The 288,358-nt window shown below is 40.7% G+C and overlaps 1 protein-coding gene and 2 non-coding genes across 3 annotated transcripts; all 3 read right to left on the bottom strand.

Annotated features, from left to right (window-relative positions):
- Positions 1 to 64,039: 64,039 nt before the first annotated feature.
- Positions 64,040 to 64,177, bottom strand: LOC119937471. The gene has a single exon (XR_005454121.1). It is a non-coding gene; the product is annotated as a small nucleolar RNA SNORA7 (small nucleolar RNA).
- Positions 64,178 to 120,555: 56,378 nt separating this feature from the next.
- Positions 120,556 to 279,292, bottom strand: BMP5 (bone morphogenetic protein 5). Its single transcript, XM_038748209.1, has 7 exons — positions 278,677 to 279,292; positions 216,598 to 216,790; positions 184,500 to 184,648; positions 143,049 to 143,246; positions 136,341 to 136,417; positions 132,890 to 133,000; positions 120,556 to 120,796 (listed from the first exon to the last, which is right to left on the bottom strand). The coding sequence occupies exons 1-7, from the start codon at positions 279,164 to 279,166 to the stop codon at positions 120,647 to 120,649; spliced, it is 1,368 nt and encodes a 455-aa protein (XP_038604137.1). The 5' UTR covers positions 279,167 to 279,292; the 3' UTR covers positions 120,556 to 120,646.
- Positions 235,116 to 235,253, bottom strand: LOC119934561. The gene has a single exon (XR_005452963.1). It is a non-coding gene; the product is annotated as a small nucleolar RNA SNORA7 (small nucleolar RNA).
- Positions 279,293 to 288,358: the final 9,066 nt, after the last annotated feature.

Raw genomic sequence — 288,358 nt, 5'->3', positions numbered from 1 at the left:
GGACACAGTCCCTGACCCACATGGGGCTCACACTCTTACTCCCCATATTACTGATGACATAACTGAGGCCCAGAGAAGTTAAGTGACTTGCCTTAGGTCACACAGCAGACTTTTGGCAGAGCCGAGATTAGAACCCAGGTCCTTTTGACCCCCAGGCCCATGTTCTATCCTCTAAGTCATGCTGCCTCTAAAATGTAATCACCTTCCAGACATGTGGCCCAAAAGACCATTGCTTGAAAGGCAATGGCAGGTAGACTTATTCATTCATTCATTCAATGATATTTATTGAGTGCTTACTCTGCAGAGCACTGTACTGAATACTTTGGACGTACCATACAACAATAGACATATTCCCTGCCCCAAATTAGCTCACAGTCTAGGAACAACTTGGTTAGGTGCACAGAAAATTAATCCTGGAACCCTAAGGTCTAACTAAATGAAAACCCAACAGTACTCTGCATCTGAGGGTAACAAAATAGGAAGCATGATCCACACATGTTATCTTCACTAATAATAAAGTTTTAGTTCTGGCATTTATCACTTTAAAGCAAAAATGTTGAGTGTTGGTGATAGCAGCACTACTTCCGAAACTGGTTACACAGAAGCAGTTATTTGGAACTTGAAATGGTGAGACAGTTTTACTTCCACTGAATGTACATGTCTGCCTGTCTTTCTCTATAGACTGTAAGATCATTGAGGGCAGGTATTGTGTGTTTAACTTTTATTGTACTTACAAAAGCTGTTAGTACAGTGCTCTGCACACATAGGTGCTCAATAAATACTACTTACAAATGAATCAGTAGTGAATGAAAGAATATACAGGTCTTTAGTGAAAATAGAAATAATATTTTGTATCCTAAGACTTTAGTTAAGATTAAAGACTTTAGAGAAGGAAAGAGTACTCTTATTTTAAGAGAGTATCTTCATGAAGAGTACAGTTTTCTTGCTTATAAGGATTGTACTGAAAATGGATAACTCCCTTTACTCCCTCAAAAACAAGAAATAAAAATAATTGAAAACACATTTCCTGAAGAATGATATCTAAAAACAGTGAGATTCTGCTTTTAAAAACAAACTGTAAATTATATTTCCACACGGTTAACAAGGCAAGTGATTCTGATAATTTTTAACACATGTCACCATGACAAACCAGAAAAGTATGAGTGCATTTTGCAATCCACCAACATTAAAAGTCAGTCAATTTTGCATGCTTAATTACTGAGTAAACCAGAACTTAATTTAGAATTGGCTTGTAACTCCTGGCTTTGAGACAATAAATAGCATTTCATTTTCAGAAAACATTGGGAACTTTTTTTTAAGCCAATTGATGTTCTCATGACTATTAATAAGTGTTAACAAAGCATATATAGGGTTCTTAACACATTTTAGGTAACATTGCGAAGAACGGTTGTTATGCCTGCTTTCTAGTAGCAAATAGAATAAAGAAAAAGACAAGACTGATGTGTGCGTGTGTGTCTGTGTGTGTGTTGGAGTACACATAGATTAAGAGGATATTTAAGATTTGTCAAACGTACACGAATTCTACTGTCTTAACACCCTTATTGTTACAAAGGGACACTAATGAGTTTGCCTTCATAACAATACTTCCAGAAATACAATAACTCTGCTCCTCCAGTATTACTTCTGGAAAAACACATACATACACTGTGGCTTCGAAAGAAAGGTACCCTCAGTTCAGTGGTGAATTTTCTTCCAAATTTGTATGTTTCAAACATACCGCAATAGAGAACTTTCTTGTTGATGGTTTTTTTAAGAAAGAAAACTACCCCTTCAATGAAATACGTATTTTTTCTTGACATTACTCAATTTCCAAGTGACAGTTTTATAAATAGTAATTAAGTGCTTACTATGTGCCAGGCACTGTACTAAGTTCTGGGATCGATACAAGTTAAGCAAATTGATCACAGGCCCTGTCCCACATGGGTCTCAGAGTCTTTTTCCCCATATTACAGATGAGGTAACTGAAGCACAGAGGAGTCCAGTGGCTTGTCTAAGATAACACAGCAGACAAGAGGTGGAACCTGGATTAAAACCCAGGTTTTTCCTACTCCCAGGCCCAATTGTCTGTGTTTAATGGACAGCATTTCAGTTAATAAAGGAAATTATTTTTAGGTAGGGTACATGGTTGTCATAAAGTATATTAAACTTCTCAAAAGACTAACTTGATTACATGGCCAGGAATGCCCTCCCTCTATACATCCGCCAAACTAGCTCTCTTCCTCCCTTCAAAGCCCTACTGAGAGCTCACCTCCTCCAGGAAACCTTCCCAGACTGAGCACCTCCTTTTCCTCTTTTATTCCTCCCCTCCTCATCACCTCCCTCTCCCTCTGCCCTACCACCTTCTCCTTCCCACAGCACCTGTGTATATTTGTACATATTTATTACTCTATTTTATTAATGATGTGCACAAAGCTATAATTCCATTTATTCTGGCGGTATTGACACCTGTCTACTTGTTTTGTTTTATTGTCTGTGTCCCCCTTCTAGACTGTGAGCTCATGGTTGGGTAGGGACTGTCTCTATATGTTGCCGATTTGTACTTCCCAAGCACTTAGTACAGTGCTCAGCATACAGTAAGCACTCAATAAATACGATTGAATGAATGAATGAATTTCTTTAATAAGAATTCTCTAGCTAAGTCCCATGAGCTATTACACAGCCAAGAAAGGAAAGGGCAGGGTGGAATGAATAAAACCTATTCAATGTGGTAGCCATAGTGCAGTAGGTCACCTAGCAATAGTGAGTGGGAAGGGCATTATGTTGATGACAGAAGTTAATAAAGTTGATGAATTTGAATCTTTGCAAGGAAAGCAGCATTCCTTAAAACAGCTGCCCAGCAACAAATATATTCTCAGCAGGAATGGCAGAAAAAAGAAACAGAAGAGGAAAAAATTAAAGGAAAATAATGCTTGAGATTTTAGATTACTTGGGTAAGCATTTTGCTACTAAACTGCAGCCCTCATTCTTCAATAATCGCCAGGCTTACTGGGGGCACAGCAGAAATGCAAAATGCAGAGAAATGACTCAGGGCATCACAATCCATATGACAATCATACTTCCAGAAGTGTTCACAGACATTATGTGAGGGAGTGGGGGAGAGGAGGGGGAGAGAGGGCACACAACTGGTGAGAATAGCCCGAAAATATGGTAGTGACCAAAACATGGTTATCAATCTTATTCTGTGGTAAATTGATAGGAAATGTGTAAGCCCTCCATAACCCCTTGTGTGCACTGACCTTTCATTAAATCTAATCTAAAATCTAAATTTCTCCAAATTTGTTAATTAACTAGAGCACCACAGAACTAATTATACACCCTGAAACATTTTGTCAAATCACGTTATGTGAAGATTTTTAATTTCAGGTTATTACTGTTTTACATCAGATAAGAACGGTGAAACCCAAAATACATTCAGATCAGAGTTTACTTGAAAATTCCTTTTAAAGATCCCTTGCTGGCATTTTTAATGTAGATCTGTGTTTTTACTCAAAAGTCCTGTAGATTTCTTAGAAATTATAAAAGATGAAAGAAGACCTATTAGATGATTTGGTTCATCAAGGCACTATATTTTAAAGTATTTCACCTGAGTCAGCCTTAATTTCTGTATGGGATTGTTGGAGCAAAAAATGACCTCAAATATTATTGGTGCATTTATTCTGTCACCTTAAGTATATTTAGGCAGATGATAAATGATCTCAACTTCTCATTTTTAGAATCTGTAGGAATTGCTCATGTCCAAAGCATATTTCCACATTGACAGAAGACAGACCTGATTATTCATCTGTGGTCCAATTAGATGATGAGCAGCAGGGAAGGCAAAAATAGTCTCTGGGGAAGTAATGCATGTGAATAATGGACTCCAAAGGCTGATTTGAAATGAAAAAGTGATTTCAAATGTCTCATCCAATTTGAAAATATCTCCCTCTTTTGATTCATCAGCATCAGTGACATTGAACATTTTTGGTGTGATAATCTCCCACTCACTCAAAGCTAGTGGATCCAGCCTTCTATGAAGGATGCCTTATTGAATCATTTAGAAGGAATAAAATAGCCTATGCTAACAACTGCCAGATTTGGGTTTGGAGACTAGGGGATGCTGACTGCAGCCTAGGTTCAGCTGTCCCCTCCCATGAGCTCTTTCCAGGAAAATTAGGGCAATGAAATAAGGGATGATCATGGATGGCAGAGATGTCTAGTATTTGACTATTTTAAATGGTTACGATTGATTGATTGATTAAAATGAATTAAAGCTACAATGCTCAAGCATAATAGAAAAAAAAAAAACAAAGAAACAGAAGCTTTGATGACTGATTGAGTAGAGTTTCTATAACATCAACCTGGCAATAGGCACCTGTTTTCAGGTTGGGCAAATTCACTCCACAGACTGGGTTGTTAAGAAGTCATCTGCTGGGAAGTGCTGATCTATCCAGTGTATTTAGGGAATTAAAAATAAAATGAGTAAGGAGGGTGAACTTGGGGAATTAGGAGGATTTTGCCTGGAGAAATCCTAAATTTGGACAACACAAACATGAATACAATGAATACACAAAGATGTCAACAAAGTGGAAAGTGTCCTGTTTACTGGGATGTTAAGATAAAGTTCCCTGTGACACACTTCATTTCTTGCCCAAAATGGGTGCTTGTGGTTTGATATGCATGGAGATTCTACATTATCTTAGACCCTAGAGAACTTAACGCAACACATCCATGTTGCATACTGGTTTCCTTCAGCAAATAACTTTTTTTTTTCCTTTGAATAACAACCAGGGACATAATTTCACTAACAATGAGGTAGTAGTGCTGATAGGCTGTGGCCCCATAGGAACTCAGACTTACATTCTAGTTCCAGCTCCAGAACTAATTTGTTGTGTGACTCAGAAAATTGCTAGGCTCCTGTGCCTACTAATTTCCTCTTTCTAATTCTGACAATAGAATGATGACAGGGATATTCTTAGGAATGGCTAAGAAATCATTTTAAAACAATTGGCCAACATGAAAGCCTATGGAAATATGTGTGAACAGTTAGAGAATGACCATACCTGGAACCATGGAAATACAAGGGGATTTTAACAGTTAATAATTATGAGTTAATTTGACATCCATATTATGAGTTAATTTGATGTCCTTTTGCTGTAACATATTCTCAGCAAGGACAAAGGGTGAAGTCACCTAACTTTATGGATGGCAGCCCCCTCATATTTCCATATGTCCCTATTACTGTAAATGCCTTGTTTCCACTTTTACAGCTGGACTCACAAGCTAAATCCCTTAAATTCAATTGCTCGTAAGCTAAATAGCTTATGCTCTAGTTTTAGGATTCATATTTCTGGACTTTAAGCAATGAGTTGTTGCCTGTGGGATGTGTTAAACTAACATATGAGTAATACACCTCTTGAGAGTATGAGAAAAGGAGGGGCCTTATATTCACACCAGATCCCCAAAGAATTTTTCTCATTACTCTTGCAGACAAAATAGTATCATTTTTAAATCAGTACAATAATAGAGAAGAAAGTTTGGAGACTAAAGTGATGAACTGTTTAACAAATTTAATAAAAGGAAACAAGGTCTATAGAAGAAGGCGATTGAAAAGTGTTCTTGGTATCATTATTCACATTTGACAGCCCCACCTGGTGTGAAAGGCGATACAAGAAGCCTTCCTACAGAGTTATAAACTTTCAAAACCCCGTTTCACTGATCCTAGAAAGTTGAAATTGGTGTGAAAGAAAGCGGCTCTCCAAGAAGACAGTGCTTTAAAGATTCTTTTTTTTCTATGTTCTAAAAAATAAAAATCAAAGAATTTGACAACGAATGGTTTGCAAAATTTCTTCTTTTTAATTACTTAACTTGGTGGCCATGTCTGCGTGGGGTGGAAGAATTTTTGAAGTATTTTTCAGGAAATACTTGATTTTGAGTTGTCTATCAGGGAAAGTGATATGCAAATAATACAAGTTCCAGATACCAAGAACCACTTGTCCGACAATTTCATTCTGTTGCTGAATTCTGCAACATAGGCAGCATATTCTCCAAAGATGCATAGAAAAGCAGAGTTTAAAAGAAAAAAAAAATCACAAATGGAGTGTCAAACTCATATCTCCTTTACGGTATGGTTGTGACCTAATGGGAAGAGCATGGATCTGGAAGTCAGAGGACTTGGGTTCTAATCTTGTCTCTGCCAATTGCCTGCTGTGATCTTGGGCAAGTCACTTCACTTCTCTGTGCTTCTCAACGCTAAAATGGGGATTAGATACCTGTTCTTCTTCAGGCTGTGGGACAGGGACTGTGCCTGACCTAAATAACTTTATCTACCCCAGCTCTTAGAACAGTGTTTGACACATAGTAAACACTTAAGAAATACCATAAAAGCAAAAAGCAAGCAAATTAAAAAAAAAAAACCTGGGACCTACTAAAGATGATAAAGCCAGTTTCTTGAGCAGTTTCACCACTGCCATCTTGGAACCCTATCATGGACAGGGACCATGTCAACTAGCTCTGATATATTGTATTTTCCCAAAGATTTAGTACACTGTTCTACACGCAGTAAGTACTCAATAAATGCAATTGACTGATTGAAATGGCAGGATAAGATTAGGACAGGGTTTTTTAATGCAGCCTGCTCTCTGGCACTGAGGCAATTCCTCATAGCAACCCAGATCCTCTGGCGGGAACATCAGAGGACAATGGAGACAGCAAGATGCTCAAGCAGCTACTTTTTGGTGGTGGTGATGATGATAGAGTGTCCTGCTGAACATTTCAGCCAAGTCTTGGTCCTGTCTCTTCTGGTGCATTTTGAGGTGTATGCTAGGTACCCCATGACACATACCTCAGCACTGATTGTTGTGTGGCTTATGAAGCTGTCTTCTAGTTAACATGTTTCTCCTTTGCAGCAACAACGCACAGGTCTTTAAATGGCTATATAATAGGACCATCTCAAGCAAGCCGTGAGTTCCCAAGTATTGTTGGCAATAGAGCAAATTCGGAGGTTGTACTTCAATATGGCTCTGTTCATTTTTCTTTTGTCCCCTTTGGAACATGCTCCATTGGTTAGTTCTCCAAACAATATAATCTTAGGAATCCTTTTACCATTCATCCATTCGTGTCACAAGATCACACTACCAGAGCTGACCTCTGATTATCTTTGCCTGTAATCATGCAACAGTGCAATGCCTCTGCATTTGAAATGAGATCTTACAAATCTATGCCAGCTATTCACCTCAGTCCACGTAGATGGACTATGTCGAGTTGTTCTGCATGGTGTCTCAGCCTCGTAGCCATACAGAGGTGTTGTGTTGTTTACTGGCTATTTTGTATAGTACTCTCCCATGTACTTAGTAGAGTGCTCTGCACACACTAAGAACTCAATAAATATGATTGAATGAAAGCATGCATGAATGATAACAGCAGTATGATGGACATCAATCTTTTTCTTTTGGCTGACTTGCCTTTCTGTCCATAGCCACCGTTCAATTTTGGTGAACTTATAGGGGACACAAGCAAACATGGAGAGCAAAATCAATGATTTAAAGAAACAGTGAAGCACTCTCAAACAGTGAGGGAGAAAGAGAGAGAGAGGGAGAGAAAATGAGGAGGAGAGAGATACAACAGAGGAAGAAAAAGAAAGTCAAGAGTAAGAGCTGTGGTCTGACAAATAAGAAAAGGGGAGGGAGTTTTAAGCAGGGGAGTGGAAGTGAGCAGGGGATTTCCAGGAGAGAAGAGATAAAAACAGACAATGAGTACATTAGCTTGAAAGGAAGGAAGAGTATGAAATGGAATGTAGTGGAAGAAGAGGGTAGATTCATAAAGAGTGATTGATCTGATTAGTGCCTTACAAACCTGCTATAGTTCCACCAACTCTCTTGACCCTCTACACATTTCTAAGCCCTTCACTCCACCAAAACTGAACTGTCTGAGGTTGCCAGTGATCTCGATAATGTAAAGCTCCCAAGAGCTCTATTCTGTCCTAAATATTCTCAATCTCTCAGCTGCCCACACATCTATCAGCAAATCCTGTGGTTTCTACCTTGACAGCATTTCTAGAATCCATGCCTTCCTCTCTATCCACATTGCTATCATGCTAGTCCAAGCACTCATCATATTTTGCCTTGACTACTGCATCACTCTCCTCGCTGACCTCCTATCTCTCCTCTCCCTCCTCCAACCCATACATCACTATTGCCCAAATCATTTTCCTTAAAAAAAATGCAGTCCATGTCTCCCCACTACTCAAAAATGACCTCTATGAAGAAGACTCCCAAATTAATTCATTCAGTCCCAAATCTAACTCTTTAGTCCTGACATATTGCCCAGAGGAAAATTGGATGTCTAATTCCCCAATTGGATTTGATTCATTCATTCAATCACATTTATTGAGCACTTACTGTGTGCAGAGCACGGTACTAAGTGCTTGGGTAGTACAAGTCGGCAACATATAGAGACAGACCCTACCCAACAACGGGCTCACAGTCTAGAAGGGGGAGACAGACAGCAAAACATGTAGACAGGTGTCAAAATCGTCAGAAAAAAATGGAATTAAAGCTGTGTGCACATAACAAAATAAATAGAATAGTAAGCATGTACAAGTAAAATAGACTAATAAATCTGTAAAAATACAATGCTGTGGGGAGGGGAAGGAGGTAGGGCAGGGGGATGGGGAGGAGGAGAGAAAATAGGGGGCTCAATCTGGGAAGGACTCCTGGAGGAGGTGAGCTCTCAGTAGGGCTTTGAAGGGGTGAAGAGAGCTAGCTTGGCAGATGTGTGAAGGGAGGGCATTCCATTCAGAGAAGCAGCATGGCTCAGTGGAAAGAGCCTCGGCTTTGGAGTCAGAGGTCATGGGTTCGAATCCCGGCTCTGCCAACTGTCCGCAGTGTGACTTTGGGCTAGTCACTTAACTTCTCTGAGCCTCAGTTACCTCATCTGTAAAATGGGGATTAAGACTGTGAGCCTCACGTGGGACAACCTGATCACTTTGTATCCCCCCAAGCGCTTAGAACAGTGCTTTGCACATAGTAAGTTCTTAACAAATGTCAACATTATTATTATTATTATTATTATTATTCCAGGCCAGGGGAAGGACGTGAGGCGGGTTTTGACAGTGGGACAGGTGAGAACGAGGTACAGTGAGGAGGTTAGCAGCAGAGGAGCGGAGGGTGCGGGCTGGACTGTAGAAGGAGAAAAGGGAGGTGAGGGGGGGAGGCCTTGAACCCGAGAGTGAGGAGTTTTGGCTTGATTTGCAGGTTGACAGGCAGCCACTGGAGATTTTTGAGGAGATCGATGCAGTACTCCAGTCGGGATAGGATGAGAGATTGAACCAGCCAGGTAGAGTTTGGATAGAGAGGAAAGGGAGGATCTTGGCAATGTTGTGGAGGTGAGACCGGAAGGTTTTGGTGAGGGATTGGATGTGTGGGGTGAACGAGAGAGCGGAGTCAAGGATGACACTAAGATTGCGGGCTTGTGATACGGGAAGGATGATAGTGCACAGCAACATTAGTTCTTCATCTTTATTGACTCCCGTGCCGTTGCCCTTGCCAGTTGTTCCAGACTAAACCCCCACCTCAAACCCCCAACCCCTCACCACACCCACATCTTGCCCCTAATGATCAAGCCACATTATGGAGAAAATTGAAACAATTAGGTGCTAGCTCCCTAATACCTCCCCTGCCCCTTCTTCAACTATCTCATCTTTCCCAATAGTATCACAAAATGAAATCTCCTGCCTCCTCTCAAAGTCCAACCCCTCCATCTGCACCTCCCACACACCTTTTCAAAGAAGTTTCCACCTAATTTCTTCCCTCATTGGCCACTATATTTAAGTCTTCATTCTCTAATGCTTTCTTCCCCCCTGCTTTCAAACATCCTCATGTCACCCTTATCCTAAAAAAACCCCCTCCCTTGTCCTTTTGGTTCCCTCTGTTATTGCCTCATCACCTTCCTACCTTTCTTCTCCAAGTTTCTGAGTAAGTTACCTACACCCACTGCCTCCACTTCCTCTTCTCCAATTCTGTCCTTGTCCCCCTCCATTCTGGCTTCCACCGCCTTCACTCCATGGAAACTGCCCCTTCAATGATCTCCTGCTTGCCAAATCCTACAGCCTCTCCTTCCTTCAAAACTGTGGAACATCTCCATCTCCCCCTTCTAGACTGTGAGCCCGTTGTTGGGTAGGGACTGTCTCTAAATGTTGCCAACTTGTACTTCCCAACTGCTTACTACATTGCTCTGCACACAGGAAGCGCTCAATAAATACAATTGAATGAATGAAACATCATTTAACATTGGCTTCACTGACACTGTTATTTCCCAATACTCCTCCTAGCTCTCTAACTCCTCATTCTCAGTTTCTTTTGCAGGTTCCTCTTTTGCTTCCCACCCACTAATTGTAGATATCTCTCAGGGTTAAGTTCTGGGTTCTCTTCTATTCTCTATCTACACCCACTTCCTTGGAGAACACATTCATTCCCATGGCTTGAACTACCATCTCTATGCAGATAATTCCCAAATCTTCAACTCCAGCCCTGATCTTTCTCATGTTCTGCAGTCTTGCATTTCCTTCTGCCTCCAGGACATCTCAAATTTGATGTCTTGCCAACACCTCAAACTTTACATGTCCAAAACAGAACTCCTCATATTCCACCCAGGGGTTTTCTTCCCCTAGACTTATCCATCACTGTAAACAGCACCACAACCCTTTTTATCTCACAAGCCCATTATCCTTTACTAATCTCTCTCATTCAACCCACATATTCAATCTGTCACCAAATCCTGTTGATTCAACCTGCACAGCATCACTAATATCCACCTTTTTCTCACCATCCAACTGCTACCACCTTAATCCAAGCATTTATCTTACGCAGCCTTGACTACTGCCTCCACTTCTTTGCTGGCATCTGTGCCTCCCGTCTCTCCCACCCTCAGTATATTGGAAACTAAGGATGTGTGTCAGGATTTCAAAGACATCACCTTGATTATTGTATTCAAGAAGTTAGGTAGGAAAACTTAATGTTAAAACCTTTTATACACCTGGAAAAATCTGAATCAGTATAATATGAATGAACTATTCATGAATATTGTTAATGCACTGAGGCATTATATTTTCACACATTCCCTTATACAGTGGAGAATCAATTCAGGGAAATTTTATTTCCTGTTGTAGGCATGACCCAAAAATTACTAGTAAGTAGGTGATGTAACCAAAACATTAGAGTCATCTGTGAAATGCACTGAACACTTACCATGTTTATTGTGTTTTTATAAAATGACAGCATGCAAATATGGTTTCTTTATTCAAGTGGATTAATTCACATCTTGTGACTCAATGGGCTTCTAGACTGTGAGCCCACTGTTGGGTAGGGACCATCTCTATATGTTGCCAACTTGTACTTCCCAAGCGCTTAGTACAGTGCTCTACACACAGTAAGTGCTCAAAAAATACAATTGAATGAATCATATTCTTTATTGTCCTTGTTGGAAAGGATCATATCCAGTGGGAGGATAGTCCCCTGGACATTGCTAAAACCCACACCTCCTTCCAAACATCTACGACACTGATCCAAGCATTTACAACTGGCCTTGACCACAGCATCTGCTTCCTCGCTCACCTCCCTGCCTTCTTTCTCTCCTCATTCCAGTCCATATTTCATTCTGCTGCCTGGATCACTTTTCTTCAAAATAGTTCCAGTCCATGTTTCCCAACTCTTTCTTCAGGAACCTCCAGTTATTGCTCATCCACCTATTTGTCAAACAGAAACTCCTTATCATTTGCTTTATAGCATTTAATCAGCTTCTGCCTTCCTATGTAACCTGGATGATTTCCTCTATAACCCAAGCCACACACTTTACTCCTCTAACACCAACCTACTCACAGTAACTCAGTCTTATCTATTTTGCCTCTGACTCTTTGTCCATTTCTTCCCTCTGGCTTTTCATATACAAGACTGCCAAATTCCCCACCTTCTAAGTTTTATTAAAATAACGTCTCCTCTAAGAAGGATTGTTACAAAGTCTTCTTTTTCCCTTATTCCTCACTTATGCACTTGTATCTAACCTTTAAGCACTTGATAGTCACCTCAACACATATACATGGACATGATTTTTTTTAGTGTCTCTCTCCCCATTTAGACTGTAAGATCCCTGTGGGCAAGGAATGTTTCTATCAACCCTGTTGTGTTGTATTCTTCCAAGTGCTTAGTGTAGAGCTAGGCACATAGTAAGCACTCAATAAATGCCACTGATTGATTGCTATTCAATAGCAATTTATGACTGGCCTTTCAATTTCAGGTAATTTCACCTTGTGGAAATGCCTGGCTTCCAAATTTAGTTTAACAGTAACTGCTTTGCTCAGTGAAAATGAATAAAATGAGGGAATTGTACTGTTAATGAAAAACTTAACATTGGGAATGAAACAGATGAATATGGAATGGGGCCATAGCTAGAAAGTATGATATAAAAGTGTCAGCCGTATCGGATCTCGGGATAAAAGAAAAATTATTCTAATAAAAAAGTTGTGCCTGGAGGGCTTTTTTGTGGACAAAATCCAGCAAATTACCAAAGATAAAAGAACAACTTTTCAATTATGAGAAAAAGGAGTGATTCAGGTTTGTGGCTTCCTGCAAATGGGACAATTAATGGCTAAGGCATCAAAAAGCGAATTGGAATTCAGTTCTTCAAGGAAAGCTCAGGAAGGATCCAGGATTATTTTAGATTTAATTCTGATGCCTAAGACTATCGTTCTTTAGGGGTCTTCTAATGCCATGAGAAGTGGATTAAAACGAGGGTTTTAATATATGTGTTCTTGGACTATCTACCCCTTCTTATGCCTACCTCTGTGAACAAAAACACCAACTGCCATGACTGTTGGCCAGAAAAGTAAATGAATTTGTATAAGGTTATGATAATGAAAAGCTGCCCAGTATAGCTGGTGATGCTGTGCCACCTAGCTGATGACAGAAATCTTGGTATCTTTTTCTCTTGAAAAGGAACAGGATCCAAGCCGTCACCAAAACCTGCCAGTCTCAGCTCCGCAACATTGCCAAGATCCACCCTTTCCTCTCCATCCAAACCGCTACCTTGCTCGTGCAAGCTCTCATCCTATCCCGTCAGGACTACTGCACCAGCCTTCTCTCTGATCTCCCATCCTCGTGTCTCTCCCCACTTCAATCCAGACTTCATGCTGCTGCCCGGATTGTCTTTGTCCAGAAACGCTCTGGGCACGTTACTCCCCTCCTCAAAAATCTCCAGTGGCTACCAATCAATCTGCGCATCAGGCAGAAACTCCTCATCCTCGGCTTCGAGGCTCTCCATCACCTTGCCCCTTCCAACCTCACCTCCCTTCTCTCCTTCTACAGCCCACCCCGCACCCTCCGCTCCTCTGTCGCTAATCTCCTCACCGTGCCTCATTCTCGCCTGTCCCGCCACCGACCCCTGGCCAACGTCATCCCCCGGGCCTGGAATGCCCTCCCTCCCCACATCCGCCACGCTAGCTCTCTTCCTCCCTTCAAGGCCCTACTGAGAGCTCACCTCCTCCAGGAGGCCTTCCCAGACTGAGTCCCTTTCTTCCTCTCCCCCTCGCCCCCCTCTCCATCCCCCTCATCTTACCTCCTTCCCTTCCCCATTGCACTTGTATATATGTATATATGTTTGTACATATTTATTACTCTATTTATTTATTTTACTTGTAAATATCTATTCTATTTATTTTATTTTGTTAGTATGTTTGGTTTTGTTCTCTGTCTCCCCCTTTTATACTGTGAGCCCACTGCTGGGTAGGGACTGTCTCTTTATGTTGCCAACTTGTACTTCCCAAGCGCTTAGTACAATGCTCTGCACACAGTAAGTACTCAATAAATACAATTGATTGATTGATTGATTGATTGTAAGGGTCCAGGATGCTGAGTCGAGGGCTAGAAGACTGGTTTAGATGAAGATCTAATAATAATAACCGTGGTATTTGGTAAGCACTTACTATATTTCATGCGCTGTACTAAGCTCTGGTGTAGATACATGAGAATCAGATCCTACATAGGACTCACAGTCTATGTTGGAGAGAGAAAAGGAGATCTGGAGATGATGATGCTGGATTACTGTATCAGCCTCATCTCCGATCTCCCATCCTCTTGTCTCTCCCCACTTCAATCCATACTTCACACTGCTGCCCAGATTGTCTTTGTCCAGAAATACTCTAGGCATGTTACTCCCCTCCTCAAAAGTCTCCAGTGGCTACCAATCAACCCACACATCAGGCAGAAACTCCTCACCCTTGGCTTCACGGCTCTCCATCACCTCACCCCCTCCTACCTCACCTCCCTTCTCTCCTGCTACAGCCCAGCCTGCACCCTCCACTCCTCTGCTGCTAATCTCCTCACCGTGCCTCGTTCTCACCTGCCCCGCCATCGACCCCCGGCCCACATCATCCCCCTGGCCTGGAATGCTCCCTCCCTCCCCACATCTGCCAAGCTAGCTCTCTTCATCCCTTCAAGGCCCTACTGAGAGCTCACCTCCTCCAGGAGGCCTTCCCAGACTGAGCCCCCTCCTTCCTCTCCCCATCCTCCCCCTCCCCATCCCCCCGCCTTACCTCCTTCCCCTCCCCACAGCGCCTATATATATATGTTTGTACGTATTTATTACTCTATTTACTTATTTATTTTATTTGTACACATTTATTCTATTCATTTTATTTTGTTAATATGTTTTGTTTTGTTCTTTGTCTCCCCTTCTTGACTGTGAGCCTACTGTTGGGTAGGAACCGTCTCTATATGTTGCCAACTTGTAGTTCCCAAGCACTTAGTACAGTGCTCTGCACACAGTAAGTGCTCAATAAACACAACTGAATGAATGAATGATGCATTACTCGCATCTGACAGTTTGCACTGTGTACCACTGAAGTGGTTAGTAACAGACTGAAACAGAGCAATATTTATTTTGTAATCAAACTTGGATGGATTTTGCTTAAACCCCCTTTCAAAGCTGTGATGAAGCAATTCCACACTATTTAGTGGGGATCTTACAATAATAATTAAGCAGACTATGTGAATCTGGATTTATAGAGTGTCACATTTGATACTATGGAATGAAAACCTTTAGAACTATGGGATCTCAAATATTTTGGATGGCTTTGAAGATGACAGCAACTGGGAACACATGAGGCTGCCAATTACAGTGAGGATAAATAATTCCAGTTTCTATAAAATTTGTTCTTTGCTTTTAACTAGTTTGGATTTTATTGCAATTCAACCGATTGTTCAATTCAGTTTTTTTTCTAAAATACCACTAAAACTCATGATTGCAGATTATTCAATTGTGCATTATAGCCACAGATTGAATTCATACTTGCAATCATGCAGGAGTTGTTCCCCCTTTAGAATCTGAACTTCTAAAGGACAGGGATTCTGTCTTGCAACTCTTCATACTATCAAGAAGTTGCATGGCCTAGTGGAAAAAGCCCCAGCCTGGGATTCAATGGACCTGTGTTCTAATCCTGGCTCTGCCAATTGCTTGTTTTGTGACCTTGGGTTTACTTAATTTAACTTCTCTGTGCCCATTTCCTCATCTGCAAAATGGGGATTAAATCCTACTCCCTCCAACAAAGACTGTGAGTCCCATGTGGAACAGGGACTGTGCCCAAACTTACTAACTTGTATTTACCCCAGCACTCGGTACAATGCTTGACACATAATGAGTCTGCAACTTCTTTGTGACTCAGTTACCTCATTTGTAAAAGGAAGATTAATATGTTGAGCCCCATGTGGAGCCATGGACTTTGTCTAACTGATTAGCTTTTATTTACCCCAGTGTCTAGAGATTGTATAGTGACTAGACACTATACAATCTCTACCCTCAGCCACTTTGAAATCCCTCTATTCAACCAAAACCTCTTCACCTGCTTTCTCTCCCACACACATCTGTCCTGTTTCCCCTAGAGATTTCTAATTTTTTGACCTCCACCAATTTTCTAAAGTCACTATGTCCCATTTGGTCTCCATACCCAAACTACCATATCTTGATGCATAAATCAATACCCTTAACACCACTCCCTCGACTGAACTCAACTTCCTTACTTCTTTTGTCCTTCCACTGATGTGGTAACATTAACCAGCAACCCTGGATCACCTCCTCTGCTCCTGTGTTCAAGCTGCAGTGCACTGCTGGTGGAAATCCAGATACCTGACTCACTACATCCATCTCAAATTCATCCTTAGTCAATCCATCAATCATATTAACTTCTCCTCTGTATGACCTAGGGCAAATCACTTTACTTCTCTGTGCCTCAGTTACCTCATCTATAAAATGGGGATTAAGACTGTGAGCCCTACATAGGATAAGGACCATGTCCAATCCAATTATCTTGTATCTACCCCGACACTTAGTACAGAGCCAGGCACATAATAAGCACTTAACAAATACCACTAAAAATAATAATAATAATTTATTTATTGAGCTTTTTAATTCTGCCCTCCACCTGGCAACAGTAATTCTTCATTCTATTGACTCCTTTACTCATTGCCTGTACCAGCTGTTTCAGATGCTAAACTTTCTGCCCTTCTGCCCTCACATCTCTTGCCACTAATGACCTGACCATGTACTTTATTTGGCTCAGTGGAAAGAGCACAGGCTTTGGAGGCAGAGGTCATGGGTTCAAATCCCAGCTCTGGCAATTGTCAACTGTGTGACTTTGGGCAAGTCACTTAACTTCTCTGTGCCTCAGTTACCTCATCTGTAAAATGGGGATTAAGACTGTGAGCCCCCCGTGGGAGAACCTTATCACCTTGTAACCTCCCCAGCACTTAGAACAGTGCTTTGCACATAGTAAGTGCTTAACAAATGCCATCATTATTATTAACATTGAAAGCATCTGGTGTGATCTCCCTATAATCTTCCCTTCTTCTCTCCAGTCCCTCCCTCTTCCCGTCCCCTCTTCAAATAGCCTGTCATTCCCAGCAATATCTCGAGTAGTTTTTCCTCTTCCTCTCAAAATCTATCCCCCTTACCTGAAATCAGCCTGTGAATCAATCATATTTATTAAGTGCTCACTGTGTGCAGTGCATTGTATTAAATATTTGGGAAAGTATAACAGACATATTCCCTGGCCACAACAAGCTTACCTCCATCTCTGACAAGATCTTTTCCTTTCCTACTTTATCAAAGCACTTTCCCTCTCCCTTCTACCCTCCCTAAGTTCTATCTTCATCCATCACTTTCAACGTGCTCATAAATCCACTATCTTAAACAAAACAAAACAAAACCCTCGCTTGACCAAATGGCTCCCTTCAGTTATTGCCCCATCTCCCTCCTTCCATTCCTCTCCAAACTCCTTGAGCAAGATGATCATACCCATTGCCTCCACTTCCTCTCCTCCAATTCTGTCCTTGATCCCCTCCAATCTGACTTCTGCCCCCTTCACTCCTTGAGAAGCAGTGTGGCTTAGTGGAAAGAACTCAGGCTTGGAAGTCAGAGGTCATGGGTTCTAATCTTGGCTCTGGCACTTGTCAGCTGTGTGATCTTGGGCAAGTCACTTAACTTCTCTCTGCCTCAGTTACCTCATCTGTAAAATGTGGATTATGACTGTAAGCCCAACATGGGACATCCTGATTACCTTGTATCTACCCCAGCACTTACAACAGTGCTTGGCACATAGTAAGCACTTACCAAAACCATAATCATTATTATTATTATTATTATTATTATTATTGGAAAATGAAAGTCACCAATGTTCTTCTTCTTACCAAATCCAACAGCTTCTACTCCAGCCTAATCCTTTAGGTCATTTCTAACTGGATGTACCACCAACACCTCTAATTTAAACATGTTCAAAATAGAACTCCTAATCTTCCCACTTAAACCCTGTCATTCCCCTGTTTCCCTATAGAAAACACCATTATCTTTCCTAGTTCACAAGCCCACAACCTTGGTATTATCCTCAACTCATCTCTCTCATTCAATCCACATATTCAATCTGTCACCAAATCCTGTTTAATACTTTCACAACATTACAAAAATCCATCCTCTTCTCACTATCCAAACTGTTACTAGATTGATACAAGCATTAATATCTCACCTCGACTACTACATCTACCTCTCTGACCCCTATGTCTCTCCACTCAAGTCCACACTTCACTCTCCTTCCAGGGTCTTTTTTTATGAAATACTCAGTGCATGTCTCCCCGCTTCTCAATAACTTCTAGTGGTTGCCCATCCACCTCCACATCAAACAGAAAATGATTTCCATTGATTTTAAAGCATTCAGTCGGCTTGCCCCTTCCTACCTTACCTTGCCGATTTCCTACCACAACTCATCTTGTACATTTTGCTCCTTTAACTGTATCTTGATCTCATCTATCTTGTCGCCAAGCAATTGCCCATATCTTCCTCTAGCCTAGAACTCCCTTCCACTTCCTATGTGAAAGTCCACAAGGATCTTCACCTTAAAAGAAAGCCTTCCTAAAAATCACATCTCCTCCAAGAGGCTTTCCCCGTTTAAGGGTTTTTTCCTCTACTTCCCTCTCCCTTCTGTATCACTTATCCACTTGGTTTTTATGATTGTTATGGTATTGCTTAAGAGCATATTATGTGTCATGTACTGTTCTAAGCACTGGATCTGTTTCCCTTTAAGCATTTGACATTTACCCCACCACCCTCAGTCCCACCACAATTTATGTTAGTGTCTGTCTCTCCCTCTTGACCGTAAGCTCCTAGTAGGCAGAGAACATATCTGCCAACTCTGTTGTATTATACTTTCCTGAGTGCTTAGAACACTGCTCTTCACAGAGTAAGTGCTCAATAAATACCACTGATTGGGTGATTGATTGGCACACAATATGAATTAAGTAAAATGCTATCAGTTGTTTGAATATCATAACTGTGCATTAACGTGGCCAGATGAGCTGTTGAACACTAGGTTATACAAATATTAAGGCTCCTATGGGAGAAAGAATTGTGACCAAAGTTATATTGAAGGGGTAAAAGAACTTATTCTTATGACCTTCTCATTTCTGGAAACTATATTTACAAGAATCTTGAAGTAATGCATTTCCCAGAAAACTGTGAGAAATAGAACCTGGCTGATAGAGGCACCTATGGAGGGCTCACACAATCAATAAATGAGATAAGATTGTAAAAATTGAGAGAAGATGGTTTGCTCATTTTTCACCCTCTTTTATCTGGCCTTGCCCATATTAAGCATTTAAGAGAGTACAAAGAACTAGAAGACATGATGCTTCCCTCAAGCGCCTTACAGCCGAGGCAGACACTAAGATAAATTATAGAAAGAGGAATAATAGTGTACTGGAGAGATGAATGTAAATTCTATGGGTGTTGAGGTGACTTAGCTGCTCAGGTGGCATGGAAGGGCTGAGGTGACAGTTGGTGGGATATAAATCATGAAGAATAGCAATGAAGAGATATTATCAAGGAAGTTCTTTGATGAGTACCTAGGCCCAAGTACATATGCTCAGGTCAAAGAAAGCTTATGTAATTGCCAAACTGAGAAGCAGCATGGCTTAGTGGATAGAGCACAGGCCTGAGAGTCAGAAGGACCTCGATTCTAAGCCCAGCTCGCCACTTGTCTGCTGTGTGGTCTTGGGCAAGTCAAGTAACTTCTCTGTGCCTCAGTGACCTCATCTGTCAAATGGGGATTAAGACTATCAGCCCCATGTGGGACAGGGACTGTGTCAAACCAGATTCTGTTGTATTGTACCCTCCCAAATTCTTAATACAGTGTTCCACACATAGTGAATGCTCAACAAACACCATTGACTGATTGATTCTCCCTTTACATTCACTCTTTTGAGAAATTTATCTGATCACAGGGTTCAACCTTCAGTTTTGCATCTCTACTTGCCTCCAGGACATCTCCTGAAAGCAGCATGGCTCAATGTAAAGAGCCCAGGCTTTGGAGTCAGAGGTCATGGGTTCAAACCCCGGCTCTGCCAACTGTCAGCTGTGTGACTTTGGGCAAGTCACTTAACTTCTCTGGACCTCAGTTACCTCATCTGTAAAATGGGGATTAAGACTGTGAGCCCCCCGAGGGACAACCTGATCACCTTGTATCCTCCCCAGCACTTAGAACAGTGCTTTTCACATAGTAACCACTTAATAAATGTCATCATTATTATTATTATCTCCTCCTAGACATCCTACCCATACCTTAAAAGTTATATACCTGTGGTATTTGATAAATGCTTATTAGGTGCCAACATTGGGATTGATACAAGATAATCAGATCAGACAGTTTTGTCTCACAGTCTAAAAAGGAGAGAGAACAGGTATTTTATCTCCATTTTACAGGTAAGAAAACTGAGGCACAGAGATGTTAAATGACTTGCCTAAGGTCATTAAAGCTGCTTTTCAATTGACCTTCTTTCAGAACACAATACCTATATTACAGCATTTAGTTTGTCTTGGTGAGAAATTTTGAACATAGAGTTCAAACTGTCATTTCTGTTTCTCTCAAGTTTCTCAAGGTCCTCAAGAAGAAATCCTGGGAGGTCAGGGGGCCTTGCGAAGTGCAGGAAAGGTCGTTCAGGGACACCCCTGTAACATTCTTTAGTTCTATAGGATTGTGGGGAATTGGTTTGCAGATCACTCGGATGGTAATTTACCTGCAGATTTTCCAGCTCATTTCCTATATTGAAATATAGGGTGCCCATCAGCTACTCTTAGGTCCTCATGGCTACCTTATTTTATTTAATCCATTTATATATTTTTTGCTTAGTGTAGCTGTTATCCAGCTATATTTCCATTTCCTTTCTTTTTCTCAAAATATATACACATGCTTTTTCCCCATTAGAGGGTAAGTTCTTTGAGGGAGAGAACTGTTATTGAATTTTATTGTACTCTTCCAAGCACCTAAAGTAGTGGTCTGCATAAAGGATGTGTCTGTTAAATACAGATGATGACTAGGGCCTTTATTTTTAAATTCAATTAATAATTTTTAGATTTAATTCAATGTTTTCAATAGGCCTGGAAAAAAGGTCTGAAATACCCTCAACTGGTAAAGGGATAAAGAGACCTCATCTTTTTCCTCCTCCTGAATTAATCCTTAAAATTGGACCATTCATGATTATAAAATAAGTTTGTGGGTTTAGTGCTCTGCTTCTGTTCCCTAAAACCAAAACATTTGGCTAATATAAAGTTGCTAAACCAGATTCTGGTTGCCTATGCCAACGATACTGACATAAAAGTGGGACAAGGGACTGTCTCTGATCTGATTAACTTGTATCTACCCCAGCTCTTAGAACAGGGCTTGACACATAGTAAGCACTTAAATACCATAATAAGGAATAAGAAATAAAAATAAGGAAGAAGAAGAAGAAGATGAAAAAGGATTAATTGCCATATCTTAGCAATCTAAGAAAAAAATTGAATTTGTTACTGTGTCAAAGACAGGCCACAATATTTCAGATATAATTTTTTACTAGAAACTATTTCTTTCCATTAAAATTTATAGACCAAACTAATATCATTAAGTAAAACATATTCCCTTATAGCATAGGAACACCCATTGATCATTTTCAAGGTATCAGGATTCAAAACCTCTTTATGGAGAAGAGCTCTTAGGAAGGAAATGGAAAGCTGGGGGGAAATTGCTGGGAACTAAAGAATCTGTATGAGAAAATATACCAAGGAATTCTTTCAGAGCCTTTTGTCATATGCATATTCTTGATAATCCTTACACTGAAGCTTGGCTAGGCAGTACACATTAATAATGTCAAATTTCTTAATAAAATAAAATCCATTTTGGCCAATATGTTCCCAAGGAAACTGATTTCAAAAACACTCCTCTCTGAAAAACCTCTTCTGCCCTTTTTTCTACAAGACATTTTCTTCTTTTTCTTGTAGAGTTAAAAGCTCAGCATTCATTCATATCCAGCATGCTCTTATTTCCATGGTTTGGGACCACAAATATTGCTTCTTGCTCAATAATGAGTATTGAATGAAGCCAAACCAGTGACTCATAAGTGGGGCCCTTTTTGGCATTCCTTTGGTGACTGATAGTTTTCAGGTAAAGGGCAAGGAAAGGAGGAAATCCAAAAACTGTATCCAAAAATATTCCTCTGCTTTTCCTCAGACTGGTTTATTGGTCTCTAATGTAAAGCCCTCTTCATTCAGAAAAAAATATGATTTCACTGTTTTTATAACAGAAATTTATCTAGTCCTCTTTTTTAAGTGTTTCACAATGAGCTTCAAGTCACCCATTCATAAAACCACAGAATCAGTGTTGGCAGAAATCTCAAGAGATCACCTGATGTAACCCTTCTCTCTGGGCTGCTGAATACACAAACTAGACCCCAAAATGGTTTTCAACCTCTCCTAGAAGAAAAGATGTGACTAACTTTACATTATCCTTGAACATAGGATGGTACAAACACTCTTGCACAGTTGTTGACCACCCACCTAGAATGTTGTTCTCTCCAGACAGGACTGGAGCAGCTTGAGCAGAATATGAAGGGCTGGTAACAGAAGCTTGGTGCTTCCCAGGGGAAAGTCACTTCCCACTATCAAGAAACAGATGAAATCTACAAATTCGGCCCTGGCTCAGAAACAGTAACTCCTTGAACACCAGCCCAGATCCAAGAAGGTTTAAACACACATTTCCTTTCTTCTCTTTGTGGCTGTTCATTTCCGCTTCTGCAAGGGAGGATTCCAGTCGAGGAATTAGGGGGATTGGAGAAAGCAGGAGGAGTAAATTATAAGGGGTGAGTGTGTCTGTATTTCCTCTGCAGCTCCTCTGACTTGGCGACAAAGCTGGGGGATGTTAAATGGATATAATGCTATATAGATAGATATGTATACATATATACATAGTTAAACTTGACAGAGGTGTGAGAGTAGTATTTAGTAGATATGTCAGTACATTGGGCACGGTCAAGGGAAGACATAATGACTTAGAAATAAAAGGATGCAGAACACTGATTGCACCAGCGGTACCAGAGAGCTTGACCATAAATACTTGACCAAAGACATTAGATGGTCTTGTATATACCATCACAGTACTTCTGAAGAGTGAAGGTGGGTCCAGTCTCATCACAGACAAAGAGGGTATCCTCAAAAGATGGCAAGAACATTTCAATATCCTCATCTTCTGCTGAAGACAGTGCTCCACAAAACATACAAAACTTTCCAATAGGTGAGGATACCTGTACCAAATATTGAGGAATTCACCATAGCATGAGCCAAGAACAATGGAAGAGCACCTGGCCCTGATGTCATATGTCACAAGCCCCCGATTTGTACCAATCAGGACTTTCCTGGACTGGGGGAGCCTCGGTGACACGTAGTAAAGTCAAACCACACCTCTGATCACCAAGGTTAGTATGGAAAGTTATTCACTTAGTTTTACCAACATGAGAGTTACACACACACAAACACACACACACACACTCACTCACTCTACTCAGGATCCAATACCAGTCTGCTGGTCAAGTGAGCCCGTTAAGCCAAAGCTTCTTTGTTCTGCTTCCAAGTGCTGTTGACTTCTGCTGCTTCTATGTGCTGCTCTACTGCTGCTTCTGCACTTTCTGAGTGTTGCTCTCCTGCTGCTCTCAACATGCTTCCTTTTTGCTTCCTCTCTATATGTGCTTTTTGTGTGCCCTTTTTATCTGCCTTAGGCATTGCAGCTGTGGCTGTACATCAGTCATTGATTGGTCCAGGCCCGTTACTGGGTAGAACAGGGAGAGAAAGCCACCCCCACAGGCCAGCAATCACCTGCCTCAAGTAGAGCCCATCATTTTCCTCACGAGTTTCTTCATTCTGTTGTTCATGGGATCACAAACAGTCACTAATAAGGCAGCTTGTTGTGGGCTCACCACATCGTGCTTGCTGAGATCTGCAAATGTGGAGGACTTGCACAAACTTTTCTTAACATGTGGACCATTGAGGAAGTGATTCTTGATCTCAAATACACCATCATCATCTTTAAGAACAAAGGCAAAAGATTGAAATGTGGCAATTAGCAAGGTGTCTCATTATTCTACACTGCCTGCAGATCCTTTGCAGAGATCTGCTGGATTGGTTACCAGGAATATTGTTAACTGAATGTGCCTATGGAATCACAGCATGATTTCAGACCACAGTGTGGAATATCAAATGTGATTTTTGCTGTGTGTCAGATAAAGGAGAAGTGAGGGAGAAACACTGAGACCTTTACACAGAGTTTTTTTAGCACTGACCAGAGCATTTAATAGCATCCATAAATTTGGGCTCTGGAAAGTGCTTCATTCAATCATATTTATTGAGCAGCTACTGTGTGTAAAGCACTGTACTAAGTGCTTGGGAACTACAAGTCAGCAACATATAGAGATAGTCCCTACCCAACAATGCGCTAATGATAACAATAATAATAATAGTGGTATTTGTAAAGCACTTACTATATTCCAAGCACTGTTCTAAGTACTGACTCACAGTCTTAATGCTCATTTTACAGATGAGTTAACTGTGGCACAGAGAAGTTAAGTGACTTGCACAAGGTCACACAGCTGACACACAAAATCACACAGCTGACAAGTGGCAGAGCCAGAATTAGAACCCACGACCTCTGACTCCCAAGACCAAGCTCTTTCCACTAAGCCATGCTACTTCTCTAAAAGGAGTGCCTATCTTCAAACTAAAGTTTCATAATGTATGAGAGAAAAGACAAAATAGAAAACAGTGAGAGTCATTGAAGACATTAATCAGGACAACCCAGCTAGGAATGCCTTTTTGGTGTTCAATGTAGCTGGACTATAGCTCCCAGATTGGCTTTTTCAGAGGTACATGCACTCAATCAACTGTATTTTATTCTTTATTTAATTATTTTTGATGGTCTTTGTTAAGCACTTACTATGTGTCATATACAGTTCTAAGTGCTGGGGTAGATACAAGTTAATCATCAATCATCAATCGTATTTATTGAGCACTTACTAAGTGCAGAGCACTGTACTAAGCACTTGGGAAGTGCAAATTGGCAACATATAGAGACAGTCCCTACCCAACAGGGGGCTCACAGTCTGAAAGGGGGAGACAGAGAACAAAACCAAACATACTAACAAAATAAAATAAATGGAATAGATATGCACAAGTAAAATAAATAAATAGAGTAAAAAATATGTACAAACATATATACATATATACAGGTGCTGTGGGGAAGGGAAGGAGGTAAGATGGGGGGGATGGAGTGGGGGACGAGGGGGAGAGGAAGGAAGGGGCTCAGTCTGGGAAGGCCTCCTGGAGGAGGTGAGCTCTCAGTAGGGCCTTGAAGGGAGGAAGAGAGCTAGCTTGGTGGATGGGCAGAGGGAGGGCATTCCAGGCCCGGGGGATGACATGGGCCGGGGGTCGATGGCGGGACAGGCGAGAACGAGGTACAGTGAGGAGATTAGCACAGAGGAGCGGAGGGTGCGGGCTGGGCTGGAGAAGGAGAGAAGGGAGGTGAGGTAGGAGGGGGCGAGGTGATGGAGAGCCTTGAAGTCCAGGGTGAGGAGTTTCTGCCTGATGCGCAGATTGATTGGTAGCCACTGGAGATTTTTGAGGAGGGGAGTAATATGCCCAGAGCGTTTCTGGACAAAGATAATCTGGGCAGCAGCATGAAGTATGGATTGAAGTGGAGAGAGACACGAGGATGGGAGATCAGAGAGAAGGGTGATGCAGTAGTCCAGACGGTATAGGATGAGAGCTTGAATGAGCAGGGTAGTGGTATGGATGGAGAGGAAAGGGCGGAACTTGGCAATGTTGCGGAGCTGAGACTGGCAAGTTTTGGTGATGGCTTGGATGTGAGGGGTGAATGAGAGAGCGGAGTCGAGGATGATACCAAGTTTGCGGGCTTGTGAGACGGGAAGGATGGTAGTGCCGTCAACAGAGATGGGAAAGTCAGGGAGAGGGCAAGGTTTGGGAGGGAAGACAAGGAGTTCAGTCTTGGACATGTTGAGCTTTAGGTGACAAGCAGACATCCAGATGGAGATGTCCTGAAGGCAGGAGGAGATGCGAGCCTGGAGAGATGGGGAGAGAGCAGGGGCAGAGATGTAGATCTGGGTGTCATCAGCGTAGAGATGATAGTCGAAGCCGTGGGAGCGAATGAGGTCACCAAGGGAGTGCGTTTAGATCGAGAACAGAAGGGGACCAAGCACTGAACCTTGGGGAACCCCCACAGTAAGAGGATGGGAGGGGGAGGAGGAGCCTGCAAAAGAGACTGAGAATGAACGACCGGAGAGATAAGTGGAGAACCAGGAGAGGACGGAGTCTGTGAAGCCAAGGTCAGATAGCATGTTGAGGAGAAGGGGGTGGTCCACAGTGTCGAAGGCAGCTGCGAGGTCGAGGAGGATTAGGACAGAGTATGAGCCGTTGGCTTTGGCAAGCAGGAGGTCATTGCTGACCTTCGAGAGGGCAGTTTCCATGGAATGTAGGGGACGGAAGCCAGACTGGAGGGGGTCGAGGAGTGAGTTGTTGTTGAGGAATTCTAGGCAGCGCATGTAGACAACTCGTTCAAGGAGTTTGGAAAGGAATCCCACATAAGCCTCACAGTCTAAGTGGAAGGGAGATCTGGTACTGATCTGATGGAACCTCTCAAGCAGCCACATGTAGCACCTTGATCCAAGTTGGTAGATTTTTAGTTGCTTATGGAATCTAATACCAGGAGCCATTTTACAGTTGAGGAAATTGAGACAGAAAGATGCTAGATGACTTGCCCAAAGTCACATAACAGGCAAAGCGAGAAGCAGTGGAGCCTAGTGGATAAAGCATGGTCCTGGAAGTCAGAAGGATCTGGATTCTAATACAGCTCTGCCACTTCCCTGTTGTGTTACTTCTCTGAGCCTCTGTAAAATGGAGATTAATACCGAGGACTGTGTCCAACCTGATTAACTTGTATCTACCCCAGCACCTAGAACAGTGCCTAGCACAGAGTAAGCACTCAACAAATACAATTAAAAAAAAAGTGGCAGAGATGGGATTAGAACTTGGGTCCTCTGATTCCTAGGACCATGCTCTTTCAACCAAACCATTATGCTTTCTGCACTTAATACAGTGCAGATCACTGTATTAAATGCTTGGAAAAGTAAAATACAACATAATTGGTAGATATGTTTCCTGACCACAAGGAGCTTACAGTTTAGAGGGGAAGACAGACATTAAAATTAATTATGTATATGTGCATAAGTGCTGTGAGGCTGAGAATAGGGTGAATATCAAATACATAAAGGGTACAGATCCAAGCGCAGAGGCAGTATGGTGGGGGGTGAAGTAGGGGAATTGAGGGCTTAGTTGGTGAAGGCCTCTTAGAAGAGAAGTGGAGGTCTATCATATATGAAGGGTGAGGGAGTTCCAGGCCAGATGGAGGACATGGACCGGGGGCCAGCAGCAAGATAGACAAGATTGAATGAGTAGGTCGGCATTAGATGAGCGAAGAGTGCAGACTTGTTTGTAGTAGAAATGAGTGTTGTAGTGGGTGAGTTGATAGAATGGTCATCGTCTATGGTAAGGAGTTTCTCTTTGATGTCTAGGAGGAAGCAGAGCCATTGGAGGTTTTTGAGGAGTGTGGAAACATGGACTGAACTTTTTTTTAGAAAAATGATCTGGGCATCAGTGGAAGCAAGGGCTGGAGTAGGGAGAACAGGAGTCAGGGAGGTCAGTGGGGAGGCTAATTGTAGTAGTCAAGGTGGGATATAAATGCATAGATCAGTGTAGTAGTTTGGAAGGAAAGGAAAGGGCAGATTTTAGCAGTGTTGTGAATGTAGAACCAAAATAATTTGCTGACTAATTGAATAAGTGTGTTGAATGAGAGAGATGAGTCGAGGATAATGCCAAGCTTAAAGGCTTCTGAGACTAGGGGAATAACAATGTTTCTGCAATGCTGGGAAAGACAGGGAAAGGATGTGGTTAAGATGGGAAGATGAGAAGTTTTGTCTGGGACATATTAAGTTTGAGATGTAGCGGAACATCCAAGTAGAGATGTCCTGTAGGTAGAAAGAAATACAAGTTGCAAAGGAAAGAAGTCAGATGAATTTCACTCAGAGGTAACTTTTTCCAGGAGTAGTGTCATCTTCAAATGTGAAAGACAGCTACTCACTGTACTGTGCCCTTGCGAAGTACAGAACTATTATCCAATACCCCCACCATTTTGCTATGCTAAATGACTCCACAGACCTACTTATCTCTGAGCAGAGTGGTCCCCAGAATTTACACAGCTGTGGAAGTTGATTCCTCATCCAAAGCCAAGCCTTCCCTTCAATACTTGTCATGAAATGCACTTGGGCTTTAAGCTAGAATTAAAACATCATTGAAAGGTCATCTGGATCCAACTGTTACGGGCAGAGACCTCCACATGTACTAAATGGGCTCATTCAGGAAATGGTTGAAATTTAAAAATTCTCTGTGAGGTGGAGTCCCAGCCTTTCTATATAAATGAATCCAGCATTTTCCTGACATAACTGATTTTCAATCCTAAATCTGTACTGGCTGAGAGTGGACAGGAAACTGTAAATTGATATAATTGAGAAATATGAAAATCATGAAAACTGGCACAATAAAATCTGGAAAAATAAAGTCTTACATTGTGTCAAATACCAATTTGTCTCAAACCTGGGAAAAGTGCATGCATAAACAGAAAGACAACCTGGAAAGGTTCGCCCAAAAAGGGTATTTTTCAGAAAGAAATGTGAACGAAAGTCAGTGAATGGGAAATTACTTTGACTAGAAGTTTAGGGACTGAGAATATGGAAACCTACATAGATGGAGGAAGGAATCCACATTCTCATAAATGCTTTTTTTTCCCCACTCCTTCTTAGCAGTCCTGCTGCAGAAATGCATGTTTATAAACGTTTTGTTCTGAATCAAGCATAGAATCAGCAATCCCAATTGTATTCTTAAAAATTAATAGAACCAGCATGACCAAGCCATGCAAATATTTTTTTTTTTGCAAATAGGGCCTAGAAACCAGAGTTAAACTGTAGTACACTAACTGAACCAATGTGACATGCCAGAAAAATGAGATCCTGTTTCAGAAATTGAACCCATAAGGAAGTTCCCAGTCAGTTAACCTTCTTCACTGCAGACCACATTTGGATTAAGTTGAGAGTATCAGAAATCAGTGACTGTGTCATCTTGGAAGGGAGCAGTGAGATGCTGTAGTGTCTGTCCAGTAGGAAGAACTTTGCAAATGCAGTGATGGAAAGAAAGTCCCACTCAGTCTTCTCTTTCCCTATGATGGGAGAGAATAATGTTAGCTCCAAGGCTTACAGAGATTAGGCTTTCCTATTATGGGAACCAGACCCCAAATCACCATAGATTCACAACAGTGAATTATCTCATTCCTGTTTCTTTAATATTTGCTAAGAAATAGAGCATGAAAGAATTATTCACTCAGCTGGGTTAGTCTGCTTTTTTCCAAAGCAATCCAATCCAAATGATTTTCTGAGCTTTCATCTTCAATGTTTGACTTAAATTAAAAAGAAACAAACCTTACTGCATGAGTAGCAGCCAGGGTGGCAATCTGCACTAGTAAAACATTGCAGCCGTATTGGAAGTATCTTCTGCCAAGACCGCACGGAACACCTCTTAAACAGCCATGGGAATGGTATTTGAAAGGACATTGCATTCAAATCTCTTTAAAAAACAGTTATCCAGCTTTAAATACAAACTGAAGCAAAAGCCAAAAAGCATTCAAAGTCCTGAAAGTCCACAGCTTGAACTTCCGTACATTGTGTGCTGGAAAAGCCTGTCTAGTAAAGGACATGAGCAGAGTTGCTATTGACCTTTGCCCAACCCTTCTAACTTTGAAGAGCATAATGTTTCATGTTTATAGATAAACATACTCATGACTTAAATCATGCTTTGTGAGAAGCAGCACGGCTTAGTGGATAGAGCATGGTCCTAGAGTCAGAAGGTCATGGGTTCTAATCTTGGCTTCGCCATATGTCTGCTGCATTACCTTGGGCAAGTCACTTCACTTCTCTGGGCCTCAGTTCCTTCATCTGTAAAACGGGGATTAAGACTATGAGCCCCACCTGGGACAGGGACTGTGTCCAACCCAATTTGCTTGTATCCACCCCAGAGCTTAGTACAGTGCCTGGCACATAGTAAGCACTCAACAGATACCATAATTATGATTATTATTATTACTAAATAGACATATACTAGATGCAAAATACTTGCTAATGTCCCTGGGTACAACTGGTAGAAAATTCAGTAACTACTTCAATATAGGAAGTAAAATGATTGCTGGTGAATGAATCAAACAGGAATGATAATTGTAGAATTTGTGAAGCAGTTTCTAGGTGCCAAACACTGTACCAAGAGTTAAAAGAATAGGTAGGTCGGAAACAATCTCGGAACATGAGGTTCACAGCCTAAGTAGGTGGGAGAACTGGTACTGACTCTCAAGCCTACAGATGAGGAAATTGAGGCCCAGAAAAGTTAAGTGACTTGTCCAAAGTCACATAGCAGAAAATTGTGACAATTCTCTATAATTAGAACTTGATTTGAACAATGCCATCCCATATCATATTGATTGTCTCTGAACCTAAATATCTACTACTTATATATTCCAGACACATTAAAAATTGGGGCAAAGTTATAAATCCATCCATCTGAGAAAGTGGTGCAGCTTAAGTTGGCAGGCCACAGGTCCGGGTTCACAGGGGGAGTCAGCAGCATGGAAGCAGAGTAGCCTAATGGAAAGAGCACGGGTCTAAGAGTCAGAGGATCTGGCTTCTAATCCTGGCACTGCCACTTGTCTGCTGTGTGACTTTGGACAAGTCACTTCACTTCTCTGTGCCTCAGTCACTTTGTCTGTAAAATGGGGATTATGACTGGGAGCCCCATGTGGGACATGAACTCTATCCAACCCGATTGGCTTCAATCATAATAAGACTTATCCCCTGTTTGACAGTAAGCTCCATGAGGGCAGGGACCATATTTCCTACTCAACTCCATTCCCCTAAGCACTCAATATAATACTATGCACACAGGAGGTGTTCAGAAAATACTACAAATTGATTGGTAGCTGCAAACATGCCACTACTACCCAGAAGTCTGTCTTCCCATGGTGTTCCTGACTTATAAGTGGAGAGATACAAGGGCAGAAGATAGGGAAGGGGCAGGGCAGTAGCACAGGAACTTGGCATGTGCAGTAGTTTGATTGTATTATTGGAATTTAGAACCCACATGTTAAGATTTAGAACCTATTTAGAATGTAGAACGTATTTAGAACCACATGTTAAGATCTGCTGACTGGATTGGTTTTTAAGATGTCATAAGTTCCTGTATTTACTCTGGTAGCATTACAATTTTCTATATAGATCACAGCAAGTATTTAACATATATATCTTCTAGATGTGAAAAAAGAAGAATAAAAACAAAAGACAAAAAGGAATCCAGATATGTTAGAAAGAAGGGTGGGGGAAAAATACCATTTGCTTGTCTAAATGCAAACTAATACATCTAGGGGAAAGTAGCATAAAACGCAGAAACAGTAATAAACAAAAACAGCCACTTGCATGGAAAGCAATAATGTCAAAAGAGACCTGAGGGTAAACTAGAAATGAGGTTGTAATGTGATATTGTAGAACCATAAAGCTAATGTGAATTTGGACTGTGGGTTCCCCTTCCCACTGACAACTGCTGTATTCTGATGACGATCATCTTGAACTAGGGAAAATTTCATTAACTCCAGAGCATCTCAGTACTATAAAAACATCAATATGTGGGTAGGAATGCCAAGAAGAGAAATGAACTTAATTAATGAAATCCCAAATGATCTTATTTTCAAGGAATCAAGACTACACATGTCTGATCTGATTATCTTGCATCTACCCCAGGTCATACAACAGTGCTTGTCACAAAGTAAACACTTAATAAATCCCATAACAAATGCCATAACAAAATAACTTGGTTATGTGGCAGCAAATGTGAGTCAGAAGTAAAAGAAGAAAGGAGAGAAATTGCTGAGAACATGCACTGAATTCAAAATGAGTCTTGGCTGGAGAATTGGTCAGTCTAAAATAGAATGTCACTTAAGAATAAATGAAGGGAACGTGTTTAGGGAGAAAAACAAAAACAGCATTGATTCGTAATGAAAAATGATGGTTGCTCACAAGCACAACAAAGATCTGAGGGGCAGATGAATCATCAAGGTTATACTGTTAAGATGATGTTAGGATGTATTCATTTAACATACAAATCCCAGGAAGTCAGTGAATAACCACTATTCTCAGAATTGGTCTGTGTTGTTTTATTGCGCTGTTCTTTTGGGCTTACGCATTCTAAGAGGGCACTGAAAAATTGGAAAGGACCCAGAACTTGAAACTAAAAGGACTAACATCCAGAAAATATGTGCTATGAGAAAAGATAAACGCACTAGGGGTTGTGTACACTGAAAAGCAAAGGTTTAAGGATGACAATATCTGTATTTCAAATTCATGACAGATTGTTGCGGAGAGAATGTTGAGCATTTTTCCTCATTTCTACTAAGCATCATCTTTATGAGAGTGACATAGACAAAGGAATACCAAAAGATGGAATCCATTTAGACATAAGTATTTTTTTTTATTTTTGGTTCTATATGACATTCTCTTTCATATATTCCTAAGGTATTGTCTTTTAGTCTGAGCAAGTATTGTATGTGTGTGTCAACATGGCATCAAGGTTCAAACAAAACTAACACTGCACAGAACTAATGCTGCATTATCTAAAAAAAGTATTGCTCATGCTATTACACTTTCACTGGGTGGGGCAAGTAAGGAGAATGGGTGACAACTTCTCTAGGCTGAGCTGAAATGCAGTTATTGTACAAAAGTTGTAAGGGTTGTTAAACAGTGAGGTAATGAAATCTCCACCCTAAGTGAACCTTTCAAGCAGATTCCAGTATTAAAAATGAATACAAAACATTTAGCACTCCCCATTTTCCAATTCTGAAAATCAGAGTTTTGTCTGTTCATCTAGCATTAACTATTACTCAACCTGGTAGAGTGACTCTTTCCAAGATCCAGTTAAAAAAAAAATGTAACTTCTCAGTTTGTAACTTTTACATGATCCATCCAGATCCATGTCTCAACCGTTGTTCTGTTTAGGAGAAAGAGGCATAAAAAAGCAAAAATGTGATGAAATTCAGAAAATGAAAATAGAGCCTGATGTCTGGAACAAAAAAATATGTGATTCATTAGACTTTCAATAAGACTTCCAAGGAAGTTATGGAAGCTCTATTACTTGAGAGATTCAAAACTCAATTACAGCAAATAGTTGAGAAAAGTACTGGAGGAAATAATCTTGCTTTGGCAAGGTCAGGACATGATGTCTCATGCAGAAAACTCACAGTGGATCTTCATCCAGGCAGCCAAGAGAATGGAATTGTTGACTAATTCTTCACTTTTCATTCCATCTCCCACATGTCCAATTCTTTGGTTTTGCTTCTCAGAGTCAGCCATATTGAACATGAGAGAGATGGATTTTTTAAAACTTTTTCTGAAAACTTGTCTTTCTTTAAAACTTCTTCTGAAAAACATGATAAATGCTCCTCAGCGTACAGTTTCAAGTCACATTTATTATCCATTATTTACACAGATAAGGCTGGAACATCTTAAGAACAGCAATCTGAAACATTCAGTAGGATCAGGCTGAAGAAATAAAGGTCTTTTGTAACTGCAAGTTTTTTTTTTTCATTAGAACAGGAGTCTCCACAAGGATTTTCCAGAGGGATCCCATCCAGGTTCATGAAATAGTTTAGGAAGGCAATATGTTTATTCACATGTGCTTTGCATATAATTTGCATAAGCTTCAGGAACTCAAGGATTTACTTATAAGCCATCTTATGATCCTACTCTTCCACAGAACATGCAGATCAATGGTCGCTTATTTGAGTGGAATTTTTCAAGTTCAAAATCAATGTTGCTACCTCATACAATTGCAGTTTTATTTTGCTTTCCTTTTCTCCTCTATGTATTGCTCATTCAAACAGTGACCATTTCCAGAAAGGATTAGGAAAGTGGAAAAATCTTCTAAAGAGAGGGAAGGGGATGAGAAATCATTACCAGGGCAGAAAAGACAGTCTGAAGATCAATAATTCAGAAGTTACCCCTAAATGGGATGTATCTTTCTAATTCCAGCCCTGAGACAACACATTTAGTTTCTAAGGTATGAAGCAACACTTTGGTATGAAGCAACACTTTTAAAACATGTGCTTAGTCTTGGAACATAAATAAAAACTTGCAATGCCATCTTTGGGTCAGGCAGTGGTCTACCTAGCCCCATATTCTATATTTGAGTTTGCACCTTTTATCACCCCTTCCTCAGCCCCACAGCACTTATGTACATACTCATAATATATTTATTGATTTTAATGCCTGTATCCCCCTCCAGATTTCAAGCTTGCTGTGGGCAGGGAATGTGTCTACCAACTCTGTTATACTGCAGCATATCAAGAGCTTAGTACAGTGCTCTGAACACAGTAAGCACTCAATAAATATGATTGATTGATTCTGTCCCCAAAATTGGCAATAAGGTGTTTGGATGAATATTATTCTCTTTGTTAGCCTCCTAAAATTTAAGCATGCAACATATAATACCTCCAATTTTTCCTCTCCATTGTCAAACTTCCCTTTAGTTACTAATCAGTGATTACAGGGAGATTTCAGGGAAAGATGTAAAATCTTTCAAGCACAATTTGGCTGTCAGTCAGTCAATCATATTTATTGAGCACTTACTGTATGCAGAACACTCTACTAAGTGCTTGGTAGAATGTAACAGACACATTCCCTGCCCACAGTGAGCTTACAATCTAGAGGGGAAAACAATCAATCAATCAATCAATTGTATTTATTGAGCACTTACTGTGTGCAGAGCATTGTACTAAGCGCTTGGGAAGTACAAGCTGGCAACATATAGAGACAGTCCCTACCCAACAGTGGGCTCACAGTCTAGAAGAAAGGTGATCAGTTTGTCCCAAGGGGGGCTCACAGTCTTAATCCCCATTTTACAGATGAGGTAACTGAGGTACAGAGAAGTTAAGTGACTTGCCCAAAGTCACACAGCTGACAAGTAGAGGAGCTGGGATTTGAACCCATGACCTCTGACTCCAAAGCCCGGGCTCTTTCCACTGAGCCACGCTGCTGTGGGACTGGGAGGGGGGATGAATAAAGTGAGCAAGTCAGAGTGGTGCAGAAGGGAATGGGATAAGGGGAAAGGAGGGCTTAGTTGGGGAAGGCCTCTTGGAGGAGATGTTTCTTCAATAAGGCTCTGAAAGGGGAAGGAGTAATTGTCCATCAGATTTGAGGAGGGAGTATGTTCTAGGTCAGATGCAGAATGTGGGTGAGGAATCAGTGGTGACAAAGACAAGATTGAAATACAGTGTGGAGGTTAGCATTAGAGGAGTGAAGTGTGAGGGCTGGGTTGTAGTCGGAGAGTAGCAAGGTGAGGTAGGAGGGGGCAAGGTATTTAAAGCTGATGGTAAGGAGTTTCTTACCTCATTCCTCACCGCAAAAATGGATTCTCTTGGCCGTTGCAAAACTCCAGAAAAATAATGTCATCCCTTTACTATATGATAAAATAAACATAATTAAATGATTGTTTACTCTTTATTTTAAAAATTTAAAATATTATCTTATAATTTCAAATAAATAAGGAAGTGCAATATGATAATGAATCTTTGCAGGAGGCTGCAAAAGTAGTAATTTCTAAGTAGCCTCTCAACTTCAAAGAAGAATTTGTCCAATTAAGTATTAACAGTGACTTTCTTCTTAAAAGACTTTGAAGCCATCCAGCTCTTCCTGAATACCTCTGCATACCTTTGAACTCCTCTCCCCATTATGATTTTCTTTGAACATACTTTCAAATTAATCTGCCTTCTTGAAAAATTGATACAAGACTTCTTAATCCCAAGATTTTAGCTGGAAAAGACACAACCATTTCTTTATATGTTTTGGAATAATGAAATTCAGTCAGTTGTTGGATAATGATTTCTCTGAATGAGAGGCAATTAACTCATCATTACCAGTATCATTTTTTTCTAAATTAAGTTGCATGCCCAGTTCAACAACATCTTTGGTTTTCTGGTTGCCTGACAAAAACTGTGGTCCGAGCTTCCACCAAGATCCATTTCTTGTTCGCTTAATCTAAGGATAGGTGGGGAGGGCTGTGAAGGATTTTCTCATTTAGTCAGTGACTGCAAATCAGAGCTCAGTTGGGCATATTCTTGCAGTAAGGTATCCAAAGATAGTGGTTGTACCTGAGGGATGTTTGTAAGATGTTCTGGTTTTAACCTGGGGTAGAATGTCAAAACTGTCAAACTGGTTTTGCTTCTGAGACAGTCCTACCGTAGTATAGTTGCAACCTCGGGAAGGCCTGTGTTTACAGTTGTAAGTGATGTGTTTCTTCCTTGGGCACCCAACTGGTCACTGCCAGAGAACAAATATAGACTGTAAACCTGTGGTGGGCAGGGATTGTCTCTATTTATTGCTGAATTGTACTTTCCAAGCAGTTAGTACAATGATCTGCTCACAGTAAGTGTTCAATAAATATGGTTGAATGAATTAATGAATGAATAAAATATGTTTCAATCAAGGTGGAATAGGCCCCCTTCCTAGGGCTCTGCCTCATCACCCAGTTTGGGCAGGACACACTGAGGCCTAGGTGTTGGGACAGAACCACTCAGTCTCCGTCACCACACCAACAGAACTGACATCTCTTTCAAGGCTGAGTGAGAGTTTCTTGGGTGACTTGCAGCTGGCTAGCTTTACCTTAATTCATTCAATAGGATTCATTAAGCATTTACTGTGTACAGAGGAATGCTTGGGAAAGTACAATGCAACAATGAACAATGACAATCCCTGCCCACAACAAGCTCACAGTCTAGGGGGGTGGCCTCAGTTCTCAGAAGAATATCAGCAAGGAATGATGATCTGTGGAAGAAGACAGCAGGTGGTGAAAGGGGAATTTAAGGAACGGAAGAGGACTTCCCATTCCCATCTCTCCCTTTACCCCATTTCTCCCCATTCTTCCCCTTATTATTTTTCTTTGTCTTTCTCTGCCCCTCCCTCCCAGTCCTCTATAGGCCCTATCCCATCCTGATCCCTTTCCTGTCCACTCTGAGATCACCTTTCTCTCTCTCTCTCCCCTCTGAAATTCTAATTTCTGTAGTAAAATAAGCAAAGACAATTTATTTGGAGAATTAAACAGTTCACAATAGTGATGCTCTGTACTACTGATTCATCATCATCAATTGTATTTATTGAGCGCTTACTATGTGCAGAGCACTGTACTAAGCGCTTGGGAAGTACAAATTGGCAACATATAGAGACAGTCCCTACCCAACAGTAGGCTCACAGTCTAAAAGGGGGAGACAGAGAACAAAACCAAACATACTAACAAAATAAAATAAATAGAATAGATATGTACAAATAAAATAAATAAATAAATAAATAGAGTAATAAATAAAACATGTGGACAGATGTCAAGTCATAAGAATAAATAGAAATAAAGCTAGATGCACAGCATTAACAAAATAAACAGAATAGAAAATATGTACTGTACAAGTAAAATCAATGGAGTAATAAATCTGTACAAACATGTATATACAGGAGCTGTGGGGAGGTAAAGGAGGTAGGGTGGGGGGATGGGGAGGAGGAGAGGAAAAAGGGGGCTCAGTCTGGGAAGGCCTCCTGGAGGAGGTGAGCTCTCAGTCAGGCTTTGAAGGGAGGAGGAGAGCTAGCTTGGAGGATGTGTGGAAGGAGGGCATTCCAGGCCAGGGGGAGGACGTGGGCCGGGGGTCAACGGCAGGACAGGTGAGAACAAGGTACAGTGAGGAGGTTAGCGGCAGAGGAGTGGAGGGTGTGGGCTGGGCTGGTAAGAGAGGTAAGGTAGGAGGGGGCGAGGTGATGGAGAGCCTTGAAGCCGAGAGTGAGAAGTTTTTGCTCGATGCGTAGGTTGACTGGCAGCCATTGGAGATTTTTGAGGAGGGGAGTAGCATGCCCAGAGCTTTTCTGAACAAAGAAAATCCCTCCCTATTGGAGGACTGTGCCACCCATGGCTCCATCTTGACGGCAGGGCAGGTCTTCGTTCTACTCTCTGTTGTAGTATTTCCTTTCATCCTCTAGACCAGTTCACTGTTAAAGGTATATATACTATGCCATGAAGAAATACTGTTTCTGTTTGCACACTTTGCCTAAGTGGATCAATCACTGGTATTTACTGAGCGCTTAATGTTTGTAGAGCACTGTACTAAGCGCTAGAGAGATTACAATACAATGGAGTTGGTAACACAATCCCTTTCCTCAAGGAGTTTACAATCCAGTGATGGTGATGATGGTATTTATTAAGTGCTTACTATGTGCCAAGCACTGTTCTAAGGACTGGGGGGGATGGGGTGGGGGTGCCTGCAGGAGTTATATTAAACAAGAAAGGATGAACATAATGAGAAAAGCTATGCCCGGGAGAGAAAGCCCTGACAGTGAATGAGCCAGGTTTCACCCAGAGGATAAGGTATTCCCTGGTTCATTAGTGGTGGAGCACTGGTTAGTGAGAGAACACAGTAACTCTTTCAGACTCCTCTGGTTACTAGGTTTCCATTCAGTACCCCTATTGTACTGTATTGCTCTTGCAGCCAAAGATTTGATTGTTTGACAACTCCAAGCTGGTTTTGCCTAGAGGTTGGGCTCATGAGTTTGATTACTTCTCCACATGCTTTCTGAGAAGGCACACTACATAATTTTAAAGAGTTACATCATTCAAGACCACAGCTGGTTAATACCAAACAGCCACTCAGTTTTAAAATGTCTAATGGCCATCAAAGGACAGTTCTCTACTTCTCTGAAACTGATATAGTCACGCTCAGTTAATGTAAAACATAAAAAATAACCAAATATAAACAAAGGAAAAGGTGCCACACATCTTGACTACCGTAGGGTCTAGGATGAGGGACAACACAACAAGGTAGTATTAAAGTTACCGTCAGCAAGAAAAATAGAAATTCCTGTGGCTGAGACTGTTTCCTTTGTATGTTCTGTATTTTTAATGAACTAAAACTACACAAAAAAGACTGCAATACTTTGAAGAATTCCTCAACAGCATCCTCCTGAAGATGAATTACTTTATACATTCCACGAATTATACAAATCCGCAAAAAAAAGGCAGCTTGACCTAATTCACTTAATTTGGGAAGCATGCACGAGCTTCTACATAAATGCAGAAGAAAACCCAAAAGAATGATCCTAAAAGCATAATCCATTTATTCATGGCATTTAGCAATTTCCTAACAAAGCAAAATACTTGGAGGAATAGTTACTTTTCTATGAAAGTGGAGTTTGCAGGAGATGGTTCCCATGTGTAGAAAAAAAATATTCTTCAACTTGTTTTTGTGTTTACTTCGTGTTGGGGATGTATTTATTCCTTCATATACTCAGATGTGATGGCAATTAACACAGTTATAATGGTCAAGGGAGGTGGGATGTTAGTAGATATAAATTGAATTTCACTGTAAACTTCAACATCTTGTCATTCTCAAAAATAAAAATAGAAACCTTCAAATGACTCTTGAAAGGTACTGTAAGATGTTACTAAAACACACACACACACACACACACACACACACACACACACACTCTTATATGTATAGCTGCTCTTTCTGTTCAGAAATAGAACTTGCCCAATAATATCAGACTTAAGTTTCTACTGTTTAACTGTAAAAAATGAATCTGAGCTCTATATTTAGCTTTCCTCTCCTCTTATCCCCCCTCAAATTTTATTGAACGAATGATATAATTATTTAGAAAACTAAACAATTTACAATGATCAGTACTGGTGCTTTTGATTTTTGATCTGCTTTCTCTTGCAGTACTTTCTGTCTTCTTTAGACCATACCAGTCTTAAAGGTTTATTTCAATAGGAAGTACTGTAATTTTTGGCACAAATAGCAAGAAATTACATGTAACCATGCTGACAGGCATTAAATTTGATTTTCACTACCGTGACTCTTCCATGACAAACTATATTGACAGAACAGGGATACTCAAATATTGGATGGTTTTTAGAAGCACCTGGTTACCCTCAGAAAAGTTTGATCATATCTCCCCAGTCCTTCAAAACCTGTAATGGTTTCTCATACATTCATTCATTCATTCAATCGTATTTATTGAGCGCTTACTGTGCGCAGAGCACTGTACTAATTGCTTGGGAAGTACAAGTTGGCAACATATAGAGACGGTCCCTACCCAACAGTGGGCTCACAGTCTAGAAGGGGGAGACAGAGAACAAAACAAAACATATTAACAAAATAAAGTAAATAGAATAAACATGTACAAATAAAATAGAGTAATAAATACGTACAAACATATATACATATATACAGGTGCTGTGGGGAGGGGAAGGAGGTAAGGCGGGGGGGATGAGGAGGGGGAGGAAGGAGAGAGGAAGGAGGGGGCTCAGTCTGGGAAGGCCTCCTGGAGGAGGTGAGCTCTCAGTAGGGCCTTGAAGGGAGGAAGAGAGCTAGCTTGGCAGATGTGCAGAAGGAGGGCATTCCAGGCCAGGGGGATGACATGGGCTGGGGGTCAACGGCGGGACAGGCGAGAACAAGGCACGGTGAGGAGATTAGCGGCAGGGGAGCAGAGGGTGCAGGCTGGGCTATAGAAGGATAGAAGGGAGGTGAGGTAGGAGGGGGTGAGGTGATGGAAAGCCTTGAAGCCAAGGGTGAGGAGTTTTTGCCTGATGCGTAGGTCATACATCTCTGCAACAAGCAAAAACTCCTCACCATCAGATTCAAGACACTTAATCAGATCTCTTCCCCTACTTATCCTTGCTCCTCTTCCATTATAAGGCAACCTACAACCTCCACCCTTTTTAAATGAATATACTCATTGTGCCTTGCTCTCATTTCTCATGCCACTGACCCTTTACTCCTGCCCTCCTGCCCTTGTCTGGAATTCTCTTCCATTTCACTTCTAGCAGACCACTACTCTCCTCATCCTCAAAGCTCTACTAAAATCACATCTTCCTCATGAGATCAGCTCTATTTCTTTCTCTACTGCATCATCCACGGACTTGAATTCTTAGCCCTAAACACTTGGCTACATACCCTGATCCCCAAACAGAACACGCTTATGTAGTTAATCTTCATACATGTCTCCTCTACCTGTAATTTATTTTATTGTTTGACCCTATAAACAACTTGGGATCTCACATGCTCCATCACTGATGGGAAGAGCATCATGGTAACCACAACCTTCTCTCCCACCACTGAAGGTCCCTGCTCCCAGCATGCTCCTCTATCCACTCCAAGACTTTAAGCCTATTATGTGTATTTGTCTGTGTTCGGGTTAAATGTTTCATCACTCCTGATGTGTCTGTCTCCAAACCTTCGTCCCCACTTAAACTCTGAGATTGGGAGCTTGCCAGGAATAGGCACCATGTACATTTCCTGTACATTTTCCATGTTTATATTCTCCCCCAGCACTTAGTACACTGCTCTACACACAGTAAGTGCTTTTACACACTATTATCACTACTACTACTATTACTCTATGCAATGCTCCCTCATCCTTAGTACATTGTTCTGCATCAACTAAGTGCTCAATAAATGCCATTGATCAGTTGATTCATTGGTTCCCCTTATTGCATAATAGAGAGATGTAAAAAAGGTCACAGTTCATTGAGAAATAGCTGTCATGGCAATGGGTTCTAGTATGCTATATTGTGTATATGCCATGTGAGTCTATGGACATGCTTAGTATATAAATCCACTATTGTGGCAGGGTCATCTCAGAATGTGTCTCATTTCCACTTGTCTACTTTTGTCTCCTGTCTACTTGTTTTGTTGTCTGTCTCCTCCTTCTAGACTGTGAGCCTGTTGTTGGGTAGGGACTGTCCACATGTTGCCGACTTGTACTTCCCAATTGCTTAGTACAGTGCTCTGCACACAGTAAGCACTCAGTAAATACTACTGAATGAATTAATGAGCACGAAGACAGATAAGTACATACTTGCTGGTCTCAGCTAGGCCAGTACAAGAACCACAAGCATTTAATACAGTACTTTGCACACAGTAAGCACTCAATAAATATGATCGATTGCCACACGGTTGGCATACTATCCTCTCTAAGGACATCTCCCTTACCTCCAATATTCAGCTTTAGTTCTCAGCATCTCTCAGGCAGCCCAGTGCTATGTTCGCAGAAATTTGGCTTTGTTTGCAATAAGCCGTAAAGGGCTCCAAAGCATTAAGCCTTTCAATAAGCCTAATGCACAGGCCAAGCAGGCAGTATGCAGCAGATCAGGGTGAGGGCCCAGCAAGTCTAGAATAGCACCTGTCTGCATAAGGCAGGCCAAATAGACAAAGCAAACGGCCTCGGACAATTCCATCCAATGGAAAGGATTCCTGGCAGTCCAAGCTTATGTGTCAAATAATTTGGCAGTTGGACTTCTGAAATGCATTCTGGGAGATTTTAAAATTTCAGAGTAGCCTTTGGTTTGCCACATATGAATATGGATATATCAATCAATTAATGGGACTTATCTCCCACTCCCTAACTGTGGGTGTCTCTCTAAGTTCAGTTCTGGGGCCCTTTTTATTCTCCATTTGCATCCACTCCCTTGGAGAACTCACTCATATGGCTTCAACTACCACCTCTATGCGGATGATTCTCAAATCTGCATCTCCAGCCCTGAACTCTCACCCTCTCTACAATTTCCCATTTCCTCCTGCCTTAGAGATATCTCTATTTGGATGTCCCACCATCACCTCAAACCTAACATGTCTAAAATGGAAGTTCTTATCTTACTGCCCAAACCCTGTCCTTCCTCTGACTTTCCCATCACTGTAGATGGCACCACCATCCTTCCTATCTCACAAGCCCATAACCCTGGCATTATCCTTCACTCCTCTCATTCAACCCACATATTCAATCCATAATAACATCACTAAAATCTGCCCTTTTTCTCCATCCAAATGGCTACCACATTAATCCAATCACTTATCCTATCCTGTCTTGAATATTGTACCAGCCTTCTCACTGACCTCTCTACCTTCTGTCTATCCCCACTCCAGCTTATATTCATTCTGTTGCCCAGATCATTGTTCTATGTTTTCCCACTCCTTAAGATCCTCCTGGCCTTTTGTAGCCAGGACTGTGTGGTCCGTCCCTGGACTTTTCAGCCACACATACACACATAAGTGAATTTCACCATCAGTGGTATTGCCTATGAAGATGAAGGGCACTATATAAACTGTATTTCTTTGCCGAATGGACTCCATCAAATAATTCTTCCAATACACCCAAAGTATGAGGAGGAGATAAGAGACTACGTTTGAAAAGAGTGATGACAGCATGTGAGAAAGTAAAAAGAGATGATTAAGAAGACAGTAAACTCAAAGATACAGCTTCCTCTCAGGGAGGGAGTTTCTTTACTGAAACATGCAAACTTCGGGTATAAAGCAAAGAAGGGAGTGGCAGTGAATACACTGAGGGACTATTGTATGCTAATGATCAATAATAATAATTGTGGTATTTGTTAAGCACTTACTGTCTGCTGCACTGTATTAAGTGCTGGAGTTGATACCATCAAATCAGGTTGAGCATAGTGCCTGTCCTACATGAGGCTCATTTTATAGATGAGGTAACCAAGGCACAGAGAAATGAAGAGACTTTTCCAGTGTCACACAGCAGACAAATGGAAGAGTTGTTATGAGAAGCTAGGTCCTACTGACTCCTAGGTCCCGTTCTCTAACCACTATGCCGTGTTGCTTTATTTGGAAGAGTGTCACAGAAGAGTAACAGTCTAAAATCAATCAATCATATTACTTGAGCTCTTACTGTTTGCACAGCACTGTACTAAGTGCTTAGAAGAGTACAATATAACAAAGTTGGTAGACACATTCCTTACCCAAAACAAGCTTACAGTCTACAATGACTTCTTCCCTTTTCTTTCTTTTGTTTCTTTACCTGCTTTTCTTGTTGCAAGACTCCGTTTTTTATGACACCTCATAATAGCCCCTCTCCTGTTTTAGGTTTGCAAAAATTATGCAAAAAGTGGAACAATTATAAAGTAAATTAGGTATTTATATACAGGTAGTTGTCATTCAAATTTGAAGACAACACAACTGATAGTTTACTAGCCACATATGAAGACGTTGCTAAATAGACCTGTATGTGATCAACACTTCATTCCACTCCATAGCCCTATATAAATGATTACTCTATTTCTGAGCTTGCCACTATCAGAATCTGTCTCTGTTTCTGAGACTGCCTGATCTTCCTGTCAGGGAGAGCAGCCCCTGTCCTGATTGCTATACACCATGATAGGCAGTAGGCTGCGATTGTCCCAAGAGTCCACTGCTATGTTGCAATGTTTGAGCTACCACTTCTGTTGTATTATACTCACCCAAGCACTGAGTAAAGTGTTCTGCCATGGTAAGCATTTAATGAATACCACTGATTGATTATATTTCGACAGCATTTGAACTACTGCCATTCATAATTGTATATGCTCCCCTTCAATTCATCACAAACCTGGGGTGCCTTTGCTCATCCATTTTCCTCAGATCAATCAATCAATTAATTGCATTTATTGAGCACTTACTGTGTGCAGAGCACTGTACTAAGCGCTCGGGAAGTACAAGTTGGCAACACATAGAGACGGTCCCTACCCAACAGTGGGCTCACAGTCTAGAAGATGTCCAGCCTATTGAAAACTTGGGGTATAAAGCAAAGAAGGGAGTGGCAGTGAATACACTGAGGGACTATTGTATGCTAATGATCAATAATAATAATTGTGGTATTTGTTAAGCACTTACCGTCTGCTGCACTGTATTAAGTGCTGGAGTTGATACCATCAAATCAGGTTGAGCATAGTGCCTGTCCTACATGAGGCTCATTTTATAGATGAAGTAAACCAAGGCACAGAGAAGTGAAGAGACTTTTCCAATGTCACACAGCAGACAAATGGAAGAGTTGTTATGAGAAGCTAGGTCCTTCTGACTCCTAGGTCCCATTCTCTAACCATTATGCCATTTTGCTTTATTTGGAAGAATGTCACAGAGGAAGAGTAACAGTCTAAAATCAATCAGTCATATTACTGTGTGTGCTTCATAGAGTTAGTGAGCTGACTGACTATTTTCAGGACCCCTGTTAGAAACCTTGTCTGACCACTTGATAAATAAATACATGTAGTTACCCAACAAACTGTCTTACCAGGGGATCAATTACCCAATATCCATATATTTTGGGATATTACTAGATTGACTCGGCACTGCAGGGCATCAAGCTTCAAACTAAAAGTGAATAAAAGTGAATAGATAATGTCTAGCATTTAGAATGACTGTGAACTGTGAATTCAATCAATCAATGCAAATGAAATGCAATGCAAAAAGTAAATACATGTTTTAAAATGGAATTTGTTAAGCACTTACTATGTGCCAAAGACAGTACTAAGTACTCTGGTAGATGTGAAATAATTGGGTTGGACACAGTCTCTATCCCACATGGAGCTCACCATCCAAGTAGAAGAGAAAATAGGTACTGAATCCCCATTCTACAGATGAGGAAAGTGAAGTCCAGAGAAGTTGAATGACTTGCTCAAAGTCACACAGCAGGGAAGTGGTTGGGCTAAGATTAGAAGCCAGGTCTTTTGACGCCTACTGTTGAGATTGTTTCACAGATGAAAATGATCAAAGGGCTCAAGAAGCTTGCTGTATCTTCTTAAGATCTCTCACTAGAACAAAAGCTCCTTATAGGCAGAGATACTGCTTACCAACTCTAATGTTGTATACTCTCCCAGTTGCTTAGTAGAGTGTTGTATGCACAGTAAGTGCACAATATATAACACTGTTTGATTAAATTCAGAGTTCAGTCATCCTAAAATGCTAGACATCACCTATTCACTTTCATATACTTTTAATTTAGTTTGAAGCTTAATGTCCTGCAGTGCCTATTCAATCTGGTAATATACCAAAAGATACAGACACTGGGTAATTGATCCTGTGATAAGACAGTTTGATGGGTAAATATATTCACATTTTCAGACAATCTTAAGCTCTTTGAGGGCAGGGAGTATGGTTTTTTTTTTTTTCACTAAACACTCCGAAAGTGTTTTGTACCATTCTCTACATATAACTGACCATCATGATTCTATTTAGTACACACTTGCCTGAAAGAGTTAACTTGCCTCCCTTAAGCTCTGGGTTAATCTGGCTTCACTAGGTCACCTGATAAATTGAAAACAATACTTCACAAACAAATATAGTAAGACATGAATACCCATGTCAAACAACAATGCAGTGATGACCAACAATGAGAGCCAAATTTCTGGCACATTCCTTGATTTATAGCCATGTTTAAAATGCCTCTTAAAAGTTTGTGGTTCATATATAAAAAGAAGAATACAGTTAAAATCTGTTAATGCTTTCAAGAAGGAAAAATGTGACTAGAATACAAGTGGAAAATAGAGACTGATTAAAAAAGATAGAGACTGATTAAAAAAGAAAAATAATTTATAACCAAAAATTGTATCAAGCCCCAAGAACCATTTAAATTATGTAGTCATAAAGGACACCTGGCTGTTCTATTTTATATAAGTAAGGACTTAGGTGTCAGTATGAAACTTTAATATGCTCACTGGGTGGCCTGGTAGTTTCTGAAAGAATAATTGGGATGTAGGGTGGTCTATTATAAGATGCCATGTGGTGGATTGCTATGCGAGTGGACTGGGGTTCAGCAACCAGTAGATAACTAAGGCTCAGCCTGGAGAAACAGGACTCACATATCTCCTGGTTTGGCTACCTTTGGGCCTCCACTCTGGAACTGGGGGCTTGGGAACTCCCACAGGCCTAGTGGTGTCCTGTTAGAAACCTGGAATGGACAAGTCCTAGCACTACCTGGCTGCCAGATGAGCCTCGGCACCTGACTTGAGTCTTACTGTTTGGATGTCCACCCTTGGCTCCAGAGAGTTATTTCAGGACCACCAGCCCTAGCCAGAGAACAACTGGGTCATGCTAAGTCTGGGCCTCATGCTGAGTCCTAGTTGTTGATTTGTGTGGGGTCTACCTTTTGGCTGTAATTGGGTCTCCCAAAATGGCAGTGGTTTTCGAAAGCAGTATTCTAAAAGCAGGGGTTTTTTTGTTTTTTAAAAATGGTATTTGGTAAGCATTTATTATGTGTCAAGCTGTGCGTTGGGGCAGATAAAAGATAATAAGGTTGGATGCAATCCCCATCCCACACAGGACTCACAGTTTCAGTTGGAGAGAGGGGGATGTAATTCTCATTTCACAGATGGGTAACTGAGGCACAAGGAAGTTAAATCACTAGCCCAAGTTCACACAGCAGACAAGAAACAGAGCCAGGATTAGAACACAGGTCCTCTGACTCATTCATTCAGTCATATTTATTGAGCTCTTACTCTATTCAGATCACTGTAATAAGTGCTAGGAAAATACAAGTCAGCAATAGAGACAATCCCTGCCCACACCAGACTTACAGTCTAGAAGTGGGGAGACAGACATCAAAACAAGTAAACAGGCATCAATGTAAATATATAGAATTATAGATATATACACATCAAAACAAACAGGGATCAATATAAATGAATAGAATTATAGAAATGTACATATATACACAAGTGCTGTGGAGGGGGGAGAGGGGAATAGAGCAAAGGGAATCAGTTGGGATGATGCGGACTCTCAGGCCCAAGTGCTTTCCGCTAGACCATGATGTGTCAGCAGTGGTTCAGTTCGATCCTTTAATTATTAATTTAATTATTCCATTCATAGTTATCACTCCCATCAACTTCTAGTGTTTTCTAGATAACAGCAGAGTGATATTTTTGTTTTTTCCTTTTCAAATTCCTCACTTCTGAAATGACAGTTCCCAAGACTATTGTGACCCTCTCATACCTTATATTCATTACATTTGGGACGTTTCCAAAAGGCCACAGCAGTACAAGAAACCTAGAGGCAGAAGCCTGGGCTTGCTGGCAAGCAATGTCTTTTCAGTCTGAGCTACAGTATAGTCCAATTAAAATAGCCAGCATTATCTTTCAGACAGAAGAAATGGTCTGTTAGCACTTTGAAAGCAGAACAAATTCGTTTTTATCTAAATCCAGCTCATAGAAAAGCATTTCCCCCCACTCTTTGTTGTGGCATAAATTAAGTAAAAACATCATCCTCTCAACAGGAGAAGTCATGCTATAGGTCCGTCTTTATTTTGGGCTGATGTTAATGGGGAAGATGGTCTGCATGACTGGAAGGCCTCCATGATATTAAACAGTTCGTGAGCGACTGTGAAGTGCTGAGAGTGATCATGCAGAGTAACAGGCCACAGGAATGCAAATCATCCTCAAAGCTGAAAGTGGAGCTAGCAGGTGGCCTCTTCCATTCTTCTGATGTCAACACACTGCTCAGATCAAGTTCTTTTAACATCTGGGCACGGCCACTATTGCTTTTAATTAAATGGAATAGAGTCATCCAATATTCTTGCAAACAAGAAAACCACACAGCAAAGAAGCATATCTTCAGCACACCCGGGGTAGCTATACTTATATAAATAAATGTTGCAGTTCTCCTCTGATTATGAAAACATATTCATTTCAAGTGCTTTCCATACGCAAGCAACTTCAAGGTTCTATGACGAGAACTTCTTGGGCATTTTGGGAACTGACTATTTTTCAGTGGAAAAGTATTTTTTTTTATTTTAAAGGATTTATATATACCTTTGGGTTCATTTTTATACCTTTAAAACATTTCCACTGGGAAAGGCTGTGCTTTAACACTAGTTTTTCTCCAAATTAGTTTACAGATGAGAGGATTAACTAATAACTAATTGAAACCATCACCACATACAATTAAATAATTTCTGAAGCCCTAATCTGTAGTAAAAAAATACACATTTTTAGTGCAAACAGAAATTCACAATTAAATCTTTTCTGTAGATAGAATATTGTCAAATATTCAACACAGAATATTGTCAAATGTATTGTAACCACCAACCTTTAAAATTCTTCTAAAGGGTAGAATGTCCTAAAGAATCTTTTCATGTAGAATAAAGATTTAAATAAGAGACCAAGGAGAAACAAGTCTTCAAAAGTTGCATCTACAAATGCTTTGCAAAGAAATCCTAATTCAGTTAATTTTGGATTTTCTCCTTTTAAATGTTTCTGACCAGCCACAATTCATCTACAAAAGTGACACTGTCTAAATGGGCTTGAGAACAAAGAATAATGGAATTGCAGTGGGTTGTAGAGTCCTGCTCTGAAGTTACTACTTCACAAGAGTACTAAATTGGTAGCCAATGGCAGATGTTTGCCAAGAAGTGGTTTAGAAGGCATTGGGAACTTGCTGTCTACTTCAATCTAAGATTTTATACCTGAAATTTTTAAACCTTAATTTTGGTTGTGAATTTTATCAGAGAAGGCCCAAGGCTTAGGATCTCATAACAATGGGTATTGGAAAATAGAATTCCCATTGCATATGAACATGGCTGGATATCATTTCTTTTCATTTAGGGTCAGGTTAAATCTAATATCAACTGTGACATTTGTTAAGTGCTTACTACGTGCCAAACACTATACTAAGTGCTGGGGAAGAGTTAAGATTATCAGGTCTGACACAGTCCTCATCCCACAGACTAAGGGAGGGTGGTGGTGGTGGATGTGTGAGGGCAGGGAAAATGGAAATTGAATCCCCAATTTACAAATAAGGAAATTGAGGCATAGAGAAGTTAAGTGACTTGACAGAAATTTTTTTTAACCATATTATTAGGCCCTTACTATGTGCCGGGCACTGTTCTAAGTGCTGGGATAGATACAAGGTAAAAAGTTGTCCCACTTGGGGCTCACAGTCTTAATCTCCATTTCACAGATGAGGTAAGTGAGGCATAGAGAAGTTCAGTGACTTGCCCAAGGTCACATAGCAGACAAGTAGCAGAGCATGTATTAGAACCCACATCTTCTGACTCCCAAGCCCCTGCTCTTGCTGCTTCCGATCACAATTAAGATCACAAGTAGCAGAGAAAGTTAGAACCCAGATTATCTGACTCCAAAGCTGTGCTCTTTCCTTTAAGCCAAATTGCATTTCATCAAATGTGCTACTCATATTCTCACACCTACACAATAAGAAGAGGGATAATGTCTGGGGAATCTTGGGAAAACGAAGCTTATAACATCATTGAGAACCTGAAAATAGTTGCCTAAATTCAGATCAGGGGATCTACATTCATCCAGTGAAAAAAGACTTAGGAATGCTGAATCAAAGGTGTCTAGCTATCTCAAAGATGAAGAGAAGCCAGAAATAAACTGCTCACAGGTAGGAAAAAATCCCAGATGGCCAACACTCCACCTGACAAAGCCAGATGCCCCCAGCACTTAGTACTTCTAGACTGTAAATCCCTCTAGACCTGTAAAATCTTCTAGACTGTAAGCTCATTGTGGACAGGGAACATATCTAACAACTCTGTTACACTGAAGTCTCCCTAGTTCTTATTTCAGTGCTCTACACACACTAAGCACTCAATAAAAAAGATCGATAGACTGATTGCAGTGATTGACACATAGAAAGCACTTAACAAATACCACAATTAATGAGGGTCTGTCACAATTTTCCCAGTTCATCTCTTTCACTTGTGTTGAAGGAGCTTGGATACAAAGCAGGAGGATACACCAGAATTGGCAGGAAGCAGTTCTGTGGTCTGGAAACTTACTAGAGAAGTCAGTTGTGACAAAGGACAACACAAAAAAGAATCGAACTGACAGAGTTTGCCTAGCAAACCCCTTTGGTGGTAACTAGAATGATTGGACAAGTTGCTTCTCTTGTCAACTTAGGTGCACCTAAGACTGAATAAGTTCAAACACTTTTGAAGACTGGATCTGACATTCATGTATACTGAAAGTGAGAACAATCAGAGTTTGAGACCTGCTACTGGCAGAAGACATTTTGCTGCCTGATTTGTTGTCCTTGTCTTGTTTTATACTGTTGAGCCATCTACCATGCATAGCGACCCCATGGACACATCTCTCCCAGAACAGCCACCTCCAACTGCAATTGTTCTGGTAGTGTGTCCTACTGAAACTAAATGAAATAAATTAGGAATATCAAATGCAACTTTCAACCATTGCACTTCTGTGTGCTGCTGGATAATACCAAGAATCTGGGAAAAATATGTTGATTAATGAACCAAAGTTGTCAAGTAGAACCACAAGCCCCCTCCATCAAGGACTGTGTCTACCAACTCTACTGAATTGTGCTCTTTCAACCTCCTAGTACAGTGTTCTTCACAGTTAGCCAATAGTAAATGCCATTGGTTGATTGATCAGATTAACTGCCCTATAATTATCAAAGAGAACCAACTTCTAATAGATCAGGAAACCATATTCAAAGGAATACAGGAGACAATCTATATGTTATCTACATCTGTATCTATATGGTAGTTATTATAATAACTAATACAAATACCCTAAACAACAGGAAGTAGTACATTACCCTCCAGAATATTACCATAACTTGAAACATTCTGGAAACTGGCAGATCTTACAACAGTTCTGGTGATTCTCCAGTATTTGTCCTTATTACTATTTTAGGGTTTCGAAGATTCATTCCCCTGTTTTACAACCATCTCCACCTTCCTATTCACCTACATCTCTGTCTCCATATCTGAAATATAGTTCTGAGTTTACTTTCTGCAGCATTATAATGAAAGAATCTTGAATTCTGAGAGTAAGGTTTTTCATTTTGCTAGATAACATTATATCTAATACTGTGTCTTGGCTGACAAGGAGAATACAGCAGAATTGGGAAGAAACACCATCCCAGTGCGGTTGGAGACTCCTCTGAGGGAAACAGTGTGGCCTAATGGACACAGAGGACCTGGGTTCTAATCCCAGCTCCACCATGTACCTGCTTTTTGACCATAGGCAAGTCACTTAATAATAATAATAATAATGGTATTTGCTAAGTGCTTACTATGTGCAAAGCACTGTTCTGTCTCATTCTCTCATCTGCAATATGCAGATTCAATAGTTGTTCTCCTTCCTACTTAGACTGTGAGTCCCACGTGGGATCTGATTAATTTGTATCAACCCCAGCACTTATTACAGTACTTGACTAATAATAAATGCTAAACAAATACCACAATTATTACTATCAAGGAAGTTTGCACCTTTGATGTCATGTTTTGACTTTCCTCTGTCTTTCATCACCCATATTCAAACTATTTTTCCTATACAATATTTTCCACATGTCCCTCCTTACTCCCTACCTGTTGGCCACCTCCTTGGCCCAAGCCCTCATTACCTTCTGCTTAGACAAATCTGTCAGGCTCGTTAGTAGTCTCCCAACTACCAGCCAGTCCTCTGTTAAGTCTCTCCTACTCTTTGATGTCCAGATCCTAATAATAATAATAATAATAATAATAATAATAGTATGTTAGGTCAAGCACTGTTCCTAACAGGGGTAAATACAAGTTAATCAGGCCTGACTCCCAGGCCTGTGCTATCCCCATTAGGACACACTATTCCACTGTCTTCCTAAAATACCTTTTCCCTCCTCAAAAAAGTCACCAATTTCCATCCATCTCTTTCCAACTCAAACAGAAACTCCCAACCATTGGATTCAAGAGATTCTAACAGCTGTCTTATCTTTCCATACCTCAACCTACACTTAACATTTTCCCTCAAGCTAACCCCCTAATTTCACCTTGTTCGTTACCCACTGTTGACATAGTATACACACTCTTCTTCCTGAATGGAACTCCCTTTTGCTCAAATCTTCTGGACCACGTCCATCTCAACCTTCAAAGCTCTCTAAAGAGCTTTTTCTTTAGGAGGCATTTCCTGATTTATCACCTTATCTCCTACTTTAGTCCACTTTTTAAACTGTATTTATCTTTTCCTTAGTTTTGTAGTTATTATCTGTGTTCTCCTTTGTCTCATATCTGTCTGTCTGTCTACCTCCCTTATTAGATTATAAACTCCTTGAGGAGAGACAGGATTCTTGGCTTCTCTTTTGTTGAATGATCTGAGTTTGTTATTGACATGCAGGGACATGCATACCACGTATTTCATATGCACTGGATGTTATAGTCGAGATGGAAACCAGCATCCAAGACAATGAGTAATTTGAAGACTTCTTTGAACAATCAATAATAATGAGAATCAAGTTGTAGAATACACCACTTTAGCATTTGCACATATTTATTCATATAGGTCCTTCCTCTTTTTTGAGTGTTTACTGTATGCTGAGCACTGTGCTAATTGCTTGAGCAAGAACAGTAAAACAGAGTTGGTAGTTACCTTCTCTGCTCACCATGAGTTTACGTTCTGGAGGGGGGGACAGACATTAATATAAATTCATTCATTCATTCAATCATATTTATTGAGCGCTTACTGTGTGCAGAGCACTGTACTAAGTGCTTGGGAAGTACAAGTTGACAACATATAGAGATGGTCCATACCCAACAGCGGCTCACAGTCTAGAAGGGGGAGACAGACAACAAAACAAAACATATAAACAAAATAAAATAAATAGAATGAATATGTACAAATAAAATAGAGTAATAAATATGTACATATATATATATATACAGGTGCTGTGGGGAGGGGAAGGAGGTAAGGTGGGGGGATGGGGAGAGGGAGGAGGGGGAGATACTTATATACATAAACTGAGGTTTTTGGTTGTTGTTTTATGGTATTTATTAAGTGGCTTACTATGTGCCAGGCATTGTTCTAAACGCTGTAGTAGATAAAAGGTAATCAGGTTGGAGACAGTCCCTGTCGCACATGAGGCTCACAGTCTTAATGTCCATTTTTCAGATGAGGTAACTGAGGCATAGAGAAGTGAAGTGACTTGCCCAAAGTCACACGGCAGACAATTGGTGGGGCATGGTTTTAGAACCCAGGAGGTCCTTTTGACTCCCAGGCCTGTACTCTAACCACTAGACCATGCTGCAGGTGAGGTGAATACCAAATTTCCAAATGGTACAGATCCAAGTGGCTACGTGACACTGCCGGGAGAGGGAGACAGGGATAAGGGGCTTAATCAGAGGAGTTTTGGAGGATATGTGAACTAAATAAGGCTTTGGAGGTGGGAAGAGTGGTGATTTGAAATATTTGGAGGGGGAGGGGGGTTCTGGGCCAGAGGGAGGACAAGGGAAAGGCATCAACTATGAATTAAATGAGATTGGGGCACAGTGAGCAAGCTGGCATTAGAGGAGAAAAATGTGTGGGCTAGGCTGTAGTAGATCAGTGAAGAAAGGTAGGCAGCTAGGTAGTGGGTTTTGAGAGCTAGCTGATGGAGCGCTTTAAAGTGCTTTATTCTGCATCTGTTCTGCAAAAGGACATCTGGTGTCCATGTTAGCTCTCAGCAATCAGCCAATTCTGGAGGGGGGAGGTGGCTAAAATGTTTCAGAAGCAAATGGTCTCTCACAGCTACCCAAGCACATTCCATTGGACACCCCTCCCCAAATCACACGATAGCCAACAGTGAGAGAAACAAGGAAAAAGGAATAATACAAGCTGCTTTATATTGCTTTTACCTTAAGTCAAGCTCTTTGCTTTTAAAAGCAGCAGTATGCGAAATGTGGTGTGTGGTTGAATACACATTCAAAAATGACCACTGAGTAATTGATGCCAGTTGACAATTTGGTATTTAGATCACACAGGATATAAATATACGATTAAAGTTAATTCAATTGCATATAAATTCAACTGTGTGCATTTCTCCCTGTAATTCTTTATTAAATGGGTGAAATTGAGTATGGCTAAAATGATGAATGGTCTAATAATATTGGCAATTGAAGTGTTGACAAATTAATTGGAAACCTCAATTCTTTAGATACTGACAGCTCTTCATTCACTCTTTTGCTTTCTGAAAGATTTTTCTTAACACACTGACAGACTTTTTTTACCAGTACTTGTTAAGAAATAGTTATCGAGCCCAGATATTGATGAATAATTGGAGCTGAGGAAAGAGAAAGCAGAAATACAGAATCTCAAAACATCTCTTATGCAATAACATATTAGAAGCAATACTTACATTATATGTAGATATATAAAAATATGATACATAGTATACTTAATTTTAATTTATTCTTGGTGATATCATTACTGGTCACCATTAGAAACTCACTTTTTTCCACTGAGACAAGAATTCTTCCATTTACCTTTTTAAAATGAATTAATGATACATATTTTGTTCTTCCAAAGACAGAAGCTACACACATCATCATGAAAGTCAGACCACATCATAATTACAAATCTTGGTATCTCAACAGGCGAAGTCCCTCAGCCCAGGACACAAAGCTCAAAAGTGAAACACTTAATTAAATAACAGGGCATTATTTGCTCAGCAAAAAGTGATAGATATATATACACGTATATATATATATACTCTCCCAAAAGAAGCAGCTAAATTCACTGGCTCAACTTGCTTTTTGATTGAATGCCATAATCATCAAGACGGAGTGTAAAAATGGAAACCAAGGTTAAAAGCTCTAATTTTTTTCAACATTTCCTTCGCTAAATCTCTCATACACAAGGTATTTTTTGTGGAAACCAAGTAGCTGGATTTATGATTTCTGGATGCAGCTTTGAAAGATCAATAACAATTAAGAGGGCTTCCGCAGCCGTCATTTGCCCGTTTTACATCTAAGGTGACATAAAGCAGAGCAGAGATTAGATTCAGTTGTCAAAATAAAATCTAACCACCAAGGCAAACATAAATATTGTACTGGTAGGAAATATGTCTTCATACTTTCTGTATAACTGTATTCAGAATTTGGCAAGCATCTTATCCCCGAACTGCTGAATGAATTGTGGCTCACAGTGAATTGTATTTGCCACTACTGCTGCTGACAAGATGCTTCTGTTTCATCTTTTAGCTGAATTTCCAGGCTTCACCTAATTTCAAACCCTGTGTGGGAGGGGAAGGAAGAAAGAGGGAAAGCAAAGAGCCATGAATAGATATTCTGTTCAAATCTTAGCACACAAAAGCTTTTAGAAATGTATTTGAACTCCCATCTTTCCAGTTGCTATACTAGAGTAAGGACATCTCAAGAGTTCCTCACCTACTCCTGTTTCCTCCAGAAATTTCTGAGTCTTATTCGGTTTACATATCTGTTTGTCTTTCAAATAAGTTCTTGCTTTTGAGGAAGACAGATCTGAATCAGTTTTTGATTCCTGACACTGGTACTGCAAGGACTTCTAACTACTCCATTTATCCCATTTTACTAGGACCAGGTACATTATATGGGTATGAATTGCCTTCTTTCATTTGATTGGATTATGGCCATCTCTGAGCACCATATCTGATTAGCCCCCATCCAGGCGAAGGGGTTGATTTTCAACATGCTCCTGAGCTAAGTCCTCTGAATGATTCCTGAAGATCTGATTGAAAGGAAGATCTGCCAGTATTTGGACACAGTGAAATCACAGTGGGAAACAAGAGATTGAGAGAATGTTCCTGAAAATTCAAAATCATGATCCTTCCCCAACCTCATCATAATGGGACACAGAGACCGAGAGAGAGACCTAGACAATGTTTCTGAAAAATAAAAATCAGTATCTTTTCCCAACTCCAGGCCCATTGCCTTGTCATGTTCATCTCCTCCCATCCTCACAATGCCATGTTTCAGTTCCTCAGAGTCGGGGAGTGGTTGTTCCTAGCCTTCTCACCACTCTCATAAGCCTCACAGTATTGCTGTCTGGCTCCTTGGGGAAGAAAATGGGGTGTGGGGGGGTGTGGAGGTGGGAAAAGGTAACACTGCCACCCTGGAAAGAGAGGAAGCAGAGGAAAAACTGAAGCTGCCCTGTTCTAGCTCCTCAAGAGGGTTCATGCCTGTTTAGTCAATAAATAGTATTTATCGAGTGCTTATATGTGCAGAGCACTGTACTAAGCATTTAGAAGAGTTCAATACAACCGAGTTTGTAGGCACAATGAGCTTACAGTCTAGAGGGGAATTCCCTCCCATTATCCCTGGCCCCTTATAGCTAGGCTGGTGACTAAATTATTTTAAACCACTTAGCCACTAGATGAGGCTGTAAGCTCCTTGTGGACAGGGAACGTGTCTACCAATTCGGTTATATAGGGCTGTCCCAAGGGCTTAGTTCAGTACTCTGCACACAGTAAGTATTCAGTAAATACAACTGATTGATTGATTGATGAGGTGGTGAAGTACTGTGGCAGCTTATCCAGTCGACTTGGAGGACTTCGCCAGATAAACAGGTCAAGCTGAAAAGACAATAATCTTTCGCAGAACCCTAGAACCATTTCCTGCAAAGCTGATAATGAAGAAAATCATGGGGATTTCAGTAATGGATTCGTCTCCAAACCAATAGAACCAAGTGAACTCAAACCAATCCTGTTTGCTCATCATGACTGCCAGATGACAACTACTTTTCCCCTAACAATTCCTGTTGGATTTTGAACTGATGACCTAGATGTGAAAGGACCCATGCACGCACTCCCTGAGTCATCCATCCTGATGGACCAACTTTCTTTTAACCAAACACATTCAGCCAGTCAGTGTGTACTAGTCATTTCCTGTGTAGGTAGCTTGCACAAACAAACCAAATCCATCTATTTTAGCTCTTTGATGATGCATTTGAATGAAAGTACTGAAAGACAAACTGTGAAGTTGTCATGCCACTAATATAAACATTTGTAAAATAAGAAGCTATTCAATGAAAGCACATATAGTAACTCTTGTATCATCTCACCCGGAACAGTTTACTCAAAAACATAAGACCGCATTGTAAAATTCTGTACTGTAAGGAAATCTAAATTTGAACCATTTTCAAGGGTGATCGCTGACTTACCGTTCTAGGATTTAGTCAGTGATGTGTTAAGTTCCCATCTCTGACTATTCACAGCCTAAGACCACATATCCCAACCCCAAATGCCTTAAATTATCATCTTTTCTTTGAGCTGGATTCTTAGGAAATGATGGAATTCTGCCACTGATCTCATTTACCAGTTTTGCCATTGAAGTTCTGTTTTGGGCTGCAAAGCCTTGCTCTTCTACCCTGGATTACCTCTGCCAAAGGACAATTATTTGGGTCCTGTGACCTCATCAGTGTGGGGTTGAAAAGTGGTTACCCAGGATCAATGACCTCAACTTTTGACTGAAGCAGGAGAGACCCAGATACACAGTTGCAAACCCACTTTAAGGATGAGAAACTGAGTGAGGAAGTTAAGGAATCCTTAGTGTCGAACCTGGCTGAAGAACCCACAGCCTCCAAATGAAGCATGGAATTCTGCCACCATCCCTGTATTCCACTGGACTAAGTCCACACAGCTGAGGTAGGGTCTTTACATCACCCACCTCCTGAAACAGATTGGCCACACTATTGTATCCCTTCCTGGAGTCATAAAACCCCATGAATCTAATGATAGATTCATATCTATCTAATATCTAATAATCAAATATCTAATGATAGATTCATATTCATGGCCACGGAACAAAGAAAATAAATATCTAAGACCTGCGCTGAGACACATTATTGGGGCCAAGGCCAAAGCACCTAAGACTTGAAACAGAATGGCATGGTGTGAGGGGCCAGACTCCTTGAAACTCCTGTGACATGGAACTATCTTCAGAAAACTTGGAGAAGCCAGTTGGATGGAGTTTGAAAAGTTTTTCTTCCACCATAATTTGGTGCTGTGACTTGGATGACAATGCTTGACAATGGTCTGAAGCAGTCCATCTCTCAGTGACCCTCAGATGCAACCGCAGAGCCTCAGCAGGTCCCAAAATCCAGAGCCATGGGACAGTATGGATCCTACCCAGCCTCATAAGGTGTTCTCGATTAACCAGCGGTTGAAGCCCACAGAGGTGCTGCAGAAAGTGAGGAAGCTGACCGAGGCGACTGAGCCACCGGCCCCCGCGTCCCTGGGTATCCAGCGGAATTGCCTCTGTACTACCTCGTCTTCCGAACCAGTGCACGGAGATGCTTCTGCTGCATTCTCAGGGTCTCCCCACATCCGGGGGCCTCCTCAGGCCAGGGTCTCCCACCCCCACAGAAGGACTGCCTAGTGGGCCGGAGACTGGACAAGTGGCATCCGGCCTAAACCCAGCGCTCCTGGTTTGGCATCCCGGTCTTCTCTGAAAAGGAGCACCATCAGACCACTCATGCCAGGCAATGCTTTTGGGGGAATCCAGGCACTAGGATCACCTCAACCATCTCAGAGCCTCCCAGCCCACACATTCTGCTCTTCTGGCGCTAACCTTCTCACCGTGCCTCTATCTTGCCCATCCCACCATAGACCCCTGGCCCATGTCCTACCTCTGTCCCAGAATACTCTCCCTTCTTAAATCTGCCAAAAGATCACTCTTCCCCTCCTTCAAAGCCCTACTGAAGGCTCACTCCTCCAAGAGGCCTTCTCAGACTAAGCCCTCCTTTTCCTCAGCTCCCCCTCCCACCCACATCACCTCAATTCACTCCCTTTGCTCATCCCCCCTCTCCCTACCACACAGCACTTATGAATTTATGTATATATGTATAATTCTATTTATTTATATTGATGCCTATATACTTGTTTTGCTGTGTACGTATCTATAATTTTATTTATTTATATTGATGCCTGTTTACTTGTTTTATGTCTGTCTTCCCCCTTCTAGACTTTAAGCCCTGTGTGGGCAGGGATTGTCTCTCTTAATTGCTGAATTGTAGTTTCCAAGCACTTAGTACAGTGCTCTGCACTCAGTAACTGCTCAGTAAATACAATTGAATGAATGAATGATAGGCAGTCTTAAGATATTCCAAGATCTGCTAAATCAGTATTTTCCCTTTTTTAATGCCAAGAACAGTCCACCAGGAAGGACTAAATGTCACATTATATCTGTCAAGATCCGCTATCTCAAAGGATACATCCTTATAACATTTAGCATCGCCATTAGTGGAATTAGCTCTATTTGACAACCTAAAATTGCCCAGGAAATTTAGTGACTTGAGAAAATAAAATTTTACTATCCACTTTGATGAACTGTTTCTGAGCAAGAATCGATTCACAAATTAAATCTCAGATGTTATATCCTCTTTTGATATGTTCAAAAGACTGTTCTGAAATTTAGAGAAATCTAGATGTTCTTTCACCCTATTTCTATATTTGAAGGCATGACCATGGGTAGGGTGGAGGAGAGAATGACACTTTACATGCTCTCTTTCAGGTGAGGACCTGAGGGAATTCTACCTTAAGCTTAACCAAAGTCTGAGAAAGAAAGAATGCTGGCCTTCCATCACACTTCACTGAAGACTTTTCTCCAGTCTATTCCTAGCCCTTTTCAAACCAAGAACTGCCTGGAATCAAAAAGAGGACGGAGTCCCATTTCAGGCCCTAGTGGATACTAGACATTCTATTTACCCAGCTTCGCTTTCCTCCTCCATGCACTCTTCTCTCCCTTACCACAAGACTCCTGGATACTAAGGATTTATGTACATCAGGAGAAAGGATCCTAGGAGACAGTATATCTTGGAGTGAGAGAAATCAGGGGAGAGGACATCCAAAAGAAGAAGACATCTAGAAGATGGTGTGATGCCCTCCTTCTTGGCAGGGAATGTGTTCATCAACTCTGTTATACTGTACTCTCCCAAGTGCTTGAAAAGCAACGAGGCCTAGTGGAAAGAGTATGGACCTAGAAGTCAGAGGACCTGGATTCTACTCCTGACTCTGCCACTTTTCTGCTGTGTGACCTTGGGTAAGTCACTCATTTTCTCTGTCTCTTAGTTACCTCATCTGTAAATTGGGAATTAATCAATCAATTGTATTTATTGGGTGCTTACTATGTGCAGAGCACTTCACTAAGCACTTGGGAGAGTACACTGTAAGTGCTGTACATAAGTTTTGTGCTGCAAATGCAAGTGCAAGGGTGGCACAGAAAGGGAGCCGGAGAAGAGAAATCGAGGGCTTAGTTGGGGAAGAACTCTTGGAGGAGATGTGCTTTTAATAAGCACATCTATTTAATAAGCACATTTATTTAATAATAAATGCTTTTAATAAGGTTTTGAAGGTGGGAAGAGTGATTGTGATTAAAATTGTGAACCCCATGTGGCATAAGGACTCTAGCAGCGTGGCTTAGTGGAATGAGCACAGGCTTGGTCATGGGTTTGAGTTCTGGCTCCGCCACTTGTCAGCTGTGTGACCTTGGGCAAGCCACTTAGCTTCTCTGTGCCTCAGCTACTTCATCTGTAAAAAGGAGATTAAGACTGTGAGCCCCACGTGGAACAACCTGATCATCTTGTATTACCCCCAACCCCCAGTGCTTAGAATAGTGCTTCGCACAAAAGTGCTTAACAAATACCATCAAAAAAAATACTGATTATCTTGTATCTACCCCAGTGCCTAGTACAGTTCTTGGCATGTAGTAAGCACTTGCATACCATTTAGAAAAAGGGTTTAGTACAGTGGTCTGCACAGAGTAAACACTCAATAAATATGACTGATTGACCCTAGGACTGGACATACATGGTCTAAGACAAAATATTTCAGCTAATAAAATATAGTACTGAAAAATTCAGCCAACTCCTTTCCTACTCAGAAAGTAGAACCAGCTATAATTAAGGGTGTAAGTGATTATATTCATAAATGTGTCAGGAGAAAGAGTCTCAACATCAGCAGCAGCAGCATCCTCTAATCAAAGGACAACTCTCCAACTAAAAGTTTTCCCTCTGGGTCCTGAACCTTAAGACAAGTAAGAATCTGGAAAGAGTATTGTAAATGGATAACTTCAGTTTCTTTTAAAAGGGGAAGCCATAAATATCTCAGGGCTGTCTGAGGGCAGAAATGAGGTAAGTAATGTGAAAGAGCTTTTGGAATAGAAGTGCTGATTGAAATTGAGATATTATAGCTCTTGATGGCTGTTACTACCACTTTAATATTACATTCAAAATAGGGAAAAGTAATGTTGAAAGTTTGTCACTAAAAATATTTTTATGGCTAGGATGAAATACTGTAAAGAATAAAAATAGAAACCCAACCCTCAACCCCAAAGAATTTCTGTACAAATCTTTAATTCTGTGATGTATTTTAATTTTTCTATTCTCCTCAAGACTGTAACTTCTTTAATAGTAATTAATAATTATGGTATTTGTTGGCACTTACTACGTCACAAGCATTGTCCTATGCACTGGAGTAGATCCAAGGTTATCAGTTTGGAGACAGTCCCTGTCACACATGGCACTCACATTCTAGGTAGGAGAGAGCAGGATTTAATAACTATCTTTACAGATGAAGAAAACACAGAGAAATTCTGTAGTAATTGTAGTAATAGTAATAATAAAGTTGGTATTTGTTAAGCGCTTACTATGTGCCAAACACTGTTCTAAGTGCTGGGGGGAATACAAGGTGACCAGGTTGTCCCATGAGGGGCTCACAGTCTTAATCCCCATTGTACAGATGAGGTAACTGAGGCACAGAGAAGTTAAGTGACTTGCCCAAGGTCACACAGCTGACAACCAAGTGCTTAGCATAGTGATCTGCACATAATAAATACTCAAAAAATGTGATCAAAATGATGAAGTGCTTTGCCCAGGATCACATAGCTGACAAGCTGGGATTAGAACAGAGATCTTCTGACTCCCAAGCCTGTGCTTTTTTCTTTAGGCCATATTGCTTCCCTCTGGGCAGATACATATCTACCAACTCTGTTGTTTTGTACTCTCCCAAGCACTTTGTACAGTACTCTGCATTGTGAGTGCTCAGTAAACTCATTCATTCAATCCTATTTATTGAGTGCTTACTGCGTGCAAAGCACTGTACCAAGTGTTTAGTAGAGTACAGTGTAACAACAGACACATTCCCTGCCCACAACAAGCTCACAGTCTAGAGGGGAAGACAGATTTTAATATACATAAATAATTACAGATATATACATTTGTGCTGTGGGGATGGGAGGGAGGATGAATGAAGGGAGCAAGTCAGGGCAATGCGGAAGGGAGCGGAAGAAGGAAGGAGGACTTAGCCAGGGGGACCTTTTGCGTGTGAGGGGAATGTGGTAACCTTTATGCTACAGAAATGTAAAAAACATAGTTACATAAATAACATTGATTGATTGATTTAAGCCTAGAAGAGCTAATGTCATATTTCTGAATATAGGGCACTCTGCAGAGTTTGTTGTCTGAGCACAAATATTGCTGGCGAGTAACTGGGCAATTAAGTGGTATAAGAGGTTGGTAGAGATCAACTCAACTGATATAAAGCACCCTCTCAAGGGTATTTGATCTGAATTTGTGGTCTGCATCTTTATACTTCATCTTGCACCAGACTGTCCAATCAGTAATATTTATTGAACACTTGCTGTGTGCAGAGCACTATACTAAGCACTTAGAGCACAATATAATAGTTGGTAGATATAGTCCCTGCTTATAATGAGCTTAAAGTCTAGATGGGGAGACTGACATTAATGTAAATAAATTTGAGATGTGTACATATGGTCTGTGGGGCTGACGGAGAGGCGAATAAAGGAAGCAAATCCAAGCGTGAGGATGATTCAAAAGAGTGAGAGAAGAGGAAATGAGGGCTTAGTCAGTGAAAGCCTCCAAACTACAAATCCCAAAATCCTGTGGAAGCCAGACGATGAATGTTCTATGCCTACTCCAGCCTTGGAAGTCCAAGCTCATAGATTGAGCAGATGGAGATGGAGGCCAAGCAAATTAATGTAACCAACTTCACCAAAAAAAATGTGCATATTCAAAAATTGCCAAAGACATTCTACTAAAATCCAGGACTACTAAAATCAAACCAAAGGCTTCCCTGACTAATCAACTGCTCTTTCCTCCACCCTACCTCCTTTCTCTTCTATGTCACCTATGCACTTGGATCTGTACCCCTTAAACCCTTTGACACTCACCCCTGAGTTCCAGCACATATGTCCTTATCCTTAAACTACAACCCCTTGCCTTGTCTCATGCCAACGAGTTGTGTCCGACCTATAGTGATGCCATGGACACATCTCTCCAGAATGCCCCACCTCCATCTGTAATCATGATAGTGTATACATAGAGTTTCCTTGGTAAAAATATGGAAGTAGTTTACCACTGCCTCCTTCCACACAGTAATCTTGAGTCTCTGCCTTCGACTCTCTCCCATGCCGCTGCTGCCCAGCACAGGTGAATTTTGACTTGTAGCAGATTACCTTCCATTTGCTAGCCACTGCCCAAGCTAGGAATGAAATGGATATGCCTCTGCTTAACTCTCCCTCCCATAAACAAGACTGGTAAAGTACTGGAAACTCTCCAGGTGTGATCCTGAGAGGGGTCTCCCTCTTATATCTCCCTTCTTAACCCTCTGGAAGGAGAAGTGACCTCTCTGAAACCGAGCAGCTCCATAGTTACAGGGACCGGCTGGCTGGACACCAAATGATTATATAGCTGTGTGACTTTGGGCAAGTCACTTAACTTCTCTGGGCCTCAGTTACCTCATCTGTAAAATGGGGATAAGGGCTTTGAGTCCCCCGTGGGACAACCTGATCACTTTTTAACCTCCCCAGTGCTTAGAACAGTGCTTTGCACATAGTAAGTGCTTAATAAATGCCATTAAAAAAGTGATAGGGTTGCCCTTGCAAGGCATGTACCTATCAATGGTATTTATTGAGCACTTACATATAAAGCACTGTACTAAGTACTTGGGAGAGTACTGTACAACAGAATTAGCAGACACTTCCCCTGCCCATAACACTTACAGTCAAGAAGGAAGTGCGAGAGTCTATGATTTGAAGGGCAAATTTTTAGGGGTCGTATGTCTTTGGAGACTACAGAATCAACACTTACCAGAAAGGGAATCTTATATTAACCTTATGAGGTCCTTTGGCTGTGTGTAGATCGAAGGGGACCCCCAAACCATCACAGTCCTCACTAGCTGTCGCACACAAATACAAAATCTCGAGAAGGACATTCAAAATATTCAGAATTCCTAGTGGTAGCAATATTACGGAGTGTATCAGCTATTCACAACCAGGATAGGTGATTCTCCAAAGACAAACCAAATTACAGCAACAAATCAAGCCACATGTCATAGAGCAGAAGCAGAAAATGATTTCAGTACTCACCATCTTTACTTAAATACCTTCAGCTTATGAACAAAAACAAACTGCCAAAAGGAGAAAAAGAAGCCAGACCAAGTGAGGGGGTGCTCATCAGCAAGTGGGAAAGATAGTAGGGAAGGAAAATGTGTAATTTACACTAAGGAGTGAATGGTAGACATGACCATAGCTGAATTGATGGGCACCTGGCAATCAATATGCCTTAGAAGGAGATAGACAATGGACAGCACACGGGAAAGATCACTTATAAAAACTTCATCTTTTCCTCTACCCTAAGGTAATAAGATATTTTTATCAGAATTGTTGAGAAATAATCCCATCCTTTGTCCTAGCATGCAGGAGTATCACATGTTCTCTTTTTCTTTTTTTTTTTTTTTGCTGTGAGGAGGATATCATTCTGCCTTCTTGCAAGTTTCTCTATGAATCCTTCCAAATACAGTTTAGCTGAGAGGGAGCAATGTGCCAAACCTAGCCAGCAGCAAACTGTAAATGAGCTGCAGGTGCTTTCCCCTTTGAGCCTTTGTTGCCAAGCAAATGCTGATCCTGCACCAGGTGGTGACTGAAACTTTATTACCCTAGTGATTTGGAGAGAAACAGATGAAAATACAGGGAGAAAAAGAAAGGTCACCAGGTGCAGTTAGAAACCAAGGATACATTTGCATTCATTTATAATCCATCTCAATGGTTTATTTTGTGGGATAATATGACTCGTTTCCTTAGGTTTTTGAGACTCAACTCCCCTTCCACAGAAATTTTTTCATAACAATGTATTCAGACTGATACAACAGTGACTTTTCCAAACCAGAATCCCATAAAGAAACCTACAATTGCAGTTTACAATAATGTAATGATTATTCTATAAATTTAATTAACATTGCAAGACTATAAAGAGTTCCAGTTGACTTATCTGTACACTGCGATTCTCTTTACCTGTAGTAAAAACAATTCTTGAAAATATTTTCTTCCTCACTGGGAAAACAACAACAACAAAATCCCTTGTGATTGACTGTTCCCCTATATATTCAGTGGTCAGACTAAAGGAAGAATTGATATGTATGCCCCTAGGCAAATATTTTTTAGTACAGTGAGAAGAGGTCCATGATACCAAATTACCCTGAAAGCTGTAGCCATTAAAACCCAATTCCTTCAAGTGCTGAATCATCAGACTCAAAATGTTACAAACTGGGGTTTTGATTTACATCTAGTTGAGAAATGAAGAATGCCAACATAGCATAAAGTGATGTGGATAATGGGCATTCATTTAGGAAATTTGGACTTCTAAACAAAAACCAACTTTCTCATCATTGCTGTTCTCTGTCTGTGAGGGCGAGGAATCATGTCTATTGACTCTATTGCACATTTTCTACTGCTTAGCACTCAATAAATGTTCATTAAATGTCATCTATTGACAATATTCTGATTTCAATCAGCCTATTGTTCCCATTTCTCCATCCTCTAATATTTCTTCAAGTGATTAGTGCAATAATTGTTTGCGATGAAACAACGAACTGTGGAAAGCTGCACACAGTAAGCGCTCAATAAATACGATTGAAGAAGAAAGATGAAATTCATTCAATTGTATTTACTGAGTATTTACTCGTGCAAAGTACTCTACAAAGTGCTTATGAAAACAAAAACCCACAACAAAACCATGGTATCTTTGTATTGGCTGAAATTATAGTAGAAACCTACTTTCTTAACCTTCTTTTAGTTCTATCAGAAGCAGCATGGCTTAGTGGAAAGAGCATGGGCTTGGGAGACAGAGGTCGTGAGTTCTAATCCTGATTGCTACTTGTCAGCTGTGTGACTTTGGGAAAGTCACTTAACTTCTCTGTGCCTCAGTTACCTCCTCTGTAAAATGGGGATTAAGACTGTGAGCCCCACGTGGGACAACCTGATCACCTTGTATCTACCCCAGCACTTAGAACAGTGCCTGGAACATAGTAAGCACAAATACCATCATCATCGTCATCATCACTCCATCATAACTCTCCTTGCAACTATTTTTAAGATGAACTGTCCATCTGTCCTGAGACAAGGACCTCATGGATCTAAAATGACAAATGGAATAACAAAATGGAAAAATTGTGCAAGTAAATAGAAAACCCTCCCTGACACCCTTACTATAATAATAATAATGATGTTATTTGTTAATCACTTACTATGTGTCAAGCACTGTTCTAAGTGCTGGAGTAGATACAAGCTAATCAGGTTGGACACAGTCCCAGGCCCACATGGAGCTCATAGTCTTAATCCCCATTTTACAGATGAGGTAACTGAGGCACAGAGAAGTGAAGTGACTTGTCCAAGGCCACACAGCAGACAAATGGCAGAGCTGGGATTAGATTCTAGGTCCTTCTGACTCCCAAGCCCGCGCTCGATTATCCAGTAGCCCATGCTATTTCTCTCTACTATACTTATTATAGCAATCCTGTCACTTTCAACAGTGGCTTTTGAAATGGTTGAGGTCTCAGAGATATTCTGTCCCATGACCGCTGGCTGTCCACATTACCTCTTTCAGCTGTCTTACACTATGTGATTCCAGGAACAGAGACTCCAGGCAAGAAAAACGGTGTGGAAGACTCAGTACAAACCTTCACATAAACAACTCAGGAGTTACCCTGCACTCTGCACACAGTAAGCGCTCAATAAATACGATTGATTACCCTGTTGATGATAGCCCTGGATTAACATTGAGGGCCCTGGTGGGGAGGTTTGCATTCTCAAGATAACCAGCTCCTCACAATAACAGCAGCAACAACACTAAGGAGCCATGTAGTCTATGGGAAAGAGCAAGGGCCCCTAGGAGTCAAAGGACCTGTGTTCTAATCCTGGCTCTGCCAGTTGCCTGCTCTGTGACTTTGGGCAAGTCTATAAACTTCTCTATGCCTCAGTTTTCTCATCTGCAAAATGGGTATTCAGTGCCTATTCTCCCTCCTACTTAGACCATGAGTCCCATTTGGGACAGGGAATATGTCCAACCTGATTAATTTATATCTACCTCAGGGCTTAGAACAGTGCTTAATACATAGTAAGTGCTTTCAAATGCCATAATAATTACTTTATTATTATTATTATTATTATTATAATTATTATTAGACTGTGAGTCCCATGTGGGACAGATAATGTGTACAACCTAAATAACCTGCATCTACCTCTAGGCTTAGAACAGTGCTGAACAAATAGTAAGTGCTTAATAGATACCTTAATAATTATAAGGATGCCTCAGACAATGTAGGGAACAACTAGCTGGAGCCAGATGGGATTTGGCTAAAAACCCCATGAGATCTAGTGAAACTAACTATGGAAAGGTTGACCTGTGCGAGAGCACAGCACTCTCTCTTCCTCTTTGCAGTCTTGCATCTCTACTTAGATGTCCTCCCATCATCGCAAATTTAATATGTCTAAAACAGAACTTCCCATCTTCCCACCCAAATCCTTTCCTTCCCACCACTTTCCCATCACTGTAGACAGCACCACCATCCTTTCTGTATCACAAGCCTATAACCTTGGTGTTATCCTTGACTCTTTTCTCTCATTCAACTCACATGTTCAATTCACCACTAAATCCTGTCTCTTCCACCTTCAAAACAACGTTAAAATCTGCCCTTTCTTCTCCTTCCAAACTGCTTCCCTGTTAATCCAAGCAGTTATCCTATCCTTCCTTTATTACTGTATCAGCCTCCTTGTTGACCTCCCTGCCTCCTATCTCTTCCTACTCTAGTCCACATTTGACTCTGATGCCCAGATCATTTTTCCACAAAAACTCCTCAAGAACCTCCAGTGGTTTCCCATCCACTTCTGCATCAAAAAAAAAAGCTTCTCACTTTTGGCTTTAAGCCACGCAATCACCTTACCCTATCCTATCTCACCTAGCTACTGTCCTACTTTAGCCCAGCCCACAACTTTGCTCCGCTAATGATAACCTTCTCACTGAACCTCAATCTTGTCTTGTTTAGAGAAGCAGTGTGAGAGAAGCAGCATGGCTCAGTGGAAAGAGCATGGGCTTTGGAGTCAGAGGTCATGGGTTCAAATCCCAGCTCTGCCAATTGTCAGCTGTGTGACCTTAAGCAAGTCATTTAACTTCTCTGTGCCTCAGTTTCCTCATCTGTAAAATGGGGGTTAAGACTGTGAGCCCCCCGTGGGACACCCTGATCACCCTGTAAACTCCCCAGAGCTTAGAATAGTACTTTGCATATAGTAAGTGCTTAATAAATGCCATTATAATTATTATTATTATTAGTGGAAAGAGCACGAGCTTGGGAGTCAGAGGACAGGGTTCTAATCTCGCTCTGCCACTTGTCTGCTGTGTGACCTTGGGCAAGCCACTTAACTTCTTTGAGCCTATCTCATCTGTAAAATGGGGATTAAGACTGTGAGCCCCACGGGGGACAACCTGATTAATTGTATATACCCTGATGCTTAGAACAGTGCTTGGCACATAGAAAGTGCTTAACAGATACCATAATTATTAATCATTACTATTGTCTATATGGCCGCTGACCTCTCACTGATGTCCTGCCTCTGGTTTGGAATGCCCTCCTTTCTCATATCCAGACAATTACTTCCCCACAATTTCAAAGCCTTATTGATGGCAGATCTCCTCTTAAAGGCCTTCTCTGACCAAGCCCTGCTTTCCTCTTTTCCCACTTCCTTCTGTATCACCCTGACTTGCTCCTCTTTTTCATTCTTCCACTTATGTACATATCTGTAATTTATTTGTTTACATGAATGTCTGTCTCCCCCTGCAGAGAATGTGGGCAGAGAATGTATCTATATATTGTTATATTGTACACTCCCAAGTGCTTAGTACAATGCTTTGCAAACAGTAAGCATTCAATAAATACAACTGAATGAATGAATGAATGGAATTGACAGGCATGTTCCCTTCCCACAGTAAGTTTATGATAGAAGCAGCATTGCCTACTGGATAGAGTATGGACCTGGAAGTCAGAAGGACCTGGGTTCTAATCCTGGCTCTGCCACTTTTCTGCTGTGTGAACTTGGGCAAGTCACTTATCTTCTCTGTGCCTGTTACCTCATCTGTAAAAAATGGGAATTAAGACTGTGAGGCCCATGTAGGATAAGGACCATGTCCAACCCAATTTACTTCTTTACATCCCAGCACTTAGTACAGTTCTTGGCACATAATGAGCACTTAACAAATGCCATTACAATAATGGCACATCATAGTGATGGTATTTGTTAAGCTCTAGGTACCAAGTACTGGGGTGGCTACAAGCAAATCAAGTTGGACATAGTCCCTGTACCATGTAGGTCTCAGAGTCTCAATTCCCATTTTATAAATGAGGAAACAGGCATAGAGAAGTGAAGTGACTTGCCCAAAGTCACAGAGTGGATAAGTGGCAGAGCTGGGATTAGAACCCATGATCTTCTAATTTCCAGGCCGGTGCTCTGTCCACTAGGGCATGTACAGCTAATGATAATAACAATAAGGAGACACAAAAAGTAGCTTAGTGGAAAGAGGATGGGCTTGGGAGTCAGAGGACGTGGGTTCTAATCAAAGCTCCAGTACTTGTCTGCTGTGAGACCTAGGGCAAGCCACTTAACTTCCCTGTGCCTCAGTTACCTCATCTGTAAAATGGGGATAAAGATTGTGAGCCCCATGTGGGACAACCTAATTACCTTATATCTACTCCAGTGCTTAGGACAGTGCTTGGAACATAGTAAACTCAGTGAAAGAGAACGGGCTTGGGAGTCAGAGATCATGGGTTCTAATCCCGACTATGCCACATGTCTGCTGTGTGATCTTGGGCAAGTCAATTCACTTCTCTGAGCCTCAGTTACCTCATCTATAAAATGGGGATTAAGACTGTGAGCCCCACGTGGGTCAACCTGATCACCTTGTATCCTCCCCAGTGCTTAGAACAGTGCCTTGTACATAGTAAGCGCTAAACAAATGCCATCATTATTATTGTAATTAAACACTTAACAAATACCATAATTGGTGTTATTATTATTATTATAAATAAATTACAGATATGTACATAGGTGCTGTGAAGAAGATGATGATTTTTATGTAGTAAGAGACTCACTGGAATGGATACACCAAAAAGTACGTGACATACAACAGCATGTTAAGCTTGCCCTATAGACTGTGTGGGTGGGAAGGGAAGTGATCAACATCACTACACCCTCTAGGCAGTGCTCATGCCACCCCCTGTGAGGACTGTGTAACAAGGGGTCCCTACAGGGGAATCTCTGTGGCCTGGTCTGCATAGGAAACCAAGTAATCAAGCAATCAACTCTGTTCACCCAGTGGATTTCTCCCTCTGCTGGGAACCAGGGAAGGGTTCCCTGGGGAGGTGACCTAAAAACTAGAGCTGCTCCATGCTAGTTCTAAAACCAAAATGCTAATTAAAGGGGAGACAGTAGAGGAGGTGCTGGGAGTTCTGGCTCACAAGTATGACATATCTATCCTCTCTTATCCATTGATGCCTGAGTAATGGGGAGACAAAGTTTCCCACTGCATTTTCACAAAAAACAGAGTGCTTCTCATTTCCTACTCAGAGGTTAGAGCCAACTCCATTTTAGTAAGTAAATGTGCCTATCTCAGTGACACTCTCATGAATACAAGCTCAATATTAGCTGCAGAAATAATGACAATAATAATGATGGTGCTTTTGAAGCACTTACAATGTGTCAAGCACTCTTTTAAGCGCTGGGGAAATACAAGTTAATCAGGTTGGAGTCCATGTCCCACATGGGGCTCAAAGCATTAATCCCCATTTTACATATGAGGTAACTGAAGCACAGAGAAGTTAAGTGATTTACCCAAGGTCACATAGCCAACAAGTGGAGGAACTGGGACTAGAACCCAGGTCCTTCTGACTCCCAGGGCCATGCTCTACCCATTATGGCAAGCTGCTAACTGAAAGACACCTCAAATACAAAGAATTTCCCCTGTGTCCAAGAGTAAGAATCTGGAAACAATATGCTAAACAGTTATCCAGTTATCCAGGACTTTTCTCAATGTTTTGCACACAAATACTATTCTTCTTATTAATAAATACTATTCTTCTTATTGTTCTCATTATTTATCTATGGGATGTTGTGAAGACAAAAATGATAAAAAGTGAAAACAAAGCAATTGTGGAAAAGAAGTACCATACAGAATCAGAGTACTATATATATAGACACACACACACACACACACACACACACACATATATGTATCTACACATATATATGTATCTATACATATGTGTGTATATATATGTATATATACATATACATTGTTATATCCCTCAATTACTCAACAGACATCAGCCCTGGGCCTGCCACCTCTTCTTTGGAGTTCTCAGGGCTCTGCTGTGCCCTGTTTACCATGGTCCACCCACAAGGACATAAAACCACTGCCAATTGTGTCCCAGAACGCCCCACCAAGAGGCCAAGTGAGTCCTCCAGGAACTTGCTACCTACCATTACTGCTCTGGGAGTATTCCACTTCCTATCCTTCTGGTCTGCTCCTCCTTCCCTCCCCATTGCCCCGACTCCCTCCCCCTACTCTATCCCCCTCCCTGCCCCACAGCACTTATGTATATATGTCCATATTTATTATTCTATTTATTTGATTAATGATGTGTATATATCTATAATTCTATTATATTGATGCTATTGATGCCTGGCTACTTGTTTTGTTTTGTTGTCTGTCTTCCCCCTCCTAGACTGTGAGCCCATTGTTGGGTAGGGATTGTCTCTATTTGTTGCCAAATTGTACTTTCCAAGCGCTTGGTACAGTGCTCTGCACGCAATAAGTGCTCAATAAATAGGATTGAATGAACAAATGAATGATTGCCACCCTGCCAACCAGTAATCCCGCACTGGCTCTCCTTCATCACCAAGGAACCTCCACCCTGTCCTGCTGTGCACCACCACAGAGAAAAGCATCACGGCCTAGTGCTGACTCCATAAGACCTAGGAACAGCTTCAGTGGCTGCTGCTGTAGTGGCTGCTATGGCTGTTGTTGTGATTGTGGACTCTGAACCATGAGGACCTGAAATCAGCTACTGGAGCCACGGTACCATATTGATCGATATTTTTGTCTTTATGTTGTCTTAATGAATTTTCTTTCCATTACTTCTTATATATATATAGCCATAACTCTATTTATTTTGATGGTATTGACACCTGTCTACTTGTTTTGTTTTGTTGCCTGTCTCTCCCTTCTAGACTGTGAGCCCGTTGTTGGGTAGGAACCGTCTCTATATGTTGCCGATTTGTACTTCCCAAGTGCTTAGTATAGTGCTCTGCACACAGTAAGCTCTCAATAAATATGATTGAATGAATGAATGAATGTATCTGTCAACAGTCCCCTCTATGTCTTTTTATTTTCAGATTGTGAGCCCCTGAGGAACAGAGACCATGTTCAGTTTCCACCTTTCCAGTACTTGGGGCAGTGCTCTGCATACACTAAGTACTTAATAAATGCCACTAATACTACTACCTAATGCCTATATTATTACCTCTTTTTTGAAATTCAAAGTTAGGGACAGTAGTGTTTCAAGTATGCTTCAAAGTATTTTCACAGCAAGGATAAATTACTGAAAAGAATATAAAGAATGACAAAGTCATTATTTTTTTAAAAAGGTCTTTTTTTCCAATACACAATCCTCATAGATTTCAATAGAATAAAAGTAGGCTTAATTATGTAAACAGATCTATGGATGAAATACTGTGAAACAAAGAACTGTAATTGTATCTTCTATCTACAAATCTAAGGTGCTGAAGGAAAGGACAGTGGATGGATGGTTAACAAGAATAGCTTGAAACTGAGCTTTGTTGTTGAGTAAAATTAGCTTGCTGAGAACTTTTATTTCCACATAACTTCTAATGAGAGCATTAGTTCACATATCTGCAAGGTTAAAGTCCCATTTACAAATTGAAGCAAGCAACCACTGAACTAGAACTATTTTTTTCTTCCGTTTTCCATTTCAACTATTGGGTTAATAAAGCATAGTAGCTGAAATGCTATCACTAACCTACTTTCTGTGGTAAATCTCTTCAATAATTTTGTAATTCTCTAAAACCTTACTTCAGGTAAGTCTTTATTCCATGATATCTTTTAATTCCAATTTTTAAATTAGACTTCTCATGTAAGGTCTTGCTTCTAAATAAAAATAAAATATGTAACTGTGATGTGTTTTAGTAAGGTTTCCTCTTCTGTTATTTCAAAAATTGATTACTCAATGTACAGATCATTTTTAACTTAAACAGTGAATCAATTAAGAATTGTTACTAAATAACATTTTAAAAAGTTAATTTTGGCTAAAACTGCACTTCTCCCAGCACCCTATATGTAGAACACTAGATATGTTCTAAAGAGAGTGCAGATTTAAAAAAAGGATACCAACTTAAAAAGGCATCATTGGTCGGGTTAAAAAAAAACCAAACACCCAATTTATTTTGAGTGCATCCTATAAAAGAAACAATATAAAGGGCTCCTATACTTTATACTGGGGATTCCTTCAATATAAAATAAACTCAGTTTTACGTAGGAAAAGAGGGTTAGGTTTCAGACCTCTTTAGGCTCTCATCCATGCAAAATTGAGTTCATTTTTCACACAAACACACATACTCTCTCTCTCCCTCCTTCTCTCTCTCTCTCTCTCTCTCTCTCTCTCTCTCTCTCTCTCTCTCTCTCTCTCTCTCATTCATCTTCCTCTGAGGAATTCTGTACAGAATAGCCTTCCTACTGTGGTAGCAGCAGCACTCATGGTGAAAATTTCAGCAGGGAAAATTTCTCAAAACTTGATGGACAGAGGTAACTCTAAATACATTTAAAGCTGAATGTCTGATCCACCCACACGTAGTGTGAATCTTGTGCATTATGGGCAGGGATTGTCACTGTTTATTGTTGTATTGTACTGTCCCAAGCTCTTAGTACCGTGATATGCACATGGTAAACATTTTATAAATATGATTGAATGAATGAATGAATGAATGGTAATTTAAAACCAACAATCATCAATTGCAAATCTGCTTAAGGGGAATCCACATAAGCAAAGGAGACCTGAATTTTGCATACTAGAAAGACCTGAATAAATATGGCAGGAACACAGTGGCATCAGAGAGAAAAGTACTTCAGAATTGAACTAAAAAGATTTGGCAATGTTAGGAAGAAATTCAATAATTTGAAATATATTTTCCTCTATCTGCAAATAGCTATGGACCTCATGTTTTTAGAGTAGGAATCTTTCCCTAACTATATAATTCATTCAATTGTACTTAATGAGCACTTACTGTGTGCAGAACACTGTACTAAGCACTTGGAAAGTACACTTTGACAACAGAGACAATCCCTACCAATGAGTAAACCAAAACAGAACCACAAATTCTTCAGGGATATAAAACCCTGAAAAGAGCCATGTAGTTGTTGTCTGTTGGAGAGCTACAGGATATATACATATATATACAGGGTATTTTCCTCAAAAATCTACAGTGGCTACCAATCAACGCACACATCAGGCAAAAACTCCTCACCCTGGGCTTCAAGGCTCTCCATCACCTCGCCCCCTCCTAACTCACCTCCCTTCTCTCCTTCTACAGCCCAGCCTGCACCCTCTGCTCCTCTGCCACTAATCTCCTCACTGTGCCTTGTTCTCGCCTGTCCCGCCGTCGACCCCCAGACCACGTCCTCCCCCTGGTCTGGGATGCCCTCCCTCCAAACACCCTCCAAGCTAGCTCTCTTCCTCCCTTCAAAGCCCTACTGAGAGCTCACCTCCTCCAGGAGGCCTTCCCAGACTGAGTCTCCTCTTTTTTCTCCCTCTCCTCCCCCTCCCCATCCCTCCCACCTTACCAACTTCCCCTCCCCACAGCACCTGTATATATGTATATATGTTTGTACATATTTATTACTCTATTTATTTATTTTTCTTGTACATATTTATTCTGTTTATTTTATTTTGTTAATATGTTTTATTTTGTTGTCTGTCTCCCCTTTCTAGGTTGTGAGTCCGCTGTTGGGTAGGGACTGTCTCTATATGCCGCCAACTTGTACTTCCCAAGCGCTTAGTACAGTGCTCTGCACACAGTAAGTGCTCAATAAATATGATTGAATGAATGAATGAATATATATCTTCTAAAATGCACAATTTTATAGCTTCATAGCTGGAGAGGGTGTGCTGAATGAAATGACTAGCTAGCAGATTTAATGAGAGAAATCTTCATGATTTTCAAAGAGGTGATTTCACCATTTCAAAGAGGTGATCTTTGACAAAATGTTTTCAAGGATCAATCAATCATTCAATCAATCAATCATATTTATTGAGTGCTTACTGTGTGCAGAGCACTGTAATAAGTGCTTGGGAAGTACAAGTTGGCAACATATAGAGACAGTCCCTCCCCAACAGTGGGCTCACAGTCTAGAAGGGGGAGACAGAGAACAAAACCAAGCATATTAACAAAATAAAACAAATAGAATAGATATGTACAAGTAAAATACATAAATAAATAGAGTAATAAACATGTGCAAACATATATACATATATACAGGTGCTGTGGGGAAGGGAAGGAGGTAAGACGGGGGGAATGGAGAAGGGGGTGAGGGGGAGAGGAAGGAGGGAGCTCAGTCTGGGAAGGCCTCCTGGAGGAGGTGAGCTCTCAGTAGGGCCTTGAAGGGAGGAAGAGAGCTAGCTTGGCAGATGTTGGGAGGGAGGGCATTCCAGGCCAGGGGGATGACGGGGGCTGGGGGTCAACGGCGGGACAGGCAAGAACGAGGCACTGTGAGGAGATTAGCAGCAGAGGAGTGGAGGGTGCGGGGTGGGCTGTAGAAGGAGACAATGGAGGTGAGGTAGGAGGGGGCGAGGTGAGGGAGAGCCTTGAAGCCCAGGGTGAGGAGTTTCTGCCTGATGTGCTGATTGATTGGTAGCCACTGGAGATTTTTGAGGAGGGGAGTAATATGCCCAAAGCGTTTCTGTACAAAGACAATCCGGGCAGCAGCATGAAATATGGATTGAAGTGGGAAGAGTCATGAGGATGGGAAATCAGAAAGAAGGCTGATGCAGTAGTCCACACAGGTTAGGATGAGAGCTTTGAACGAGCAGGGTAGCGGTATGGATGGATAGGAAAGGGCGGATCTTGGAAACATTGCGGAGCTGAGACCGGCAGGTTTTGGTGACAGCTTGGATGTGAGGGGTGAATGAGAGAGCGGAGTCGAGGATGACACCAAGGTTGTGGGCTTGTGAGACGGGAAGGATGGTAGTGCTGTCAACAGTGATGGGAAAGTCAGGCAGAGGGCAGGGTTTGGGAGGGAAGACAAGGAGTTCAGTCTTGGACATGTTGAGTTGGTGGCGGGCAGACATCCAGATGGAGATGTCCTGAAGGCAGGAGGAGATGCGAGCCTGGAGGGAGGGGGAGAGAGCAGGGGCAGAGATGTAGATTTGGGTGTCATCAGCGTAGAGATGATAGCTGAAGCCATGGGAGCGAATGAGGTCACCAAGGGAGTGAGTGTAGATCGAGAACAGAAGGGGACCGAGAACTGAACCTTGGGGAACCGCCACAGTAAGGGGATGGAAGGGGGAGGAGGAGCCTGCAAAAGAGACCGAGAATGAACGACCGGAGAGATAAGAGGAGAACCAGGAGAGGACGGAGTCTGTGAAGCCAAGGTTGGATAGCGTGTTGAGGAGAAGGGGGTGGTCCACAGTGTCGAAAGCAGCTGAGAGGTCGAGGAGGATTAGGATAGAGTATGAGCCGTTGGATTTGGCAAGCAGGAGGTCATTGGTGACCTTTGAGAGGGCAGTTTCTGTGGAACGTAGGGGACAGAAGCCAGACAGGAGGGGGTCGAGGAGAGAGTTGGTGTTGAGGAATTCGAGGCAGCACATGTAGACAACTCGTTCAAGAACAACTCGTTCAAGGATGAGAGGGTCATATTTTCTTGAAGACACATGTCCTCCAAGAGGCCTTCCGAGACTAAGCCCCTCCTTTCTTCTTCTCCCACTCCCTTCTGCGTTGCCTTGACTTGTTCTTTTGGTTCTTCCCCCCTCTCAGTCCCAAAGCACTTATATGGATATCTGTAATGTATTTATTTGTACTGATGTCTGTCACCCCCCCCACCCCCAACTTCCCCCAAGACTGTAAGGTTGTTGTGGGCAGGGAATGTGTCAGTTTTCTGTTGTATTGTACTCTCCCAAGCACAGTAAATGCTCAATAAATATGATTAAATGTGAATGAATGACAACAAAGAAAAATGGGACTGACATTTCAGGCTGTGAGAGTGAAGAAATGGTGTGACTGGTGGACTAGTGAAACTAGAGACAAGCACACTTACTCACTGTGCCTCAGTCTTTATTCTTCTGCTGCCAACTATTCCTCATCTATCTTTCTTCCTGCCTGAAACTCCCTTCTGCTTTAAAATCACCCAGAACATAGATCTCATCTTCAAAGTCATCTTCTCTGGGTGGCATTTTTCATTCAATTTTTCCTTCCCATCTATCCAATAATTCAGTTTTTTGTTTTTTGTTTGTTTTAATGGCTTTTGTTAAACACTTACTGGGGTAGATACAAGGTTATCAGTTTGGACCCAATCTATGTCCCTCATGGGGTTTATAATCTGGGTAGGTGAGAGTAGGATTTAATCTCCATTTTATAGATCAGGAAACTGAGAAACAGAGAAGTTAAGTGACTTGCCCAAGATCACACAGCTAACAAATGGCAGTGGCAGGATTATTACCGCTGAGGCCTAGGCCTGTGCTCTTTCCACTAGTACACACTGCTTCCCTGTAATTGCCCCTGTCATTACCCTTTTTATGCTGCCATTAACACTTACATTACTTTACATCCTTTTGCTTTCTACTTAACCGTCCACATGCATGCTGCCAACAACTGCAACCGAGTTTGTGGTGAGTGGTAGAGGTTGAATGTATAGACATCTACATTCACATCAAAGGATGAGAAGAATAATATGAATTCTGAGATAGTGATAGAAGCAGGACTCTATACAAGAAAACCTTGGTGCAACTCTAGAAGTACAACCCTGGCCGTGACTCCACTGTGTCAGCCACCTGTATTTGCAGACATTGAAGTCTTTTGACAGGCATTACAGACACAACCAATTTCAGGTTGCTTATATGGCCTGTAAATTTGGGGGTGTTTGGCATTCCTGAAAGGATGATATAATGGGCACCTGATAGCTGAAAATACTTTCAGCTACAGAAAATCCAAGAGTTCTCTGAATTTACTAAATGATTTCTCCCGTGTTCTGAAAGAGAAAATACAATTTCCATATATGTCTAATTGGCTTCCAAGTAATTATTAAGGTCTAAGATACTGGAAGGATCTCACTCAATATATGCTTAAATGTTCTACTTGCCTTCCTCAGGAATAATAATAATAATAATGATGGCATTTATTAAGCGCTTACTATGTGCAAAGCACTGTTCTAAGCACTGGAGAGGTACAAGCTGATCAGGTTGTCCCACAGGGGGCTCACAGTCTTAATCCCCATTTTACAGATGAGGGAACTGAGGCACAGAGAAGTGAAGTGACTTTCCCAAAGTCACACAGCTGACAATTGGTGGAGCTGGGATTTGAACCCATGACCTCTGACTCCAAAGCCCATGCTCTTTCCACTGAGCCACGCTGAATTAGCCTCATGGCAAAGAAGTGAGCCCTAAGTAGATTCAGTCACGGAGCCAATGCCTGTCTCCCCAGTCCTTCTCCATGGATGCAATGGGGCTGCACACATGGAGCTCTTGTTGACACAAGACACCACCAGTTGCTATGACAATCGTCTTCTTTTCTTTTGGTTCATGGTTTTTGCTAAGCACTTACTATGTGCCAAGCACTGTTCTGAGCTAAGCTATTGGGTAGATGAAAGCAAATCTGGTTAGACACAGTCCCTGTCTCACGTGGCGTTCACAGTCTGAAACCCTATTTTACAGATGGGGCAACTAAGGCGCAGAGAAGTGAAATGACTTACCCAAGGTCACACAGTAGGCAAGGGTAGGACCCACAGTTAGAAGCCAGATCCTCTGACTTCCAGGTCCAGGTTCTTTCCACTGGGTCATGTTTTTGTTTGTTTGTTTGTTTTAAGGTATTTGTAAAGCACTATGTGTCAGGAACTGTACTAAGCACTGGGGAAGATATAAGATATTCAGGTTGGACAATCCATGTCCTGCTTGGAGCTTATAGTATTAATCTACATTTTACAGATGAGGTAGCTGAGGCCAGAGAACTTGTGACTTGCCCCAGTTGACACAGCAGACAAGTGGGGGAACTGGAATTAGAACCCAGATCCTTCTTCTGATTCCCAGGCCTGTGCTCTGTCCACTAGGCCATGCTACTTCACCTCACCCTCTCTCTTCTCTTCTTAGGAAGAGGCAGATGGCTTATTGGATAGAGCATGGGCCTGGGAGTCAGAAGGTCATGGGTTCTAATCCCAGCTCCCCCACTTGTCTGCTGTGTGACCTTGGGCATGTCATTTCACTTCTCTGGGCCTCAGTTTCCTCATCTGTAAAATGAGGATTGAGTCTGTGAGCCCCATGTGGGACAGGGACCGTGTCCAACCTGATTTGCTTGTATCCACCCCAGTACTTAGTACAGTGTCTGGCACATAATAAGCACTTAACAAATATCATAATTAGTATTAGACTTTTAGACTGTGAGCCCACTGTTGGGTAGGGACTATCTCTATATGTTGCCAACTTGTACTTCTCAAGCGCTTAGTACACTGCTCTGCACACAGTAAGTGCTCAATAAATACGATTGATGATATTACTATTATTATTCTCCATCTCCTCTCTTTTCATCCACACAGCCCAAGGTGAGGTCTGCAGAAGAGAAAGAAGCTCTGAGCTGCTTCCTCCACAGAGCCAATGCCAGTTCCCTCTCTCCCCCTTTATCCAAGGTGCAATCGAGGGCTCTATCCCTGCTCTACCCTAGCTCTACCCCCGCTAGACTGTGGTGAAGCTCTACCACTTTGAAACACCCCCACAGTGTCCGTGCTGCCATACCTGCATACATCCCCACCCTCCCACTAGAACTGGGGTCCAGCTTCACTGTCACAATAACTCAGCAGCCAAGGAACCCCTCCCTCTTGCCACCATACAAACACATACACACACACCCTGATTCCAAGATGCCATGGTGTGTCCCCTTGCCTGGGTCCCAGAACGCAGACCTGCAGCAACTCCTGGAGTAGCTGTTGCTGTGGAACATAGCCATATTGCTGTGGTGCACCTCCATGCCCCCAACCCTTAGTCCTGGAGTCTCTGCTAGTAGGGCTCCCCATGCCACAGAGGTGACATGGTGCACCCCAGCCCCATCCCAGAACACAGCCCTCCAACACATGCTGAAACCACAAACACCTCCAGCTCTCACTGCCTCACAGCTCAGGATTGACCCTAGCAACCTGTGTTACCAAAACACCTTGGTATTTGGAAGGTGTTCTCCCACAGTCCCTGGGCACCATGCCTCCAGGATGATGAATCTGGCCACCAGGTAGAGCCAAAAAAATAGAAAAGCCCACTTGGTCTTGTGGAGTTTTCACTCCAACTGAAGATGGACCAAGAATGACAAACAGGTATCATTGGAAACCAAGGGGATCTGACTTCCTCCTCAACCAACAACAAGAGGCTGCTCCTTATGATCAGAGAAGATGTCTACTGAAGGCACACCTCTTCCAGGAAGCATTCCCAGACTAAACCCCCTTTTCCTCAGCTCCATCTCCCTTCCACATCACCTCAACTTGCGCCCTTTACTCTTCTGCCTCTCCCCACCCCACAGCACTTATGCATATTTGTATATATTTATAATTCTATGTTTGTATTGATGCCTGTTCATTTGTTTTGATATCTGTCTCCCCCCGCCCCAACCTCTCACCCCCCCCCACCCCCGCTAGACTGTAAGCCCATTATGGGCAGGAATTGTCTCTCTTTATTGCTGTGTTGTGCTTTCCAAGTGCTTGATACAGTGCACTGCACACAGTAAGTACTCAATAAATACGATTGAATGAATGAATGAATAAATGTCTACAGACTCTCTTGCATCGTACTCTTTCAAGCACTTGGGTCAATGTTCTGCAAACAGTAAGTGCTCAATAAATACCACTGATTGATTGATTGTAAGCAAAGAGACCAAGGATAGTTTGCTACAGTAGAATGTTCTACAGGAAAGCTAAAATCCTACATATATAAGTGGCCCATGTTCAGTGCTTGGACAAGTTGCCTCATGCTAAGACCTCCTAGGAGAAGGTGGAAATAAGCGAGCATTCACCTTTTTCTTCTCTACACTACACCGCTCTGGAAGTGGTAGCACTCAGTAAAACTAAAAACAGCAATACATTCTCACAATATAGTTATCAACATCCTTTTGTGATAGACTGCTGAATTATCTTGATGTTTAAAAATTTTGGCTTGATAAAATAATCCATTTTAAAAATGTAACTCGAACTTTAGAGCTGTTAGCAATTCTGACAGGTTCTCTGCAAAATTGCTGCTTTTCCCCCCGGTTACTAGGTCAGAATTTTAGGCACAGACTCAACTTCAAATCATATTCTCAGCTTGGGGTATAAATGACCAATTCCCAGACAAAAATCCAGTCAGCAACCTACCTTTTTGTCTCCCACTGTGCCCAGTAGTGTAGGTTAAAATCCAGTTTTAATTATGAAGAGCATTGTTTCCAAGTGGAAAGTATGACCTTTTCCTTGAATAAAAAACAAAGTAAAGCAAAACAAAACAAAAAACTGAGAAGTTCCAGTGAATATGCTAGGTCATTTAAAATTCAAATTCCTCTTGGAATATAATACAGGATTAAAATAGAAAATTCAACCCTGAGAAAATTTCAGCAATTCCTTTTCTCTTAACTCAAGCTGATTACCCCTTCACAAATACATTTTTGTCATATTTTGATTCAAAATACATATGTAGATCTTATTCCCCAAAGAATGTCTCTCTTCACAAGAGTTCTCAGTAAGGGTGAAATTAATCCATTCCTTAACTTGCAGACTCCCTAGAGTTTAGTGACATAGGGAGTTTAGAAAAAAGAGGGGAACAATTTGATCCCAATTCCAAAAGCCCATTACCAAATAGCACATAAATTAAATTTCCAACCTTTTCCCTTTCCCCATGCCTTTGGAATATGGCCAGTCGCATTATTTTTTTCCATTTTGCATTTGCTTACCTTTCCTGTCTTTCGAGTACACATACGCCATCTCTCATATTTTCCATTTGTTTACATTGCTTTCTTCCAGCTGGGCTGTCTTAATGTACACTGTATGGTGTTCTTGCAAGTTTACTGTAATGATCTTTTTCCCATGATGAAAGAAAATATAAAAGTTGATACTACAATGACATTGTTTCAAGCCCAGTTGAGACGGAGCCAAAAAGTGGCATTTAGGAAAGCTTTTAAGATGATTTTCTTGTCTAGAAAAAATATCTTTATGAATATGTGTTCTTTTTTATGGTATTTATTAAGTACCTACTATGTTCCAGGCAGTGTTCTAAGAGCTGAGATAGATGCACAGTAATCAAGTTGGACAAAGAATCCTACAGCTTAACCCCCATTTTACAGATGAGGTAACTGAGGCAAAGAGAAGTGACATTCCCAAGGTCACAAAGCAGACAACTAGTGAAACCAGGATTAGAACCCAGGATTAGAATTAAAGAAGCATGGCCTAGTGGATCAAGCATGGTCCTGGGAGTCTGAAGGACCTGGGTTCTAATCCCAGATCCACCACATGCTTGCTGTGTGACCTTGGGCCAGCCACTTAACTTCTCTGGGCTTCAGATACCTCATCTGTGAAATGGGGATTAACAGCGTGAGCCCCATGTGAAGCAGAGACTGTATCCAATCTGAATGCCATGTATATACACCAGTGGTTAGGACAGTGCTTGGCACATAGTAAGCACTCAACAAGTATTATCATCATTATACCCCAGTACTTAACAAATACCATAAAAAGTGTCCTTCTGACTCCCAGGCACATGGTCAAACAATTAGACCAGACTGCTTCTCAAGGTGTTCTGCAGTGATCATCCAAGAACAATAGAAGAGGGTGAAAAATTCCTACTTTAGTTATTCAGGGCCAAGATTTTCATTTACACTGTAGTGGAACAGACCTTTTTTGCCTTAAATATGGTTTCAAGATAGGAATTGGACAAATATTGTGATGGACCTTTAATTTGTCATCTCTCAAAAGTCACACAGATTGCCATTGACTAATATTTAGAGAGGCAGAGAAGCATCAATAACTACCTAGGTAATGGAAATTTGTATTGGTGGGCATGGAATGTCATTGTGTATTGTTGTTTTGTACTTTCTCAAGAGCTTAGTGCAGTGCTTTGTACACAGTAATATCACGAGCCCCTACCTCATACCAACCAGGACCAGAGGGAGCCTCTGTGACACATAGTAGAAGTCAAGCCACACCTCTGATCACCAAGGTTACTGTGAAACGTTTTCACTTAGTTTTACCAATGTGCACATACAACGTGTATTTACACATACACTCACTCACTCACTCTACAACCCAAGGGTCCAATACCAGTCTGTGGTCAAAGAGCCTGTTCTGTCAATGCTTCTTTCTGCTTCCAAGTGCTGTTCTGCTTCTTCTGCTGCCCTCAACATGCTTCCTTTCTGTGTGTGCTTTTTGCGTGCCCTTTGTATCCCCCTTAGGCATTGCAGCTGTGGCTCTACGTAGTAGTCATTGATTTGTTGAGGCCCATTACCAGGTACAACAAGGAGAGAAAGCCACAGCTCCCTCCATGCTCTGCCCCCTCAGGCCAGCCATCACCTGTACCAGGTAGAGCCCATTAGTGTCTTTGCAGAGTCTCTTCCATGTTGTAGTTTGCGGGACCACAAACAGATACTGGTAAGGCAGCTTGTTTTGGACTCAGCAACAATAAATATGATTGAATGAATGAATTATCAAGTCAACATGGCTGCATTGGAGTTTTCTGCTCATCCCTTCTCCTAATTCCTTTCTTCTGTTTTCTTACCTTAAGCTTTCAGTTTCTAAAATGACATCTTTTCCTTCTATTTTACGCCCTTGGACTCCTTGATCTTCCTCAAAATTATTTTATGTTTAAGGGTACAGTTAGACCAATTAGTAATGGTATTTACACAATGCTCACTGGTTATAGCACTGTACCACATTCATAGGAAAGTACAAAAGAGACATACTTGCAATCTAATAAGGACTACAGCATGAACATATAGCCAAATTTATAACAGGCAAAATCAGTCTATCAGTCATGTTTATTGAGCACTTGCTGTGGGTGTGCAAAGGCAAAATGAACAAAAACCTAGATACAAATGTTTGTGGGAAGGGAACTTTTCTACCAACTCCATTGTAATGCACTCTCCCAAGTGCTTAGCAAGTGCTGTGCCCACAGTATGTGGTCAATAAAAACATCTGATAGATAGATTGATTAGTGTTCTTGAGAGGCTGAAGGAATAGCCTAACTGGAATGAGGGGGATTAATCAAGTAGTCCTTCTTGGAGGAAGTGCCTGTGTTCCCTGAAACAAGTCTTAGACATACATTTCCCAATGGCAAAACTCACTGGCTTCTATTTTCTCAAAACCAAGAGGAACTGCCAAACAGTTTCGCAACTGCATCTTGGGGTCATCTCAAAGTTGGGTAGTCCAACTCATGGGGGACCCCCCAAAGATACCACAGTGCAGCTCCCAATTGTGCAAGCTGCTACCACCACTGTAACCTCCCCCTATCAAAAGTCATTCTCCACTGTGGGCAGGTGGAGCAACCTTTCCTGCCAATTACTTTCCTTCCTGTAGCTCTGGCCTATTTACCACTGGGCAGGATTGGATGTCATGTTGGGTGGGCAGGGGAGACTGGATGTTGAAAGCAATAGTGAGACCTGAGGAATGGAAAGAGACAAGGATTACATCTTTGTGGAGAAAGACAACAGAGACAAAAGTTGACGGCTTCCATCCAATCTGAAGGACTGTACTCAGTCAGGTTTGCCCTACTTGCTGGTAGAATTTTTATTATTATTGATAGCGTTTATTAAGTGCTTACTACATGCAAAGCACTGTTCTGCTAGACATATCACTCCTTCTCTTTCTCTCTTTCTCTCTTTTTCTTTCTATCTCTGCTGCTGAGGTATATCCATTTACTCAATTGCATTTATTGAGTACTTACTGAGTGTGGAGCACTGTATTAAATGCTCAGCACTGTACTAAGTACTTAGCACTATATAATGCTGCATAATGATAATTATATTAATATTATTTATTGAGCAACTACTAAGCACTTGAAAACTACAGTAGGATAAGTAGACACTATCCCTAGCCTAAAAGGAACTCACAATCCATCCGAGGTAATGGAGTTTGGCTCTTAACTAAACCTCACTAGCAGTCTGAGACTAGGAATGGGAGAAGACCATGTTGCAGAATGGAAAAATTTGTTATGCTCTCTGTTAGTCATATGAAACATACTTACGACCATCAAGGTATTTAGGAATAGTGATATTAATTATAATTATAATAGTGATATTTGTTAAGTGTTTACTATGTGTCAAGCACTACACTAATATGCAGCACTAGAGTGGATACCAGATAATCAGTGAGACACAGTCCTTGTTCTACCTGGGGTTCACAGTCAAAGGAGAAGAGACTATGTTTTGTAATCCCGATTTTGTAGATGAGGAAATTGTGGTACAAGGAAGATAAATGATTTACCTAAGGTTGCACAGTGGACAAGTAGTGAAAGTTTCAGGAAAAAACTAAAAGTATTTAGCTGTAAAGTTGCTACATCCTGCTTGCCCTGTACCTGTACTGTTGGAGTTGCTCTGTAAAGATTTCTCCTAGAAAATTCCTCTCAAACTATTCCATTTTGAACAGTTACCCCTTCTCCCCAGTTTTACACTCTGCTTATTTGAATCATTTTTTCACCCGATAACGTTTGTAGAACTTCTGAACAAGGACTTTGCATTTCTTTATACTCATTTAGTAATAGCGTACAATGCCTCAGTGCCTCAGCTTAGTAATAGCATACAATGCCTCAGTGCCTCAGCTTTTCCAATTCCTTGGTCTGCATCTCTTTGTGTTAAGGCACATTATAAAATTTTATAGGATGTGAATATCTTTTCTGAACAAAGTCATGTATTTGCAATATTAAGTAGAAATATAAGGTATTGTTAATGTTGTGTTTATTAGAATATTCAAATGAGAACAAGGATTCCATTTTATTGTAAAAAAGGGCTGCATTTATTTCACTTTAATGAATTCAGCGTGGAAGCTGATGACCATGTACGTTCATTCCAGACTAATGACTGCCTTTTAAACTAGACCTGTGCGTATTGTCTACAATTAAAAAAAAATAAATGTTTCAAAGCTTAAACACCTTCACATTGTTTAAAAGAATGCAGTTACCTTTTTAGGTATAATTCGATACATTAATTCCCATGCTTTTCTCTTGGAAAATTATTATGCAATTTTGATGTCATTTTTTACTCAGTAATCCAAGCTAAAATAGTGCTCAAAAGCAAATTTATACTAAGGCATTGTAGTTTAGTAATCCAACAAAGGATTTCTCAGTGGCCAGAGGGGGACAGAGGGACCCAGAGGGAGATAGGCAGAGTGTGTGCAGGGACAGAGAAATGGGGAAAGACAGATGCATGAAAATGATAACTTCTAACAATGAATGAGCATGAATGCATTGTAAAATATTGTGAATGTTTCATAGATTTCTCCTACCGTTGGTTAATAAACTTAATGTTTTATAAAGGGTTGTCCACCAAAATGATAGAAAATGAAACTAGAACAAATCTTCAGGTGTCCGCATCTAATTTTTAAAACAGATATATATTTGGATAAATTTTCAACTATTTCAAATCATAATCCCAAAGATTTGAGGTAGTTGCATGAACAAATTAATGCAAGCAAGCCCACAAAAGGAAGAAGTTGATACTTCATATCTCAAGGTAGTCACTGACGAAAATATATATATTTTTACCCATCACCCTCCAGTTATTTACAGATTTTTTTTAATAATCATTATTGGAAAATTTGGTGAATTTACATGGCCAATTAAAAAGCATGAGCAAAAGCATTCTGACAAAAAGATTTAGACAATTTGAACAACATAAGACACGCTTTAATATCTAGTTTAAGAGCCAGTGCTCACACTGATTTTAATAAGTGCCAAGAATAAGGTGAATAAGGGTTAGTTCTCACCTTCTTAAAATAGATATAGAGATGTAAATATGTGGAATTATTCTCTGCCATTAGGCTGTTTTTGAATATATATGGTGAAATTCCCTTTAGTCAGTACATTTTGTCCTCTTTTCAGCAAATTCAATAATGGTATTTATGGAGCACTTAAAGTATGAAGAGCACTGTAATGAGCACTAGGAAGAATACAATACAATAGAGTTAGGAGAAACATGCCATGTCCTTAAAATGCTTAAAGCCTGGAGTGGGGAAAAAGACATTAAAATAAATTATGGATATGTAGATAAGTGTTGTGGGGCTTAAAGTAGGATGAATATTAAAGGGTGCATTCAGATCCAGGAACATAGGTGGCATAGAAGGGAGAGGAAGCAGGAGAAATGACAGTTTCATTGGGGAAGGCCTCTTGGAAGAGATGCAATTTTAATAAACCTTTGAAGGTGGGGAGAGTGGTGGTCTGTTGTATAAGAAGTGTAGGGAATTCCAGAACAGAGGGAAGACATGATTAAGAGGTCGGTGCAAAGATGAATGGCTTAGGGGAACAGTGAATTGGCTGACATTAGAGGAGTGAAGTGTGAGGGCTGGATTGTAGTAGGAGAGTAGCAAGGTGAGGTAGGAGGGGCAAGATGATTGAGTGTTCAAAATTGATGGTAGGAGGTTTCTGTTTGAGGTAGATGTGCAACCAATGGAGGTTTTTGAGGAGTAGGGAGATGCCGACTGACATTTGTTTTTTTTTTAGAAAAATGATCCAGGTGGCAGAATATTGTAAGAACTGTGATGGGGAGAGCCAAGAGGCAGGGAAGTCAGTGAGGAGGCTGATGGTGTACTCAAAGCAGGTTATGATAAGTGCTTGGATCAGTATAGTAGCAGTTTGTATAGAAATGAAAGCATGGGTTTTAACGATGTTGTGAAGGTGGAACCAACAGAACTTTGTGTCAGATTGAATAAGTCAGTTAAAAGGAGAGATGAGTCAATTATAATGTCAAAGTTGTCTTGTGAGCTAGGGTGGATGGTGGTGTTGTCTGCAGTGATGGAAAAGACATGAGGAGGACAGGATTTGGGTGGGAAGATGTTGAGTTCTGTTTTAGACATGTTTAAGTTTCAGGTGTTGGCAGGTTAGCCAAGAAGATTATCCTGCAGGTAGGAGGAAATACAAGACTGTAGAAAGGGAAAAATATCAGGGCTGGAGATGTAGATTTGGGAGTAGTGGTAGAGGTGGTAGTTGAAGTCATGAAAGCAAATTAGTTTTTCAGGGAAGTGGGTGTAGATGGATAATAGAAGGAATCCCATAACTGAGCCTTGCAGGGCTCTCATAGCTAGAGGGTGGGAGGCAGAGGAGGAACCTGCAGATGAGACTGAGAAGGCATCGTCAAAGTGACAGGAGGAGAACCAGCAGAGGGCAATGTCAGTGAAGCCAATGTTAGACAATGTTTCAAGAAGAAGCAGGTGGTTCATAGTGTTGAAGGCTGCTGAGAAGTCGAAGAGGATTGTGAAAGTCATACTTTCTAAGTGTTTGAACAGATAACCTTAGCCATTAGGTAAATGAGATACACCTCAATAGATCATTTAAATGGGCTAGGAGTGGACAGAGTTGGGTAAACAATGGCAATATAGTGGCAAATGGGAATGTGTCTGCTTATTGTTGTATTGTGCTCTCCTAAGCACTTAGTATAGTGCTCTGTTCAGAGGAAATGCTCACTATATACAACTGAATGAAATGGGGGATGGGGAGTGTAAAAGGTCTCATAGAACATTCAAGCTAAGATGATAATCAATCATGATGATCATGATGATGATGGCATTTATTAAGCACTTACTATGTGCAAAGCACTGTTCTAAGTGCTGGGGAGGTTACAAGGTGATGAGGTTGTCCCATGGAGGGCTCACAGTCTTAATCCCCATTTTACAGATGCGGTAGCTGAGGCCCAGAGAAGTTAAGTGACTTGCCCAAAGTCACACAGCTGACAAGTGGCGGAGCTGGGATTTGAACCCATGACCTCTGACTCCAAAGCCCAGGCTGTTTCCACTGAGCCATGCTTCTTCTCATATTCATGTAGTGCTTACTATGTTTAGAGGACCATACTAAGCGTTTGGGAGAAAGTACAGTGCAAAAGAGTTAGTAGATATGTTTGCTTCCCAGAAGGAGCTTATTATAGGCTATATGGGGAGAAAATGCTTTTCATTCCCAATTTTACTTACTTTACTTACTTAGACATAAGCCTCACCAAATGATGGATAAAGCCTCAACTGCATTCAAGTGAGGCATTCTTAAGATTAATTCATAGTATTCTTGAGGTTTCCTCTAAGGTAGATTCTTGGACAATGATCTCAACTGGAAAACAGGCAAAGTGGTAGCACTGACAAACAAGTTTTTATGCTCTCTGTACCTGCTTTGCTGCCTTTGAGGCTACCTCCTGATACGAAAATGATTTTTCCTAGGAGGCAAGTCTTCTTCAAGTAATGAAAGGGTTGAAAGAAAATGGGAGTAAGATATTGTAAACACCTGGGGGTCTTTGTGCAGAGTAAGTCATAAGGCAATACCTTGTGAATGATAGCAAATAAGAGTTGTGTTTCATTAGGCAGAAGTGGGAAGGTTTTTCAGAATGCTTTCTGAACATTAGTCCTCAAGGGGAGCTGGAGGTGTTGGATGAAGTTTCATTATTCAACGTGTGGAGATAACAGCAGATTATCAGGCAGCAGAAACTTGTATGCATTTTAGGAGGAAGGTGCTGACAAATTGTTCAAAAGTAGACTCAGCTATTTCCCAGAAACAGTACCAGCCATAGGCTCATGCTTCTCTCAAGTCTGAGACATCCAGGCCACACATAATAGATACAAAATGGACTCTCTGTCTTATACATACTCCATCAAAGCATTTCCATCTTGTTCTGACTAGAACCAGACCGTAGTTATTCCATTTGTTTAAGTAAAATGTGTTAGAGTGATTTTTTTTTAGGAGTCAGTGTGTTCAAAACACTTTTTGAAAGTCTTTACTTTGCAAGTCTTTGAAAGAAGCAGTAATAATGTTTCTTAGGACTTTTATATTGTTGAAGGAAAAGATACATGCAAACTATTTCCAAACACTTTCCCCCTATCCCTATGGAATAAAGCCCATGTGAAAAATGTGATGATCCAATATAACCATCTGCTACTATAAGTGTTTTATGAAATGTCCCAAGTGGTCCCAAATGCAAACAATAATGATTCAAAATAATTGAAAAGATTCACTAAATGATTTTTTTTATTGTAAAGGTCTAAAATTAGAACAGTAACACTACATAAACAACTATTAAAATCATTCTTCTGGCTTGTTTGAGAAGAGAGTCCGTCTGATTAAGGCACCCATGAAAAAGAATTATCACCACAGCTGGCAGCTCACCCATTGCCAATTTCAAGACTAAATGGGCAATTGGAACTGAGCTTTGAGCTCATGCTAATGCTCTCGTTCAGCATTGTGACTTGTTGGTTGGTGGGCAGAGTGCCACATATATTACATGGCCCCTGACTCTTCCATAAATAAACACCCAATTCCTCCACCACTAGGATTTGCTTTCTGGTACTTTTTGTGATCACTAAACCTACTGCATTCATAGTTTCAAGCCTCCTCTGACCTCTCCCTCTCCCAATTAATGACATTCTATATGGGACTGTCTCTATATGTTGCCAACTTGTACTTTCCAAGCGCTTAGTACAGTGCTCTGCACACAGTAAGCGCTCAATGGATACAATTGATTGATTGAATCCAGAAGTGGTATTGTAGATTTTTAAATACAATGAGCTCATGCGCTGAATATGAACGGACAGATTATTTCACACACTGTCTTGCTGTTGTCCCTTGCTACCTGGATTCAATTATATGCTTTATGGAAAAAAGCTACGCTTGTATACCCACGATTAGTAGTTGGTTTTCCAAGGTATATAATGATATAGTCAGCACACTGCAAAGTAGAATTGAGTCCTTTGGGGTTCAGTATGTGTGCTCCATATGTGAGCTCAACTCTCCATTAATCTGATTAATGGGGATTTTGAGGGCACATATGCAAAGACTAGACCCCTATGTAGGTATTGACACAAAAAAAACTGATCTCTAGTATTTAAGAAAATATTTCTGGGAGATTCTCATAAATCACCTAGAGAGGACCATAAGTCTCACTGAGAACAAGATGGAAGGCAACAATCTGGCAAGAAGCAAGCTGTAATGGAGAAATATAAAACCTTAAAATATAATTACTGATATCTTAAAATCAACCTCAAACCGTTCTGGAACTTAACTTGGGCCATTGGAATCACAGAGGTGGCTTCAGGGTTGGTAATGGGCATCAATCATTCAATCAATCAATGATATTCATTGAGCACTTATTATGTGCAGAGCCTTGTTCTAAACACCTGAGAGAGCACAATATAACAATATAACAGACATGTTCCCTGTCCACAATGAGTTTACAGGCTGGAGTGGAAGATAGACATTAATAATTTACTGATATGTACATAAGCACTGTGGGGTTTGGAGCAGGGATGAATACAGGGAGCAAGTCATGGTGACACAGAAGGGAGAAGGGTAAGAGGAAATGAGGGCTTGGTCAGGGAAGGCCTCTTGTGAGGAGATGTGCCTTCAATAAAGCTTCGAAGGGGGCAGAGTACTTGTCTATCAGATATAAAGAGGGAGGGAATGCCAAGCCAGAGACAGGAGGTGGGTGAGAGTTTGCAGCAAGTAAGGTGAGATCGAGGTACAGTGAGTAGGTTTGCATTAGAGGTTTGCATTCACATCCAAGCCATCACCAAAACCTGCCGGTCTCAGCTCCACAACATTGCCAAGATCCACCCTTTCCTCTCCATCCAAACTGCTACCCTGCTCGTTCAAGCTCTCATCCTATCCCGTCTGGACTACTGCATCAGCTTCCTCTCTGATCTCCCATCCTCGTGTCTCTCCCCACTTCAATCCATACTTCACGCCGCTGCCCGGATTGTCTTTGTCCAGAAACGCTCTGGGCATGTTACTCCCCTCCTCAAAAATCTCCAGTGGCTACCAATCAATCTGTGCATCAGGCAGAAACTCCTCAACCTCGGCTTCAAGGCTCTCCATCACCTTGCCCCCTCCTACCTCACCTCCCTTCACTTCTACAGCCCAGCCCGCACCCTCTGCTCTTCTGCTGCTAATCTCCTCACCATGGCTCGTGCTCGCCTATCCCGCCGTCGACCCCCAGCCCAGGTAATCCCCCTGGCCTGTAATGCCTTCCCTCCCAACATCCGCCAAGCTAGCTCACTTCCTCCCTTCAAGGCCGTACTGAGAGCTCACCTCCTCCAGGAGGCCTTCCCAGACTGAGCCCCCTCCTTCCTCTCCCCCTCATCCCCCTCTCCATTTCCCCCATCTTACCTCCTTCCCTTCCCCACAGCACCTGTATATATGTATATATGTTTGCACATATTTATTACCCTATTTATTTGTTTATTTATTTATTTTACTTGTACATATCTATTCTATTTATTTTATTTTGTTAATATGTTTGGTTTTGCTCTCTGTCTCCCCCTTCCAGACTGTGAGCCCACTGTTGGGTAGAGACTGTCTCTATATGTTGCCAACTTGTACTTCCCAAGCGCTTAGTACAGTACTCTGCACACAGTAAGCGCTCAATAAAAATGATTGATTGATTGATTGATTGATTAGAGGAATGAAGTATGTGGGCTGGGTTGCAGAAGGAGAGTAGCAAAGTGAGGTAGGAGAAGGCAAGGTGATTGAGTTTTTGAAAGCCAATGGTAAGAAATTTAAGAGCATAAAACAAAACCTCCCACTGCAATTATAAGAGTGGAAGGAAATGGCAGTATTTTAGGCACCCTCATGCTCATTCTCTTGCTAGGCCAATTTCCAATAGCACTGGCTACTTGGGAACAGGATGAAAATGTCAACCTATCCATACACCGATTTTTCAGCTGTTTTTTAAATTATGATGTGGAAAGAGGTTTTTTGATGGCATAATATTGCCTCCTAAACCAAAGCTGGGACTATCTGTTGTGATCGCATTTATTGATGGCAGTTTTGATGGAAATCAACAGCAAAAAATATTAGCCAGGGTTATTTTAGCAATTGTTTTGATGGTTTTTTTTTATAAAATATACCCAATACTTTGAGAAAGAAAAAAGTGAAAATCAACAACAGGCTCGCAAATATTTTTTCAATGAATCTCCCAATAAATTTGCTTTTTTTTAAATGGAACAACTGCAGAATGTGGGAGCCAAAGATATGGAAGCAGCAGTATGCACAGTGGCAGCTGATACAGGGAGTCAAGATGGAGGTGCTTGCTCTGTTTCACTTCTTACATCAGCTGGGTACTCACAGGAGCTAGTGATAAAAAAATGTGGGAAGTCTGATTAGCTATTACCATTAATCATAAGGGGAGGGTCATGCTTGGATTTGCTTTGAGGTTCTGATAACCATAAGTGGTTGTTAATATTAAACAGCCAATATTAAGTAACATCCACTTTTCAGAGAGCTCCTTCCAACAGAGACTAAACATTTATATGTCCACCATATGTTAATTTTCAGTTGAGCAGCATCCACCTATGAAGTGCTGGTTATATTAATGAGAGATCCATTTTCTTATAGAGGAAATGATGGAAGATGCATTTGATGATGTTTTGTAAGTAATTTGCTTTCAGAATATTCATAAGCATAGATGTAACCACAGTCATTTTAAATGGGGATTAAAAATATGATGCCACATAGCATAATTTTGAGTAGTCAGGTGGTATTCAAAAAATTTGATGCTAGCTCTTTTGAGGCCATCAAATTAAAATTCCAATATCTTGCACTGGGGAAAGAGTACCAGTTATATTTGGTAGGTTCTCATAGTTGTTCCACCCACTTCATTCACCTCAGTTGATTTAGACCCCAATCCAATAGACACTGCATGTTTCAAACTCTCAGTAATATCAAAGGGAGTCTCTGACATATTATAATAATAGTAATGATAATAATAATAGTAATAATAATGTGATATTTTTAGGGGCTTACTACATGCCAAGCACTGTACTAAGTGCTAGGCTATATACAAGATAATTAAGTCCCACATGAGGCTCACAGTCTAAATAGGAGGGAGAACATGTATTGAGTCCCCATTTTGGTGATGAGGGAACTGAGACACGGAGGAGTTAAATGACTTGCCCAAGGTCACATAACAGACAACTGGCAGAGCCAGAATTGGAACCAATGTCCTCTGCCTCCTAGAGAAGCAACATGGCTCAGTGGAAAGAGAACGAGATTGGGAGTCAGAGGTCATGGGTTTGAATCCCAGCTCCGCCACTTGTCAGCTGTGTGACCTTGGGCAAGCCACTTAACTTCTCTGTGACTCAGTTACCTCATCTGTAAAATGGGGATTAAGACTGTAAGCCCCACTTGGGACAACCTGATCACCTTGTATCCCCCCTAATGCTTAGAACAGTGCTTCGTATATAGTAAACGCTTAACAAATACCATTATTATTATTATTATTATTATTATCATTATTTCCACTAGGCCATGCTGCTTCCCAAGACTGTGAGCTCAGGAATGAAATATTTCCTTCTTTGTTACCAAATCAATTTGGGTCCTGTGACTTACTTTTGAGAATCTTTACAGTGGAAAAACCTTCTGTGTACACATGTAGAATTTCAGAAATGGAAATATGAAAAGAAAAGGCCCACTTAATGGGATACTGGCCTGGTATCAAGCAACTGTGGAGAAATAAAGAGCTCAACTCATCTACCTAATGGGAGGTCAGAGCACCTTGCATTATGAAAAAAAATCTGTATTAGCTGATTCCATTTGAATTTTCATTTTGCTTCTAATTTTACAAATCTATAAAACCTCAATAGGAGGACATCCACTTAATACAAAATCATCAGGCCCCCTCGTTTGAAGCCCAAAAGCTTCAGTGAGAAACAGTTGCATCAGGAAAGTGGGAATGAACTGTTTGAATGGTAGCCAGAAAGTACTAAATGAAAAAGCTTCTCTTGAAAGTGTGATCCTGGAATGTAGCAGCTGCTGCAGATTTCATGAGCTTGGGGGAGACTAAAGACCAGTAGATTAATTTACTTTGTACCAGTTATAATTAATATTATATCAAACTTGTTTACATTTTTGCTGTCATCTCTATGCATTAGCACCAGGTTAATGTGCAAACCATGTACCAAATTATGCCCTGCATAAATCTTCCCTGTGGTTAGATACCGAAGTCCATTGCCCTATCCTTACTTCCTGAGAATAACCTTTGATCTTCACTTCAACAACAAAAATAATTACCGACTCTGCCCAACCCAGGATTAGTCATTTTGCTTCTAAATAGCTTCACAGCTGGAGGCAGATGTGTGGCTCCCTCTGCAAAGGCCAGAAAGGATCTTTAGTGACCGACGTTTATATCATGCTTGTCATTCGTTTATCAGTGTCCAAATGTTGTTCTCTGTAAATGTGTGTAAAACATTCTCAGAATTTCAAACAATAACAAATCAAAACTAAAAAAGGCTGAATTGGAAAAAAAGAAGAAAGAAATCTCCCAGCTGTGCAAACAGAACTATTTGTTGCAACAAAGAACTCCAAATACTAATGCTCTTATTGTTTCATATGAGTGTATAGTAGCCTGCATAACCCACAAAAGCTGCCCGTTTTTTGTATTTACAATTATCTTAGGCTTTGAGGGAAATTTGTAACAAGCTTTGTTCTTTCTTCCAAATAACTCTGATAATGCTATGTGTATGTTGCTGTCCTTATTTTTCCCCCTCTCAGGATCACACCTGGGGAGTTAGTTTCCAGTACTCTACCAGTCTCAGCTACCAAAGGGTGAGTCAAGTAGAGGCATACCCATTCTATTTCTAGATTGGCCAGTGGCTAGTGAGTGGAAGGCAATCTGATATGAGTAAAAACTCACCTATGCTGGGCAGCAGCAGCATGGGAGAGAATCGAGGGTGGAGACTCAAGCTTACTGTGCAATAGAAGGCAATGGTAAACTACTTCCATATTTTTAAAGTGAAATCTCCATGGATAAACTACCAGAATGATTGCAGATAGAGGCTGGGCATTCTGGGAGAGATGTGTCCGTGGTGTCGCTATGGGTTGGAGGCAACTCAAAAGCATAAGATAAGAAATGACCTTCCTATTCAGAGATGACACTTCTGACAATGAGATCCTATCCACAGTGCAAATGTAAATGAATAGGTTGATTCAATGCCTAGAGCCCTTAAATATGCTACCCAATTCTACTTCACTCCAAATGGTGCTGGAGAAATTGCTAGACAGGGCAGCTTCAACCAACCATTCCAAGGTAGCATAATTTAAGAATATTGGTAATTATCTTGGGATAGCAGAATTTGTTTAGCAATTTCCAGATCTCTGGTCTGAAGATGAGTGCCTGGCTAAGTCAGAAAAGGTAATGGAGGTCTTGGTGCATTTTTCTTGTAACTGTTCAGCTGTAAAGATATTTGCTCTGCTGCTCTTTGATCTGAATTGCATTTTGATTCAGAAATTTGTATGTAGCTATTTTTAGTTTTTGAAGAAAATACTACTTATGGTAAGAGCCCATCCATGTGGGTGAGACCTGGAAATTCATTAAAAAACAAAAAGAAAAAATGTGACTCAGGGAATTAAATTTTTTAATATTGTATCGACATGAGCCAAATTTTAGGTATCAGTTTCTCTGACACCCAAACCTACTAAACTAAATGTTTTGCAGATTAATAATTTTGAGTGTTTTTTTCACTTTCTGAGGCCAACCTGATCCAAGCTGTGTTGTGTGTGTCAGTGTGCATGAATGTGTACACAAACATACTAACATGACAACTTGATAGCTTCATTTTGAAGCCAGTATCAGTCTCTTGATTAATAGGAAAGAACAGCTGCAGTGTCCAAGAGAACACAGCTTTCCATGTGCTCAGTACCCCATGGAGAGAGGTTTTTCTTTATTGACATTACTACAATCTTCCAGTACATATAGTTCATACAAACTGATATTTAAAACATTAAGTGTTCCCTTGTTTTCCAAATTACTATTGTCCTATTCATCCACTTTGTATGCATCTTCAATTCTTCATTCCAGCTTTCCCTTAAAACGAAAATTCAGGAAGATACATCATGAACCAGAAACCATTCATACTAAAATATATATATATATTGTTCAACCTAATCTTTCTTAAAAGAATGCCACCTTTTACCTGGACTTGAAAAGAGATCATTTAAGAACAGTCTTCCTTTGACAAAGACTTTCTACTTCCTCTTAGGAAAGCTAGGCAAATACGTTATTAGAAATGATTTCTGATTGATAAATTGGTTTGACTCAGCAAAGATCTTGCAAGCTTATGAGAACTTGGTGCCATATAACAAAAAAAACCCCTATCTTACTCCAGGGAACCCCAGAAAAACTTGTCTTATCAAGCATCAGTAAAGGTATGAATGTATAATATGTCCTTGACATTCAAGAGAGCTTAGTTATAATAATAATAATAATAATAATAATAATGGCATTTATAAACACTTACTATGTGCAAAGCACTGTTCTAAGCACTGGGGAGGTTACAAGGTGATCAGGTTGCCCCAAAGGGGGCTCACAGTCTTAATCCCCATTTTACAGATGAGGTAACTGAGGCACAGAGAAGTGAAGTGACTTGCCCAAAGTCACACAGCTCACAATTGGCAGAGCCGGGATTTGAACCCATGAACTCTGACTCCAAAACCCGGGCTCTTTCCACTGAGCTATGCTGCTTCTCATGCTGCTTCTATAAGTGGTCAGCATCACGGGCTAGTTGTCAGTTTTAAAATGACTTCCAGGTGAATTATTGCATTTTTCCAGGCTATATTGAATGGGTCTTGGCTGCCCAAGAGACTAGAGGATGGACAGGGTGGTGTGGGGAGGAGGAAGAGAACATCTTTTGATGACAGTGTAGAGCAGGACCCTTTGTGCCAGCAATGCCTTCTTCCCTTCTGCTAGGACCAGTTGTCTCCTGAAGAGAGCATGCATTTTTGGGGTTATGGAAGAACCAGTAGAACAAATGGAAGAAGAGGAGGGTCACAGTTGGACCAGAAAAGAAAAAAAGGGAGAGGAGCTTGGGTTATCCACATATATCCAGGGGCATAAAGGAAGGGATGCTCAGGCAGAGGCCCTTTTTCTTCCTCCTCCTCCCCCACTCCTTTCCCCTCTTCATCTCCTCCTCCTCTTATGCTCCCACTCCAAGGGGCCCCACAATGACTCTCTCTCCAGTTTCAGTTACCATTGCTCCTATAAGAAAACAAAAACACAACCATGGTGGGTATCCATCTACACCTACTCCTTGGAGAACTCATTCACTCCCATGGCTTCAAGTACCATCTCAATTCAGATGAATCCTAAATCTACATTTCCAGCCCCAATCTTTCTTCTACTCTTCAGTCACATTAACATCCATTCACATTTCTGCCTACCTTCAGGAGACCTCTACTTGGATGTCCCACTGACACATCAAATTTAGCATTTCTTAAACAGAACTCTTCATCTTTCCACCCATATCCTGTCCTCCCTCTATCTTTCTCATCACTGTAGACAACACCACCATCCTCCTTAACTCACAAAGCCCACAACCTTGGCATTATCCTTGACTCATTTCTCTCGTTCAGTCCACACTCCCTCCACTTTCATATCTGACAGACCACCATTCATTTCCCCTGTTCCCTCTCCCTCTGCATTGCCTCTGCACTTGGGATTTGTACCCTTTAAGCACTTGATATTGACTCCATCCTCAGCCCCATAGCAGCTATGTACATATCTGTAATTTATTTTAATGTCTGCCTCCTCCTCTAGACTGTAAGCTCCTTGTGGGCAGGGATCATGTATACCAACTCTGTTATACCCTCCCAAGTGCTTAGTAGAGTGTTCTGCACACAGTAAATACTCAATAAATACAATTGATTGATTGATTGGGAGCAAAGGCTGATGGGGGATCCCAGAGCTGAAGAGAGACAAGAGTAACTGATGCGTAAGTTCATGTTCTTGGTGAGGGAGATGAGGAGGAGGAGAAGATGGGAGCACAGCCTGAGCTCCAGCTGATTCATGGACCACCTGATGTTGCCTGAATCCTAGGCTAAAGTGAAGAGGGGAGGGACATGGGTCCCAGTGCCTGTGTTCCTGGGCTGTTGCTGCCCTTACCACTCACCTCCTCCTTTCCAGGACCCAAAGAGACCACACAAGTGCCCCCGCTTCCCATTCTGGCTCTCCCACAGCTGACCAGATCTCTTCTCCAGGGAATCTTTCCATCCCCAGACATGAACCAAGGCTGGAGGTGGGGTGAGGGTAAGTTTGAAATTTGAGATCTTCCATGGGGATCAGGTAGAGTTTGAACAAGCTGTCCCAGTCTCTGACCCTCATTTCATTTTCATTCAATTGTATTTATTGAGTGCTGACTCTAGGCAGAGCACTGTACTAAGTGCTTAGAACTGTACTAAGAGCTTATCACCATCTTCTAATTCACCCCTGTCACCATCGCTGCTGCAGCAACCACAGATTACCAGCATAGAGGAGTGCCTGGGATGCCACTCCTATCTCCCTGCTAATGTACCCTCTTCCCCACAGTGTAGGGTATAGAAGGGATGGAGGTTGTCAGCCCATGCCTGTCTCCATGGATTCAGTAACTGACCCCTCCTACTACCAAGGAACAGAGAAGGAATGTCTAGTCTCCCAGTTCCTTCCTTCCTTCATTCATTCATTCTGACTCCCTGATCCCCTGACTCCCTATCCCTCTATGCAGTAAACTAGAGGACCTGGTCTTCTCTGTTTCTCTCATATTTCTGCTTCTCAGTCCTAAAACCAAGCCTTCAGGGCTTTGATGGGGAAGGAGAGAGAAAACTCTTGGCAGGTTTGGAAGGAAGAGAGAACAAAGGGAATTCTGCTCTTTGATGGGTTGTTGGGGTTGGGAAAAAAGACTTTGACCACCTTCCAACACCTTTAACACCAAGTGTGTTTTAATGAGCTCTTCACCATTCCCTATCAGGGACCACTTCCCTCACCCGTAGGATGTCCAAAGATAGGGCAGCAACTGAAGCTGCCAGGACAAAGCATGGTCTGTTTCATTCTCTGTCCATTTATAAATGACAATGAACAGAGACCTCCTAAATTCACCGAGGAATTAGGAAGCATTAGGAGTTGGGGGGAAGCTTAGTGGAGGGAGTTTCTATTTTACGGAGTGTCCGGATTGGGATAGTCCTGCTTTCCAAAGTCCCCCTCATTCCAAACCCACCAAAAACCCATTTAAAATCAGCTATATTTAGGTTTTAATGTGTTCAGAGTAATGCAAGTGAACCTTCTTCCATCCCCACCTGGTATTCTGGAATAGGTTTCTGTGGATGCTTAGGTTTTTAGAGTCACTTTAAATGTCAAAGCTAAGATATTAAGGAGGAATGTCAGTTAGATCAGGGAAAGTAAGACTATGTGAGGTAAAGTTTAGAGCTCAGCCCTGGTGTTGTGCTGAGATCTCTGCCAGCCTGCAGCCCTCCTCTGTCCTTTCACCTTTACTGATATGTACCAAGCCCTCATCTCCCACAGCCGGGCACTATAACCAAACCTCATTGTTGCTCAAGGACTCTGCATTGGCAAACACTCAGAACTTCTGTAGTCAAAGCCTGTATTTGGATGTGTGTGGCAGGGGAGTGATGTGTGTGATTTTATACATGTGTGTGTTTGTGGGTGGATAATAATAATCATCATGGCCTTTATTAAGCACTTATTATGTGCCAGGCTAAGCTAAGCAATGGGGTGGGTACAAGCAAATTGGGTTGGACACAGTCCCTGTCCTGCATAGGGCTCACAGTCTCAATCCCCATTTTACAGATGAGGTAACTGAGGCACAGAGAAGTGAAGTGACTTGCCCAAGGTCACACAGTAGGCTGAGGCAATCAGACCCTGCATGGTCAGTATTAGGGTGATGAAAAGAGGCTACTGTGCAGGAGAACTGTTATGGAACTAGATGGACTAATGGGTGGAGACAGGTGTGGGGCTTGAGAGTGGGATTCACATTGGACCTGCAATAAGTGTGGCTTAATGTGCTGGGTCTTTGGGCTTGGGTTGCTTGCTAAGCCCCAGTTTTGCCTAGCATGTTCTCTCCCCAAGAGCTCACCCAAGAATTGGGGTCCCTCTGTCAGGGCCCTTGTGGAGTGCAGTTGTCCTGTCCTGGATCAGACAAATGGTAACCAACATACACTACCTAAAGCAAGGTCAATAGAACGACTGGAGGCTCAGGGTTTCTCTCTCTCTCTCTGTTCCCCTGGGAGCTGCCTACTAGGGGTTGAGGATGGGGAGGTGAGCTGGAAAACAGCATGACCTAGTGGAAAGAGCACAGGTCTGGGAGTAAGAAGGCCGTGGGTTCCATTAGGGTTTTGGTGCAGCTCAAAAAATTTCCCCTTCAAAATTATGATTTTGAATAACACGTGCTTATTAGTATGTGCTCAATTTTCTTGATCATTCTGGATTGGGTCATACATCAGAATGGTCATATAAGTTCAGCTTTTAGAGCCCAGAGACTTGTACCTCAAGACCAGGCAGGGCAAGTGATCCTGGATTACTTCAAGGTGAATGCTAGATTTGTGCATCCCAGTCTACCCAAGACATTCTAATACATCCTGAACAAACATCTGGGACATCCCTAGAAATCAATCAATCAGTCGTATTTATCAAGTGCTACTGTGTGCAGAGCCTTCCACTAAATGCTTGGGAAACCACTCGAATGTGCTCCCTTTATTTACCCTTCCTCAACTCCACAGCACTCGTGTCATATCTGTAATTTGTTTATAAAGATTAAAGTCTATCTTCCCCCTAGTCTGCAAGTTCTATGTGGGCAGGGACATGTCTACCAACTCTGTTATACTGTACTCTCCCAAGTGCTTAGTTCAATGATCTGCACACAGCACAGTAGCACTCAATGACTATGATTGATTGATTGAGTACAATGTAACAGAGTTGGTAGATATGTTCCCTGCCCACAAGAAGCTCACTGTCTGCAGGTTCTGGCTAACTCATTCATTCATTCTTTCAATCATATTTATTGAGTGCTTACTGTGTGCAAAGCACTGCACAAAGTGCAAGGGAAAGTTCAATACAGTAATAAAGAGAGAAAATCCCTGCCCATAACAAATTCGGTTCACATAGTCGGTGTATCATTTTGAGATGTTCCGGAAAACTTGGAGGGTTTTTTCTCCGACAGGACAAGTAAATCCAAATGATTCTACTTTTGTGAAAAAAGGAGAGGGTCCAGGAAGACAAATTTCATCTGGATCACCTGAGCCTCAGGCCCCTGTGTTCTCACAGACCCAATTAGATGGTCAGGACCATCTTTCACCTACTTTCCCCAAACTTACCCATCCCATAACTGCCTCTAAAATTTAATTAACCAATCATGATTGTGGTCTAAAACATTGGGCAGAATATGGAGTGCTTTAGAAGGGACAGTAGAGTAAGGGAGAAGTTTGAAGGAAGCCCTCTACCTGAAACACGGTAATGAATAAATTAACACTTTATGTTTTCAAAATATTTCTAATTGTTCATGCGTTAGTTTTCACAACACTGCCCTGCAGGATAAGGAAACAGTGAAGGGATCCAATTGCAGGGTGAGTCCTGGGATTCTGTCAACTTAACTGCATCCTTAAAACCACATTCCAATTATAGCTTATTTTCTAGCCATTAATTCTAACTCTGAGACAGATTTCACAGTCTATTCATCCCTGCTTGAGAAAGTCAAAACATTTTGGTATTTGCCCTTTGACTAACTTGGATAGTTGCTATTTCACTACTGAAATGTGTTCTGAAATTAGCAACCAGCCAGAAATCCAACCCTGTTGCACTGCTTGGTGGAATTTGACATGGTAGATAAGAAAAAGACCAACAATTCCATTTTGATGGGGAAAAAATGGGAAACAACCAATCAATCGATGGTATTCACTGAGCACTTACTGTATGTGGAGCACTGTACTATGTGCTTGGAAAAGTACAATTCAACAGAGTTGGTAGATGCGATCCCTCCCCTTCAGGAGCTTACAGTGAACAGGAGGTGCTTAAAACCAGATATATTTATTATCAACATGACTCATGGACTGTTATAAATTCCTCTTTAAACTTGAACCTACCATACTTTCTTATGCTTTTCGGTACTGTTGATGCTGTTGTGTGGGATTCCTGGCTGCTTTCTGCTAGGGAACATTCCTGAATTTTTCCTAATTCAACTTTAGCTATCCTTCTCTTGAAACAAGTGATTTAAGGAAGATTGATCCATAATGCTTTGAGAAGACCCTTTTACTGACTCGGCTACTGACTCGGCAACAATCCAAACACACCTGTAGAGATGACACAGGCCCTTATAATTCTGCCCTCCCATAGGGGCCTTCAACACTACAAGGGGAGGAAGTCATTTTTGACTTCCTACATATATCTTCAATTTTATGAAAGGAGAAAAGGTCACAGAGGTACAACATTGCCTCTGGAATAGCAGCAGAAGAAACAGTGCATGTTGCCTGCAAAGAAGGTAGAGATGAATAATGTTTTCCCTTCTTCTTGGCAAGAGTCTCCTTGATTTCCAGAAAGTAAACTTGGGGAGTAGATCTACAAAAAAACATAATGCTACCACAGTGAAAGAGAATTTCTTTAGGGGGTGAATGAGGAATAGGTTTTTTAAAGCTCACTTCATGTAGAATATATAGGTATAGATATTCTAAAGATAGACTAGGAATGGATATAGTATAAACCCAGAAGTACATGTCTTCTCTAATCTCCACTGTGGTCAAAGCAAAGAAATATGGCCTGTTGAAAAGAGCATGAGTTAGATGTCAGAAGGCCTGCATTCGAGTTCCACATTTATCACTAGCCATATCAGAGAAGGCACTTAACTGATCAATTTCCTCATATGTAAAATGGGGCTACTATTTGCCTCTCCCTCAAACTGTGAGCTTCTCCTCTAGACTGCAATCTCTCTGTGGCAGGGAATGTGTCAACAAACTCTGTGTTCTGGTTCTGTCCCAAGCACCTAAAACACTGCTCAGCACACAGTAAGCACTCAATAAATACCAATGATAGATATTTCTGTCCTCCCTGGGATATACAGTAAATATAAAGTTAGATAAGTATTGCACATTCAAGGTATTATTAAACGAATTAGGTAACACAATGGTCTAGAGGATTTGGGAACAAAAACTGCATCCTTTTTTTCCTTTAATGTATCACCTTTTAGTTTCCTTTTCTATGAAATTATCATTTATATAAAGTCCTTGGAATTCTGTAACAGGACTGGAGAATCTATCAAAGTGAGCTTTGTAAAAACTATCCCTTTTCCTGAAAGAAGAGTGATGCAAAGCCCTTTTCATCTGTAGTCAAGATCCTCACGTTTCAATACTTGGTCTGTTTCCTTTTTTTCATTATTTATTAACGGTGTTTATTCAGGTTGTTTTACAAACTCTGTATTGGATTTCCACCTCTACATGTACAGCACCACCATTGTGTGAAAATGCACCAATGTGCAAGATTGACTTAAATTCCCAGCACTAGGCTTACATATATAAAATTAGAAGACTTGAGATTTGCTAGTCAGACCCACGAACAGCTTTCATGAACACACACACACACACACACACACACACACACACACACACACACACACAGAGTTTCTATTTCTAAAAGCCAGCTCTAGAGAAGATTTAACTATAACAATTATGGTAGCATTCTACTTACTATACTTACATGATGTTTGCTCTGCACAATAATCAGATCAGACATCATCATCATCATCAATCGTATTTATTGAGCACTTACTATGTGCAGAGCACTGTACTAAGCGCTTGGGAAGTACAAATTGGCAACACATAGAGACAGTCCCTACCCAAAAGTGGGCTCACAGTCTAAAAGGGGGAGACAGAGAACAAAACCAAACATACCAACAAAATAAAATAAATAGGATAGATAGGTACAAGTAAAATAAATAAATAAATAAATAGAGTAATAAATATGTACAAAGTCCAGTACAAAGTCCAGACAAAGTCCAGCTCCAAAATTTAGCTCATAGTGTAAGAGATATTCTATCCCCATTTTACAGATAAGGAAGCTGAGACACAGAACAATTAAGAGACTTGTCCAAGGTTGTCCAGCAGTCAAGAGCCAGTGCCAGTCTAGTTCCTGGGTCACCTGATTCTCTCTCCAGCTCTCTTTACAATAGACCAGGCTGCAGATCTCTCTTCACTAAAAGAGAGAGGGTCTTGCTGTCATCTTTCTGGATGGAAAGTAGAGAAGTGTTGATCACATTTCATTCATTCATTCATTCATTCATTCATTCATTCATTCTTTCAATCGTATTTATTGAGCACTTACTGTGTGCAGAGCACTGAACTAAGTACCTGGGAAGTACAATTCTGCAACATATAGAGACGGTCCCTACCCAACAATGGGCTCACAGTCTAGAAGGGGGAGACGGACAAAAGAAAACAAAACAAGTAGACAGGTGTCAATACCAACCGAATAAATAGAATTATAGCTATATACACACATCATTAATAAAATAGAGTAATACCTATGTACAAATATATGCAAGTGCTGTGGGGAGGGGAAGGGGAGAGGCAATGGGAGGGAGGGGGCGATGGGGACGGGAGGAGAAGGAGGAGAGGAAAAAGGTGGGGGGGCTCAGTTTGGGAAGGCCTCCTGGAGGAGGTGAGCTCTCCGTAGGACTTTGAAGGGCAGAAGAGAGCTAGTTTGGCAGATGTGTCAGGAGAGGGCATTCCAAGTCAGAGGTAGGACATGGGCTAGGGGTCGATGGTGGGACAGGTGAGAATGAGGCACAGTGAGAAGGTTAGCGGCAGAGGGGAGAACTGGGATGGGGCGGGGGCGGGGAGGAGAGGACGGAAGGGGTTGGAAGGGAGGGGTTGAGTGTTGGCCCTGGTACAGGGGGATTCTGGGGAGGTGGTGGGGAGGAGGGGTAGGGGCGGGGGAAAGGAAGGGAAAGAGTTGGGTGGGAGAGGGGAAGGGGAAGGTGAGGATTGGGAAGGGCAGATGGGAGCAGGGCAATTGATAGTTCAAGGTGAGGTCAGTGAGGTAAATGACAGCACAGCAAGCAGTTAACAATTAACATGGAATAGCAACAATAAAATAAGCAGATGATGACATCACAGAGCAGAAGGTTGAATTGTCCATGGGTTAGTCAAATTTCATCTACCATGGATGTTTCAGTAGTGGAGTGAGAAACAGGACTATTGAACCTTTTGATCTTTATTGGTTACCATTGTTAATAATAATAATGATAATAATGGTATTTGTTAAGCACTTACTATGTGCCAAGCACTGTCCTAAGCACTGGGTTGATACAAGGTAATCAGGTTGTCCCATGTGGGGCTCCCATTCTTAATCACCACTTTATAGATGAGGTAACTGAGGCACAGAGAAGTTATATGACTAGCCCAATGTCACACAGCTGACAAATGGATTAGATTCTAGGTCCTACTGACTCCAGCATGGCTTAGTGGAAACAGCAAGGGCTTGGAAGTCAGAGGACATGGGTTCTCATCCCAGCTCCCCCACTTCTCTACTGTGTGACTTTGAGCAAGTCACTTAACTTCTCTGTGCCTCAATTACCTTATCTGTAAAATGGAGATTAAGACTGTGAGCTCCACGTGGGACAACCTGATTACCTTGTATCTACCCCAGTGCTTAGAACAGTTCTTGGCAGTTAGTAAACGTTTCACAAAAACCATAATTATTATTGTTATTATTGGCCCATCTCCCTCCTACAATTCCTCTCCAAAATCCTTGAGTTATCTACACTTGCTGACTCCACTTCTCCTCTTCCAATTCTCTCCTAGATCACTTCCAATCTGGTTTCCTCTCCCTTCACTCCACAAAAATTGCCCTCTCTATAATTACCAATGACCATCTTCTTGCCAAATCCAATAGCCACAGCTCCATCCCAATCGTCTTAGGCCTCTCAGATACCTGGACTATCCCCTTGTCTTTATAATTTTATCCAACCTTGGCTTCACTGACACTCCTCCCATCTCTCTGACCTCTCTTTCTCGGTCTCTTTTGCAGGTTTCTCCTTTACCTACCACCCTCTAACAGTGGGGGTCAGTCACTTAAGGCTCAGTTCTGGGTCCCCGTGTAGTTCCTATCTGTACCCATTCCCCTGGAGAACTCATATGCTCCCATACCTTCAATTACCACCTCTCTGCAGATGATTCCCAAATCTACATCTCCAGCCCTGACCTTTCCCCTTTTCTGCAGTCATGCAATTCCTCATTCTTTCAGGACATCTCTAACTGTATGTAAGTTTGAACACCTCAAACTTAACTTGTCCAAAACAATATTCATCATCTTCCCACACAAATCCTGTCTTCTCCTGTCTTTCCCATTACTGTATACAATACCACTATCTATCAATTTAGCAGTGTCGTAAACTTGGCATTATCTTCAACTCATGGATCTCATTCAATCCACATATTCAATGTCACCAAATTCTGTGAGAGACACAGGGACTGAATCTGATCTGATTAACTTGTTTTCATTCATTCATTCAATAGTATTTATTGAGCGCTTACTATGTGTAGAGTACTGTATTAAGCGCTTGGCAAGTACAAGTCTGCAACATATAGAGACTGTCCCTACCCAACAATGGGTTCACAGTTCAGAAGGGGGAGACAGACAACAAAACAAAGCATGTAGACAGGTGTCAAAACTGTCAGAATAAATAGAATTATAGCTATATGCACAGCATTAATGGTGGGGGGTATGGTATTTGTTAAACACTTACTATGTGCAAAGCACTGTTCTAAGTGCTGGAAAAATTTTATCTTAGCACTCCTAGGTGATTTATTCTAAAGCCTCCAGTGTATTTACAATTTTTTTTAACTTTCATGCCAGAGAGGGAATTAGAACCCAGGCGTCCAGCCTTCCAAGGCTGTTACCTTTCCTCTAGGCCACCGCAAAAATATGTACAAGTAAATTAAAAAGAGTAATAAATATGTACAAATATATACAAATGCTGTGGGGAGGGGAAAGAGGTAGGGCGGTGGGTCGATGGGGAGGAGGAGAGGAAAAAGAAGGCTCAGTCTGGGAAGGCCTCCTGAAGGAGGTGAGGTCTCAGTAGGGCTTTGAAGGGAGGAAGAGAGCTAGTTTGGCAGATGTGTGGAGAGAGGGCATTCCAGGCCAGGGGAAGGATGTGGGCCAGGAGTCGATGGCAGTACAGATGAGAACGAGGCACATTGAGGAAGTTAGTGGCAGAGGAGTGGAGAGTGCGGGCTGGGCTGTAGAAGGAGAGAAGGGAGGTGAGGTAGGAGAGTGTGAGGTGATGGAGAGCCTTGAAGCCGAAAGTGAGGAGTTTTTGCTTGATTCATAGATTGACAGGCAACCACTGGAGATTTTTGAGGAGGGGAGTGACATGCCCAGAGCATTTTTATAGAGAGATAATCTGGGCAGCAGAGTGAAGTACACACTGAAGCTGGGAGAGACAGGAGGATGGGAGATCATGGAGGAGGCTGATGCAGTCATCCAGTTGGGATAGGGTGAGAAATTGAACCAGCAAGGTAGTGGTTTGGATGGAGAGGAAAGGGCAGATATTGGTGATGTTGTATCTGCCCCAGTGCTTAGATATGTACTTGTATTTATTAAGTGCTTACTATGGGTCAAGTACTTTTCTAAGCATTGGGGTAGGCAATTAATTGAGGCATTCCTTAAGTGCTTACTATGTGTCAAGCACTTTTCAGACTCAGTCCCTCTCCCACACTGGGTTCACATTTTAAGTAGGGAGAGCAGATATTGAATCCCCATTCTACAGGTGAGGAAACAGTGGCACTAAAAAGTTAAATGACTTGCCCAAAGGCACTCAGCAGGCAAGTAGCAGAGCTAGGATTAGAACTCAGGTCCTCAACTCCCAGTCCAGGCTCTTTCCACTAGGCTATACGCTCCTTAACACTACAATAACATTCCTTAATAAATTAAATAAGCAGCTTTAATACCAAACTCATGAAGCAGAATCTATAGTCTTAAAATCTGGAAACAGAATGGGTTTGGAAGAAGTGGGGTTACAGGGTTTTCCCCAGAGAAACACTTTATATTCAGGAAAACCTCTGCCAAATGACCCCTATGATATTGCCAGGCTACACTGTGGGACCAGCACAAGTCATGTGATGTCATGTAAAAACAGCATACCCAGTACCTTTTAGTGCCATCAGTGGCCACCCTCATTCCTGGCGTCTTGGGGGTCAAATTCCAGGTCTAGCAGCCTGGAGGAAAGAAACAGAAGTTATTTCTATCAATTGTAAATGCCTCTGAATGAGAAAATTCTGCCCTTTAAAAGAAGAGAACCCTTAGCTGAGCTTCCAAATTGCCCTGGACTCCATTGGCACTTCTTACAAGAGGTTTATTCATAGACAGTGAATACCTGGGACTGGTTGGTAGCTGTGATTTTTTTGGAGACACTCAGGAAGTACAGAATAAGTGTTTACTGGCAAACTCCCCAAAGGTTTAGATAACAGGGATAAGCATCTGTACTTATCTAAACCAAGAATTAACACTGAACAATATCAGATTCGCTCTTCATCATTACTGCTTATGTAAACCTGCCATATCTGAGTTGCATTGGTATAAGCACTGCTGCCTTTGAAGCTGAAGGGCACGTCAGTTTTAAAAGTCCCAGATTGGGCTGCCCCCTCGTTCTGGCTAGCTATACAACTGCCCCTCCAGCTCTAATCATCCCATTCATTTCTAAACTTCATTCTGGAAAGAGTGCGGGTTTGGGAGTCAGTGGTCACGGGTTCTAATCCTGACTCTGCCATTTATCAGCTGTGTGACTTTGGGCAAATCACTTAACTTCTCTGTGCCTCAGTTACCTCATCTGTAAAATGAGGATTAAGACTGAACCCCACGTGGAACAACCTGACTACGTTGTATCTGCACTAGTGCTTAGAAAAGTGCTTGGCACATGGTAAGTGCTTAACAAATACTATTATTATTATTATTATTATTATTATTATTATTGTTATTATTATTATTATTATTATTATTATTATTATTCCCTCAAACTGGGAGAGGCCAATTACTTGGGGCCGCAATGGTATGGTACTAGAAAATCACAATTCCACTGTTCTCCTTTTTTGGGGTGTTAATAATAATGATGGTATTTGTTAAGCGCTTACTATGTGCAAAGCATTGTTCTAAGTGCTGGGGAGGATACAAGGTGATCAGTTTGTCCCACATGGGGCTCACAGTCTTAATACCCATTTAGCAGATGAGGGGACTGAGGCCCAGAGAAGTGAAGTGACTTGCCAAAGGTCACACAACTGACAATTGGCAGAGCTGGGATTTGAACCCATGACCTCTGACTCCCAAGCCTATACTCTTTCCACTGAGCCATACTGCTTCTCTATGTGCTTGATGGGGTGCATGGCTGGAACATGGGCTTTGAAGTCCTGGCATTCGGCCTTCCCAGACTAAGCCCCTCTTTTCCTCTTTGCCCACTCCCTTGTGTGTCACCCTGACTTTCTCCCTTTGCTCTTCCCCCCTCCCAGCCCCAGAGCACTTATGTACATATCTGTAATTTATTTATTTGTATTGATGTCTGTTTCCCTGCCTTTAGACTGTAAGCTCATTGTGGGCAGGGCATGTGTCTGTTTATAGTTGTATTGTACTCTCCCAAGCACTTAGTACCACACTCTGCTCACAGTAAACACTAAATAAATATGATTGAATGAATGCATGAATGAATGTCTGGAGCCCTAATTAAGCCAGTCTTTGCAGGTGCTTTACTTTATCCAAGATAACCTTACATGGACAAAAAATCCTCACACTTCCACATGTTGACCATTTTATACAAATATCAAGATCAAGAATCCTACAACATCAAGAACCACACTGCAAACCAATTGCAGCTCCATTGTCTATGTTGAAGCCACTGACCTTTCCAGATATTTTTCAATGTGATTAGAAAATCACGAAGGCAATTATCCTTACTGTATTCTGCTTTTGAAGCAGGGGTGGCAGTTGGAATGTTTTTAGATGATTATTGTTTCTTTAATTTTTCAGACAGGAAAAATATAGTACTAGAATTCAGACTTCATTTTTCATCATTTCCCATGCTCCCTCTGGACAATGAATATCAACAAGCTCACTTGTACTGAAAGTTCCCAAATTATCATTAGGGGAAACTAGAGGCTGACCATTTACAATAGAAGATTCTTCTCTGCCTGAGTCACCCACCCTGACCCAATCCTTTGTACAGTGTACTTTGCATTTGGGTGGCATCATGGGTAATTGGCAAAAGGCTTTTTATCTTGTTAATACTACCAATAATAATAATTGTGGTATCTGCTAAGTGCTCACTATGTGCCAGGCACTGTACTACGCACTGGGGTGGATACAAGTAAACTACGTTGGACATAGTCCCTGTCCTGCATGGGACTCACAGTCAAGTGACTTACCCAAGGTCACACAGCAGACAGGTGGTGGAGTCTGAATTAGAACTCATGACCTTCTGACCCCAGGCCTGCACTTTATCCACTATGCCATCCTGCTTCCCCACCTCTCTTGTTGAAAGCTGAGGAAAAATGAAGTCCTCCAGTAAACTCATGTCCTCATGTTTCTCAGATCGTATCAATAGACTAACAATTCTTAGCCTATGTTTGTACTCCTAACCTTAGCCCTCATGTACATGCATATTCTATTTCAGCTAGTGCTAGTGTATACTTATTTTTTTATATTATTCTGTCATCTTCTTCCTGTCAGCAATTGCACCTTTATTCTTTCTCTTACTTCCTCTGGTTTTCTTTCTGTCTTCAAAAAGAAAAATTGAGCTTTTCTGTTTCTTCAGTTATACTATCAGCTCCTTGGGGCAAGGACTGGGTCGTCTATCTTTATCATACCCTCTTAACAATTTAATATACCACAGAATAGGCACTAAATAAATATTCCTGAGCCTTTGGGGAATGAAAGAGCTGTAGTATGCTGAAGCCACTTGAGGACTGGAACCATGTCTATTCTTTATCAGTTATCACCAAGCCATTGCACAGTACTATTTGCCTTGTGAGTGCTCAATAAATTCTTGCTGTGAAGGATGATGGGCCAATAGGAACAGGAGCATTAAGAGGGAGAAATGGTGAATATTGTGAGAATAAAGAAATTCCACTTGGGAGGAATAAGAGAACATTATCTAATGTAAATTTTGAAGGCTAGGAAACCAAACTAAAACTTTCTCCAAGAACTATATCTCTATTATGCAAAATTCTTCCTGGTTAAAAGATTTTCCCTAAATCTTTACACGTTTCTGACTGACCAAGACTCTGAGACATGGGGTTAGTTTACTTCAAACATCATGACCAATTTTTATTAATCATAAAATTATATGTGCTTTTAAAACACTAAACTTTTATTTGATTTTATTTGAAACAAAAAGGATTTGAATCTTATCACTCTAGTAATAGTAGGTATTATGGGAAAGCTCACATGGACTCAAGATAACAGTTCATTTGTCATTTTAACTTAGAATTGCATGCTTCTATTTTGAGTTCTCCTTGACAATTTCATTTTAAACAATCAGCGGGCCCAAAAGATTTTTCTGCCCAGACTCCACAAAATGAACATAAAACTGTCTCAATTACAAGGTGAAATAATATACTCAAAGTAACAAAAATTTTGGAGTAATCCTATATTTAGACAAAGAACTGAATGAGCAGGATTTTAACTTAACCCAGCTTTCTTTAGCTGACATATTTTCCTATTTTTTCTTTTTTCATCCACATTTTCTCTAACAAACCAATTGAGTATAAATTCACAGCAATGTCGTTTGAAGTGCTCTGCCCCCTGTGATTTGATATTTCTCTCATCCTCAAGCTACTGAGAGTGGTTATTCAGATCGGTAAAATGCCTGACTATGACTAAGGGTAAAAGGGTAAAAGTAAGAAAACAGACTCCTTCAAGATGTACATCCCAGTTAAACAAGCAGAAGTCTTGGCTAAGCTCTTCTTAAACACTCTCCCACAACATTGTCTAGGAAACATTATTCCCTGGGAGAGCTGTTAGGAGCCTTGAATAATAAAACAGATAAAATGCAGAGCAGGCTAAAAAGACCATTTTGGACTCTAGAGGCAGAAATTGAGACGCTGATCTTTAAATTCAATCGAAATGAAATAGGTGTGGGAAGCACAGATGGAAAAGAAGGCAGTGATCAGAAAACAATTGCATTAGAGAATTATTCTACTCAAGTAATTATTAATGACAGTCTGTGCAGAAGTCTATCAAATACTAAAATGGAATAGCTTGATCCAGTTGTCATAATTTCTACCCAGGAAAACAACATTTCCTGTTCTGTGAATTTTAACAATAACTGTGTAGCTGAATCGCTGGATGTGGAAACACTATTGGAGATATCCTGGCCCATTAGCTGAAAAACAGCAAGTCTCTCTCTGGTTTGGCTTGGAGAAAGAGCAATGTTCACTTCCTTAAGTGTAAACAAAAGTGCAGGATTCATGGGCAACTGCTCACTGGTAATGAAAGAAGGTAAACGTAGGAAAGAAGTATACTTCGGTGTTTTAGAAATGATTGACCTGGAAGGGGCCTCAAGGCAAGCAATGCCTAAAGCAATTCTAACCAGATGGTCTTGACCCTAATTTTTTTTTTAAATGCAATGACTTGGACTCTTACCACCTCAAGCACCCAGCCGCCTCACCCTGCATACTTCTAAACCTGGGAATAATGTACCAAAGCCATAACTGCTGCCCTCTGGCTTCCCACTGAAATAAAAATGTCTCTGCTCTTGTTTGGAGTTTTTTAATGAACAGATAGGTCAAGCAGTCAGAACCCAGTCTGCTGTCATACCAGTTTGAGTCCTCCATCACTGTTCAAGCCAGCACTCCTGTCCCCTTCCAAACCTCTCAACCCAGCAAAGACTACAACTGCAGGTTGGCTGTGTGCATGCGTGACCAGCATCTTAAATATGTGACATTATATGCCCTTTGGTGGCTGCTGCACTAGCATAGTAGAGAGGGCATGGGCCTGGGAGTATAAAAGTCATGGATTCTAATCCCACCTCCACCATTTGTCTACTGTGTGACCTTGGGCAAGTTTCTTCACTTCTCTGGGCATTGGTTACCTTATCTGTAAAATGGGGTTTGAGACTGTGAGCCCCAAATGGGATAGGGACTATGTCCAGCTCAATTTGCTTGTATCCATCCCAGCACTTTAGTACAGTTCCTGGCACATAGTCAATGCATAACAAATACCACAATTATTATTATTATTATTAAATACCCTCACAGAACATGATACCCTGAAAACATCCCTGGACCTTGGCTATTGAACTAAAACAGCTAAATGTAGTCTGCTTGAGGAGGGCAAATAATGCTGCATTTTCCTCCCCAAGTGCTTAGTTCAGAGTTCTGCAGATAGTAGATGCTGAAGAAATGTAATTGCTCTTTTTTGAGCAACTAAGGTGTTCAGAAGATTTTCCTAACCACTTGGTGGCATACAAAAGAAGCAAAAGTCATGGCCTTTGATTCCTACAAGCATACAATCTCTTGGGACAGATTCATAAATATTCCCTTCCCAGGCATACAGCCGTTCCTACTACCTCCTTTTCAACACAAATATTCAGTCCTGCTAAACCTTGTCAGTTTTTCCTCCACAACATTTTCCAGGTCCACTCCTTCTTTTCCATCCAAATAACCACTACTTTGATTCAGGTTGAGAATCAGCCTGGCTTAGTGAAAAGAGCACGGGATTGGGAATCAGAGGTCACGGGTTCTAAACCCAGCTCGGCCACTTATCAGCTGTCTGACTTTGGGCAAGTCACTTTACTTCTCTGGGCCTCAGTTACCTCATCTGTAAAATGGGGATTAAGACTGTGAGCCCCACGTGGGACAACCTGATTACCTTATATCTACCCCAGCGCTTAGAACAGCCCTTGACACATAGTAAGTGCTTAACAAATACCATAATTATTAATTATTATTCAGGCACTTGAAATATACTAGTATGACTAGTGTATCAACCTCGTGACTGATCTTCTTGCCTTCAGTGTTTCCAGTGCATAAAAAGTTTACCCTCCACAGGCAGTGGTGTACTCATTTCTGGACCAGGTTTCACATCTCCTCATTTATCCTGTCTTGCTTGGGGATGAACAGGGAGGGCAGAGAGGAAAGAGAGAGTGTTCACTGATTAGAATGGAATATTGAGCCATTCTAGGACTTCCTTTAGCATGCTTATGATTCTTCTCTCCCTGCCACTTCTTTTGGAAACTTTCTGCACGATTAGGAGGGAGTGGGTCAAAGACTATTGGCAGTGGTTTGAATGGTTGCCTTTTGCCCAATTTAATTATACCATTTCCATTATCCCGTCCATGCCAGAGCAATATAAAAGAGAACATCCTTTTCCATCTACTGGGCACAGAGCTTCTCGCAAATAAAGTAGTTGTCTCATTTTGGGGGATGCTCTGTGGCCAAGGAGAGCATGAAAGCTTGGCAGTTTTGCTTTGCCTAAACAGTGGGCTTGGTTCCAATAACTAAATTTATTTATCTGAACTTGTTCTCTAATGTTCCTTGAACAGTGAAAAGATAAAACCAAAGGCTTTGACACATGGATAAAAATGCATCTTGAACATAGTGGTGCACTCAAAAGATTTTCTGACAGCCAAGCAAGTGTGACATTTTCTTTCAACTGTCCTTCAGAACCCCATTCCATCAGAGAAGCGAGGAGATTGGTTTGATCCAATTTGCATTTCCTAAAACACACTGGTTTTTACTGAGGCTTCTACTTTGGAACTGTTCCTTTCTCACCTAAAAGGTATACCAGGTAATAATAATAATAATAATAATAATAATAATAGCATTTGATAAGCACTTACTGTGTGCAAAGCACTGTTCTAAGAGCTGGGGAGGTTACAAGGTGATCCCATGTGGGGTTCACAGTCTTAATCCCCATTTTACAGATGAGGGAACTGAGGCAAAGAGAAGTTAAGTGACTTGCCCAAAGTCACACAGCTGACAATTGGCAGAGCTGGGATTTGAACCCATGACCACTGACTCCCAAACCCGTGCTCTTTCCATTGAGCCACGCTGCTTCTCTTCTTCTATATTATGGAAGGACTCAAGGACTCTGAAATCAGTTCTCTTGCATTTCCTAATTAGTTTAAATTATCATGCAAATGTGAAACTGTCTCCCTCCCTACATTTTAGACTCTAGCATCCTGCTTGCTTCCTTAAAGTTGAATGATAAATAGATAAAAGATCTGAAAGCAATTAAATATTTGTTCTCAGCCACAAACCTACATTCTGCAATATCTAGTTTTGTTTCAGGAAGGCATCTATTCTAACTGAAACATGCTAGGCAAAGTGTTTTGAAAAAAAAAGAGGCAGATCACTGGGTAAGCTGAAGTGGAGAATGAATGTGGGATCAAATTCTTGACTTAATGGTTATGAGATGGTTACTTGTTTTTGGAATTAGAATTTCTTTGGCTGAGCCTAATTCCTTGAATGGAACTGCAAAATGAGCTAATTTTTCACTGGGGATGTCTTGGGAGCTGATGTTTGCCAGACTGTGAAATAGCCAACTGAGTCTGGCTGAGACCGTGTGATGGCGATGCAAGGATTATAAAGAGACAGTTCATTCAGTTCTAGAAAAATGAACCGTGTATTTTCTTGCTTTTGGCTTTCTTTATTTTCTAGTTCCAATTGGGTCTGTTCTCCTCAAAAATCTCCAGTGGCTTCAAATCAACCTACGCATCAGGCAGAAACTCTTCACCCTCAGCTTCAAGGCTCTCCATCACCTCGCCCACTCCTACCTCACCTCCCTTCTCTCCTTCTATAGCCCAGCCCGCAACCTCCGCTCCTCTGCTGCTAATCTCTTCACCGTGCCTCGTTCTCGCCTGTCCCACCATTGACCCCCGGCCCACATCATCCCCCTGGCCTGGAATGCCCTCCCTCCCCACATCCGCCAAGCTAGCTCTCCTCCTCCCTTCAAGGTTCTACTGAGAGCTCACCTCCTCCAGGAGGCCTTCCCAGACTGAGCCCCCTCTTTCCTCTCCCCCTTCTTCCCCTCTCCATGCCCCCACCTTACCTCCTTCCCTTCCCCACAGCACCTGTATATATATGTATATATGTTTGTACGTATTTATTACTCTTTTCATTTATTTATTTTACTTGTACATATCTATTCTATTTATTTTATTTTGTCAATATGCTTTGTTCTGTTCTCTGTCTCCCCCTTCTAGACTGTGAGCCCACTGTTGGGTAAGGACCATCTCTATATGTTGCCAACTTGTACTTCCCAAGTGCTTAGTACAGTGCTCTGCACACAGTAGGCGCTCAATAAATATGATTGATTGATTGATTAATTCTATTATTACTTTGAAGATCCTTTAAAAATGAATGGGTCATTATGAGTAGTGAAGTTCTGTCTTCCTTAAGTTACTTTCTGGAATGTCAAGACAACGTTACAAATTACATTATGAAAGAGATGTGGTGAACCTGTGTGTGAATACAAACACAATAAAACAAAGTCCCCTTCAAACTAAAGTAGGACTAACAGGAATTTCCGTATTCTTCCTCTTTTCTGTGCTATCACTTCCTTTCTGTTTGAATATTTAAAGGTGAGCTATAAGACTTTATAATATGTCTTACTCCAATTAATAAATGGCTTTTGAGCACTGATGTAGAAAACAGTTTTCAATCAACATTGTTTTGAGGGACATGGGATTCAGGGAATATTCTCATGTATAATGGACAGTCTTAAAGTCTGAATTTTTTAAAGAGCTTGCACCTTTCATTCCATAATAATGAAGAACAAAATAAAACAGCTTGGGAGAGCTTAGCATGACAGGTTTATTATATTTTAAAATATAGAAATATATTTAACAGCATATTTTAAAGAATAATATAATAAAATTCCGTTTCTTATTCTCATAATGGTACACCATTTTCCAAAAATATATTACTTAAAATGTACCCCAAAATACAGTTAGCATCAAATTTTCTTTAGGATAAATTGAGTATAAAACAGCAAAACCATGAACCTGAAAACAAACAAACCCCTAGCATTTTTGGAGTTATTCCTGATTCAGTGTGCGAGCCAGTTGACCCCAATGAGAAATTCACAAGCAATGTCTCACTTTATTAATCACTTTAAATGTACATGAGCTGAAAATAGACATAGTTTTGTAGGCAAATTACATTATTTCTTATAAGTCTAAGGTGACTTTTGAAATGAGAATCTGAAAAAAAACTGTTTCGTTCCTTAAAATGCTATGTATGTTTAAAGAAGGTTTCAGATGCCATTGCAACAGGGATAGAAAATAAATTAATTTCAGAGAAAAGAAAACAAACACATGCACACTCACACACATATACACACACAACTGAACCCATTCATTTGGAATTTTCTGTGGAGGTTAGATGAGATGTCCATAAAACATCAGGATTTAAACATGTACTCAAATCTTTGAAGATATGAAAAATGGATTTCAGCTGTTCTTTCCAAGTAGCAATTCTGTAAGCACATTTTGTTTAAATATATCAGTTTGTATGTTAAATGAATTCTAAGATTTTTGGTAATTTTTAGAAGTTTTAGTTCCTTTCCCCTACTAAAATCCCTCAAATTACATCAATGAGCAAGACTAGAGAGAAAGTAGAACTAGAAAAAATCACTTTCTGTTGAAGTCCTTGTGTTCTTGTACTTGTTGCACATACAGTAACTCTTGTAAATAGGGTAGGGTGGCTCAGGAAGTTTTGTTTTGTTTATTTATTTTGGCCTGTTGTTAAATATGGAAAAAAAATCTGCAGTAGTTCTCTAGATAATAGACATGATTTATTTGAGGTAAGAAGGTTGTACTACTTTTTTTAGTGTTAGCTTGGAAAGTCAAGAATACAGGCTCATGCCTGTCTCCACAGAGTTCCTGAAACTTTGAGCTCTTTGCAAAATCTACAATCCACAAGCCAAGAAGTAACATGCTCCTACAGTTACACTGATTCTTTTAAAGCAAATAGTTATAACAATTATGTGCAATCTTTCAGCTTCTATGTTCTACCTACCATTTATTTATTCAAACCCAGTTCAACATTTCACTTTATCTAATGAAGCAGAACCTCTAAAAGAAAAATGATGTTTATCCAAGCATTTTTGTTTAGGTTTTTCCGTGCCTTTTCTAAATAAATATTCTACCAGAGTTTTCATTGGCACAACATAACCAAATGTATTCAATTTCCTCTAACAATATGAAACAGTCACAGGAGTTCTGTCTAATTTCAGGAAAATTGTACAAAGGTTTTATTAGAGAAAAACACTGAAGTGAAATAGGTCTCAGCATGACCCACTGAAATTCATATTGGGCTTTCTATTGCAAAATAGGAGGACCTATAAAATATGTTGTATCGATATCCACCCATACAAAGAAGACTATATACCTTTAAATAAATAAAAGCTACTATATACATAATTCTGTACATAGAAGTAGAGATGAAGTGAACTGGAATAGGGATACCTCCAAAATTAAGCCTTTCAGATTGTACTGTACTCTGAGTAAAACATGGTTTCAATTTTAATATTTTATTTTAGTGGCAACCACACGAACGTACTACCATATTTCTATATTTCTTCAAAATGACATTAGAACTATCATCAAAGTAGAGCACAGAAATGGCATTCAGTTTAGTTGGTGCACAGCAAGGTTTAGGAACATGATCAGGGAACATCAGGTGAACCTGGAAAATAAAGACAATCATATTTGAGATGCATTTATAACTGAAGTATGTTTGCGGCTGTTGTCTAAGATGCAGTAGAGCTCTTGTTCGTAATATGGCTCAGTCCACATTCAGAGTTTATTGCAGGGGGATTTTTTTTTCCAAATCCAATGGCTAGATGTGATCCACAGAGACCAAATTCTTCTCAGAAAATTATTCATTTGAGTAAGAAAAATATCTCTCATAAGCTAGTTAATAAAAGGTGGGGAAAAAAATCTAGTTTTGATTTGCTTTTGTGTAATTGATTTGGTTACAACGTCACTGACTGAGCTACCAAAAGTCAAAATAGTCACAAAATAGACAGAAAGATCATTAGGAATCTGGTATGACTTGAGCCAGAAGCTCATAAACCTATGTAAAAAAGTTCAGTCTTGACTAGTCAGAGATATAAGGCTTGTTGTGGCTAAATAAAATTCAAATATTGTCTGGTTGTCAAGTTTCAATAAGATTTCCCTTCAATCCATTTAAAAAAAGGCTATGAACTGTCAAATCCTTAAACCCTATCTCATAATATCCATGAGGCCGTTTTGGTCCTATTATTAAGGTGGTCCTGCTGATAATGTGAAGGAAAATTAACCAGTTGAGTTTCATGCCTTTTCCTCTCTCCTGTCCACCCCTTCTGAAGGGTGCGTGAATAACCCCAGCAAAGGTTATAAGGCAGATAGCTCGGAAAAGAAATAGGAAATGCCAACCTCTTATTAGTCAGCCAACTGGATAATCACTCCCAGAATCTCCCAAAGTTATGAATAAATGAAAATTAGACAACAGAAGGAAAAATGAGGAGACGTGCACTGACACAAATTTGGGGTGATTTCCAAAAGAACTAGAACATGGGTCTTCCTTGAGGAATTTATGGGAAGTCCTGGTAATAATACAGGAGAGGCACATGGGAATTCAGCATTCTTCTCCCAGAGCTTTGTCTGTGCAATGAGATATACAACTACTGCCGACTGGATGGGATACACATCTCTTAAGTGGGCAGAAAAGGCAGGAAAAATGAAGTGTTCTGACATGAACTTGAAATTTCAAAAAAATCACAAAAGTAACACTTGGAAGATTTTTGAGAATTTCAGATGCAGCTTGTGTTTGTTGTCAGTTTTATCTTCCATAGCCCGCACAGAAATGATTGATATCCCTTGTGTCAGTGACCTGGCAGCTGAATAGAACAACCTTTACATAAGGATGAATTGGTCTTGTATCATTTGCTCTAAAGTATTAGTCACAAACACGCTTTCCTTTAACAACAAACATGCCTGTCTTTTTGTTTCATGTCCTTCATGGAAAGTGCTTTCTACATTTACTGTGCACAATGCCAGAAAAAAGATCCCACTTCCCATGTATGCTTGAATTTTGCTATGACTTATGTACAATATCCCAGGGCGGTGATACAGACCAGGATCTTGTTCCAAATTCATGTCAGTTCTTTCTGTTTGTTTTTAGACATTGCCTTCAAGACTCTATGGCCATAACAGCTGACAGTGTTTAATGATCTTCTATGGGGGAAAAAAAAGCTGGAAGCCTGGAATGGTGGGTCTCTTCTCTTTCCTTTTTTTAAAATTCAGAGTATTGCTGTTTCCTTACAAAACATGAGAGGAGCTGAGGGAGTTATCACAAGATTCAGGCCTGCAGGAGGGCGGATGGGAACGTGACTCTGCCAAGTCATTGGACTGGCAAATATTACTGAGGCTGTCTTCCAGGACAATTCTGTCCAATTCTGTTCTTGGAGATGGTGTGTGAATAGGGCTGATGCTTTGTGGAGGACATAGAGTAGAAGTGGCAGGAGTGATCATGTTTGCCTTCCTATAATCAAGCAGCAAAATTTCTCGGGCCTTGTTTGAGAGCTACATCCACAATTGAATGTGTGGGTTGTTGTGGGTGTGTGTATTTTGAAATTGAATGACAATACGGATTGTCATACTTATTGATTGGGAAGCAAGCATGGCTTAATGGAAAGAGCCCAGGCTTGGGAGTCAGAGGTCATGGGTTCTAATCCCAGCTCTGCCACTTGTCAGCTGTGTGACTTTGGGCAAGTCATTTAACTTCTCTGTGCCTCAAATACTTCATCTATAAAATGGGGATTAAGACTGCCCATGTGGGGCAACATGATTACCATGTATCTACCCCAGTGCTTAGAACGGTGCTTAGCACATAGTGAGCACTTAACAAATACCATTATTATTATTATCATTATTATTACTGTGAGTGGCAGTGGGTGAAACTGGAAAGGCTTATAATAATAATAATAATAATAGTAATAATAATAATGATAATAATAATAGCATTTGTTAAGCGCTTACTATGTGCAAAGCACTGTTCTAAGCGCTCGGGGGATGCAAGGTGATCAGGTTGTCCCACGTGGGGCTCACAGTCTTAATCCCCATTTTACAGATGAGGTAACTGAGGCGCAGAGAAGTTAAGTGACTTGCCCAAGGTCACACAGCAGACACATGGAGGAGCTGGGATACGAACCCACGACCCCTGACTCCAAAGCCCGGGCTCTTTTCACTGAGCCACGCTGCTTCTCTAATATGCTTATATTAGACAAGCAATCCTCTTCTGATAAACAAAGCATGATGCTGCTTTTAAATCTGCCTCCTGTCTCTAATTTTCCTGAAAGTTCTAGACTGTAAGCTTGATGTGAGCCTGGAACATGTCTATCAACTCTGTTATATTTCATGAAAAGCAGGATGACCTAGTGGAAAGAGCTCGGACCTGAGAGTCAGAGATCCTGGGTTCTAATCCTGCCTACACCACTTGTCTCCTGTGTGATCTTGGGCATGTCACTTAACTTCTCTGTGCCTCAGTTACCTCATTTACAAAATGAGGATTCAACTACTTCATTAATAAAATTAAATCCATCAGGTCTGAGCTCCCCAAAGTCACTCCCCCACCTTCTCCAGCCCCCCGGCTCTCAACACTCTCTGCTACTCTCCCATCCTTCCCAGCAGTATCCTCAGAGAAGCTCTCCTCCCTTCTCACAAGTGTTACTCCGGCCACATGTGCTTCTGACCACATTCCCTCTCATCTCATGAAATCTCTCAATCCGTCCTTTCTCCCTCCTTAACTTCCATCTTCAACCGCTTACTCTCCACTGGTTCCTTCCCCTCTGCCTTCAAACATGCCCATGTCTCTCCCATCCTAAAATAACCCTCTCTTGACCCCACATCACCTACTAGTTATTGCCCTATCTCCCTCCTACCATTCCTTTCCAAACTCCTTGAACAAGTCGTCTATACGCGCTGTCTCGAATTCCTCAACACCAACTCTCTCCTTGACCCTCTCCAGTCTGGCTTTTGTCCCCTACATTCCATGGAAACTGCCCTCTCAAAAGTCACCAATGACCTCCTGCTTGCCAAATCCAATGGCTCATACTCTATCCTAATCCTCCTCGACCTCTCAGCTGCCTTCAACACTGTGGACCACCCCCTTCTCCTCAACACGCTATCCAACCTTGGCCTCACAGACTCCATCCTCTCCTGGTTCCCCTCTTATCTCTCCGGTCATTCATTCTCAGTCTCTTTTGCAGGCTCCTCCTCCCCCTCCTATCCCCTTACTGTGGGGGTTCCTCAAGGCTCAGTTCTTGGTCCCCTCAATCTACACTCACTCCCTTGGTGACCTCATTCACTCCCACGGCTTCAACTATGTAGACACCCAAATCTACATCTCTGCCCCTGCTCTCTCCCCCTCCCTCCAGGCTCGCATCTCCTCCTGCCTTCAGGACATCTCCATCTGGTTGTCTGCCCGCCACCTAAAACTCAACATGTCCAAGACTGAACTCCTTGTCTTCCCTCCCAAACCTTGCCCTCTCCCTGACTTTCCCATCACTGTTGACGGCACTTCCATCCTTCCTGTCTCACAAGCCCGCAAACTTGGTGTCATCCTCAACTCCGCTCTCTCGTTCACCCCTCACATCCAAGCTGTCACCAAAACCTGCCAGTCTCAGCTACGCAACATTGCCAAGATCCACCCTTTCCTCTCCATCCATACCGCTACCCTGCTCGTTCAAGCTCTCATCCTATCCTGTCTGGACTACTGTATCAGCCTCCTCTCCGATCTCCCATCCTCTTGTCTCTCCCCACTTCAATCCATACTTCACGCCGCTGCCCAGATTGTCTTTGTCCAGAAATGCTCTGGGCATGTTACTCCCCTCCTCAAAAATCTCCAGTGGTTACCAATCAACCTGCACATCAGGCAGAAACTCCTCGCCCTCGGCTTCAAGGCTCTCCATCAGTGTGTCCCCTCCTACCTCACCTCCCTTCTCTCCTTCTACAGCCCAGCCCACACCCTCCGCTCCTCTGAAGCTAATTTCCTCACCGTGCCTCGTTCTCGCCTGTCCCGCCATCGACCCCCAGCCCACGTCATCCCCCGGGCCTGGAATGCCCTCCCTCTGCCCATCCTCCAAGCTAGCTCTCTTCCTCCCTTCAAGGTCCTACTGAGAGCTCACCTCCTCCAGGAGGCCTTCCCAGAGTGAGCCCCCTCCTTCTTCTCCCCCTCCTCCCCCTCTCCATCCTCCTGCCTTACCTCCTTCCCTTCCCCACACCACCTGTATATATGTATATATGTTTGTATGTATTCTTACTCTATTTATTTATTTTACTTGTACATATCTATTCTATTCATTTTATTTTGTTAATATGTTTTGTTTTGTTCTCTGTCTCCCCTTCTAGACTGTGAGCCCACTGTTGGGTAGGGACCGTCTCTATATGTTGCCAACTTGTACTTCCCAAGCACTTAGTACAGTGCTCTGCACACAGTAAGTGCTCAATAAATATGATTGATTGATTGATTGATCGATGCCTCCTGCCTACTTAAACTGTGAAGCCCATGAGGGACCTGATGATCTTGAATCTCTTCCAGTGTGTATTACAGGACTTGGCATATAGTAAGTGCTTAACAAATACCACAATTATTATCATCATTAATACTATTATTATCATGATTACTCTTCCCAATGCTTAGCACAATTCTCTACACACAGTAAGCACTTAATACATATGACTGACTGACTACTCGATTACCATTCATCACATTCTTCAATTTCACACACCTTACTGCTCTATTGGTCTTCTAGTTGAGCGGAGCTTCACTGCATACTCTAAGTTGTATTTTATAGTAAAATATGATCTCTATTCTGCATATATGGTTTTACCAGTTCAGCTTGCATTTAAGCTTTAGGTTTCTGTGGTACTGCACTCTTATGAGCACTTAGTGCAGTACTATTGAATGATTGATTTGCCCATCCTTATTCACTTCTAGTGAGGTTGAGTGACTACAATTTAAGGAAATTGTATATGCCCTAGTGTTTGGGTCAGGCTTTAACAAATACCATAACTATTGTGTTATTATTATTATTATCATCATCATCATCATCATTGTGTTGCTATAAATTTTGCTTTGATGCTGATAGACTAATTTACAGGTTTTGTAAGTCTATAATAGGATTTGATGTACTATGTGTTTCCGGTAACGCTGATGGAATTACTAAGAATTCAGATGTGTAAATGGTATTAGATTACCACTACTACTCGATCCACCTTCATTCTGGTCTCAATGTTTTAAGGCCATCTTTGTGCCATTTTTGATTGGTTTTCCTATTAATTTTTATTATATTAAGTACTTGTAAACTGTCTAGTAGAATAATTCAGTGATAACCCCTGGTTCTATGTCATTAATGAAAATTTGGTTGAATACATGGATTCTAGGTAAAGATGAGGACAAAACCTCAATCTTCTTCTGGCTCAGAGTTAGTCTATAACCTTTTACTGATTCTGAAAAGGAGTTAATCATTTGATTCCTTCTTGCATGTTCACTTCCAGAACATATACAAGCAACTCTTGTATAAATGATTCAGGGGCTTGAGATGACCCTTGTATCTTGGTAAATTGGATGAGTTTTTCAGAAGGTTTGGAAAGCTATTGTAACACCAGTTTCCAGGGTCCTTTGTGGTACCTTTAAGCCAAACTTGTAGAATAGGTTGGATAGACTTAGATTTACTTCACAACCTTGCTTGGCTCAGTTCTGCAAGGGGAAACAGTTAGTTATGATTAATAGTTTCATCATAAATCAATCAATGGCATTTCATGAATGCTTACGGTGTGTAGAGCACTGTACTAAGCGCTCTACACTATAAAGAGTTGATAGACATGTTTCCTACCCACAACGAGCTAGGATTTCAACGAAGGTGATTTAGAGCTGTCAGAAGTTGTGTCTACTGGTGTCAGTTTCCTTTATAAAGACCAGGAATAATTGGTCTAGATTTTCCCTGTATTTCTCCTGGATCTGTTATGCAACAAAAGTCAGATGAACTCATTTCTTTTTTGAAATGAAACCACCTGCAATGATTGGAATACAGGCAAATTATCACTTGTTCAGGAATCCACTGACAAAGGCCTTACCAGTGACAGAGAGCCATGAATTTTTATAACAATTTCTGCAATCATTTTTTGATTTTTTTCTTAACAAATCAATCTGTCAATGGAATGTATAGAGCCTTACTGTTCCGAGTACTGTATTAAGCCCTTGGGATAGTACAATACAACAGAGTTGGTATACATAATCCCACCCATAAGGACCTGACAATCTAGAGTAAATTATAATATGAGATAGATATTAAAATAAATTTCAGATAGGAGAAATGACTAAATGAAAGAAAAATGAATGAAATAAATGCTATGGGGCTCAGGATGGGGTTGACATCACCATCAGGAATCTACAGGTCAGGGCTACAGATGTAGATTTGAGTATCAGTCATGTAATGATAGTAATTGAAGCCATGGGAATGAGTGAGCTCTCCAAGTGAGTGAGTATAGATTGAGAAAAGAGGGGATCAGGAACTGAATCTTGAGGTGGGAGGCAGAGAAAGAGCCTGAGAAAAAGACTTTAAGATAGTCATATTGGTGACATCTTTGAAATTCTGTGGCCTTTTCAGAGTGACATCTATTAAGAAAAGGAATGTAGGAGTTCCACTGTAGGTGCCAGGAGGTATCTCATCAGACCCAAGGGTTTTAGAATTTTCTTGGCTCCAACTGTCATATCACTTGCTTAAAAATTGGAACCAAGGCCATGCCCTCAAGTTTTGGCAAATCAATTAATCTAGGTTAACACGGATTTTCAGTGACAGAAGTAGAGCTTAAAAGATCAGTGAAATATTGTTAATCAGTCCACAGAGTACCTGCCTTACCTCTTTGTGGTATTATGGTGGTGTGTATTCACATGTCTGCGACTGGTACAAGGGCAAACCAGTCTGACAAAATAAGAATCATATGAAGAGATGTTGGCTGTTCAGTGGACAATGGGAAATCAGTCTCATTTTCATCCAATGAGAAACTGGTAACTGGGATTTTTGGTTGTTTCCACTGAGCAGTTTCTTAGAAGAACAGAAATAGGCCTACTGTTGTGGCTTCCCTATACAAGACTCTTGATTGGTCAAGAAGTAGTCAATTGATCTACATCTGTTATCCAAACTTCAGGGTGTCCTTGACTTTTACTACTTTCCTTTCTTCCAGTCAGACTGACAGACGTCTTGAACCTCCCCTGAGTCTATCCAGCCTATCAAAGATATAGGGAGCAGGGATGGAGATAGATGAAAATGTCCAAAGGAACATTTAATGTTCATTGATTTTAAGGTTCCTGGAGTAGTCTCAATGTTGAGACGTGATTTAGAACTAATGGATTATGGCGTCTCCATACTCTTTCATTGTGATACCAATGGAAGTTGATACCAGGCCCACCCCTTTTCCGAATCTCCTTAAAGGCAGGTATAGTGTCCCCAAGAGCCTCCTTCTATAGTGTGGGCATACAGGATGTACTCAATTAATCAATCAGTCAATTAATGGTATTTAATAGGTGCTCACTGTGTTTGGATCACTGTACATAGGATCACTTAGGAGAGTTCAACATCCACATGAGGGTTCCTGACAAACTTTCCATGGTCTACTTTCTGTCACTCATCAATTCCACTGACCTCCTGCTGTACCAGCTGCTAACCCCCCAGCTCACAGACTCAACAGCTTCTCATATTCTCTACCCTCTGTGCAATCTCTGACCTACCAGCTCCAAAATTACATTTTCCAACCACAACCACCTAACCTGCCTTCTTTCCCACATGCCCCTTCTCCACAAATCTGTCCTATCCTCACATCAAGACTAGGAGTCTTTTCAACCCATCCAGTTCTCTAAAGTCATCTGGTCTACATAATCAATCTACCTTCTCTTGATGCATAAATTCTTACCTTCAACATTGCCCTCTCAACTGAACTCAATTCTCTTGTTTTCCTATCCATCCCTCTGCCAATCTTGTACCACCAACCAGCAGCCTTAGATCATCTTTACAGGATGCTTCTTCCACTTCTGTGCACAAAATCTAAACAGCAGCTCGACCTCATTAACCTCAAATTCATCATCATCATCATCATCAATGGTATTTATTGAGTGCTTACTATGTGCAGAACACTCTACTAAGCTCTTGGGAGAATACATTATAGCAGAGTTTGTATACCTGTTCCCTGTCCAAAACAACCTTACAGCTTAGATTTTTCCTCACCTAATTTAATTCTGCCCTTTCACCCACCCAGGAACAAAATTTTAATGTCACCAGTGATATCCTTCTTGTTAAATCCAATGGTCTCTATCCCATCCTAGTCCTTCTCAACTTTTCTGCTGTCTTGAATACAGTGGACCACCCCCTTCTCCTAGAAACACTATCTAATCTTAGCTCCACCATCTTAGCTCCTGGTTTCCCTCCTATTTCTCTGATAGCTCCTTTTCAATCTCTTTTGCAGCCTCTTCCTCTGCCTCCCTCCCTGTAACTTTGTGGGTGCCTGAAGGTTCAGTTCTAGGTCCCCTTTTATTGCCAATCTACACCCTCCCCTTGGGAGAACTGATTCATTCCCATGGTTTCAACTACCATCTCTATATGAATGATTCCCAAATCTACCTCTCCAGCCCTGATGTCTCTCCTTCACTGTAATCTGACATATTCTCCTTCCTTTAAGACATATCTACTTGGATATCCCTCTGTTACAAAAAAACTTAATGTATCCAAAACACCTCATCTTCCCACACAAACCCTGTCCTTCCATTTTTTCCCATAACTGTAGACAATACCACTACCCTCTTTATGTCACACACCTATAACCTGGGCATTATCCTCAACTCATCTCTCTCACTCAACACACTTTCAATCTGTCATGAAATCCTACTGGCTCTACCTTCACAAATCACTAGAATCTACCCTTATCTCTATATCTAAACTGCAACCATACTGATACAAGCATTTATCATTTTCCACCTTGACTATTTCATCAGCCTCCCTACTTTCATTTCTCACCCTCCAGTCCATACTTCACTCTTATTCCCAGAACATTTTTTCAGAAAAATCTTCAGTCCATACTTTCTCACTCCTCAAAAACCTCTAATGGTTGCCTTTCCACCTCAGCAACAAACAGAAATATCTGACCATAAGCTTTAAGGCACTTAATCATCTCTCTTTCTTATCTCGATGATTTCTTACTACAACCTATCCACAAACTCCACTCTTCCAACACCAACGTACTCTCTGTACCTCAATCTTGTTTATCCCTCCACCTACCCCTTATCCATGTTCTTCCTGGGACCTGGAACTCCTCCCACTTTATATCCAATAGTCCACCACTCACCCTACCTTCAAAACCCTCCTAAAATCACATTTCCTCCAAGAGGCCTTCCCAGGCTAAGCCCTATTTTCCCCTATCCTCCTTCTCCTCTGCTTCAATTATGCACTTGGCTGTGTACCCATTAAGCACGTTGATACTCACTTCAGTTCCATGGTACTTATGTAAATATTCTTATACTACCCATTTCTCCTATCCTACCCCTAATCTGTTCTACAGTGTAGAGACTACCCTGTAGATTTTAGTAAGTGCCTTGTGAGTAGGGATTCTAACTACCAACCCTGTTGCATTTTACTTTCTCAAGTGCTTAGTGCTCTGCACACTGTAAGCACTCATTCAATACCACTGATTGACTGTTTGATTACAATGTAATAGATTGATAGACATGATCCCTGCCCACAGTGAGCTTAAAGTCTGAAGATAAATGATTTCAGAATTATGTGTATAACAGAGCTTTAATCTTAAAAGTCCATATCAGTGGTTGGAGAATTCAAATCAAGACAAATTCCTCACGGCTAGGAAGACATTCCTAAATTTTTGTATACTGGTGGTGGTAAAAGGTGAAAACCCAGGACATCCATCCTTTCAGTGATTTTGATTCACATTCTATGGAAATAAATTACATCAAAGGAGTGATAGCCCAGAGGCATAAGTATTTTCATGCCTCTATCAATTAGCAGGGAAGTTGTTCTTATAGGAAAAATATTAATAAAAATCTGTATTCTGAAAAAATAACTATCTGACAACTGACAACTCTGCAGAAAACTCTTCCTCAGCAGCTTTGCAACACAGAATTCTGTGAAGTTTACCAAACCTAAAATTTTACCCAAGGTCATCCTGGAAAGACACTGGGGTTGACAGTGGAGAAGATTTGTTCTGAGACTAGATCTAGTGTCCAGTCATGCTTTCACAGAGTGCTTTTAGCCAATGGAAGAGTAGATTGGTGCTTTCTTAGAGGGCTGGTGGCACAAATACTGACTGAAATTCAGAGAGTTGCACTTGGTTTGAGGGTAATTTCTAAATAATAATAATAATGATAGCATTTATTAAGCACTTACTGTGTGCAAAGCACCGTTCTAAGTGATTGTGCTGAAAGGGATCCCAGTGGAACATTTATATCAACACATAAGGTATATTTTTATTTCCTATGCTTCAGTCTGCTCCACTTATCACAAGATTCTCTCATATTTGTTCCTAGAACTAATTTCTAAACATGTTCATGTCCTCTTTTCCACCCTAGTGATGATAATAATAATAATAATAATAATAATAATGGTATTTGTTAAGCACTTACTATGTGTGAAGAACTGTTCTAAGCACTGGGGGGATACAAGGTGATCAGGTTGTCCCACGTGGGGCTCACAGCCTTCATCCCCATTTTACAGATGAGGTCACTGAGGCTCAGAGAAGTTAAGTGATTTGTCCAAGGTCACACAGCAGATGTTTGGCGGAGCCAGGATTAGAACCCCTGACCTCTGACTCCCAAGCCCGGGCTCTTGCCACTGAGCCACACTGTTTCTTAGTACTGACTAAGGTAACATATTAGGAAGTTCTAATACTCAAAATTCCAGATGATCCATTAGCAGAATCTAGCTGTTCCGAAAAATCAGCAACTGCACTCCAGGCAGTGCCAAAATTAGGGGATAGATGGAAACTCAGATGTAGTATATGGAAAGTTAAACTTTTCCAAATCAAAATACCTCTTTTTCCCATTCCCAGCTTTTCATCCCTCTCCACCAATTCCCTGTTCAATGTAATCGATCTGAAGCCACAATTAATGTGACCCATTCACAACAGAAAACAGTGCACTGATTTCTGGTTGATAATTGTTCATGAATTCAAATTTAAGTCATATCAAACCTCTGAACCTGAAAAATGTAAACTAAGAGAGGGCTCACTATCATCAGGGCTTTGATTCACTGACTGAATATCCTGAAATATTAAGGGCTTTTCAAGTTATCCTTCATACACAGGAATAAAATATTATGAAATTTTAAAAATCTAAGGTAGATAGGTAACTCTGAAATATATGAAGCAGGGCAGCATTGTGGTATAGTGAAAACCGTTAGTCAGAGGACCTGGGTTCTAATACCAGCTTCCCACCTACATGCTGTGTCATGCAAGGGCAAGTCACTTAACTTGTCCATGCCTCAGTTCCTTAATCTGAAAAATGGGGATTCAAACCTGTTTTCCCTCTTATTTACTTTGTGATCCTCATGCGGGACCTAATTATTCTTTACCCACCTCAGTGCTTAGTACAGTTCTTGGTATATAGTAAACCAATTAACAAATACCATTATTACTATTATCATTACTGCTTGAATAGTTGGTTATCAGAAATCTACATTTCTAATGAGAGATAAGTAATTATACTTCTCGATCTAGTACAGAGAGAGTACATTACCAGAGTCTGAACAATGGCATGGTTGGTAGCATTCATGTGAGCATTAAGTGGGAAGGAGCATTCTCCGTCACAATAAAATGCAGCATAACCCTCGGGAGCTATAATCCAATCCTAAAACACAAACACAAAAGTTAAATTTGAAAGGGAAACAAACCTGTATGCATTATAAATTTACTAGATCGCATATCATTCCTTCATAATTAAGAAATATTTGAATTACTTAATGAAACATTAAATCCTTACACAAAAAGTTGTCAAATTTTAATGTAATGCATTTCATTTGAAATGTCCATGCTTTCTTGGTAAACTATTCAAATATAACTTATTGCTCATTAAAGTTGAATGTACAAAAATTATGATTTCATAAGAAATCATGTCCCTAACCAACTGCATACTGTGCATTACAAATTATATATAGATTCCTTCTTAGCTGGTGTGTCTGTAAATAACAACTGAGTTCTATTCTGGCCTATTTAATTGAGCAGAGAAGACTTGTATTTTTTTTTTAATCTGATGTTGTTGGAGTGTGCTTTCTTAATTTTTTCTTGATTTTGCTTTTCACCCTGATGTTTTCAAGAAAGAGGAAAGCCACTCCTCCCCACCGCCCCCATCCCTAATAAACCATCCCTAGTCTTACACTCAAATGATGGCTGACTGATGATTGAGGGCATAGTGATGTCTGCTGCTTTGGAATTCTAAGATATTCTGCTCTGTGACCCCAGACTGCAGTCATTCTTAACTGCCAGGCATATCGTTAATACCCATCACTGCACATAAAGGGCTGGGCAAGAGCTATGATGCCTCAGCACAAGCCGACCCTAGAACTTCAAACACATTTTAAATACATAACTTACTGGCAGTATGACATGCCTCTCCTCTATTCACCATTGGAATCCAAGCAAGAGGCTCAAAAAGTTGCAAGCGTGCAAATGATTATCAGTGTGACACTCACATGAATGTACAATCTCACTGTCAGCAATGCCATCTTTGAACCCAAAAACAACTAATACCTAAACAGCCCATAAGAATGGTGGATTAGTCAGAAGTGTGCTAATTTGTTCCAAGGAATTGGATAGATTCAAAGTGTATATATTGAAAAAGCTAGTTATTAATAATGATAATAGAGTAATGTTTCAGTGCTTAACATACTCTAAATGGTAGTGCAGATATAGAATAATCATATCAGACACAGTTCTTGTCCCACACAGGGGTCACAATCTAAAATAATGATTGAACAATCTCTATTTTAGGTTCTGTTTTTCTTGAACAGCACACATTTAGAGAAGCAGCATGGCTCAATGGAAAGAGCACGGGTTTGTGAGTCAGTGGTCATGGGTTCTAATTCATTCATTCATTCATTCAATCATATTTATTGAGTGCTTACTGTGTGCAGAGCACTGTACTCTCCACCACATATCTGCTGTGTGACTTTGGGTAAGTCACTTAACTTCTCTGAGCCTCAGTTACTTCATCTGTAAAATGGGGATTAAGCCTGTGAGCCCCACATGGGACAACCTGTTGGCAACAAGTTATGTTGCCAACTTGTACTTCCCAAGTGCTCAGTACAGTGCTCTGCACACAGTAAGTGCTCAATAAATATGATTGATTGACAACCTGATCACCTTGTATCCCCCAGCGCTTAGAACAGTGCTTTGCACATAGTAAGTGCTTAACAAATGCCACCATTATCATTATTATTATTATTATTATTATTATTTATTCCTCTGCTGGATACCCTCCTCCCATTTTTAAACTCCATGTTATGTATCTCATTTTCCACTGGAAATGACTGAAAGACTTCTTAAGACTATTCAAAGAAATTATTCAATTAGTCTGTCAGTGGTCTTTTGGAGTGTTTACTGTGGGCAAAGCGCTGTATTAAGCACTTGGAAGAGTACAATACAACAGAGTTGGTAACACTTTCCCACCCCACAAAGAGCTTACAGTATTAAAGGAGGAACTTTTTGCTATTCAGCAGATGAGAAATCTTATCCATAAAGGGCAAGAAAACTTACACTTTTCCTGGGATTATCAACCTCAGCTTTAGTACTGACCTTAAATGCTTCTCAGTGGGAATAAGTGGGAGTTTTGGCAAACAACAGAATGGATGTCTAGTTTTTTTAAAATATGCCTTTTTTGGGGAAAGTACATTTATAAATCAGCTCTCAGTTATCCATGGTAATGGAAATTCAGAGGTAATATGGATGATTAAAATCTATAAATGATCCCAAAATATCAATTTAGCCAATAGCTTCAATGGCCTCTCCCATCAAATTTCCATTGCTAATGGCCAATTTGCTGTTCACCTTTTCTCCTTGTCTCACCTCTTAAGTAAAATGATCATAAGGGGTATAAAAGTGGGAAAGGTAAGAGGAAATCAGGATAAAATACCATCTGGATGAGGCTGGGCATGCGTCTCATGAGAACAAGGGCCACGTCTCAGTCCTGACAATTGGGACAGAGAGTCTGCTCAGAAGAATTGATTATAATGACAGTGGTTTCCACAGAGATTCTCGCACTCTCATCTGTGTCTGACATGCTGTCTCTGGGTCACAGGATGAAACAATCAATCAATCAATCAATCATATTTATTGAGCGCTTACTGTGTGCAGAACACTGTACTAAGCGCTTGGGAAGTACAAGTTGGCAACATATAGAGACAGTCCTTACCCAACAGTGGGCTCACAGTCTAGAAGAAAGCAAATAGACAAGCAAGAAGGGGCCAACATATTATGAAATTTAATTTATCACACTGTCCAGCTCATTGTGAAGTGTATAGAAAGGTTTCTTGCAAGCAAAACACCTTTATGGCCAAGGTCCTGCACTACAATGCCACAAGCCTGCAGGGGTTGCCTTGGCAGTCTCTCTGGTCTTCATTGCCCGTGTTAGCTAGATATTTTTCAGGATTCCTTCTGGATGTATCTACCTCACAGAATACCCTAAGTAGTTCTTTGTTTGGAAACTTTCCTTCCCCTCTAGACTGTAAGCTTACTGTAGAAAGGGAATGTGTCTGTTATATTTGTATCTTGTATTCCCCCAAGCACTTGGTACGGTGCTCTTCATACCGTAAACACTCATTAAATACAATTGACTGACTGACTGACTGACTGACTGACTGTTGGCATAGCTCCAGCAGGCAGAACTGGAACTACAATCAAGATCTCCTGAGTCCTAAAGCTGTGCACTTTCTACTGGACCAACATCAGAGCTATAAATCTGGAAAATCAGTCACTGTATAATGGTGTGATATTTAGAAAACATCAGAGCCAAGGGGTGGTAATCAGGGTCTGGTGTATCGTGGTTAAGCCAAAGCAAAAGGAAGCAACTATTTCGTCCTTAGAACAGTGCTTCAGCTCTCAGAACAGTGCTTTGCACATAGTAAGAGCTTAACAAATTCTATTATTATTATTATTATTATTATTATTATTATTATTATTATTATTATCCATACCTGCCATCCCAAGTCACGAAAGCTCACATAGAGTTCATGCTTCTTACAGGCTTGCTTTTGTTCACTTGTGTTATAATCTACAGACAAAAAATAATCATTAATTTCTTTACATTATACTTCATGAGACAAACCAGGATTCATTTTACATTCTTAAACCTAAACATATATCTACAGGACTTAAGTCTGTTGGCAAAACATCAGATGGTTATAGAAACAGAAATTCAAAATATTTTACTTTCTAAACAACAACTCCATTTCCAATCTACAAAAATCCAGAATACAATTCACTTCAAAAATTCCACTTTAAACTTGAAGTATGTTGTGCTTGTTCAGTAAAGGAACAACTATATGTGTGTCTGATTTCTACTTTCAGTCTGTCCTGGGCACTCAGCTGATAATATTCCAAGAGATAAATCATTTGGCATTTTTTTGAAGTTAGAGTAAGGAAACAGTCAAAAAATGGGGTTAGAGAACCATAAATATGATTAATAAAAAGAGTCTGCATATTTTTCTAGGCAAGTAAAACCTCCTCTATGATAGAGCCTTCAAATCATGCTAAGTAGTTTACAGTGCAGTAACAGTGTATGTTAAGGGTATCATGGCTTTTAATCTCCAGTGAGAATGCAAGTAAATTGAAGGTAAACCATTCTTCAAATGGTTGACATCTGCACTTCTCTGCCAATTCAGGTAATTGTTTTCTTTTATGTGACAAGAATGCAAGATAATAGTACAACTTTGCTCTTTAGAAGTATTTTCCCTGCTTTTAACTTACAGTGTCTCACACCATGCTATTACCTTTATCCTCCCAACTGCTCTGCAGGTCCCTGGGTAATACCTTCAAAGGGAAAGGAGGTTATTCATTTGAATTGCCTCCCTTGCCTTTTCTTCATGACTGACTTGTCACCCAAAATATGAATACTGCTATGTCAAGGGGTTAACTGAACCTCTCCAAGCAATAAGGACTGAACACAAAATAATATGAAATGGATAGGTGTCCTGTAGCATACTTGAGGGAAACAGAATTGCTAAGGGTTCTAGTATCAGTTTCAGGTGTATGAACCTCTTGAAATTTTGAATCAAAAACAAAAATTTCAAAATGAAAACCATGTGTGTGCAGCATAGAAAATAAAAGAAGGACGTATTCATTCCTCCCTCGGTCCATTTTTTATAGAATTGAAAATTGATAAGGATCATGTGGAGGTTAAAAAGTTCCAAGAGATCAGATAAGCTGTAGTTTCCAGGTATCGTCCAGTTGAAAAGCCTTTCTTGCATATCAATGTGAAAAGTTAAAAGTAAAACCAATGCATTCTTGTCCTTTCTATTCAGTTTTCATACGGGGCAAATGTTGTACATAATGTAACATCACATAAAGGTAACCAGCAGTGAAATTTACAGCAGAATCTGGTGCCAAGATCCAATTTCACAGAGCTTTGGAAATATATGCTCATTCTGTCAGGATTAAAAAGGACGGATTCTGCGATGGAGTCAACTTCGTACCCCAAGCCGCCAAGTCTGCAATTTGGTTAAATATGAATTCATGGCACAGAGAGCTGTGGAAGGAAGGGCAAGGAAATTAGATTTATAACTTTAAAAAAGACCCATTGGCAGGGAATGGAAGATTAAAAGGAAATGGAAATATAGCTACTGTAAATGACTCTGTCTGTATGTAAAAAAGTTTCAACAACATTTACTACTCAATTTCTCTGGTCTTGGCTTGTATGCCACGTTGTTTCATGACCTTTACTTTGTATAAACATGGTCTTTGATACTAAATTATTTTACTGTTAACTTCAGGTCTCTTTGTGGTATGTCATGACCAAAGTGTTGTCCATACTATCACATAGAATTTCAAACCAACCCACTTTTGTTTATTGCCAATTTTTAGAATAAGGGAAAATTTGAATTTTCCCCCCAAAAGTCATTTAATTGGAAGAAAAAGAAATTAAACCAGAAAAATAAAGCACATGGAGTTCACAAGGTCAAAGATATGTTGCCTATATCCAGCGGGGTTTCCCTGGACCCCATTTAAGCCTCACTACTCTAAGAAGAAAATAATGACAAAAATATCCTTCAAAATGTCAATTCCTTCCTTTTCTTTAAAATATCTAATCAGACAATTGAATAGTCAAATCACAAGAAAATCATTTAATAAGAGGCGTATTCAAAACACCTAATCAGTTTAGTACTCAAATTCAGGAAAATCATTTAATAAAAAGCTTGAATCCAAAATAAAATTGAACATATGAATTTGGCTTGTACAAGAGGCAGACTAACATTGTAATACTTCCATTGTAAAAATCCCTTGTATTGCCCCAGATAAAGAGAGAAGGAGGTAGGGAATGACTCAAACAGTTTCCTTTGATGAGCCAAGTAACATTTAAATTTATTTGAAAGTCACCTAACAACCTAAAATTGGAATGATGCTTATCGATCTATTCTCTGGAGTGACTACATCTCAACAACATTTATTGTACCTATCCATATCTACAAATTAGAACTGCTTGAGTGGTCATCTTCTTTATATTTGTGAGTTGTCTAGGAAAAAGAGCATGGATGTAGGAGCCTGGAGACTTGCATTCTAGTCTTAGCTCTACCACTGTTCTATTTTGCTGCTGCTGGACTGTGTCATTTTGGACAAGTTTGTAATACTTCTAAGGCCCAGTTTCCTCATCTGTAAATTGGGGGAGAATATCTTCTTCTCCCACCTCACAGGGAAGTTGTGTGTATGAAACAAAATATATCAAGTGGTGTCCTGGGACCATTCCTCATCATAGTGGAACACTTTACTCTTCTTAGTTTGGTCCTGGTTGGGAACACCCATAGGGAAATGATTCCATTTTGGTGGTCCCAGATTGTACATGAGAAACAGCGTGGCTCAGTGGAAAGAGCCCAGGGATTTGGAGTCAGAGGTCATGGGTTCAAATCCCACTCCACCAATTGTCAGCTGTATGACTTTGGGCAAGTCACTTAATTTCTCTGGGCCTCAGTTCCCTCATCTGTAAAATGGGGATGAAGACTGTGAGCCCCCCGTGGGACAACCTGATCACCTTGTAACCTCCCCAGCACTTAGAACAGTGCTTTGCACATAGTAAGCGCTTAATAAATGCCATCATTATTATTAATATTATTACTATTACTAATGTAACTCTGGTCAAATAAAGATTCCTAGGATCCATGAGATGGGTGCTGACTGAGATCCTGCCTGAAAAGGCCTTGAACTCCTGCATTCCAACTTTCACCTGGTTGTTCGAGTTAATTCTTTTTCCTTTTTGGCTGAATGAATCACCTAATTGTTCCTTTCTAAACTGGTCTAAATTGAAATTCATGCCCAACTTCCAGCTTTGTATCAATTTTCAGGGTCCTAAAATGAGACTGATGGTGTGTTCTATGACTCAATTCTCTGACTCAACATGTACCCATTTCAATGTCCACTCTTCCCAGGGCCATGGTATTTGTGAAATCCTAAGATCTTGTAAGCTCCTTGAAGGCAGGAATAGTGTCTACCAACTATCGTATTGTACTCTACCAAGTACCTAGGACAATGCTGTGTACATAATCAATCAATGGCATTTGCTGAGCATTTACTACGTGTGGAGCACTACACTAAGTACTTGAGAAAATACAATAGAGTTGACAGACCTTAAAGTCTAAAGAAAGAGCTTTACAATCTAGAGGACAAGATGACAATTTAGAGGAAGAGCTTGTAAGTATTCATTGAATACCATTTATTTATTGATTGATTAATATAAGCTAAGATTCTTCAGGTCTCTACAGGTTGGTGTGGAGACACATGTTGGTGGTGGGGAGGGTGACTAGACCCTTCCTAGGCCTGGTGAGCCCCACTGAGCTAGTCTCCTTAAAGTGGTCTGGGAACCCTGACTGGACTGATGTACTGTCCCTGGGACTCTTGCTCACTTTGAAGCCTGAGAATCCCAAGGAGAGGAAACTGCCCCCTTGGAAAAATTTTGGACTGAAAATTACCAGATCCAGAATACCCTGAGCAAATAATGTAGCATACCTGAGGGAAACAGAATCACTAAGAGTTCTAGTATCATTTTCAGGTGTATGACCTTCTTGAAATTTTGAATCAAAAACAAAAATATTAAAATGAAAACCATGTGTGTGCGGCATAGAAAACAAGTAAGAGAAGGCAGCTAAGCCTTGGAGGTGTTCCCTTGGCCTGATCTCTATCCCCTGGGCCAGGCCCATGGCTGGGAGTAATGGAGTTTGCAGAAGGACACAGAGCACAGCACTCTGTATCCTCCATCATACAAATAGGTGAATGAATAAAGGAAAATAGGGTGGCCAGATCCCGACCATGCAGTGGAAGAGTAAAACTAAATCATTGCTTTTATGTTGTTTACTTAGGAAAAGAAAAAATGAGGGGCTTACACAAGTGGGCAGCATGGAGGTAATGCCCATATTGGGAAGTTGAGGCAATTAAAAGTGTGATGTCATGGTGGTTATAACAAGAGGCAATAGTTTCAATTTTTTGTGAGGGGGAAGAGGTGGGATAAAGAAATCAGTGAATCAATGATATTTATTGAGCATTTATTGTGTGCAGAGCACTGTGCTAATCATTTGGGAGACTACAATTCAAAAGAGTTAGTAGACACTTTCCCTGCCCAAAAGGAGCTTATTAAACCACCAAACAGTAGATCAAGGTTTCACGGCTGCAGACACCAACAATCTTGCAAATTTAATTCTAGACTTCTCCAGAGTATTCATTCATTCATTCATTCATTAAGCACTTACTGTGTGCAGAGCACTGTACTAAATGCTTGGAAAGTACAATACAGAAAGAAAGAGACAACCCCTGCCCACAATAGGCTCATAGTCTGGCGTTGGGCCGGGGAGGGGGGAGATAGATATCAATACAAGTAAACAGGCGTCAGTGTAAATAAATATAATTATAGGCATATGCATATATACATAAGTGCTATGTGGCGGGGAAATGGGGGATGAGCAAAAGGAGGAAGTCGAGATGACGTGAAAGGGAGGGGGAGCTGAGGAAAAGTAAAGACCTTAGTCTGGGAAGGCCTCATGAAGGAGATGCACCTCTAGTAGGGCTTTGAAAGGGGAAAGGGTGAATTCTAAGCAGATTTGGGAAGGGAGGGCATTCCAGGACAGAGGTAGGACGTGGGCCAGGGGTCGGTGGTGAGACAGGTAAGATTGAGGCACAGTAAGAAGTTTATCACCAGAGAAGCACAGTGTGTAAGCAGGGATGTAGAAGGAGAGAAGAGAGGTGAGGTAGGAAGGGGCAAGGTGATGGAGAGCTTTAAAAGCCAATAGTGAGGAGTTTTTGTTTGATACAGTCGTTGATAGACAACCTCTGGAGATTTTTGAGGAGGGGAGTAACATGCCCTGAATGTTTCTGTAGAAAAATAATCCGGGCAGTGGAGTGAAGTGTGGACTGAAGAGGGGAGAGGCAGGAGGTTGGGAGGTCAGAAAGGAGGCTGATGTAATAATCCAGACTGGATAGGACCAGTGATTGTACAATGTGATAGCAGTTTGGATGCAGAGGAAAGGGCAGATCTTGGAGATGTTGTGGATGTGAGACTGACAGGCTTTGGTGACAAATTGGATATTTAGAAACACTAAAGGCAGATAATTTTTAGAACCATATTTCTTCACACATTGTTGGTATAATCTAGAGATTTGGCTGCGGAATAAAGCTTTCGTTTCATAAAGGGGCAACTACTACCATTAACTGGAATCTCGTAGATTTGAATTTATTTGAATAGTATATAGGACTGTAAGGTTACAAAAGCCTACAAATTGTACTATGTTCCATATTAAATGTTGATTTCCAAAGACTCACACCTTCCTCATAGGAGGATCAAGGTTTTCTGTTACTAAAATGTTCATACTCTTCAAATTCAGTGATCTGAAATAGACTTATCAGGCACCAGTTAACTGAAAGTAACTTATTCCACGAACTTTCTGGAATAAACAGTGAGCTTGAACTGTTAAGTTCATTGAAAGCTTTCTGATAAATACATTTTTACACAGTTCAACCAGCTATGAGATCAAATTGCAAAGACTGCATTCTTTTATGCCTTTGGGATACTCAATAGATTTGCAGTCTAAAACTGATGAACAGACTATACCCTTGCATGTTTGCACTTTGTGTTTGTTTTTAACTTCAAAATCATCTGATTTGGCAAAGTATTTTCAATTTTAATTCCTATTGTATTCATCATACATAGAGGGGCCACTGAAATACTCTGTTAGCTTTTTTAAAAATTGAACTGCTTCTAATTTCAGAAGGAATTTCAGCTGGTTGGTTCCCATGCATTGTTTGTTATAAGTACTAAAGAAGGAATTTTATGCTAAATTTACCTGCTTAGCCATCCGTGCTGGAGAGGCATGGAGGAAGTTAGCTCAGGAGGTTGTGTTTTTCAGTTCTTGGCTAACTCCTGTTGATCTAGTCCTTTTTCTAATTTTCTTTCCACCAGTGTGATATTAATTTGAACCGGACCTTAAAAACTTTTTATGGCAAATTGTACTTATTTTAAAATGAATTCCTTAGTGATGTATTCACCCACCATACTGAGAATGCCATAACTACCGCCCGATGATTTAAAAGACCAAATATAGGGAAGATGTAGAGAGTAAAATAATCGAGGAATCATAATTTTCAATATATGCTACACTTAATTCAGTTCATACAAGTCTAGCAACACAAATTGACCCCCTTTATCTTACCCCCAACACTGGACATCCTTGAAGCATCTTGGTGGCTATTGGATTTGTTGCGATTCTGATTTTTCCTCTTATTACTGGCTGCTCGGACTGATCGAAGAAGTACTTCACTTGCTTTGAAGAATGCAACCATAAATGGTTGTTTCGATTGAGGCCCATGTCTTCCTATAAGACCAGCTGATTTAACGTTTATGCTGCGCCCTAAAACATAAGACAGGCACAGATGATGACAAAAAAATGAAGACACACAAAAATTGAATGCAAAATAAGTTATTGAATAAGCAGTCCTGTTCTCTCTTTTGGATTTGGGAGAACAGGGTCCTGCTGAGAGTCCCAGTACACCTTCATTCATTCATTCAACTGTATTTTTTGCATGCTTACTGTGTGCAGACCACGTTACTAAGCACTTGTGAGAGTACAATACAACAATATCGCCAGCCTACAGACACATTCCCAGCCTACAGTGGAAAGACAGCAGACCCCAAAGAGAGAAAATTCCAGGCAACGGCAGAAGAGTTGCTGAAATTTATAATTCTATTTTGATTGCCTAGGGGGCACACCATCTGTAGCATACCAACACCCCATAATGATTTCTAGAGAGTATTAGTCTCTTATGCTGCATCAATCAATCAAGAGTTAGATGCAATGGAGTTGGCAGATGCAATCCTTGCCCACAAGGAACTTACGGAGGAAGACAGAGAGTAAAATGAATTACATGCGGAGGTTATATCATCCTTGGGTTTCCTGGGGAAGGCAGAAGTATGTGAATGCCCTTTTCTATGAACACCAAGGATCCAAAGGGGAAATTAGAACTGAGAGATTCTCAGAATTGTTATTTAATTCTTAATAAAACACTGAAGTCAAATTAAACTCAAATAATTTGGATAGCATTTGAAACAAACTAAAAGGAAATGTCAGTAACCTATCAATCAATCATATTTATTGAGTGCTGGCTTGGCTGCCATGGCTTAATGGCAAGAGCATGGGCTTGGGAGTCAGAGGTCATGGGTTCAAATCCCGACTCCTCTGCTTATCAGCTGTTGACTTTAGACAAGTCACTTAACTTCCCCGGGCCTCAGTTACCTAATCTGTAAAATGGGGATGAAGACTGTGAGTCCCACATGGGACAATCTGATTACCTTGTATCTACCCCAGTGCTTGGCACATAGTAAGCACTTAACAAATAACAACATTATTGTTATTACTAAGTGCTTGGGGGAGTTCTAAACGATCAAATTGGTAGACTCATTCCCTGCCCACAGTGAGCTTACAATCAGTAGGTAGTTTCCTTATATAGGTCAAATATTCCAAAAAATAGTACGTGCAAAGATCATGAAAAAATCTTTGAGACAATCATCCAGGAACAATAATATGCTGATAAGTGTGTTTTTAAGGCATTCAAGAAGATATTATTATGAAAAAAATTACAAATTATTTAGTAGGTTTGGCATGGCTCTGTGGAATGATAATGAATCTGAAGGTTATGCATCCACCTACACTCAGGAATCTAAACTCAAATCCCAATATTTTCATCAAGAATTCCTAGTAACCCCAGACACCAAGCTCATGTCTCCCCTATCCTTAAAATGCCATACCTTGATCCACACAGTTCTCTCCTGCCATCAACCCATCTCCCTTCTACCATTCCTCTCCAAACTCTTTGAGTGAATTGCCTACACCTGTTGCCTCAACTTTCTCTTCTCCAATTTTCTCCTTGACCTCTTCCAATCTGGCTTCCACCCCCTTCACTCCACCTGAACTACCCTTTAAGATTTCCTTCTTGCCAAGTCAAATGACTTCTACTTCATCTTAATCCTCCTTGACCCCTCAGCTGTTATCAACACTACCACCTGCATCTCCTGGAAACATTATCCAACTTTGGCTCCACTGACACTGTCCTCTCCTGGATCTCCTCCTATCCGCCTGGTCTCTCATTCTCAGTCTCATTCATGGTGTCCTACTCTGCCTACCACCTCCTAACTGTGGGAGTCCCTCATGGTTCAGTTTTAGGCCCCTTTCTATTCTCCATCTACATCCATATCCTAGGAGAACACATTTGCTCCCAGGGATTCAGCTACCATCTCTATGCAGATGATTCCCAAATCTATATCACCAGCCCTGATCTCTCTCCTTTTCTGCAATCTCATATTTCCTCTTGCCTTCAGAACCTCTATACCATAGACTGTTAGTCTGTTATGGGCAGGGATTGTCTCTCTTTATTACTGTGTTGTACTTTCCAAGCACTTACTACAGTGCTCTGCACACAGTAAGTGCTCAATAAATACGATTGAGTAAATGAATGAATGAATACTTGGGTGTTCCACCAACATTTCACATATATTAATCAATTGTATATTTTGAGCTCTTACTGTGCGTGTAGCTCTGTCCGAAGCACTTGGGAGAGTACAATATGACAAAGCTGGTAGACATGTTCTCTGCCCACAATGAGCTTACAGTCTAGAGGGGAAGACAGACATATATAGATAAATGAATAAATTACAGATATACACATTAGTACTGGTGGGGGGGGGGGGGCGCTGCAGTGATAAACAGGGAACAAATCAGGGTGAAGTAGAAGGAAGTGGTAGAAGAAATGAAGGATTAGTCAGGGAAGGGCTCGTGGAGTAGATGTGCCTTCATTAATCAATCAATCGTATTTATTGAGCGCTTACTATGTGCAGAGCACTGTACTAAGCGCTTGGGAAGTACAAATTGGCATCACATAGAGACAGTCCCTACCCAACAGTGGGCTCACAGTCTAAAAGGGGGAGACAGAGAACAGAACCAAACATACCAACAAAATAAAATAAGTAGGATAGAAATGTACAAGTAAAATAAATAAATAAATAAATAAATAGAGTAATAAATATGTACAACCATATATACATATATACAGGTGCTGTGGGGAAGGGAAGGAGGTAAGATGGGGGGATGGAGAGGGGGACGAGGGGGAGAGGAAAGAAGGGGCTCAGTCTGGGAAGGCCTCCTGGAGGAGGTGAGCTCTCAGCAGGGCCTTAAAGGGAGGAAGAGAGCTAGCTTGGCGGATGGGCAGAGGGAGGGCATTCCAGGCCCGGGGGATGACGTGGGCCGGGGGTTAAGACTTTGAATGGGGGGAAAGTGTCAGAAGGATATGAATGGGAGGGCGTGGCAGGACACGGATGAGAGGTCAGCAGTGAGACAGACAAAGTTGAGGTAGAGAGAGTAGGTTAGCACCATAGGAGTAAAGTGTGCAGGCTAGGTTGTAGTAGGAGAGCAGTGAGGTAAGGTAGGACAGGGCAAGGTGATTTGAGTGCTTTAAAGCCAATGGTAAGGAGTGTCTGGTGGTTATCAAGATAGGATAGGATAATTTGGATTCATTTAATACTCCCAAAACAAAACTCAACATCTTCCCACCCAAACACTCTCCTCCCCTTGACTTTCCCGTCACTGTAGACAGCACTACGATCCTCCCTGTCTTACAGGCCATTATCTTTGGTGTTGTCTTGGACTTATTTCCCTCATTCAATCACATATTCAATTGTCCACCAAATCCTGTAGGTTCAGCTTTCACAACATCACTAAAATCCATCCTTTCCTCTTGATCCAAACTGCTACAGCAATAATCCAAGCACTTATTCTATTCCACCTGGATTACTCCAATAGCTTCCTTGTTGACCTTCCTGCCTCCTGTCTCTCCCCATTCCAGTCCATACTTCACTCTACTGCTTGGATCTTTTTCTACAATACCATTCAGCCCATGTTTTCCCCACTCCTAAAGAGCTTCCAGTAGTTGCCCATCCAACTCTGCATTCGACAAAAACACTTTACCAAAGACTTTAAAGCACTCACTCACTTTGCCTCTCCTACCTTACTTTTCTGATTTTACAATACTACCCAGCTCACACACTTCACTCCTCTAATGCCAACTTATTCACTGTACCTTGATTTTACCTATCTCACCACCGACCCCTCACCCACAGACTGCTTCAGGCCTGGAATGCCCTCCCTCTTCATATCTGACAATCACTGTCCCCACCTTCAAAGCCTTATTGAAAGCACATCTCCTCCATGACGCCTTCCTTGACTAAGCTTTCATTTCCTATTTTCCCATTCTCTTCTGTGTTGCCCTTACACTTGGATTTTCACCTTTTATTCACCCCTGCCTCAGCCCCACAGCACTTATGTACATACTCACTATTTATTCATTTATTAACTTATTTAATATTTGTCTCTCCCTCTAGACTCTAAGCTTGGTTTGGGCAGGGAATGTCTTAATCAACTCTGTCATATACTACTTTCCCAAGCACTTAGTACAGTTCTCTACATACAGTAGGTGCTTAATAAACAGGATTGGTTGATTGATTGATTCATTGATTCCTTCTCTCTCCATCCTTTCATTGTTCTTTTGGGACTTCAATATCCACGTGGATGTTCCTGACAACCCTTCCGCTGCCCGCTTTCTCTCACTCCTCAACTCCAATGACCCCCTGCCCCACCCCACCTCACCTACTAACCAACCTGGAAGCATGCTCAATCTCGTCACTTCAATTTGCAGTACAATCTCTACCCTCACCAACTCTGAAATTCCTCAATCCAACAACATTCTCACCTGCCCTCTCTCTTCTAGACTGTGAGCCTGTTGTTGGGTAGGGATTGTCTCTACCTGTTGATGAATTGTACTTTCCAAGTGCTTTGCACACAGTAAGTGCTCAGTAAATACAATTGAATAAATGAATACACATGCACTCCTCACAAATCTGCCCTGTTCCCCCACAGAGACCTCCCATATTTTGACCCCCTTCAATTTTCTACAGTCATCATGCCCCATTTCATCTTCATTCCTGAGATACCTTCTCTTAACACACACATCAATGGCCTCAGTATCACCACCTCCACTGAACTCAGCTCCCTTATTCCCCTGTCCCTTTCCCAATCTGTTACCACTAGCCTGCAACTCTGGATCATCTCAATAGTACTCTTCCTCTGCCCCTGTGCACAAGCTGTAGAGAGTTGCTGGGGGAAATCCAGACACCAGGCTGATGTCGTCCATCCCACATTTATACTCACCAGCTTTTATTCTGCCCTATCATCTGTCCAGGAATAATGTTTTTCCATCCTTATTAACGCCCCAAACTTCGTTGTCCATACCAGCTCTTTCTTTTATTTAACTCTCTCTTCAATCCCACCCCTCCACCCCTGACCCTTCACCACCCTGTCTTCTTTTCCCTAATGATCTGACCACACATTTCATTGATAAAATTGAAACAACCCAGCAGGATCTCCCTAAAATTTCCCTCTTCCAGTCTCTCCTTCCTCCTGCTCCCGCTCCAACTCTCCCATTTTTCCCAGAAGTATCTCAAGAGGAGATCTACCTCCTCTCAAAATCTGTCCTCCCCAACCTGCCCCTCAAATTCAATCCTTTCACATCTTATCAGAACACTTGCCCTCCCTCCCTTCTTTCCTTCCTCAACATAATCTTCAGCCATTCACTTTCCAGTGGCTTCTCCGCTGCTTTCATTCATACTCATAATAATAATAATGGTATTTGTTAAGTGCTTATTATGTGCCAAGCACTGTTCTAAGCACTGAATGCAGCTATAATCCTTAAAAAATGCTTCCTCGACCCCACAGCTTCCTCCAGTTATCACCCTATTTCCTTCCTACTGTTCATCTCCAAGCTTCTTGAACAAGTTGTCTACACCACTGAATCGATTTCCAACCCTACAATTCTCTCCCTGACCCTCTCCAATCTGCCTTCTGCCTACTTCAGTCCAAAGAAACTAACCTAAGGTCACCAATGACTTTTTCTTGCCAAATCCAATGACTGTTACTCCATTCTAACCTTCCTCAAACTCTCACCTGCTTTCAACACTAGAATTCTGTGTTCTTCTGGAAGAATTATCCAACCTTGGTTTCACTGACACTGTACTATCCTGCTTCTGTTATCTCTCTGACACCTCCTTCTGAGCCTCTTTTGTGGGCTACTCCTCTGCCTTCACCCCCTAACTGTGGAAGTCCCTCAAGGCTCAGAACTGGTTCCCCTTTTATTCTCTATCTACATCCTCTCCTTTAGAGAACTCATGCTTCCCATGGCTTCACCTATCATTGCTACATGGATGATTCCCAAATTTACCTCTCCAGCCATGACTTCTATCCTTCTCTGCAATCTCAAAATTTCCTCTTGCTTTCAGGGCATCTATACTTGAATATCCTACTGTCACCTCTAACTAAACATGTACAAACCAGGACTCCTCATCTTTCCACACAAACCCTGCTCTTTCCCTGACTTTCCCATCATTGTAAACAGCATCACCATCTGCCCTGTCTCACAAGTACTTAATCTGGGTAATATCCTTGACTCTTCTCTCTCTTTACACACATATATTCACTTTGTCACCAAATCCTGTTGGTTCACCTTTCACAATATTGCTACTATCTACCCCTTTCTTCTTCATTCTCCTCCTCTCTGATCTCCGATCCTCGTGTTTCTCCCCACTTCAATCCATACTTCACGCCGCTGCCCGGATTGTCTTTGTCCAGAAACGCTCTGGGCATGTTACTCCCCTCCTCAAAAATCTCCAGTGGCTACCAATCAATCTGCGCATCAGGCAGAAACTCCTTACCCTCGGCTTCAAGGCTCCCCATCACCTTGCCCCCTCCTACTTCACCTCCCTTCTCTCCTTCTATAGCCCAGCCCGCACCCTCCGCTCCTCTGCCACTAATCTCCTCACCATGCCTCGTTCTCACCTGTCCCGCCATCGACCCCCGGCTCATGTCATCCCCCTGGCCTGGAATGCCCTCCCTCTGCACATCCGCCAAGCTAGCTCTCTTCCTCCCTTCAAGGCCCTACTGAGAGCTCATCTCCTCCAGGAGGCCTTCTCAGACTGAGCCCCCTCCTTCTGCTCCCCCTCCTCCCCCTCTCCATCCCCCTGCCTTACCTCCTTCCCTTCCCCACAGCACCTGTATATATGTACATATGTTTGTATATATTTATTACTCTATTTATTTTACTTGTACATATCTATTTATTTATTTTATTTTGTTAATATCTTTTGTTTTGTTCTCTGTCTCCCCCTTCTAGACTGTGAGCCCACTGTTGGGTAGGGACTGTCTCTATATGTTGCCAACTTGTACTTCCCAAGCGCTTAGTACAGTGCTCTGCACACAGTAAGCGCTCAATAAATATGATTGATTGATTGATTCATTCATTCATTCATATGCTACTATGCTGGCTCAAGCACTTATCCCATCATGTCTTAGCTACTGCATCAGCCTCCTTGCTGACCCCCCTGCCAGCTGTCTCTCCCCTCTCCAGTCCCTACTGGTACATTCTGCTGTTCAATCATTTTTCTAAAGAAATGTTCAATCTACATCACAATCTTACTTCTCAAGAACCTCCATTGGTTGCCCATCCACTTCTGCATCAAACAGAAATTCCTTACTGTAAGAAATTCAATTAGCCTGCCCTCTTTTTCGTTACCTCACTGATTTCCAAATACAACTCAGGCCACATACGTCCCTCCTCTAATGCCAATTATTCATTTTATGGTGAATTTGTCTAATTCACTCTAATTCTTTTCCATTTCCTCCCTCTGGCTTGAAATGCTCTCCCCATTTATTACCTCAGACCACTCTCCCCACATTCAAAACCTTATTGAAATCACACATTCTCTAGGAAGTCTTCCCTGACTAATCCCTGTTTTCCCCTACTCCCTTTACCTACTGTGTCACCTATGCACTTGGACCTGTACCATTTAAGCACTTGCTATTCACCCATTCTCAGCTCTCACAGACCCTATGTACATATCCATAAATGTATTACTTTTTTTCAATTTCTGTTTCCCCCTCTAGACTGTAAACTCCAAATAGACAGGGAATCTGTCGAGCAATTTTATTGTATTGTACTCGCCCAAGCACTTAGTACAGTACTCTATACACAGATGAGTGCTCAATATATACCACTGATTAACTGTTCACTAATCAAGAATTTAATGTCATTATTGAATTCTTCTGTCTAGGCAGAACATGTATCATTGATAATCCAGTGATACCTAGGGAAAGAAATATAAAGCAGAATCAAAATCATTTAATTAATCAGTAGTAATTATTGAGTAACTAATAATAATAATTAATAATGTTGGAATTTGTTAAGCACTTACTATGTGCTAAGCATTGTTCTAAGCACTGGGGTAGATGCAAGGTAATCAGGTTGTCCCACATGGGGCTCATAGTCTTAATCCACATTTTACAGATGAGGTAACTGAGGCACAGAGAAATGAAATGACTTGCCCAAGGTCACACAGCAGACACAATGGCAGAGCAGGATTAGAACCCATGTCCTCTGACTCCCAATCCCATGCTCTTGCCACTAGGCCAGCTGCTTCTCATACCAACTATGTGCAGAGCACTCTACAAAGAGCTCGGGAGAGTAAGATAGAATTAATAATCATGATCCCTGCGGTATAAAAGGTTACAATACAGAAGGGAGACAAACACTAAAATCAATTGCAGTAAAGAGTAAATAAACATATGTACATTAGTACTATGGGGAATTGTGATTACTTAGGTGGCATGGAAGTGCTGTGAGCCCGTTGTTGGGTAGGGATTGTCTCTATGTGTTACTGAATTGTGCTTCCCAAGCACTTAGTACAGTGTTCGGCACACATTAAGTGCTCAATAAATACGATTGAATGAATAAAAGGTGGGAGATGGCTTCTGGGCCATGACAAAAATATACAGTCTCAATTCACTATTATCCTCTATTATAAGTGAAGCTCTAAGAAGCTGAAGTAATATTCAACTTTCTGTTTGGCTGTGAAACCCCCATAGCACTTACATACATATCTGCAATTTAATTTACTTATTTATGTTAATGCCTTCCTCCCCCTTAGACAGTTAGCTCATTATGGGAAAGTGACATGTCTACGAACTCTGTTACATGATACTCTCCTAAGCACTTACTACAGTGCTCTGAACATAGTAGGCACTCAATAAGTATGATTGATAGATTGATTGAAACCTGCTCCTACTACAGAAAACATTCAGCTTCTGGAACATTTTCACCAGCATCACTGATTCTTTCAATATTCAATGATAGAACAACATTATCAACAATGATTGGAATGCAATCATCTCAACAACACTAAGGCAACGTTTGCAGCAATACAGTGGCAGTGATAGCAGGTATTGGAAAATTGGATGATGATAGGATATCCAAGCAGTTGCTGTGTGGTGAAATGAAAGGGGGCAATCACTAGTAAGGGTAAGGACAAAATGAATGCATAATGAAGGTCAAATAATGTAACAAACCATTCAAACACTAGGAAACTCACATAATAGATAAATAAGTATGTTAAACAGTAATATTGAGAGACAATACTCTTTTAGCAAATGCTTTGGGAATATCAGGATACAAATTGAATTGCATGGAACCTGAAATAGACTCTGAATGCAAGAATTATAGTAGAACAGAATTCTCTCCATCCCTCTCTCTGTCTCTCTTTCCATGTGCAAATCTATATAGCTATAGATATCAGTAAAGATATAGATATGTTCCTTTTCTTGTGTTTTATGTAAGCAATGAGAAAATGTCCCTTTTGAATTTACTCCTTTCAGGTAAAACCCAAGAGTGTGGCCAAATGGAATTGTTGCTTCCCCATACCAGAGACCATCAGACTGTGATCTGGAAGGGGGCCCATTTGCATCTAAACTGTCTGGTTTTGGATACAATTAAAACAGTCCAGGTGTCTTTTAGGGGATTTAAGTCTATGGATCTAGTCTAACCCAACTCAACCCCAGATGTAAGAATTCAGGGAAACCTTAATGTGGTTCTTTCTCTTCCAAAGAGTTTCTGAGGGATCCTGGATTTAGCCTGACACCTCAACCCACAAACTGTGGCAGAAAGATCCTGGGATTTGGGGTTCCACTTCCTCAGTGGATGCTTCCAGCGGGCATTGCAACACCCAGCCTGAAGTCTTTGCTACACCTTTTAAAAAGCATTAGCCAAATCCCTGTTGAAGGAGCACAACAATAGCTATTCTAATTAAGATACTAGTTCTTCCCCAGTGTGTTCTTTTCCAGGACTGGTAAGCCCTAGAGCTTTGATGGGAGAATGAAATCTTTGCTGTGATAAAGTTGTGTGTTGAAGGAAGGTAATTCTCACCCTTTAGAATAAGTGAGACTAAGCAAGTGTTGAGGCAGGCCAGCTCTCATTTTTGTGACAAAAGAGAACTCTATGGTGTGCCTAAGCTACTCAAAACACATGTAATAACTTTTAATGTTATCAATAAGTTTATACTTTTAAAAAATATAGTATAATAAGGTCTGACTTCTCAGAGTTAAGTCTAAATATTGGGACCTATGTCAATATGAAGGTTGACAGAGTCCATTTAAAACCATAGATGAGCAAAACCCTTAAGAAGTGGGACCTTGGCTTAAACAACCTATAATTGAACGATAAATCATGCCTATATTTTAAAAATTAAAAAATACAGCTCCAACCTAGCCCATGGGATTAATTATAGCAAATGTCTCTGAACAAAATCTTTTAATCAGTCAATGGTATTCATTTATTTTTTCATGGTAGATGTTTGGTACTTACTAAGTGTCAAACACTGTTCTAAACTCTAAGGTAACAATAATAATAATAATAATTTTGGTATTTGTTAAGCGCTTACAATGTGCAAAGCGCTATTCTAAGCACTGGGGAAGATACAAGGTGATCAGGTTGTCCCATGTGGGGCTCACAATCTTAATCCCCATTTTACAGGTGAGGTAACTGAGTCACAGAGAAGTTAAGTGACAGCCAAAGTCACACAGCTGACAAGCGGCAGAGCTGGGATTTGAACCCATGACCTCTGCACAAGCCTGTGCTCTTTCCACTGAGCCAGGTAGACACTAGATAATAAGGTTGGACACAGTCCCCATCCCACATGGGGCTCACAGTCTAAGTATTGAGTGCTTACTGTATGCAGAGCACTTGGATAAGTACAATACAACACTACAATACAGTCTATGAAGGAGACATGCATTGAAATAAATTATGGATAGAGGAAATAGAGTATAAGGATACTTAAATAAGTACTGTGGGACTGTAGTGAATATCAAACTGCTATAAAAATAATGATAATAATAATGGTACTTGTTAAGTACTTACTATGTGCTTAGTATAGTGCTCTGCACACAGTAAGTGCTCAATAAATATGATTGAATGAATGAATGAATGTGCTAAGCATTGTTCTAAACACTGGGGTAGATAAAAAATTAATCAGGTTGAAAACAGTTCCTGCCCCAAATGGGTCTCACAATATAAGTAGGAAGGAGTAGGAATGAATATGAATTTTACAAATGAGGTAACTGAGGTGGAGAGAAGTAAAGTGACTTGCCCCAGGTCACACAGCAGGCACATAGCAGAGCTGGGATTAGAACCCAGTTACTCAGACTCCCAGGCCCATGCTCTTTCTACTAGACCACGCCGCTTGACAGCATATCTAATGAAACACAAAGCTCTTTAAAAACCCATAGTCAAAGGTTGCGTGCGATTGTTCGTTTTAACATCAGGGAAACATGAATTTGGAGTCTAGTTTCACCAAAACAAACTGAGAGGAATGAAAATTGAAGATAATAAAACCGTTTAACCCACGGTAGTAAATATCTTCAATAGTGACTCCATGTTCATGTGAAGTTACTGCCGTGGGCACAGGAGTTATCTGTCTTTCAAGAGAAATATATAATCTAGCTTGAAATATGTGCATGATTGACTTTTGTGCACCTCCTAAGGGATCGGCATATTTCGTTAAAATATTTATTCAGCCCTGCCCGCGGAGCCACGTCACAACGGTATAAGATCTGACCCAGCTTGGAAGAAAGGAAGGACAAGCAAGCACTGAAACTGCATCAATGACATTTTAACAAATAAACCCTTGCTCTCGACAGAATTTATTTTGGCAGCATAAACACTTTTGTGAGGACGTGTATTATGCAAAGTCCTTCGACCGTCAGAAAATGAGACAGTGTCATGTGAAGCTGTGCAGCTGTTTGAGAGGGACACAGAGGTCCTTTAACAGTGAAGGTATCGGTAAAGAAATGCACGCTCATCTGAGCAGTATCATTGCCCTAAACAATCGTTTTCGGCAGATGGGAAAAAAATTGCTCAATTTCTCTAAGGAAGTAAAATGGTTATCTACCTCCCAAATGTGTAATGCCATTAAATGTAGCTCTACTAGAGAAAGAACTTACAAATAATCATAGGAGAATCATAGGAGTAAACCTTAAACAAATAAGCATATAGGTTTCGTTTTTAAAGGCAAACTTATGGTGGCTCTCTGCCAGAGTCTATATTTCTTAGAAAAACTCTATCACTGGCATAAATGAAAGAGGCAGTTTGATTTGTGGTTAGAGCTGTTTCCATTCTACTTCCACTGTAACAAATGTATTAATTCAGCTCAGACTTCCTCCTTCTGGCAGCCCTTTTGCTGTAAAAAGAGAAATTAGAAGTTCCAGCCAAATACCATACCTGGAACTGACCCACTTCAATACATAAACACTTTTACAACATGTTTATTCAGGTGTAGCACTTTAAATTGGTTTAAGATGTTTCCAGTGACAGAGAGCTCAGCAGAGGCCGAAGAAGAACTAAGTTAACAGTTATGGAATAGAATAACTGGCAACCAATACTGAATGCTTTTGATAATTATTTTCTGCTGTAAAGTAAAATGTATTTATCAAATATTTTATTTTTGTGTTTTTATAGAGTGTTAATTTAAGATAGATCACATGCTCTACCTTTAAATCTTTGTGATTCTAAAATTTTAGAAATTTATTTCAGGAATATTAGGGCTTGCTATAGTAGTATGATCAGCAACAAAAAGCCGTACAGTCTGCTCTCCATTTGTTACCCAACACACCAACACTTTGACAGTTAAATGAGCACTTACCTCAAAGTTCCAAAGTTCTCTTAGTTTGAGAGAGTTATTTTTATTATTCCAATGACTTTCAGTGTTTTAATTTTATCTGTAAAAGATTAATACCTTACTGGCATGAATCCTTTATTAGATTTATGTCTTGAAGACTATAAAGATGTGTGTATGTTACAAATCTAGGTTTTCCTGACTTTACAAAGGTGGATATTGTCTGGAGAAGCAAAATACCCTTCAAACCTATGTGAACTCCCTTTAAAATAACTTTTAATATTATTAAGTTTCCTTTTGGTTTCCTTTAGACTCCAGCAATGAGGTGACTATTAAGATTCCACAAGTTAAGGGTTTTACTTGGTTACTTCAGGTACAGAGGTATACCATAGAAAAATGAACACTCTGACCTATTTTTAGACACAGTGGATGAATATACACACTAGTTTAGTTTGGCTTTTTGAGCGCACAAACTAAAGGCTTTCTCGGAAGTATGAATTTTAGTCTAAGGGGAAGTTTTTTGCCTTCATATTGTCAAGCTCTGTTGTAAAATTATACTTCATTACCTCACATCTAAATATTCAATGTACCATAGAATAGACCACAAATTTTAGTTTCAGGAGCTCCTGATCTTAGCATTTGGATTGCATAATGCCAAGACGTAAGGGTGAGCTTTTTAAAATTTAACACAGGGGATATCCCATACTTCAGACTGCCCACCTTTAGAACCGCTTAATTACACCTAAAGATTCTATGGCATCTAAGCCCAGGCCACTTTAACCATTTTTCAAGCAGCAGGAGGAAGAAACCATCTTGAACACTCTCGAGGGAGTGCCACTTCCTCCTCCCTTCCATCCCCAAGCCTTGGGACCATTTACCCCTGTCTAACCTCAGCTGTGGCCATGGCTGAACTAAGGATAGCGTTAAAGGTGGGACATTAACATGAGGTAGGGTTATAACCTCTCCAGAGAGGACATAAGGAAATGAATACTTCCTAGAGAATTGACTGAATTTCAACTACCCTGAAACCACCAAAGCTAAAATCAATCAGTGTTCTTTTAATGATATTCATGAATCTCTTACTATGTGCCAGGCACTGTACTAAGCACTAGGAATGTGCAAACTAATCAAGTAGGACACAATCTATGTACCACATGGAGCTCACAGTCTTAATCCCTATTTTACAGATGAAGTAACTCAAACACATAGAGGTTAAGTGACTTGCCCAAGGTCACATGGCAGGCAAATTGCAGAGCTGGGATTAGAACTCTAGTCCTTCTGACTCCCAGACCTGTGCTCTAGCCACTAGACCAAGTTGCTTCTCCGACTGCTTTACTGAGTATTTAGTGAGTGCTACTATGTGCAGAGTACTTTACTAAGCACTTGGAAGAGTACAATACAATAGAATTTGTGGACACTTTTCCTGCCCAAAAAGAGCTCAGAGTCTAAAATCTGGTGCTATTGCTGCCTAGCCTATCAGATAAAGAATGGAGTTGGAGAGACGAACAAGGCAGCTGCTGAGGAAAGCAGTTGAAGGTGTGGCAGGAGATGGAAGGAGGGAAATAAAGGATGAGAACGAAGTCAGGAAATCAAATTTGGAGCCATCCACTAACATTAGGGACAGGTATTCACTAGCCAGGAGACGAACTGAAATCATCCAAATAAAGACTTTCCACAAAGTATACAGATAAGAGGGAACAATGGATTTAGGGGTCTGAATTTTCTGGATAAGTAGCTCTGTTCTTCATTGAAATAAGCAAAGGTCACAGTGGCTTTGAACATGATTTCTGTTCACCACAAACCATCCCAAATTTATGAAGATAGTGATTTGAATTAGTGGAAAGGATATAAAGCATTTGAAAGGCCAAGCCATCCTCACTCAGAGATTAACCCTTCAGGCTTTGTGGAAGTAATGCACAAATTTGAAGTCTTGATAAACCATACTAATCATCACAATGAGCATTAGTTAACCATTGTTTCTCACCTTCACTGACTTTAATGGGAATCCTGGGTTTGGATCACTAGAGATATAAATCAACAATGATTTCAGAAACTAAGAGGTACATTTCTGAGTCCCTCCTATGTCTTGAACAAGGGTGTTTTCTCTCTGTAAGAAATGGGGGTTCAAGGCATTCGGAGTATTTACCCTTATTTTCATGAATCCTCCACAGGCATACATTGTTTCCCCCTGGCCTGGAATGCCCTCTAGCCACACGTCCACCAAGCTAGCTCTCTTCCTCTCTTGAAGGCCCTACTGAGAGCTCACCTCCTCCAGGAGGCCTTCCCAGACTGAGCCCCCTCCTTCCTCTCCCCCTCCTCCCCCTCCCCATCCCCCCCGCCTTACCTCCTTCCCCTCCCCACAGCACCTGTATATATGTATATATGTTTGTACATATTTATTACTCTATTTATTTTATTTGTACATGTTTATTCTATTTATTTTATTTTGTTAATGTGTTTTGTTTTGTTCTCTGTCTCCCCATTCTAGACTGTGAGCCCACTTTTGGGTAGGGACCATCTCTATATGTTGCCAACGTGTACTTCCCAAGTGCTTAGTACAGTGTTCTGCACACAGTAAGCACTCAATAAATACGATTGAATGAATGAATGAATGTTTGTATGAGACCAACTTGGAAATACTTGAATTTGGGAACTACTAAGAGGGATCTAACCAATAGAGACACAGAGCTTAGATATACTCCGAATCAATGTATCTGATGTCTCAGCCTGACCATATCATTTTGGCAAACGTGAGTTCAAAATTTTTTATTTCTTGAAAACAGTCTTATACTGTATTAACATTCTCTGACCTAAATAAGCTTTTTAAAGGAATGTTGATTATACACTACATAAGGAATCAAAATATTAACATTTCATTTCCTTTAAAGGCATCCATTATAGCTAAATGCATTTGTGGGTTTATCAGACTCAGTGTTGGCTATATCTTCTGAAAATAGTGGGTAAATTTGTATTTCCTTCTGTCCCTCTATAATGGCATCAGGGCAGACTGTTTAACCTGAAACACCTGTGAGGATGCTTTCTGCAAGAACATTTTCCTTAATATCCAATGAACAATCATAGACTCTAGCAGAGACTTTTATTATTATCATTTTTTAAAATTATTATTATAATAAGCTCTGGGATAGATACAAGATAATTAAGTCTCACATAGATCTCACAGTCTTCAGTAGGAGGGAGAACAGGTATTGACTCCCACTTTTCAGATGAGGAAACTGAGGCACAGAGAAGTTGTGACTTGCCCAAGGTCACACAGAGGTAGGATTAGAATCCAGGTCCTCGGACTCCTGGCCCATGCTCTTTCCACTAGGCCATGCTCCTTCTCTGTGAGTTTGTGGATGATTTCACATGAAAGAGCAGATGCCATGGTCTTTGGTGGCTTTTTTGTCCCTTTTGTAATTTGCTTGTATCCACTCCAGCACTTAGAACAGTGACTGGCATATGTAAGCACTTAATAAATACCACAATCATCATAATCATTTCTTTCATATCCATTAACTATGTGATTTGATTGATTCTTTAAATTCTCAAGACACATTTTGGTTCAAGTTTTCCAAATTTGGGTTTAGTTGTTTCTGGTTCTGTATGTTTTTCATTTTCCCTCTTTCCTTTACTCTCTTTCCTTAAAGACTTCTTAAAAACACTTCTTAAAATATGATAATATTCCTGCTATCCTGATCAAGCCATTCCTGCACTTAGAGTTCCTATCAGTAATCTATTGGCAATGATTCTATTACAATGGTTTGAGGTTTGCTTATTTCTTTCCATTAGACTACAGACTCCTTAAAGACTGGGATTTTCTTATGCTTACATTGCCTACAAAAGCATTCAGTATATAGAGCCGATAATAATAATAATAATAATGGCATTTGTTAAGCGCTTACTATGTGCAAAGCACTGTTCTAAGCGCTGGGGGAGATACAATGTGATCAAGTTGTCCCATGTGGGGCTCACAGTCTTAATCCCCATTTTTACAGATGAGGTAACTGAGGCTCAGAGAAGTGAAGTGACTTGCCCAAGGTCACACAGCAGACTTGTGGTGGAGCCGGGATTTGAACCCATGACCCCTGACTCCAAAGCCCGCGCTCTTTCCACTGAGCCACGCTGCTTCTCCTACAGAGAAGGGAAGGAGGTAAGCCGATGATGGCGATACTTGATTCAAATTGTACACAAATCTTCAATCATAATAAGAATTATATTTATCATGTATTCATAATGAAAGGCCTGTGACAGATTTTTTTCAACCACATCTTCACAAACTGAATATTGAAACACTCGCATATTATAATGTATGTAATTGTGCCTTTCCCCTGTTTGTGTTGACAATGCTAATTCTGAACTCGTATTAAAGCTCTTATTATACAATCATATGTGCCTTAGAAATTCAAAGTTGGAGACTTTAAATAGATACAGATGTAAAAAAACTCTAATGTAGTATAAGGTTATTTATATTCATTTCAAAGGAGCTTTCTGCCTAAAATATATCTTTTCTCAGAGATTATATTTCCAAGACATTCTAAAAACATACATCACCACTTGTATCTGAATTAATACATCAGAAATGGGAAAATATAAGTAGCCTAGCCCAAGGGGGACAGATAGGCTTTCAACTGTGCAACTTGGTTAAAGGATGCAAAACTTAGCCTAGTGTCAAATGTTTCTGTAAAAGCACAAATGTCCAAATAGGTGTATTAAATAGTTCTGAAAAATAAACTTCACATGAGAGCAAGCATGAGCAGACGTTACTATGAAAAACTAACATCTGGAAATATGCCTGCTACATGTCTGAACAAATGCAACATAAAATCATGTAAATCATAGTAACAATACTTGCAGTTTTTGTTAAGCACTTTGTACAAAATCACTGTACTAAGCACTGGGCTAGATACAAGATAATCAGTTCCCACATGAGGCTCACAATCTAAGTAAACCGGGAGAACAGGTATTAAATCTCCATTTTGCAGATAAAGAAACTGAGGCACAGAGAAGTTAAGTGACTTACCCCAGGGCACACAGCAGATAAGTGGCAGAGAGAGATTAAAACCCAAGTCTTCTCCCATGCTCTTTACACTAGGCCATGCTTCTTCTATACACCTACACAATTATGTTTTCTGGTCTTTGGGGTTTATGATGCTTTCATGGGAGGTTATTTTTCTGATTTTCTACTGCTTAGTGTTCTTGATGTTTATATGTGAGTGAATCACTATATGTCCTTCTGATATCAGGTTCAAGGCTGTTTAAATTGGAAAAATGGAAAAACAAAACACACAAACCATAGCTCACTCAAAATATAATGCCAAACTCCACAAACCAAAGCTCACCAAAATGCAATGGAAGAACCTTTATAGCACAGGCTTTCTATTCATTATGAGGGTGCTATGGCAGAGGGAAGGCCATTGTATGGTTTGAGAAATATGTTGGGAGAATCTTGGAAACTCTTTTCCAAGAAGAATTCCTTTGGCTGTTTTTTACAAGGGTTCTTATGAGGCAATGGCAAGGAGGAAGAGATACGTTTTCAGAAAAATGATGTGACAGAACATAGGAGACCAGTGCTTGATGGGCAAAGAGAAAAGTAAAGGAATACAAATCCTAAGCAATGAATCCATGGAGAGTAATTGCAAACTGTATCATGACAACTTGACATGAATGGGGACAGGACTGGAGATATCTGAGAATGAGAGATGTAGTTGCAATCCTTGTGCATGTGTGGAGAGAAGTGGGAACATTTTTTCAATACCAGAGTGCTGGGAAAAATGGCAGTGGAGGGGCAGTGGACTTTCAAAAAGTTGAAAGTCTGGGTGAAAATTTATGCAGAAGGAAATTTTCAGTAATGGAGTGCTTGGGCAATGTTATGAAGGTTGGACGTGACGATGGGAATATTTGTCAGAAACATAGGAAGAACAGAATGGAAATGCATGACTGAAATAATTCAGGGCTTGAAAATAAATCTTAATTAGAGTCTAGGAAGAGGAAGAGAAACTGGAAATAGGAAGACACAGCAGAACTGAAGAGACAGATGCATGTGCCTAACTAGGAAAGCTGTGGAGAAGTTGAAGCAAATTACTACACTGAGTACAGTTCTGAGGTGATGGAAAAAAATTAGAACTTCTTGTCAAAGGGACGTCATACTGTAAATGAAAAGATGGGCTTTTTCCAACAAGAGCTTTAAATGCTTATTTACTTGGACTTATTCTCCTGTAGTGGAAAGATGGACTTGTACATAGAACATATGAGTCTTTCTATGAATTCAAATTATTTTGTCATAAACTAATTCATCTGTGGAAAGAGCACAGACCTGGGGAGTCAGAGGATCTGGATTCTAGTGTTGGCTGTGTCATTTGCCTGCTATGTAGCTCTGGATAAGTCATTTCACTTTTCTGTGCCTCAGCTTCCCCATCTGGAAAATAGCACTTAAATACCTGGTGTCCCATCTACTTAGACTATGAGCCCCATGTGGGACTGGGACTGTGTCAATGTGATTACTTTGCATCTATCCCACTTAAGAAGCATCATAATTTTCTATTTCATGATCTACTATTTTCTTTTATTGCCCACTTAATGTGACTTTTTATTTCTACTATTTATAATATTCCATCCTAACATTTAATCTGCCATGCCCTTAATCATGAGGGCCCTCAAATAAATCCTAACATAATGAGATATTTTAGTTGACATCAAGCAATTAGCAGTCTTCAAAATTCTATGCAGAACCATAAAATGGAAGTTAATTTGCTTTGGAAAATTTTAATTAGGATAGTAAAATGAACTGAGCTAAAGTGCACTTTTTGTATCTGTTATTGGTGAAAGTGATCCTTGAAAATAGATTTTAAGGCAAACTATTTGGATCATTATCTGAAGAGGACACTCTTCTATCAATATGTGGTACATGCTTTGAAAGGAAAATGTTTTCATTATTTAGAAAAAGGTTTTTTGATTGTATTTAACCTTCCTTTTGCAGCTAATGAAGGGATTATGGAGTCTCTGTCAGGATCCTGCCAACAGTGATCATTATAACCAAAAAGTGATAAATGATTTTGTCACTTCTAAAACAGAATGAATGAGTCAACAATATTCTCTAAACATCATTATGTCTTTGGAAGACAGATGTCTAGATACCATACATGTCTTTTTCATTAGGCAAATATTTAAAACGAAAACATCTTCATCATTAATTATTTATTGTGCTTATATTTTGCAATGAACTATACCACAACCTTGAGGGAAATGACAAGAAATGAATAAAACACAGTCCCTGTTCTCAGGGAGACAAGAATAATGAAAATGTTAACATTTCAAATGTAAAAGTTCAACCTGCACCACTTATATGCAATTGGAAGAAATTTCCCAACTATTCTTTAAAAATAGAGCAGCAGATATGAACAAGACATGATGTTATTGCTCTTCTAATAGATTGTTTTGCTAAATGCCCTCACTTGTCCCTCTTCGATCCACTGGTACAACACTTGATTTGTCATTCTTGGGCTATATGCTAAAGTTTACACCCTACTGAAATAACTTAAAAGTTAGAGGGTAACATGCTTATATACACAGATACTTAAGTCTCTGACAATAATACTTGTGCATTTTTTCAGAGAGGACAAAATGGTAGTTCCAACAGATTAAATGACAATGATAGGGTGAAAGGGAAAATGGGGACTTTCAATCAGTCAACTAATCAATGGTATTTATTGAGCACTTACCATGTGCAGGACACTGTGTTAAGTTCTTGAGTGAGTATAATACAGTTGACAGAAATGATCCCGCACCCCAAGAAGCTACTTTCCAAAATGAGTAACACTATTAATGGACCCTGCATAAACAAACTGTCTACCACATTTGAAAGGGAGTATTTATCCTCTGGGGGAATACCCCATGTAATAGTTACTATCATTATTCCTGTATTTTTTGAGGGGTTATGATCATTTTTATCATGATTATCACGGTTGTTATGCCCTTACTATATGTCGAGCACTGTTCGAAGAGCTGGGGTAGGTACAAGTTAATTAAGTTGGACAGAGTCCCTGTCCCACATGGGGTTCACAGCCTCAGTAGGTGGGGGAAATCCGCATCTTACAGTTGAAGAAAGTGAGGCACAGAGAAGTGTCAAGTTTGTCAAGCAGTGTAATAAGTGCTGGTATAGATAAAGTATGATTAAGTAAACCACATACATATAGAGAGGCTGATTTTTGACAAAATATTTGATATATGTCTTGCACACTTAGTTTTTAGTAAATGATACTGATTGACTGCTGTGTCTCTAGGACTTAATAATAGTAATAATAATGGTATTTGTTAAGTGCTTACTATGTGCTAGGCACTGTTTTAAGCACTGGAGTAGATATAAGAAAATCAGGTTGGACACAGGCCCTGTCCCACACAGGGCTCACAGTCTTATTCCCCATTTTACAGATGAGGGACATGAGGCACAGAGAAGTTAAGTGACTTGTCCAAGGTCACACAGCAGACAAGTGACAGAGCTGGGATTAGAACCCATGACCTTCTGACTCCCAGGCCCGTGCTCTACCCACTAGGCCATGGTACAGTAACTGGCAGATTAACCATTAATTGAACAAGAACAAGTTGTCAAAGAAGACGCTTCTCTGATTCAATAAGAGGAGTACAATGATATCAGTGGAAATGCGGCATTCAACAGTTGTGATGCCTGTGGGTTTGTCCTCAGCAAGGACTCCCAGTTTCCAGCCGGGATACAGAATTGGCTCCAGATGGAAAGTTGCTATTTCCCATCACTGTAGATGGCACCTCCATTCTTCCTTTCTCACGAGCCCAGAACCTTGGCATTATCCTTGACTCCTCTCTCTCACTCAACTCACATATTCAATCTATCAGTATATCTTGTCGGTCCCACCTTCACAACATCACTTAAATCACCCTTTCCATCCAAACTGCTACCACGTTAATACAATCACTCAACCTATTCCACCTGGATTACTGCATCACCCTCCTTGCTGATCTCACAGCCTCCTGTCTCTCCCCACTCCAATCCATACTTCACTCTGCTGCCTGGATAATTTTTCTACAGAAACATCCAGGACATGTCTCCCCACTCCTCAAAAAACTCCAGTGGTTGGTTGTCCATCCAGCTCCACATCAAACAAAAGCTCCTTGCCACTGGGTTTAAAGTACTCAATCACTTTGCCCCCTGCTACCTCATCTTGTTACTTTCCTACTACTTTCCTACTACAACTACACACATTTTGCTCTTCAAATGCTTACCTTCTCACTGTGCCTCCACCTCAACTATCTCACCACCGACCCTTAACCCAAATCCTGCCTCTGGCCTGGAAGTCCGTCCCTTCTCAAATCCAACAGACAATTACCCTCCCCCCAAAGCCTTATTAATAATAATTATTATTATTACAATTATGGTGCTTGGTAAGCACTTAATAAGTGCCCAGCACTGTTCTAAGCACAGGGGTAGATGCACGTTAACCAGGTTGGACACGGTCCCTGTCCCACGTTGGGCTCATACTCTTAATCCCCATTTTTTTCAGATGAGGTAACCAAGGCACAGACAAGTAAAGTGACTTTTCCGAGGTCACATAGCACACAAGTGGAGAAGCTGGGATTAGAACCTATGACCTTCTGATTGAAGGCACATCTCCTCCAAGTGGCCTTCCCTGACTAAGCCCCAACTTTCCTCTTCTCTTACTCCCATCTGTGTCACCATGACTTGCTCACTTTACTATTTCCCCTTCACAGCCGCACAGCACTTATGTACGTATCTGTAATTTATTTATTTGTCTTACTGTCTGTCTCCCCTCTTCTAGACTGTAAGCTTGTTGTAGGCAGGGAATAGGTCTGTATATTGTTGTATTGCACTCTCCCATGTGCATAATACAGCGATCTGTAAACGGTAAGAGGTTAATGAATATGATTGAATGGGAATCATTTCTGAATTATCGCTTCCCTAAGGCTTTGGATCTTGTCTGCTGCCCAGGAGGTATGGGAGCAAGTCAGTTCTGTATATTTCTGGAAGCTCTGATTCCCTTAAAGCAGAAGTCCTTAGCCAGGAAAACAAGGTGAGGGAAGTGGTCCTAGCTATAAGAACTAAATTGGAATCCCTGTGGGATATCAAATTGCCACTTTGAAATAAGGCCCCAGATCATAACTCCTGTGCATGTGCAACCTTTATAGAATAAAATGATAAGAGGTTTCCCTCTAAAAATCTACCTTTACACATTCTAGTCATCCCAAAGCACCTGGTAAGTTACAAAGCTGGAGTGTGGCATACTGTTCACAGAGGAATAATACACTGGAGCTAACTGCAGCTGCCTTGCCATGGCTAAGTATACTGAAGTAAAAGAAATACATGTAACTTCATCCACTTTAATATCCCTTTCGAGGTCTGGAAAACTTTATGGAATAGTCGAAAGTTTCTTTCCACAAATAAAGAACAAAACTTAATCTACCTATCACTATTTACTCTAACAATGCATTTATTTAAAATCTTCCTTTTCTGCTTTAGCATAAGTTAACATTCAACTCATGAACTAAAGTGGCATTACCATTTGTACTAACTTCCCAGCATAAAATGCTAGAAGGACAGCAAACACCGTGATTCATACAAACAAACAAAAAACTCCAGAGATTCAGGGGCCTGGAAGCTTCCTGAAATTGGGTTTTCCATTTTGTTTCTACATTTTATGATGTAATTTATTAACCTCCTTTCATCAGTCTGAAAGCAATCACCTCTCCCAAACACTACTTAGAATAGAGACATCAAAAGGATGAAATTGGCCATTAGGGGGCACACCAGAGTATAAACTAAGAAGAAGTGTGTAGACTTTAAAACAGAATGAAAAACACTGTGATCCTTAATTTACCACAACCCCAAGGTGACTCTCAATTATATGTCAACAGCTCCCATATGTGTTATCTAATGTTTTATTCCCCATCCTTGAAACATGAGGTTTCAAAAAACCTCTGTAGTTCCCTTAACTCAAATCTGTCTGTACTATAATTTTTAAAAATAACACAATGCACTTCAGTGTCCAGGGATTTTTATTTAACATGGTCATAGAAAATACTTAAGATATTTAGTTCATAGTTCCCCAAAGTGCAGTTCTTTCATTTCAGGGCATGTCTCATGGTTTATGAGAAATCAGACCCAGAACTGCTGCCGGGAAGGAGTAAATCAAGTAAATACCTGGGGCAAAGTGGAGGTAATGTGCACAGATTGGGTAATGGAGACTGGCCACTCTGTAGGGAGACAAATGGAAAAGAGTGGAAGCTTAGTGAACATTTGACAGCTGGGTAATAGGAAAGGGGTAATGGACACACAAAAAAACAATTGAAAAAAGAGATTTATAGTTAGTCAGATGTCAGAGGAATACATGAGGTTTAGGTACTATATAAACAGGACCTTTGGAACCAAGGATTTGATTTGCTTTGTTCAACCCTTGGTAGTCCCAGTCAAATGTAGTAAGAGTTCCTCCATAGAACTGATGGGACTGTAGGAAAGGAAAGAGAAAGATCTTTTTGTGATGTGATAATCATTTCCCTGGGCTAGTTCAAAAGAAAAATCCAGCGACTTCTGGGAAAACTGTTACTCTTATGTAATCTTCAGAGTCCAAAAGCCTTATATGGGTTGAAACACTGATCATACAATCACATGTGCATGTAAATTTGATGCGAGCTTTATGACTTTTGCATTAAATCTACATGCTGACTTGTTCCAAAAATACATAATTCAATCATCCATAAAAATGCCATTCAGCCATGTAAATTTGTAACATAAAAGGTTCCAGAAATAGGAACAAACCAATAAAAGGAATTGAATCCATAAGACAGACACTGTGAGCTCACATGAGGGCAATATTCAACTTGCTAAGATGAAGTAGTATCTTGGAAGAGGAGCATCTCCTCCAAGAGGCCTTCTTTGACTGAGCTCCCCATTCTTCTCCCACTCCCTTCTGCACCACCCTGACTTCCTTGCTCCCTTTGTACTTTCCCCCTTCCAGACTCCTAGTACTTATTTACATATCTGTAATTTATTTCTCTATATTAATGTCTTTCTCCCCCTTTTACAATGTAAGTTCTTTGTGGGCAGGGAATGTGTCAGTTTATTGTTGCATTGAACTCTCCCAATGCTTATTACAATGCTCTGCATACAGTAAACACTCTATAAATACGATTGAATGAGTGTATGAATGAATCAAAATGTATATGCTACAGTTAGATGTGTACATCCCTCAAATGTTCCTAAAGGGAAAAATAATTTTATTTTCACAACAGTCAACCAAAGTGATCTGCTCATAATTTCATCTTTAAATGTCTTTTGCACTTCAATCACACATCAAATAACCTGGAACTACATCAAGGAATGCAAGCTCTAGAAAATGAAACATTACTCAAAATATGTTAAGTACAAATTAGATACTGATCAAACACATTATACTCGTCAAAAACAAATGCAACAAAATGTGTGTGTGCATGTGTGTGTATTTGTGTTTAGAAGATATGTTTTTTTCAAATATTAGGGATAAATTAGCAGTGGGCCAATATTTCATTTACCTTCAGTAGCTCTAATAATTCAAGTTCTAAAGTTAAGTATTGATAATGATCAGTTGATTCAAGAAGAATAAATAATAAAAACTAAATAAAGCTCAGACTAGAAGACTGATGGATGAACTTTTATATGTTTCAAGATCGTGCTGGTCAGCTCTTGTTGTCTTGAAGAATGAAAAAATCCTGACTTTGGCCCAGAAGGAAACTGAAATTTCTAGAGTAATTGTTCCATAAAAGCAAAAAAATGGCCTTAAATTGGAAACTCTCCTGAGATGTTCACTTTGGAAGCCTACCTCTTTGGGGTCAGATTAGGTTTAGGTTCCTGCTTTCCTGAAATGTGCTTGATGTTTTGAAAGGAAAACTACTTTCTGGAAGATTTCTTTGGAAAAAAAAATTATAAATACATATATAACCTCCACCTTCTAAATTTTCAAAACCTTTGTACCACACAATCTTAGAACAAAGAAGAACACCCAGTTATCTAACTAATTGTAATTTGAAGGTGGGACATTGTTTGGGTAATAAAATAAAATAAGTGAGATTATAAAATATGTGACACAAAGTGTAGTAGCCACATTTGAAAATATTTCTGGACTATTTTGGTTTATTTTCATTACTCATTTTGATTTACTGCCATACATACATGCACACACACACACACACATACATACACACACACACTGAATATATATGTGCATATCTATATATACATGCATGTATTATGCACACACAATGGTGAGAGAGTAAAAAGCATTAAAATGTTGTAATATTACAACTCCCTAGGTGTACCTACTACTAAAGATTCCCACCCCTGCTTTCCAAGTAGGATTGTTTAGTGGCTACTCTCTGCCAGTGAATAAGACTTCTCCGAGACCATTAACTCGCTGTCAATACTTGACTAATCCTCCATCCATTCTTCTTTCCAAAAATCACACTCGTAGCACCAGATGTGGAAAGGTGAAAAATTACTGATCATTTAATAAGCTCTCAAACCACTTGTTTTTGGTCCTTTTTTTCTTGCCCTTGCACGTTCTGCCTCATAATTCTTCAGATTCTGATGCATATATAATTGCCTCAACACAAAAAATCTTTAGAAATTGTGAGGTGCTGCACTCATTCCTTTTCTGGCTTGTTTTCTTGTTCTTTATGAACATACATACCCAATTTATGTATATAATACTTAAATTTTGCTAAGAGGATTCTGGCTTTTCCCCCAGTATGTTCAGTACATGCATGAATTTAGTTTAAATGATGAATATAAGAAAACTTTTCATGCAACTAATAGTAATTATAGCATTTATTGAACATCTTCTTGATTCTAAGCCCTTTGGAAGTACAAATAAAAAGAAGTAACATATACCCTGCTCATAAGGAATTCACACTTTAATTGGGGAAGATGGAAACAAAAATATATTAATATAAAGATTAGTCAAGATATATAATTCAGTGTTCAACTTCATAAATGTATCTATCAACCTAGTGCTTTTCCAAGTACATAATACAGTTCCCTACACACAGTTGGGGCTCAATAAATGCAATTGATTGATTATTAAATGCATATACTGCTCTCTCTCCCTCCCTTCAGGCTCGTGTCTCCTCCTGCCTTCAAGACATCTCCATCTGGATGTCTGCCCGCCATCTAAAACTCAATATGTCCAAGACTGAACTCCTTATCTTCCCTCCCAAACCATGCCCTCTCCCTGACTTTCCCATCACTGTAGATGGCACTACCATTCTTCCCATCTTACAAGCCCTCAACCTTGGTGTCATCCTCGACTTCGCTCTCTGGTTCACCCCTCACATCCAATCCATCACCAAAAACTGCCAGTCTCACCTCCACAACATCGCCAAGATTTGCCCTTTGCTCTCCATCCAAACCGCTACCCTGCTGGTTCAATCTCTCATCCTATGCCAACTGCATTACTGCATCAGCACCCTCTCTGATCTCCCATCCTCCTGTCTCTCCCCACTTTAATCTATACTTCACGCTGCTGCCCGGATCATCTTTGTGCAGAAATGCTCTGGGCATGTTACTCCCCTCCTCAAAAATCTCCAGTGGCTACCAATCAACCTACGTATCAGGCAAAAACTCCTCATTCTCGGCTTCAGGGCTCTCTATCACCTCGTCCCCTCCTACCTCACCTCCCTTCTTTCCTTCTACAGCCCAACTCACACCCTCCACTCCTCTGCTAACCTCCTCACTGTGCCTCGTTCTCGCCTGTCCCACTGTTGACTCCTGGCCCAGGTCCTCCCCCTGGCCTGGAATGCCCTCCGTCCACACACCTGCCAAGCTAGCTCTCTTCCTCCCTTCAAAGCCCTATTGAGAGCTCACCTCCTCCAGGAGGTCTTCCCAGACTGAGCCCCCTCCTTCCTCTCTGCCCCACCTCCCTGCCCTATCTCCTTCTCCTCCCCATAGCACCCGTATTATCTTTGTACAGATTTATTTGTCTACTGAGAGCTCACCTCCTCCAGGAGGCCTTCCCAGACTGAGCCCCCTCCTTCCTCTCCCACTCATCCCCCTCTCCATCCCCCCTGTCTTACCTCCTTGCCTTCCCCACAGCACCTATATATATGTATATATATATTTGTACATATGTTTGTACATATTTATTACTCTATTTATTTATTTTACTTGTACATATCTATTCTATTTATTTTATTTTGTTAATATGTTTGGTTTTGTTCTCTGTCTCCCCCTTCTAGACTGTGAGCCCACTGTTGGGTAGGGACTGTCTTAGTACAGTGCTCTGCAAACAGTAAGTGCTCAATAAATACTATTGATTGATTGATTGATTGATTGATTTTATTTTGTTAATATGTTTTGTTTGGTTGTCTGTCTCCCCCTTCTAGACTGTGAGCCCACTGTTGGGTAGGGACCATCTCTATATGTTGCCAACTTGTACTTCCCAACCGCTTAGTACAGTGCTCTGCACACAGTAAGCTCTCAATAGATACGATTGAATGAATGAATGAATGGATTCAGAAATACTGAGAATGCTTACAAAGTTTCTCAGAAGGTATCCTAACAATCTCTTGTCTGAATGAGCTGTATTCCCTTTATTTATTTAGAACAAATGGAGTTATCACTATCGATTCAATCTAAGGAAACCCATATGGATTTATGAACCAAAAGAGCTTCAGAAGGCAGATCCCTGTCTTAGATGGAAGATTCCAGACTGGCTAAATTCAAAGTGGATGACTAAATTTCAAAATGTTGTCAAACAAACTGCAAATAACTGGGAGTACTGTAACTTTATGAACTTCAAAAAATAATCATGATAAACTGCAGTCAAAACAGAGGGGAGAAAAGATAAATATCACCCTTGGTACCTGAATTTCTTCTACTACTTATTAACACCATGTCAGCTGATGTTCATAGGAACCAACATCATATATCATCTGACCCTTGACTCAGATAAATAGCCTGACTAGACGAAATGTTAATTTACTGATCATTTCTGATGTTGAAGGGCCAAGTTGAATCATACTAGGGAAATTCCTTACTTTGCTGAGTGTTTCTTTTTTAATTGGAATTATTTTTTACTTTTCAATAAATCTAGGAGGTTATTCAAGTGGCCCAAATGTATTTTAGAATACGTTAGAAGATAAATATAATATTGAAACCATATCTGAACAGTTTGGAACATTCTAAATACTAAAGTGAGGTGGAAGTGACTGGCTGGCTGTATTTGACTTTTTGGGTGTGCACATTTAAATTGACAAGACACCCCATTTGTTATGGAGACCAAGAGTCAGAAATGTCTACATCTGCATCCAACCAGAATATTTTATATCAACTACGGTGCTTAGTACAGTGCTTGACACAAACTGCCTAACAAATAGCATTATTATTACCATTATTGTTATTATTAGTAGTAGTAGTAGTATTATTGTTATTACTTTGAATGTGAAAGAGATAATCACTATCTGGTTCCCAACTAACTGATGCCTAGGCCTGGAGTCTTTCAGGGCTTGGGGTAACGTGAGACTGACAGAAGAAAAGAGATTTGAAACAGTTGAGTTAGTAGAGAGGAAGAAGTCGAAGATGTGGATTTATTCATCAGGAGAGAAGGTTAGGTAGGGAGTCGAGGTGGGCGTGATAGGCTGGAATAAGTGGAAAACTAGAAATTGGACACTTCTTTAGGGGGTAGGGATAGTACAAAGTCATCAGGGTGGTGGGGGAGAGGAGCAGGCTATTCTCCCATTTTCCCCAAGGCTGTAGGAGTGGGAGTGTAGCTATTCTCCCATTTTCCCCAAGGAGTGTAGGAGGTGAGGTTTCCTCTGGAAAAATTTTCAGGGAAGATAGTATCATTTGAAGTAATCCATATTTGGCAAATGGCAAGGAAGAAGAATGGCAGGTGTAGGACCAGGTCAAAAGTGAAAACAAGTTTTCACATGATGGGAGTGGAGTTTCCACAGGCCACATTTAAATAGGATCTTGGGTCAGGAAGTTGTACTGTGGGGAGTCAAACCAGTGGTGGGGATGGATTCTAAGGAGCAGCAAAAGTGAAAGTAAAAGTAATAGTAATAATAACAATAATAATGGTATTCATTAAGTGCTTACAATGTGCCAAGCACTGGGGTAGATATAAGGTAACTAGGTTGTCCCACATGGGGCTCACAATCTTAATCTCTATTTTACAGATGAGGTAACTGAGGCACAGAGAAGTTAAGTGACTTCTCCAAGGTTACACTGCAGACAAGTGCAGAGCTGGGATTAGAACCCACTTCTGAAATAAGGGGCAGGGGCAAGGCATTTAAAGACACCATCACCAAATTATCTTGATAAGGGAAGGACTTTCATGTATATACAACTGTTCAATTAATTGTCTTGACCACTCTTGTTGTAAATGTCTTTATGTTTGCCTCCCCCATTAGAGTGTATGCCCCTTATGGGCAGGAATCATGTAATGCCATTAATCTGTTCTTTATAAGTGACCCAATGGAAGCTCTACAGATGTGGCTATGATCACTAGTGCTACTACTGCTACTACTACTGCTGCTGTTAGTACTTCTACTACTACTGTTACTACTCCCACTACTGCTGCTATCACTACTACTATTACCCCTAACACTGCTACTACTAAATCCTAAATCACTAAATCCTGTTGGTTCAACCTTCACAACATCACTAAAATCTACCCTTTCCTCTTCATCCAAACTGTTACCATGATAATCGAAGCACTTATCCTATCCTGCCTATATTATTTGCATCAGCCTACTTGCTGACCTTGCTGCCTCCTATCCAGGCTGCTGCTTGGATCATTTTTCTACAAAACTGTTCAGTCGATGTTTCCCCACTCCTCAAGAATCTCCAGTGGTTGCCCAACCACTTCCACATCAAACAGAAACTCCTTATCATCAGCTTCAAAAGCAGTCAATCAACTTGTACCCTCCTACCTTACCTCCCTGTTGTCCTATTACAGCCCAGGCCATACACTTTACTCCTCTAATGCCAACCTACTCACTGTACTTCTATCTCGTCTCACCACCTAACGCTAGCCCACATCCTGCCTCTGGACTCTAACACGTTTCTTTTCAAATCTGAGAGATGGTCACTCTCTCCACCTTCACAGCCTTTTGGACGGAACATGTCTTTCAAGAGGCCTTCCCTGATTTAAGCCCTTATTTCTTCTCTCACTTCCTTCTTTTTTCAATCAATCAATCAATCAATCATATTTATTGAGTGCTTACTGTGTGCAGTGCACTGCACTAAGTGCTTGGGAAGTACAAGTTGGCAACATATAGAGACAGTCCCTACCCAACAGTCGGCTCACAGTCTAGAATGGGGAGACAGAGAACAAAACCAAACATATTAACAAAATAAAATAAATAGAATAGACATGTACAAGTAAAATAAATAAATAAATAGAGTAATCAATATGTACAAACATATATACATATATACAGGTGCTGTGGGGAAGGGAAGGAGGTAAGACGGGAGATGGAGGGGGGATGGGGGGAGAGGAAGGAGGGGGTTCAGTCTGGGAAGGCCTCCTGGAGGAGGTGAGCTCTCAGTAGGGCCTTGAAGGGAGGAAGAGAGCTAGCTTGGCGGATGGGCAGAGGGAGGGCATTCCAGGCCCGGGGGATGACGTGGGCCAGGGGTCGATGGCGGGACAGGCGAGAACGAGGCATGGTGAGGAGATTAGCGGCAGAGGAGTGGTGGGTGCGGGCTGGGCTGTAGAAGGACAGAAGGGAGGTGAGGTGGGAGGGGGCGAGGTGATGGAGAGCCTTGAAGCCCAGGGTGAGGAGTTTCTGCCTGATGTGTGGATTGATTGGTAGCCACTGGAGATTTTTGAGGAGGGGAGTAACATGCCCAGAGCGTTTCTGGACAAAGATAATCCGGGCAGCAGCATGAAGTATGGATTGAAATGGGGAGAGACACAAGGATGGGAGATCAGAGAGAAGGCTGATGCAGTAGTCCAGACGGGATAGGATGAGAGCTTGAACAAGCAGGGTAGTGGTTTGGATGGAGAGGAAAGGGCGGATCTTGGCAATGTTGCGGAGCTGAGACCAGCAGGTTTTGGTGACGGCTTGGATGTGAGGGGTGAATGAGAGAGCGGAGTCGAGGATGACACCAAGGTTGCAGGCTTGTGAGACGGGAAGGATGGAAGTGCCGTCAACAGTGATGGGAAAGTCAGGGAGAGGGCAGGGTTTGGGAGGGAAGACAAGGAATTCAGTCTTGGACATGTTGAGTTTTAGGTGGCGGGCAGACATCCAGATGGAAATGTTCTGAAGGCAGGAGAGGATGAGCGCCTGGAGGGAGGGGGAGAGAGCAGGGGCAGAGATGTAGATCTGGGTGTCATCAGCGTAGAGATGATAGTTGAAGCCGTGGAAGCGAATGAGGTCACCAAGGGAGAGTGTGTAGATCGAGAACAGAAGGGGACTAAGAACTGAACCTTGGGGAATGCCCACAGTAAGGGAATGGGAGGAGGAGGAGGAGCCTGCAAAAGGGACTGAGAATGAACGACTGGAGAGACAAGAAGAGAACCAGGAGAGGATGGAGTGAGTCTGTGAAGCCAAGTTTGGATAGCGCGATGAGGAGAAGGGGGTGGTCCACAGTGTCAAAGGCAGCTGAGAGGTTGAGGAGTTTTAGTATAGAGTATGAGCCATTGGATTTGGCAAGAAGGAGGTCATTGGTGACCTTTGAGAAGGCAGTTTCTGTGGACTATAGGGGGTGGAAGCCAGACTGGAGGGGGTCGAGGAGAGAGTTGGTGCTGAGGAATTCGAGGCAGTGCTTGTAGACAACTCGTTCAAGGAGTTTGGAAAGGAATGGTAGGAGGGATATGGGGCGATAACTAGAAGGTGAGGTGGGGTCAAGATAGGGTTTTTTTAGGATGGAAGAGACATGGGCATGTTTTAAGGCATAGGGGAAGGAACCAGTGGAGAGTGAGAGGTTGAAGATGGAAGTTAAGGAGGGGAGAAGGGACAGAGCGAGAGATTTAATGCGATGAGAGGAAACAGGGTCAGAAGCACAGGTGGCCGGAGTAGCACTTGAAAGGAGGGAGGAGAGCTCCTCTGAGGATACTGCTGGGAAGGATGGGAGAGTAGCAGAGAGTGTTAAGAGCCGGGGGGTTGGAGAAGCGGGGGGAGTGACTTTGGGGAGGTCGGACCTGATGGATTTAATTTTGTTAATGAAGTAGGAGGCCAGATCATTGGGGGTGAGGGAAGGAGGAGGGGGAGGAACCGGGGGCCTGAGAAGGGAGTTGAATGTACAGAAGACTTTGACCTTACACCTGGATTCCACCCTTTATCCACCCCTGTGTCAGCCCTACAACTACGTGTAATTAATTTATGTATACTAAAGTCTGTCTCTCCCTATAGACTATAAGTACACTGTGTGCAGGAAATGTGTCTACCAACTCTGGTATATTGTACTCTCCCAAGCATTCTGGACTACTACTATTAATACTATATTTTTCCACCTAGTATCAGAATAATTGTTGCATTTCTCCACTTTATTTTGCTAGTGAAAACCTGGATAGGATGACAGGCCCTCAGAAAAGTTGTTGTTTTTAGAAATAACTCTGCTAGAAAAAAAATGAACATAAAAAACTGGCTGGAATGATAGGAAACTCCAAAAGCAAGCAAAACAACCCTATTCAAAGGCCATCATTTTCCTTGATTTAGAACAGACAGAAAAGACTGCAGCTGGGTGAGTTATAATTTTAAAATGATGAAGAAGTAGCCACAAATTTAAAATGACCTTGCTGTCTGTTCCTATAGGAATTTTTCTGTGGTGTCCTTCCAATCAAACCACAAGACTTTAATTTCCTCATTAATTTGTGGAAAAATATTTTATGGGTGTCTACAAGGTATTATGAGTACAAAATATAAATGAAAATCCATAGTCTCATTCTGAAGTCTTATTAGGGTTGCAATCAGAGGAGCACCATCAGCTTCAGTCCCCTGAAGCCATACTGAGGCATGGTTTTTATGACTGATTCAGATGTCTCAAGGATACAGTACAGGGCTCCTTTGCCAAGAACTAAATCCCCATCATAACATGTTAGCTGCCTCAGCTTTGAACCTTCTTTTATTCCCTAGTATTGATTGAGCAGATACTGAGTGCAGAATGAAACACTAGATGCCAAGTTCATTAAGAGCAATAGACATGAGCCCTGTTCTTGAAGAGCTTATCATACAAGCTCCACACAGGACATATCTACATACATGGCATCTATTGCTGAGCTGCCGAGCTGCTTAGAGAAGCAGCGTGGCTCAGTGGAAAGAGCACGGGCTTTGGAGTCAGAGGTCATGGGTTCAAATTCAGGCTCCACCACTTGTCAGCTGTGTGACTTTGGGCAAGTCACTTAATGGGGATTAAGACTGTGAGCCCCACATGGGACAACCTGATCACCTTGTAACCACCCCAGTGTTTAGAACAGTGCTTTGCACATAGCAAGTGCTTAATAAATGTAATTATTATTATTATTATTATATGTTGCTTGACACATAGTAAGAGCTTTATGAGTACCGCAGTTATTGCTATTATTGACATTGTTTGAAAGAGGATCAATCATTCAATCAATCAATGCTATTGAGCCCTTATTGTGTGCCAAGCTCTTTACTATGCATTTGGGAGAATATAACAGAATTGGCAGATGTTTTCCCTGTCCAGCTCCAGTTCTGTTATGGGCAGGAATCATGTAATGCCATTAATCTGTTCTTTATAAATGACCCAATGGAAGCTCTACAGATGTGGCTATGATCACTAGTGCTACTACTGCCGGTCTCAGCTCCACAGCATTGCCAAGATCCGCCCTTTCCTCTCCATCCCAACCGCTACCCTGCTCATTCAAGCTCTCATCCTATCCCGTCTGGACTACTGCATCAGCCTTCTCTCTGATCTCCCATCCTCGTGTCTCTCTCCACTTCAATCCATACTTCATGCTGCTGCCCGGATTATCTTTGTCCAGAAACGCTCTGGGCATATCACTCCCCTCCTCAAAAATCTCCAGTGGCTACCAATCAATCTGCGCATCAGGGCAGAAACTCCTCACCCTGGGCTTCAAGGCTCTCCATCACCTCGCCCCCTCCTACCTCACCTCCCTTCTCTCCTTCTACAGCCCAGTCCGCACCCTCCGTTCCTCCACCGCTGATCTCCTCACCGTACCTCGCTCTCGCCTGTCCCGCCATCGACCCCCGGCCCACGTCATCCCCCGGGCCTGTAATGTCCTCCCTCTGCCCATCCGCCAAGCTAGCTCTCTTCCTCCCTTCAAGGCCCTGCTGAGAGCTCACCTCCTCCAGGAGGCCTTCCCAGACTGAGCCCCTTCCTTCCTCTCCCCCTTGTCCCCCTCTCCATCCCCCCCATCTTACCTCCTTCCCTTCCCCACAGCACCTGTATATATGTATATATGTTTGTACATATTTATTACTCTATTTATTTTATTGGTACATATCTATCCTATTTATTTTATTTTGTTAGTATGTTTGGTTTTGTTCTCTGTCTCCCCCTTTTAGACTGTGAGCCCACTGTTGGGTAGGGACTGTCTGTATATGTTGCCAATTTGTACTTCCCAAGCGCTTAGTACAGTGCTCTGCACATAGTAAGCGCTCAATAAATATGATTGATGATGATGATGTCCACCAAGAATTTACAGTCTAGAAGAGGAGACAGACATTAAAATAAACTATGGATATACAGCATGGCTTAGTGGAAAGAGCCCGGGCTTGGGAGTCAGAGGTCATGTGTTCTAATCTCTACTCCACCACTTGTCAGCAGTATGACTTTGGGCAAGTGACTTAACTTCTCTGGGCCTCAGTTACCTCATCTGTAAAATGGGGAATAAGACTGTGAGCCCCACTTGGGACTACCCGATTACCTTGCATCTGCCCCAGCACTTAGAACAGTGCATGGCACATAGTAAGTACTTAATAAATGCCATCATTATCATTATTATTACATAAGTTCTGTTGAGCAGAGTGTGTGGTGAAGAGCAAGTACTTAAAGAGTACAGATCCAAGTGCATAGGCAACAAAGAAGGTAGAGGGAGTAGGGGAAATAAGGACTTAGGCAGGAAAGGCCTCTTGGAAGAGATATGATTTTAATAAGACTTTTTTAAAACAGTCGTGGTCCGTTGGATATGAAGGGGATGGAGTTCCAGGCCAGAGTTAGGATCTAGGAAAGTGAAAGATGCCTGGGAACTGCCAAGCCAAGGGAAACTGACTACAGCTAAATTCATTGATTTTTTTTTAATGAAATGAAAGAACCGAATGGCCGAAAATTAAATTTTCTGGTTATAAATGATTCTCTTGAATGACCATAAATCCTCCTTTGTTTCTCAAGTTCCCCACACAAAGTGTTTGGGAATCAAACAAACAATTCTAATTAAGAACAATAGTTGCAATAATATCAGGGTAAAAGAAAAATGCTCATTATGATCAAAGATTTTTAAACAGAACTTAAAACCATGATTTTTGGAAGGGGGAACCCTCTGTAACTCCAAGGGAAAAAGAAGTTGTTTGAACATTTAGAACCCAAAAAGCAATCTGGAAGACTATCTGGTTTGACCACAGTCCCTATAATGGGCATTTTGCAACCCTTTTGAGGGTTCTTTGATTATGTTCAGGACCATCACATATTTTTGTTAGCTCTGTGACCACTGGCATCTTCCTGGTGGACTCTAGCCACCCAGACTTGGCTTGAAGATTTGCCATAATAGGTTCAGACTGGCTGTAGATACCTGGCTTGGGACAATCAGAACCAAATAACTAATATTGCAGTAGTATCTGGAATTTACAAAGTGGCTATGTCTGCACAGAGCCATCCAAAGGACAAATTTTATGGATTCCACCCATGTCCTAATGGGATCCAACTCATTAGATCGGCTCTGGGGGTGGGACAAAGGATTTGCTATTAGTACTTTTTGTCTCAAATATTCCTGGTTTTGCTCAGCCAGATGGGCCATTTTTAAGGTGAGATTGTGTGTTCTCTGGATCATCTGATTGGATTGTATGCTCGCTGTGGGCAGGGAATGTATCTGTTATTATTATATTGTACTCTCCCAAGCACTCAGTAAATACTATTGACTAATGGATTGACCGAAAAACTCCATCAAATTGATGACTGCTACCCAGAGGTCAAGGTCTGGATCTGCTGTTGTCCTCGATTACTCAAGATGAAGGAACTCCAACCCCATAACATTATAAAGGGTATTTCTTAGTTATGCTATTTATTAAGTACCTACTCTGGGTCAAGAGCTGGGAAGGAAGCAAGATAATCAGATTTAGCACAGTCCCTGTCCACTTGAGGCTCTCAGTCTACAGTCCCCATTTTACAGATGAGGTTACCAGTGAAGCACAGAGAGGCAGTGACTTGCCCAAGGTCATATAAATTTGAAGTTCCTTGAAGGCAGGGATGGTATCTACAAGTTAACTCCATTATACTCTTCCAAGTGCTTAATACAGTTCTCTGCACACAGTAAACGCCCAATAAGTACCATTGAATTAATCGATTAATATGGAAGGCCAGTTTCAGAGCCAGGATCAAAAGCAACTGGGTGGGGTTCCTGACTCCCAGATCCATGCTCTTTCCAGTGGGCCATGTTGCCTCAACCAATCAATCAATCAATCATATTTATTGAATACTTATTTTGTGCAGAGCCCTGTGCTAAGCACTTGGGAGAATACAATATAACAGAGTTTGTAGACAGTGTTCCCTGCCAAGCGCTTACACATCAAAAGTTGATTATTCGAACAGAAAGAAGAATACCATACTGTTTGGTGGTTGATTCTGTTTATGTGTGATCTTGAGCAAGTCACTTTACTTCTCTGTGCCTCAGTTACCTCATCTGTAAAATGGAAATTAAGAGTGTGAGCCCCATATGGGGTAGGGACTGTGTCCAACCTGATTACCTTTTCTCTACCTCAGAGCTGAACAAATATCATAATTATCATTATTATTATTGTTATTCATTTTACTACTAATAATAATGATATTTGTTAAGCACTTACTATGGGGTAGAACACAACATAATCAGTTCAGACACAGTTCCTGTCCTAAATAGGGCTCACAGTCTGAGGATGATGGGAGAACAGGAGAGGTTTCTGAGGTAAAGAGGAGCTAAGTGACTTGTCCTGGGTCAATGTAGTAGGCAAGTGATGGTATTGGATTATTATTACTCTATTTATTTATTTATTTTATTTGTACGTATTTATTCTATTTATTTTATTTTGTTAATATGTTTTGCTTTGTTCTCTGTCTCCCCCTTCTAGACTGTGAGCCCACTGTTGGATAGGGACCGTCTCTATATGTTGCCAACTTGTACTACCCAAGCGCTTAGTACAGTGTTCTGCACACAGTAAGTGCTCAATAAATATGATTGAATGAATGAATGAAAGGAAAGGAGTCAACAGTGAAATTGATGAGATAGATAGATTCATTTATTGATATTAATGTCTGTCCCCCCTCCCGTCTAAACTAAGTTTGTTGTAACTATTACATTGTACTCTTCCACTGTGGTCAGGGAGCATGTTCATTCATTGTTGTATTGTACTTACTCAAGTGCTTAGTACAGTGTTCTGCATACAGTAAGCAGGAAGCAGCATGGCACAGTGGATAGAGTATGGGCTTGGGAGTAAGAAGGTAATGGGTTCTAATTCTGACTCTGCCACTTGTCTGCTGCTTGTCTACTGCTGCCTTAGGAAAGTCACTTGACTTCTCTGGGCCTCAGTTACCTCATCTGTAAAATGGCAATCAAGACTGTGAGCCCAATGTGGGAAAGGGACTATGTCTAAACCGATTTACTTGTATCCACCCCAGCACTTAATACAGTGCCTGGCACATAGTAAGCACTTAAAAAATGTCATAATAATCATGATTATTAGTAGTATTAGTAAACACAATAAATATGATTGATTGCTTGATGAAGGTAAAAGGAGTAGCCCACTGTTGGGTAGGGACTGTCTCTATATGTTGCCAATTTGTACTGCCCAAGCGCTTAGTACAGTGCTCTGCACACAGTAAGCGCTCAATAAATATGATTGATGATGATGACAATGATGAGTAGGTTGGCATTGGAGGAATGAAGCTTGTAGGCTGTGTGGTAGTAGGAAATTACGGAGGTAAGATAGGAGTGAGCAACCTGGTCGAGTAATATAAAGCTGGTGGCAAGAAGCTTCTGTTTGATGCGGAGGTGGATAGACAATCACTGGAAGTTCTTGAGGAGTGTGGATAGGTGGATTAAAGGATTTTTATTAGAAAAATGGTCTGAGAAGGAGAAAAGGTATTGAATCCCCATTTCACAGATGAGGAAACTGAGACACCAAGGAATTAAGTGACTTGTACAAGATAACACAGTAGGCAAGTGGTGGAGTCACAATTAGAACCTAGGTCCTCTGATTTCCAGGTCCATGCTCTTATCTCTAGGTCGTGCTGCTTCTCATTTAAGAAATAGAAAAGCAATTTTCAGATGCAGAAAGATAGAAAACATTGAGATAGGGGTAACAAGATTTAGTATTAGCCCAAACAAGATAAATTTACCAAAACCTCAAGAGAAGCCCACTGGGACAGAATGAGATAATCAGAAAGTGAAATAGAAACATCCTCGATAATGGGGAAAAAATGAAATAGAAGGGAAAATGAGAAAATAAAGGGAAACTTTACAAGGGCACTAAATGGAGTTTACTTGACCTTTTGGAGTGCTGGCTGATGCACCAGAACCACATCTCTAGTGAGCAGACAGGAAAAGAAGTAGCAAGAGACAGAAGAGAAGAATGTCTTTATCTCCTCTAACGTAGTACCACCACTATGTCAGTTTTAGCAAAATTTATGACCATAAATAGTTTTGAAGTTTTTTTTTCCCTGAATGCTTTTAAAGGCTACTTTTTGCCTACATGTGTAATCCTAGAAATCTGAGTACCCCAACAATGCTCTGAAAGCCATAGTTTGAGGGAAATCCAAAATTCTAAGGAGTCTGAAGTGCTTATAAAGAATAGGAAAATTAACATTATAAGCAGAAACCTACTTCAGATTTTGGTCTTGGACACAAAGTGGAAATTTGGGTAACTTTGTCAAAATATTTTTGTCTAGAATCATGGGTTGCTTTTGATATCTGGTTTCCACCCTTTCCTGGAAATGTCCTCCAATAGACTGCCTAGATTCTAAATGTTTAAACCAGACAGCATCCCTTAGTTAAACCTGTTGCTTTTATCATAACCGGAAACATTTCAGCAACTTACTATAGTGTGCCAAGGGTGAGTGAAGCATTCTCTAGAGCTGGTCTTTCATCATCATCAATCGTATTTATTGAGCTCTTACTGTGTGCAGAGCACTGTACTAAGCGCTTGGGAAGTACAAATTGGCAACATATAGAGACAGTCCCTACCCAACAGTGGGCTCACAGTCTAAAAGGGGGAGACAGAGAACAAAACCAAACATACTAAGAAAATAAAATAAATAGAATAAATATGTACAAGTAAAATAAATAAATAAATAGAGTAATAAATATGTACAAACATATATACATATATACAGGTGCTGTGGGGAAGGGAAGGAGGTAAGATGTGGGGATGGAGAGGGGGGCGAGGGGGAGAGGAAGGAAGGGGCTCAGTCTGGGAAGGCCTCCTGGAGGAGGTGAGCTCTCAGTAGGGTCTTGAAGGGAGGAAGAGAGCTAGCTTGGCGGATGGGCAGAGGGAGGGCATTCCAGGCCCGGGGGATGACGTGGGCCGGGGGTCGATGGTGGGGCAGGCGAGAACTAGGTACGGTGAGGAGATTAATGGCGGAGGAGCGGAGGGTGCGGGCTGGGCTGTAGAAGGAGAGAAGGGAGGTGAGGTAGGTAAATAAATAAAACGGTGACACTGAAAGTGGGTGAAGGTATAGATCACTAGGAAGCTCAGGAATCTCAAGGCTTACAGCTGGAAGGAAGTCGGAGTCATCCAATCAGCCAATCAGTCAATCAATCAATCGTATTGAGTGCTTACTGCATGCAGAGCACCGTACTAAGCGCTTGGGAAGTACAAGTTGGCAACATATAGAGACAGTCCCTACCAAACAGTGGGCTCACAGTCTAGAAGGGGGAGACAGAGAACAAAACCAAACATATTAACAAAATAAAATAAATAGAATAGATATGTACAAGTAAAATAAATAAATAAGTAGAGTAATAAATATGTACAAACATATATACATATATACAGGTGCTGTGGAGAAGGGAAGGAGGTAAGACGGGGGGATGGAGAGCGGGACGAGGGGGAGAGGAAGGAGGGGGTCTTTCAGTGACCTGAACCCATAATGAGCCAGATAAACAAAAGTATCCCTAATGCAATAGGGTATCAAATAGGCCCTTGGATATTACTTCTCCCAGGACACCCAAGGATGTAATGTAATGCATATGGGTTACAGAAAACTTTTCTCCCAATGAAAAGCAGAAATCATTTATTCAGTTGTATAGCCCCATTGCAAGGCTAAGTCTTCACAGTTAAAGTAATGCTTGCCTCATGGGATAGACCTATTAAAACATACTAACTACCATCCCAATTGGATCTGTCAAATATTTCAAGTTGAAATAATATGACTTACCATCCCCTGTTTCTGCACAGAGTTGCAAACCCAAATTATTCTGTGGATTAATCACCCAGTGATTGCTGGTCACAGTGATGTCAAACACAAGCCAACCAACATCCAAAGCTTGAGCCTTCCTGGTATCTAACAGGAACAGATCAGCATCCCTAATGAGAAAAAGAAGAGGGGAGAAATGTTAAAGTGAATGGGGAAAGTATAATTCCCTTTACTGAAATGGAAATATATTAAAGGAGCTCCCACTAATTAACTAGAGGAAAAAGGAAAGTAAAGGACTTGAGATATGAATAATGGAACACCAAATATTTTTCGGCTAGGCTCCTAACTCAAATCTGGAGCTGATTAGTAATACCTGTCTCTAGACTGTAAGTTTGTTGTGAGCAGAGAATATGTCTGTTTATTGTTATATTGTACTCCCCAAGTACTTAGTAAAGTGCTCTGCACACAGTAAGCACTCAGTAAATTCAATTGACTAATAACTGAATGACATTACCATGCCTAGTGCCTAGTCTTGACAAACTCACAAAATGGATTGATCATCTTAATCTGCTCCTTGGTAACTGTATTGCATTGAAATCACCATTAACAACATTATAACAGATTAATGCAATTTGTAAATTTTGTACATTTGTAAATTTGTAAATGTTGGCATTTATGAATAATTGTGGTTGGTTAAGGGGGCTTACTAGGTGTTAGATAATCAGGTCCAACTGGATTCACAGTCTGAGTATGCTGAAGAATCCCCATTTTGCAAATGAGGTAACTAAGGCATAGTGACATAGGCCCAGCAGGGAAGTAGTGGAGCCTCCGACTCCCAGGCTCATGCTCTTTCCACTAGGTCACAATGCTCTTACTTATTATGTGCCAATTGCTAAGGTAGATTCAACATAGCCAGACCAAACAGTCTCTATCCCATAAAGAGAAGCAGCATGGCATAGTGGTTAGAATACAGACCATGGAATCAGAATGTCACGGGTTCTAATTCCACCTCTGCCACACATCTGCTGTGTGACCTTGCTTATGTCACTTAAGTTATTTGTGCCTCAGTTACCTCATCTGTAAAATTGGGATTGAGACTGTGAGTCCTACATGGGACAGAGACTGTGTCCAACCATTTTAGCTTGTATCCACACTAGCAATAAGTACAGTACTTGCTGCATAGTACGAGACTAACAAATACCATTATCATTATTATTATTATTATTAAAGGGCTCCCAATCTCTGTGGTAGGGAGAGAAAGTTATCTTATTCCCATTTTATAGATGACGAAACTATAGTTGACTGACTTGCCAAAAGTGATACAGCTGGCCAGTGGCAAAGTTAGATGAGAATCTGGGTCCCCTGATTCCATCCTGTGCTCTTTCCACTAGGCCAAGAGCTTTATTGACCTTACTGAAAGTGCAGGGGACTAAATAATTCATTTTTATTTTAATTTTCATATGTGGTCATTTCCTGAAGGTGAAAGAAATATAGTGATGGAATCATGTGCATTCCGGCTCCTAGTCCTTCTTGGTGCTTTGAAAGAGCACAGTTGGGAGGGCAGATAGAGCAGAGCTAGCCTCTTTAGTTGGCAATATGTAGGAAGCAAAGGGAATTTGACCACCCTTCCATACTGCCTAAGGATCTATTGCTGAGCTCTTAGGAGCCTGGATGTGAAAGTCTGATTCAAGAGCAGCAACATTACTTAGGATTGTTATAGTCTGCTAGATTGTGATCTCACTGTGAGCAAGGAATGTGTCTACCAACTCTCCATTGATTGACTGGTTGATTCATTGAGAAGAGACAGGAAGGAAGCAGTTTATTCAGCAGTAGCTTGGAAAAGCCCACATCATCCAATCTTGGTTTTCATGACTCAGTATTCTTTTTATTCTCTTTCAATTTCTCCAACTCCTTGTCTGTGTCATTTGCTAGATCTTCTTCCACTTTTCATCCCTTAACCCTGTGTGTCCCATACAGCTCTGTGCTGATTCTCTTGCTCTTATCCTACACCCACACTCTAGGAGACTTTATAGCTTCAGCTACCTTCCCTTTACAGGTCACTGACAAATCTTCCTCTCCAGCCCTGACATCTCACCTACATACTGCCCAATCCTATATCTCCTTTTGCTTCCAGGTCATCCCCCCTAGAATTAACTGCTGATGCTTTGAAGTCAGCTTGTGCAAAATTGAACTTCTCATCTTCCCTCCTAACCCCTTCCTTCCTTCCAGCTTCCTCATTTCTGCTAACATCAGCATCCTGTGCCCTAACTCAGCACTCTTATCATTATCCTTGCCTCCTCACTGTTATCCTGCTCTCGTATCTAATGTACTGCTAAACCCTGACACTTTTTCCTCAAAATTTCAAATGGAACCATCTAGTCCACCATTACCCTGCCTCAAACATTTGTTATTTCACAGCAGGATAATTGTAAAGGCTTCTATTTGGTTTCCCTGCCACCAGCTTCTCCCTCCTTCAATCTACACTCCTTTAGCCCACCATCTCACGCCACATTGTTATTTACTCTCCTCTCTTGCTTGAGCTTTGCATTTTTCTCTATCCCACTTGCTCTGGAGGTACCCCACTCTCATCTTGCCTGCCTCCTGGCCCTTGCTCACTTGGTCTTCAAGGTCTCTATCTCCCTTTACCCCAAATCCACCAGACCTGACTCTCTTTTCTCTTCAAAGCCCTCCTAAAATTCAATCCTCTCCAACAATCCTTTCCCAATGATTATCAGCAACCCAAATCTTACCAAAGCCAAACTCAACCTCCTCTTGCACTTTTGCATTTAAGTATGCCCATCCTCAGTCCTTCAGTACACATACAAATTCAATTGAACATTCAATCTTATTTGTTCTAATCCCACTCTGGGAGACTATTTGCCTTGGGCAGGGAAAGTTTACTGTGCTTCTGCCTTTCTCACCAACAGTACAGAACATTTTATCAAAGAGGCATTCAATAAATATCATCATTACAGCTACTGGACTTGCATCTGTACCCTTTGGACAATTGGTATTCACTCCACCCTCAGCCTCAAAGCACTCATGTACATATCCATAATTTATTTATTTATCTTATGCTTGTCTCCCCCTCTAGACTCTAAGCTCAGTATGGGCTGGGAACACACCTACCAATTCTGTCATATTATACTCTCTCAAGTGCTGAGTACAATCCTCTGTACATAGTAAATACCATTGATTGTTTGACTGATATGGCTCCTGCTGCTACTACTACTCCTGCTGTTACCCCACCATCTCCCTCTGTGTTTTTGAAACAGGCATAAGCCCAGTCCACATGTGCCAAGTCAAGGAGGTGTGTGGAGTTTCCAGTCAATCGCTCACTCAGTGGTATTTATAGAGCACTGACTGCATATGGAATGCCGGACTAAACACTGGGGGGAACTGACTAAAGGACACTTCTTCTGTCCTCAAGAAGCTTCGGATATAATGGGAGAGATAGATGGGCATATTTTTTTACAAATATGAGCAGGACACCTTGTAAATTGGTATGCCAGACCACCACTCTCTTCACCTTCAAAGCCTTATTAGGGTCACAATCTCTTCCAAGAGATCTTCCCCAGTTCAGTTCCCTTTTCCTCTACTCTTTCTTCCTTCTGCATCACCTAGGCACTTGGATCTGTACCTTTCAAGCACTTGGCATTCACCCCACCCTCAGCCCCACACCTGTTGGGTACATAACTGTAATTTATTTATTTATAGTACTGTAGGTCTGCCCCTTTAGACTGTAGGCTTGTTGTGTCTACCAACTCTGGTGTATTCTCCCAAATGCTTAGTACAGTTCTCTGCACACATTAAGCACTCAATGAATATGATTTAATGAATGTACACAATAAGCACTCAATAAATACCATTGATTTATTGATGATCACATAGTCAACCACTATTAGCTCACCAGCCAGTGCAATAGATTCCTGATTAATCCAGCCGTATCTTTGCCCTAAGCAGTGTATCTATGCCCTGAGCAGATCTCTCCCTGACATTCATTTCCCTCTTCCTCACCTCCACAGTTCCTCACAATGAAAGTGATAAGTGCAGGTGGAATTTGGGTGGTGCCTGGTACCATACAAGAAGAAGCAGTGTGGCTTAGTCAAAAGAGCCCAGGCTTGGGAGTCAGAGGCCGTGAGTTCTCATCCTGACTCTGCCACTTTCACTCATTCATTCAATTGTATTTATTAAGCATTTACCATGTGCAGAGCACTGTACTAAGAGCTTGGGAAGTACAAGTCGGCAACATATAGAGATGGTCCCTACCCAACAATGGGCTCACAGTCTAGAAGAGTCATACACAGTCATACACTTGTCAGCTCACTTCACTTCTCTGGGTCTCAGTTCCCTCATTTGTAGAATGGGGTTTAAGACTGAGCCTCATGTGGGACAACCTGATTATCTTATATCTCCCCCAGCGCTTAGAACAGTGCTTGGAACATAGTAAGTGCTTAACAAATACCATCATTATTATTATTATTATTATTACCAGCACTCTCACCTTTACAACCTTTTTCCTTTTAGAAAAGGGATCGAAGCTGCTGTGACATATGCTTCCTTTGCCATCTCATTATTCTAGCTCTGCTTTCCACTAGTCAGTCTGCGGAGCACTTTACTAAACACTTGGGAGAGTACAGTATAACAATAAACAGACACATTCCCTGCTCACAACAACTGGCATCCTAGTCAATAAACTAGTAGAGTAGTCCCTCAGAAGCAAGGATAGAGTCCCTTACATGTGGTTCATACAGAAGCTCTCCAATTTGTGAGTTTAATGGAATTCATCTTCTAACATTCAATCAACAGACCAATCAGTGGTATTTATTAAACAGTGTGCAGAGCACTATACTGATCATTTGGGAAAATACAGTACAACAAAGTGGCAAAAGCCTTTTCCAGCACCACATTTTGAAAGAATCGATGTTCTTTCTATCCTGTTTTTTCACTGTCCAACTTTCAGACTCACACAATGTCACTGGAAACACCATAGAATTGATAATTTGTATCTTTGTGGCAATTGTTACATCAGCACATTCCATGACTTTTTCTAGGATGAAAAATTCTAATTACACATGGTCTTTGACCAGAAATCTGGGTTATTATCACTGGTCAAGTCTACTGAATTTCCTTTGATTTAATTTTCTTAACAATTTTTCATTGCTTCATATTACCAGTTCTCCTTCCTCCATTTCTTCATTTTTGTATTAAAAAAATCTGCTTTAATGTTGGTGAAAAAGAAGCAGGGATGAAATTGCTTCTTGTATCTTGATACATGGGTACTAAACTTTGGAATTATCCAAAATGTTACTGTCTACTGGGTTTATACTGTGAGCTACGAGGCATTTTCAGCAAATTTAGGGGTGTGGAAAATGTTCTTTACCTCATCTATTGTGACATTTGGTTCGGGATCCCTAGCCCTATTTACACAAAATAAATTGAGAGAATCTAGGCAACTTTGTGTTAGAATATTGAATTCCAACATTCTGGAACTCAAAGAACCCAATAATCCTTCTTCCCCACTCTGCAATCCCAGCACATGCCTACTTCTTCCTGCTGCATCACAGGTGAACTGCCTCTGTAGAATCTGCCTCCTAACAAGAAAGGGTCCCAGTCAGGGGCATGAAAATCAAACTAGAAACTGAACCCAGAAGAGGGACTTTCTGCAGCCTTAACTCCCTCTGTAATAGACAAATGGTTACCCCTTTTTGCAATTTACATCTCTCGGGTTCCACTCAGGCCAAAGGCACTGCCTGTCTCTACTAGGGTATTTCACAAGGGCCATGGTAACTCACATCCCAGCTTAGTTACAGTGAAACTGCCCTAATGAGAGCTCTGTGTTTGAACAAGGAGTTTATAATGAGCTCTTTGACTCAATGCAAAGTTCAGCAGGCTGTACTTTGGCATGACATCCTCATATTTATAAATACTCTGGATCTAGAAAGAGAAACAAATGAAGAGAAATATTTCCAGAGGTAATTTCATTCCCTAAACAAACTTTTCAGTTGCTCAGTCAGATGATATTTTCTAGTGGTTTGAATTCACATTTTTGGACAGAGTAAAGGGCACCAATCTGAGGGTCCCATCCAACTAAAAACATCTGTGGCCTTCTGGGTCATGCAAATCTCTGCTCTGTGGCATGGAGTGAGCAAAAGAAACCCCAAACCCATAATACTTCAGGCTCTGCTTTGAAGAGCAGTGTAGTTTGTTGGATAAGGGCCCTTATTGTCCCTTTTCCTTTCCTTCTCTCAGATGAAGCTCTATTACCAGGAATGCAGTAGGAGAATTGAGCCTGTTATAAGCAGGCATTTATAATTCATCATTTTGCACTTATATAGCCCCAAATATATATATATATAGGTTTTTGCCACTCTGAATATAATTGGATGCAATTTCCCTGAAAGGCTAGAACCTTATTTAAAAAAATACGGATTGTAGCAATTGGTAGTACTTCATAGTCAGACCCCATGTAATGTTCAAAGCCTGATTGAAAGCAAATCTCCTTCAAGAGGCTTTCCCTGACTAAGCCCCCACTGTCATCTCCCACTCCCTTCAAGGTCACCCTGAATTGCTCCCTTTGTTCTCCCTGCAACAGCCCCACAGTATTTATGAACTTACCCATAATTTATTTGTTTATATTAATGTCTGTTTCCCCCCAGCTAGACTGTAAGCTCATTGTGTGCAAGGAATGTGTTTGTGTATTGTTGTCTTGTACTCTTCCAAGTGCTTAGTACAGTGCTCTGCACACAGTAAGCGCTCAATAAAGACGATCAAATAAATGAATGAATAAACTGGTTAAAGTTGATCTAGTTCCCCTTTTCCACTGGACATATCTTTGTGAATACTGGCTATGGCTTATAAGCAAGAACATACAAAAAAAAAAGTTATGAGATAAAGTAAGAAGGAAAAAATAAATAATAACCAAAGATAAAATATTTATAATACAGCCCATAAATGACTTGTAGAAATTGTTTTTTCTTCAGAAAGTAAAATTAATAAAATCTGTAATTCAGTATTGAGGTAAAAAAAGTTGTCTGGAATCTGGGCCATCTTTAAAGGATGTACCTGAGCCAGTTTTGCAGTGCAGGGATTTAAAATGGTTAATAAAGAGAATAAAATTCCTAGATATAAATATACTGTGCTCAAAGATCTAAAATTAATTGCCAGGCTTTGTCTACATTCCAAAGCAAATTCTATAAAAGTTCATTTGGAACATTGGGAATGATTAAAATTTACTCCTATTTCTGTTTATTCCTCACTTTGGAATCAGAATATTTTTCTTTATTGAAATGTACTGCTGAATTAAGCATTTTGGATTGAGGATAATGGTGACAAAAGGCTAAAACCCTGTCCTGTCTCCAGGTGCAGCCTGCACTGTAGTTCCTTTTTAGAGTAACAGGTCATGATCAAGAGGTCAAAAGATGTCATACCAAGAAGGATATACTATAACTGGGAAGTGAAACACTTGAAAATTCTTCCTTCCACAATCCATTATTACATTCCCATGAAATTTAGTTAGAAAAGTCCAAATTTAAGTCTTAGCGCTCTTGAGTTTGGATTTCATTACATGGAATCATTCATTGATTGCTAAAACTAAATATCCTAAATGTTCCAGTAAGGGAAATATTTAAAACATAAACAATTTTCTGCTCTGAAAAGAATAAAATATATGGTCAGGCTCAGAAGATTAAAGAAATAATTGGTGTGTCGATTGCAAATTTGATTTTCCTACAAAACTCATTAATGATCCTGTTAGAGGCTTTTAAAGTTCAGCAAAGGTATGTACTTTCTTCCATTGCTAATTGAGAAGAAACTGATTATTTTAATGAGGCAAGATAAAGACTTCCTCAGGAGGGGTTAATCACAGGTCTTTGAGTCTGTGAACACAAGCACTGCACTCTTTGGGGAATTTGGCACCTATCTAATTTTAGCAAACTGGGTTTCTATCCACTAGATCTGCTTATTATGAGGGAGAAACATCTACTGAAATGAAATACAGCTATTGTCCAGGGATTGACCAACAGCAATTTTACTTTCAATAAAACGACACATTCATAACCTAGAAAGAGCTCTGCTGAGTTGTTACTTACACCTGAATTATAACTTTGAGGAGATCAGATTTGTTTTTATGATACTATGACTAGAAATATCATTTTGGGATTGGAGTACTTATATGAATAAGCAATTCAAAATCAATTGTATTTTTTTGTTTTTAAGTCAAGAACTCAACAAAAATCACAATGAATATATCCACTCTAAGTTAATCTTAATATTCTGACAGTAAAAATCACCTTCAGACTATATAATCTAAAATTAACAGTAGAACACATTAAAAAGATGACCAGGTGTGTTGTGATTAAAAACAAAATAAAATATATGTGTTATATTTGTTATAGTACTTTCTCATTAATAAATTTCATTGAGAGAAAAAAATCAATCCATCAATCAATAGTCATTATTGAGACTATAATTTCCTATTATCTTACACACACACCACCTTCTGGCAAATCTGTCCTGTTACCTAATGGAGAACTCCGATCTTTTGATACCATCTAATCATGTCCCATTTAGTCATCATACCCAAACTACCTTACGTTTTTGACCAAATGTACATCCTCACCACCCTCTCTACTGAACTCAACTCACTCACCCAGCCTGTGCACAAGCTGCTGGCAAAAATCCAGATATCAGGCTGACCTTGTCTACCTCAACTTCAGTCTTACCTGCTTCTCTTCCCAGCCACATTATTTCTCCATCTTTACTGACTTCCATGTCCATTGCCCTCACCAGTTGCTTCAGAGGTTTAACTCCCTCCTGAAACCCCTACATCCCCCATTTATTGCCTCTACTGGCCTGGCCATGTATTTTATTCAGAATATCGAAAACACCAGGCATGATCTCCCTAAAATCTCCCATGTTTCTCTCCAGTCTCTCCCTTCTCTTGCCCTTCCATCAACTCTCACATCTTTCCCAGCAGTATCTCAAGAGATCTCCCATCTTCCCCTCAAATCTACCACCGTCTCCTGCACTGCTGAACACATCCCTTCACACCTTATAAAAGCACTTGCGCCTCCTTTTTTTCCTCCCTGACAATCATGTTCAATTGTTCACTATCCAGTGACTTTTTCCCCACTGTTTTCAAACATGTCAATGCTCATCTATCATAAAAAACACTCTCTTGACACGATGGCTCCCTCTAGTTGTTGCCGACTTGTACTTCCCAAGCATTTAGTACAGTGCCCTGCACACAGTAAGTGCTCAATAAATACTATTGAATGACTGAATGAACGGTTATTGTCGGATCTACCTCCTACCATTCCTCTCCAAGTACTGAGTTGTCTAGGCTCACTGCCTCCACTTTCTCTCCAACAATTCTCTCCTTGGCCCCTTTCAAACTGGCTTCTGCCTCCTTCACTCCACCGAAATTGCCCTCTCAAAGGGCATCAATGATGTTCTCAAATTCAATGGGCTCTACTCCATCCTAAGCCTCCCAGACCTCTCAGCTGCTTTTGACACTGTCTCCTTTCTCCTGGAAACATTATCTAACCTTGGCTTCACTAACACACTCCTCTCTTGGTTCTCCTCCTATGTCTCTGTCTGCTCATTCTCAGTCTCTTTCATGGGCTTCTCCTCTGTCTCCCATCTCCTAACTGTGGGAATCCTTCAAGGCTCAGTTCTGAGTCCCCTTCTACTCTCCATCTGCACTCACTGCCTTGGAGAACTTATTTTCCCCCATGGCTTCAACTATCATCCCTACGCAGATGATTCACAAGTCTACATCTCCAGCCCTGATCTCTCTTGTTCTCTTCAGCCTTACGTTTCCTTATGGTTTCAGAACAGCTCTTTTTGAGGTGTCCCACCAACATCTCAAACTTGACATGTCCAAACAGACGAAGTCTGTCTTTCTGCTAACTTTCCCATCACTGTAGACAGTACCACCATCCTTCCTGTATCATAAGCCTATAACATTGGCATTATCCTCAACCCATCATTTTCATTCAACCCACATGTTCAGTCTGTCACCAAATCCTATCAGCTCAACCTTCACAATATTGCTAAAATCCACTCTTTCTTCTTCATCCAAATTGCTACCGCATGAATCCTACCCTTCCTTGATTACTGCAGCAGCCTCCTTGCTAAATTCCCTTTTTCATGTCTCTCCTCACTACAGTCCATAGTTTGCTTTGTGGCCTGGATCATTTTTCTACATAACATTCAGTCCATGTTTCCCCACTCCTCAAGAACTTCTAGTAGTTGCCCATTCACATCTGTATCAAAGAAAAACTCCTTATCATTGGCTTTAAGAGCACTCAATCAACTTGCTCCTCCTACCTTTTCTCCATGATGTCCTACTACAACCAAGCCCACACACTTCACCCCTCTAATACCAACCTACTCACTATACCTTGATCTCATCTATCTCTTCACTGACCTCTTGTCCACATCCTGCCTCTGACCTGGAATGCCCTCCCTCTTTATAACCGACAGACCATCACTCTCCCATGTTCAAAGACTTATTAAAAGCGTATCTCCTCCAAGAGACTTTTCTTGACTAAGCACTTGTTTCTCTTCTCCCTCTCTCTTCTGCATTGCCCCTGCACCTGGCTTTGCACCCCTTGATCACCTGTCCCTCAGCCCTCAACACTTATGTACAAAGATGTAATTTATTTATTTAATTAATATCTGTCTTCCGAGCTAAACTGTCATCTCACTGTGGGCAAAGACCATGTCTATCAACTCTGTTAAACTGTACTCTCCCAGTACAGTGCTCTCCACAAAATTAATGCTCAATAAATATGATTGATCGAGATACAATTTGTGAACAGAACACTTAGGAAAGTACAATAGAATTAATAGGATACCAGCCCTCAATCGTCATTCTAGCAGGAGAGACAAACCCTAAAATAATATACAAATAGGAGATGAGGAAAAAGGGTTAAGCACATTTGTTAGTACTTAAGTAATGGGGTATGCATAATATGTCCATGAAAAATTATATGCTTTTGAATATAAACAATTCTAAAAACTGAATCACTGATTATTTGCTTGCACTGAGAAAACAGAAGTTAGGCTTCACTGATATTATTCCTATGATCAACCACAGTAATTATTTAACATGTATACAAGGAATATCAGACCTTACCTAAATGAAAAAAACATAACCATATCAGACTCACACCATAATCCCCATTTTAGAGATGTGGTAATTGAGAAATGGAGAAGTGCAGTGTCTTACCCAAGGTCACAGAGGAGACTCGTGGCAGAACTGGGTTTATGACCCAGGACCTCTGACTCCCAGGCCCATGTTTTTTCCACTAGACCATGCTGTGTGAAGCAGCGTGGCTCAGTGGAAAGAGCACGGGCTTTGGAGTCAGTGGTCATGGGTTCAAATCCTGGCTCCACCAATTGTCAGCTATGTGACTTTGGGCAAGTCACTTAACTTCTCTGTGCCTCAGTTACCTCATCTGTAAAATGGGGATTAAGACTGTGAGCCCCATTGGTACAACCTGATCACCTTGTAACCTCCCCAGCGCTTAGAACAGTTCTTTGCATATAATAAGTGCTTAATAAATGCCATTTTTTAAAAAAAGGTTATGTGCCTCTACGTACCACATAGGGATTTGGTGAAGATAATTAGTGTGAAAACACGAGGGAAAAAAATTTAAAAGTATGAAAATTCAAAGTGCAATCATTATTTAAAGGAAAAAGAGCCAGGTCCCTAGAGAAGGGGCATGGTCAGTGGAAAGAGCATGAGCTCGGGAGTCAGAGGACATGGGATCTAATTCTACTCTGCCACTTGCCTTCGCATGACCCTGGACAAATCACTTAATTTTTGTCAGTTTATTCATCTATAAAATGGGGATAAACACCTATTCTCCTCATTTTGTGGACCCCACATGGGATAAGGACTGTGTCCAACATGATTATCTCAAATCTACAGTATTTGGCCCATAATAGGAATTCAATAAATACCATAATTATTATTAAATCAGATAGGCTGTCTTGAAATATTTCATAATCTATGTCAGTGAGAAAATATGGAACTGTGTTTGGGGTACAGTCTAAGTGGAGCACCATTGTTTTTTTGGGGAAAAGAAGGATGGAAGCCTAAGAGGAGGCAGTACCACAGCTGCTAATAAAACATTTCAGATAGTGTATCTCATGCAATTCTGTAAGCACATAATCACTTCATTAAGTCTGGTGCCATAGTCCAGGATCCTCTTCATTATGGGCAGGAAACGTGTCTGCTCATTCTGTTGTATTGTACTCTCCCAAGCAATTACTACATTGTTCTGCACATAGTAAGAGCTCAATAAATACAATTCAATGATTGATTTTGGGATCCAAAGAGCACAAATGTTCTAAGGAAAGGTAAATACTGACACAGAAAATAAGATATTGCCTAAAGATGCTTTTTAACAGATAAGGTTCTATTTCTTAAAATACTAGTGATAACATTCTCCCCCTTTCAATCCTTTGACTTTCCAGAAGAAATGTGTTAATGACCACACAAGACGAAAATGTTCAACTCTCTCTGGGTGTCTCTGACATGAAAACAATCATGCTATTCAAGAGACTCTGACCTACCACTCAAGTATTAAGAACATTAACAAGGTACCACAAGCTAATAAATGGTATTCTCTAGGGTCTGCAATGTCAAAACCTGTCTCATAAGCACATTTAAGTTAAAAGTGTTAGAAAAGTTGTTGGAAATGGAATGATCTCTTTAGTTATTTTCTCAGAGAAATGACTGCACAATCAGAGTAAACACCTATACTACTAATAATAATGATGGCATTTGTTAAGTGCTTACTATGTGCAAAGCACTGTTCTAAGCGCTGGGGAGGTTACAAGGTGATCAGGTTGTCCCATGGGGAGCTCACAGTCTTAATCCCCATTTTACAGATGAGATAATGGAGGCACAGAGAAGTTAAGTGACTTGCCCAAAGTCACCTATGAAACTCCTTGTTCCCTTCTTAGAATGTGCATTAATACTTATTTTGCTGAAAGCAGATTTAAGTTCAGCAAAACATGTACATGAAAAATGTTGAAATAAATTAAATCTGCAGGGTTTGGTAGTAAGACCAAAAAAAATGTATCAAATGGATTTTCTATTATGTAGTGCCAACTGTTAAAAGCTAAAGATCCTTCTGCACAAAGGAAACTTTATTATCATTTCAGTTTGTGACTAGTATAGACTCTCCTAACTCTGGCTCTCTGCATTCATTCAGTCATATTTATTGAGCTCCTACTGCATTCAGAGCACTGTACTAAGCGCTTGGGAGAGTACAGGAATAAACAGACACATTCCCTGCTGAGAACAAACTTTCAGTCCATAGGGTGGGAGACAGACATTAATATAAATAAATAAATTACAGATATGTACATAAGTGCTGTGGGCTCGGAGAGGGGGACTCCAGATCAATGAGAAATTATGCTTCACGGCAACCCAGGAAAAATAGCTCTGCCTAGGCACCAAGAAGCAGAGTTGCACTCTCCTTTCTTCCTGTCTGGCATGACTTCACCATTCCCTTTCATCACATCATATTCCTTCTCATCTTCAAAGCCTTTTTAAAGTATCATCTCTGCTGGGAAGCCTTCCCTGATTATCCCTCATACCCAGTCTTACAGGCAGCTCAGTTTCTACAGTTCTCTTAAATATCCTTTGATTTATGGTTTATATATTAATCTGAGTTTAGATTTGTTGTTGTATTGTACTGTCCCAAGGACTTAGTACAGGGTTCTGCTCACAGTAAGCACTATGTACCACTGATTGATTGACTTTTGCACTCTCCTAACATCTATTGTGTCCAGAAGCAGCATGACTTAGTGGATAGAGCACAGACCTGGAAATCTGAAGGACCTGGGTTCTAATCACTGATCTGCCCTTTGTCTGCTGTATGACCTTGGGAAAATGACTTAACATTTCTGTGCCTCAGTTACCTCACCCATAAAATGGAGATTAAGACTGAGCTCCATGTGGGACACTGACTGTGTTTAGTTTGAATAGTTTATATCTACCTCAGTGGTTAAATACAATTCCTGGGACATAGTAAGCTCTTGATAAATTAAAAAAAAAAAACAACAAAAGAAAATGCCTCATCCTTGTCTCCCTCATAAGACTGCAAGTATCTCCCAAGTAGGAAGTATTTCAATCAATCTGTAGCATCTACCGTATATAAAGCACTCTACTAAGGGCTTGGAAGAGCACAAAAGAGTCATAAGAAATGTTCCATGTCCTCAAGGAGCTTACCCTCTAACAGAGCAGACAGCTCTGTGACTTCGGGTAAGTCACTTAACTTCTCTGTGCCTCAGTTACCTCAACTGTAAAATGGGGATTAATACTGTGACCCCTACTTGGGGCAACCTGATTACCTTGTATCCCCCACAATGCTTAGAACAGTGCTTGGCAATTAATAAGCGCTTAACAAATATCATCATTATTATTAAATAAATTACTCACTGGGGAAGTGATAGACTGTATAAGATATATACGTAACTGCTACTGGGGATGTGGTAATAATAGTCGCAATTGTGACATTTGACCTTCCTGTGTGCTGAACACTATGTTAAGCAGCAAAGGTAGATACAATAGAACAGATGCAGTCCCTTTTCCGTATGGGGCTCATGGTCTAAGTGAGACCGAGAATATTGCACTGCTCACCACGAGGGCTCAGAGAAGCAGCGTGGCTCAGTGGAAAAAGCACGGGCTTTGGAGTCAGAGGTCATGGGTTCAAATCCCAGCTCCACCACTTGTCAACTGTGTGACTTTGGGTAAGTCACTTAACTTCTCTGGGCCTCAGTTCCCTCATCTGTAAAATGGGGATGAAGATTGTGAGCCCCACGTGGGACAACTTGATCACCTTGTAAATTCCCCAGCGCTTAGAACAGTGCTCTGCACATAGTAAGCGCTTAATAAATGCCATTAAAAAAATAATAATGCCATTGATTGGTATCTTATCCTCATTTTTCCCAATGAGGAAACTGAGAGAGAAGCTCATAGGGGGCCAAGAACATATCTGTTAACTCTGTTATAATGTACTCTCCCAAGTGCTTAGTACAGTGCTCTGCACATTAGGTGCTCAATAAAAATGACTGATTAAATGACTTGGCCAAGGTTAGTCAGTAGGCAACAGTGGAGGCAGGATTGAAACCCAGGTCTCCTAACTCCCAGGATTACACACATTAGGCCACACATTGTTTCTTTGTTATAACTTAAGTGCTTAGGTGGCACAGAGGGGATGAAATAGCAGTTGGGAGATATAAAAGGGAGAGATTACATATAATAATAGCTGTGGTATTTGTTAAGCACTTACTAAGTGCCAGGCACTGTACTAAGCACTGGGGTGCATACAAGTAAATTGGGTTGGACACAGTCCCTGTCACATGTGGGGCTCATAATCTCAAACCCCATTTTGCAGGTGAAATAACTGAGGCACAGAGAAGTGAAGTGACTTGCCCAAAGTCACACAGCAGACAAGTGATGGAGCCAGGATACTACATATTACTAAAGGGAGAAGATGTGCCCTTAGAATAGCTTTCAAATGGGGACACAAATGCACTTTGTTCTTCATCCCACCCCTAACCCCTCATCAGTTATGTACTTAGCCTTATACTCTGCTGCTGCCCCAGCTCTCACATATTTAAATATCTGTGTCCTGCACTAGACTGTAATCTCCTTGAGGCAGGAATCATGTCAACTCATTCCACTGCACCATCTTCCTACAAGCACTTAGGACAGTGCTCTCAATACAGTTAACACTCAATAAGTAAGAGCTGTTATCTAAGATGACAGAGGAAGGAGTTTCAATTTAGTACATTCTCTGAAAGTGCCCGGGAAATTCTATTTGGGAATATGACAATTATGGACAATTTTACCTGAATCCATCTCAGAAAGGCATTCATTTGTTTTGGACAATTTTGCATCATTTCTCCTTGCTTATGTGACCATAACTACCATCCTCTTTTTCAAGGAAGGGACTGTTTCACTGGTCACAAGGCCCTTTCTTTAAATAGATTTCAACCCATACCCCAAAACCAGTTTAGAACATGAAATGGGGTAGGAAGTCTTCAATGGAGACATCCACTAGATAAACATGAACTGAGGAGGGGTTATTGGATTTTAGGAAGAACAGTAAGGTATGTACCCTGAATCTTAGACAGTCAATTTCAGAGAACTTCCATGTATCCTCAGGACAAGGGACATTCTGCAGCTGTTGATGGTCCAGAATGCTGGATCCTGACCAGAAACAGTACTGAGGTGGGCGAGTTTTTCAGTAATAATAATTGTGGTATCTGTTAAGCAATTACCACATGCCAAGCACTGTTCTAAGCGCTGGGTAGGTTCATACCAGCAGCTAAAACTAATTCTGATCTTGGATAATCCATAGCCTGTTGAAGCTTCAAAGGTACACTGAGGTGATGGAGGCTTTTGGATCCAAGGCGTGATGGTGGAGGAATCAGTTCCACAAATGACTCTTTTGCTCCCTACGAGTTTGTTTGTTTCTTATATGTCCATCACCAGTCTTGCTTCACAACCTTCTATTTTTAAAGTGCAAGTTTCCTGAGGACCAGGGATCTGTTTAATTCTCTTTAGGGTTTTCTGCCTCAGTACTTAGCACAGTGTTCTGGATACAGTTAGCACTCAATAAGTAAGAGCTGTTACCTGTCTAATATGACAGAGGAAGGAGTTCCAAGTTAGGACACTACAGAAGGTGCTCAAGAAATACTACTAAGCATTATAGTATAATAGACAATTTTACCTGAATACATCCAAAAAAGAACCACACTTAATAAATGCTCTCACTACTACTACTTCACGAAGCTGCTTGTATGAGTAGAGAAGTAGCATTGTGTCCTGAGTTATCTTTGAAAGAGATTTACAGCCATCTCTCAGAATTAAACTTGACTTGTTGATAGCACTCTCAAAACATCAGGCGAAGTTTCTATAAATCTTCCTTTTTGAAACAATGTCTGGGAAATGAGATAAGATACTCGTGCTCTATTTATTCAAAAATTTGAATCCTAGGAAACAGTGCATGAGTGGAAAGATGTCTGTACTGAAAACTGCTTCTTTTTCAGATTTTCTAATTTCAAGTATCAAATTAATGACGCCTGCTGAGTTGTTGACTGAAGTTACCAGGGAAGTGGGCTTTAGGAAGCCCTGGAAATGCCTAACATTCTTCACCCTTTTCATGTCTTTATTTGTACATTTCTATTTTTATTGTGAAGCCATGAGGAATAGGAATGTTAATAATGTTTTATTGGGTTTTATGCTTTCTTTTTAAATCTAATCACTTCTGTAGTCTCACTTTAGCTCATATATGATCTTGTAAATGAAGTGTAGGCATTTCCCTCTATAATTTTAGGATGTGTTTGTCAATTTTCTCAGTTCACCACACTCAATTAAATAGGTTTTTTGTGAGCCTCCGGGAGTTTCCTCTGGAATGAGAAAATAAAAAAAGGAAAAAACATATATCTCCCTCTTCAAAACTGGGAATAGGGAAACATTTTCTTGGAAGTAGGAAGGCAAGATCCTTGTGTTCCTATGCAAGGATTGATATGATGCCACATAACCCTTCACCTTAATCGTCTTTATGTCAGCTATTTCTAAGGCCCTCCTTTGAGCACCATAAAAGTGGAAAAGAACAGAAATATTCTCTTTTGGCTTAGAATGTGCCATAGCCAGAAGTAATTATTGAACACCCTCATTACCTAATGCTAAATGTTCGATAGATTATCCTTTCCTAAAAGCATTTATGGGAGAAATAACCCAGTTTGGAGGCAATGGAAGTCCTAGCTTCCCGGCTGTAGAATTAGAGAGAAGCAGTGTGGCCTAATGGAAAGAGCTTTGACCTAGGAGTCAGAGGACCTGGGTTCTAATTCCAGCTCTTCCATTAGTCTGCTGTATGACATTGTCACTGCACTTCTCCATGCCTCAGTTTCCTGATTTGTACAATAGGGATTCAAACTTACCCCCTCCTATTTAGACTGTGAGTCTCAAGGGGGACAGAGACTTTGCACAACCTGGTTAACTTGTATCTCCCCCAGCATTTAGAACAGTGTTTGGCATGTAGTAAGCACTCAACAAGTACCATAATCATCATTATCATCCAAAATTCTGCACAATCAATCAGTGGTATTTATTAAATCCTTACCATGTGCAGAACACTGTACTAAGTGCCTGGGAGAGTACCATACAACAAAGTTGGTAGATACATTTCCTGCCAACAATGAGCTTACCACCTAGAAAGGGAGGCAGATATTAATATATGTATTTATTTAAATAATTTATAGATATATAAGTGCTGTGGAACTGAATTGATTGAAATAGTAAATACTCTCAGGGTAAAGAACGAACTACAGTAACTTAAATGTAAAAAAAAAACTTTGAAAAAACACAACAAACAATATCCCATCAGCTTTCTAGGTAAACCTCAGGGTAGGCAGATATTGTGCCTACCAACTCTTCTGTACTGTATTCTGCCAAGTGTTTAGTACAGTGCACTGTAATTGTTAATTCCGATAACAAACAAGACTCTGGCATACTAACTAGTTATGTGACCCCCTGAGCTCACCTCTTCCAGGAGGCCTTCCCAGACTGAGCCCCCTCCTTCCTCCATCCTCTCCCCCTCCCCCCCCCCACACCCCCACCTTACCTCCTTCCCTTCCCCACAGCACCTGTATATATGTATATATGTTTATATGTATTTATTACTCTATTTATTTATTTATTTATTTACTTGTACATATCTATTCTATTTATTTTATTTTGTTAATATGTTTTGTTTTGTTCTCTGTCTCCCCCTTCTAGACTGTGAGCCCACTGTTGGGTAGGGACCGTCTCTGTATGTTGCCAACTTGTACTTCCCAAGCGCTTAGTACAGTGCTCTGTACACAGTAAGCACTCAATAAATACGATTGATTGATTGACTGATTGCACTGCACACAGTAAGCAGTAATACAATTGATGAGGATGACAAATCAAAATAATTTGGCACCTGCAACAAAACCAAGAGATGCCTAAGAAAATAACTAAAATGATTGTGCTAATCATTGGTAAGTGAACAACATTTCAAGGAAATATCTCCCACTCCTACCATGTTCATTAATAAAAATAATAATATTAGTATTTATCAAGCACTTACTATGTACCAAGAACTGTAATAAGCACTGTGGTTGACACCAAATAATTAGACCATACACAGTCCCTTGTCCCATGTAGGACTCACAGTATAAAACTGAGGTAGAACTGGTATCTTAATTCCATTTTCAGATAAGGAAACTGAGGCACAGAGCAGTTAAGTGACTTGCCCAAGGTCACACAATATATCAATGGTGTTTACTGAGTGTGGAATCAGAAGGTCATGGGTTCTAATCCTGGCTCTGCCACTTTTCATTCATTCAATCATATTCATTGAACGCTTGCTGTATGCAGATCACTGTACTAAGCACTTGGGAAGTACAAGTCAGCAACATATAGAGACAATCCCTACCCAACAACAGGCTTATGTCAGTTGTGTGATCTTGGACAAGTCACTTGATTTCTCTATGCCTGAGTTACCTCATATGTAAAGTTGGGATAAAGACTGTGAGACTCTGGGACAGGACCCTGTCCAACCCGATTTGCTTGTAACCACCCCAGTGCTTACTACAGTGCCTGGCACATAGTAAGCACTTAACAAATACCATTATTCTTCTTATTATTATTAATGTGTTCAGAAAATGTACTAAGGTCTTAGGAGATTACAGTATAGAGTTGGTAGATATAGTCCCTTTCCAAAAGGAGTTTACAGTCTAAATGGGGAGATAGACATTAAAATAAATTATGGATATACAGAAATAAATTATGGATATGTGGGGCTTAGGGTGGGCATAGGGAAACATTTTCTAGGAAGTAGGAAGGCAAGTGCTTAAAGGGTACATATCAAGTACTTATTCAAGTCCGAAGGGAGAGGAAATAGGGGAAATGAAGGTTTAGTTGGTGAAGACCTGTTGGAGGAAATGTGATTGAAAGTGGGGAGAGTGGTGGTCTCCTGACAGGAAGGGGGAGGTATTTTGGGAACAGAGGGAGGGTGTGGGAAAGTAAGAGAGATGTGGCCAAAGTACAGTGACTAGGTTGGCATTAGAGGAGTGAAAGGAGTGGGTTGACTTTGTAATAGAAAATTAGAAAGGCAATGTAGGATGGGGAGAGCAGAGTGAATGCCTAAAGCCAGTGGTAAGGAGTTTCTGTTTGATATGAAGATGGATGGTCAACCACTGGTGTTTCACAAGGTGTGGGGAGATGTGACTGAACATTGTTTTAGAAAAGTGAAACAGCATTATAATGAAGTAAGAGCTGGAGTGGAGAGAGACAGGAGACAGTTGGTCAGTGAGGGGCATGATGCAATAGTTCTAGGAACATAGTGCAATGCTCCATACACAGTAAGCATTCAATAAAAACCACTGATTAATTGATAATAAGTGTCTGGATCTGTGTGGTAGCAGTCAGGATGGAAAGGAAAGGGTGAGAGTCTTAGCTGGGACTAGAATGCAGGTCTCCTGTCTCCAGCCCTATCCTTTTTCCACTAGGCCGCATTGCCTCCTATGGTAAGAGATCTGCTAATTTCTCAGTCCCCAGGGTATAGTTCTAAGGCAAAGTGAAAGAAGTAGTTCTTGATCATAATAGATGCCTTGATTCATTTAGGTAGATTCACTAGCTTGATATGTGGTTTCTTTCCTCTCTCCCAGACATGTAAATGGTCTGGTGTACTTGTAGGGTGGGTGTAAAGCCTCCCCCAGACCTCTCTTCCACAAGCCACCCCATGGTGACCTGGTCAGTGTTGTCTCTTGGAGAATAACAGCAATGTGGCAGGCAGCCAAGAGGAGCAACCCAGTGAGCACAAGGGGAGATCAATTATCCCCTCTGCCTCGGACAACATCTAAGAGAGAGTATGGCAGCCACTTTTCAGTGTTTCTCACCCTTCCTACCGACCCCCTACATACAGATACTCAGCACTCCCTATCTGACCTTTGGAAATTCTGCCCTCCAGATTCAAAAAGAAGGTAGGAATGGAAGAGTTATAGGGATGTGGAGCTGGAGAAGGAATGGGTGTTTTTGGCCCTGTGATGATGTTCACCTTGGTCTCTTTCAATTGGCCCAGGAATCTGCTCTTAATGGTAGCTGCTGCCTGGGAATTCTGGAGCCTTTGGCTTGCTCATCCTGATGCCCTTGGGTGTCCACATGTCTGTTCTCCTTGCTGCAACACCTATGCACTTCTACTTGTAGCCCCTTTTCACTTAATATCATTCCACTCTCAGTCCCATTGCACTACTGCACATACCCTTGTATTCTCAAATTTCCTCTATATGTTATGCATTTTAATGTCTATCTCCCCCTCTAGACTGTATGTTATTTATGGGCAGGGATTGAATCTACTACCCATTCTATTTTATTGTATTTAGGACATACCAAGAGCTTAGTAAACACTCATTAAATACTATTGATTGTATGACTGATTAATTGAAGTGGGCAGGTGAATGAAAGAAGCAGTGTGGCCAGGGCGTCAGAAGGACATGGGTTGCAGGTCTGCTGTGTGACCTTGGCCAAGTCACTTAACTAATCTGTGCCTCAGTTACCTCATCTGTAAAATGAGGACTAAAACTATGAGCCCTACGTGGGACATGAACTGTGTCCAATCTAATTAGCTGGTATCTACCCCAGAGATTAGTACAATGGTTAGTACAATTAGTACAGTTAGCACGTAGTAAGGGCTTAACAAATACCATAGAAAGCAAAACAAAAAAAAGAACAAACAACAAAAAAGGAGCATAGCTCTCAACTCTTTTGCTTCTGTGCTTTCACTGCTCCCCCATCTTAGAATTTCCTCCTTCCTCAAATCCAACAGACCACAGTTGTCCCCATATTCAAAGCATTCTACAACCTCCTACAATTTTCCAGCTTCTGGAGTCATATAAGCCAGGCAACCATTTCATTCATTCATTCATTCAATCATATTTATTGAGTGCTTACGGGGTGCAGAGCACTGTACTAAGCATTTGGGAAGTACAAGTTGGCAACATATAGAGATGGTCCCTACCCAACAACAGGCTAGCCCTGAATGTGTATGTATGAAAAATCAATTCAATAGTCCCTTATTTATTATGATTTCTTGTAAATAGTGCTTATGCCTGCATACCCCATTACAGGATGAGCTACTTGTGGACTGGAACATTGTCTCCTAAGCTGGATGCGGAAAGGTATTGTCTCTATTGCAGAATTGTACTTTCCAAGCACAGTGCTCTGCACACAGTAAGTGCTCAATAAATATGATTGAATGAATCCACTGCATTTCCCCAAACACTTAGTACAATTAATTGTACGTAGTGAACACTCAATGAATACCTGTATACCTCCAACTACAACTATTACTACAAGAAGGAGGAGAAAAGGGAGAGGAAAAATAAGAGAGAAGAAATAGATGTAGGGACTGGACAAGGAAGGCAAGAAAGGGAAAAGGGAATGTAAGGAAGGAGGAAGAGGAAGTTATAGAACTAAGGGTAGGTAAAGAAGGAGAGAAAGGTAGTGAAAGGATGGACAGGGAAAAGAAAGGAAATAAAACAGTCTGGAAAAGAACCAAATGCAGGCTAAATGTTCATGACCAAATTCTTGAGGGGACTCAGGGTTGGGATTTACAAAGAATGGAGGAAAATTAGAGTAAAAGTGATGCTTGGCCTGAAGAATGGAATGAAAGGGAGTATTTGAAATGGAGGAATTTATTTTATTGTCCGCAGACTACATTATACCAGAAATGTCTGGCCTCTGTCAGGGATTGGGGTTTCAAAATATTAAAATTGTCAATCACATATCAAAAGTAGTACTTTATAATAATAATAATAATGTTGGTATTTGTTAAGTGCTTACTATGTGCCAAGCACTGTTCTAAGCACTAGTGTGGATACGAGGTAATCAGGTTGTCCCTCATGGGGCTCACAGTCTTAAAGATAGATTTTGGACTCTAATGGCTCATGGTAGCAAGAGAATAAACTTCTCAGGCCTGTATTAATAAGTAAAATGGAGGAATGAGGGCTTTTTTAAAAAAATGGTATCTGTTTAGTGCTTATTATGTACTGACTGAGCATTGAGACACTGTACTGGGCACTGGGTTAGATGCAGTATTATCAGGTTGGACAGAGTCCCTTTCCCACATTGGGCTCAAAGTCTTAATCCACATTTTACAAGTGAGGTAACTGAGGCAAAGAGAAGGGAAGTGACTTGTACAAGTTCACACAGCAAACAAGTGACAGGCTCCATAGCCCAGTGTTTATAGCATTGTCTTGTAATCCAGTGGTCATGAGTTCAAATGTCACCAGGGCCTTAGTTATTTTGACAGGGGATGTAGCTTAGTGGTAGAAGGCATGCTTCACATGAATGAGGCCTTGGGTTCAATCCCCAGCATCTCCACTTGAGAAGCAGCATGGCTTAGTGGATAGAGCATGGGCCTGGAAGTCAAAAGGACCTGGGTTCTAATCCTGGCTTCACCACAAGCCTGCTCTGTAACCTTGGCCAAGTCAACTTAAATTTTCTGGGCCTCAGTTACCTCATCTGTAAAATTGGGGATTAAGAGGGTGAGCTCCATGTGGGACAGAGACTGTGTCCAACCTGATTAACTTGTATATTGTAAGAGCTTAAAAAGTACCATAATTATTATTATTGTTTTTAACTCAGGTTCTCTGGTTCCTAAACCAGTGTGCTTTCCTCTAGGCCACACTGCTTCTCAAAGACAAAATATAGTCTAAATATATTGTAAAGCTTTTTTTTTCCTGAAAGAAACAACTGGAGATTTAATACTATGGCCAGTGCTTTGGAAGATTTTATCTAGGGGGAAATAAGTAGTCAGAGTCTTTAAGAAAGCAGTAAATATTATGGTTTATGACTGCCCTTTCCTGCAACCACCCGTTCTGAATGGAACTATCAGGATCTTGCTTATTTTTCTTTTTTACTTTATTTTATTGCCAAATCAAATGTCAGACTGAAATTTTGTTCCAGTTCTTTGGTTTGTATAGAATGGAATCAGAGGCTCACTGTGTTTACATTCATTGAGTATTGAGCCAATGCTATATCCACAGCTTGAATTCAACAAAAGAAATACAGTGAAATTTAAACAAAGATGACCACACAAGTGAGTCACTCTTTCAGGTAATCAAGGGATGAATGAAAGAGATGTCAAAACTTAAAATGTACTCATCACTAAATTTAAGGAAAATACTATCCACATGTAATTGTTAAGGCTTTACATTTCTTTTTTAAAGGAAGTAGACTAGTAGTTTAGGGGTATCAGCATCTTTTGAACACCTACTTTGGTGCCTTGGACTGTACTAAACATTTGCGAAGTAAAGAGTAAGGAGTTGGGGCTAAGGAGAGATATTTGAAAATCTGTGGATGTGTGGTAGCTGAAGCCATATAAGTGGATGAGATCGCTGAAAGAGTAAGTGTAAACAACAGGCTAGAACCCAATATGGAACCTCAGGGAGCACCCACAGTAAGAGTCTAAGGGGTGGAGAAGGAACAAGTAATAGATACTGAGAAGGAGTGGTCAGACAGATAGGAAAAGAACCATTATAAGTACTATGCCAGGGAATACAATTCCGGACACTGTTTCACTGAGATGATGGTATTTGCTAAGTGCTTACTATGTGCCAACCACTGTTCTAACCGCTGGGGGAGATGCAAGGTAATTAGGTTGGCCCATGTGGGGTTTACAGTCTTAATCCCCATTTTACCGATGAGGTAACTGAGGCACAGAAAAGTTAAGTGACTGGGATTAGAACCCATGACCTCTGACTCCTAAACCGGGGCTTCTCCCACTGAGCCATGCTGCTTAGCATGTGTTCTAGGGAATGAGAAGCAGCATGACCTAGTGGATAGATTACAGGTCTGAGAGTCACAAGAACCTGGGTTCTGCTAATCTCTGCCACTTGTATGCTCTGTGACCTTGGTCAAGTTATTTAACTGCCATGTGCCTCAGTTAACTCATCTGGAAAATGGGGATTAGGACTATGAGCCCCATGTGGAACATGGACTGTGTCCAGCCTGATTAGCTTGTATCTACACCAACACTTAGTACAGTGCATTGCACATAGCTAGTGCTTAACAAATACCTTTTTTAAAAAAAAAAAAGGAGCAGAGAGATAGAGGAAGACCAGGAGAGTAGAAAGACACAGGCTTGGTAGAGGACCTGGCTTCTAATCCCAGCTCCTCCCCAGCCTGCTGTGTTACCTTAGCCAAATCACTTCACTTTTCCATGCCTCAGTTACTTCACCTGTAAAATGGAGATTCAGTACCTGTTCTGACTGTGAGCCCCTTGTGCATCTTTCCCTGAATTAAACAAAAAGCAGGTGCTTAACAAATACCACAATTACTATTATTGTTATTACTAACAGTCTCACTGCAGAGGGTTGAGAAGAGAGTTAATGGAAAGGTAATTAAGCCAGCCAGTGACTAAATCTTAGGGCCATTCAAATCCCTTCAATAATTATAATAATAATGATGGTATTTGTTAGGCACTTACTATGTGTCAAGCACTGTTCTAAACACTGGAGTAGATACAAAGCAATCAGGTTGGACACAGTCCCTGTCCCACATGCAGCTCACAGTCTCAATCCCCCATTTTACTGATGAGGTAACTGAGGCAAAGAGAAGCGATGTAACCTGCCCAAGATAACATGGCAGACAAGTGCCGGAGCCAGGATTAGAACCCACAACCTCTGACTCTGAAGCCCATGCTCTTGCCAATAGGCCACGCTCGAACACCCATGTCAATGAGTCCTTGAGGTGAGGATGAGACATTATTTTAAGGTAAAAGTGGGGTAACTGGTTAAGAATGCTTTGGCCAAATCTATCATTCTGTTCTCTTCCCCCTCTGTATCTCAGTACATACCTGAGAGCCTGTTGAGTGGTTGTGTCAGGAGGACCTAGATTTTAAACCTGGCTGCACCACTGGTCTGCTGTGTAACTTTGGGCAAATACACTAACTTCTGTGTGCCTCACTTACCTCATCTGTAAAATGGAAATTAAGACTGTGAGCCCCATGTGAGACAGGTACTGTGTCCAAGCTGATAACACAGCACTTATAACAGTGCTTCACACTTAGTAAGCACTTCACAAATACCATAATAATAATAATGACAGTGCATATGTCAAAGGCACATCTCCTACAAAAGGCCTTCCCAGCCTATGCCACACTTTTCCTCATCTCCAACTCCATTCTGCGTCACCCTTTCTCCCTTTGCTCCCCCCTCCCAGCCCCACAGCACTTATACACATATCTGTAATTTCATTTATTTGTATTGATATCTGTCTCCCCCCTCTAGACTGTAAGGTCATTGAGGGTAGGGAATGAGACTGTTTATTGTTGTTTTGTACTCTCCCAAGCACTTAGTACTACAGGCAGCAAGCACTCAATAAATACGATTGAACAACTGAATTAATATCTTTCTCTCCTTTGCAAATTTACCTTCTCTTGATGATGATGATGGCATTTATTAAGTGCTTACTATGTGCAAAGCACTGCTGTAAGCGCTGGGGAGGTTACAAGGTGATCAGGTTGTCCCATGGGGGGCTCACAGTCTTCACCCCCATTTTACCGATGAGGGAACTGAAGCCCAGAGAAGTGAAGTGACTTGCCCAAAGTCACACAGCTGACAAGTGGAGGAAGCGGCATTTGAACCCATAACCTCTGACTACAAAGCCCAGGCTCTTTCCAGTGAGCCACGATGCTTCTCTTTTGACTCTATCACCCACTTACCCCACCCTGAAACATCCTTCCCAGTCAGTTTCATCAAATCATGCTCTCTTAATTGCAAATTCTCTAAAATGTGTGCTCCTACATGAAACATTCATTGATTTGATCTCTTGATCTTTTTTGTGGTATTTGTTAAGCATTTACTATGTCTCAGGCACTATACTAAGCACCGGAATAGATACAAGCTAATCAGATTGGACACAGTCACAGTCCCACATGGGGCTCACTGTTTTAATCCTAATTTTACAGATGAGGTAACTGAGTCACAGAGAAGTTAAGTGATTTGCCCTAGGTTACACTTCAGACAAGTGGAGGAGCTAGGATTATATGGATTATCTTCCATCCATATCATCCTGTCAGCGGCCTTATACTCATGAAGTTGAAATTATATCTATTTGTTATTATTTATTTGTTTCTCTTGTAACTATAGTATACTTGTCCATGGACCTTCTCTATATGTTGCCGAATTGCACTTCCCAAGTACTTAGTACAGTGCTCTGCACACAGTAAGCGCTCAATAAATACAATTGAATGAATGAATACCATCTACCCCATTAGACTGCAATCTCCTTAAGAACAAGGATCATGTCTAGACTGTGAGACCTTCAAGGGGTAGGATCTGTGTCTACCTCCCACCTCTTTCCCTGTTCTTAGTCAAGTGTTTTTTACACAGTAAGCACTAAATAAATACAATTACTACTATTTCTACTTTTAGTGCTCAACTCATAGTTGGAATTCAATGAAAACAATAGATACCTTGATGTTTTCACTATACCACTGTTGCTTAATTATAATTTGAACTTGTTATATAACAAACATATAATAGTAATAATAATAATAATAATGTTGGTTTTTGTTAAGTGCTTACTACGTGCCAAGCACTGTTCTAAGCACTATGGGAGATACAAGGTAATCAGGTTGTCCCACGTGGGGCTTACAGTCTTCCTTCCTATTTTACAGATGATGCAACTGAGGCACAGAGAAGTTAAATGACTTGCCCAAGGTCAAAAAGCAGTGGAAGAGCTGGGATTAGAACCCACGACCTCTGACTCCCAAGCCCGTGCTCTTTCCACTAAGCCATGTTGCTTCTCATAATCAAAATCTGGTACAAGAAGCTTGCTCACAATGCCAATGGACTGCCTCCATTTTACACATAGGATTCTTCCGGTTTTGTTTTTCTTTTATTCCAGGAATTCATTATTATTAATAATAATAATAATAGTAATAATAATAATAATGAAGATATTTGTTAAGTGCTTACTTTGTGCCAGGCTCTGCACTAAGCGTTGGAGTGGATACAAGCAAATCTAGGTGAACACAGTCCCTGTCCCATGTGGGGCTCACAGTCTCAATCCCCATTTACAGATGAGGTAACTGAGGCCCTGAGAAATGAAGTGACTAGACCATGGTCACACAGCACACAAGTGGCAGAGCTGGGATTAGAACCCATGACCTTCTGACTCACAGTCCTGGGATCTATCCACTATGCCAAGCCACTTCTCATATCCGGTCGTTCATTTTCAGTCTCTTTTGCAGGCCCCTCCTTCCCCTCCCATCCTCTTACTGTGGGGGTTCCCCAAGGTTCAGTGCTTGGTCCCCTTCTGTTCTCGATCTACACACACTCCCTTGGTGACCTCATTCGCTCCCACAGCTTCAACTATCATCTCTACGCTGATGACACCCAGATCTACATCTCTGCCCCGGCTCTCTCCCCCTCTCTCCAGGCTCACATCTCCTCCTGCCTTCAGGACATCTCCATCTGGTTGTCTGCTCACCACCTAAAACTCAACATGTCCAAGACTGAACTCCTTGTCTACCCTCCCAAACCTTGCCCTCTCCCTGACTTTCCCATCTCTGTTGACGGCACTACTGTCCTTCCCGTCTCACAAGCCCGCAACCTTGGTGTCATCCTCGACTCCGCTCTCTCATTCACCCCTCACATCCAAGCCGTCACCAAAACCTGCCAGTCTCAGCTCCGCAATGTTGCCAAGATCCGCCCTTTCCTCTCCATCCATACCGCTACCCTGCTCATTCAAGCTCTCCTCCTATCCCGTCTGGACTACTGCATCAGCCTTCTCTCTGATCTCCCATCCTTGTGTCTCTCCCCACTTCAATCCATACTTCATGCTGCTGCCCGGATTGTCTTTGTCCAGAAATGCTCTGGGCATGTTACTCCCCTCCTCAAAAATCTCCAGTGGCTACCAATCAATCTGTGCATCAGGCAGAAACTCCTCACCCTGGGCTTCAAGGCTCTCCATCACCTCGCCCCCTCCTACCTCACCTCCCTTCTCTCCTTCTACAGCCTACCCCGCACCCTCCGCTCCTCTGCCACTAATCTCCTCACCGTACCTCGTTCTCGCCTGTCCCACCATCGACCCCTGGCCCACGTCATCCCCTGGGCCTGGAATGCCCTCCCTCTGCCCATCCGCCAAGCTAGCTCTCTTCCTCCCTTCAAGGCCCTACTGAGAGCTCACCTCCTCCAGGAGGCCTTCCCAGACTGAGCCCCTTCCTTCCTCTCCCCCTCCTCCCCCTCTCCATCCCCCCATCTTACCTCCTTCCCTTCCCCACAGCACCTGTATATATGTATATATGTTTATAGATATTTATTACTCTATTTATTTATTTATTTATATTACTTGTGCATATCTATTCATTTTATTTTGTCAGTATGTTTGGTTTTGTTCTCTGTCTTTCCCTTTTAGACTGTGAGCCCACTGTTGGGTAGGGACTGTCTCTATATGTTGCCAACTTGTGCTTCCCAAGCACTTAGTACAGTGCTCTGCACACAGTAAGCGCTCAATAAATACGATTGATGATGATGATGATATGTTAGAGGGATAGGTCCATTAAAGTGAGGGAATATTACCTAGTGATAATAATTTGTGAGCCCATGCTGGACCCCTAGTACATATTCCAAATCAAGATCTTTTCAATTATCTGTTCTTATTACTGTTGCTAGATGCATGGGCTCTCAGAGAGTCTGTAATTTTTAGCCTTTGAAACAGTTTTAGAGATTTATGAATGCTGAAGATTTCTATCACTACTGTCCCCTTTTGATACTCATAAGCAAACCCTTCACCAGAGCATAAATACTTGGGTTTTTTTTCCGGTTTTGCTGTGAATGAAGTTATTCAAATGGACAGTAAATCTTCTATGAAAGATAAAGAAAAATGAAAAGAGGTAAAAGAGTTCAGTTTAACAGTTTGCCCCAATAAGCTGTCAGGAAAGAAAGGAAAACCTTTTGGTTAATTCATTGATAAAGAGTATAACAATAATTCTGGTATTTGTTTAGTGCTTACTATGTGCCACAGGCTGTTCTAAGCATGGGGATGGTTACAAGCAAATCTGGTTGGACACAGTCCCTGTACCACATGGGGCTCACAGTCTCAATCTCCATATTACAGATGAGGTAACTGAGGCACAGAGAAGTGAAGTGACTTGTCCAAGGTCATACAGCAGACAAGTGGTGGAGTGGGATTAGGACCCATGACCTTCTGACTTTCAGGCCCATGCTCTACCCACTATGCAACACTACCTCTGGATTAAAAAATAATTTTTCCCATACCTTCCCAGTTCTTATAATCCTCCAGGAATTCATTATTAATGATGCTCTCCACATCAAGCAGAAACTCTTTGCCCTCAGCTTTAAGGCACACAATCAGCTCTCTTCCCTAGATTTATCCTTGCTCCTCCACCCTGGTACCCAGCTCACACACTCCACTCTTCTAACACTAGTCTACCCACTGTGCCTCTCCCTCTTCTCTTTCATCATTAAAGTCTTGCTTACACTCTCTCTCCCGCAGGGAATTTCTCCCTCTTCACATCTAGCAAACCATTTCTCTCCTCATATTCTCCAAGAGCAATTTCCTGATTAATCTCTCCTCTTCTGTCCCTATTTCCCAACCGTGCTCAGAGAAGCAGCGTGGCTCACTGGAAAGAGCACAGGCTTTGGAGTCAATCAATCAATCAATCGTATTTATTGAGTGCTTACTGTGTGCAGAGCACTGTACTAAGCGCTTGGGAAGTACAAGTTGGCAACATATAGAGACAGTCCCTACCCAACAGTGGGCTCACAGTCTAGAAGGGGGGAGTCGGAGGTCATGGGTTCAAATCCCGGCTCTGCCAACTGTCAGCTGTGTTACTTTGGGCAAGTCACTTAACTTCTCTGGGCCTTAGTTAACTCATCTGTAAAATGGGGATTAAGACCATGAGCCCCATGTGGGACAACCTGATCACCTTGTAACCTCTCCAGTGCTTAGAACAGTGCTTTGCACACAGTAAGCACTTAATAAATGCTATCATTATGATTATTAATAACCTCCTACTTTCACTTCCACACTTCTGACAAGTGTGCATTTGAGTCCTTTCATTCATTCATTTATTCAATTGTATTTATTGAGCACTTACTGTGTTCAGAGTCCTTACCTGCCTAAGCACTTGGTACTCATCTCACCTCTCTCCACAGACAGCATTTACAAACATATCTATACATAGCTAAGCTTTGTTGCTTTTCCCTGTCTATAATTGATTTTTGTGTCTTTACCTCAAAGTACGTTAAGGCCAGAGGTGGTTTCTACTTTCCCAAGTGTTTATTATAGTGCTCTGTAGAATAAGTGCTCAATGAATTGGCAAACTTTCAGTAAAGAGAAAATTAGCCTGAAATTTATTCTATTCAGAGCAAGGGCCTGAGAGTCAGAGGTCATGGGTTCTAATCCAGGCTCCACCACTTATCTGTTTTGTGACCTTGGGAAAGTTACTTCACTTCTCTGTGCTTCAGTTACCTCATGTAAAATGGAGATTGAGACTGTAAGCCCCATGTGGGACAGGGACAATCTGATTTGCTTGTATCCATCCCAACACTTAATACAGTGCCTGGCACATAGTAAGCACTTAACAAATATGACAATTATTATTAGGAATATGCACTTGCTAGTCAATCCTGTACCAACGATGGCAAAACCAAGACGTCATTTAATTCTACTGTCAAAATACAATGAGAAATATAAAACTCAAGCTTTCTGGAAGGAAAATGAAATTTGTGATTTAATATATACCCCTTTAATTGTTAAAACTTTCACTATGAATTACATTTGCAGGCCCCCATATTTGAATATCTCAAAGTCAGTCAATGACAAATTTAGATTCTTGTGGACTTGCAAACTACCCAGTGCTCATTCAATCTAAAATGTAGCTCTTTAACCTCACCATTATAGCTAACGATGAAAATGCCTGCTGGCTGAAAGGTTTAATTTACACTTTCTTACTGCAAATCTAAGGAATATCGAATCAACTTTCTAGTTTCCAGAGTGATTTGAAATATACTATGCAAAGTGTACCTATTTGGGTATTCCTTGATGATTTGATAAATACTAATTTTGATGGTTTCATTTTCAAATCGATTATTGCTTCGGTCTTTGTATATCCGGAACTCAGCTGCAGTCACTGCTTCTCCATGAGGGATTTGAGTCAAGTCAAATCGAAACTCTTTGAAGTGCCTTCGCTGGTGAGAAAAGTCCTTGTCCCTTTCAACTGGAAAAACAAATATAGAAATATACGCATTCAATAATTAATGGTAAATTCTTCAGCTTTAAAAATAAATAATCAGAACGACACAAAACTGCGCAAATACTGAAACCACAAAGCTGGACTTGCTTCCAGTTAGGGAAATTCCATAAGCCAAGTCTTCAGTTCAAAAGGAAAAAAAAAAAGTGGTTTTATACATATTCCAGAATCCTGAATGGAAAGAATATCAAAGAAGGGGTTTTTTTTGTTTGTTTTTTCTTTAAAGGTCAATGTTGTAAAGTGATTAGAAAAGTGAAAGGGTCAGGAGAATCTCAAAGTAGATTTAAATCATATAATTGTTAGAAAGATTAAGGAGCCACAGGTAAGAGTAAATGGATATGTAAGTGATAAACAAAATTTAACCTGAGGTAAAGTACCCAAATAAAAAATTATACACATGAGGCTTTACCATTTAAAAAAGCCCTGAAAATGCTTTACATGTATACACAAATTCATGGGTTTTTCTGATGGCAAAAACATCCTCTTGTCTGTAGAAACATAAACAAGATGAAAAAATTATTCGATCTCTGGTCCTGCAAATGAAATCATGTCCTCCTCATGTGCCTTATTCAGTCAACTATCTTCTGTTTATATTTGAAATCCAGTTATGTTTTCTTCCATGAAAGAAAACAAACTTTGTAAGAAAGCTCACCAATTTTGAGAAAACTCCTTCCTTTTCCACTAGCAACTTGAGGATGTTTTTAATATAATTTTTAATAGAAATGTTCATTGGAATAACTGATTTATTGTGCAGCAGCCAAGTATTAGGTGTATTACAGAAAATAGCATTTCTTTACTATATGCACAGTGAATTTTCAGTAAACTTTATGTCTCATCTCTTATATACAGCATTCATCTATAATAATTCAATGAAACTAGTTACATATATTCTGTCCCAGATTCATTTAAGGTTCAACAAACCAGGAAAAGTCGTGGACATGGATTACATTGACAAAGAAATTGACAAATAGTTCCAAACTATTATTTTAAACTATAGTTTCAATCTCTTTTTCTCTACAAAACTTTTACAAGAGTTCCTACTAAGTCCCAAAACAGATAGATTTGAGTTTCACTTCCTTCATTCCCCTGCCCACTCTCCAGTGGAGATGCTAATGGACCATGAAGAAGGCAGAGGCAGGCAACAGGGTGAGAAAAAGGAGAAACTAGATATCCATGGAGATTTCAGGAGAAGACTATTATCCAAATGTCTGCTTTCCTAATGATCAGTTTTCCAAAGGAGGCTTAGTTCAGTTAACCCAAAAGAAAGCTCAGATAACCAAACACAACTGCAGAAGGGCTAATCTGAGACAACCAAAGTTCATTTTGTTTGGCAAGCCAAACTTTAAATTATCTGAAAACCACATCCACAAGTTCATTTGTATAGTCAGCATGCTACAGAATCTCCAAAATGGAGTCAGACCCTGAAAAATGAGCTAAAGGATTGTAAGTTGTGACTGAATAATTATGTTGTGATTTTAGAGGCAGGATACAATATATTTCCCTTCTTGCTATGCCATAAATCTAAACAAAAAGAAAGAAAAAACTCTTTTTTCATTAGCATTTAGCTTACATATAGACATATGTAGACACTCTAGTACTTTTAAAAAGGTTCATTTAACCCAAAATCATGTAAAGTAGGTGAACTTGGTCTTAATTTGCAAATAATAATATAAAGCAATAGTGAGGTTGAATACTTTGGCCTGGTCTACCAGAAAGTGAGTGACATGGACAGAATTAGAATTGAACTTTCCACATGTTATTTAGTATACCCAATCATGCCTGTTCTCCAAAGAACATCCATTAGGTTGTAAGCAGCTTGAGGGTAAGATATATGCCACATTCACTCTCATACTGTCTACTTTTGCATAAGTTTTGTAACATTAAAATAGAGGTGGGACTTTTACGTAGGGTCTTATAAGCACTAAGACGAGCAATGGGGGGAGCAGAAAAAGAATGGGGTAGAAAGAAAGAGATGGTTTAATGGGCAACTGTGACTGCATCTCTTACTTCTTTTGTGCTGTTCCAAGTGTCACATGTTATAGGCATTCAATGAATTAACCACCAACCTTTTTTCTCCTATTCCCTCCCTGCTGTATGACTTTAAATGAAGAAACCTCCCATCTCCTGACACAAATCCCTCTCTGCTGTGTTATCACAATCTGATCTTCTCCTGGAGTGCCCCAATACCACTTAAGCTACAGTTATTTGGTATAAAAATGACCTTGCATTTCCTCTTCCCAAATCTGAGTGGGCCACTATGCAAGCAAATATGGTATGTTTCACTTCTTTTATTCTCCCAAGCACTTAGTACAGTACTTAACCCTTAGAAGTAGTTCAACAAATACCATTAATTCTTTAACTGATTAGTTCACTGAGATTTTTAAATCTGTAGTTATATCTAGAATCATTATAAAGGCATGGAAACCAGAAATTTCTGTTGATTATGACCAATTAATGCATTTCCATAGACTAATTTGGTTATAAGTGAGAGAATCAATTGGACTTTATGAACATTACCCAAGTAGAATTATTATTATCAAATAATACATAAAAAATGCATGTACTAAGTTACAATTTCCAAGCAATTGCAGAAACTTCCAGTAAATTTTCAGGGTGATGCTGTACCATGTTTGAAATTCATTTCCAATTGTAACTCTTCAAAAATGCATTCATGGAACATAGCAGCTGAGCAATGAGTGTTTTGGATCATTTTAACATGTGCACCTGCATCATTCAGAGGAGTATTGAATCCATATTGTGTAAAGCCATCTACTGTTTGGAATCCTCCTGTGAAATGTTAGTGTAATAAAGTGGGAAGCTAGAATTTCATCCATTTTTCGAAATTTTCGGTTTTCTAATCCAGACCATTTAACCTAAACCCTTAGGGGTAAATTTTCAAAGACTTTCATAAAATTTATATTAACCATACTCCCCAGAATAAAGTTGCATTGTAGTCTCGACCAGGATGTCAAATGCCTAAATCCCACCGACTTGAATAATAATTACCTAAATAAATTCCAGACAGTATTTTGGAAAGAGTCAGGGAATGAGTTAGATTTACTTAGCCTTGTTATCCTAATGAAGCTTAAAATACTTTTTAAAGTAATCTCCACAACCCTGCTGGGGACCAGGCCAGTGACAAGAATTGCACCCCTCTTTCATGAACGGGCAGCCAAATGGTAAACCCAAGTTTATTGGTAGACCCAACCTCTTGACACGAGGTACAAAGCTCCGTTTTCTAGGCCAGACCACCTAATTCATAATGCTGTACTTTTGTCTTCTACAAGTACGACTTTGCACTGTACGAAATGGGACCTGTAACACACTCCTCCCAAGCTTATAGTTTTGGCTTGCTCTCGACTCTTTTGCTTTTGACTGGTTCCACACAATCTTCCAGCTGCCTGGAATTTCCTTCTGCCTTCTAATCCACCAGGTTACAGCCCTCCCCACCATTGAAATCTTCCTGGAAGACCTTAAAGGAGGTCTTTAGCATGGACAAAAATATTTTGTAAATCATGCTGCTTTAGGGCAGAAGAGCTCACGGACATGGATTGGCTATACTCCCTGATTTTCCCTGACAATAGGGACATCTAATGAGTGGATGGGTCTAGATCTACTTTGTATCTCAAATCCCTTCATTTGCTGTGTAATCCCTGAACTGCCCACATCCATTTAATAATGATAATAATAATAACTATGGGATTTGTCAAACTTCCACTGTGTGCTGAGGCTGGACCCAGGCCCAGTGCCACAAGGAGCCCACAGTCTAAATGGAGGTATTTTCTCCTCATTTTACTGATGAGGGAACTGAGGCACAGAGATTCAAGTGATTTGCCAAGGTCCAGTGCCTGGCACAGAGTAGGTGATTAACAAATACCACAGTTCTTGATAAAAATATGGAAGAGGTTTATCATTGCCTTCTTCTGAGCAGTAAAGTTGAATCTTCACCCTTGACACTCTCCCATGTCATTGCTGTTCAGCACAGGTAAGTTTTGACTTCTAGAAGATTGTCTTCCACTGGCTAGTCACTGCCCAAACTACAAATGGAATGGGTATGCCTCTGCTTGACTTTCCCTCCCATAGCTGAGACTGGTAAAGTACTGAAAATGCTCCAGGTGCAATCCTGAGAGGGGCTGCCTTATTTAGCTACTGTAAATTAAATATCTACTGACAACTGTATTCTCTTTTCATGGTATAACATAGAAATCAAGAGCCATATTTGAAAAATAAAGATAACCATATTCCAATTAAATTTAATGATGAATCTTGAGGGATACTCAGGGAGACATAAAAAGGTCTAACAGACATAGCTCCACTTTCTTGGGAAAGTGGTTACTTCTCAGAGAAAGAGAAAGTAGATAAGGTCCTAGAGGAAGCAGGACATCCATCCTAGACCCCAGTCCCAGAGAGAACACACTAGTGAGTAAGCTGTAGCTATGGGAAGCCACCTGGAGTCTTTACTTCTATACCTCACACCTTTTGATCTATCACCACTGCCCAAGCAAAAGTTTATTCTGGGAGATAAAGTTCTGCTGAGGCTGAGGGAGAAACTCTGGCCAAGTCAGAGTTCTCATGGGGCCACAGTAATACAGAGCCTCTTCCTCCTCCTCTGATAGTGAGGCAGCACCAGGCTCAGCAGCTCAGCAAACTGCCCAGACTGGGACCAAAGCTTCTACTGTTCTGCCCATAGGCAGAGAGTGACCCTTGGCTGCCTCTGCCTTCCCAGACTGCTCCATTCTGGACCAGAGTTTCCTGCCACAGCCCCAGGACTCTGACAGTCACTGACCAGGGCTGCTTCCAATGAGAACCTGTCCCAAGGTGAACTGGGGTACCCACCATTTCCTGGTCAAATGCTATCTCGTAACTGCCTAATCCAGCAAAGAGGAACTTGACAGCATGGATGGGACACCATCCCTGCAACTGAAACTGCTAGATTGACAACCTAGGCAGGAATACAGAAAGTGCTCCTCACCCCCATGTCATTCAAATAAGGTATGGAGGAAGCAGGGAGGGCAGAGATTGGAAAAGCAGAGATGGGAAGCTGGAATGGCCTGGAGGCACAGGTAATAAGTACCTGTGCCCTCTGACCTTCTGGGTAGTGGATTGAGACTTGTGGCACCAGGTTGTATGTCACCTCTGCCCAGAGCATAAGATGCCTGCTCTGCCTGCACCAAATGAGGAGCCATGGGATAGGTAGGTATCCCACTGAACACTCATGGGGCTAGAGGCTAGGGTGCTTTGCCATGTGTGTGGAACAAATAAATGTGATCTTCCTGAGTGGGTGGGAACTTACTTCCTCACCACGTGCAAACAGGCATAAGTGAATTCCTCCTGAGTGGGAAGCATTCGTGAGTGGGAACTAGGTGTTTGCCACACGTGAGAAACGCATAAGTATATTTCTCCTGATAGGGAAGCGCCAATATGATTAATTATATGCCACCAGAAAGGGAAGTTCAATTTGCCACATCCAAAATAATTAATCATATCCTTCCTGAAAGGGAAGTTCAATTCACCTCACAGAATAAAATTTGTATAAACTCTACCTTTCTAACCCAGTCTCTCACTCTTTCCATACCAATTCCCTAACCTGTCCCTGGGAGATGGGTGACAGAACTCCAGGCCCAAAATGGACTAGCCTCCAAGATGACCACAATGTGGAGCTGGCAGCTAAGTGCCATACCCTCCAGAGTGCATGAGAACCCCTCCTTCACTACAGATGATCCAGTCAGCCCCACTTCTCATCATCCAGTGCTAAGCCATACTTCAGCCCACTGATTTTTACTTTCACTATTCCCATTTCATGGATAAATTCTGTATTCCTGGATTGCATTTGGATCTGTGACCTTTGGGGATTCGACATTTTCCACACCCTCAAAACACGGCACTATTATACATAGCTTTAAACTATATATCATATGTTATTTATTTATATTAATGTCTGCCTCCCCATCTTGACCATATACTCCTTGTGGGCAAGGAATGTGTTTGCTAACTTCTACCTCCTTCCCCTCCCCACAGCACTTGTATATATATTTGTACAGATTTATTACTCTATTTATTTTACTTGTACATATTTACCATTCTATTTATTTTGTTAATGATGTGCATATAGCTTTAATTCTATTTGTTCTGATGATTTTGACACCTGTCTACATGTTTTGTTTTGTTTTGTTGTCTGTCTCCATCTTCTAGACTCTGAGCTCATTGTTGGGTAGGGACCGTCTCTATATGTTCCCAACTTGTACTTCCTAAGAGCTTAATACAGTGCTCTGCACACAGTAAGTGCTCAATAAATATGACTGAATGAATGAACTCTGTTGCACTGCACTCTCTCAAGTGCTTAGTACAGTGCTTTGCACCTAGTAAGCACTCAATAAATGCCATTGATAACAAATAGATAATTTAAAAAATGATGATATAAGTCAAAGTGAAAATGTGCTGCCATGATTTTGTACTCATGTGAAGAAGTTGCTTCATTTTTTTTCTGAAATATACTAATTCATGAATAGATCGGAATAATCTTAGTATTATTGAGTCCCTTTAAAAACAGTTGTTCTAAACTTTCAAAGCAATTTTAATAAAAATTCTACAATAAAAAATGCATATTAGAGTTCTGCTTAGAGGACAGTCCTTTGGATTGGATTTGAGATCTCATTTTTTGAAAAAAGTAAATGGAAATTTCAAAGCAGAAAAGAGGGAGGGATATGCATTGAGTGTTTCACATTTAGAGATAAGTGGGATGACAGTGAAAAGAAACAGGAGAGTCTATATTAGGGCATTAACACCAACTCCTAAATTGCCAGTTACAAAGATTAAACTTCTTTTTAAAGGAAATATTCAGTAAAGCTTTTTATTATGGAGATAGAATAGAGTGGGGGTGCTGATTGGTAATGTAGTCCCTATTTTTCAGCAGGATAAAAAGCACTCAGACAGATCTTCTCTTAGTGGAAAAGTGTAGAAATGGCATGCCGAACAAATTCATGTAGAAAGTATTTCAAGATTAGGATTAATAAGCGGCAGACTGACCATTGTTTTTTGCTATCTTGCTCTTTAACTAGAATTTGTAAGGAATTGCAGTTTGTCAATCTCCCACACAAGAACTTGGACATCACAAATACCTTCAGTAGCTCAATGCACTGTCTTACCAAACTGCCCCAGGAGTTTAGCCTGCTGCTGAAAGACTACACATGATACTGTGTTGCTGAGTGCAAAAATCATTAAAAGATTACTCACAGAGTTATTACTTATCTGTGTTAGATTTCAAAGAATCAAACAAAAGGTGCTATATGGGCACCCGGATCCTATCACTCCACAACATTATTTAAGGGTTTTCTCCAGAGAGAGATGAAGTCGACTATACAAAAGTTCTCCATAGTTCATGCTTCATTCCTACAGTCAAGTCATTCAGCACCAGGTATTTTATGCAGGATAATGCCTCCCCCAGAGAGGATAGTAAAAGGGCCATAATCCCCAAATTACCAATGCTTTTATCCTCAAGGCAAAGCAAGTTCTTACAAAATCAGAGTAATACCTTCCATTTGCATAACACTTGAGTTTTTCAAGGCATCTTTTAGATTACTTATCTCACGTTGTCCTCACACCCTTGGTAAGAGTTAAGAGTCAGGAATCTTTATCTCTGTTTTGCAGATGAAGAAGTTGAGACACAAGACAGAGAAGTGATTAACAGAAGGTAGCACAGCAGGTTTGTGGCAAAACTGAGATCAATCCATCAATTAATAGTGTTTGTTGAGTGTTTACTGTGTGCAGAGCACTGTACTAAGCACTTTTGAAAATGCAAACCTCCTGATTCATTCATTCAATAATACTTATTGAGTGCTTACTGTGTGCAAAGCACTATACTAGGTGCTTGGGAGAGTACCATATAAAAGCAAACAGACACATTCCTGACCACAACAAGCTCACAGTCTAGAGAGAGTTCATTCCCAGTCCAATACTCTTTCCACTGGACTATATATATATATAAATATATATATATATATGTATATATTTTAATAGACTTTGTTACTTGCAAAATGTGAGAATCTGATGCTTCATTATTCACATGCCTAGAGACTGTGCATGACCTAGTAGGAAAGGCCTGCTTCTGGGGATCTGGATTCTAACCCCAAATCTGCCAGTGTCCCTGATCTGTGATCTTGGATGAAACTCTGAACCTCCCTATGCCTCAAATTCCTTCACCTGTAAAATGGGGATAAGATTCCTGCTCTGTCTCCCTTTTAGACTGTGACCTTTGGTAGAACAGAATGTTTTAATTATTTAATTATAAGAATATTAGTAAAAATAATAATAATTGTAGCTTTTTTAAGTGCTTACTATGTGCCAGACACTGTATTAGGTGGTGGGGTAGATACAAGATAATCATGTTGGACACAGTCCATGTCCCACTTGGAGCTCACAGTCATATTCCTCAGTTTACAGATGAGATGACTGAGGTACAGAGAAGTTAAATGATTCACCAAGGTCACACAGCAGACAAGTGGCAGACCCAGGATTAGAACCCAGGCCCTCTGACTCCCATGGGTTTTAAATCTATCTCAACCCTTGACATAGAATAAGCATTTAAGAAATGCCATAATTATTGAACATTAAAGACAGAGGCAAACTAGACAAGCATTTCATGAACATTATTTGATTATGGTAACATATAATAGCAACATTTCTAAACCTCTGAAAAATTCTATTCAGAAACAAATTCCAGATATTGAATACAGTATATAGGGCTAATTAAGCCAGCTACCCATCACAGTGTAATTTCCAAATAAATGTGAAATCATGGCACAGAAGAAAAAAATTAACCAGCATCTGCATCAAACAAATCTAACCTCTGGCTAAAAATAATTTGCAACATCCCTACGTTTCTTAATGTTCCTAATGAAATTTGCCTCATATCCAACTACTGCCCAGGGAGCATTTTCTAGTCATATTTTTCATAACAACTGAACTCCAGAAGATGGAAAAATACTCTGTTGAGATCAAGCAGGCAGATGGTTTTCCTTTAAGATCTGATCATCCTGAGTTGTTCCTGGTAGGCCCAGGAGTTTTCTGCAGCCATGGGGCCCTAGAGAAGGAAGACAGGGTGGGGGGCTAGAAATGTCCAATTTCAGATTAACTGTTAGCCTGGTGTCAGAGTTCATGAGAAAGGATTCATAGCATGGCCTAGTAGAAAGCACAGGCCTGGGAGTTAAAGGACCTGGGTTCCAATCCCAGACATCCCACTTGTCTGCTGTGTGGTCTTGGGAAAGTAACTTAACTTCTCTGTGCCTCGGTTACTGCATCTGTAAAATGGGGATTCAAATTGTGAGCCCCATGTGGGATATGGACTGTGTACAACCCGATTACCTCATATCTATCTATCTAATGTTAGTACAGTGTCTGGTACATAGTAAGTGCTTAACGAATAGTTTAAAAAAATAGACAGGATTAGTGTGCATGTTTCCAAAAATATTCATCTCATCCATGTGCTTAGCATTCCACTTGACTAGGTATAGAGTCTGCTGTAAAAGTACGATGTTCTATTTGCCACTTGACTGTTGTGTGACCTTAGGCAAATCACTTAACTCCTCTATGCTTCAGTTTCTTCCTCTGTAAAATGGGGATTCAATACCTGTTTATCCTCCTTCCTACTTAGTTTGTGAGCCCCATGTGGGACAGAAACTGAGTCCAACTTGATTATGTTGTACCTACTCTAGCCCTTGGGACAGAGCTTGGAATATAGAAAGTTTTGAACAAATGTTGTTATTATTCATTCATTTAATCATGCAATTGTATTTATTGAGCACTTACTGTGTGCAGAGCACTGTACTGAGCACTTAGCAGAGTATGATGCAACAATAAATAGTCACATTCACAGCCCACAACAAGCTTACCATCATCATTATTTAAAAGGTCCTTGCCAAGTTTTACGTGGTCCATCCAGACATGGCCTTAATCACCTACTCTGTCTTTGAGGTGACATTATAATTGTACTATGAAAGGAGAATGCAGTAAATATTCCAGTCTTGTTGTGTTAGCCAGAAATTTGGGATCTTCTTTTCCACAAGTGAAATAAAAAAATAGAGTATATCAGGTTATCTAAAACACTTTCAGGCCCCAATGCATTTCCTATAAAATTGGCTTAATGTAAGTTCCTAGTATGTACATGCTGTGTGGATTTAATTTGACTTCTTCAGAACCCTTACAATGACTTCTAAAGGATGATTTTAAACATGAATAGTTCTTATGAAGATTCTAGAATGTTAGCATTTTTGTTGAATTATTGAACAAAGTCAAATATAAGACTCAACAGGAACTTTGGAAAACCATTCCATCACAAGTATTGAAGCAGTCTTCCTAAGGAAATGGAAATGTTCAGTTGTTTTATTTTCTTAAGTGGAAAAATCTGTTGGTCTTACAGATCACATGGCAGATAGAGGTCAACTATTCTAATCTCACTAAATTTCACTGTTGACCTCATGAATTCTTCTACACTAGCAGTAAAGTAAACCAGTCCATTTTTAACCACCTCAAGGTGATAGAGGTTATAGTAAGTTGATACACTACAAAGTACACTCGTTTACATCTTCAATACAATGAAATGATAGTTTATCTACAGTGAATATTTGTAGTTATCTGACAAAAGCAGGTCAAAGGTCTTGCAAGTTTTCTCCCAGAATGACTCAGTGCTGTCTCTAATGACTGATAATTGAAAGCAGGGGCTGGAAATATCAAATGTGGTGGGTGACAGATAAGCAGCAGATTAATGCAAATACCCTGTTACAGGACACTAAAAGGTCAGAGGGCACAGGAATTAGCTATTGTGCTACTGTGAAAAGACAGACATCAAAAGGCTATTACCCCCTTTAATAGCTCTTCACCTAAAAAAAACATCCAAGCCGGTTAGATCCCCAGGTTTACTACCTTTGGTCATAACTCTATAGATAATCTCAAAAAATTTTTGTGCAGAAATAACATGGTCAGAACACTCTCAAAAGACATGAAGATAATGGAAATATTTTTATAAAATACCACAAGACTTTTTAGTGGTTATATAAAAATAAATTTCCAAGTCTGTAATATATCTCACAGTAGAAGCTGAGACAAAAACTCCCTAATTTCTGTGCTGAAGATGAACACAAAGGTCTGAAATATGATTTCCACTTTTAGAGCTTCATGCAGGATCCCACTATAAAGAAATGTGGACTTAGTTTTAAAGCAATTTTTTTTTCTTGTTTCTGCACTCCAAAGGATGTTAAGAATTGACTTTTATAGGCCTGAATGTGTATCTGGCTTGCTGGATTTGGCTGAATTAGGTCTCTAGATAAAGCTGGAGTGAAAAAGCTTAATGATTAAATGATTAATGATTAAAACTGTTGCCAAGTATCAAACAGGGAACTACATTATTTTTTCTCCTATTAAGTGCTGTTAATTTTTCCTAGAATCCGGTCTTCAAATGTGAACACCTAAGGAATAGGGTATGCCAGTTAGCAAATAGTTCCAGCTTTGTGATCTAAATGCCAATTTGGATGCTGTGAACAAAGAGTAACAGGCCCTCTAAATTTAACCATCATGGAATAAAGATTGTACTTTTCCCCTTGGAAGGAAAATCCAGGGTGAATTAGAGTAAAAGGGTGAATTACAGTAAACAGGAACCTTATGTTATACCCTTATTACAGTTTCACTGAGTCCATTTTTGGTATTTGAAAAACACAGGCTAGTATCATAAAATCCTTTCCCAAATGTAGGCATTAGAATATACTGTTTTTGGAATATCAATAATATATATAATATAATAATGAAAGCCATTATTATTATTAGTAGTATTATTATCATGTACAAGAACTGATGCAAAAAAGATCAACAAATGGTTGCATTGTTGACGGTTTTTCTTTTTTTTAATTATTGGACTAATGGTTTGAGCTGGAAAAAATCCTAATGGCATATTTTATATAGGTTCTAGTAATAATATCTTAATAGATAGAGTGCTCTTTTTCTAAAGACAGTAAAACCTCAAAGATTTTCAGGTTTTATGTTTTCTCCCCAGAGTATAGTCACCCTTCATGTTTGGTATGTATTTCCATCATTTTCCATTTTCTTCCTAATTTCTCTATGAAGAAATTTTTATTAATTCATCCCTTGAAAACAATCGTAATTAAAATGGGTTTGTTTTCAATCTACATATATTCCATATAAAATATCTAATTTCCATGTAGTTCTACCTTTGGCCCAGAGAAAGGGGTGTAGCTCCAGGAATATGGAAGCCTGGATTATAGTACTTGTTCGTTTGTTCTTTCATTCATTCATTCATTCATTCAATCATGTTTGTTAAGTGCTTACTGTGTGCAGAGCACTGTACTAAGCACATGGGAGAGTACAATACAACAATAAACAGATGCATTCCCTGACCATAATGAGCTTACAGTTTAGAGAAGGGGATACAGATGTTAATATAAAAAAAATCACAGATACGTACATAAATGCATATGTACATAAAAGCTGGAAGTGGGGGAAGAACAAAAGGAGCTAGTCAGGGTGATGTAGAAGGGAGAGGGAGAAGAGGAAAGGGGGTGCTTAGTCAAGGAAGGCCTGTTGGTGAAGGTGTACCTTCAATAAGGCTTTGAAGGGGGGAGAGTAATTTTCTGTCAGATTTGAGGAGGGAAGGCATTCCAGGTCAGAGGCAGGACGTGGAAGAGGGGTGATCAGGGAGATATATGAGATTGAGGCACAATGAGAAGGCTAACACTAGAGGCATGAAGTGTGTAGTCAGGGTTGTAGTAAGATGTAGTTCTGCGAGTAAGAAAATGTCCACTGGGGCTATGCCATCAATGGTGAAGAATGATTCTGACTGAAAAACTACCTACAGCATTCAGCAAATTGGACAGACCCAGCAGGAATCCCCCAAAATAGCTGAAGATGAAGACAGCAGTGGCTTCCAAGCCAATTGCCTGCTGGGTCATAGATCTATGATACAGCATTAGCAGTTTGGCTGAGGTGCTTTTGACTGAAAATGAGTACTATTAATAATAATCCTTTACATACAGTTCCCAATGTCTTAAACCTCTGCTGTCCTCCTTGCTCATTACACTCTGGGCCCAAGCAGGAATGAGATTGAGTGGGATGGGAGGGTATGAGAGGCATTATGTTTACCATCAGTGGTATTTACTGAACACTCACTGTACACAGTTCAATTAATCAGTGGTACTTATTAATCACTTACTGCATACAGAGCACTGTACTAAGTGCTTGGGAAAGTGCGATATAACAGAGTACTTAGATGTGATCCCTGCCCAGAAGCAGCTTGCAGTCTAGAGGGGGAGACAGACATTAAAAGAGATTAGAGATAGGAGAAATAGTAGAGGATAAGAGTATTCTACAAAAGTATTGTGTGGGCTGTGGTGGATTTTTTTAAGGGTTAAACAGTCTAGTGCATAGGCAATGCAGAGGGGATAACGGATAGGGGAAATAATAATAATAATAATGGCATTTATTACAGTCATACTATGTGCAAAGCACTGCTCTAAGTGCTCAGTCTTAATCCCCATTTTACAGATGAGGTAACTGAGGCCCAGAGAAATTAAGTGACTTGTCCAAAGTCACACAGCTGGCAATTGGCAGAACCGGGTTTTGAACCCATGACCTCTGACTCCAAAGCCCGTGCTGTTTTCCACTGAGAAGAAAGAAAGGAAGAAAGGAAGGAAGGAAGGAAGGAAGGAAGGAAGGAAGGAAGGAAGGAAGAAAGAAAGAAAGAAAGAAAGAAAGAAGAAAGAAAGAAAGAAAGAAAGAAAGAAAGAAAGAAAGAAAGAAAGAAAGAAAGAGAGAAAGAAAGAAAGAAAGAGAAAGAAAGAGAGAAAGAAAGAAAGAAAGAAAGGAAGGAAGAAAGGAAGAAAGGAAGAAAGGAAGAAAGGAAGGAAGAAAAAGAGCTTAGTCTGGGAAGGCCACTAAGCAAACCACAAACACTGTAATTCATACATTCAGGCAAATTAGACCTGAAATGTCAGGTCCAGGGCTCTTTCATAATTTCTGATGGAAGATTCCATCAACTAGTTTAACTTGATGGATACTCTAGATCATACAAGCATTCAGCAGTCCCTTTTCAACCAGCTTGAGTAGTCACACTAAATATTCTCTCTATCATTCTGCCTACCACAAAATAGAGTTTTGAATAACTACTACTTTTGTCAATCTACCTCTTCCCTATTCACTTTCACTCACAACCTGGCTCCTATGACCATGTGCTCTTGCTTAATCACTTGCGGTGTTCCCTCTGTAAGGCTCAAATAGCTGGTTGGGGCTGCCAGACCTGAGGCTCACTTTTGCTTCAAGACATTCAGATATTCAATGTTCTGCATTTTCCCCCAATTCCACAGTAATTTTAGACATTCCTTATGGTCTCTATAGGAGAAGTGGGAGAGCAGTTTGTGAAGTGGGTAAGGAAAGTCAACTTATTTAAGAGTAAAATTGTTCTTTTTCTAGTCATTTGTAATTGCACTATAGAAATTAATAGCATGAAAGTCAAAATGATTAATATGTACCAAATGTTCCTTTATTAGCTATATTTGTCATGTATAGTGCTGGCTTAACATGTATATTTTTGACCAATACAAACCTTATCTTTACATAAATCCTCAGACTCTCTAACCCCACTTGCTCAATGAGAGCTTTGTCTTACCCTCACCTTCATCAAACACTGGTAAATTCAGTAGCCTCATCCCAGCAGTTAGTAAAACAGTACTAAGTAGTACACTCTCCTTCTTTCCTCACTAGTTTCTTGGATGAAGTTTATATGTATGTATATGTGCATGTGTTTGGATATTGGGCTTTGGAGAGACTGATTCTGAATTATTTCTCTGTGTGTGTGTGTGTGTGTGTGCGCGCGTGTGTGTGTGTGTGTGTGTGTGTGTGCCTGTGTGTCTCACTGGTAAGACTAATGCATGACACACAGCCTCTTCATCATCCTAAGCAAGTAAAGACAGTCTTTACTTTCCTCTATCTTTATGCCTTTCCTTTATCATAAATCAATGCATGATAATTTTAGAATTGCTAGTTCAGCACTTAATGCATGGTAAGCTTCTTGAGGACACAGACTGTGCCCTTCCAACTCTATTTTATTCTATTCTCCTGAGTGCTTAGTACAGTGTTGTGCTCACAGAAAGTGCTCAATAAATATCACTGGTTGACCAATAAATGTTAATAACTTTGCTAAAAATAACTGATTTGATGCTGGCCTCCCCAGACTGAGCCCATTGTTGGGTAGGGACAGTCTCTATATGTTGCCAACTTGTATTTCCCAAGTTCTTAGTACAATGCTCTGTACACAGTAAGTGCTCAATAAAAACAATTGAATGAATTGAATGAATGGTGGAATTTTAGCATTCCAGGACCTCATTTTTTATCTTATAATAGTTTTTAATGTTTTGGAGACTCTGTGGGTAAAATTGATGAATTTTATCTGAAAGGTGGATCTGGCAGCTGTATTAAGTCCCGGCCCCACAACAACATAGAAACTTGGTGGCTACAAACTTTTAGGTTGGTCTTCATCTTGTTGCTAAATTAGCACTATGCTGTCTGTCTGCTTCCCTCAGGACATTCCAGCCCTCTTGATTTGCATTATCTTCTTCTGTTTTTCTTGTACAGTATACTACCCAAGTAGCATAATTCAGTTACAGTGTTCAGCTCTGGGTAGGCAATGACTATCTTTGGACCTAAGTTGAGTTCTTCCTGGAGTAGTCTAGTAAACTGCTTCAGTTTTCTGCAAATGAATTGTCAATCTTGTACACTTCGCTGATTCTGAACTAGCATTCACACTTTGCTCCTCTGATGCTAACCTTCTCACTGTACCTCAATTTCTGAGAGTTTCTGAGAGGATCAGCATAATAATCAGCTTTCTTGTTTCATTCTCCTGCATGGCTGTTACAAATAGATATGAAAAACTACTAAAAAGAGATCATAGCCCTGCTTCATTCAACTAGTGATGGGGAAGACATCCATCAAGACTCCCTTTAGTTCTGCCACAACTAGCCATGCCTTCCCAGAGTGCTGTGATACTTCGCAGAATCAAGGTTAAGGCATGGGATAGATGGTATTATCTTTCAGTGGTATTTGTTAAGCGCTTGCTAAATGCCAGGCACTGTACCAAACACTGGGCTATATACAAGTTAATCAGGTTGGACATAGGGCCCTGCTCTACCTACTAGTCCATGCTGTTTCTCAGCAGCGTGGCTCAGTGGAAAGAGCACAGGCCTGGGAGTCAGATGTCATGGGTTCAAATCCCAGCTCCACTGCTTGTCAGCTGTGTGACTTTGGGCAAGTCACTTCACTTCTCTGTGCCTCAGTTACCTCATCTGTAAAATGGGGATTAAGACTGTGAGCCCCCCGTGGGACAACCTGATCACCTTGTAACCTCCCCAGAATTTAGAACAGTGCTTTGCACATAGTAAGTGCTTAATACATGCTATTATTATTATTATTATTATTATTATTATTATTATTATAAGGACCTGGGTTCTAATCCTAGTTCTGCCAGTCTGATGTGCTGATGTGTGACCTTGGGCAAATCACTTCATTTCTCTGTGCCTTACTTACCTCATCTGTAAAATGGGGATTAAGACTGTGAACCCCATGTCGGACAGAGACTGTGTCCAAACCAATTTACTTGTATCCACTCCAGTGCTTAGTACACATAGTAAGCGCTTAACAAATACCACAATTATTATTATTATTATTATTATTATTATCATTTACCTTATCTCTATTAGGAACTTGGAGAAACAGAAAAGAGGGAAAGAGATTTGACTGAATTTACACTGTTAGATTGGGATAGAGCTGAGGCTAAGGCCCAGGTCTGCTGACTCCCATACCAACATTCTTTCCACTAGTGGCTCAATGGAAAGAGCATGGGCTTTGGAGTCAGAGGTCATGGGTTCAAATCCCGCCACCACCAATTGTCAGCTGTGTGACTTTGGGCAAGTCACTTCACTTCTCTGGGCCTCAGTTACCTCATGTGTAAAAGGGGGATTAAGACTGTGAGCCCCCTGTGGGACAACCTGATCACCTTGTAACCTCCCCAGAGCTTAGAACAGTGCTTTGCACATAGTAAGCGCTTAATAAATTCCATCATTATTATTGTTATTATTACTGAAATTATGAATAATAAATTTCTAATATATTGTGATGGAGACTATTAGGAATCAATCCACTATAGCACATGTACTGAACCAGATGCCAGATTTATTAAAGAAATCACCTAGGCCTCTGACATTTTATTGAAATAGGCCACATCAAAATTCCATTCATGAAGGACTTGGTGGTTTTATGTGACAAAGTTTACCCATGAACCTTCTAATAATTGGGTTCATCAGGTTTCACACTCTTGGACTTAGTCTTTACCTTAGAGCTTTAAACCAACCACAAAACTCGGAACAGAGTTCAGCTCAAGCCATAGAAGTTTTATCTGTTTGGAGTCAAAGCTATGAGAAGCTTCCAAATGTCACAGGATATATACCTGGAAAGAGAAGTCATTCCAGCTTCAAGTGATATTCATTGTGATTCTGGATTCAGATTTTACAACCCCCTGAGCTCCATTGCAGATTCAGGCTAATTATCAAACTCAAAAGCAGGCAAAATTGGCCCATTTTCCTTGTTACAACTTGGGTTAGTCTGAACATTATTGATTTCACATTTCTCCAAAGAATATGGATGACTTGCCTGGTAAACTGGGCCAGCATAGACAGCATTGGTTACCCTGGCAACGGTCTGCTGGTGTATGACACTACAGTTCAGCAGAGACACTATGTCGTGGTCACTTTGAGCATAACACATCTTTCAGAGCTTAGTAGAGTGTCTGGAAAATAGCAAGCACTTAACAAATACCATAATTATAATTATGTGTGTATTTCACTGTGTAGTGCACCATGTCCACCTACTTGATCATTGCATCCACTGCCCTACCAGGAACCGGCCTGTCAGAACAGAAGATTGGGAGAGGCATTGGTTTGTACAGAACACTGTACTAAGCACTGGGGAGAATACAATAAACCAAGTTGGTAGACATATTCTTTGCTCATAGTCTTGTCATGTCATATCCTGTTGAGTCTTTTCTGACTCATAGTGACTCCATGGACACATCTCTCCCAGAACCCCTCACTCTCCATCTGCAATCATTCTGGTAGTGTATCCATAGAGTTTTCTTGGTAAAAATATGGAAGTAGTGTACAATTGTCTTCTTCCACACAGTAAACCTGAGTCTCCGCCCTCAACTCTCTCCCATGCCATTGCTGCCCAGAGCAGGTGAGTTTTGACTTGTCCCAGATTGCCTTCCATTCACTAGCCACTGCCCAAGCTAGGAATGGAATGGGTATGCCTCTGCTTGTCTCTCCCACCCATAGCTGAGACTGGTAGAGTACTGGAAATTCTCCAGGTGCGATCCAGATAGGGGCCCACAGTCTAGAGGGAGCTTATAGTCTAGAGAGTATAGTAATAATAATGGTATTTCTTAAGCACTTACTATGTTTCAAGCACTTTTCCAAGTGCTGGGGTAGATACAAGCTAATCACGTTGGACACAGTTCTTGTCCCACATGGAGCTCACAGTTTTAATCCCCATTTTACAGATAAGATAACTGAGGCACAGAGAAGTTAAGTGACTTGCCCAAGGTCACCAAGCAGACAAGTGGTAGAGTCAGGATTAGAACTCAGGTTATTTTGCTCCCAAGCCCATGATCTATCTATTAGGCAATGCTGCTTCTCTAAGGTGATATGTACAGAAATGCTATAGGTGGTTCAGAGTACACAATAGAATAGCTGGTGAAATTGTTATAAAGTTTTAATTAAAAGAATGCAACCTGTTGAGGAAGAAGGGGAGGAGAAAATAATTAAGAGGAAGGCCTCAGAGTGGAGATGAAACTTCAGAAGGGTCTTAAGGATGGGGAGAGTCTGGAAAGGCAGAAGGGAGCTCCTGTCTGGGGGAAAGAGGGCATGAGCTACCAGTAGGAAATGGGAGAGACGAGAACAAGGTACAGTGAGTAGTCTATCTTAAAAGGGTTAACTGGGGTGCTATGGGACAAGTAAGTGCATAAGAAAAATAATATTTCTGGCTTTGCTAAGCACTTACTATGTGTCAGGCAAATCAGGTTGGACACAGTCCCTGTCCCACATGAGGCTCACAGTCTCAGTTCCCATTTTTCTGATGAGGTAACTGAGGCACAGAGAAGTTAAGTGACTTGCCCAAGGTCACACAGCAGACAAGTGGCAGAGCTGGGATTAGCACCCATGATGTTCTGCCTCCCAGTTTCATGCTCTATCCACTATACTATGCTGCTTCTCAAATAAAAGGGAGAGGGGTGCTGGCATGCCTTAAACTCAGCTTCTGCTCAGTGTGGAGAGGAGTGGGTAACTATTGAAGAGAAATGTTTAATAAATAATACTTTAACAGAGTGAAATATGGACTTGGGACCTGGAGGCAGGGATACTAGTGAGGAGGCCAGTGCAAACGGATGGAATACAACCAGGGCCTGGATTAGCATGGGGTCCATGGAAGAAAAGGAAGTAGTAGATTCTGGATATCACTATCATGTACAGTCACCCAACCAGATAGATCCTGCTGTGTCTTCTTGGAAATGAGTTGGGCATTTTGGGAAGTCAAATAAAGGTGGGCTACTCTTTATCTGCCAAGTACAAAGTACAATAGAATTAGTAGATTCTATTGATGCCTATCATGGACAATTGAGACAGTGGTATGTAGAGCCTCATCGGGAGTTAGCCTCTCTCTGCAGCTTCCTAGCCGGCTCTATTTCAGAACAATCCCACTCAGGAAAAGAATCTATCTTCATGAATCTCCAGAATCCTTTTGGCATTAGAGCCCATTGAAAACACAGGGAATGAGCTCTTGATAAAGGGGCCTCTGGTTCTTCTCCTTATCCCAGCCCCCCAGGAAAAGAAAGGATTAGATTACCCAAGAAAAAACAACTACTTCTTTGCCTCTTCAGTCCCCTAGATCTACTGTTTGTTAGAAAGAGCTGAATGTCAGATCTAATATCTGTTGAAAATGAGTGATAAATCAATCAAACAATCAGAGGTATTTACTGAGTGCTTATTGTATGTGGAGCACTGTACTAAACACTTGGGAGAGTACAGTGTAACAGAGTTGGCAGACATATTTTCCTACTTTATCTTCTCAAGATATGCATGACCCCTTGCCAAATAGAGAGTGAAGTTGCTGGAAATGGAATCCCCTTGCTCTCCACCAACTCCTTGTAGATCTCTGGATATCTAGACCTACCAGGGATTGAGAGCAGTCAGGGAATCCATGCTCAAGGAGAAAAAACCAAACGGTCAATCAATCAATCAGTCAATCATATTTATTGAGTGCTTACTGTGTGCAGAGCACTGTACTAAGCGCTTGGGAAGTACAAGTTGGCAACATATAGAGACAGTCCCTACCCAACAGTGGGCTCACAGTCTAAAAGGGGGAGACAGAGAACAAAACCAAACATACTAACAAAATAAAATAAATAGAATAGATACGTACAAGTAAAATAAGTAATAAATAAATAGAGTAATAAATATGTACAAAAATATATACATAGATACACGTGCTGTGGGGAAGGGAAGGAGGTAAGATTGCGGGGATGGAGAGGGGGACGAGGGGGAGAGGAAGGAAGGGGCTCAGTCTGGGAAGGCCTCCTGGAGGAGGTGAGCTCTCAGTAGGGCCTTGAAGGGAGGAAGAGAGCTAGCTTGGCGGATGGGCAGAGGGAGGGCATTCCAGGCCCAGGGGATGACGTGGGCCGGGGGTCAATGGTGGGACAGGCGAGAATGAGGTACGGTGAGGAGATTAGTGGTGGAGGAGCGGAGGGTACGGCGTGGGCTGTAGAAGGAGAGAAGGGAGGTGAGGTAGGAGGGGGCGAGGTGATGGAGAGCCTTGAAGCCCAGGGTGAGGAGTTTCTGCCTGATGCACAGATTGATTGGTAGCCATTGGAGATTTTTGAGGAGGGGAGTAACATGCCCAGAGCGTTTCTGGACAAAGACAATCCAGGCAGCAGCATGAAGTATGGATTGAAGTGGGGAGAGACACGAGGATGGGAGATCAGAGAGAAGGCTGATGCAGTAGTCCAGACGGGATAGGATGAGAGCTTGAACAAGCAGGGTAGCGGTATGGATGGAGAGGAAAGGGCGGATCTTGGCAATGTTGCAGAGCTGAGACCGGCAGGTTTTGGTGACGGCTTGGATGTGAGGGGTGAATGAGAGAGTGGAGTCGAGGATGACACCAAGGTTGCAGGCTTGTGAGACGGGAAGGATGGTAGTGCCGTTAACAGAGATGGTAAAGTCAGGTAGAGGGCAGGGTTTGGGAGGGAAGACAAGGAGTTCAGTCTTGGACATGTTGAGTTTTAGGTGGTGGGCAGACATCCAGATGGAGATGTCCTGAAGGCAGGAGGAGATGCGAGCCTGGAGAGAGGGGGAGAGAGCAGGGGCAGAGATGTAGATCTGGGTGTCATCAGCATAGAGATGATAGTTGAAGCTGTGGGAGCGAATGAGGTCACCAAGGGAGTGCATGTAGATCGCGAACAGAAGGGGACCAAGCACTGAACCTTGGAGAACCGAGGTCAGACTAAACCCTGTATAAAGGAACTGGAACGGGCTTTGTCAGTATCTGCCCATGCTTCACATGGCTTTCTTATGGACTCTACAGGAGGGTCTGTGTTCCATGACCCTTGGGAGAACTTTGAGACTGGGGGAAATGGCTGGAATCCTGAATGTGGACTGGAAAAATTCCCGAGCTACTCCCTCTGAGTGGCTTTGAACTCCTGTGCTGATACTGAGGACCACTAAGGCCCCCCAAATCTCTGGCATATACCAGTAGAATTTGTAGCAACTGGCCAAGACCCAACACCTTGGGTGAACAGTTCATCATTTCATCATCTTTCTATGGGATGAAGAGGAGAAAGAGAGAGACAGACAGACAGACAGACAGGGACAGACAAAGAGATGTAACCCAGGTAAGAAGAAGGAAAGAGGGATAAAGGGAAAGTAAAATAGAAATGTTATAAAGGGAGGGGAGAAGAGATTCACCATTACCTGCTATCCTTAACCACTGCTGTTCCCTAGTTGTAAGTAACTGGGTCTCCAGAAGCTCAGCCCAGAAGCAACCGTATCAGCTGGGATTACTGGTGCTACTTTGACCCAGGTGATTGTGAAGACTGCAGAGAGGATGGCTTTGGTAGAATGGGTCTGATATGTACCATGTGCCAGGTTGGAATCCCCATTGGGTTGAAACCAGGGCCATCTAAGTTGAAATGGATCATAAAGTTGATTGTCCCAGCCTGCACAGTTCTCTCCTCTAATGCTAAACTTCTCACTGCACCTTGATCTCATCTATCTCACCACCAACCTCTCCCCCATGTTCTTCCTCTGGCCTTCTCACATTATGCCTCCTTCCTCATATCTGACAGACAGACTCTCCACCCCTTCAAAGCCTTATTGAAGGTACGCCTCCTCCAAGAAGCCGTGCCTGACAAAGGCCCCCTTTCTTCTTCCCCCACTCCCTTCTGCATTGCCCTGTCTTGCTCCTTTTATTCATCCCCCCTCCCAGCCCCACAGCATTTATTTACATATCTGTAATTTATTTTTGTATATTAATGTCTGTCTTCCCCTCTGAACTATAAGCTCATTATGGACAGGAAATGTGTCTTTCATTGTTATACTGTACTCTCCCAAGCACTTAGAACAGTGTTCTGCAAATAGTAAGCAATCAATAAATATGATTGACTGACTGACTAGTGTGGAACATCTCGTCACCCTACCCATTCCTTCCTATGCTTTACCATATGGAACCCAAAGCTCAAGCTGGACACAGACTCAGCTGAAAACTTCAAGTTGACAACCAGAGGTTTAAGATTGTACTTTCCTTGACTGATGAGATTAAATTAAATTTAAGTAGTTATGAGAAAAACTGGAATTCAATACAATAACAAATGGGAAACAAACGAAAGTCTTGAAAATAGGCTGCTTACTAGAGAGGCATAGAATAGTAGAGATCCCTTACATGTTGGGATTAAATACATGGAATCCTTGAGGTTCTTGAAGAGATAAATATAATTAAACACTGAAATGATGTTCTATTATCCAGAAGAGAAGTTCACTCAAGTAATAGATGTTATAAACAAGCTATGGGCCAAGTGATCTTTATTACAGCCCTCCACTAGATTGCAAGCTCAATGAGTGCAGGGACTGTGTCCATCAACTCTAAAATATTCTATATTATTATTATTCTATATTATTCTATAATATTCTATATTACTATTAATAATAATAATAATAATGGTATTTGTTAAGTGCTTACTACGTGCCAAGCACTGTTCTACATGCTGGGGGAGATACAAGGTAATCAGGCTGTCCCACGTGAGGCTCACAGTCTTAATCCCCATTTTACAGATGAGAGAACTGAGGCACAGAGAAGTTAAGTGACCTGCCCAAAGTCACACAGCTGATAAGTGATGGAGCCAAGATTAGAACCCATGACCTCTGACTCCAAAACCCGTGCTCTTTCCACTGAGACACACTGCTTCTGTACACAGTAAGCACTCAATGAATACCACTGATTGATTGATTGTACTTCCACAAGGGCTTATATTGCAGTGCTCTGCACACAGTGAGTGCTTAGCAAATATCACTGATTATCAAAGTATACTGAATGTCTTCAGATTTACGGAATGTGTGGCAGGCATGGAAAGAGGAAAAAGGAGGAGAGGAGACAGAGAGGTGAGAATCACTGACTGACCAGATGATTGGTATGCAAAGATATGGATCAATTATATAAACTGGATTCCCTAGTATATGCCTCTCTTCCAAAACCCTTAAGCTCATCAGTTTTCAGCAGTGGTAATTTTTAGATAGCTGTCTTGTGGAAGCAGAACAGTTCTCCAAGCTTCTTGGGTTCTTTAAGTCATAAATGTGTCACATTTTCTCTCCAGCTGTTTCCTTCCCCATTCCCTGTGGATTCTGGTTTCCATTCACTGCTGGTTGTAATCTGAGGCACAAAATCCAATCAGAGTGAATTCTAATCATTTCATATCAACAACTAACATGGACGAACAACACAGTTTTGTCTGAGGCCTAATCTGTGCCGATTGAGAGCCTTCTCACTAGAAGAGTTGGTTTAAATCACTGTTTTTAAGAGGGGTTCACTGTTTTCAGGAAGACAGCTTATACCCAGAAATGATGGATTCCTTTTGTGAAATCTTTAGTTTCTGCTCATTCAACCACTTTCTTTCTCTTGACTCCAGTACTTGACTCCAGTACTCCCTCCCAAACCTTTTCCTCTCCCTGACTTTCCCATCTCTGTTGACAGCACTACCATCCTTCCCATCTCACAAGCCCGCAACCTTGGTGTCATCCTCGACTCCGCTCTCTCATTCACCCCTCACATCCAAGCCGTCACCAAAACCTGCCGGTCTCAGCTCCTCAACATTGCCAAGATCCGCCCTTTCCTCTCCATCCAAACTGCTACCCTGCTCATTCAAGCTCTCATCCTATCCCGTCTGGACTACTGCACCAGCCTTCTCTCTGATCTCCCATCCTCGTGTCTCTCTCCACTTCAATCCATACTTCATGCTGCTGCCCGGATTATCTTTGTCCAGAAACGCTCTGGGCATATTACTCCCCTACTCAAAAATCTCCAGTGGCTACCAATCAATCTGCGCATCAGGCAGAAACTCCTCACCCTGGGCTTCAAGGCTCTCCATCACCTCGCCCCCTCCTACCTCACCTCCCTTCTCTCCTTCTACTGCCCAGCCCGCAACCTCCGCTCCTCCACCGCTAATCTCCTCACTGTACCTCGTTCTCGCCTCTCCCGCCGTCGACCCCCGGCCCACGTCATCCCCCGGGCCTGGAATGCCCTCCCTCTGCCCCTCCGCCAAGCTAGCTCTCTTCCTCCCTTCAAGGCCCTGCTGAGAGCTCACCTCCTCCAGGAGGCCTTCCCAGACTGAGCCCTTTCCCTCCTCTCCCCCTCGTCCCCCTCTCCATCCCCCCATCTTACCTCCTTCCCTTCCCCACAGCACCTGTATATATGTATATATGGTTGTACATATTTATTACTCTATTTATTTATTTATTTATTTTACTTGTACATTTCTATCCTATTTATTTTATTTTGTTGGTATGTTTGGTTTTGTTCTCTGTCTCCCCCTTTTAGACTGTGAGCCCACTGTTGGGTAGGGACTGTCTCTATGTGTTGCCAATTTGTACTTCCCAAGCGCTTAGTACAGTGCTCTGCACATAGTAAGCGCTCAATAAATACGATTGATTGATTGATTGATACTTTGAGTGTCTTTCCTCTAGCCACCATTCTGCTTATTATACTAGAGCACCAAATATACTGCTTCATTTTGCTGCATTTGGTGGAGGGGGAAATGTCTAGTGTTGCGAACTAAGAGCCCTTTAGTAGCACTGCTCTTTAATAATAATGTTCTATTAGAAATCATAAGGAGCCTTGAATCCAATTTCCCATTTCAATTTTTAAGAGAGAATGAAAGAAGCAATAAAAAAGAGGTAAAGCATCTGGTCTATAGAGCATCAGACTCTCTCTGAGAAATAAACCTATATTCATTGCACTCTGGCTCCAGTAATGACACCACATGACTAAAGACAAATCCATTTCTGGCTCTTTGTTTCAAATTTTTCATCTGTTACATGAGCCAATGTGACTTTCCATCCAGCTTTCTTCAGGGAATGTTGGGAAACTATTCCCTCAAACAATTGGTTTTCTAATAAAAGTTCTCTGAGGTTTGGAGAGATATTATCTCTAGTTTCTCCTCAAATCCAAAGAAGCAACTATATGATAAGGGACTCCCAAACCTTTCTTCATAAGCATAATGCTCAAAATGTGTAGGTAACGAAGACTGTGCTAGTTTTACCAGTTGAATCCTGAATTGTTTTTCCACCCCCGGTTATTCTATAACTTGGGGATAGTATTATTGCCAAAGCACAGGTTTTTCTGCCACTCGCACTACAGTACTCACCTTGTCCAATACCCTGCGTTCATGTGAACAAACCCTTCTTCTGATACCATGGCATGCTGTGTCCTAACAGTTTCTCACTGCCTGTCAAATACCCCCTAATTCTCTAAAGACATACTAACCAAAAGCATAGTGAAAACATGCCCTGTGGCAGAACTAAGTGCATTTGAATTATGACTTTTAAAAATAAATTTCAGTTGACTGAAGGCCAGGCAATTTCCCCACAGATTCACAATCATCATGTGCTGACTGCTAATCCACTCCCACCATTTCTGCAGCTCTGGGTTTGTCTGCTCTGATGACCTCGATTAAATTGGCTCTGATATTCAGCCATGTTAAGTTGCCAAGAACATGCATGCACCCCTTTCCTTTTCTCCACAACATAGAGGATGTGAAAAGTTCTTGTACATGGCCCCGGAATAATAAATTCTTCAGGGAGACCCCCATGCCAAGGAAGTAAGAAATGGAAAGTGGAAAGTGAAAAAGAGATCGAAAGAAAACAGGAAGAAGGGATAGCCAGGGGCTTGGGTGAGGCTAAAAGATTTAGGTGCAAAAACGTCTTCAGGGAGGAATCTCCCACATTAGGTGATTAGGAAATGTAGAGTTGGTCTCCACAACTCTTCAATGTGTAGAATGGTCCACCAGTGTCCAGACCAAAATAATTTAATCTGCTTCTTCATACACACATCTTTTTTTTGCATAAAGAATGGAAAGTCATTTGCCTGATTGACCTCAAAGGTCCCTAGAGACAAGTACTAACGCTTCAATTTTACAAATGGAATAATAGGCCAAATAAATAAATCTGCCCAAGATAACCTCTTTACTGTATGCTGGCATTCACATTAGCTTCCAACCCATCTTGAAATAGTGTTCCTAATCTACTTCTCCCGACCGTCCCAGCTTTCCTTCAAAAGCCTAATAAAAGCTCCCTTCTAAATGAAGCCTCATTCTCCTGGTCGTAGCTGTCCATCGTCATTTCCCTCACATTTAGGTTAAAAAAAAAACTGTGTTTATTAATCGGCTTTAGCTTTTATTTACCTGTAGTTTTCAGTGTATGCTGTTTAGATTATGCTGCAACATTGTTATATAATTTTCTTGTAATCCCCCTCAGTGCTGAAGGTGATTCTTTATTAATGTAAGTGCAAAATTTATATAAATGTCTACATATACATAGAGAGTGATAGAGATAGATTATGTATATATCTCTATTGTTGTTATAGACAATAAAGCTGTGCATTTATTCACAGAGCTATATACTCAGCTGTTTATTTCCCCTTCAAATATGATGGCATTACTGTGAATTTTATCCCATGTGGGTAGATAAGAAGCAGTGTGACTGAACCTGGTCTCTAATCCTGGAACCACCACTTGTCTGCTATATGACCTTGATCAAGAAATTTAATTTCTCTGTGCCTCATTTTCCTCATCTGTAAAATGGGGATTCAGTAGTTGTTCTACCTCTATTTAGATTGTGAGCTTCATGTGTTACAGTGACTATGCTCAACCTGATTAACCTGCTTCTACGCCAGCACTTAGTACAGGGACTGACACACAGTAAACATTTAATAAATACCACAATTAGTTGGATGTGCGCATAAAAACTGCCCTATGTTGTGTTTAGTAGGGATTTTGATTCTGCTTGTCGTGCAATATTCTCCAAAACTCTGCTCAAATAACACTACCCCTCTCTCTAATGTGTACATTAGGCTGGTGATTCTGCATAGGACTTGGCAGTACTCTGTGGGGATACATTGATGATGAGTACATTGGTTATATGAGGATAGTATTAAAATGTAATTGTAGTCTTTTCCCTTTCAACTACTATTGATTTGGAAAATCAGTTAATGTCATTTGCTGGTCTTCACAATCCCCAGAGGACTGCTACTCTGCTGGGACTGATTCAGGAACACCCCTAAATCCACGATTACAAAATGTTTACCCGTGAACTGAAAATGTATTCTAACACCACCTTCTCTTACTGTCCTTAGGCATTGATGATTAATTAAATGGAATAATGCTGTAACTATTTATAGAATACTTCTTTATTCCTTAGATAAATGGCAATGAATAAAGACAGATTACATCATAGAGCAGATATGGTACCTTGTTGAACTTCTCAGGGCCGTCAGATTTACTTAGTAGAAGCCAGACCCTAAGTCTGCTGATGGTGTCAGACACTTCTGGAATGTCTAAGAACACCTTGATGCAGTTCCCTGCACGTCTTCTGTGTGTGAAAGGTCAGGTCCACTGAGCCACATTGCAATTGCAGGCCTAAACCTACTTTGCAGCTACAGGAGTGCAGCTGCTATGACTTCTGTAATAAGGTGATAATGGCACCATCCCTTGGGGTCCTGCATGTTGAGAGACGGCATGTGCAGAATTACATCCCATTTTAGTTTGCAGATCTCAACTGGTATGCCAACAGATCTGGTAACTCTCTGTTATTTTTCCTCCCATAAGATCTCTAAATGTTGCCAGTTCTCCTTCTACAGCATGTCACTCCTTCTTTTTCACTCCACTTCACTACGTCAGTTTATGTCCTCATCATTTTCTGACTAGATCAAAGCCACATGGCCTAGTGGATAGAGTCCAGGCCTGGAAGTCAGGACCTGGGTTCAAATTCCAGCTCCACCACTTGTCTGCTGTTTGATTTTGAGCAAATCAATTCACTTCTCTGTGTATCAGTTACCTCATCTGTAAAATCAGGATGAAGACAGGGAGCCCCATAAGGGACAGGAACTGTACCCAACCTGATTAACTTGTACTTTCCCTAACACTTAGTACAGTGCTTGGCATATAGTAAGTGCTTAACAAATACCATAACAACCCCTCTTTACTGATCTACATGCCTCAACTTTCTCCCCTCTTCAACTCTACCATGAACAGCTTCATCAACCTTAATCATCTTTCATTCAAAAGTCATCATCCCCCACTTCCCTTCCTCTAAAACGTTCAGTAGCTACTCATTTCTTTTCACATAAAATAAAAACTCCTTAACATTGGTTCCATGAGCCTCCACCAGTTGTATCCCTTTAATGTATCCACTCTCTTCTCCCAACTACATCTCTAATTGAACCTCACTCATGACTTCACCATTTCTAATTCACTTCTTATGCTTTTCTCCTAAACCCTTTGGAAATTATATTCTTTTCTGGAGGCCTCCTAAATTAAGTTATCATCTTTATCAATCAATCAATCAATCATTCGTATTTATTGAGTGCTTACTGTGTGCAGAGCACTGTACTAAGCGCTTGGGAAGTACAAGTTGGCAACATATAGAAACAGTCCCTACCCAACAGTGGGCTCACAGTCTAAAAGGGGAAGACAGAGAACAAAACCAAACATACTAACAAAATAAAATATATAGAATAGATATGTACAAGTAAAATAAATAAATAAATAAATAAATAGAGTAATAAATATGTACAAACATATATACATATATACATATATACAGGTGCTGTGGGGAAGGGAAGAAGTTAAGATGGGGGGATGGTGAGGGGGACAAGGGGGAGAGGAAGGAAGGGGCTCAGTCTGGGAAGGCATCCTGGAGGAGGTGAGCTCTCAGTAGGGCCTTGAAGGGAGGAAGAGAGCTAGCTTGGCGGATGGGCAGAGGGAGGCCATTCCAGGCCCGGGGGATGACGTGGGCCGGGGGTCGATGGCGGGACAGGCGAGAACGAGGTACAGTGAGGAGATTAGCGGCAGAGGAGCGGAGGGTGCGGGGTGGGCTGTAGAAGGAGAGAAAGGAGGTGAGGTAGGATAAAATATATATTCTCCCCAACCTTCACGTAAGCGTTTCCACACCAATTAACTACATATTTAAGTTGTCACAGCCATCTGAAAACTAAACTATTTCTTAAGCACTCATATAGCAATTGTATTTTTTCCTTCCGTCTGTAAATTTAGCTAGAGGAAAAGAATCATGTCTACTATCTGTGGTAGACTCTCCCAAATATTTAGAACAGTGCTCTTCAGGCAAGGGGAATTCAATCAATACTACTGATTAAATACTCTTCCCTTTCATGTACTTTTGCACCTTCAAAACCCTTTAACCTTTTACTCCACCTCCTCCAGAAAGTCTTCCCTGTAATTCAGAGCAATCAAGCAATTCCCACCCTTAGAACTTATCTCTTTTATTCATGTCTTAAGCATGTATGCACATATACATATATTAATTCATTTATATATTTTATTTGTACATTCAATTTCCTGGTTATTTCCATACTACTTCTTACCATATGCTTATTTTTCCTCCTGCACCAACTATTTGCATAGCATTTTTATTTGGCTGTTTATATGATAAGCTACTTAAAGAAGTGACTGCATATCTTGTTTCTGATGTTCTCTCTTTAGAACTTAGGACAGCACTTAGCATTAATAGGTGCTCAATAAATATCATTGATTAATGTATTCTGGTCATCAATCAATCAATCAGTCATATTTATTGAGCACTTACTATGTGCAGAGCACTGTATTAAACTCTTGGGATAATGGCATACAGTGGAAACAGCACACATTCCCTGCCCATAATGCACTATAGTCATGCAATTACATCATCTATTTATTGGTATATTTTTGTTTTTATCATCATTATGGGTATTTACTGAACACTTACTGTGGACTGTGAGAAGCAGCATGGCCTAGAGGAAAGAGCACAGGCCTGGGAATCACGGAGATCTGAGTTCTAATCCCAGCTCTGCGACTTGTCTGCTATGTGACCTTAGGCAAGCAACTTAATTTCTCTGTGGCCCAGTTATCCCATCTGAAAACTGGGTATTAAACAATGAGCCCGCTTTGAGACAAGAACTGTGCCTAACCTGATTCTCTCATATCTACCCCAGCACTTAGTACAGTGACTGGCATATAATAAGTGCTTAACAAGCACCATAATTACTTATTACTATGGAGCACTGTACTACACACTTGAGAGAACAGAATTTGACAGAGTTGGTAGATGCATTCCCTGGCCATCTACATCTGTAGCTAGCTTTTTATTATTTGTACCTTTGATACATTGAGCTATTTTTTCATGTTTGTCTTCCCTATTAGATTGTAAGTTCCTCAAAGACAGATACTATGCCTCTTACTTCAGTTACATGTTTCCAAGATTCTTTTTAAATGTTCTGTAGTTAGTCAGTGTTCATTTAATGATGATGCTATGTTGGACAGGACAAAACCTAGTGCAATCACTGAATTCTGCTACCTGGGCTGTGCATTATCCAAAGATATGTAGCTTAGACAAAGTCAATTAGGATCAGATGGTCTTCAGGGTTTAAGGAAATTGATAAGTGCTTAGCAATAATGTTCAAACCAAATTGAATGTATAAATTCTCTAGTGGAATCTATCCAACTTTGTATAACACTATGAGCCTGAACATATTCCAGGAGTATCAGGCAGCTCCCTGGTCTCTCTCTGTATATCACTGTTCTGCCTTTATGACCTCTGATAACTATGACAATGTTCCTGAAGGGTTTAAAATATCAATGCATTAACTTTTCCTGTATAAGAATGAAATCTTGATTTCAGTCCCAGAGTACATATTTGTAGGATGCATTAGTCTTTAAAGCGTGCAATCATCTTGCCCCCTCCTACCTCGCTAACCTCTCTGCTCTCCTACTACAACCCAGCCCACACACTTCACCCCTCTAATGCCAACCTACTCGCTGGATCTCAAGCTTGTCTGTCTCCCTGCTGACCTCTAGCCCCTGTTCTGCCTCTGACCTGGAATGTCCTACTTTTTCACATTCTACAATCACTTTCCTTACCTTCTAAGCTTTATTGAAGGCACATCTCCTCCAAGAAGCCTTCCCTGATTAAGCTCTAATTTCTTCTTTTCCCACTCTTCTGAGTATCCCTTTTTTCACCACCCCTGCCCCAGAGCCCCACAGCAGTTATGTGCGTACACATAATTTATTTATCTTAATGTATATCTCCCTTTCTAGACTGTAAACTTACTGTGAGTAGGAAATATGTCCATTATACTGTTGTTTCTACTCTCCCAGTGCTTAGTAGAATGCCCTGCTCACAGTAAGTTGATTGGTTGATCATTACATAATTGAAGAGTGAAAAGTAAAAGCGATAGAAGTAAAAATTCAACCAAACTTGAAATATATATATATATATGTAGCATCTTTCACCACTGCTGAAAGTACTGTTTTTTAGTCCTCCACATCTTTAGTCTCTTTCTTATTCTAAGCATTATCTCCATGTCAAAGGAAAGGGAAAGATTGTTGACGAAGTCCGAGGTCCGAGCCAATAATTCTATCTCTCAGCTCATGCTCCTCTTGTGCCTCACTCCAAATAGGATTACCACACAACCAAGTTATAGGGATAAAAAAAACCCTCAGTCTTATTCTGGAGCCAAACAGATGAGCTTTTATGTGTAGAAGGGTGATTTAGATATAGTTTATAAGTATGTGTGTGGTGATTCACAGAAAAATGTGAGGAAGATATTTTCTAGATTAATGAAGTTTCCGCCTATCCTGAAAATAAAAAAGGCCGATGATCATTCATACTAGCAGCATGAATCTCATCATCCATTGTCCTTCTTTTCTCAGTTAAATCATCTTCTTCTCCCCACTGAGATTTTAAATTTGGAAAAGGTAAAGTAAGTAGGGGTTGGAGATGGTCCACTGATGATTTGTCTACACAATTCAGCTGCAGTGCCTCATCCTGTGCTATCAGCATGCCTCATTAATCTAATTTTGATTTTGGTGAAAGTACAAAAGCATAGCCAGGTTTCTCCTGTGGAGTGTATAGCTAAAACTACTTCAGAATGGAGGCACTGTACAACTAAATGACTATTTATTATAACACAAAAATGAAAGTTGAATTTTGGATAAACTGTCCTCAAAAGGTGCATCTAATTCAATGGACACTTCACGTTAACAATGTGAAGTTTCCCTCAGAAAATAATTGTGAATTATATAAATAATGCTACATTATTTTTTTAACTTGTTTCTCACAAGAGCACTTCTAACTTTCCACTGACTCCTTAGCTAGTCAATAAATACAAGTAGATTTAGTACAGTATTATCAACTCATATACATTAAATCTATTTTAAAGGTGAACAATGCTTTCTGGGCCATTGTCAGAAAATCTTGTAATAGGCACCTGACAGTGCTTTAGGAGGGTAGAATTTATTCATGTATTTTTTAATTTTGAAAATTACATCATCAAATTATCACAACTGGCATATTCAAACTTTATAGAACAATCCTTAAAAAAGGAAAAAATTCAAAAATGCATTACTAAATTTTAAGGACAAAATTAAATATGTATATAGATCTAACTAAAATGTGCATTTGTGATTACTTTGACATACTGATATATTTATATTGACACTTTTAAACCAGTAGAAATTTGTTTTCAAAGCAATGTGATGTGACACACTGTATACTTTGCAGCTGAAGAATTCTAGCTAGTCGTCAGCATAAAAGTCCATTGATTTTATTATTTCCTATCCATATGCAAAGGCATCAACAAATACCAATCTACAAAGTATTTGGGCCCACAAAAATCTGAAAACCCCAAAGAAATATTTGTGAGGTTTTATAGATAATCATTCCCTGAAAATATATGTAATATAAATCAGATAGGTCACACTTATTTTAAATGTGCATTTTGCCAAAAATATATGGTTTCACAGCAACCAATACATATATATTGGGACAATGAAAATGAAATAGAACATTTTCAAAATCATTCACAGATAGAACAATACTATTAAAAAAAAAGACTTAGCATTAGCAGAAACTGAATCACATTGAAATTCATTCACCTGCCATATAAAATGGGGATACCTAAAGCCATCTGAAACAAATGATTACCGTTATTTTTTAAAATGGTGAAATAATCATAATATTGAAGGATTTCCATAAATAAAATGAGTTCTGAAACAGTTTAGGTATATAAATTCACCACTTTAAAAAAGCCAGCCCTTAACGTTCTGAATACCACTGTTAAAAATCACAGATGGTATTTCAATAATGTCACACTATTTTAAAGGAATAATTCATTAATTCTCTCAATAACTTTTTGAATTGTACAAATAAAACAAAGTTTTTCTTACTCCTCTCCCCTACCTCAATTCTGGTGGAAATATCAATTAAGGTCCTTGTCCATAGCTACTGCTTTAATCACTTTCAAAGCTAGAAGAAGATTAAAGAATTTAGTCTTCCATTCCATTAAATTTATGAAATTTATGAAATCACTAAACTCCTTATGAAGAATTGCTTTGTTATGGGGATGTTCCTCTGGAAATAATTACTTCAGGCACATTATATTGTGAGTGTTAAGACTTTGCTTTTAAAACAACTTGCATTTTTTTTCCCAGAATCCTGTTAGCTTTTCTCATTCCCTCTTCACAACAGTTAAATCAAAACAGGGAGTTGCTTCTGTGCTGCAATGCACATTTAGGCTTTAATGTATAATATGGTACAAGGTCAAAAGTGTTTGTTTTCTACTGGAATGTTACTTTGTGTATTTTTCAGAAACACTAATGTTTGTAAAGTGTTCCGCTCTGCTGTGCGGTTTTCTGGAAGACCACCCCTACTGATGAATAAATATCCTGTTAAAATTCATCCGACTCCTGGTTTCTGGTTTACCAACTGTTGTCACTCAAGAATAATCACTGTCAAAACAATGCCGAAAGATAAACACTGAAAACATCATTTACCTTGGGGAGACTGGAAAAATATCACCTTTTCCTCTGCTCTCTAATTAATATTAACCTCAGTAGGCCAACTAGTTGTCAAAATAGCCTGTAACCCAACATTTCATTACAATTTTTATTCAATATCTCACAAAGGTTTTTCACTGGCCATTAATTCTCAGTTTTCCTAGATAAATGAACAGGATGCCCTTGTATTAGAAATGCATTCATTTGCTGCTTGGATAATTATTCACAAAATACTCACGCTGAGAGTAGAGTCATTCATCACTGTAATAAATCTCTGGAGCAATTAACAAAATTTTCTCAAGATTTCTCAAAATGTTTTTAATATGCTACAGTTCCATTAAGTAAGCAATAAATCAGCCTCTACGTTCTGTGAGCAAGTCCACAAAGTTTATGTGAAGTGGAGAGGGAAACAGTTATCCAAAGACTTTGGGGAGTGTAGACAGCCAGGTCAAGAAAGATAATACAATGAATAGAAGTCAGCCATTTGGTCTGCTATTTGCACATTTTGGCAGGCAACTTTACAAATTGCTCCAGACCTCCACCCCCTTATGAACAATAGTCACATTTTCTCTTTGTCCATTTGAATGCCCTAATTCCAGGGTCATAACTCAGCATCTTCATTCATTCATTCAGTCTATCGTATTTACTGAGCACTTACTGTTTGCAGAGCACTGTACTGAGCGCTTGGAAAGTACAAATCGGCAACATTAGAGACGGTCCCTACCCAACAACGGGCTCCACAGAAAGGAGGGTGCCTCGCATGGCGGTGACATCGCTAGGGAAGCAGCCTGGCTTAGTGGAAAGAGCATGGGCTTGGGAGTCAGAGGTCGTGGGTTCTAATTCTGCCTGCACCACTTGTCAGCTGTGTGACTTTGGGAAAGTTACTTACCTTCTTTGTGCCTCAGTTACCTCATCTGTAAAATAGGGATTATGACTGCGAGCCCCACTTGGGACAACCTGATTACCTTGTATCTCCCTCTGCACTTAGAACAGTGCTTGGCACATAGTAAGAACTTAACAAATACCATAATTAGTACTAGTAGTAGTATTAGAAAGCATCATAAGACCCAGATTCTAGTTTTAGCTCTGCCACTGGCTCGCTATATGATTTTGGGCAAAATCATTTAATCTCTTTAGGTTTCCAATTTCCTCATCTGTAAAACAGAGGTAAAATTTCTGCTCTTCCTACTTCTTAGACTGTGAATGACATGTGGGAAAAGGATTGGGTAAGCTCTGAAGATCTTACATAGTGCTTAGCATGTGGGAACCACTTAATAGATACCACAACTAGCATTGTCCAAGACTGAACTCCTTGTCTTCCCTCCAAATCCTGCCCTCTCCCTGACTTTCCTATCACTGTTGATGGCACTACCATCCTTCCCGTCTCACAAGCCCGCAACCTTGGTGTCATCCTCGACTCCGCTCTCTCGTTCACCCCTCACATCCAAGCCATCACCAAAACCTGCCTGTCTCAGCTCCGCAACATTGCCAAGATCTGCCCTTTCCTCTCCATCCAAACCGCTACCCTGCTCGTTCAAGCTCCCATCCTATCCTGTCTGGACTACTGCATCAGCCTCCTCTCTGATCTCCCATCCTTCTGTCTCTCCCCACTTCAATCCATACTTCACACCGCTGCCTGGATTGTCTTTGTCCAGAAACGCTCTGGGCATGTTACTCCCCTCCTCAAAAATCTCCAGTGGCTACCAATCAACCTATGCATCAGGCAAAAACTCCTCACCCTCTGCTTCAAGGCTCTCCATCACCTCACCCCCTCCTACCTCACCTCCCTTCTCTCCTTCTACAGCCCAGCCCGTACCCTCCGGTCCTCTGCCGCTAATCTTCTCACCGTCCCTCGTTCTTGCCTGTCCTGCTGTCGACCCCCCACCCACATCATCCCCCTGGCCTGGAATGCCCTCCCTCCACACATCCGCCAAGCTAGCTCTCTTCCTCCCTTCAAGGCCTAACTGAGAGCTCACCTCCTCCAGGAGGCCTTCCCAGACTGAGCTCCCTCCTTCTTCTCCCCTCCAGCCCCCCACCTTACCTCCTTCCCCTCCCCACAACACCTGCATAGATGTATATATGTTTGTATGTATTTATTATTCTATTTTATTTTTACATATTTATTCTATTTATTTTATTTTGTTAATACGTTTTGTTTTGTTCGCTGTCTCCCCCTTCTAGACTGTGAGCCCACTGTTGGTTAGGGACCGTCTCTATATGTTGCCAACTTGTACTTCCCAAGCGCTTAGTACAGTGCTCTGCACACAGTAAGTGCTCAATAAATACAATTGAATGAATGAATGAATAAATACGATTGAATGAATGAATCGAAGAATGAATTGTTTCGAGCAAGCACCCCTGTGGCAGTAAAGGTATTATCCCCTACTATGCAATGTAAGAAACAATGTACTCAAGATAAAATAGTCTTTCTGGTGAATTCTAGGAGTAAACAGAAGCAAACAGAGCTAGAGTTGAAAAGTGGCCTAGTTACTGCAATTGTAATAATTGTGCAACCCATCTTAAAGCACTCCATCTCAGTTTCCCATGTCTTGATTGCAGCTGTATCATACCTACTGGCAATTCATTCATTCAATCGTATTTTTTGAGCGCTTACTGTGCGCAGAGCACTGTACTAAGTGCTTGGGAAGTACATGTTGGCAATTTCTTGGCACTCACTGGTAATGCACTCCTAGACTCCCCAAATTGCTACAATTTCTTCTCTAATGAAGAGCCATTTGAATGGCATAAACACTGTGAAACTGTTTGGGTTTCCAATAAGTGACACATGGGGTGGGGTGGGGAAGTGGTTGAACACTTGGAAACTGTGCACAAGTTTGGTGACAGAACTCATAAGGGTCTGACTGACCAATCATAGCTGTTAAGTACACTTGAGCTACATTTGATTGTGTTCCCAGATACAGCTTTTCCATTATTGCACTGATGGTTTCTCTATTTAGAAAGTAGGTGGGGTTTAAGAGAGTAAGGGACTGATGAAGTCCATCTCTCTTGCCCTGTTGCTATTGGACCATGGACTTGCCTCCTAGAGAACAGAGCCCTTCACTTCTGGATTCTCCTGGAGGGGGAAAGTAGGGAGAGGCTGCAGTTGCAGGGCAGGGAGAGAAATGACCAGATCTGCAGCCCAGTGCCAAAATATTTTCAGTTAGCTAAGGAAGCAGTCAGGAGTTGAAGGGAAAATAAAAGCACATACCTTTCTTGGACAGGTGAGAATTAAAACCCCATTTCTCATTATAAAGAATGCAGTGTAAGGTGCCACAGTCACTAATGGAACACCAAAGAAGCAAAACAGGATCACAATATGCCAAATCAGTGAAATAACCTCCAAAGCAACATAACAGGAAGACCCTCACTCACAGCACACACTCAGAACCTGGAAATAATTTTTCAGCATATTTCTTGTTTGGTGAATAAACTACAGAGTCTGCACCTTTCATTGATTCTAATTAATATGGGGACTTTAAAGTAGCTCTTCACAAATTATGAAGCATGGATCTAAACCTGCTAAATCCAGAATCAATAAATCAGTGGTATTTACTGATCTCTTATTGTAGGCAAAGCACTGAGCAAAGCACTTGGGAGACTACAAAACAAGAGTTGGGAGAGGTTCCCTGCTCACAAGGAGCTTAAAGTCTAGAAAAGGGGACATATATGAGAATATGTATTAGATATGTAGAAAAGTGTTGTAGAGCTAAGGGAGTAGTGAATATCAAGCAAAACTGTGACTCTAATATCTTTTGTCTTGGTGATGTTTATATATTTAATATGTGGAATCCATATCCATATCATGTTGATTGATTAGCTAGCTTGCGAACATTTAGGGCAAGAATTCCTGATGGGCCTTGGATGTCTCACAAGATGGACAGGTCCAACAGGACTCCTGATATTTTTTCCACTCTATATGACACCTATAGATGATAGGATTTGTTAACAGTAGAGGAAAAGTTGAATTCAAAGCAACAGGCCTTCCAGTGAGAGGTTCCTGGGCCAACACCTGCTCATCCTTTGCAGGCATTCTCGTGCTTATGGCTGCTCTAGCCCCACTGCAAATAGCTGGATAAAACATAGGTGGTGAAGACCACAGTAGTTACTGAGGGGCCTGTCCTTGCAGCTGCCTCCTCCGCTAAAGTACTAGGACAAGACACCAGCACTAGGTAGTTATGTTAGGTATAAATAGATTTGTAAATAAAATTATTGCCTGCACTTTGCAGTGGGCTGACTATACCAGCCTGCTCAGTTTTTTTTGTGGTATTTGTTAAGCACTTACTATGTGCCAGGCACTGTTCTAAGTGCTGGGGTAGACACAAAGTAATAAGGTTGGACATAGTCCAGATCCCACACAGGGCTCAGTGTCTTAATCCCCTTTTCACAAATGAGGGAACTGAAACACAGAGAAGTTAAATGACTTGTCCAAGGTCACACAGAGGACAAGTGGTGGAACAGTGATTTTAACCCAGGTCCTTCTGACTCCCAGACTGGTGCTCTATCCATTAGACCACACTGTTTCACTGATTGCGCTACTACCCGCCTGGGACTATGACTGGCAGAGAAGAGGCACGGTGAATGGTACTGTGCAAACCTCTAGCATTATAATCATTTCCTTTCCAAATTCTCAATCTGAAGGTTCTCAATCTTAAACTATCCCACCTTGATTACTGCATCAGCCTGCATGCTGACCTGTCTGCCCATTCCAATCCATTTCACTCTGCTGCCTGGATCATTTTTCTCCAGAAATGTTCATTCAATGTCTCCTCACTTCTCAAGGACTTACAGTGGCTGCCCGTTCAGGTCTCCATCAAACAGAAACTCCTTATCAAAGCCTTTAAACCACTCAATTACCTTATCCCCTCCTAACCCACCTCCCTGATTTCCAGCTAGGGTCTCTAGGGCTTTCTCCCTTTATTCACCACCCACCCCCACTAGCCCCACAGCACTTTATGTACATGTGTGTAATTTTTTAATTTATATTAATATCTGCCTCTGCCTCTAGACTATAAGCTTGTTATGGGCAGGGAATGTGACTATTATATTATTGTGTTGTATTTTCCCAAGTACTTGCTAGATTGACCTGCACATGGTAAGTACTCAAATACGATTGACTGATTGATTGGCAATGGTTCCAGGGACGAGGGGGCAGGGTTAAAAAGAAGAAGAACATTAAGGAGTTAAAAAAAATCAGGGTCACAGGGGATCACAGTGGAGAGGGTAGAGACTGATGATAAATACAATTATAGTAGCAGGACACTTCATTCTTCTAACACCAACCTATTTATGTACCTCAGTCTCGTCTGTCTCTGCAACAATCTCTCTCCTATGTGGTGCCTCTGGCCTGCAATGCCTTCCCTCTTCATATCTGACAAATGATCACTCTCCCCACCTTCAAAGGCTTATTAAAAGCACATCTCCTCCAAGCAGCCTTCCCCAGTTAAGCTCTCATTTCTTCTTCTCTTTCTCCCTTCCGTGTCAGCCATGCACTTGGGTTTACAACCTGTATTCATCCCTTCCCCAGCCCCACAGCACTTATGTACATATCTGTAATTTATTCATTTGTGTTAATGTCTGTCTCCCCACCTCGACTGTAAGCTTCTTCTGGGCAGGAAACATATCTGCTAACTCTGTTATATTGCATTCACCCAAGAGAAGCAGTGTGGCTTATCGGAAAGAGCCTAGGCTTGGGAGTCAGAGGTCATGGGTTCTAATCCTGGCTCTGCCACTTAGCAGCTGTGTGACTTCGGGCAAGTCACTTAACTTTTCTGAATCTCACTTAGCTCATCTGTAAAATGGGGATTAAGACTGTGAGCCAGCCCCATGTGGGACAACCTGATTACCTTGTATCTACCCCAGCTCTTAGAACAGTGCTTTGCACATAGTAAGCACTTAACAAATACCATTACTATTATTACGTGCTTAGTACAGTGCTCTGCACATAGAAAAAGCTCAATAAGTATGATTGATTGATTGGAGGTCTTTTTGACTTTGTGACTTTGTGAGTCATCTATCAGCTATGATGGATGACAATGGATTTGCTAACCTTGAGTTTACGAGTTTACATTCTATATAGTCATTCACATATTTGCCTTGGACATGCAAAAAGGCTAGGTTCAGAGAAGGTCAGAGAAACTTTTATGCTAAAAATGTGAAACCTAAAATTATGGTGAGTCTAAGCTAGTTATTGTTAGCTTCCATGCCGGAGCTAAACGTTGGTCATCAGTTCATTGGCCACCAGCCATTCTCACCACTGTCAAGCCTAGCCTGGCTTTATTTCCAGTACTCTAAATAGCCCAGTCATATGCTGGCTAGGGAAATAATATGCAAGGATGTATGTTAGCCCTGTGGAACTCAAACATGATGGTATATTTGACCTAGCAGAGAAAGCATGAGCCAATGAAGTAGGGTTACCTGAGGTTTCTGGATAAGAAGCTTCAGGAATGGAGATCCAAGGTGTAGAACTCAATGCTGGCAGGCACCTCAGAATTCTAAGGCTATAAATAGCCTCAAGAAAGTGTCTCTAGTCAGTGGTGGATGGTGAAAGTGAGGCTCAGTGGACATGACTATGGGAAGAAGCTGGTACCTGAAAGGAGGCTGGAGAAAGCAGGGAAGGGATTCCAGCTAGGGTGTCTAAGACTTGCTTCCTTTATTCATCACCTACCCCGACTTGTCTCACAACACTTATGTACATGTGTGTAATTTTTTAATTTAATGTCTGCCTCTGCCGCTAGACTGTAAACTTGTTGTGGGCAGGGAGTGTGACTGTAATATTATTGTGTTGTACTCTCCCAAGTGTTTACTACAGTGTGGCGCACATGATAAATGCTCAATAAATATGATTGATTGATTGATTGATTGACAATTCTTCCAGCAATATGCTGGACATCAGAGGCATGGGAGAAAATCAAGGATGAAGACTCAAGTTTACTGCCCAGAAGGAGGCGATGGGAGACCGCTTCTGTATTTTTACCAAGAAAACGCTATGGATACACTACCAGAACGATTGCAGATGGAGGTGGGGTGTTTTGGGAGAGGTGCGTCCGTGGTGTCGCTATGACTTGACAGCATAAGACAAATTGTCTTCAGACCTCTCCATCACCTTGCCTCTTCTTACCTCACTTTCCCTCTCTCCTAATCCCAGCCTGCACACTCCACTCCTCTGGTGTTAACCTTCTCACTGTGCCTCAATCTCCCCGTCCCACCATCGACCCCTGGCCCACGTCCTATCTCTAGCCTGTAATACCCTCCCTCCTCAAATCCACCAAACAATCACTCTTCCCCCCTTCAAAACCCTACTGAAGGCTCACCTCCTCCAAAAAGCCTTCCCAGGCTAAGCTCCTCTTTTCCTCAGCTCCCCCTCCTTTCCATTTCACCTCAATTCGCTCCTTTTGCTCCTCCCCCGGCCCCACAGCACTTATGTATTTATGTATCAATCTGTAATTCTATTTATTTATATTGATGCCTGTTTACTTGTTTTGAAGTGTATATAGCTATAATTCTATTTATTTATATTGATGCCTGTTGTTTTGATACCTGTTTTCCCCATTCTAGACTGTAAGCCTGGTGTGGGCAGAGATTGTCTCACTTTATTGCTGAATTATACTTTCCAAGCACTTAGTACAGTGCTCTGCCCACAGTAAGTGCTCAATAAATATGATTGAATGAATGAATGAATAAGGGGACAGGGTTAAAAAGAACAGGAACATAAAAGAGTTAAAAAAAATCAGGGTCACAGGGAGAGGGATAAAACTGATGATAAACACAAATATAGAATTGGCTTTTCATTTAGAAATTAATGATGAGCATGTGTGCAGCTACAAGATCTTGGAGAAGTTTATTTGATACACCCCACATGTTAGGTTAAATGAAATGAGGTTTTGATGATAATCATAATAATTCTTTGAATTTTTATGGCAGTTTCCTTCCAAAAGTCATAAAGTATATTGTGGGTGGTAACTTAGTTGTATGCCTAGAATCCTCAGGTAGTAGCCCAGTTTACAGGTATGGGAATGAAATATGAATATTGAAAAGGTGCTTCCCCTGTGCAAGAAAACCAGGAACTAAGAATTCCACCCAAGCCTCCAGACGTTCCCTCCCAAGTCCTACTCAGTCCAGTGTCTCATTGCACTAAGCTCTGTGTCTCCTGAGTTGGTCTCTTTTAAGGTACTAAAATTCTAATTTTGAAGAAAACTCCAAACACTTCAAGAGAAACTTAATGTTCAAACTAACATTTCTGTTTCACAAATAACCTATAAACTATGAAATATGGTTCCAAACCTGGGCATTTGATTAGCTACTCAACTTCTTGGTACCTGGAGAATTCAGTTTTTCTAGGGATTTTTTTTTTAATTTTGCCACCTGAAGGCACTAAAATTGTCTCCAGCATAGTATTACTTTACAGGAAACCATCCGTCAGTGGTCTGATCTGGGAAAAATATAAAATTAAGCAGTTTATATCACACGCACACACACACATACACACACACAATGTTTTAAATTAGCCTTTCCCCAATAAACCAATTATTAAAATTGAATGTTAAATAACTAGGACTTGATTTAGTTTTAAACAGATGAATACATTAAAGCTCTTTAATTGTTTTTTAATATCCTTGGACTCCAAGGCCTCCCACGTAAATGGTGCACTTTTTACAATCTAAAAATTCTTAATTTCCTTTTTTATTATTTTAAACATTCTTTGACCTTCCAGTTAGCTGCTAATACAATAATTAAAACCATTGGAATAAAGCAGATTTTTTTTTCTGATAAACTCATAAATATAGCCCTTTCTAGGTATTCCTCATGTTTGAAAAACAAGCAGGTAACAAGAACAACAGTCCATAAACTTGTACAGTATAGATATGAATGTAGACTATATTTACGTTTTTATGCACTGAATGCTTAGCACCTTCCTACAAATCCCCAAAATTATTTTACCTACACTCCTGTTCCCCCAAGTGCTTTTACAGCAAAGAACTCTCTCACCAAGCAAGGAGATAATTCCAGTGCCGTAATGACTACAACGGCTGTCTTTGTGTAACCCTTGAACCACACTCCCTCTCTCCCACTTCTACTACTAATAATTTGTACTATGGTATATATTACACATACACACAGTCCAAGAACCACAAAGGGATCACAAGAAAGGTAAGGAGTTATCTCCAATTTACATATGGGGTAATTGAAGCCCAGAGAGGTTAAGTGAGTTGCCTAAGGTCACACAGCAGGCTAGTGATAGATTTGGGATTCAAATTCAGATGTCCTGACACCCAGTCCCATATTCTTGCCACTTGGCTGTGGGAAACTGGACTGTATGGTGGGGTGCATTGACATATGGAACAGTATTGGAGGTTAAAGGAATCAATCAATCGTACTTACTGAGTGCTTTCTGTGTGCAGAGCACTGTAATAATCTCTTGGGAGATTATAATGTAACAATACAACAGAGCTGGTAGACAAGTTCCCTGCCCATAGTGAGCTTACAGTCTAGAGGAAAAGGTTAGAAGAACAGCTAGAGCACCATTTCCTTGTCTCCTGTTGGTGATTCATTCAATCTTATCTTATCCATAACCCCTGGACGCTAGACTGACTCTTCCCCTACCACTTTTTAAAATCTCCAGAAGCAAAGGTCATTATTTCAGAGCTGGGAATCTGATGAAATTCATTATCAAAAATAGATCTACTACAGCCCTTCAAGTTTACAGAGGATAGGGTCTTTAAAGGATACAGTCATAAATCTGGGCACACCTCAAGAAGAAATCTATCCCAAAATATGTGGGCTCTCTGACAGGAAATTCTTCCTGCATTTTAGACCCATTTTCTCTTGCTTTGTTCCCTGAAGACAAGGAAAGCAGCTGACCATTATCCTCTGAATAATTGTTATAAACCTACTTGAAAACTGGTTTACATACTTTGATATGTTGACTATTACAGAAGGTACCATGAAGCTAACCCAACTTTATAGTAGTCATAATAACTGTGGTATTCGTTTAGTGCTTACTATGTGCCAAGCCATATGCTAAGTTAATCAGGTCGTACTCAGTCCCTAAACCAGATGGTGCTCACATCAGATGGTGTAGGAGAAAACAAGTATTTAATCCCCATTTCACAGATGAGCAAATGGATGCACAGAGAAGTTAAGTGAATTGACTAAAGTGGCACTGCAGGCAAGTGGCAGAGCCTGGATTAGGACCTAGGATCTCTGACTCCCAGGACCATGCTCTTTCCATGTGGCCACACTGTTTCTATGTGGGCAGAGATCCTCATGTTTGACGAATCCCCCAAGATTGATGATTCAAGAGACAGCTTTATAAAAAGTGTATTCCCTCTGCTCAACAAAGCTCAGTGTCTGTGTTCCTAACTAAATGGAGGAGTGTTGAGGGGAGGAGGCATATGGAACAAGATCCTGCCCTTTAGCCACATGGCGTGTCCTCCCAATGCACCCCACCCTCACCCCCCACACACACCTTCCCACAGACCACCCATTTATCCCCAATTATTCTGGATCTGGAAGCCTGGCTCCTGAGCAGGTGTGAATCAGAGGAGGGGGTGGAAGGAGTGGATCGTAAACCAATGTTTTAATTGGAAGACCAAAAAAGGGAAAACTTACACAGAAGACATAGATTAGTCAAAGATTAGCAAGTGAAACCACTATTTATGTACCCTTGTAGAGTTGCCCATTTTAGTTGAAGCAGATGCCGCTGTTGGTCAATCACTGGTATGCTGAGTGTCTTGAAAAAACTGCTGTGAATTGACATTCCCTTTTACAAAGTGCACGTTAATGTTCCTCCCATTGGGTTGTATCTACAGTCTCCATTCGAAGTACCTAATGAAGTCCTCAACATGGTAAATGACCCACAGGCTACCCAAAATATTTGTTCAATTGTTCTAATGGACACCTTCTTTGATATATTGTAACAGTACTATCAGTCTCACCAGACTAAGCAGGATAAAGTAGTTTTGGTGTTCTGCCAAGGATTCTGGTCCTATTTACCAGGGATTGATGCTAATGATGATGATGGTATTTGTTAAGCGCTTACTATGTGCCAACCACGGTTCTAAGCGCTGGGGGAGATACAAGGTAATCAGGTTGTCGTCCCACGTGGGGCTCACAGTGTTCATCCTCAGTTTACAGATGAGGGAACTGAAGCACAGAGAAGTGAAGTGACTTGCCCAAAGTTACACAGCTGACAAGTGGCAGAGTGGGACTAAAACCCACGAGACTCCAAAGCTCGGGCTCTTTTCACTAAGCCACGCTGCTAAGAAACCCATTCCTGTCTCTATCCAAAGATCAGGTTACCTGTTCAATTTCCAGGTAGATCTGGTACTCTGCTGCTCTTGCTCTTCCTATTAAGGAATAAACTTATCTAAATTAATGAGAAGTTTAAACAGTGACTACCTGCAAAACAAAAGAATCTGATTATCTTATCTTGGCAAAGAAGGGAGTGAAATTGAAAAGAGAAGGGAAAGGAATGCATGATCTTTCTGTAAACACAACCCTTCCTGTTAGCCTCTTGGATTTAATTACCAGATAGCTCTTCAGATGGCAGTTTGCTCTACCTGAAGTCAAATCGTTTGTGAGTTCTAGCTAAGAGAAAGCTAAACGTTCGTGCTGGGACATCTGAACAACACTACTCTGCACACAGCAAGCCCTCAAAAAATATATTTGAATGAATGAATGTATGGACTCTGTCTCTGCTCTTATGATCCAAACCACAAACCTGGCTTGCTTTTGGGCTACATCAGCATGCTTCTGCATCCTCTGTGCACTTAGATCTGTGACATTTGGGCATTTCATATTAACCCCACCTTCAAGCCCACAGTACTTATGTACATGTCTTTAAATTACACATTATAATTTACTTATTCGTATTAAATTCTCTTTTCCCCTCTAGACTGTAAGCTCAATGGAACCTGTCTTCCAACTCTGTTGTATTATACTCACCCAAGTGCCTAGCACAGTGTTCTGTACATAGCAAGACCTTCATAAATACCATTGATTGACTGATAAGGCTTTGAAGGTGGAGCGAGTATTTTTAGAGGGCAGGGAGTTCCAGGCCAGAGGAAGGACATGGGAAAGGAATCGGCAGTGAGATATACAAGATCAGGTACAGTGAGGAAGCTGGCACTAGAGGAACAAAGTCTATGAGCTAAGATATGGTAGATTGGTGAGGCAACGTACACAGTCTAAGTACCAGGGAGACTAGGTATTGAATGTCCATTTTGCAGGTGAGACAACTGAGGCACAAAAAAGTTAAGTGACTTTTTAAGTGCCCAAGGCCACACAGCAGGTATGAAGTAGAGCAGGGATTAGATGCCAGGGCTTCTGACTCCCTGGCCTGTACTCTTTCCACTAGGTCACGCTATTTCTCTATGGATGATCTCCATAACCATATCTCCGAAGCACTTGGGGTAAAAAATGCCCTTTCCCTCCTCCCAGCCAGCCTCTAAACAGGGGCACCTCAATAGTCCTAGGGTTAGCCTTTCACCATTAGCGTGTCAGCTCCTTGTGGTCTGAAAACCTGACCATTCACTCAATGAATGTAAACTACTACTACTTACTTCATGCTAATTCCAGGCAGGGGCAGGTAAATTCTGCCACTAATGCAATATTCCAGGCTAAAACCACTTTTCATCCAGCATCCTGTTCCAGGAAGGAGAAAAACAGCGACTGCTATGAAGAACATCACCGTTGCTTTTCCTGAGTCCTTTCAGAGCCACCTTGCTGAGACACATAGTGAGGCAATGATCTTTTCTGCAAGGAACTCACATTTAAAATTACTGCTAGGGACAAGATAATCTCAGCGGCTTCAGTTAATTTACACCCATCACATTGATACCCAATGCCTAAACATAAAGCCCATCAATAACCTGAAGAAGCTCCAGACATTTAAAAAAACTGGTCAAAACTTAAACCTATCATTCAATTCCAGTAGCACCTTGCCAATGTGGGTGTTAACCTTGTAAATGAACTCTGACAATTACCTTCTCAGAAAAGGAGTAGATCCCCCAAAGGATGTGTGGTGATCTTAGACCTCTGAAATCATAGATGTTCATGAACAAGAAAAGAGCTTAACTTCCATTTAGAACCAGAGTGGAGTGAGACATCCAATTCAGAGACTGCTGAGCTGCCTTTTCTGGCATCATCTCCCAATTGAGGAATAGGGATCATCTCCCAATTCCTATTCCACTAGTAAACTATTACTTTGCCTATAAAAACATTACTAACAGGTCAATTTGTTAAGGCTAACAGGTAAAATTTGTTTTCAGGTTCAAAGAACATTAGAAAATTCAGACTGCACTGTGCAGTTTTTAATGTTATTTCTCTTTTCAGTTTTTCAATTTCATTTCTCTTGTAAACAGCCATCCATGTGAGGAATATTTTCACGTAATGGCCTCCTGAATTATGTGAAAGTGCTCATTTATCAAATGCTGCCCTGCACAGCCAATTTACCTGATATGGCTAAATATTTTACCCGCAAAGACTATTTTGCTTACTGTAAATAAAATTGTTTATAAATTGCAAAATGCTTTTCTTCAGTTATACTACAGAAGGATTTGCTCAAATCTCTCCTATTTAAAAAGGGTGTAGATTCAGGTCCATGGTGTTATTTTGGACCAAGAGGAAATAAATTAGAAGATAATGGTGGCCTCCTTGTGTTTGTTTCATGCTTAGTTAATGTATCCAGAGACCAGAATTTATAAACCAGTTAAAATAGGGGAGAAACAAGTTTATTTTAAAATAATTATAAAGCTCCAGCTTTCTTTCTCATAGAGCATGAAATTTCCAGAATCAACTAATTGACTTAAGTATGAAGTCAAGAATGGTATCTGAGTATCGCTGGTTCATGTTCATTTTCTACAGTTTCTTGGATCTGAATCAAAATTCCATCCTTATTTCAAAATATTACAACAGGAAGTAATTAAGTTCAATTAACAAGAAGGTCAGATGGTCATCTGATAAGTCAGCCCAAACAGGCAGACTAGAAGGTCAGAGCCACTTAAATTTGTATGGTATTGGAGAGAAAACAAAAAGCCCTAATCACTCAGTGAGTTATGAAAACAATTAAAAATTAGGAACACCCAGATTCATACCACAAAAGACAGTTACCATATGTCTATTTTATCTCAGAACTTACAGCTCAATATTTATACAAGCAGAATGTATTAATAAATGAACTTAGCAGAAAGTTGATAAGTGGAAACCTACACTGACAAAGAGAATATTAAGCAGCTACTTCATTATTGTCTGTTCCAAAGAATCCTCTTTATATATATATATATATATATATATATATATATATATATATATATATATATATATAATATTATCAACATTGTTAGAGGAGAAATGACATCTTATAAAGAGCTCTGTTAAAGTCTATGGTCAAAAATATGACAGTGGCCCCTATGAAAGAGTTTCCCTGGAATAGTACTATGGATCTAAGCATTCTCTGTTCTTTCTAAAGGACCCCACAATAAAGCCTCCTTTCCCACCATGTAGATATGGCATGGCTTAGTGGAAAAAGCACAGGCTTGGGAGTCAGAGGACATGGGTTCTAATCCCATCTCTGCCACTGGTCTGCTGTGCGACCTTGGGCAAGCCACTCAGCTTCTCTGTGCCTTAGTTACCTCATCTGTAAAATGGAGATTAAGACTGTGAGCCTCAAGTGGTACATCCTGATTACCTTGTATCTACCCAAGCTCTTAGAACAGTGTTTGGCACAGAGTAAGCACAGCACTTAACAAATACCATTATTACTATTATTCCATGAAAACGAACAAAGCCTCTTTTATTTTTCTCTGTATTCTAACACTTCTATTTTGCTGCTCTTCTCTCTTCACTTTCCTACTTTCCTCCTCATTCTCCTTGCCTTTTCTTTATATTCTCTTCTCTTGCACTTCTTCATCTGTCCTCCCTTGCTCTTATTCTTTCTCATTCCTCCTTTTTCACCGGGTTAGGCCACAGCATCAGGAAAGAGAACTTTGACCAGATTCACTCCACACTCCTCCCAACACTTCTTCTTGCTGAGACATCTGAGAGGGAAGAGGGACCCTAACCCTTAGCTCCTCCATTCCCAAACCAGGATTCAGAGAAATAGGAGCTTGTAAGAATTAATAATAAGGATAATTGTGGCATACTTTAAGTGCTTACTATGGTCAGATCTAGAAGCAGTACGGTGTAGTGTATACAGCATGAGCCTGGGAGTAAGAAGGTCATGGGTTCTATTCCCACCTCCACACTGGTCTGCTGTTTCACCTTGGGCAAGTCACTTCATTTCTCTGTGCCTCAGTTTCCTCATTTGTAAAATGAGGATTGAGACTGTGAGCCCCACATGGGACAGGGACTGTCCAGCCCAATTTGGTTGTATCCATCCCAATGCTTAGTACAGTAACAAATATCATAATTATAATTATTATTACCAGGCACTGTTCTAAGCACTTGGGTAAATACAAGATAATTGGGTTGGATACGGTCCCTGTCCCATGTAGCACTCACAGTCTTAATCCCCATTTTACAGATGAGATACCTGAGGCATAGAGAAGTTAAGTGAGTTCCCCAAAGTCACCCAGCTGACAAGTGGCAGAGCTGGGATTAGAACCCATGAACTCTTATTCCCAAGCCCATGCTCTTTCTACTGAGCCACAGAACCAATGACCTTCTGACTCCCAGGCTTGTGCTCTACCCCACTAGGCCATGCCCCTTCTTTGTGCTGCTGCTGAAGACAGTGGAAAATAACCCATCCGGACATGCACTATGACTAGAGTTTTATTTGTAATTTGCACTTTATTACAACAGTTTAGTGTATATGTGGGTTACCCATCCATCTCTGTATCAAACCTTAAATCCTTGCCATTGGCCTGTAAGCAGTCTATCAGCTTGCCCCCTTCTATCTTACCTCAATATTGGATCCCAGTCTGCACATTTCTCCCCTTTAACAATCACTCAATCACTTGTATTTATTGAGTGCTTATTGTTTGCAGAGCACTGTACTAACAACTTGGGAGAGTAAAATACAACAGTATAACAGAGTTGGTAGATTTGTTCTCTGACCACAATGAGCTTATAGTCTACAGAGGAAGACAGACATTAATATAAATAAATATAAATTACGTATATTTACATAAGTGCTGTGGGGCTGAGAGAGGGATGAATAAAGGGAACAAATCCAAGTGCAAGGATGATTCAGCAAGGAATGGGAGAAGAGTAAATATGGGGTTAGTCAGGGAAGGCCTCTTCGAGGAACTGAGTCTTCAGTAAGTCTTTGAAAGTGTAGAGAATAAATGTCAGAAATGATGAGGAAGCACAGTATGATGATGAGCACTGTATGAAGTGCTTAGAAGAATACTATACAACATACTGGGCTAACATATTCCTCTCGCAAGGAGCTTACAGTCCAGTTCCGGCCCAGAGGCAGGATGTGGATGGGAGGTCAGTGGTAAGTTGGATGAGATCAAGGTACAGTGAGTAGGTTGGCATTAAAGAAATAAATTGTGTGGCCTGAGTTGTAGTAGGAAATCATGGAGGTGAGGTAGGAGGGGAACAAGGTGATTGAGTGCTTAAAAGTCAATGGCAAGGAGTTTCTGTTTGATGAGAAGGTGGATAGGCAACCACTGGAGGTTCTTGACAAGTGGGGAAACATGGGCTGAATATGTTTGTAGAAAAATGATCTGAGCAGAAGAGTGAAGTACGGACTAGAGTGGTGAGAGACTGACCCCAGTGTATTTGCTTTGAGTCTGAATAATTGGAAATCAATCAATTGTATTTTTTGAGCACTTGCTGTTCTCAAAGCATTGTATGAAGTGCTTGGGAGAGTACAATCTATTTGGCTCATGTTCCACTCACAAGGAGCTTACAGTCTAGAAGAAGTGAATTGTTACCTTTTTCTGTGTAAATTAATTCTTCAGGATTCCAAGGAATTTAATAAATGGCATATTGGTGCACTTCAGATTCAATCAACTTCTGGAAGTCAAGACCATTAGATTGTAAGCTCTTTGTGGGTAGGGAACCTGTCTACCAACTCTTTTGCACTGTACTTTCCCAAAGCTCTTAGTGCAGTGCTCTGCCTAAAATAAGTGTATAATGAATAATTTTGATTGATTTTTCAGTTGTCTGGAACAGTATAAGAGAAAAAGTGGAATCTAACCTCAGGGTTATTTGGTCACTCACTACATAATTTGCATCCCCTCACTGTGAGGTGCTGTCTACTATTAATGATTGTGGAATTTTTTAAGCATTATGCCAAGTGCTAGTGTAGTTAAAAGATAATCATATCAGATACAATACCTGAACCTCATAGGGCTCAGAGTCTAACCACTGAAAGTTCTTCAGGAATGGGAAAACATGGACTGACATTTTTGTAAAAAAAAGATCCATGCAGCAGAATCATACTTCAGAGTGGGGAAGACTGTCCCCACTGTATTTGCTTTGAGCCTGAATAATCGGGAATCAAAAAATCAATTGTATTTATTGAACACTTACTGTGTTCAGCACACTGTATGAAGTGCTTTGAAGAATACGATGTAATATACTGGGTTAACATGTTCCTCTCACAGGGATCTTACAGTCTAGAGGAAGTGAATTGTTACCCTTTTCTATGTAAATTAATCCTTCGGAGTTCTAAGGAATTTAATAAATGGCATATTGGTACATTTTAGGTACAATCAACATCTAGAAGTCAAGAGGTTATTTCACTTATTGGCAGGTTCCTGTAGCACCTATATTGGGCATATTGATCAGCATAGCCTTCAATCCTGGGCTGCCACTTTAAGCAGACTCAATCAATCAATCAGTGGCATTTATTGAGTGTTTACTGTGTGCAGAGCATTGTGACATGCCCTTGGGAGGGTACAATACAAAAAAGCTGGTAGATAGACCCCTGTCCACAACAGAGTTGATAGCGAGAGTCCTGCCTACAATGAGCCATTTCACCCTAAGTTGACATTCAGGCAATCCATTTAGCAACCTAGGGCTCTTTAGAGACCTTTTAGGTAAACCAACTTCTCCAAATTCATGAGAATCTTCCAAAATGACTCTGGATGTTCGACTAGGCTCAGGAAGATTGTGGGAATCCCAAAGGAAGTACCTCTCCCACCATAAAATACTTCTAGATTGTGAGCCCATCTTCCAGACTGTGAGCCGTTGTTGGGTAGGGACCATCTCCATATGTTGCCAACTTGTAATTCCCAAGCACTTAGTACAGTGCTCTGAACACAGTAAGCACTCAATAAATACGATTGAATGAATGAATAAATGAATAAAATGACTTAGATCTAAATGGAGTTTGAGAGCTACAGAATGTTCCATCTCCCTGAGGGTTGTCCAAACTGGGTGCTGACCTGTACCAAAAGATTTAATTAAAGTCCATAGCTACTTGAAGGTCGGGGGGAGAGAATCTCCTTCCCTTTGCGGCACTATTGGATAAACTGTGGGGTTGGCTAATCCCCAGTCATATTTTTCTACATCTTAAGGCTCATAGAAATTCAGGTGGGTAGGTTGACAACTCTGTGAGAAGGAGGAGGTGGAGTGACACTGAGAAGGCACCTATTGGAAGCACGTTTTATTCCTTGATTTAGACTTGACACATTAATGCTCAATAAATAGGATTGATTTATGTATCCTTAATCCCTGTTTTGATCTATTTCTTTCTATTTGTCTTTCTCTTTACCATGTGCTGTGACCTCTCCGTCAGTGAAATATGACTGTAGTGGTCAATCTTACCTAGATTTTTTTTTTCAAAACTTTCTGTTTTGATGCTTTTCATTTGTCTTTCCATTCATTTTGTTTCTAATGTTTTGTTGCTCCCGACCACTGAGGTATTTTACTTGGAAGGGAATTAACTAAGGATGAGTGAAAAATAATTTACTTAGGAACCAAAAACAAACCACCAGTAGGAAAGGCAGGGAAATATTGACTCTACCCAAAACAGCAAAAATGACTTGTGAATCCTTGTGAATCACCAGCTGAATATGAATTTGTAATGGAGTGCTATGATTACAAAAGCTTACATGATCCTGGGGTTTATTAACAGGAGAAAGGCATTGAAGGAAGCGGGGAAGCAATCCTTTTGCTATGTTTGGCAATGGTCAGTCCTTGACTTCACAGAACAGTTGCAAGACTGATCATTCTGTGCTTCAAATACCACAGCATTTTATGATTCCATTCCCCATCTTCTGAGGCAGCATAGTCCCTCTGGGTTCAGAGAACTGAGAGTCAAGAGGACTTGCTTTCAGCTTTCCTGTTACCACCCAGAGCCACCATGAGGCAATCCTTTTTCCTCTTGGGTAAAAGGGATAATATATAATGTTGACCTCATATACTCTGTAGGGAAATATTAATAAAGAGAAATGAGGCTTTGAAGGGTTTGGGACCATATGGACCCCTGGATAGTGTGAGAGAAATTCAGTGCCCAGTGAACCAGAGTTTCTTTCTGTTACAAGGATTCAGAGCAACAGAAAGGAATACCCAGGCAATGCTGTCTCCTACTGCTAGGCCACCACTTGCTTCAGACCCAAGCCCTCTCCTCCCTGGAAAAAGTGACTGGAGAAAACCATAATGCTCCAGACTGATGGCTCAGGTTAGGTCCCAGAACCCCACACTCAGTTAGTTAGCCAATCATATTTATTGAGCACTTAGTGTGTGCAGAGCACTGTACTAAGTGCTTGGGAGAGTACAGTACAACAATAAACAAACAGGTTCCTTGACCACAACAAGCTTATAGCTACAAGGGACTCTCCCTTTGACTGGAAGATCTCAGGAGCTTTGAAAAACAAACACCAAAACGCCCCGTCAAAAAATCAAAAATCATCAAAAGCACTCCAGGGACAGCTGCAGGGAGCTGGGGAAGTGCGGAAGAAGAGGAAGTCAGGAGAAGGAAAGGAAACAGAGAGGAAAAAGAAAAGTGAGAAAGGGGAGGAGGGAAAAAGAGAGGATGATGAGAAAGGGGAGAGGAGGAATAATAAAAACAATGATGGTATTTGTTAAGATCTTACAATGTGCCAAGCACTGTACTAAGCACTGGGGTGGATCCAGCACCCTCCCCTTTCTCATCATCCTCTCTTTTTCCCTCCTCCCCTTTCTCACTTTTCTTTTTCCTCTCTGTTTCCTTTCCTTCTCCTGACTTCCTCTTCTTCCGCACTTCCCCAGCTCCCTGCAGCTGTCCCTGGAGTGCTTTTGATGATTTTTGATTTTTTGACGGGGCGTTTTGGTGTTTGTTTTTCAAAGCTCCTGAGATCTTCCAGTCAAAGGGAGAGTCCCTTGCACAAGCAAATCCAGTTGGACACAGTCCCTGTCCCATGTGGGGTTCACAGTCTCAATCCTCATTTTCAGATGAGAGAACTGAGGCACAGAGAAGTGAAGTGACTTGCCCAATGTCACACAGCAGGAAAGGGGCAGAACCCAAATTAGAACCATAACCTTCTGACTCCTAGGCCCATGCTCTATCCAGAAGGAGAAAGGAAGAAGAAGAGGAAAAGCAGGAGTAAGGCGAATAGAGGGAGGAAGCGAAGGTAATATAAAGGGTCTTTCCAACTTTCTTTTGTGACTATCTACTATCTGTCTGTGTCTAGTATCTCTCATCTTTCTCTTGCTGTGATCTTTCTATTTATGTGTATGTGTTTGTGTGTGTGTGTGTGTGACTCCCTTTTCTGTCTTTCTCATCTGCTCCTCCTTTATCCACCCACCTTCTTTCTTTCCTCTTTCCCCTCCTTCCTCAGTGCTCTGACTATCCTTGGTCAGAAAGAAACATTTGCCCCACCTGCTTTATTGAAGTGATCTTGCCCTGCTCCAGGGCGAGGTGTAATTAAAGTGACTCTGCAGCATAGGCCTAATAGCCAAGACCTTCTTTGAACTTATGGAGTAGGGCAAAAGCCTTGGGGAAGCAATCTGCCATAGACATGAGAATGTTAGTAATAGGAGTCTCCCACCCCTCAAAAGAAGGTCTGTAGAAAGACTGTGATTGAGGCAGTAGGAATTCATGGGTTGTAGAAAGACTTAGAGTGAATGATGATGTAGATTGAATGTTATGGTGATGTAGAGAAGGACAAATGTTAAGCTGAAATAGCATGTGCCCAAATGGTTCAGTGATGTCATCAAAGCAACAGGCAAGAGGTAACACCTTGCTGCTGCTTTTATTTTGTATGAGCAGCATCTCAAACATCAAATCAGAATTCCAAAGTCATAATGAACCTCTTCTTCAACCAAATAAACGAACTGCTTGTCAGGATCGACAGTTCTGCCTGCTGTAGTACTTGTGTGTTTTATTGGGAATCTTAGCCAGGGGTGTTATTTTAAGAGATGAGCAAATGGGGAGACCCCATGGCCCAGCCAATAAAATATGAACTTAAGGTGCAAAGAAGCACTCATAAATATAACTCAGAACAAGGGGATTCATTGTTTCTCCCATACCCTTTCGCTGCTCCTCTGATCTCAGCTCCTCTGTGTGCGTCATGGTAGGCCTTATCCTTTAACCTGTGGTTTTTAAAAGCTAAGCTACTACATTATTTATGACTGTAAATGTTAGTAGTCCGTCTGTGTACTTCTCACACACATACCGAGGACATTTTTTTTTTCCTTTTGGGGGATTTCAGACTGCAAGGATGAAGAGGTCTGTCCTTGGAGCTGACTTGGTTGTGGGGAATGTTGAATTATCTATTTTGTCTATGAGTCATCAGGAACTGAGATATGATGAATACTTCCTCCACCTGCATTACTCAAAAAGCAGCTCTGAATACTGAGTACCCTCCCTCGTTTTCTCTCTTTTCTGACCTCTATTCATCTCTCTCTCTCTCTCTCTCTCTCTCTCTCTCTCTCTCTCTCTCTCTCTCTCTCTCTCTCTCTCTCTCTCTCTCTCTCTCTCTCTCTCTCTCTCTCTCTCTTTCACATTCCTCTCCACTTTTTTCTTAGGGATTTTGTCTCTCCTTTCTCTATTATTATTCTTTTTATCAGTCTCCCCCTCCCTTTTAAGAATAAAATTTCCATCCCAGTACCTTTTTCTTCTCCTTTCCCCCACTGTTTTGTCAGCATTTCCCCATTAAAAAAATCCTGTCTATGCTCCCTCCAATGGCAACAATAGAAACTTTCATATTTCTCCCAAAAGTCATTTTAACTGGTGGTACCAGACTAGGAGTAAGAAGGATAGTGGATGAGGCGAGAGGTCGGGGGTTCATTTGGAAAGTATGGGAAATAATTACAGAGGATTGCAGCAGACAGAGCTGCTATCCTGAAGCCCTGGGGAGAGTTTCTATTAGAAGGGTAGCCTGCAATTGGCACTTCATAAACTCTTCCTTCTCAACTCCAGGAAAACAGAAGACCTAACTTTAAATGATCAAGCTGTAACTAATTGATTTTCTAGTAAACTAAGCCCCTGGGTATGAAGAAATGGAGAGTAAATGCAAACTAAAGGAGGCTAGAGTGAAAGAAGGGTACACTGAAGAGTTGAACCTGGGTCTGGGGACTTAAGGAAAAGCAGAAAACTATGTTAAAGAAAATGTCAGGAACACCCTACTAGGGGATGAAGACAGGTTTTTTCCTCAGTTGTTCCGAACTATGTAATGACTTCTTAGTCTCCAGTCTACTTGCTACTACTCATGCTTAAACTAAGACCTGCTTGAAGGACTGTTTGAAGTTGCAGATTATAGTCAAATGATCACTAATAGCAATGATAATAATAAATCACATTTCAGCAATATAATAAATAGCTCCAAGTAAAAATACCTTTTTCCTCACAGTCCCAACCACCAAGTACAAGCATCTAGAGAAAGAAAGACAGAGGGGATCAGAGCTATTCTTTAACAGCCTCTCCCTTGTTTTCTAAAGAGTTTCATTTCATCTCATTTCATTCTCTTCCTTTTCCAAACACTAATCTTTCTCAGTAAGATATAGGCACCACATGGTTCCATATTCACCCACAGAGAAATGGATCGTCGTTTCCAGGGGAAAAAGAGTTAACTACTTTTAATGTGTGCTTATGCTGCATAGGCATCATTTACACAGTAAAAGCACACACACAAACACACACCTAAATTCTTCTTGTACTTCAAAGAGCTGAAGACAGTACAGTATAGCAGACACCTACAGTGACTTTCAGGAGTTTCTCAGCTACAGTTCCTGGCATGTTTTTTGATCCATTAAACTATAATAAAATTTAATTACTCAAAATATTAGTAGTTGTAAAATATATTATTCTGTTTGCTGTTTATTCTCTCTCTCTCTTTCACATTCCTCTCCACTTTTTTCTTCGGGATTTTGTCTCTCCTCTCTCTATTATTATTCTTTTTATCAGTCTAGCAGCACATGTAGTTGTTTTTGAAAGGATTGTTATGATATAAAAATGATCCCATGATATATCACCAGGTCTTCTAATTTTGAAATTAACTCAGTAGAAACATATATGAAAACTAATGTCAGAAAGTCATATTGGAGACAGTGAACCATAATAATTAATAATTGTAATAGTTTAAAAATCAAATTTGATTCCAGTCTAATGAATCTTGACACCAAGGAATAATATTACATGATTCCTTCCATTTAGATATATAAACTTGTATAGTGTAGTGGCATACTAATGGCAATATATTAAAAGATCCCAACTCAAAGAATATCTGACTTCCACTTCCTAGACTGACTTAATTTTAAAAACAGTCCTCAAATACATATTTATCTTTATTTTAAAGTACATGCACATTGAAATGGCTCCCATTGTTTCTTGGTAATGGTTTCCAGTTCTTTTTGCATTTGTATGTTGGAAATAGATCCATTTTTATAGCTTAGAAAGCCCATATGTCAAACTAACCACCTTAGGTTGGGAGGAAGGAGATGGCAAAAAAAAAACAACCCACCGATTCTCACAGCGGTGTTTTTTGTTTGAGTCTAGTAGTAGACCAAAAGCAAAAGTCTAATGAATATATAACAGTTTCCTTGATTAAACAGATGATTAAGTCTTCAAAAGGTTACTTCCTGTTGGAATCATCATTTCTGAATTGAGAGATTAACAAAATTGTGTGGGATGGGTTCCAGAATACTGAAACCCATTAATATGTGGTTTTAAAAATTAGCAAATATACAGATTATATATAATCTTATATGAAAATAGCTACTATTAGAATAGAGTAGCAACTACTAAAATCAGAAAGTTGATGAGTTTCCACAGGGGAAAAGGAAATACAAATTGAGAATCTATAAAATAATTACATTTTTCTCTCCTTTTTCTCCAACTGGATCAAAAATATACACGTCTGAAACTAAAAAGAACATTTTCCCTCCTAGAATTTCAGAAGCATTTGGGAACTAAACCCAGTTGCTTTTAGGCTGAGATTTGGTAAACTAAATTTCTGCTTAGAGAAAATATTTTACTTGCATTAATAAGCGGCAACAGAAAATATTTGTTCCAATGAAAATGAATTACTGTAACAGTATGGAACAATCAATCCTTTTACTGAAAATGTAAATAGATTTTCTCACAGTTTAACTGCTGGTGGCTTCTTCAGCCTGACTTCCACCCACCATTTCACTGGTTCATTTGCACTTATTTCTCTGGTGTATAAGGGATTTCATAGGTCACTAGAAAAGCAGCTCCTGTTGGCTACGTGAAAGTGATGGAACTTCAGAATTAGTACATTTGGTCACAGGCAGCATCATTAGTGTGTTAAAGAATGTGACGTTGAAACCACCATGGGGTGTCTATTATACTGAAATTACATATGACCTAGAATGCAGAGAACTCTATCATACCTTATTTTCTCCCTAAGTGGAAACAATGCCATTCATTACATATTTTGAAAAGAAGCGATCTCAGAGTTTTGTTGCGAGCAGCATGTTCTGGTAATAAGGTAAAATTTTCCTTCAACCTTCTAGTGGGAGCTTATTTTCTTAATCAGAATCAATTATTAGGTATTTTTTAGGAGAGAGCTTTATTCTAATTCATAAATATAGATAAAAATCTTTCTTTTGTTGCCAAGAACAGTGCATTTTTCTATGCATTTGAATACATAATGTAAACAATTTTCGTTTCTGAAGCTCATATCCAATATTGCTTCTCTGAATAGCATGCATAAATGTATCTTAGAGCAAACATATTAAATTACTCTGTTCATGGAATCCAAAGTTAAATAGAACATTCCCTTGATAACAAAGGCTTTTTTAAAAAAATAAAACTTTTTTGGAATGATAATACATTGATTTTTGTAATCCCTGGAAAGAAAGATTTCTTTGAATCCTGATTTTTTAATCATTTTGGATGAAGAAATCTTTAAAATGGATAGGACATAGGTGGCAAATGCTGGCAGATTTGGGTAAATTTGGATCTTTTCGTGGCACTCCATTCAGCGACCTTTATTTGTTTGAGAAAGATTTAAATATAGATTTAAAATATATACTAACTCATGATGATGGTCACATTTTTTCCAATGTAAAAAATTTGACTTGCCATACACTGTCAGATCTTAAATCACATAGCATTGTTTCTCTATCGTGGTGACTTATTTGTGAATATGTTAATGAAGCCCAAACAAAAGATTTTAAGATAAAAATGCTAAAACTAATCTAAATTACTCATCAATATTTCTTATTACTGCTGCTACATGGGGTGTGTCATAAACCACAATTTCCCGGAATTCATGGCAAGGAAGAGCTTGCTAATTAATTTAAGATTATGTTGTGTATTTAACGCCTTTTAGGGACCAAATAAACCTGCTAATTATAATGTTTATGAACAGATTTCAGTGATATCTGATTGCTGCAACCACTGGAAAACTCTCCTTATTAAGGTTTTCACAATTTTAAAATCCTTGGTAACTAGAAACACATGTATGAATTTATAGGCCACCTTATTCTTCTTGCAAGGATGACTGATATGAAGAGAGAGGTTCTGTAGACCAAAAGATTGGATAAAATGTATCTAGGTACCATTTAGGCTTAGGGATCACAAAAGCTTTATGTTTTACGAGCACTTGGGATACAATTTTTATCCCGTGACTAGTAATCTTGAAGGTGACATGGCTTTCACATACAGGGAAATTTTGGGAAATCAATAAAAAATTGCTATACATTCTGATTCTTTCAAATTTGTTAAATTTGATGAGTAAAGTGTTCATCTGTGGAACTGAAATCCCAATGCTTCATCGAATAAGTGTTTAACTTGCAGATTTCCTATCCTAGCAAGTCACTTTCCTTATAGCTAAATAGAATGACTGCTCCTACATGATACTGATAGCTCAACATTTTTAATCTGTAAATCCTTTCTCATGATGCTCTAGGGAATGGCAATTGAGACTAAGAATGCACGGAATGATTTGATAATCTGAAGTCAATTTGCAACGCCTGCCATTTAAAAAAAATTATCACCCAAAATATTAATCTTGAATAAAGCTTCTATCCCATCTCATCCAGGGATGGGATTAAATATACAAATTTCCAATTAAGCATCTGACCTTAGCAGAAAGAGAAGGAATGCCGAAGCAGCTGTTGCTAAGTCTGTGAGTTATGTTTTTTTTGATCGCCAAAAATGAAGAGATGTATTCCGTGTTTTAAATCATCCTTGCAAAGAATAGACATACCTCCCTTTTCTAAAAGGATCCGGGTAGCTCTGAATTGCTGTGCTGAATTAAATACTTTAACCAAATAGTATTTGGTTTTAATCATATTTATTTAATTTAACTCAGCTTTTATCATAGCAGTTGTATTTTTCAAGAGAGAAGTGTATGGGGTTTTGATATGTATATTAAGCATATTTCAAATGATCTAATATTTTCTTCAAATATCCAACAGAAAATCTTCAACCCCCCCTTAAACTTTCCCACACATATATTTCTTTTTCTCCTAGGTTTTTCAAAGGTTTGCCTATAATTGTTCTAATACTTTTCTGTTTTGAAGAATATCATCTGTTAGTCCATACATTTAGACAAAGCTGGGATTTAAACAAGGTCAGAAAAAACCCAAATCTACACAAACCATAAGCATGTAATTTTAACTTTTACATTTAAAATATATGAGCTCCACTGCCTAAGGCTAGAACTTATATTACATCAATGAAAGAAAGGAAACAGAAGCCAGAAGAGGAGAGTTATAGAAAATGACTTTATATAAACATGACCACCTACCAAGCAGCTACTTCCCCATTAGTAAAACTTCCAGTTTGTAATAACAGAGATTAGCAAAAAAATTAAAAACATACCTAAGTTGACAAAGCTCATGACCATATCAGCGTCATTCAGAAAGTTGGTATCGTGCAGGCTGGCTAAAGGAGGACTTTGTGTGGTCAAGGATGTGGTGCGAGATAATTGCATTCTCCGAGAATACCCATTTGGAGAGGCTGGGTATCCCCTTCTTACCCCTCTGTTCTCTCCTCCCATGGAACCCCTCAGTGAATATTCCAATTCCTCCGTGTCTTCTTCATTTGTCATAGCATTGTACAGGTCCAGCATGAAGAGAGGAGCCGAAGAAGCCTGTTTTCCAAGTGAAAATGGTCTGGGTCTGTGAGGTAAACCCAGGATAGAGAGAATTTCTCTCTGGATCTCCCTTCTTTCATGGTTCCGCAGCCTCCTATAAATAAAACTGGAGTGAACGTGATTATCTCCCAGACCGCCTTTTGCATAACCCACCAAAACCCAGGAACTCCAGAGCAGACCCAGAACACCTCTAAGCAAAAGAACCGTTAGATACATTTTTCTCCCCCCAGAAATAAAGTCTTTTAATCCTCGTTGCTCTGTCTTAAAATCGGAATTCCTATGAGGTGTGCTCTCAGTGACGGAAAAACAAATTTACCTATTCTTCATGTCAATGACATTTCTAAACACAGCATCTTTAGTGATTTCTTTTTTCTATTTAAAATATTTTGGAATGTGTCAGGCAGTAGTTATTTCTAAGAAAGCTGAAACTCGGATTTCCAATTATCCACAGTTTTTATGGTTTTTGCTGCATTTATGTAGCAAGAGACGGCTACTATTATTTGGTCGAATGACCTATGCATTCCTATATAAGCTTAAGATAATCAGTTCTCTGGTGTTTGTATTAGCAAAAGTTGATCTTCTGATAGACTGTAGTTCCCAGAGTTATCTTCACTTGTTTTGAATTCTTCACACACCTTGTCCTCTTTCCAAGACAAAGTCCTGAATCACAGATCTATCCTGATCTGCACCTTGGTGGTGTTGTTATATATATTTGTCCGGCAGCTTGGTGATAACTTTAACATCTTTTGTGTCGTCTTTAGTGTAAACCAAGTCTTAAGCATGGACTATTAAAGTAAATGTGCTTTCCTGAATTAACTTGAAAAACTCCCGAAAGTCCATTCAATTCCTTTCTCCTTCTTACTGTTATTTCCACCTCCAGCAGGCACAAATATACCAGCCCTCTTCAAGAGAGATCTAAAGACTAATGTAAGCGCAGCCCTGCTGGGAAAGAAGAGGTTTCTCATTGTAATTTGAAACTAGTAAAGCAAAAAGTCCTTAACCCTTTGGCTACCAGAGAATGCTTCCCCTTTTACCATTTTACAGCACTGTGCCTAATCTCACACTATGCTTTATTGGACAGAAAAGGTCAGGTTTCAACTGTCAGAATAAAAATTCTGCCACTCATTTGACATAGATCTGTCACCCATCTTGGCTTAGGGGGCATTTTGTAGGCTCAATTTGAAATTCCTAAACACTCAAAATAGTGTGGCAAGATTAAATCAAATGTCTCAGAAATTTTTATTGGGATTGAATTCAGTCAACAGAGGTCTTCTGTAAAGAAATAAAAATGAAAAAGATTTTAAGATGAAATCACTGTTTATGAAGTTGTACCAGCTAGTTCATGTCATCACACACTGACTCAGACAACAGGAAATACAAGCTATTTACAAATACAGTGATCATAATTTAATAGAAGAATTACATATTTCATTCCTTAAGAAGCTTTAGAAATTGCAATTTCAATTAGCAAATGGATCACCATGGTTATGTAAATCTTGAGTGGGTTGTGTTGCTTTTATCTTCAATGGTGAAAATCTAAGGTGCATGGATTCATTTAATCAATATAAAATTTCATTTTTAAAGCAAAATGGTTTTCACAGGTGAATTCATTTGAAATAATTTACATTGTATTTATAATTTCACTTGTAGCAATTAAAATCCAACATGTTTCTCTTTTATCATCTTTAAGAATAATAAGAATAATGACATTTATTAAGTGCTTACTATGTGCAAAGCACTGTTCTAAGAGCTGGGGAGGTTACAAAGTGATCAGGTTGTTCCACGGGGGGGGGCTCACAGTCTTTATCCCCATTTTACAGATTAGGTAACTGAGGCACAGAGAAGTTAAGTAATTTGCCCAAAGTCACACAACCGATAATTGGCAGAGTCAGGATTTGAACCCATGACCTCTGACTCCAAAGCCTGTGCTTTTTCCACTGAGCCATTGAATATTTAATTTTCTGTGTTCTGATGTCCATGGTTTAAACTTTCATGACTATTTTTATAGGTAAATTATAGAATCGGAAGATGATTATCAACAGCCTTCGATGCCCAAAGCATCATAGAATAGTGTGAGGAGTGGGTACTTATTCATTTTCATGAACAACGTTTGTACAACCAACTCCAAAATTTTTCCCATACAATCACTGAGATCACAATGGTCTCACTGGACCTAAGGTGGAGGAATGCCTGTCCATTAGGATCTAATCTAAACCCACACAATCATCAGCTCAATAACTGACTGCTCACCCCCGGAATAAGACCTTGGGGTCAACGGTTCAGATTTAAACCATTAATGAGAAGCACCAATAACTTCTCTCCATTTAACTCGACATTAACTCGACAAAGGAGATACACCATATAAAAATATTCTCTTACATAAACAGTCAATAGTATTTATTATATGCTTACTAGGTACAGACCAATTTACTAAGTGCTTGGGGGAGTACAATACAAGAGAGTTGGTAGACATGTTGAGAAGACTGTAAAATGCTAAATATGAAATATAAAATTCTAAAACTTCCCTTGGAGTCCTGGTCTCCCTGTGTCCATACCAACTTGAGGGGTGATTGGATTGCATGGATTAAAAAATATGCATATTTCCTCTTTAATGAGTTCTCACACCATATGGCTTCAGCATCCATCAAGTCTCTCTTATTCATGTGCTCTAGGGAATAAAAGTCCCAAGAGGAAATAGAACTGTGAATCTTTGGTTGAACTTACTGGTTCCCCTTCGATTCCATTCTAACGTTATTAAGGCCTCAAGAGGAAAGGACACCTCTCCTCATTTTTTCCTTGCCCTTCTTATAGATGCTTGTCTGGGCAGGAACTAAAGTCAACCATCTGTTTGAGTCACAGGAAGGCTGCAACTGCAATTCCCAGTGGTCTCTCCCACAAGCCCTAAGTCTGCCAAAGGAGGTGAGTTAGTCACAGAAACTGAGTAGTGAGTAACTTGGACCCCTACCCAAGAAGCAGCATGGCGTAGTGATTTGAACACAGGCCTAGGAGTCAGGAGATTCCAATCCCAGCTCCATCACTTGTCTACTGTGTGATCTTGGGCAAGTCATTTCACTTTTCTGTGCTTCAGTTACCTAATCTGTAAAATGGGGATTGAGACTGTGAGCCCCAGGTGGGACAGGGACTGTGTCCAACCCGATTTGCTTGTATCCACCCACTGCTTAGTGCCTGGAATGTAGTAAATGCTTAACAAATACCATTCTTCTTCTTCTTCTTCTTCTTCTTATTATTATTATTACTAAGGTTTGCTCCCTCAGGGGGAAAATCCTCTCTCCCCCAGATTTTGCTGTCTTGCTACTCCACCAGGAGGATCTGCCCCAGCTGCAGCCAGAGTTTCTGATGATCTCCACACTTGTATCTGAGTCCATCGGTCTTCCTGACATGCTCAGGGATCTCTAATGATGTGTGTCTAAGGATGGGGGTTTTAAGAGGGGGGGAAAACCCATGGAAGTTCTTCCACAGGGAAATTTCCAGTTTGGGTACATTTCCAGGCAGGAAAAATCGTGGGCCTAGCAGGATACCAGAGGTCGTTGGAGGTCTAGTCACATTTGGTATTGTCTAGTGGGAGGGCCAGAAAGTAAAGAGCAAGGAGGGAGTATTCACTACTGGGATTTGAAACTCAGCCAAGAAGAGGGAAGATTCCTCCAATTAATCTGCTGACCCAGCAGGTAATGAGGAAAATTGTGCCTTATACAAACACACAAACATACATACATCCTTTCCCAATCCCAGTCATCACATACACACAGACACACACACTCATATAAAGGTACAAAACATGCATCAACTCACAATAAATTCACATACTTGTCAAATATACTCCATCTATTTCCACTCACATCATACATATAACAAAGTTGCACTCACACTTACACACACACACAAACACACACACAAACACACTCACACACTTATATCCAGATGTTGTGGGCAGGGATTGTCTTTGTAAATTCCAAGCACTTAGTACAGTTCTCTGCACACAGTAAGCGCTCAATAAATATGATTGAATGAAGATGCTCTGCACACACACATACACTCATGCACATATAAAGTAATTGCAGAGCAAAGGCAAAGAGAATTGCAGAGGAAGGAACCCTGAGTTGGTGCACACAGTACAAGCAGTTAGACATATACTAGACATATATACTAGTATATATACTAGAACAAAAAACAGACAGAGATGAGAGTGGCATAAAAAGAGTAGGATGAAGAAGAAGAAGCAGGGTGGCGTAATGGATAGAGCACGAGTCTGGAAGTCAGAAGGTCTTGAGTTCTAATCCTAGCTCCACCAATTGTCTGCTGTATGGCCTTGGGCACATCACTTCTCTGTAACTCAGTTACCTCATCTGAAAAATTGGGATTAAGACTGAGCACCGTGTGGGACAGAGACTGTGCTCAACCAGATTTTCTGGTATTCACTTTAGCACTTAGTACATTGCCTTGCACATAGTAAGCCCTTAATAAGTACCATAATTATTATTATTAGGATAAAAATGGAGAGATCAAGAGAAATCACTTAAAAGAAAACTACAAAAGGAAAGCCAACATCTAATCTACTTTTCTTAGTGTTTAGCACAATGCTTAGCATATAATAATCACTTAAAACATTATTATTATTAAAGAATTGTATTTACATTAATCTCTAACTAAACAATCATGAGTTTTTCTCTCCCTTATCTCTGGAACATGACTTAAAATTCCCAAAACAGCATCAATCTTGTTCAATTTTTTCAGTATAAGTGACCAAAATAAATACTGGCTAACAGCATGTTTCTCTTAGAGACTTTCCATTTACTAATGGATACAAAATTAAAATAAAATATCCTCTAATCTAATTCCCTAAACAAATGGATATTTAGAAGGTATATACACTAGTCTTTAAAGTGAAGAAGGCTAAAAAAACCTAGATAGAATTTCACAGATTGTAAATTCTGGAGAGCAGAGACTGTGTCTTTGGGTTCTATTGCATTCTCCCAAGCACCTAAAATAGTACTCTGCACAAACTGGGCCCTCAACTAGTACTGTTGACACCACTGACTTCAGCATATGACCATCACAGAACTCCTCCAATGGTTGCATTCAGATTCAGAGGTTGAAAGTTTGGGGTATTTTTAATGGGAAGAGGAAAAAAATAGTAGAAAGACCCCAAAGGTTTGAGCGGAACATCAGGTTATTTTATAGGAATTGATCTTGAAAAGATCAGTTGAACAGAGGAATTCCCTATGTACGCTCATCACATATTGCTCCTAGACTGTTTTTTGGTCATCTCCCACTAAAAATAGAGCTGCTGTGGGCAGGGGAGTGACTCCTAAAATAGAGTGATTCAGTAAAGGATGCCAGGAAAATTATAGCCCTGGAGGAAAACATTTGGCCACCCCACCCTGCAGAATCTTACCTTTCCTAGATTTAATAATTGATATTAGAAATCTGATTTTCAGGCCCGATCTTGGTTTTGTTGTCTCCTGACTCCACATGCTTAAATATAAGAGTTTTGAAATCTGTGGTTGGGAGGCAAAACATCATTTTAAAGCACCTGGACATATTTTCCTACTCCAACCATTTTGAGCCAAAGACATGCCTGCTAATAAAATATCCTGGTTTACGCCATAAATGGTCCAAACACCATCATGTGTTTTCTACCAGAAGATGTCTGAGAATTTTGTGTGGGGGGTTCCTGCTCTGTTCCTTGGAGCTAGCCAGGAAATTGATGTAGAATGAGGCTTAATATTATCTTTCCATATGTATCTATCCACTCGATGTGGGAGTGTCATTTTCTCAGCTTCATGAATGAATAAGATTTCAACTACAGCCTCAGCATCATATACATCCTCCTGTGTCACCTGATTTGAGTGGAACACTGCACAAGTACAAGTCAGAACACCATCTGCTCAGCTCTTTTGCTGCCAGTCCTTTCTGTATTTGAGGCGAAGTGGCTGCACACAAACAGAAAATATATCGTGTATACCACTGGTCTGCAGAAAGGCAGAGAAGTGTTACAACACCACCATCTGACTTAGATTTGCTTGCAGTAACCTGGAAGGGATTTTAATAGCTGGATGGCTTGGACTGTTTGTGTGTGTGACTAGATGTTCCTAAGAAGATCTAGGAAATGAATAAAAAGATAGTCATTGCACATAATTGAAGAGAAACAGTAATAATAATGGCATTTATTAAGTGCTTACTATGTACAAAGCACTGTTCTAAGCATTGGGGAGGTTACAAGATGATCAAGTTGTCCCTCGGGGGGCTCATAGTCTTAATCCCCATTTTACAGATGAGGTAACTGATGCACAAAGAAGTCGATGCCTAGAGTCACACAGCTGACAATTGGCTGAGCCAGGATTTGAACCCATGAGCTCTGACTCCAAAGCCTGAGCTCTTTCCACCGAGCCATACTGCTTCTGAAATGCTTTATATAATTTGGAGTCCTGACTGGGGTGGCAAGTGAAGTTATGATTTTGTGTATTCAATTAAATATAGAAAACTACCTTCAAAAGGCACAGGTAACCCCGCATGTGCTATCGAAATTTCCCATTGTCTTTAATGTTAGCATTCTGTCCAAACTACAGATGTGATATTTGACAATGAGATGGAATGATACAACAGATTTCTGTTAAAACCTAATGGTATAAATGTGCCACTTAAATGTGGGCAATTTTGTAGGGAGGTTGTGGAGTCATCTAGGGATTTTTAGATGCTAGAGAGGCACCGTGGCTCAGTGGAAAGAGCACAGGCTTGGGAGTCAGAGTTCATGGATTCTAATTCATTCATTCATTCATTCAATCGTATTTATTGAGTGCTTAATCCTGGCTCTGCCACTTGTCAGCTGTGTGACTTTGGGCATGTCACTTAACTTCTCTGTGCCTCAGTTCCCTCATCTGTAAAATGGGGATTAAGACTGTGAGCCCCATGTGGGACAACCTGATTACCTTGTAACCCCCTCAGTATTTAGAACACTGCTTGACACATAGTAAGCACTTAAAAAATACCATTATTATTATTATTGTTATTATTTTAAAAGCTAGATAACTGAGAGACCTGGGTTCTAATCCCTGCTTTATCAATTGTCCTCTGGGTGACCTTGGGCAAGTAACTTAAGTTTTCTCTGCCTCAGTGTCTTCATCTGTAAAATGGGGATGAAGACTGTGAGCCACACGTGGGGCAGCGACTGTGTCCAACCTGATTAGCTTGTATCTACCCCAGCATTTAATAGAGTGCCTGGAACATAGTAAGTGCTTAACAAATGCAATCCAAAAGAAAATAATATAAAGATTTTGATATAGGCTTGGTAGCTCTGCACACAGTAAGAGCTCAATAAATACAATTGAATGAATGAATGAATGAAAGTCAGTGTAAAGGACAAAATACTACTACTACTAATAATAATAATAATAATGATGATGACATTTATTAAGCACTTACTATGTGCAAAGCACCTTTCTAAAGCACCTCCCTCCACACATCCGCCAAGCTAGCTCTATTCCTCCCTTCAAGGCCCTACTGAGAGCTCACCTCCTCCAGGAGACCTTCTCAGACTGAGCCCCCTCCTTCCTCTCCCCCTACTCCCCCTCCCCATCCCCCCCCACCCTACCTCCTTTCCCTCCCCACAGCACCTGTATATATGTATATATGTTTGTATGTATTCATTACTCTATTTATTTTATTTGTACATATTTACTCTATTTTATTTTGTTAATATGTTTTGTTTTTTGTCTCCCCCTTCTAGACTGTGAGCCCACTGTTGGTTAGGGACGTGGCTCAACGGAAAAGAGCATGGGCATTGGAGTCAGAGGTCATGGGTTCAAATCCCGGCTCCGCCAATTGTCAGCTGTGTGACTTTGGGCAAGTCACTTAACTTCTCTGTGCCTCAGTTACCTCATCTGTAAAATGGGGATGAAGACTGTGAGCCCCCCATGGGACAACCTGATCACCTTGTAACCTCCCCAGCGCTTAGAACAGTGCTTTGCACATAGTAAGCGCTTAATAAATGCTATTATATTATTTCTAAGCGATGGGGAGGTTACAAGGTGATCAGGTTGTCCCACAGGGAGCTCACAGTCAATCCCCATTTTACAGATAAGGTAACTGAGGCCCAGAGAAGTTAAGTGATTTGCCCAAGGTCACACAGCTGACAAGTGGCGGAGCGGGAATTTGAACCCTTGACCTCTGACTCTAAAGCCTGTTCTCTTTCCACTGAGTCACACTGCTTCTCTTAAATGACGTTTTAAAAGTGGAGATGCGGTGCTATTCCTCTTCAGTGACAATGAGCCTATGACAGAAGTGAGTACTTTTTTCTTGGAGAAACTATAGCAGCTCCAAAACTGGCCAATTAGCGGTTAATAACGATAACAATTCTGGCATTTGTTAAACCCTTGTTGTGTGCCAGGCAAAGTATTAAATGCTAAAGTAGATCTAGATAAACAGATAAGACAGAATGAAGATAAGCAGATTAGACAGAGTCCCAGTCCAGCACTTATCCCTTTAATTATCAGAAAACGGAGAGATAAGGGAATGAGAGAAAGAGAGGAGTGACAGGAGGTGAAATGGCCTAGTGGAAAGATCATGAATGGGTCTAGGAGTGAAGGGACCTGAGTTCTAAACCCGTTTCTACCACTGGCCTGCTGTGTGACCTTGAGGTAAAATGAGGATAAAATATCTGCTCTCCCTACATGTTAGACACTGAGCCCCATTGAGTGCCGTGCTTGGCATCTAGCAAATAGTTTATAAATAACATTATTCTTAAGGGGAGAAAAGTGTTTGCTGAGCAGAAGCTCCAATATTACCATCCATTTCCACATCAGCACTCCAGGACTCCTTACTGGCTCTGAGATCTCTGAGATTCCTGGGCTTGCCAGACCCTGTCAACAGCCCCGGTCGGGCTAACAAGTTCAGTAACTCTGACAGTAGATCCAAGGACAAGCTCCGGACAACCCTGGCCCAAATCGAATCCAATTTTCCAGGTCTTTGCACTAGGGAGGGTACCCAAACTCTTGTAATTTGGAGAACTGCCTTGGGACTGCCAGATATATGGAGAGCAAGAAGTGACTGAAGGATTCTGAGCACTTTTGTATATGTCTTATTCAATCATAGCTTCAATTATTTATGTTCACTACTCTATCTGTAACTGCATATCAGTCTTCCCCACGACAGCACAAGTTCCTTGTGGGTTGGGAGCCTATTATTTCTCTTTTTTGTACTTCCCGCTGCTTAGTACAGTCCACTGCACCCTGTGTATATTCAGCAAAGCAGTGTAGCCTAATGGAAAGAGCACAGACCTAGGACTCAGAGGACAGGGGTTCTAAACCTGACTCTGACACTTGTCTGCTGTGTGACCTTGGACAAATCACTTCAGCTCTCTGTGTCTCAGTTAACTCACCTGCAATACTGAGA

The sequence above is a fragment of the Tachyglossus aculeatus genome, chromosome 1 (genome assembly GCF_015852505.1).
Source record: "Tachyglossus aculeatus isolate mTacAcu1 chromosome 1, mTacAcu1.pri, whole genome shotgun sequence".
Lineage (NCBI taxonomy): Eukaryota > Metazoa > Chordata > Mammalia > Monotremata > Tachyglossidae > Tachyglossus > Tachyglossus aculeatus.
The sequence above is the reverse complement of the archived record's forward strand: the minus strand, read 5'-3'. Positions and strand labels throughout refer to the sequence as shown.

Bases quoted from the DNA above. Each gene is read 5' to 3' on its own strand.
- BMP5 (XM_038748209.1), bottom strand. From the start codon at position 279,166: ATGTATCTAACGGTTCTTTTGCTTAGAGGTGTTCTGGGTCTGCTCTGG. The intron at 216,791-278,676 runs GTATGTTTTTAA...TTGTTTTTCCAG, and splicing joins CATGAGCTTTGTCAACTTAG to TTGAAAGGGACAAGGACTTT. The intron at 120,797-132,889 runs GTAATGTACTCT...TTTATTTTCCAG, and splicing joins ATGCCATTGTTCAGACTCTG to GTTCACCTGATGTTCCCTGA.